The 270,979-nt window shown below is 45.8% G+C and overlaps 38 protein-coding genes, 1 long non-coding RNA gene, 2 other non-coding genes and 1 pseudogene across 57 annotated transcripts; 20 read left to right on the top strand and 22 right to left on the bottom strand.

The window, feature by feature from the left end:
- The first annotated feature begins 839 nt into the window (after positions 1-839).
- On the top strand, positions 840-4,724 carry LOC100845842 (metal transporter Nramp2). The gene is made up of 4 exons (XM_003558487.4): positions 840-1,690; positions 2,898-3,034; positions 3,125-3,777; positions 4,191-4,724. Exons 1-4 carry the CDS (start codon positions 1,131-1,133, stop codon positions 4,395-4,397), a joined length of 1,557 nt encoding a protein of 518 aa, XP_003558535.1. The 5' UTR covers positions 840-1,130; the 3' UTR covers positions 4,398-4,724.
- Positions 4,725-8,951: 4,227 nt separating this feature from the next.
- LOC100829872 (protein RBL) lies at positions 8,952-13,573 on the top strand. Its single transcript, XM_003561873.4, has 5 exons — positions 8,952-9,404; positions 10,112-10,210; positions 11,186-12,279; positions 12,363-12,630; positions 13,027-13,573. Exons 1-5 carry the CDS (start codon positions 9,386-9,388, stop codon positions 13,260-13,262), a joined length of 1,716 nt encoding a protein of 571 aa, XP_003561921.1. The 5' UTR covers positions 8,952-9,385; the 3' UTR covers positions 13,263-13,573.
- A 2,833-nt stretch (positions 13,574-16,406) lies between these two features.
- LOC112270040 lies at positions 16,407-17,211 on the bottom strand. Its single transcript, XM_024457686.1, has 2 exons — positions 16,856-17,211; positions 16,407-16,771 (listed from the first exon to the last, which is right to left on the bottom strand). The coding sequence occupies exons 1-2, from the start codon at positions 17,205-17,207 to the stop codon at positions 16,695-16,697; spliced, it is 429 nt and encodes a 142-aa protein (XP_024313454.1). The 5' UTR covers positions 17,208-17,211; the 3' UTR covers positions 16,407-16,694.
- A 62-nt stretch (positions 17,212-17,273) lies between these two features.
- LOC112270813 lies at positions 17,274-18,764 on the bottom strand (the record flags this gene model as incomplete). Its single annotated transcript, XM_024459098.1, has 1 exon — positions 17,274-18,764. A coding segment is annotated over exon 1 (1,491 nt), but the record flags the coding sequence as incomplete, so codon positions are not given.
- A 3,192-nt stretch (positions 18,765-21,956) lies between these two features.
- Positions 21,957-23,789, bottom strand: LOC100846451 (probable protein phosphatase 2C 29). Its single transcript, XM_003558489.4, has 2 exons — positions 23,307-23,789; positions 21,957-23,209 (listed from the first exon to the last, which is right to left on the bottom strand). Exons 1-2 carry the CDS (start codon positions 23,563-23,565, stop codon positions 22,257-22,259), a joined length of 1,212 nt encoding a protein of 403 aa, XP_003558537.1. The 5' UTR covers positions 23,566-23,789; the 3' UTR covers positions 21,957-22,256.
- Positions 23,790-25,165: 1,376 nt separating this feature from the next.
- Positions 25,166-31,038, top strand: LOC100846754 (casein kinase II subunit alpha-2). Of its 2 annotated transcripts, none has more exons than XR_002962396.1 (10): positions 25,166-25,622; positions 26,771-26,900; positions 27,431-27,625; positions 29,038-29,195; positions 29,646-29,736; positions 29,854-29,919; positions 30,048-30,130; positions 30,236-30,299; positions 30,386-30,546; positions 30,623-31,038. XR_002962396.1 is itself a non-coding variant. In XM_003558490.4 (10 exons), exons 1-10 carry the CDS (start codon positions 25,537-25,539, stop codon positions 30,677-30,679), a joined length of 999 nt encoding a protein of 332 aa, XP_003558538.1. In that variant the 5' UTR covers positions 25,168-25,536; the 3' UTR covers positions 30,680-31,038. The 2 variants fall into 2 exon arrangements, 1 of the variants encoding a protein (XP_003558538.1); XM_003558490.4 differs by having other exon boundaries at positions 25,168-25,622; positions 30,386-30,454.
- Positions 31,039-31,470: 432 nt separating this feature from the next.
- LOC100820949 (heavy metal-associated isoprenylated plant protein 27) lies at positions 31,471-32,359 on the bottom strand. The gene has a single exon (XM_003558491.4). It carries the CDS (start codon positions 32,218-32,220, stop codon positions 31,744-31,746), a length of 477 nt encoding a protein of 158 aa, XP_003558539.1. The 5' UTR covers positions 32,221-32,359; the 3' UTR covers positions 31,471-31,743.
- A 3,992-nt stretch (positions 32,360-36,351) lies between these two features.
- LOC100821546 (54S ribosomal protein L51, mitochondrial) lies at positions 36,352-38,614 on the top strand. Of its 2 annotated transcripts, none has more exons than XM_014899238.2 (5): positions 36,352-36,508; positions 36,605-36,728; positions 37,312-37,418; positions 38,106-38,274; positions 38,354-38,614. In XM_014899238.2, exons 2-5 carry the CDS (start codon positions 36,649-36,651, stop codon positions 38,421-38,423), a joined length of 426 nt encoding a protein of 141 aa, XP_014754724.1. In that variant the 5' UTR covers positions 36,352-36,508; positions 36,605-36,648; the 3' UTR covers positions 38,424-38,614. The 2 variants fall into 2 exon arrangements, with proteins under 2 accessions (XP_014754724.1, XP_014754720.1); XM_014899234.2 differs by having other exon boundaries at positions 36,365-36,504.
- Positions 38,615-39,495: 881 nt separating this feature from the next.
- Positions 39,496-42,782, top strand: LOC100821245. 2 transcript variants are annotated; one of them, XR_730046.3, is made up of 6 exons: positions 39,496-39,891; positions 39,997-40,132; positions 40,658-41,311; positions 41,409-41,592; positions 42,139-42,430; positions 42,524-42,782. XR_730046.3 is itself a non-coding variant. In XM_003558492.4 (5 exons), the coding sequence occupies exons 1-5, from the start codon at positions 39,815-39,817 to the stop codon at positions 42,165-42,167; spliced, it is 1,080 nt and encodes a 359-aa protein (XP_003558540.1). In that variant the 5' UTR covers positions 39,496-39,814; the 3' UTR covers positions 42,168-42,782. The 2 variants fall into 2 exon arrangements, 1 of the variants encoding a protein (XP_003558540.1); XM_003558492.4 differs by having other exon boundaries at positions 42,139-42,782.
- Positions 42,783-42,813: 31 nt separating this feature from the next.
- On the bottom strand, positions 42,814-44,033 carry LOC100830487 (dirigent protein 8). The gene has a single exon (XM_003561874.4). It carries the CDS (start codon positions 43,554-43,556, stop codon positions 42,984-42,986), a length of 573 nt encoding a protein of 190 aa, XP_003561922.1. The 5' UTR covers positions 43,557-44,033; the 3' UTR covers positions 42,814-42,983.
- Positions 44,034-44,174: 141 nt separating this feature from the next.
- On the bottom strand, positions 44,175-47,536 carry LOC100821857 (probable E3 ubiquitin-protein ligase RHY1A). The gene is made up of 2 exons (XM_003558494.4): positions 47,101-47,536; positions 44,175-45,157 (listed from the first exon to the last, which is right to left on the bottom strand). The coding sequence occupies exons 1-2, from the start codon at positions 47,335-47,337 to the stop codon at positions 44,573-44,575; spliced, it is 822 nt and encodes a 273-aa protein (XP_003558542.1). The 5' UTR covers positions 47,338-47,536; the 3' UTR covers positions 44,175-44,572.
- A 1,179-nt stretch (positions 47,537-48,715) lies between these two features.
- LOC100822165 (patellin-6) lies at positions 48,716-52,456 on the bottom strand. Its single transcript, XM_003558495.4, has 4 exons — positions 51,371-52,456; positions 51,146-51,270; positions 50,909-51,050; positions 48,716-49,202 (listed from the first exon to the last, which is right to left on the bottom strand). The coding sequence occupies exons 1-4, from the start codon at positions 52,106-52,108 to the stop codon at positions 48,942-48,944; spliced, it is 1,266 nt and encodes a 421-aa protein (XP_003558543.1). The 5' UTR covers positions 52,109-52,456; the 3' UTR covers positions 48,716-48,941.
- A 3,814-nt stretch (positions 52,457-56,270) lies between these two features.
- LOC100822479 (BTB/POZ domain-containing protein SR1IP1) lies at positions 56,271-59,054 on the top strand. 2 transcript variants are annotated; one of them, XM_024455002.1, is made up of 5 exons: positions 56,271-56,538; positions 56,691-56,760; positions 56,825-57,440; positions 57,558-58,151; positions 58,230-59,054. In XM_024455002.1, the coding sequence occupies exons 2-5, from the start codon at positions 56,738-56,740 to the stop codon at positions 58,803-58,805; spliced, it is 1,809 nt and encodes a 602-aa protein (XP_024310770.1). In that variant the 5' UTR covers positions 56,271-56,538; positions 56,691-56,737; the 3' UTR covers positions 58,806-59,054. The 2 variants fall into 2 exon arrangements, with proteins under 2 accessions (XP_024310770.1, XP_003558544.1); XM_003558496.4 differs by having other exon boundaries at positions 56,276-56,538; positions 56,856-57,440.
- Positions 59,055-59,126: 72 nt separating this feature from the next.
- Positions 59,127-63,413, bottom strand: LOC100822791 (CASP-like protein 5A1). The gene is made up of 3 exons (XM_003558497.3): positions 62,896-63,413; positions 60,553-60,685; positions 59,127-59,784 (listed from the first exon to the last, which is right to left on the bottom strand). The coding sequence occupies exons 1-3, from the start codon at positions 63,105-63,107 to the stop codon at positions 59,593-59,595; spliced, it is 537 nt and encodes a 178-aa protein (XP_003558545.1). The 5' UTR covers positions 63,108-63,413; the 3' UTR covers positions 59,127-59,592.
- A 1,251-nt stretch (positions 63,414-64,664) lies between these two features.
- LOC100830796 lies at positions 64,665-65,384 on the top strand. The gene is made up of 2 exons (XM_003561875.3): positions 64,665-64,825; positions 64,915-65,384. Exons 1-2 carry the CDS (start codon positions 64,741-64,743, stop codon positions 65,091-65,093), a joined length of 264 nt encoding a protein of 87 aa, XP_003561923.1. The 5' UTR covers positions 64,665-64,740; the 3' UTR covers positions 65,094-65,384.
- A 3,835-nt stretch (positions 65,385-69,219) lies between these two features.
- On the top strand, positions 69,220-72,853 carry LOC100823102 (FAD-linked sulfhydryl oxidase ERV1). Its single transcript, XM_003558498.4, has 6 exons — positions 69,220-69,562; positions 69,636-69,719; positions 69,974-70,021; positions 70,680-70,744; positions 72,057-72,134; positions 72,434-72,853. The coding sequence occupies exons 1-6, from the start codon at positions 69,377-69,379 to the stop codon at positions 72,546-72,548; spliced, it is 576 nt and encodes a 191-aa protein (XP_003558546.1). The 5' UTR covers positions 69,220-69,376; the 3' UTR covers positions 72,549-72,853.
- A 5,776-nt stretch (positions 72,854-78,629) lies between these two features.
- On the top strand, positions 78,630-94,749 carry LOC100823410 (QWRF motif-containing protein 2). Of its 2 annotated transcripts, XM_024457342.1 has the most exons (7): positions 78,630-78,832; positions 89,619-90,903; positions 92,204-92,323; positions 92,477-92,593; positions 92,669-92,758; positions 93,952-94,059; positions 94,160-94,749. In XM_024457342.1, the coding sequence occupies exons 2-7, from the start codon at positions 89,767-89,769 to the stop codon at positions 94,226-94,228; spliced, it is 1,641 nt and encodes a 546-aa protein (XP_024313110.1). In that variant the 5' UTR covers positions 78,630-78,832; positions 89,619-89,766; the 3' UTR covers positions 94,229-94,749. The 2 variants fall into 2 exon arrangements, with proteins under 2 accessions (XP_024313110.1, XP_003558547.2); XM_003558499.4 differs by lacking the exon at positions 78,630-78,832 and having other exon boundaries at positions 89,028-90,903.
- LOC106865896 lies at positions 79,459-81,206 on the bottom strand. Its single transcript, XR_001405485.2, has 2 exons — positions 80,577-81,206; positions 79,459-80,497 (listed from the first exon to the last, which is right to left on the bottom strand). It is a non-coding gene; the product is annotated as an uncharacterized LOC106865896 (long non-coding RNA).
- Positions 94,750-101,102: 6,353 nt separating the features above from the next.
- Positions 101,103-103,318, top strand: LOC100823710 (probable N-acetyltransferase HLS1). The gene is made up of 3 exons (XM_003558500.4): positions 101,103-101,614; positions 101,870-102,024; positions 102,138-103,318. Exons 1-3 carry the CDS (start codon positions 101,450-101,452, stop codon positions 103,015-103,017), a joined length of 1,200 nt encoding a protein of 399 aa, XP_003558548.1. The 5' UTR covers positions 101,103-101,449; the 3' UTR covers positions 103,018-103,318.
- Positions 103,319-107,800: 4,482 nt separating this feature from the next.
- LOC100824020 (BTB/POZ domain-containing protein NPY4) lies at positions 107,801-113,942 on the bottom strand. 4 transcript variants are annotated; one of them, XM_010230701.3, is made up of 5 exons: positions 113,670-113,942; positions 111,979-112,729; positions 110,936-111,005; positions 109,027-110,187; positions 107,801-108,649 (listed from the first exon to the last, which is right to left on the bottom strand). In XM_010230701.3, the coding sequence occupies exons 2-5, from the start codon at positions 112,038-112,040 to the stop codon at positions 108,125-108,127; spliced, it is 1,818 nt and encodes a 605-aa protein (XP_010229003.1). In that variant the 5' UTR covers positions 112,041-112,729; positions 113,670-113,942; the 3' UTR covers positions 107,801-108,124. The 4 variants fall into 4 exon arrangements, with proteins under 4 accessions (XP_010229003.1, XP_024313442.1, XP_024313441.1 ...); XM_024457674.1 differs by lacking the exon at positions 113,670-113,942 and adding an exon at positions 113,457-113,577; XM_024457673.1 differs by lacking the exon at positions 113,670-113,942 and adding an exon at positions 113,421-113,577.
- Positions 113,943-117,223: 3,281 nt separating this feature from the next.
- LOC100824330 (membrane-associated progesterone-binding protein 4) lies at positions 117,224-123,465 on the bottom strand. The gene is made up of 8 exons (XM_003558502.4): positions 123,160-123,465; positions 122,459-122,535; positions 122,133-122,204; positions 121,682-121,719; positions 120,458-120,501; positions 119,820-119,866; positions 119,318-119,492; positions 117,224-117,720 (listed from the first exon to the last, which is right to left on the bottom strand). Exons 1-8 carry the CDS (start codon positions 123,247-123,249, stop codon positions 117,550-117,552), a joined length of 714 nt encoding a protein of 237 aa, XP_003558550.1. The 5' UTR covers positions 123,250-123,465; the 3' UTR covers positions 117,224-117,549.
- Positions 123,466-126,634: 3,169 nt separating this feature from the next.
- On the bottom strand, positions 126,635-134,919 carry LOC100824635 (DNA repair protein UVH3). 2 transcript variants are annotated; one of them, XM_003558503.4, is made up of 14 exons: positions 134,390-134,919; positions 133,692-133,888; positions 133,476-133,611; positions 133,238-133,315; positions 133,071-133,124; positions 132,635-132,819; positions 130,908-132,537; positions 130,559-130,753; positions 130,347-130,432; positions 129,545-129,818; positions 129,287-129,423; positions 128,810-128,894; positions 127,622-128,083; positions 126,635-127,407 (listed from the first exon to the last, which is right to left on the bottom strand). In XM_003558503.4, exons 1-14 carry the CDS (start codon positions 134,726-134,728, stop codon positions 126,883-126,885), a joined length of 4,383 nt encoding a protein of 1,460 aa, XP_003558551.1. In that variant the 5' UTR covers positions 134,729-134,919; the 3' UTR covers positions 126,635-126,882. The 2 variants fall into 2 exon arrangements, with proteins under 2 accessions (XP_003558551.1, XP_024312850.1); XM_024457082.1 differs by lacking the exon at positions 134,390-134,919 and having other exon boundaries at positions 133,476-133,588; positions 133,692-133,709.
- Positions 134,920-137,344: 2,425 nt separating this feature from the next.
- LOC100831403 (transcription factor bHLH76) lies at positions 137,345-139,186 on the top strand. Its single transcript, XM_024457584.1, has 5 exons — positions 137,345-137,963; positions 138,073-138,336; positions 138,443-138,508; positions 138,645-138,710; positions 138,851-139,186. The coding sequence occupies exons 1-5, from the start codon at positions 137,442-137,444 to the stop codon at positions 138,944-138,946; spliced, it is 1,014 nt and encodes a 337-aa protein (XP_024313352.1). The 5' UTR covers positions 137,345-137,441; the 3' UTR covers positions 138,947-139,186.
- A 2,492-nt stretch (positions 139,187-141,678) lies between these two features.
- LOC100831704 lies at positions 141,679-145,629 on the top strand. 4 transcript variants are annotated; one of them, XM_014901326.2, is made up of 6 exons: positions 141,679-141,822; positions 142,926-143,102; positions 143,798-143,911; positions 143,989-144,061; positions 144,151-144,216; positions 145,317-145,629. In XM_014901326.2, exons 3-6 carry the CDS (start codon positions 143,880-143,882, stop codon positions 145,383-145,385), a joined length of 240 nt encoding a protein of 79 aa, XP_014756812.1. In that variant the 5' UTR covers positions 141,679-141,822; positions 142,926-143,102; positions 143,798-143,879; the 3' UTR covers positions 145,386-145,629. The 4 variants fall into 4 exon arrangements, with proteins under 4 accessions (XP_014756812.1, XP_014756821.1, XP_014756828.1 ...); XM_014901335.2 differs by having other exon boundaries at positions 142,926-143,054; positions 145,317-145,393; XM_014901333.2 differs by having other exon boundaries at positions 141,741-141,822; positions 142,971-143,102; positions 145,317-145,393.
- Positions 145,630-145,926: 297 nt separating this feature from the next.
- Positions 145,927-145,998, top strand: TRNAM-CAU. Its single transcript has one exon. It is a non-coding gene; the product is annotated as a tRNA-Met (tRNA).
- A 2,053-nt stretch (positions 145,999-148,051) lies between these two features.
- LOC100824940 (activating signal cointegrator 1 complex subunit 2) lies at positions 148,052-154,947 on the top strand. Its single transcript, XM_010230704.3, has 9 exons — positions 148,052-148,527; positions 149,853-150,012; positions 150,141-150,202; positions 150,283-150,377; positions 150,471-150,584; positions 151,553-151,615; positions 151,702-151,799; positions 151,881-152,311; positions 153,015-154,947. Exons 1-9 carry the CDS (start codon positions 148,155-148,157, stop codon positions 154,592-154,594), a joined length of 2,976 nt encoding a protein of 991 aa, XP_010229006.1. The 5' UTR covers positions 148,052-148,154; the 3' UTR covers positions 154,595-154,947.
- A 3,166-nt stretch (positions 154,948-158,113) lies between these two features.
- Positions 158,114-162,295, bottom strand: LOC100825546 (formin-like protein 8). Its single transcript, XM_003558506.4, has 4 exons — positions 160,685-162,295; positions 160,407-160,600; positions 159,449-159,690; positions 158,114-159,261 (listed from the first exon to the last, which is right to left on the bottom strand). Exons 1-4 carry the CDS (start codon positions 162,148-162,150, stop codon positions 158,473-158,475), a joined length of 2,691 nt encoding a protein of 896 aa, XP_003558554.1. The 5' UTR covers positions 162,151-162,295; the 3' UTR covers positions 158,114-158,472.
- An 8,149-nt stretch (positions 162,296-170,444) lies between these two features.
- On the top strand, positions 170,445-174,125 carry LOC100832008 (cyclin-D5-3). Its single transcript, XM_010230706.3, has 5 exons — positions 170,445-171,078; positions 171,210-171,296; positions 171,412-171,706; positions 171,833-171,987; positions 172,102-174,125. Exons 1-5 carry the CDS (start codon positions 170,785-170,787, stop codon positions 172,339-172,341), a joined length of 1,071 nt encoding a protein of 356 aa, XP_010229008.1. The 5' UTR covers positions 170,445-170,784; the 3' UTR covers positions 172,342-174,125.
- On the bottom strand, positions 174,016-180,005 carry LOC100825243 (calcium-transporting ATPase 2, plasma membrane-type). Its single transcript, XM_010230707.3, has 7 exons — positions 179,305-180,005; positions 178,326-178,380; positions 176,286-178,237; positions 176,046-176,204; positions 175,623-175,794; positions 174,973-175,271; positions 174,016-174,641 (listed from the first exon to the last, which is right to left on the bottom strand). The coding sequence occupies exons 1-7, from the start codon at positions 179,479-179,481 to the stop codon at positions 174,393-174,395; spliced, it is 3,063 nt and encodes a 1,020-aa protein (XP_010229009.1). The 5' UTR covers positions 179,482-180,005; the 3' UTR covers positions 174,016-174,392.
- A 3,839-nt stretch (positions 180,006-183,844) lies between these two features.
- On the bottom strand, positions 183,845-185,496 carry LOC100825861 (strigolactone esterase D14). Its single transcript, XM_003558507.4, has 2 exons — positions 184,676-185,496; positions 183,845-184,566 (listed from the first exon to the last, which is right to left on the bottom strand). The coding sequence occupies exons 1-2, from the start codon at positions 185,146-185,148 to the stop codon at positions 184,134-184,136; spliced, it is 906 nt and encodes a 301-aa protein (XP_003558555.1). The 5' UTR covers positions 185,149-185,496; the 3' UTR covers positions 183,845-184,133.
- An 8,693-nt stretch (positions 185,497-194,189) lies between these two features.
- On the bottom strand, positions 194,190-203,947 carry LOC100832613. The gene is made up of 11 exons (XM_010230708.3): positions 203,706-203,947; positions 201,640-203,137; positions 200,039-201,406; positions 199,534-199,835; positions 197,164-198,848; positions 195,905-196,334; positions 195,630-195,792; positions 195,208-195,311; positions 195,044-195,135; positions 194,733-194,963; positions 194,190-194,651 (listed from the first exon to the last, which is right to left on the bottom strand). The coding sequence occupies exons 1-10, from the start codon at positions 203,876-203,878 to the stop codon at positions 194,887-194,889; spliced, it is 5,892 nt and encodes a 1,963-aa protein (XP_010229010.1). The 5' UTR covers positions 203,879-203,947; the 3' UTR covers positions 194,190-194,651; positions 194,733-194,886.
- A 7,344-nt stretch (positions 203,948-211,291) lies between these two features.
- TRNAM-CAU lies at positions 211,292-211,363 on the bottom strand. The gene has a single exon. It is a non-coding gene; the product is annotated as a tRNA-Met (tRNA).
- Positions 211,364-214,048: 2,685 nt separating this feature from the next.
- LOC100833236 (putative cyclin-dependent kinase F-2) lies at positions 214,049-217,807 on the bottom strand. Its single transcript, XM_003561882.2, has one exon. It carries the CDS (start codon positions 215,880-215,882, stop codon positions 214,245-214,247), a length of 1,638 nt encoding a protein of 545 aa, XP_003561930.2. The 5' UTR covers positions 215,883-217,807; the 3' UTR covers positions 214,049-214,244.
- Positions 217,808-221,760: 3,953 nt separating this feature from the next.
- LOC100833545 (filaggrin) lies at positions 221,761-224,566 on the top strand. Of its 3 annotated transcripts, none has more exons than XM_010230710.3 (4): positions 221,761-222,004; positions 222,182-222,455; positions 223,420-223,477; positions 223,563-224,566. In XM_010230710.3, the coding sequence occupies exons 1-4, from the start codon at positions 221,901-221,903 to the stop codon at positions 224,159-224,161; spliced, it is 1,035 nt and encodes a 344-aa protein (XP_010229012.1). In that variant the 5' UTR covers positions 221,761-221,900; the 3' UTR covers positions 224,162-224,566. The 3 variants fall into 3 exon arrangements, with proteins under 3 accessions (XP_010229012.1, XP_010229013.1, XP_003561931.1); XM_010230711.3 differs by having other exon boundaries at positions 223,420-223,474; XM_003561883.4 differs by having other exon boundaries at positions 221,762-222,004; positions 223,420-223,471.
- A 6,748-nt stretch (positions 224,567-231,314) lies between these two features.
- LOC104581846 lies at positions 231,315-232,216 on the top strand. The gene is made up of 2 exons (XM_010230712.3): positions 231,315-231,762; positions 231,842-232,216. Exons 1-2 carry the CDS (start codon positions 231,601-231,603, stop codon positions 232,139-232,141), a joined length of 462 nt encoding a protein of 153 aa, XP_010229014.1. The 5' UTR covers positions 231,315-231,600; the 3' UTR covers positions 232,142-232,216.
- A 1,049-nt stretch (positions 232,217-233,265) lies between these two features.
- Positions 233,266-234,186, bottom strand: LOC106865711. Its single transcript, XM_024459099.1, has 3 exons — positions 234,106-234,186; positions 233,626-233,996; positions 233,266-233,552 (listed from the first exon to the last, which is right to left on the bottom strand). The coding sequence occupies exons 1-3, from the start codon at positions 234,184-234,186 to the stop codon at positions 233,390-233,392; spliced, it is 615 nt and encodes a 204-aa protein (XP_024314867.1). The 3' UTR covers positions 233,266-233,389.
- On the bottom strand, positions 234,149-236,734 carry LOC106865993. Its single transcript, XM_014898409.2, has 2 exons — positions 236,370-236,734; positions 234,149-236,245 (listed from the first exon to the last, which is right to left on the bottom strand). The coding sequence occupies exon 2, from the start codon at positions 236,137-236,139 to the stop codon at positions 235,102-235,104; it is 1,038 nt and encodes a 345-aa protein (XP_014753895.1). The 5' UTR covers positions 236,140-236,245; positions 236,370-236,734; the 3' UTR covers positions 234,149-235,101.
- A 2,506-nt stretch (positions 236,735-239,240) lies between these two features.
- Positions 239,241-241,005, top strand: LOC100834465. Its single transcript, XM_003561885.4, has one exon. It carries the CDS (start codon positions 239,521-239,523, stop codon positions 240,694-240,696), a length of 1,176 nt encoding a protein of 391 aa, XP_003561933.1. The 5' UTR covers positions 239,241-239,520; the 3' UTR covers positions 240,697-241,005.
- Positions 241,006-243,434: 2,429 nt separating this feature from the next.
- LOC100826487 (dual-specificity RNA methyltransferase RlmN) lies at positions 243,435-247,680 on the bottom strand. Of its 2 annotated transcripts, none has more exons than XM_024457756.1 (8): positions 247,481-247,680; positions 247,218-247,383; positions 246,522-246,632; positions 246,194-246,328; positions 245,444-245,548; positions 244,686-244,756; positions 244,495-244,594; positions 243,435-243,972 (listed from the first exon to the last, which is right to left on the bottom strand). In XM_024457756.1, exons 1-8 carry the CDS (start codon positions 247,597-247,599, stop codon positions 243,730-243,732), a joined length of 1,050 nt encoding a protein of 349 aa, XP_024313524.1. In that variant the 5' UTR covers positions 247,600-247,680; the 3' UTR covers positions 243,435-243,729. The 2 variants fall into 2 exon arrangements, with proteins under 2 accessions (XP_024313524.1, XP_003558557.1); XM_003558509.4 differs by having other exon boundaries at positions 244,686-244,855; positions 247,481-247,678.
- Positions 247,681-248,381: 701 nt separating this feature from the next.
- Positions 248,382-249,153, bottom strand: LOC100834769 (annotated as a pseudogene).
- Positions 249,154-261,749: 12,596 nt separating this feature from the next.
- On the top strand, positions 261,750-265,244 carry LOC100826801 (mitochondrial outer membrane protein porin 5). Its single transcript, XM_003558510.4, has 6 exons — positions 261,750-261,937; positions 262,040-262,107; positions 263,911-264,021; positions 264,106-264,192; positions 264,265-264,473; positions 264,551-265,244. The coding sequence occupies exons 1-6, from the start codon at positions 261,886-261,888 to the stop codon at positions 264,855-264,857; spliced, it is 834 nt and encodes a 277-aa protein (XP_003558558.1). The 5' UTR covers positions 261,750-261,885; the 3' UTR covers positions 264,858-265,244.
- A 141-nt stretch (positions 265,245-265,385) lies between these two features.
- On the top strand, positions 265,386-269,739 carry LOC100827313 (adenylyl-sulfate kinase 3). Of its 2 annotated transcripts, XM_003558511.4 has the most exons (7): positions 265,386-266,103; positions 266,892-267,032; positions 267,871-268,020; positions 268,095-268,213; positions 268,283-268,367; positions 268,508-268,554; positions 269,247-269,739. In XM_003558511.4, the coding sequence occupies exons 1-7, from the start codon at positions 265,914-265,916 to the stop codon at positions 269,343-269,345; spliced, it is 831 nt and encodes a 276-aa protein (XP_003558559.1). In that variant the 5' UTR covers positions 265,386-265,913; the 3' UTR covers positions 269,346-269,739. The 2 variants fall into 2 exon arrangements, with proteins under 2 accessions (XP_003558559.1, XP_014752802.1); XM_014897316.2 differs by lacking the exon at positions 266,892-267,032.
- Positions 269,740-270,979: the final 1,240 nt, after the last annotated feature.

The raw sequence follows: 270,979 nt of genomic DNA on the forward strand, positions 1-270,979 counted from the left end.
TTGTAAGTAAAGGGGAGAACTAACTGGCGGATGACCGTGCCGGGCGGACGATTTTCCGACCGGTGTGAACGCCGCGGCCCCGATCAAGTAGCCTCCACCGCGACATGAAGACAGCCGCCGGCCGTCCCTGGCCCAACTGGCTGTCCACTGCCACCCGCGGCCGGCACGCCGTCTCGCCGCTCCACCCTGCCCCATCCGCCACCACCTAACCTCTCCGACGGCTCATCACCTCCTCGCCTCCACTGCCGCTCTGGCTCGATCTCGACTCACCCTCTCCTTCGTCGTCGCCTCGCCCTGTCTCACCTCCGCCACCCACCTCGTCGCTCCAGTTAGGTAGAGAAAGTCAGGAGAGAAGAAGAAGCATCGTGCGCGTGCGGATCGTGGGAAGAGATTTTTTTTATCGGAAGAGATAAGGTAGGGGATCATGAAAGGCATATGTTTTCTAGAGAAGCAGGCCAGATCAAAGATATCTAAAAATAGTAAGTCGAAATCGTCCGACCAACATATATATTGTGACGTATTCCTCTCCCACCCCCTTTGGCGACGACATTTATCGACCACGACTGACTGATTGATGTAATTCCCAATCTTCTAAAACTGCGATAAAAATAATACGAAGTAATAATAAACTGCAGTTCTCAAAATAATACAGTCTGATCTGTGTAATTAAACACCAAAGTAGTCGAGTTCGAGGACTCAACCTGATCTCCCTTTCCAAAAGAAAAAAAAAACTCAACCTTATCTCCAACTAAAGAATAAATTGGTGTCTGCATCTGGCCAATGTCAACGACCCGGGTTATTGTTTAGTGATGCTACATTCTGTCACGGATGGCTCTAGCTCAGTGTGTCGTCAAAATAGAGCCCTTCGTAGGATACAACCCAATGTTCATTAACATCATCAATTCGTACAAAAAACAAACAGAAGAAGATATTGGCCATTCCGTTTCTTCTCGGGTAAATTATGCTCCTTTTCACCATCTATGGCGGATTAAGAAGTCCATTAAGAAAAGGAAGTATAAATTCCAGGGGGAACCAAACCTGGTTCCTGGAGGAGTTGGAGGAAATTCCCCGACTCACTCGCTCGCCCCAACCCACTCCAGTTGCGGACGGCACGCATCCTGCCCCCACCCATGGCGTCCCACGACCTCGCCGAGAGCCTCCTCCCCGGCGCCGGCGGCGGCGGCGGTACATCGAGCTCCCACGATGAGTACGAAGAGCGAGCGTACGACTCGGACGACAAGGTGTCCATCTCCATCTCCGACTCCGAGGCCGACGACGCAGACGCCGGCGACGCGCGCCCGGCCTTCTCGTGGCGGAAGCTCTGGCGCTTCACGGGGCCGGGGTTCCTCATGTGCATCGGGTTCCTGGACCCGGGCAACCTCGAGGGGGACCTGCAGGCGGGCGCCGCCGCGGGGTACCAGCTCCTGTGGCTGCTGCTGTGGGCGACGGTCATGGGCGCGCTCGTGCAGCTGCTCTCCGCGCGGCTCGGGGTGGTCACGGGGAAGCACCTCGCCGAGCTCTGCCGGGACGAGTACCCGACCTGGGCCACGCGCGCGCTCTGGGTCATGACCGAGCTGGCGCTCGTCGGGGCCGACATACAGGAGGTGATTGGCAGCGCGATTGCCATCAAGATCCTCTCCGGAGGCGTCGTGCCGCTCTGGGGCGGCGTCGTCATCACCGCGTTCGATTGGTGAGTCGCTCCGTGCTCCTCGTGAGAATTGATTCCTCCAATTTGTTCTTTTCCTCTTGGTAATGGTACCCAATTCAAAGTTCAGAGATTTTCTTGGCCGGATTGTTGATCGAGCCCAGTTGATTTGTTCTTATCTGTTTGCACTCGCGGAGACTAGAATCCGCGAGTAAGTTAGTTTAGGGGTTCCTTTCTCGGAAAGAAAAAATCGTTACTGATTTGGCCTCCGTTTCATTCCATTTCCTCCTGCTCGTCTTCGACCGCTCCCTCCTTTCGATCGATTTCGAGTGGGACTGCTCCCTTGTTTGCTTCCTGTTGTTCGTTTGTTGCTGAAAAGTTCAGGCATCATCTGGGTGCTGGAAATTGGCACGAAAACAAAAACATTCTGGGTTTGAGATGGGAGGTCCATACTTATTTTAATCTTGATATACGGATGATCTTGAAGTTAGTAGGACTCGGTACTAACTTTAAGGCTTGAGATGCTTTGGCGTAGGTTCTGTAGGGGCTTCCGTGCTGCGTGCGAATTGGATGAAGCTGCGTTGTCAAACTGTTCACTTGTTCTCTGAACACCTTGGTTGCTGCTCTTTTTTTTCATTTGAGTTTTTTATTGGAGATTTTGTTTGTTCTGTTGGTTTTGTCGACATTCACGAGTTCATCGTGTTTGGAGGTTGCAGAATGTTTGCGACCTATTTGTCCAATTGTGAATTCACTCTCTCAATTTTATATCGTTGCGTGGGTCAGACGGCAGTGCATATTTATTGGTCGGTTCAGTACCTTCTGTCTTTTTTTTCAGTTAGATTAGACTTGTACATATGATCTTTTTTACAGAGGATTATCGATTATAATATGGACATATTCTCATCTGTTATCCGTACGATTCTACCTGCTACTTCTCACCCCCCTGATTAGTCATGTTCGTTTAGGATTACTTATTGCTAAATGTTAGGATGTTCCGATGGTGAGATTGACAACAACGAAAGGAACAGAAATGATCAAAGAATCAGAGTCCTGCCAAAAATTGAAGGATCATTGATGTTCAGACAAAAGTTTCTCGTTCTACCTTGTCTGTTATTGTGTTATTCAATACCTGTCCGATTTTGACTTCAGCTTGTTTATGTATCACCAATTGTCTCTTTCCTCTTATGGTGAACAACTTTTCAGCAAAATTGATATACATATATTTGTCTCATGTGAAATGTTCTTGATGCAGCTTCATCTTTCTATTCCTGGAGAACTATGGTGTGAGAAAACTTGAAGCGTTTTTTGGTGTCCTAATTGCAACCATGGCTATATCATTTGCAATTATGTTTGGTGAAACGAAGCCTAGTGGAAAGGAGCTTCTGATTGGTAATTCTCGTCTGACATGTTGGCAAATGCTTTTGTTTACGTTGCACTCTTGAGAGGTAGAAGAGTTGATTCAGTATTCTTTTTATTTAGGTTTGGTGGTTCCAAAGCTGAGCTCAAAGACCATCAAGCAGGCTGTAGGAATAGTGGGCTGCATCATCATGCCCCATAATGTTTTCTTGCACTCAGCGCTAGTGCAGTCCAGGAAGATTGACACAAAAAAGAAATCCCGTGTTCAAGAAGCAGTGTACTATTACAACATTGAGTCGATACTTGCACTCATTGTCTCCTTCTTTATTAACATCTGTGTTACAACGGTTTTTGCTAAAGGATTCTATGGGTCTGAACAAGCTGACAACATAGGCCTTGAGAATGCTGGCCAATACTTACAGGAGAAATATGGAACTGCATTGTTTCCTGTCCTCTATATCTGGGCTATTGGGTTGTTAGCGTCGGGACAGAGTAGCACGATCACTGGGACATATGCAGGCCAATTTGTCATGGGAGGTTTCCTTAATCTTCGACTCAAGAAGTGGTTACGAGCACTGATTACTCGAAGCTTTGCCATTATTCCAACCATGATTGTGGCTTTATTTTTCGATACTGAAGATCCTACCATGGACATTCTGAACGAATCACTCAATGTTCTTCAGTCCATACAGATTCCATTTGCACTGATTCCTCTCATTACCCTTGTCTCGAACGAGCAGCTCATGGGATCATTCGTTGTTGGTCCTATCACCAAAGTAAGTCTTTCTTTGACTTCCTGTTTATCACAAGATTCAAAGCTTTCATGTTTGCAATGAACTTAATTAGTTCAGGTCTTGGTCGTGTCAGTGACTAAAAAGCTTTACTTCCATAATTATTGAGCAAACGAGTCCCTAATTTTAACCCTGATTTTACTGTGGTACCTACAGCTATTTCCATTCAATATTGTTCATCTTCAGCAGACTCTCAACCATTTATATGTTTATTTTCCAGTCAAAACAGTTAAATTATATGTTTATTTAGTCTGACGTTATTTGTTTGATGATGAAACTGTACAGATCAGCAAAAAAACAAAAAACAAAACTACGACGATATTATTTTTTTGGGTGCGTGGGGGATGATATACTGCCACCCGTTATTTGCTATACTAACTTGTTTTGTGCTCTTTTAGGTGATTAGCTGGATCGTCACAATTTTTCTTATGCTCATCAACGGATACCTTATACTGTCCTTCTATACCACCGAAATCCGGGGTGCATTTGTTCGGTCAAGCTTGTGTGTTGTGCTGGCTGGCTACCTCGCATTCATCATCTACCTTATCGTGAGAAACACCACAGTGTATTCTCGCCTTCGCTCATCAATGGCAAAGAGTTCATGAGAACTTTTCAAGACTGTCATTGTTCACGATGAAGATGAACTGAAGTGGGGTAATACTGGAAGAAAGCTGCTCGCCGGCCCGTGTAGAACTTGTAAGGTCACATACTTGAACGAGCTCCAGGGGAGAGGTCCAGATTGTACATCGTCTGCTGTTGTATAATTGTATTTGTGGATTAGCAGGCTCCCCCTTTAGGATTGGACTAAAATACACCAACATTCATGTATTTGAGGTGACAAACAGTAGATAGTTTTGTTTATATCTTTTCCTTTTTCTGGAGCATGGTAATCGTCCGCCAAAGGCTTTTATTTGTCTGCTTTGTTTTGAAAAGACAGCAATGTGGTTGAACTCCTTCGCGGATACCAAAGAGTAGATGAGGTTGGTGCCATTGGCGTTAAATTGGTACTTCCGGCATCCATCCGTGGTGAGGTTGTGGGGGTCTGATCTTCAATGGAATAGCCATTTTGAATCACACACCAAATATCTGCATTAACGACAATATTTTGAGTATGCATGCGTTGCTCTCAATAGGAATAGTTAGTGCGGAAATTCCGATCAGCGATTCTTGTTGGGGGATTGATTGGGTAATCGCGTGGGGGTTAGCGGTTTGTTGCACGGTGTTTTTTTCGGGGATAAGATCATTATATACAAATCGAGAAACATGAAAATCTTCACTGTGCACAAATCTTATGGCTCGGTCGTATGCCATATGAGGTTCTCTATGTAGCCATTCGATTGGTGTAATTGATTTCTTTCCTTGCAAGTGGACCTGCAGTTGGTGCAATTATTTCTTCTCATGTATGGAACCCAATAAGTTCTACTCCGTATTTCTTACCCCTTGACCCTACTTTGTCCATGGTCAATAACAAACAATTCTCAATGGTTATCATCTCTCGAGCGTGCTAAGTAGATCCATACCTTAGCATGAATAGCAATGGTTGCCAGTCCATACCTTAGCACGGATAGCAAGGGTTGCCGGTCCGCTGCCTGCATCAGAAACGGAATTACCTAGCTTTGTCATTTGTTCATGTTTCGGTCTCATAGGTACACCAAGGGGGGAAATCACAAAAAAGTGTGCTGCTCGTATACTTGAAAATTACCAATTTACCCTCATGAGGCACTAGAATATGGGGGCAAAATTGTAACTTCTTACTACCCTCACCCTTGACAACTCTTTCCCAACTCTATAAAAAGCCCTCGAGGTGAGTATTTTTCTCAACGCCTCGTAATAAACATCCCCTGGTCCCACGATGTCGACATAGTTGGCAAGGGTACAACAGATTTATAGATCTAGATCGAGATCTGGATCAAGATCTAGGCTTGCAACTAAGGCAGAGAAGAGAAGCCATGGCCGCCGCAATGGAGAAGGTGGCGGTGTGAGACATTTTTGCGGTGATCCTAAATGCTACTATTGTCAAAACGGATCTAGAGGTGAGATATTGAATCCCTATAGAAAATTCTAGCGCCCATATAACCCTTGCATGTCCTTCTCCTTCTTGTCGCATCGTGGTCTTTCCACTAGCGGCCGCCACCATTGGTACCCTCTCTTTGCGTTTCTTACCTCCCCTCGCCTGGAGATGAGATGTGGCGCCACCGTTCGCATCGCACATTACCCTCAAATCACTCGTAATTCTTGACTTGACATCCTCTCCTCTCCCACGCTTCCCTAGAGTCGCTATTTTATTAGTTGCCATGTTCAAATCGAATTGTAGTGCGTGGTTGGCTATGGAGAGCGGGGAGTAGGAATGTAGAAGGCAAGTATTAATTATTAAGTTTTCCTTGAAAAATATTAATTCTAATGCGCGTCGACATGTGTGCGCGTTCCGTGTGTGCGTGTCGCTCCTCACTGCTCAAGTGGACTCACACCAACTCTTCCATCCCAAGAGTTTGTTCTAGGGCTTAGCACAAGTTCCTTACAGTTCCTCGCCTAAGGCTTCACCTTGGGCTTCCTCGCCTCAATTTGTGATGTTTTTTTTTTGTGTTTCCCTTTTCTGTTTCCCTTTTCAGATAGTTGCATCGAGCTGTGGCAGATCTATAATATTTTGTTGTGTGTGCATAAGTATAAGTTTTATTTTTTAGAATTTACTCAAGTAAGACAAACAATTTCAATTCTTCTATTAACTTAGTTTTTTTTACAGCAATTTTATTAATTTAGTTTGTAAACTGTTAGTTGGTTGGTCCAAAGAAAGAAAGTCCGCTTCCTTAAGTCCGTTCTTAATGAGTAGCTCAACGGTAGAACGGTCTCCCTCTTTGTACTAAAGCAGCGACACTTATTATGGATGGTAGAGAGTACATCATTATGTTTTGTTTGGGATATAATGTTCTATTTTGACCTTTGTATACCTGAATTAATCGAAGAAACCAAAAAAATAGTAAAGTGTCTCCGGCCAAGCCCAATAGGGAGTAGTCCGTTAGTTTTTTTAGATATTGATCCAACGGCTTTTATACTATCAACTCAAATTTAAACCTTTTGTTTAAAAACTTGACGTCTGAGATATAAACATACCCGTAGATATTTGGCATAATAAACAGACTTTTCTCAACATAAACATTGTTACATCAACAACGGTACAAGAATTATCAAATAATACATCTATTAACTATGCAATTTTTTCTCGGGTGTAAAGCCACAAATACAAATATGCATGAGTTATTTATAGTAGCCACTCCGCTGCTAAGTTTTATGAAATGATTTCGTACAAGAGAAAAAAAATGGTAATAACTTATGTAAAGGGATACACCAAACAATATATAAATGAAACATTACCCACTTAATTTTTTGGAAAAGTATTTTTGCCATCAATCAGAGTAGTCATCGCCATTGTAGGTGATATTTAAAATCAGCTTGCTTATCATAAACAGAGATAAAAATCCAAATGCACGAACAAATGAACATGTAACAATGATGTATTAACTTGTGTTAGAACTAATCTGAATAACAAACAATTTATACACAATAACTGCGACATCTCATGCAGGTTTGTACACTTCGCATCAATGTATTCTTAAATGTGTGGTAACTACTCTAATACAGTTTCTGATCAAACTGGTGCTTGTGTGAGACACGATTAAAAAAGATGTCGAAGTTAAATTCGAAGAAATCAGATGTGTCGTGAGTATGTATATATCAAATAGTCAGTCAAAACAGACCTTGTCAATTGCAGCGCTATTATAGTTTGCATGAAAATAAAGAGTTGCATATCGCTTGAATGCGAACTCTAGACAGCTCTACAACTATCACCATGAGACTCTTATTTTTTCTTTGAGAAAATTACACAAAAACCATCACATTTGAGGCAACCTTCTAAAAAAGCAACATTTAAAAAAAATTCAAATCACAACCGATTTTGGGGATATAGGTCACTCCGAACACTGATCTTTCGGCTAAGCACGAATTGACGGCAAATCTGACAATGGGGCGCACTTGTCTATGCCAGCGTGTCGCCACGTCAGCTCTCAGCATGCACATCAAAGAAAAAGGCAAGGAGAGGAGAGGGCGTGGACTGCCCGGGCATGCTGCCTCGGCGGTGGTTCGATTGAGATGGGCCTGCAGCCAGAGGGGATCGCCGGGGCATGGGCGAGATCCGTCGCCCACCGTCTTCCTCTTAGCGGCCCCGCCATGGCCGTCCCTGCCTCTGCATCCGTCGCGGCCTCCTGGTCCTCCTGCTCCGCCTCCCCCTCAAGCTCGCCGCGCATAAGGCCATGGCGGACGCGTCAGCGGGGTTGTGCGCCTAGGAACCGAGCACGCCGCCCTTGCAACCGGCGGGGTCCATCATAGGGCGTGGAGGGGAGAAGATCCACCACCTCCGGGTCCTTGAGGCAGCCGCCGCCGAATATGCCATGGCGGAGGGCTCTGGTCATGCGACGAATACGCCATAGCACGCCTCCCGAAACGCGTCGGCGAGCCCCACCGCGCCGCCGCCAGCCTTGCCTGGCTGCCGGAACCCCTCCGGACCAAGGACTGCTCCGGACACGGCGCCGCCTCCTTTCCGAACACCGCGAGCATCTCGTCCTATCTCTCGTTGGACTTCCAAACCCTCCAAGCGCGCCGCCGCTGCACAGCATGACGATCCTCTTATCACCTCCACGCGCGCGCCTCGAGTGTGTGCTGTGTTTGCAGAGTTGCAGTCGCAGCTGTTTCTGGGGAGATGGATGGGCAGGACAGGGAGATGGCGTCGGGGCCGGCGGCGACGAAGCGGAAATCGACACGGAGGGCATCGGGGATTCGTGGCCACCGCTGGATCCCGCTGCTGGAGCTCCTTCCACCGCCGCTCGAAATCCCCATCGACACCCTGCTCAGGAGGGGACGGTGATGTACTTGATCCAGATCGAAGGAGGTCAACTTAGACCGTTATGTCCAGTGTGGCGCCACGGTGACACTGACATGTGGGCCTTTTTTGTCAGTTTCGCATCAAAACACTCTTAACTGGTTAATCAGTGCGCGGAGTACCTCGGTGCAAAAAACGTGGTAATTTGCAAAAAAAAAAACGTGTTAATTTGAAGAAAAAAAAGGCAGGGTGCCCGTGGTTTTGAGTAATTTTCTCTTTTTCTTTCCTCGGCAACCTCCCCTCCCTCGGCCCTGGCCCATCTCGCTGCCGAGCCCCCCAACCCCGTCGCTCCATCGCTCGTCTTCCTCCTCGAGCGAGCGCCGCCACCCCTCCCGTTGCCGAGCGCCCCAGCCCCGTAGCTCGTCTCCCTCCTCGAGCTAGCGCCGCCACCCCTCCCTCCCCATCCCACTGCCGAGCGTACCAGCGCCCCCGCTCCGTCACTCGACTTCCTCCTCGCGCCAGCGCCCGCCACCTGGTTGATCTCTCTGATTCTCTCGTTCCCGGCCGTTTCTCCTCCCATCACCTCACGAATGAATTACGCCCTTTAGCCCCCCGTTTCATCTCCTTAATCACCCCCAATTCGTAACTGAGGCAAAAATCAAGGTAGGGCGACCGCCCTACCTGGTCCTCCGCCCGTGCCTGGCACCGAGGACCGGCGGCAGGATGAATGCAGCTATAGTCGGTAAGTTTTCGTGCATTGTAATCGCGATATTCGAGCTAATTGGGTGGAGTTTGTTTGGTATTTGACTATTAGTGCTATTCTGGCGCTGATTTGAGGTGAAATTTTAGGTTTTGTTGGGTGGGGTTCGCTCGAATTAGGGCTTCTCTGTTTGGCCCTATTTTGCCCCTCGAGACTTGAATTTTGGTGTTTCCGGGTGGTTTACATTGTAGGAGAGTGAACTTCGATGTACTAGTAACCTATTTCTTATGCCCTAGGATGTAGCAAGTTTGCCGGATGCTTTAGTGATGGCGATTGAGCTGTTTCGTTTTTCTGACTGCATCTAAATGATATGATATTTAGGGTTTGTTTTAGATTTAATTTTTTTTTGCTTTCCTAAGAGTTGTAGCTATAAATTTTGTTCTTGGTTGTTGCTTTACTTGGTGCCCAGAACATTTGTGAAAAGTGAGATTATTTGAATCACAGTTTAGGATGTCCATTTTAGCATCATGCCTTACTGCTACTCATGTGTTCATTTACTAACAAGTAAATTGAACTTTTTATGGTGCTAGTTGGGAAAACAGAGTAGCATGTTTTGTGTTTTTATATTGCTGTTGCTAAATTGATAAGAATAATCATGTATGAGTTGCCCTGTGCTTCTGAATTTTTTTATTCATGAGCAAATTAGCTGTAAGATATTGGTAGCAATTACCTATTACTTGTTTGTGCAGATCCTTTGCAAGGGGATTTTCCAGAGACCATTGAGGAGTTCTTGCAGCATGGGAATATGAAATGCATTGCGTTCAATCGCAGGGGAACTCTCCTTGCTGGTAAATATCTTTGTCTATTTGTCTGTAACTATATTCTCGATTATTTTGTGTAAATATCTTCTTAATCCTATAAAATACATTTGTCTATTCTACACTTTAGTCTATGATTAGTGTTGATTCTAGCAGGTTGAAAATTTCTTTAGTTGTTCTGTAAGGTCAAACACATTTTTTTTCTAGCTTGATCAGGCAGTTTCTGTTCCTTTTTCATAACTATCTAGTTTTTATTAGTCTATTTTACCACGCCAAGTGTGGTGTTGCCAGTGCTAAGGTCTGCCTCCTTTACAGTTAATAGTTTGCCTGCTCTATGCACTATGCTTTTACAAAGCTACATATTCTTGTTGAATTGTCCTGTTTGTGTGAAACATGTTTATAAGGATGTATACTGCACTGCCACTAGTTTTATTTCTAGTTCAATCTGCTTGGAAATAAGGAAACAATAATGCTTGGCTCCTTTCTACAAGTTTTGGTATTTATCTTGCTATTGCCATGATATAACATGATTATATGAAAGATAGAATATGTCATCGATTCTTTAAGCTCGAATCCCTATTAGTAATACTTGGTTCCTTTCTACAAGTTTTGGTATTTATCTTGCTATTGCCGTGTTATACTCCCTCTGTCCCAAAATAAGTGACGTGGATTTGTATAGATTCTTATACAAATCCACGTCACTTATTTCCGGACGGAGGGAGTACATGATGATATGAAAGACATAATATCTCGTGGATCCTTTAGGCTAAAACCCATATTTAGTACATATGCAGTTGGCCCCTGTAATAAATAGTTAGTGTGTGACTTAAAAACTTCCGACCATGTATAAAAGCTTTCTTATTTGTGTGCCGTGGAAAACCTTTTAGTGGTGCGTATATTTTATTGTGAAATTGTTTTTGGTGCACTGCTATTTTTTTTAATCCTAAATCTTTCCACTAAATTGTTTGTAATGCTCAAGACTAATGTCTGTTGCAATTTTTTCAGCTGGATGTGCAAATGGTAGCTGTATTATCTGGGACTTTGAAACAAGGGGACTTGCAAGAGAATTTCGTGATAAAGACTGTACTGCACCTATAACTAGTGTCTCCTGGTCTAAATACGGTCACCGTTTGCTTGCCTCTGCTACTGATAGGTCATTGACACTTTGGAATGTGGAAACTGGGGAAAAGATTTCCCGCATAACTCTTCAGCAGACTCCATTGCATGCCTGTCTTCATCCTGGTTCATCCACACCGTCTGTTTGTTTAGCATGTCCTCTCTCTTCTGCGCCTATTCTTGTTGATTTAAATACCGGGAGTACCATAGTTCTTCCAGTTTCTGCATCTAATAATGGTAATGCTCCCGCGTCTAGTTCACGTGGTAAGTTTTCGGATGGTTCTCCACCTTTTACACCAACTGCTGCAACGTTTGATAAGTATGGAGACCTGATTTATGTGGGCAATTCCAAGGGAGAGATACTAATTGTAGATTCAAAAAGCATCCAAGTACATGCGGTAATTCCCATCCCAGGTGGAACAGTAGTTAAGGATATTGTTTTCAGCAGGGGTGGCCAATATCTACTCACAAACTCCAATGATAGGGTCATTAGAGTCTATGAGAATATTCTGCCAATTAAAGGTTCTGGCAAGGAGATTGAAAAAATAATCACCAACAACAAAAATGACTATGTAAGTCCGTATGAGAAGCTAAAAGCAAATGGTGCACGCTGCCTAGTTTTTTCCTGTGAAGTCTCAGATGCCATCTCAAAGGTACAGTGGAAGGCACCATGTTTCAGTGGTGATGCTGAATGGATTGTTGGTGCTTCTGCAAACAAAGGAGAGCACAGGCTGCACATATGGAGCCGGGCTGGGCGTCTTATAAAGATCCTTGAAGGTCCAAAGGAAGCTCTCATTGATCTCGCTTGGCATCCGTTTGATCCTTCAATCGCATCAGTATCTGTGGCAGGATTAATATACATCTGGGCCAAGGAACATGTAGAAAATTGGAGTGCCTTCGCTCCTGATTTCGAAGAACTAGAAGAAAATGTGGAATATATAGAAAAAGAGGATGAGTTTGACATAAATGCTTATACAGAAAAGGTGAATGGCAGTTCTTGTGTTTGCGTTTCATTTTGTAAAATGCAAATGCACGTCCAGTTTAATCTAAATCTTGTATGTTGCAGGCTAAAAAAACAGGGATAAATGAGGATGCAGATATTGATATTGAGACTAAGGAGAAGAACTCATCATTCAGTGATTTGGAGGACGATTCAGTGGATGAGATCATCTACTTGCCTGCTATTCCTTCACCAGACACTCCTGATGAGCAGCCAGATAAATGCCTAGTAAGCTCATCAAAGTTGGAGGACAGCAATCATTCTGGTTCCCCATCGTCGATGGATGCTGTACAGAATGGTCAAACCATCCCACCAGCATCTAGCCCACTAGAAGGTAAAGCCATGGCCATCTGTAATTTCTCATTTCACTTATCTTATGCAACAGTTTGTAAATAGCCATTGCAGCTCTGGTTTGTGTTTCAGTTGAAATCTACCAGTAGTGCAGTTCATTGCAGAATGGATTAAAAAACTTGCAGGCTATCTCAAACAAAGTAGATTACTCATCTTGTGATATATTGATGGAATTCGCTCTTTACTGTAATTTAAACAATATTACATCAGTGCAATCTATCTTGTGTTGTAGTGATGAAATTATGCTGCAAGTGTAGTCACAGATAGAATTTTGAAAGTCTGAATTGAACATCTGCTTCATGTATTTGTGCATAACTGTTACCATTATGATGTTAATTTTGCCAAATGAACATCATTCTCTGTTTTGTTCCCCTGGCAGTTGATAATTCCACAGCCGAAGAGCCGGCAGAAGCGGCAAACTCAAAGAGGAAGAGGAAGCTTTCAGCCAAGGGGCTCGAGATGCAGCAAGCTGAAAAGGTGAAAAAACCAGCAATAAAGATTTCCAATGGCAAGTCATCGAAATCCAAGAGCAAGCAGGTGGAACTTCCCAATGGGAACAGCTCACCCGCTGACGTCGACATCGACGACGAAGCTACTGAGGATGATGAGATCTAACTTCTAAGTATTTCATATGTTCGACATTGGATGCTGGCTTTTAATTCCATGGTGCCCCAACCGAAAACAACGGCTAGGCCATAGAAGAAGGAGACTGTTTTAGTGTTTCCCCAGAAAGAAGACAATCTGTGTGTTATGCCGAGACATGGTTTTTAGTGTTTCCCCATATGTGGTGTATGTGAACTTCAGTTCTGAAGTTTCTTTTCTCTTCTTCCAACTCAACCTTCATAAATCTGATACTATTTAGAAATGGTTTGACATGCCCCAGGTTAAGCGTTATTCCTCGATGTCATTGCCAGAGTTGGTCTTACTGTTTCTCCATCATCAGATTTAAGGCTCATATCTTGCGTTTGCGCACATGGCCTATGATGTGATTTGCCTATCATGCATGTGACTTTACAGATGTAGGACTGTTATCTCGATGCCAATTGCATCCATCATTGTGCCAGGTGCCGGAATTTATATAGAACCTTTGTCCAGTTGTGGTCAGATCACTCTTTTATCTCCCTTTCGCTCTTTGCCTGATGAGAAGTAGTGTTATCTTTCTGGCTAAAGATAGAGATACAAGTCTGGACGCGGAAAAGTTACGAAGGTGCGCATAGCTGGATGCACCCCAAGCGATGAACAGGGGAGCAAAACAGCAAAAGGTGGATGAATGAATGAGAAACAATACGTGGGAAGATACCAAAATTGTAGTCTTGTATTCTTGTATACACTGATCCGATAGGAGAACATCGAAATCATTTACAGCCAAAACCCCCCAAATCTGCTGTAGTAAACCTTTTACTGGGTTAGCTACACATCCTTCACCACCGGGTGACGGTTCTTTTGGTTTCATTTTAATATAAAAATGGAGCAGGGGAGAGGTCCCTGATTATCTAAAAAATCCTTCACCACCAAAGGGGAAATTAACCTCAAGTGAACAGCCTCGTCGGTAGTCGATTGACTCGCCAACTCAGGTCCGACTCCTCGTTCTGCCAATAGCTACACGTACATCCTTAAGAACTCAGCAGCAGTCTGATCTGATATTCTGATTGATTGTCGCCGGCCAGCTTCTTCATTTATTCGTTTTTGCTGAAACTCTGATTGACTCCCAGGTTGGGTCGCCCTTTCAGCCCTTCTATATCCGGAAAGCGGGCCACTAGCTTAGAATCTGCTCATCATGTGCGCAGCGCCTAAAGCGAACTGCATGCATGCCAGTTGAATACTGATAGAACTACTGCACGCATAACCACTTTTAGTACTAGTACTGTATCTCTAATAACCCAATAATATATCTAACCTAACCACCGAATCAAACCGGCCGGTTTGGCGGCAGGATACCTGCAAATTGCGTGTACGAGCGCTGCCTTCTTTGATGGATTATTGGGGGTCGTGCTCGGCACTTGGCCCTTGGCTCCTGCTGCTAATCATTCGTCCCTGCCGGCGCCTGTACCTAGTATTGATTAGAACTGTCTGATCATATCGTTATAACTCTCCGTACGTAAGGAGCAAATTAAGATTAAGTGCAAGGTATGGAACTTTACAGCACAGAAAGGATGTTGTCGTATATATGCATGGTTGGGAATTGATGGTGTTTGCATGCATGTATCGTACGTGTATGGACCTACGATCGACGAGCTTAGCTAGCCGACGAGTGATGGGGGTTATAGTTTTTGACACTGAACATTTGGCTGAAGACAGACTCTATTCAATTAATCTTCCAAAATTTCCAGGTAAGTAGCTAGGTGCTTTGAGTTACCTTTTGGAAGGGTACTTTGAGTTATGAAAACCTAGTGCAATGATCAAGATCAACGTGTGTACAGATCTGCTCAACGTATTGGATTTTTTTGACTGACCGTGTGCTACCCCTTTCTTTATCCGTATATAGTTTCATTCTTGTGATTTTCTACCGATTGGGTGGCTAGGCTAACTGCTCCTATCAACCAATTCATGAATAAAACGTGCACCCGCATATATGGTGTACCTGAACAAAGTGTAAAGGTGGCATATTAGAGAACTACCTGCTAGCCGTGGTAATCATAAATACATGTGTTCTAATTTTCCGTTAACAATGATCGATCGTGCGCATGTTTCCAAGCATGGACCACCATGAAAAACACCCACACGATTTAGGTGATTAGGTCACTGCTTCTCCCCTTCTAACTAAACATATATAGTGACAAATGGGATAGTGAAGCGCGAATCTGACGATGTTTCTCCCGGTGAATAATATGCCGCCCCACCAGCCTAAGTGCTGATGATGGTCATATACACCGTTTGTTATACTTCATCTGCAAAATCAGTGACAATTAATATGGATAGGAAGGAGTATATAATTCGGTTAAGAAATAATTATTTCTAAATCGATCAAGCTGCATACAAATTTCAAACGTGTAACTACTCAATTAATTTTTGTTGAATAAGAAGAGTGAGTTCCACCAATATTTCCCTTGTTTGTAAATTTGTGAGAGGGTTTAACCATGTAAATTTTGCCAAACTTGTTACATTGTGTTAAGGATGGTAACGTTTAACAATTTCTTTTGGTTCTGACTTGTTGGGTCCATCTGTCATGCCGATGTGTCTGGCAACTGGAAGCCAACAAAGAAAGTGTAATCCGTTGGCTATTTTCTCCCTACCCTTGACCCACCCTCCAGCCCACTTGACCGGCAACCTGCCCTCTAACTCACTTAGGCACACCTCTTCAGTGGTTTGGTTAGGATAGACCCACCCACCCCTTCCCGTGAGGCCACGAGTAGTGGGCGGAAGGCGAAAAAGAGGGCGATGTGGATGATCGGTGCGGAGATAGTAGCGATCACTGGATTTTTACATATCAAGTGGTGCAGTATGGGTAAATGAGCTGGGTTGCGATGCGCCAGCGCTGAGGGAGAAAACGCCCAACATGTTTACACTTCTAAGTTGGCAGGCCGGTCAAAAACCAGGTCGGCCTAATAGGTGAACCCAACCAGTCAGATTTAAGGGGAGGGGGGGGGGATCTAAAATAGGCAGACCTTCACACAATGTATCAAGTTAGGAGTAAAGTTTGGCAAAAAATAAAATAAATGGAGTAAACATTGACACAAATTTACAAATATGGGGTAAAAAAAATGGATTTCGCTGTGTCACAAGTTTCGCGTTAACATAGATGTTAGAAATAAGAAGAAATTAATGCCAAATACCGTAGCTTTCTAAACGAAATGTTTTAAGGCATACATGCATGCATCCTCATGATTAACAACAAACAGGCAAGTCCTACAAAAGAGCAGCAGTTGATCATGGTGACCTTAAATTGCAAAGTCTACGGTGATCCTCCACATCAAAATATAGCCAGTTCACCAATCAAGTATAGCTAGCTAATTTAACCTGGCAGCCAGCTAAGAACTGAAATTATATCCGCATAGCTTAAAATGGTTCGACTGATCGAGGATCATGAGATAACAAGCGGTTTAAACTTCACACATGCATCTTCTTCTTCCCCCGGGCTAATCTGCTCCTCCAAGTCTCTTCCGCCATGATAGGCAAACCCTTACCTGTTTTAGTTAACAAGTTTATCACTGTGATCATCCAGACACTAATCAATTCAGATCACAATTAAGGTTAAGTCACATACTAACCTGATCTATAGAAATCCAGTTTAGTCCCGGCAAATTCGTCGACCTCGCTTCCACCATCACGATCGAAAACGTCATCATCCTCCGAATTTTCATCGTCACTATCATCCTCATCACCGTCGTCGCCGCTGCATCGCGGCATGCAATCATCCTCCCTTCCCACAATGCCGCCGCCCCCGTTATTAACGTCCTTCGCCACGCCGGCGAAGAGCCCCGTGACGCCCATTTGCTTCCCGATCATCCGAGCCACGCAGTATGGCAGCTTCTTCTTCTTCCCGTGCCAGTGCCCTTTCCGGCCGTGGCCGAGCCAGGCGCCGGCGAAGGCGAGGCAGTCGAGGAGGCTCTCCCTGGCCATGCCCATCGCGTCGTACGCCTGCGCGCGGCGCCACAGGCTCCTGCCGTGCGCGTTCGCGGGGCGCGCCAGCGCCAGCGCGCGCGTCGCGTCGCTCGCGGCCGCGCCCGGGTCGCGATCGAGCAGCCGGCACTGGGCCCGGTTGCTGTGCAGCACGACCCGCTCCCGCCTCGCGCGGAGCGGGCAGAGCTCCAGAGCCTCCGTGTACAGCTCCATGGCCCCCTCCACGTCCCCTTGCCAGAACGTGTCGTTGCCTTGCCTCTTCTTCTCCTTGGCCAGAAGCTTTCTCTCCCTCAGCTCGTCCCTAGACATCGCCTCTTCCCTCTCCTTCCTCGATATCTTCATCTCCGTTAGGTAAGCGAGCGCTTCCTTCGCTTCTGTGCCCAGATCCTCACCACGGAGTACCACATGATCGTCGTCATCGTCGAGACGAAGCAGCGCTCTCGTTATGGCGTCGCCGAGCCGTGGCCTGGGCCCGAGACGCCGGAGCTCGGCCAGGTCGACGAGCCGCGGGGCTGCCGCGTCAGCGGCCGCGTGCCACGTGTCGCGGTCGCCCAGGAGGAGCAGCAGGCAGTCGATGGCCATGTACTGCCAGTCGTCGGAGGACCGTGCGAGGTCGCAGAGGCCGGAGAGCGCGTCGGGGCACGCCACGACGGCGCGGCGGCCGAGGGAGCTCCTGCAGAGGATCCGGAGCAGCCCGACGCCGGCAGGGGAGTCGCCGTTGGCTAGCCCGCCCCACATCCGGGGGAGCTCCCGCAGGAAGGATGGGTGAGCCTGGTCATGGCATATCGCGGCATGAGATGACGCGTCCCTCGAGGCCAGGGTGCTGAGGAAGTAGATCGACCAGCATTGGAGCTGGCTCGCCCATTCCTCGGCCTTCCGCTCCTCGGCCCCGGGCCCGCGCATCAGGAGGAGCTCGCGCTGGTACCTGGGCCGCTGGCTTGGTTCCAGGGAGACGTAGCTGGCGTACACGTCGGCGACGCACGTGGACGCGGCGCGCACGGCGAGCGGCACGGCCTCGGCGGCGTGGCACGCCACGGCAGGGAACGTGGCGTCGTGGCTGGCCAGGTGACCCAGGGCGCGCGCCGCGGCGCGCTGCTCGACCCACGTCATGGCGCCTCCCAGGAGCGCCAGCAAGGGCCGCACGGCGCCGGCGGACACGGCCAGCTCGGCGTGCGCCGAGGAGCGGATCGTGTAGGAACCGATGGCGTGCGCCGCGTAGTACGCCACAGCAGCGCCGCTCGCGCTCTGGCCCTGCCGATCATTGTCGGCGAGCGCGCGCGCAAGGAGTAGGGACACGCACCGGATGGCGCCCAGCGAAGGGAGCTCCGGGTCGTCGGGCGCGTCCATGGCCGCGCGCCACACGGCGGCGGCCGCCCCGACGTTGTCTTCGCTGCTGTATGGCAGCTCACGGAAGAAGGCCGCGACGCTGGCGCGGCGGAGCCGGGCGTCCGGCTGTTTCATGGCACAGAAGAAGCAGCCGCAGCCGCAGCTTGAGCCGAGGGTTTCGGCTGCTTCGTCCTCCTCATCCTCCTCTTCCTCTTCTACGATCTTGGCCATGGCTTTGGACTTGCTCTTGCTGCTGCTGGCTTGCACGCTTCTGTTGTTTAGCTCCATTTGGATGTGGTGATCTTGTTGCATTGTAACTTGGTCGATCGATCTGTTTCTTTGCGTTTGTGCAATGGTAGAAGAAGCAAAGGAATGGAATGTGTTGTGCGAGAGTAGGGTTTTGTGGAAGTGGGCTTTGGGATGTGATGCAGACGTACAATTAGTCAATTAGGCATGTATATTTTTATGCTCTTGTTAACTTCTTTTCATGGGAGAGGAACCTGCTGCCGGTTCTTTATGCTCAGCAGCCGGGCGGAGTGAACTTTTCTGACCCTTTTACTGATGTTCAGGGTTAATATATTGTGAACTTCAGGTAGTAGTACTGGACTTCATTGTTTGACACCTGCATATATTCTTCAGTACGAGGTAGCTAGAATTTTGGAATGTCTGAGCAGGTAACAATCTATAGTCTTAATTAACAACAGCAAGTCTTGAGTGAGAGTGAGACAAGTCCTCTATGCAATGCACTTGCCGTTGTCCGAGCTGGGTTGTTTTGCCATGTCCTGTTTTCAAGACTAGTACGCACTATAGAGAACATTCCTTGTGCTTCTGAAACATCAATTTTAACTAAAGCGTGTAATTAGGGCCGGCCGGCAAGCCAGTGGGGTGTTGTTAGGGCTACGTGGCGGGTGTTCCGCTTACCCTCTAATCTTCGACCGGTCCACAAGAAATTGGCACAAGTACGTAGCTTTCGCAGCTCAAGGTCATGTCGTCCAATCCATGCGTGTCGTCATTCCATGTGGTACAAAATTAGCGAAGTGGTTAACTAGTCTAAAGTTGCGGCTGTTAAACCCCAACACCGATATGATAGACAGGCTAACTTAGTTTAACCGCACCTTTTCTACCGGCAAATCGCTAAAGAAATCAGGTTCCACCCGCCTAAGCAAATTTGCCTTGGCTTACTTAGCAGCTAGGAGTAGCTAGAAAGGAGTACTAGCGTATCCTGAAGTTCATTTAATCACACGGTGACAGCAATTCTGAAGGGCTAGCTAGTTATAAAAATCACAGGTTTATCCAGCCTTTAACTCAACATCCGTTTTACTCATCCTAAAAAAGATCTATCTTACTCCAGGTTTTTGCCCAAATGCTGAAATATATTCTGCATATGTACGTTATCTTCTTTCTTTTTTATGAAAGTGGCATTCCCACTCACAAAAGTCCACATCGATACATCATATTGCAAAGCAAAAGGACCGTGGTCCTTCAAGTTTTTTCCCCCTGAGCGTCCTGTGGTTCTACATTCTTTTTTAATGATCTGTCATATGTGGTCCTGCAAGTGAGGAGCATCCATGTTGCTTGTTGCCCTACGTACAAAGAAAAGCCCAAAGGCATCTTTAGGCCCAAGGCTACAGCTAGGAACTGAACTAAAGTAAGCATTTTTTAGGTTAACTTGATTATACTAAACTGTGGGCATATTACTCGAGCAGAACAAACTGCTGAGGAAGCCAATGGCAACAGCCGAGCCGCCATAGATACGCTTTGGTGAGTTCCGATGAAAACCACGTCTTGGACCTGTGTGAGAAAAGCCTCTGGGGATCTCCAATTGCCTCACAAATTGATCAGACATGCATAACCCCTTCAGATAAGGCTCAACAAGCATACTGCGGAGTACAGAGGAACTGGATGGAAATTTCAATTTTTTTTTTAGAACAAGGATGGCAAATTTCAGTGCGCAGCAGCATATTCATCCTTTGTCCCCAGCCCGGTCTAAATTGGGCCCATTAACGGCCCATCCGCATGTGAGGAGATCGGGGACTTGTGAACTACTCTCCGTCCAACAATGGGAGGGTTTGGTTGACCAATCCTTTGACCACAAATTATTTCATGAATATGTGACTAATGTGATCAAAATCATTACCATAAGTAAATATTCTTGAGTAGAAATATAATAGATATGAATATATGTCATATAATCATATATTAATAGAAAATTTGTGGTCAAAGCATTAGTCAAAGTAGAGTTAATACATCCCGTATTGTTGGATGGAGGTAGTAGTCAACATCAGGCTGCATGCGTCATCCTGGGCAGTGTTGGGTCGGTTTTAGAGAGGGAGAAGATGTTTGTTTCCAAACTGGACGGTGTTTGGTTCGGTTTGATTCGGTGGCCAGTAGTAATACTTTTTTTTTTCACGAAGCAAAATAGATGGAGGGGTTTTGCGAACAGCTAGCCTCTTAAATTGTGATATCAAGGGTTCCCGATCAAAAAAGAAAATTGTGACATCAAGGGTCCTGCATAAAAAAATTTGTGACATCAAGGGTCTAAATTGGGCCCATCCACATGCTGAGGAGATCGGGGGACTCGTAGTACTACATCAGGCTGCTGGACCATGCGCAATGCTTAAAAAAAAACGTGTACACCAAAAGCACGGGACATCTGGAGACGACGGATGCTGACATCCAGGTTTTAGTGTAGGTTCAGTCAGTCAAACAGAATGAGACAGACGCGAGCTATCAGTCCGGTCAACAGGTCAAGGCTAGATGCGTTCATTCTAGGCCTGCACGTCGGTACACGTTTGCTTGGCTCACGATGGAGAAGAACAAGTCCTCACACTCGCCCTCGCCTCTGTTTCGGGTTACTAATCTAGTGTTCATGTTCAGTTAAGTAAACTCTGTATGCACGATACACCTTTTTCTTTTTGAGAAGCTCTTTGTTCATTTTTTAGTCGAGAATACTAGCATCTGAACCGCAACGAATCTGGTGCCACAGGTTCTTGGATGAATATATTTAACGAATCCACAACCGCAAACGAGAATCCCCTCGCAGCCTTTTCTTATCCCGGAAAGACTCCATCCAGTCCACTGCCAACAGATCTTCAAAGCAACTAACTGTTCGTCTACTCGCTTTCAACAAATTTTCCACGGAGTCATCAGTCATGAATGCCATTTGGAAGATTAGCCCCCTTTTGACCGGAGAAGTCACGGGTGTTGTTTGAACTGATCCACGATAGAGGCAGCCAGTCCCTTTCTGCATTCTCAGGTCAGGCAAACTCTCTGCACGACTAGGACCTGGAATGCTTCGGTCAGGCCTGCACGGGTACGCTCTTGAGGAAAAAGGAGTTAGCCGCCGGCTGCTTCCGAGCAAGCGAAGCGCTTTGTTTTTGTTTGTTGGACGGGTACGAATCTTTGTTCTGTTGACTGCTCTTATTAATTAATCTCTTGAAAACAATGAACACACAGGGAACTGGATTACGAGGCAAAAATTTGCCGGGGATGGAAGGCCCCAAGCCACTTTACACAAAGAAGCGTAAGCAAAGAGTGCCGCATAGTACTAATTCTTTGCACACGATATGATACCGGTGTTCTGCACAACTACTTACAATCCTCTCGGTTACTAAATTCCGTAATTGCAACGATTTCGATAAACCAAAAAACGCGTATGCATTTCGTAACTCCCGTTTGGAGAGAGCAGAATAGCCAGCACGTAATGGTAATGTAGATGATCGATCAACGGAGCACGGGCCTCGTCGGATCCTCGCTCTGGTGGTCGTCGGGGCCGAGCGAGAACACGTCTACGGGGGCGAAGGTGCCGTCGATCCCTTCGGCGGCGCCACCAGTACTCGCGCTCCTGCTATCGCCGCGGTCGTCGAGGAAGAGCACGACGACGGTGATGTCGTCGTGGAACCTCCGCCTGCGGCCCTTCTCGATGGCCGCGATGCTCTCGTACTTGATGTCCTTCTTCCTGGCCGCCTCCAGCTGCGCCGCCCTCACGAGCCTCATGGCGACGCCCTTCCTGGGGCTCCGGGACACGATCCCCACTGCGGCCTCGTCGCTGAGCTGCTCCCACAGCCCGTCCGACGCGAAGATGACGAACGCGTCGCCCGGTCGCAGCCTGCGCGTCGTGATCGACGGCACCGCGCTCATCACCGGCCGCGGCAGCGGGAACGGGCAGATGTACTGCATCATCACCAGCCCTGCCGGGTTGCTGCTGCCGCTGCTGTTGTTGCTGGCGTTGTTGTAGTCGGGCTTCTTCTTGAGGTAGGCGTCGCCGATGGAGCGGGACACCTGGATGATGCCCTTGATCCGCCACACGCCGTGGCTGTTGAGCACGATGGTCGAGTCGTCCGGGTGCATCTCGGCCACCTCCCGCCGGACGGACTCGTCGGCCACGTTGTGGTCCCTCGACAGCCGCTCCGCCACCACACGCTTCTTCTTGTGATTTTTGTTCGCTTTGCCGGGGGCGGTGGCGCGGCGGCCGAGCACGGCGCGGGAGTCGCCGAGGTTGGCGACGTAGAGAGTGCCGGCCTCGATGGCGCCCACGAGGCAGCAGGAGCCCACGGACATGAGCCGCGGCTGCGACGGCCACGACTTGGCCACCATGCCCAGAAACTCCTCCTCCGTGGCGCCGAACGCCTTCTTGATCACCTCCGCCGACAGGCCCCCGTTCTCGGACGCGAACTCTGCACCCAAGTTAGTTTCACCGGTCAGTCAAGGCTGTTAACACAAGAAACAGAGTAGAAACACGAACAAAACAAGATTGATGTATTTGATCGGCACCTTGGATGAGGGAGAAGAGGCGGGCGTTGACGAAGCGGGCGGCCTCGGGCCCACCGTGGCCGTCGTAGACGCCGACGAGCGTGGAGGCCGGGGACACGAGCACCTGCGCCTGGTCCTCCAGGGCCTCGTTCGCCTGCGCCACGGCCACGGAGTAGTCCCCGGACGCGTGCGCCTTCAGGGCCACGTCCCACACCAGACCGTCGCCGGCCCCGCCGCCGCTCCCGAAGCAGCAGCAGCAGCAGCGCCGTAACCACCTCATGGCCAAGCGTACGAGGTGCTCCGGCGAGACCAGCTAGAGGCGTGCGTTGGGGGGTTTTGCACCTCGACCGAGTTCGGGATGGGTTGTGTGAATCGCTGAAGCGAGAGTGTGCGAGTGTGAGAAGCGGCTCTGGCTGTCCTTGGGGCGTGGCTTTGTTGTGTGTAGGCGATCGAGCAAGCGCGTGTGTACCGGTGAATGAATCGCGGGGACACGGCACAAGGAAAGAAGAAAGAACGAATACCCGGAAGACGCGTTCGCTAGGCTGTTCAAATTTCTCTCTTTTTTTTCTGTTCACTTTGATAGATAGGCTCGTTTCTCCAATCAAATTCTGTAGCGTACTGTATATTTCACTGTTTGGCTAACATTATCAAAGTGAATAGCAAACGTTGTTGATTCATTTCTTCCGGTTCGAAGGAATTTAAGCTTTTGCTCCATCTGGACAAAGTGGTAAAGATGCTCCATGTTTCTTCCGGAGAAATACACATCAGTTAAATGAGTACTCGTCCTATTTCATAACGGTTGGCACGGCTTTGAGCTAGTTCAAACTTCAGAGTTGTGCCAACCGTTATGGAATGGAGGGAGTAGACACGAAGAGATATGGATCATCAACGGTCGAGCGGTACGAAGTTTACTCATTGCATGGTTTAATTTTTGAAAACATTTTTGGAGTTATTCGCTGATTGATGGCGCGTCACGAGGTTTACTCGCAAGTTGCAAGACACGGTTCATTTCTTTCAAAAGGTTGGATTGCAATACAACTAAATTCATCAGGTGGAGATGGCCAATGGAAAAAAGCCGATAACTTGTGTAACGACTTCTTTAAAGTGTTAATTTGACATACTCACTGCGTTTCAAAATGTAAGGTGTATAATTTTGGTTGACTGTTGAATTTTTCCAACAATACGACAAACGATATCAACATCCATTGAGTCAAATGAAGATCATTAGATTCATTGTAATATATTTTTTCATACTATCTTGGTTACATCCATATATATTCATATTAACACATAATTTATACACACAACATTTTTGAACGGAGTGAGCATGTCGCTATGTGTATTCGAAAAATGTCATCACCATTCTTATCTTTCAAAAAATACATGGTACATTTATAGACTTTTTTAAAAAATGCCACTACAATGAGTCAAAATATGCCATTGCATTTGCATTTTTGGAACCATAAGAATTGCAGTAATACATATCGAATATGCAAGAATTCGTGACGAATATCAAATCAACTCTTCTACAGATCTATCCCGTCAATCTACACGCGAAACATTCCACACACAAAAAAAACTAGCATGCATGCCCAAGTGGCCACTTCCCATGATTAATGGCGTAACTATGATATTTGATGCACATAAACGGCAAGCTATAGTATATTTATTTAAATTTTGTTTTACTAAAACAAAATTTAAAACAAAATTAGTGGAGCTATTGCTGGTTCTAAACTAAATCAAACGCCGGAGCTATTTAAAGCAATAACGGTCAAGCACATCGAGTGGTCAGAAATTCCGACTGTGGCTGTATTTCCCCTGACCTGACCGAGGTTCGACCCAATTTCTGCAACCGATAAACTCGATTATCTAGCCGTATTTTTCTGATCCAGATTCAACGTCATCTCACCGTCACGATCAAAACACCAAGTTTAACCGGCGTGCGAGAGGGCGGAGGCCGGCACGACGCACACCTCCACCAGCGGCAAGCCGGCGATGCTCCCGCCGCCACGCCATTATATAATCCCGTCCCCATCCCGATAGACACGACGAATCCCCAACCCACGCACGGGCGAAGAAATTATTGAGAAAAATTAATCCGAGCCCGCCGCCGCCAGCCACCATACTCCCCTCCCTCCTCGCCACCGTCGGCTCCCTCGCCACAGGCACCGTCGCGGCCCTCGCGGCGGCTGCGGCGGGGGCGGCGGCGCACGCGGGCTCCCTGCCCCGCTCCCGCTTCGCGGCGGCGGTCATGTCGACGGCCCGCGTCTACGCCGACGTGAACGTGCACCGCCCAAGGGAGTACTGGGACTACGAGGCCCTCGCCGTCCAATGGGGGTAACTGACGCCTTACTCTGCTCCTGTTTTTCTTTCATGCTTGATTATGCGGGAGGATCGCATCTGAAAATTTGGGGATATATCCGATGCTTTGTTCTGTATATGATTTGGGGATAGATTGGAGCGAACTGGATGGGTGGAACGTTATACGATGTATATGGCGAACTCTGGTTTGTAGGACTACATATTCGATTTGAAAAACCTTTGGCCATCGGGTCATGATCATACAATTTCCTTGTACTTTTCTGATTGTTTGAGTTCTGACAGAATTAGTTGCTAAGGTTTTTCCTAATTGCACTTGTGAGGTATGGAAGAGTTCAGGAAATGGCATTGTTCTTGAGTACTGCTGATGAGTATGTCACCATGTCACGTCTTCTGACTATATTTGTTGCGTCAACTGTTGTTCTTGTTAGAGAAATAACATACACAAATTTGTGTTGATCGGTATACATTTTAGTGAACTGAATATTAAAATACCAAAACTACCTGCAAAATGGCTCATTGAACGAACTATTGAATTCAGAGAACTGTATAATAAAGTACTCAAATGACTTCAAAAAGGCTCATTGAGTGGGACCATTTAATCTCACTGTATGCTGAAGGTTAGTTTTAGTAAAACAGAATGTAGCTGGCCCAACCAAAATGCCTAATTTCTTTCAAACTAGTGATTGTGCACGAGCAATGCAATGACAATTTTTTTATAACCATGTAGAATTTAGAAACTACAGAGTGTGTTGATCATAGTACACGGTCATCAAACTTTATAATTACTGAGAAAATGCACAGCGCTTTAATATTAATGCACATATAAATTAAGTCCTTCAATGTTAACAGACCCTAGTGGAAAGGGTTATTAGTTGTGAAATTAAGATAAAATTTCAGGAGCTCAACTTAAGTCTTAGCCTCCAGTGGATGGCTAGGATGAACTGCGTGAAGCCCTAACTTGTACTTTTGTAAGTAGTATAGGTGTTTAATCAGTACTTATGTGACTCTCAGTTGTTATCACGGTTAGCAAATCTTCTTATGTCTACCTGTATTTTGATTGATGACTATTGAGTACCTTTGTGAATTTTGGAGTAAAAATCAGTTACTTTCAGTTTCTTTTAGCTATGTACGATTATCAACTGATGCTGTTTTTCCATACTCAGTGAGCAGGATGATTACGAGGTTGTGCGGAAAGTAGGCAGAGGGAAATACAGTGAAGTATTTGAAGGAATTAATGTAACAAATGATGAGCGTTGTGTCATTAAAATCCTCAAGCCTGTTAAGAAAAAGAAGGTACCCTTATTTACTTTGAAATTAGAACCTTTTGATGGTCTGCTATTATATCCCAGCTGATGACATCCATACTTGGTGGAATATGATGGGTGCATCCTTGGTAGGTGATGGGTACAAGTAAGAAGCTGGGAAAGAGATCTTATGTCTCTTAATGCTTTTAAATCCGATAAGTTGATCTGCATCAGATCATGTGATTATCCATTTTGAAACTTTCTAGTTTTGTTACTGTTAGAGACCAGTTTAGCATCAGTTGGGTTATTTAATCTTGGTGCCATTTTGTGCTGACTACTCCCTCCGTTCCATAATTCTTGTCTCAAATTTGCCCAAAAATGGATGAATCTATTCCTAAAATGCGTCTAGATACATGTAATATTTCGACAAGAATTATGCATGTTATTAGTCTTGCGTGTTTATTAGCTGTTCACCTTCTACTGTATTCAACTTCCAACTTTTTTTTCCTATATTTACTATTGTGCTTATAGGTGTTGTATGTCTATCCAAATATGTGATTTGTTTGTCTACCTTTGCAGATAAAGAGGGAAATCAAGATTCTTCAGAACCTTTGTGGCGGTCCAAATATTATTAAGCTTCTCAATATTGTGAGAGATCAGCAATCCAAAACTCCAAGTTTGGTATTCGAATATGTAGACAGCACAGATTTCAAAGTTCTTTATCCAACATTTACAGATTATGACGTCCGGTTCTATATTTATGAACTTCTCAAGGTAGCACCATCTGATTTTTTATTTTAGTAATTGGTTGAAGTTCTGAATCTTTATCACTTTAGTGAATAGATTTGTCAATATTTGGGTGTTGTTGTACACATCTGACACTGTTTTGAGCTAAACCTTCCCCGTAATGCATTTTGCTGCAATAACTCTGCAGTCACAGTACTTGTGATTTCAGTACACCAATGATACCTTCACAATGATACCTTCAAGTGTTTGGCATGCATATGCGTTTGAGAGGCTGACCCAAGTGTGTATTTTGTGGCAAGCTTATGAGTTGTGCTTCTCGGTTGTTACAAGTTGTATTAGCTCAATGTTCATTCATGATGGTGGATAGATTCTGCATATGTTCATGGTGTACTGAAACACTGCAGGTAGGATTGAGGAGCACAAAAGAATATGCAGTAAACTGTAAGATGATCAAGTAGTGTCTAGCATGGTAAAGTATAATGCTGTGAGACTGAATGGCTAATCTCTTATCCTCGCCAGTTGGGTGGCTTGGTTTGAGCGGGATAGCAGGTTCTCCCAGGGACATGTCCATGATCTGTCATGGGTGTTTGATGCCTTAAAAGTGGAGGAGCGCTTGGTGCACTGGATCGTCACTGATTGCATGATCTTTCTTGTGATATACTAAGTAGATGTTAGTAAGTGTTGCTCTGTTGCTAGGTTTGGTGTTGGAGTTTTTCCTTTTATTTGGACGAAAAAGGCCTCCGTGGCTGTACTCCTATAAATTATTTGCTTCTCTGCTTAATGATTAGATGTACAAGACCTCCTTCACGTCCTCTAAAAAAGGAGACTAGATGGTTAGTATTTTGATTTTGGGGCTGAATGCAACAGTATAACTTATTTCCTGCATGCGTCTAGCATGTTTTACGCTCCAAAATTCTGGATCGTTACGTTCTTCGTTGCAGATGTGCTAAACCAATTTTTTTGTACAACTTAGCTTATTGTGGCATTGAAATTTGCAATGTCAGATTTGATTAAAATAAATGGAGGCTATCTTCAGTTGCTTCGAGCAGAAGACTTGTTGCAGTGAAAGTACATAAGCAAACCCAGTGAATTGTGTTAGGCATAATTTTGTAACCTTTCACATGTTCAATATGATCGTTGATCATGTAATGTTGTTTTCATTTTTGAATATGTAATCAAAAGCTGTTTCTTGTTGGAATATGGTAATATAACTGCCTCATTTTTCTACTATTAAATGAAACTGAGTTTAATATGTTCGAACTACGTGATCGCCCATTATTTATTTTGTTTGGTTAGTTATTCACTAATGTTCCGGACTTTGTTAGTCCTATGGCCTTCAATATTTACTTGATCTTTTGATGGATTTCTTACCTAGGAATTCATATCTAATCTCCCATTATCTTGTTATTTTAATGATTACCAGTCTGCTCACATTTCAGGCATTAGATTACTGCCACTCGCAAGGTATTATGCATCGTGATGTCAAGCCTCATAATGTTATGATTGACCATGAGCTTCGCAAGCTTCGCTTAATTGATTGGGGACTTGCTGAGTTTTACTTTCCTGAGAAGGAGTACAATGTTCGTGTTGCTTCAAGGTAAGTTGGTAACATATAAAATTATGTAGGTCTGTTCATTGATGGTGAGAACAGATGCAAGTTTCCAGTGTAACTATATTTATACATTGCTTGGTTTTAATATTAGTTCCTTGTATCGGTTCCAAGTTTCTATTGAAGGATGTTATTTTTTTATTAGAAACATATGAAGTAAACAAAATCTTTCTGACATCCAACATTACCTTGTTTTTGGAAGTTCTGTGGTACACTTATACAGTTATACTTAATGTTGCAGAATAGTTGTTTGTTTTCAGATTTTGAATCCTTTTTTAATTAATCAAAATCATCATATGTTAAATTTGTTGTTTTTATGGATTAGAGTTATGCATATTTCTATACTGAGGTTAGAGGAACTTTATCAGACTTAGACAGGAGACAGCTATATGGGCCCTTATATCTGTACAGGTATGTTATCAGTTTTTGTTCATTCAGGTATTTTAAAGGGCCTGAATTGCTGGTTGACTTCCAAGGGTACGATTACTCTTTGGACATGTGGAGCCTTGGTTGTATGTTTGCTGGAATGGTGCGTTCCATTTCTATGATTTGAAAGCTGTATGATGAAATACACAGTGACTTGTTCTGTATACTATTCAATTATATTGTATAATTAGGCCTTAGTTGGGATTTTTTTTGCACGCAGATATTCCGCAAGGAACCATTCTTCTATGGCCATGATAACCATGATCAGCTTGTCAAGATAGCCAAGGTTAATATTGTCAGTCACAATGATCTTTGTGTTCTCACATAGGCGTGTGCACGCGTGCTGATTTTGTGTACGTATATAGTTTTTTTCACTTTTGGCAGCAATTGAAACCTTTTTATATTTCTGATCAGGTGCTAGGTACTGATCAATTTAATGCTTATTTGAGTAAATACAGAATTGTGCTTGATCCTCAGCTTGAGGCACTGCTTGGGAGGTAAGTCACATGAATATCTTTTTCCTATGGTGACACTTTGGATCACATTTTCCATCTGGAAATCACAAAGTTTTGCTTCACATGTATGTTGTTGCTTAAACACAGGCATAGCAAGAAACCTTGGTCTAAGTTCGTCAGTGCTGATAATAGGCATCTCGTCTCCGCAGAGGTTATATTTTTGTATATTCGTACAAAACGAATCAAAGTCTTGTCATTTTTCTCTTCTGGACTAATTGCTGCAATAACCACATGCAGGCAATTGATTTTCTCGATAGACTTCTTCGCTATGACCATCAAGACAGGCTTACAGCCCGTGAAGCTATGGTAGGTTCATGTCAGCTATTCATTTAAAAGATGAGACGGTATTGGTTGACCATGTACATTGCAAACAGTGCAACTTGTTGCCCTGGAGTCAGGTCACTGAACGGTGTCTATAATTATTCGGTTTTGCTATCCTTGAAAATGTATAACAGGTCTTTTGATTCCCTGCAGGCGCATGTCTACTTTCAACAGGTTAGGGCAGCAGAAAACAGCAGGCCGAGGTCGTAGACAGTGGAATAGAAAAACAATCTGATGGTGTTGAGCTGGAGTGCTGGAATATGGTCAGTGTGTTGCAGATTTGGAGCGATCTATCGTCGACACATTCCAAGGGTTGATAACTGGAACGGATGCTTACATGCTCTTCTCTGACACGCTGAGCGCTGAGTACTATGTTTGAATTTTAGAAATTGAAAGTTTGTTTTTGTAGTAGACTTGAAAGTTTACCGGAAGTCTATAAAGCAGATACGCTATGAATTGCCAAGATACTCGAAACTAACGAGGTCGGATATTGTAGGAGTCCACCACGTCATCCAGAAATGGCAAACAAATGGGCTATCACTTTCAGTAGTATCATGTCTAGTAATCAATGCTTGCATGCGTTTTGTGGTGCTTCCGGACTCCGGCGGCTCTTGGGTGGAGTAAATGGTGGTGCAGCGGTTTGCTCCGGTGAGTGACAAAGTAATTGCATGGTAGTTTCTGATGCAATCCAATACAACATTCATTCATTCTATATATGCCGTTATTGCTCGTGCCTGGTCGTCCAATATGTTTTTGTTACGATTAGAATTCGTTAACCTTCTCGATCAGATCATATAGCAATCTGTTGTAGACATTTCTTGATGGTCGCGTGATTTTTTTAGCAGTTGTTGCAAATGACATTATCATATTACAAGAACGTGTATTTACGACACCACACTAACGCCGCCGTCACACAACACAAAGTACATACTTGCGTCCACACATGTAGGCGCTATATGATATAGCCGCTCAAGATCTTTAAATTTCACGAGGAACTTGGCTCAGCGTGGCATCCATCTCCAACTCTACTTACTTGGATATAACCACATCATCAAACAATATGGATATATACAACTTACCCTGTATACACAACACACTACACACGATCGAAATACATAGAAGAGTGCAGAGTAGAGGGGGAAGAGGAAGACCATGAGGATCCTCTCCCAAAGTTGGATATCAATAATTTACACCTTCTCTCGGACGACGGACCGAGTACATACACACATACAGCAAGTTGAAACTAGCTTAGCACAAAGCTCTCTCTCTACAATCTACATGATGGTACAAGCGGCGTTGGGGTTCTCATCAGAGAAGGCGGAGGTATACTTAACCTCGGTGGACGACGCTCTCGCCAGCGGCGCGGCGTTGGGGTCGGAGACGACGTTGCGGACGTACCCTGGCGGCGCCTTCTTGTCGTAGGCCCCCGGGGCGTACGGGTGCGCCACGACGTCGTAGGGCACGTAGGGCCAGGGCTCCACACGCTTGCCGGTCTTGTATGCCACCCGGCGCATCACCTTGGCCGGGTCCACGTAGCCCGTGACGGCCACCTTGTTCTGCTTCGGCACCACCTCCACCCCCGTCACCCCTTCCATCGACTCCACCGCCTTCCGGATCTTCCGCTCGCACCCTTCGCAGTCGATCCGGACCTTCATCTCCACCGTCGTCATCTGCTTCCGCTTCTTCAGCCGACGCCGCGGGCGGATCCCCGGGCACAGGCACATCTCCGACAGCTCGTCCAGGATCCCCATCTCGAGCAAGGCACTCGGGGCTGTGAAGAAATGTTATCGGGGATTCTAGCAGAGGGGCCGGCGGAAGGAGATATAGGCGGCACGCGGTTGGGCGGGCAATCGAGAGCGAAGGCGACACGTACGCGAAGGTGCGTGCGTGTGACTGTGAGAAGATGATACGGCTCGGGATTCAGTGCTCTCTCTGGACCCGTCGGGATCTCTGTGTTGCCCGGTGGCTGCCACGTCGCCTGGAATGGGATGGGGCGCCAAACACGAACACGAATGCAACTTGGATTGCTACTCTCGGCGTGACTGACTGATGGTTGGCCACACATGACGCATACATATATTTTCGTCTTCTCTTGCTTCGACTTTCGGCGCGAGGGAGTCGACATGCTAATGTGTCCGCAACTGACTGCTGACCGCCAAGTCGCGATCTTGCCTAAAAATCGAGCCGACTTCTCGGTCGACCAGTCGGCGTGGCTCCTGGCCATACATGATACATGGACTCAGTCTACGTACAGGACTGCCTTTGTACGGAACAAGGGATCGAATATATGCTCGGACAAACTACAGCAAGCTAGCACAACCATCCATTTCCTCTGTATGCCGTCGTTGCTCTGCCTGGAAGGATATGCTCCATCTCTTTTTAAACATAAGTATATGCTCCGTCAATCATGGGTCTGTCTATAGGCCAGTCACCTGTTTTTGCTTTTGATTCCAGGCGCCTGGTTTTGTGGCAAAAAACAGTCACCTGAGAATTCTTTTGAAACCAGGTGCCTGGTTTGTGTGTACAAACTAGTCAGCTCAGTTTTTAACCAACACACAAAACAACAAATAATCACACAAAATAACAAGGAATACACCTGACAGACACCATTCCAATCACAACATCAAAGAACAGAAGTAACAACATCAAAAAAATAGTTCAGCTAGTAAACAATAGTATCAGCAAAAAAAAAATTAAAGAGGTACATAACTAGTAGTGTGACATATAGGGTAACATATATTCTTACATACATGATAATAATACCTCCGATAGTCAGATAACAAGATAACTTAAATCTTCTTGACACAAACTACTAAGCGTGTCATTTCCTTCTAGACGAGAACAGAGATGAGCTCATTTTTCTTGAACATGGCTTTCTCCTTTCTCTAAGCTTGAACCAATTGTTGCCAAACGTCCACCAGTGTCGACGCGGAAGTCAATTGAGGTCGCGAACTCCGGCTCCCGTACACAAACAAACATCTCCCCGTTTTATATGTCCTAAGACTAGATGTGTTTGGTTCTGAAAATTTCTGTTATAAGATCGAAAACGTTAATAACTAGCAAACCAGATGCATTCTATCTAAAAACTAACACTAAGAATTAGACCTGGACTTATTGTTTTCAAATGAAGAGCTTTGCGTCTATAGAAAGGACCCATATATAATGGGCTTCTATACAGAAAAATGAGATCCTGAGACCTGCTATGGGGATCTAAAACAGAAGGAAAAAAAAGCTTATTTGCAATTACAACCAGGGGATCTACAAATTGCAAAATGAATGAGCTGCAATTTGTTCATAAAAATCAGCAATTGCATATATCTGGGTTGCAATTAGAATTTAAACACTTATGATCAACAGTATAACTGGGACCCCAAAAATGTAAATTACAATTAGGTATAATTGGAATTGCAAAAGTTATAGTAGGGCAATTAAATTAAAATGGCAGTGCAATTGGGAAACCTAAACTGTTGCATATGAATCTAAATACCTTAGTACAACAAGTAGACCTTGAAATGCAACATTCATAACTCTGAGAAAACACAAGCACCACCAAATCAAACACCCACTCAAACAATCATACACAGGGAATGAACGCTTCCCAGTTAGAACTCAATACTACAGTATTTGTTGTCATGGCTCATGCGACATCACAAATACGAGCACACAAAAGCCTAGCCCACCGGCCACAAACCGTCGCTGGTGAGAGTAAATGAACGATTGACCACAAGAGGTGCAGTAACTACGTCGTCGATGAGATGAGAACGAAAACGCCTGCCTCTGTTGCCTTCGCCTCAACAAATCCCCCCCCCCCCCAAACATAAAAAAAAAAGCAAAATCAAAGTCAAAAAATTGCGATTAAGCAAACTACAACAATCATTTCGCCCGGAGAAACTCACCACGTGGATCAACTAAGCTCGCTGCCGACGAGAACATATGCCAAAATCGCCTCACCTCTCCCTGTGTTCACTCACAAAGGAAAAAATAAGGGGTGAAAAGCGAGCAAATGAACCACACTAACCATTGGAGAACACCAGAACGAAAAGGTGGAGCTCACCAGATGGGTATTCCAAGGCCAAATGGTCAAACATAAGTACAGCTCCAGGTCCTCAGCAAGCTAAGATGATGTATGTTGTATACATTACTTTACAAGTCCTCGGTGCTGAATAAGAAATCCATCAGTGCTGGTTCTCAATGAACAAATGAGCAGTACACAGGGCGCTTGAGTCATTACTCAATTACGCTCACATGATTCAGGCACGCTGCTACTTCAGTGGTTCAACCACAACACCAACTCAGAATCAGAAAATGAATGCACTGCACGAAGACTGCTAGTGCGTGAAGAGCTAGGAATGTACAAGCACAACTCATATATCCATCAACCAACAAAATAAAGGTGTTTGCACTTACTAGAAGCTAGAATTACACCTTTTATTAAGCATGCAATTAGTGTTGCCCGGGAGTGCAAAAAAGTGGATTGCACCTGCATTACACGGAAATTACACCTGTTTTTATCAATGCAATTAAGGACGCGCAAAAAAGAGAGGAAAGAGTATATAAAGACATGATACAACGACAACAATAACATGGATACGAGCCACATAAACCAACAAACCTCATCCTACCCCATCATCCCCGCCGCTGCAAATAAACCAAAACACACACACCAGCACCCCCATCCTAACCCATCCGTGTAAGTTTAAAAACATAAGAGGGTCAGAATTAAAAATTGCAAATTCTGAATCAAAACTGGCCTATGTAAGTTCAAAAAAGAACACGGAGATAGAGAGTTAGACAAAGGGTTCAGGTTGGCCACTGTAAGAAATAACAGGACTAAACTACACATAGGCCAGTTTTGTTTAACAAAGGAAAGATATCTAATGAGCCTTTTAGAACCTTATAGGATGCGAAGTACAAAATATCTCTAGATCCTTCCATGAACTGATAAGTGGGCTAGTCTTTTTTGCTATTCAAAAGAAGAGCTCCAAGGAAGATTAAACAAATAACTATAAACTTTTAAAACTGTCAGTAACACCGGAAACCTGAACCTACTACATGAAGCAGACACACAAATGCCTCGGCACAGACGAGCACAAATGCAAAAACAGCCTCGCCTCTCCCGTGTTCGCAGCACGAGGGAGCAGAAATTAGCACGGAAAATGGTATACTAAATACTGCTCAAAAATAGAATGGAAATAAACAGATTTGACCTAGCAAAATGAATTGAGAATAGGTGAATTTGTATTGATTTTGGAAATCAATTTAATATTTACGAGTGCTCATAACAAGGCGGCTACAATAAGTCTCATAGGAATACAGATGACTAGCAAAATATAGAGTTATATTTTTTGTAAATACCTCACCAAAATCTGAATGCATGTTTGTGATGATCTTTGTGTTACGTATCTTTGGTAATGTAATGTTTCATACAAGGCTGTAACAAATAGATATGTATTGTCAACTTAGGTTTTTATAACTGTTAATCTTTAGTTATATGTTTTATTCTAGAAACATCTCCGTACTTACACACAAAAAAAGATCAAGTAGATATGTGACATAGCAAACGAGACTATTCTCAGCAAAGATATTGTGATATTAACAATGGTATAAAATAATAAATGTATGTGTATATAATAATTGGGCCGGGCCAGCCCGAGGCCCCACCTTTGCCGTGTCGGGGCTTCACCTCAGGCCCTCCGGCCAGGCCGGGCACGAACCGTTTATTTATTTTTCTTTTTTAGGATTAATAAATTTGGTCATTAAACTTTTCAATTCTGATCCAACTCAACTCGTTTTTACATTTGGCCCGTTAACTCAACCAGTTTTGACCCAAATCTAACATTTTTTTTATTTTTTTTCTACCTTAGGCCTGAGGACCTTGATGGGCCGTTGGCCACCTATATTTTGGCCCATCCGGGTGCCGAGCGCCACGCTCCCCCTCGCTCCGTCCCTCATCTTCCTCCTCGCGCGAGCGCCGCCACCCCTCCGTCCCCATCCCGCTGCCGGGCGCAGCAGACCCCTGCCTCGTCTCCTCCACCGTAGGTATCTATCTCCCATTCGATTCTCTCGGTCCCGACCTCCCATCACCCCTCGAGGCCACGAACCCTTTAGTTCCCCGTCATAACTTTCACCATCTAGATCCGGCCCTGCTTGCTGCTTGGATTGATCCCGAGGGCGACAGGATGGCGCTGAGGGGAGTTTGGCAGCTGCAGAAGCTCGTGGTGAACTACTGCGACTGGGGAGGGAGCAGCAAGGGGATCAGGTAAACTGTCATCACGCTGATAATAACACTAGCCACTAGCGTTTTGATTGTTATGCTTTGATTACGGAGTTGGTTTAAATAAGGGAGATATGATTTTCGTTGGTTGATGAACTATTTTTCGATGGGGTCATATGAATATCTCTTCTATTTCGTTAAACCTGACACATAATTGCACGCGGCACTCATCTGGGGAGAAGCAAATCACATTTCGCCATGCGCAATTGGTTCTGCACAACCAACAGACTGCGCCGACCAATTCAAATCAACACACTAGTCACAGGCATTACTGAAAATGGGTACTCCCTCCGTTCCATAAAGGTTGGGAGTAGAATTTATTTAGAAGAACGGTCAGCAATTATACCTTCTGCTGAATATGCTGTGATCAAGCTCTGTGATTATGGTCCTATTCAAGTCATGTCTTCTTTCTTGTGGATTGATAGACTATACTTCAAGCATCAGTTCTATAACTTCACACCTTAAATGTAGCTTATCTTGATATCTTTATCGTTGGAATTCAGTGATTCATCAATTAGATGCTTCAATTTGCTTGCTCCGTCACCAATAGCCCTCCTTGAAATTGCAGGGCCTTTATGGCGTCACACCTTCCAGCTTTCAAGGAAAAGAATCCCCAGTTAGAGGTGGTGACAGAACTTGTGCGTGGCCAGCATCCCAACTTGAAGGGCATTTACAGTAAGATCTTGTTTTGACCTTCAGAGTGTTATCGGAAGATTATATACCAACTGTATACTTGTAGTGATGTCACTTGCTGTTAGCGAGTTATATCTTTGAGCTTGTATTGGCCAAATCCATATAGTTCGTTAATTTTTCTTGCAGTCTCTCAAACCTATGCAGAAATCCTTCTGGAGTTCAACCGCTGTAGTTTGCGCTTGCCATACTTAGTTGGAATTGCTGCACCATATCACTTTTGCCATGCTTGTCTTCCATATCTTAGGTTTTTGATGAATTTAATATGCTCAACGTCCAAACAGTGAATCCACATGGTTTAAGCATGACATGGTTAAACTGTGTGCCCGTTGTATGAATAATCTTGCAAAGGGAACTGTTGGCTTGTTTTGTTTGAGGGGTGCACTTACTCTAGGGCAAGTACATCCACCTAGGATGTAGAGACATCCAACATATTTTGTACATGAACATGTTCGTTCAGTACATTCTGTGGAATGCATTTCAGAGATCTTAGTAAATTCTTTCACTTGTAGTGTTGCACAAGGATAATTCCATTGCACTAACCAAGCCAAATCTTATAAGAGGTTGTTCTCCTCAAACAATACATCACCATCCTTGTTTTTTTTTTCTGAACTCGTGCTACATGCTACTTTCTTTTTGAGTATTTCTTTATGCCACGCTATTCTTGTGCAGAAAACCATAACGAGAGAGTGGTTTGTGTCAGAAATTTAGCACCTGAGGACATCATGTTGCAAGCTAGTAGACTCAGGTGTTCTCTGGGCAGGAAAGTCGTGAAGCTGAGAACCAGACACGTAACGAAACGGCCAAGTGTCCAGGGAACATGGACGACGGAACTGAAGATGTGAGTCAAAAGTTCTCAGACAAGCTGGTGCTGTGTTCCTGATGATACACTTATGAGAACTGTTTTTGATCTATCGCAGGAACTTTGTGCTGCTATTAGACCTACCGTTTTTAGTGGTTAAGGTTTCATTATGTTCTTGTTTCGATTGAGCCATAATCTGATAATAACATGTAAACTTGGGGTTTCTTGTTATTGTTGTCAGTCTCCACTCAGATCTGATCTGATCTTAGACTGTTTCCTCCCTCCAACTTGTCAGCAAATGAAATTTGCCCAAAGGGGAAGGCTGTGCATGCCATGAACATATTTTTCATTCTACTAGTCGTCAACAGGAAAAGCTATAGATATAAAAACTGTCATGAGCTATATAATGTGGTGAGTCTGCATGCCAATCTGGTGCATCAGGATCAGGTGAGTAAGAGAGTACTGCTAGTCATCGGGTTCTGCAAGTTTATCACTGAAACTGAAGGCATCTGCTCTCTTTTTTTTTCTTTTGTTTTTCCTCCACGTCTTTCCGCTAAATCTACCGAGGAGATAGCAAAATCCCTCTTAGCGCAGTGCACACTAGCCACTAGTGTTGTTATCAAGTTATAAAGCAGATAAGTTAATATCACCATTACGCTTCAGTAAAGACCTCAATTCTCAAGGACAGTTTCTGATGTCAAGAGAATTTTTGCTCCACGAGCACTATCAAACTGGCAGTTTAATTCTCCCATCAAAGGAAATGGGTGAGTTGCGATGCAGGTTTAAGCTGGGAATCAGACGCATAACAAAACGACGACGCGTCCAGGGAAATGGAGGACAGGGAACTGAATATGTGAGTTGAAGGCTTGAAGCTAGCAGAGAAACCTGTTATTCTGATGGGCCGCCCCAGACCTGTTTCAGAACTTTGTTTATCAGGGGGAAAAAAGATTCTGTTTCAGATCCAGTACATCAAGAACTTTTAAATTTCTTCTAAAAAAAAGAACTTTTAAATTTAAAACTGTAGACGATGGCCGATCTGCCCTTGCTGTTTGAACTGTGAAGCAAGAACATTGCGGACATAAAGACCTGCTAATGCTAAGCTGGAGACACGGTAAGCACCAGCCGTCGCCAATAGGCAATCAATCAGCTAAGCAGCCAGCCAGACTCCCTCGAGGTCGTCGGTCAGGCCAGGAGACGACGAGCAAAATGCTCACAGAGACAGCGTATAACTAAGCTGCAACTAAAATGAATCATCATTAAACGGATCTTCCATCTCGGAGCAACATCACCCTGCCCACGTCCCCAACGCAGCACAGCGCGGCGTTTCTTCCTAGCGCGAGCAGCGAGCGCCATTCCCCGAGCTTTTCTTTTTTTTTTCCTCACCGTTTCCCGAGTTAATAATAACTGCCAGCCTGCCGCCACCGGAAAATAGCGGCGAGCAAGAGCAAACCCAAGGGAAAAGGGGGGTTAGCCATTTTCCACCCCGTTTCTCAATCTCTATCCGGCAGCGGGCAAAGGTTTTCTTCCCCTCGCCAACCTAGTCCGAGGTTTTCGGTTCCGATCAGGGCCCCAGCTCGCCATGGCGACGTCGTTCGACCGCTGGGAGAAGGACCCCTTCTTCACCGCCGCCGAGGAGGTCCAGGAATCCGCCGATCGGTACCGTTACCCTTTCCCTTTTTGCGAGTTTCACCTGGATTTATCTGGGTTCCGTTTCCGGTTCTCACGAAATCTATATCTGGCCCTCGTGTTGCCTTTTCGCAGGATGGAATCGGTGTACAAGATATGGGTGCAGGAGAGGAGCGGGGGCGATCCGCAGGCGGCGGCCGTCGGCGGAGAGATCGCAGACGTGGAGCTGCGCCGCGAGCTACGCACTGCTCTCGGCACCGCCAAGTGGCAGGTGAATTGCTTTGCTCTCTCTTATCGTTCATTCCGCAGCTGTGGATTGTTCCATCCAGGCCCCTGGATCCAATTGGATTTGTTTATCAACGTGAACTGGCGAATGTTTTGTCTCCCAAATTGTTTCCTTCCTTCAAAGTACGGGATATAATTTAGCGAGAGAAATGCCTTTTTGCTGTTTTTTTAGATCAACATTTTTGGCATGCCGGGTTTATTTATTTGGTTGGTGAGCCACTTTAATGCAATTGGCCTATACATAGGATTTATTTCATCTACGAGTCATTATACAGTAAAAAATACATCTACGCTGATGTGGGTGTGACTTAGGGTGATACGAGTCTAATGTTGGTTTGCTAGGAATTGAAGTTGTCCAAAAAATGTGCTAGTACTTCAAATTTAGATGTAAAATACTACTCCCTCTGCAAATCCAGTCACTTATTTTCGGGGCGGAGGGAGTATTAAAAATTGTGTGTAGTTGGCCCTTCAACTCTAAAGCTAATTTTGTGTTTGATTTTTGTGCTTTTAGCTTGATGAACTTGAGCGAGCAATTAGATCAAACGACGAGATTGTCTCAGCAGGAAAGGATACAAGATCACGTCATAGTGACTTTGTTGAGGCAATTGGCCATCGGATATTAGAGGTTGAGAACAACTTGAATGAATCCAATGTTGCAGAAGGCAGGGGCACACTAAGCTGGATTCACTTGGATGACGATGAACGAGATGACCTTGCAGCTTTCCTATCTGCAAGCCCTCTTCAACAGAAAGATAAAGTTGTTTCAATTCCATCTGCCGGTGATATTCAAGTGGGCAGCAATGCAACAAGGCTAAGGCAAAATATTTCCGCTGAGAGCTCCATTGATTCATCTGCCTCTGCAGATTTGAGTTTAATGAGAGCAAAAGAAGATATGCATCGTGGGCACAGAAGGTCAGTAAGTGCAAATGCTGATATTGGATCGTCGACTATATCATATCCCAATGAATGGGAGGGTGCTGCTGAGCAATCATCTGATGGCCCACACAAAGCACCTCTAGCGCATATTGTGAAAACGTGTGCACTGACAAGTGCCTTGAAATCTAAGCCAGGAATTAAGTACAAAAATGGAGCTGTGAGGTGGGCACGTGCGGACAAACAGGATGTGGAAGAGGCAATCCCTCTCAGAAGTTCTCAATTGAGTCAGGTACAGGATCTTACTTGAATGGTGCAAACGTCCGTTGTTCAATATGATTCACTTTGAAGCTTAGTTTTATAACCTTATATTGCCATTTTTTATGTAGGGTTTAGATGGGTACTCTGAGAAAAGCAAGGGTTGCTTAAATACTTGCGATGGGCCTACATGCAATAAGAAACAATATGGTTGGCTTGGAGCACTGCATAGGCGGCTTCAGAGGTCACAGTATCAAATTCGATATGGGCGTCCTATTCAATTAATTGTGTTTGCACTTGCTGTTCTCATAATATGTAAGTTCATTCATTCTATCTGTTCTTTGTTTTTGTATTCATTGGTCAACCAAACAGAAATAAAGGCTAACACTGTACTTTGCAGTCTAAATTTATATATCAGGCATGTGCTGTGCATAATCATAATTGATTGTTAACTTATTTGTTGTGTCGTAAGTTCGTTTACTATTCACTATTCCACCACAAATTGTAGTACCAATTTACTGTTACTGCTGTTCAAGGTTGGCTGTGAATATTTTTCTCGTCCAACCAGAATCAGGGCGAAATAAGTTCCGATGCATTCTTTTTGTTAACATTCCTTGTGTCCTTATCACTTTATGCAATTGTCCTATGCTCACATGTTACGGCTATCTTTGTAGTTTGCATGGACAGTTATGTTGCTTTTGCCTGTTCGCAAAAAGAAAAGGTTGATTTTGCCGGCTGGCAGTCTTGTAGAATCTCGCATTTCATATTGTAATGACTTGAACCAGTGATCAATTTCTGAGGGTTGTCACTTACTCAATCTCATACACCCATACCTTATGGTTTCTTCTTCTTTCTTTCCAGTTGTGTGTGTATTGTGGACAATATGGTGAGAAATTTGCAAGGGCTCATTATTGGGTTTGGAAGGCCAGATCAGCAGCTTAAAAAGGCACCATTCGTTGCCTTTCATTATAAGCTTAGCGAGGAGCTTGAGGCATGCACATATGGGAACCATCTCACGCCGTTTCTGGGAGTACACGTTGAAATGAATGAAGACCGATGAAATTGGAGCAACTCACATATAGAGCAGTGGGGATGAAATTGGAGCAACTCACATATAGAGCAGTGGGCTTCACCATTGCATCTGCACAGGACGGTGTGTGTCGATTCTCACTATCACCAGTTGACGCCTTCTTAATGGTATGCTCTGAACTTTAAATTAGTGATGTGCTGCACTGGTATCATGCAGGTGCAGCTAGCAACAGAAATGCGACTGTAGAATGTTGATCATGCAATTGCCTTTGAGGCCTAACTGAGAGTTGGTTCGGTCGTTAATTCTCTGTGTGTGTTTTTTTACTGAACCTGCCACAATTGGTTTCAGACACAATGGGGATAGGTTGTGAAGTGACATGTATGGAAGATGCTAGAATAATTGTAACGGAATCTGCTTGACCTGTGTAATAATACATAAACAGCAGAGTTACAAGCTCGGCCATTCTATTTGTTTAGAAGCGTAAATTCGAATCTGGAATTCCGCGGTTGCAGGTGCTATCAAAGGCTTTTATTGATTCTGTAGGATTGCATATCTGAGAAATTTTACCACCCATGAAAAGATAATTATACTTGCTGATGGCAGTATCACTGTATCAGTATGTGATCATGAAGTACGTGCTGTATGCCTGTATATAACGGAGAGTAACTCGATGGTACTACGGAGTTGGAGCGTACTGGGCATACGGGGGCCAGTACAAGCTGAGCTCCATCTTGTACGTGACCGTGGAACCCCTCAAGTCCACGGGCGACGTCCGGACGTAGCCCAGCGCGTACGCGAAGTCTCCGGTGCCGCCCACAACCGGGTGGTCAGCCGGCTTTGTGTTGTGCGTCCCGCCGAGGACGGACACGGAGCCCCGGCGGCCGCGGTGGTCCAGCGTGATCTTGGCGGCCGACAGGCTCAGCAGCCCGTCGAGGCTGGTGGTCACGGAGCTCCCCTCCGCGACGCCGGCCACGGCGGACGCCCTGTCGGCGTGCACCGTCAGGTTGTCCCGGAACACGTAGATGGTGCCGAACGGCGTCGTCGTCTGGCTCACCCCGGCGCCCGCCACGCCGTCGACAACCATGTAGGCCGTCTTGTTGATCGTCTCGTGCTGGTACAGGGTCAGGCTGAGCGTCTTGCCGTGGTCTTCGCTCTTCTTGCTGGGCGACGGGGTGGCTGCAGCTGCGGCCACGAAGGAGATCGTCATCAAGCACAGAAGCAAGCTCGCGGATCCGGTGACAGTAGCCATGCTGATCAAGTGACCAGTTAGTTGATCGATGGTTTTTGTTGCCTGGTTGTTGGAGATTTGGAGCTAGGAAACCCGTGTATATATAGGGCACCGATGGTGGAGTACCAAGTGCCAAGTGGTGGGAGCAGTTGGTCGACGCGAGTCAAGGTTTAGTCTTGGTGAAACATTCGGCAAATCACTAGTTGGTCTTGGTCGAAGTCTTTAATGAGATTCGTAAATATTAATGACCCCTCAGGCTCCGTCTGTGTTTGGTTGTTTCATTTGCGAGATGATTGCCGGTCTTCCTCGGAAAAGAGTGGCCAACTACGGCTGAGAAAGTATCAAAAGGAGAAGAAAAGGTGGGCCTGTGTCTCCTCCTTGACTCGTTAAACCAAGGCACCAACCATCCAGAGTAATCCAGACTCCCGACCTGCCACCACCCAGCGCCTGCCTGGGCTGGACTTGAGGGTGGCGGTCAATGTGCGGCAGCAGTAGCAAGTGCTGCTGTTTCCACTTCAAGAAACACGACGAGGGAAACAATGGCATGATAACATTTCCAACGGAGATGGGCAAAATCAGATTTCTAACGCGAGGATCCAGCTCTGTTTCCATTCATGGCAGCATTGAGCACCAACAATCTTTACACATGTAAAGGTCTCCATTGGTAACGACGACCACATCAGATGTTCTTTTGGCACAAACCATTTTGAGCAAGTACGTGGATTATTTGGAAGTATGATGGTACAACATTCTCTCTAAACAACACACTAGTATAATTTTTTTCTAGTCCGTAGTGCCGCACGGAGACTAGGCCCGCTCATGCTAAATTCTCATAGATGTACAGACAACAGGGCCTGCTATGCACTATCAGTCTCCATCCGCACAAGATATTCAGATATGTGACTTTACTTAACAGATGAGATGATACCTTAGCAGCAGCATTGCAACAGACATTCACACCAAAGTGAATTACAACACACCTTACTGGCTGGTTATACTCCTACTCAAAGTGGTAACTCGGAACTGAGGGTTTGTCATCAGGACCGTGATCGTATGTTTGTTCGACAGTATGGGCAGTCTGCGCATTTCCGTACCCATGGCTCCAAGCAAGTCGAGTGGAACCTGTGCCCACAGCGCAGCCTTATCAGCTCATCTCCGTCGTAGAATCCATCAAGGCAAATCGAGCATTCCGGCGAAGCCTCCCTGTTATCGTCTTTCTTGGCCTCAAAAATCTCTATCTGTAGCCGGAAGAATGCCGCCTTGCTCAGTCCATGTGACCTGTTGGAACTAGTTGAACTGATGGTTTGGATCTCTTCATCTGACCCGCTACCCAGCTGGACAGATGATGAGCTGGGCCAGTTCGCTTCGTGCGGTGATTCCCTGCTTCCAAAGTCGATGATTCTGAAAACATCCGTAGCTGAAAATTCATCTAATGTGATGGATGGCCTAGAAGCAGATGAACCGATAGAAACGCCTCTCAGCCTTTCTAGAACACGTGCTTGTGCTTGCAGTACAGCACCCGGAAGCCGCTCATTTGTCCTGAACATCAGCCTGTCGAGTCGGTTCCTTGTAGCTGCAGAATCCCCAATGATGCTACTGTCAATGTATGACAAGATACGGTCCTGCACACAACAGAAATAACCCAAAGATCTTTATTTAGATCACAAAGTGATACGGAGTAGTATACAAAAAGAGCAAAGATCGCTTAAAATGTGCCATGGATCAATTTGGTCATGTTTTGAAGTTTCATTTACTACGTAAATATCGCAAATTACATGATTGACCAAAATTGCAAATACCCAAATGCACAACCAAAGTTGTTCCAGAGTGATCAAGTAGATTGTATATTTAGCAAGCATTGATTTCATTGGTAACTATCTATGGACGCAAAGAAAATACTCCCTCCTCCGCTCCCCTTTTGTAAGACGTTTTGGTAAGTCAATTTGGGTTGCCAAAATGTCTTGTAAAAATGAACAGAGGAAGTATCTCTTTAGATTAGATGTCAGATCAAGCCTTGAAGAAATTCACTAGGGTACGCCACTGGAGCAATATCCTATGAATCCCACTGCCCTCGTGTATCCCTGCATCCGTCTGTCTCTAGCCATCCAATTCAAATCCCTCCACCTGTAATGCAGCCACGATGTTTTTGCAAAAACACGCCCGCTGCCAATCAAAGTCAGCCTTGCAATTTTGCTAACACACCCTGAATCTAATAGCTCCCCTCCCCAATCCCTCAACTATGGCTTGCTGCAAACAAATCTTCTGATCCCCAAATCAACTCTGGCATCTTGTGGCGGGATCCTGGTACACATGCCGTCGGCGAGTCGGTTGGCAACGACGATGACTACTACATCACTGCGCCAAAGAGCCGGTTTACACGGCCGGGGCAGACCATCGTCTAGGGTACGGCCGGTGACCACATCCCAGTGGCTGCAGTTGGCCATGGCAGTGATCATGTCTTGCGACGGCAGCCGTCAACTATTCTGGCGATACAGAGTACCACGTGGACGGCGACCACACCCCAGAAGCAGAGACCCACGGAGAACTGTTTCACCATTCTAGGCAGCAACGACCCATACCTCCTCAAATCGATTAGAAATTGGTTCACATGCAAAGGGGTCACGAGTAATTTATACATGTATTGTACTAATCCATGCCTCTTCAAATTGATTAGAAATTGGTTCAGTCGTAGTGGCGCCGTATGCCTAAGTGCCTGACTTGATTGCTCGCCCTGCTGCCTGCAACAACCGGACGATGAGTTGAGGCCGTGTCGCCGGGCCATGGAAACAAGCTCTTGATCTCGCCGTCGAAAAGAAAGGAGAGTTAGCACAGCTGCCCTTTGGTTGCTGCTCACTGGCCCATGAACCACGCCTTGAATCACCGTCGAGGCCAATGGTTCAGCGAGGAGGTTGGGATCGGCGCGCATATCATGGCATGGATTTGGGACAAAGGGGGTAATTGGGAAACCTGCTGCTAATATGACCATGTTGAAGGCACCGAGCGGGTCTGTTTTCACAAAATTGCCAGGGACGCGTTCGGGACACTACGATTTTCATCCATCGGCCAAAAACCAGCAGATGCAGGGATGCATTAAGGCAGTGGGATTCATAGGATATGACGCCTTGTATATTTAGCAAGCATTGATTTCATTGGTAACTATCTATGGACGCAAAGAAAATACTCCCTCCTCCGCTCCCCTTTTGTAAGACGTTTTGGCAAGTCAATTTGGGTTGCCAAAATGTCTTGTAAAAATGAACAGAGGAAGTATCTCTTTAGATTAGATGTCAGATCAAGCCTTGAAGAAATTCACTAGGGTACGCCACTGGAGCAAACCGCGGTTGCAAATGCCACCTTGCCATAATCGCAGCTAGAGATGAAACTAAAGTATCACCAAAACTGAAAGATGCTAACCCCTAGCAGCGGCGTAGCCCCTTTATCTGTCCCTTATTGATTTTAGTTGTTTTACTCGAATGACCGTTCCGCTCCCCATTTCCTGAGCTACCATGAGATGTAACCCTATGATGCGGTGGGTGGGGAAGGAGGAGGCAGGGGGGGGAACTCTCACCGTGTAGGAGCCGCGACGGCGCGAGGGCGGGGGCCCGGTGTGGAGGTGCTGCCTCACGTCCCCGGCGGCGTCGAGCTGGCGGCGCGAGCGGCACCCGCGGCGCCGGCGGCGGCCCCCGACGCCGTGTGGGTCCAGCTGGGGCGCCTCTGCGTGCGGATCCGGGTCGGGGTCTGGGTCGACGGAGAGGCGGGGCGCGCGGGCCCGGCGGGCGGTGAAGAGCTCCGAGGCGCTCGTCATGGCCGTCAGGGTCCTCCTCCTCCGGCGCCTCGGCACGGATGAGGCGCGCGTGGCGTGGCGTACTGGCGTGGCAGGCAGCGCGAGCGCCTGCGCGACACAAGGATTTGGGAGGCGCTGCTTTGCTTTTCGTTCCCCTGTTGTTTTGTTTCTTCCGGTTTAATTTAGCTTTTGGGATCCATCCGGTTCTGCTCTGGATAGGAACAGGATAGGAGGAGGGAAGGAGCGGGCGAAGCTGCGAGCCTGCCTGCGTGCCAGGGAACGTACGCCGTGGTTGAGACGGGGACCTTGACCAATGACCAGTGGACTGGAGTACTGGGCGGTGCTACGTTGGATTGGAAATTTCCGAGGTCATGGACACATGTAGACGATTTGCGTGGGGAGTCGTAGGGCCGAGGTGTACCGCGTGCAACATGAACAAGTTGAGTAGAGTATGTCCGGAATGAGTCTACTTTGGAGCTCCGAAATGTCAAAAAGGCTCGGATTTAAGTTTCTAAACTTCGTCGACCATTCTGGAGTATCTCAAAATCTAGGGGAAAAATAATAATGTTAAAAACTGATTTGAGACACTGGCGAATCGGGAAGTCCAGAGCGCTTGTTAGAATTTGCACACTAGTTGGGCCAAGGCCCAAGCACAAATCATAAATAATTTATAATACAAAAAAGCCCATATATGAAAGTGACAAGGCAGTGAAATGGTCTTATCTTTCTTGTTTAGAGAGAAAAAGAGAGATAGATCAACATATAAGAAATGTTGGTGGAGAACGTACCTAAGCGACCGCTCGCTTCAATCCGTCCTCGCTTCAACAATAGAGGTTGCACAGACGGCGCTGCTAGTCATATCCTCAACTACAACAATCATGCCAACAAGGAGAAGAGCGATGTGCCAAACGTGATCTGTTCTTATTGATTTTGTTTAGTTCTTATATTATCCATGTTGTTGAGTTAGGCTTGTTTTATTGTCTTGCTATTTACCGTGTCTATACTATTTTTAGATTTATAGATCACCTCCCTACATAAGAAAACCGACGTGAGCTCAAACACCCTTTCTTTAAGATTCCAATGTACTACCTTGTACCGCGTTCAGAAAAGTAAATGGAGTAGGTTGATTTGAACCATAGGTCTCATTACAATAGTAGTAGGAAAAATATGTATGCCCGAGACCAGAATTACGCTTTCATGCGACGAAAAGTGTTATATTTTACACAAAATGTATACTTTTACACCTATAATAGTAGTGAAATTAGGCCCGGTGTGAAAGCGTCCAAAAGTCACCTCTAAATGGTCCTACAAAACAAGCATCTTTTAAACAAACAAACATATATACTAGAGGAATCCAAAGCATTAGTAAATCTGCAAACGCCAATCGACAAATGTAAAATTGACCCCAAAAAAACTCAACTCATTAGCTTTATAACGAATGACAAGTAGGATCTCACAGCTCAGACATTATATATTCTACATATGGCATAATACATCCATGTCATATTATAGCACTAATTAAGTAGACCTAAATTAAACTCTCCCCTCAAGACTAGGGAAAGCCAAAAGCCAAAGGCAAGCAAAGCAACGCACTACCGGCAAGCCGCCGGCCACCGTATCGGAGCCTACACCGACGGCTTGCGCACGAAGTAGCGGTAGGCAGCGACCTTCCTCTTCCGGGAGCCCGAGTTGTCGATGGAGAGCACCATCTTGCCGGCCTCCTTGGCCGTGAAGGCATTGTGCACGGGCTCGTCGGCGCTGGCCGGGACCTTCTTCGTCCTCTCCACGCACAGCGTGTAGCCTCCGTCCGCCGCCGGCACGTACTCCGCGCCGTACTCCAGGTCCCAGCCACCGACAACCAGGTCCCACGTTATTGTTGCACCGGCCTGGAATGGCAAAATCCACAGTTGATTAGTCTCCACACACAAAAATGTAACTGTACTCCAGTTTAACACCAGAAATTACCCTTATTTCTATGCAAGTACTAGTGTTTATGCTCAAATGACTATACAAGTTCGTAATGTAGTACGGAGTACTCCGCTCATTATCGAAATTTGACTCCTGTGTTCTTGGTAACACAAGCTAGCAGATTCCTTATCACAGGCCCCACCCCACCACGAGCCTCGCGGAATCCAATACAGTGCTCAATTTTTACGGTGGTTAAAGAAACGAATTGACTGTTACTCAAGGAAAGAAAAAGGAGAACAGAATTGACCGCTGTAAAAAAAACAAGGAGAACAGAATTGACCACTGTCAGACCCCCACTAGCAAACAAAAACTAAACCTACTTTTCCCCGTTTTCCGCCAGGCACCAGTTTCAGACGCCAATTAGGGAAAAGCAAAAGTGTTCTAGACATAGAATTAGCAAAAGCTTTACTAATTTACGGTGCTTAATGCGTGGCAGTCGTACCTGTAGCGAACAAACAAACAAGTGAGCCTCTCTTTTCGCTTTCACGCCGCTGCTGAGCTGAGCTGACAGTGCGTGGAAACCGGCACCGTGGCGTGACCCGTAATCAAAAGCAAAGCTGCAAAAAGAGCGCACGGCCTCTGTCGGGTGCTTACCGGGAGTGAGAGAGAGAGGGGCCACGTACTACTTTAAAAAACTCTCACATCATCTGCGTCTCGTACGAGGTGAGTACGTACAAAGCGGCAGCAAAGAAATTCATTCAAACCTGACCGAGAAATTCACGTGCATTTTCCGCCAGTGTTCTCCTTTCCTCTGTTTAATTTTTCGAATCACGAGAGGTCTCGCTGCCGTGGAGGCAGAAGAGCTGTACTACGCGTGAGCAGTATGATGGAAAAATTTACAGCTAGCTCATCAGCTGCAGCTCCAGATTTTGCCGAGCGTGAGCCGCTTGCCGCTCTCTCGTGAGAACTTTTAGGTAACCGAGGAACGGGGCGGGTGCACCGGTGCAGCGTCCCACGCCATGCCGGTGTCAGTTTCGCAGCATCTCAGCGGCAGCAGCTACTGCGGTGCTTGACGCAGTGTCCCGCCGCTGGTGGCATTGCAAGAAGGCTATGCTGCTTTTTGCAGTGTTGCAAGCAGCGTACTCCTACCTATAGTTCCTTCCACCACGCCACAATATTTCAAAATTGAAATGAGAATCTCACATGCGTCCCCCCCTGCGCTGCGCCGGCCACTGCCATCCACCGATTCTATCTCATCCAAAAGATGAGGTCATACTACTGTAGGGGTACATGACATTGCCTAACATCAATCACAATCACGCTTGACTGTGAAAACATACTAAAAATAAGACGACGTTGGACACAAAGCGCTTAAAGCCAAAACCCTGGGACGTAGAGAAAGTAACAAACAAAAAAGTGTGGCGTTTGTGTTCTTGCCTGGTCTCGAGCACACAATTGCTCACGAGACATGGCAGTAATCCAATTTTGGGAACCCAGAGAGGGACAGGCGGGAAGTAACTGATGGATAGTACTTTAAGGGCTTGTTACTTTGTTAGTGTCCATTTATCAGCTCAAATTATTATTATTGTTGTTGCCAGACTGTAGATGTAAACTAATGCTGTATAAACCCAATGCAAGGAGGATGGAAATGCAGTCCAGCGCAGTGAGGGCCCGATGGACATACCTCAATGCCGTCGATCTCTAGGAAGACCTTCTCGCCGCCCTTGATGGTGAACTCGGACGCCGGTTTGGGCGGGCCGTTCTCGAGGTCGCTGGCGCGACTGAGCCCGCCGTACTGCACCGGCACAAGCTCCGGCCGGATGAACCTGCCGAAAGGAAACAGCAACCGTGTCAATAACAACAATGCGACGAAGCACGAACCGTACCAAACCTTGAGCTCATTGATTAGAGCGGTTCTTACTTGAATAGCGTCTCCGCGACGTTGCCCTCACGCGCGATGACGAACTTGCTCTTGGTGCGCTCCGTCAGGAACGGGGAGATCATGGAGAAGAGCACGGAGAAGTACCACGGCACGTTCACGAACACCTGCCCCAAATGCGAGTAGAAGCAGTGTGAGAAGAAGGGAAAAATGAAATGCAATGCGCGGGTGACAGGAACAAAGGAAGGGGATAGTAGTCGCAAGTACCTTGCGGGCCACCATCTCGGGGTAATTGTCCTGGAAGAGGGAGAGTATCTGGTTGGAGGCGGCACGGAGCTCGCGCTTGGGCATGTCCTTGAGGTCGGTGACCTGAATGATGGCGTTGACGCCGCCAGGGCGGAGCTGGAGCGCGCGCACGCCGCGCTCCATGATCTGGACGCGCCAGCGGAGGAACCTGGCGAGGCGGTCGCCGTCGCCGAAGACGCGGTCGTACATGTCCCTGTCCTTGAAGACGCCGTAGGCGTTGTAGCAGACGGGGTGGCCTTCGCGGTCCCAGCCGTGCATGTACGCCACGACGCCCTCGAGGTCCTTGAACCCGAGGTCCTCGCCGAGCACGGCGTCGGCGCGGAACTCGGCGCGCCAGGCGGCGCAGCGGAGCACCATGGCGTGCGCGTCGCGGACGCGGAAGTCCCTGGCGCGGAGGAACTTGAGGAGCACGACGTCGGCGCGCTCGTCGGCCGGGGCGTCGGCGTCGCCGGGCGTGTTGTTGAGCGGCACGCCCCAGATGGAGATTTGGTCCGGGTGGGTGGCGAGCAGCGCCCTGAGGTCGGCCAGCGCGCGGAGGTCGGAGGCCGGCAGCGCAGCGGCCACGTACGAGTCCTCCTTGAAGGAGGCCGTCCGGAGGAGCGCGGTGGCGTCGATGAGGGAACCCATCAGGCCGCGCTTGGCTCCTCCTGAGGAAGGCTTCGGCGCTGCGGCCGGGGACGGGGTGGTGGTCGGAGACATCCCTGGTAGATGTTCGTGGGAATGCGGGAGAGGGGAAAAAGGAGTGTGGCCTGCTGGTATTTGAAACGGAAGTGGGCAGTGGAGCGTGGGGGGTATGATGCTGGCGTGGGGTGGCGTTATGATGCTGGCGTGGGGGCTGTGCTCCGCTGCTTGCTGCCTTGCTGGTGGCTGGCCGCCGTTGGCTGCTCACGCCTCTCTTCTCGGGGGGTTTTAAGAACGAAAGGGGATCGATCGATGCGGTGGGGGCTGTTGTGTCTCGCTGCTTGCTGCTTTCTTCCCCCTCCGTGGCTCCGTCTCTCTTCTCGGCTAAAGCAGCGGCGGCGGTGGATCCCGCGGGCAAGGAGCTCAAGCTGTCTCGCTGAATAATGAAACAACTATTGTTGCATAGGCTATCATTAATCTGACTTTCATACTGCACAATGCTTTACTTGTAAACTGTGAACCTGCAACGCAGAATGGAGCGATCTGTGTACCTGGATATAGCATGACTGCCATGGTTAAAGTGTTGTGACTTGCCATCACCAAGCTTGGCTGTCCTTTGTCATGTTGAATTCACAGCTGATTTCGTTGGGAGACCAACCAACTTCGTGAACAAGTTAACGGGATCTTGATCTGGCGAGGAACAGCTTAATTTGCTTTTCTTTTTCTCGCATTTTTTTCTGTGAGGATTGTCTGGTTGAAATCTAGAATCTATTTGGGCACCATTTGCTTAATCATCATTCTGGGATTTACAGAAAATACAAGGGCAGGAAATTTGAACTATGGCATTGCCAAAATTCAATTATGGAACCATTGTATTTCAGCACTGATTGTTTCACCCAAATCATATGTGCTTAAGTGAAGGCATGCAATTAACTTATTCTAGAGCTGGGGGCACAAGTGCAAGACCAGCAATAGTCATACCGTGCATTCACCGCAATGATTTCAATAAATTGAGCATAGGTAGATCTTGAGCTTACTATTTTCTGCTTTCATACCGTAGTTCCATGCGCAAACCGATTGACCTAAAAGCTTAACTGTTATAGTCCTTATGGAAAGGTGTGTAATGTAAACTATTAGCTACGCATGTTTCAACAGGTACTTAGGTGGATGTTTAAATTATATATTTATGTCTGCTGACAACAGTACTACACAGGCTGATAAGTAAGGCCTCTTTGTTCCTGGGCTTTCCGCAGAAATCCTGATGATGGCACTTAGGTATGCTATCAGCACAGTTTTGCTTCTTTATACTGAATTTCATGCACTCCATTGATGCTTAGGCATCTTGGTCAGAAAGTATGTTTACTTAGTTTCGGGCCTGTCAGCGTTGATAGATGGATTGGATGCCAGCATATTTGCATTATTCCAGATACTCCGTAGTTACTCCAACATTACTTTGTTTCAAACATCATGTTTGCCTTTTGGTACTCAAGTCACTTCTTATTTGACAGTCCTTTAAAAGAAGTTAAAAACTGGAATCCTGCTTTGATTGATTCCAAAATGGTCCCATGGTTTACTCCATATAGGTTCTGGACAGCTAATACTACCATCCATGTCATGAGCTACTCTAATCTGATGACGGAAAATAATGTATTGCTGCTGATTCATATTGAAGGATTTAGAACATCCATGTCACTTGAGTTGCTTGTTTTGTCTCGTAATTTTGAGCCTATTGAAAAAAAGGTAGTGCTATACACTTATGTTCCGAATAGGCCCAAGCAATCTCTTTCGTTGTAGAACTAATTCTCACTTCGTAAATAAAAATCATGCAGCTGTTCAGTCTTTGCCATCGCACGTAATTTTAGTTATAACTTTATGGATGTTTTATGAACTCATTTGTCTTCTTTTCTTTGTGTAGCTCTTTTTCAGATCTTCAGGCAGCTTCAAGTGGCAGTAGTGATCTTGAACAGGGTTGTCTTATGCAGTTTTTTGTCAGTTTAAAGATAGAAGTGAATGACATACCTGGTACCTCTGTGATGTTGTTATCTTTTACCATTGTACTTGGAGTATATACTGCCGATCTTTGCTGATCTAGTCATTGTGCTCATACATGCTTAAGTAACTTGACCTTGATATTTAGCATGTCTAGTTTGCATCACATGATATGCTACATTATCACTGTCAAGATTTTCTGGACTAAACAATTATCAAAAATGCCTAATTATTCAACAGCTGTCGTGCGGGTTTGGAAGATCCCGAGGCCGATTTGTGGTGCTGCTTGATTCTGGGGATGATATGGGATGTTGCAGGAGGTATTGTGTTTATTTGGCCAAAATTCCTAAATATAATTTTTAGAGGAAATCCCAAATATAACTAAGGTCCTGATTGGTAGCCTGGTTTTGGCCCAAAATCGGTGTAAAGTAAAATTCGGAGCCGAAAATTTTCCCGACCAAGGCCCGGAAACGTGATTGGTTCGTCGTTCTCGTTTCCCTTTCCGCCCGTTTTCGACCCATTACACGGGGCTGAAGCAAGAAAGAGGCAAGAGCGCGCGCCGCTGGCGACGGGATTCGACGAGCTCCAGTCGTTGCGGGGCGAGATCCAAACCGCCACCGTTGTCGCCAGTCTGCAAGCCGCCGCTCTCGCGCCTCCAAGCCACCGCCGTCCCCGGTCTGAAAGCCGCCGCCGTTGCGCCTCCAATCTAGCGCCGTCCCTGGGCTGCAAGCTGCCGCTGTCCCCGGCTCCAAACTCCCGTCGGTGTCCACGGGCCTCGAGCAGCCGCGCTCATCCTCTACCATCTCCCTGCTTTTGATCTCTGATGTATTCTTGCTGTCGCTGATGCTTTACTGCCCAAACAGCTAAAATTAATCCACCTGTGAATCTCTAGTTTCATTCGTTACCAGGGGTGATTGTTTACATGGGTATAATCTTACGGCACTCCCAAGCGGGGCCTAAGGGCATCTACAGGCACGCGAAACAAACGGTCACTTGGTCGTTTTCGTCTGTTTGGATCGCGTGCCGGACAGAAAATGGGCAGAGTCCGGCCTTTGTCCGTTTGGATGGGGCCGCGCGTCCAGCGGGAAGACGCAAATTGAGAAAAAAAAACATGCGAAAGAACACAACATCAATTTAAATATTTGTTTCGTTTCATAGATGGCCCCCGAGCGGCCTTCGTCCTTCTACACCAGGAGGGGAATGATGGTTATATCAGAGTGGGTTGTGAACCATTTTTAGGAAATCTAAATTTCCAAAATGATTCATAACCCATTCCAGTGTATCCAGCTTTCCACTCCCGGAATCTACTCGTCCTCGCCGGGGAACCGTAGTAGCGGCGCCACGTCCAGGTCGGCTTGCCAGGCCCGACATTTTATTTCGAACGCATGGTCTGCCGCCATCCCCTTGGCGATCTCCGCGTCGTCCAAGGCCTTCCGGCGGGCGTCGTCCTTGGCGCCATGCTTCGACGAGGCCTTCTTCGCAAAAGAAATGAGGCGATCCTCCTCTTCCTCAAGAGGCTCGAGAACCCGGAACTCGACGTAGGGGCACACTCCTCCGGTGCCGCCACTTATTCCACGCGCGGTGGCCGACGAGAGAGATGCCAAGGATTTCATGGTGGCGGTGGCCGACGGGAGAGATGTCGAGGACTCCATCCTAGGGTTTTTGGCGAGGTGGTTGGAGTGGGGATGTCGACAAGGGTTGGTCACCTTTTAATATGACCGGGACGCGTGTTTCTGCGTCGCTGCCATGTGGGGACGGAAAGGCGAAAAGGTTTGACCGAGCGGACGCCCATCCAAATATGTCGCCCCGCTGGACCACGCTTTTGGTCCGTTTCCCGCAAACGGACCGTGCCGGCCCAAATGGGTCGCCCTGCCGGAGGTGACCTAAGTGAGGTCGTTTAGTGTGTCTCTTGAAGTGAAGATGACGCGGTGAGACAGTGAGAGTACAAGACTGCTGGCCCCGTACCATTTGGGCCTAAGTTGGGTTCAGGCGTTCAGCCCGGTAAAAAGCCCAACAAAATGATCCATTAAACGTCACTTAAGACAAGCTTGTAACACGAGTTTACTTCATTTGCTCGTACTCCAGTAAAAAAAACACTCAAGCTCCCAACAGTTGAAGCGCATCTTCCTCCCAAAAATGCCAAAAAAGTCGGCAGGGACAAGTCGTGGGAGAAGAAAAAAGACAGCAGTCAGCAGCCAAGGCTCCGTAGCCACCAGTCCAGAGCTGTGTATTGGCATTTTTCTTGCATCTAATCCACGAGGAGCCGCCGCCACATGCTGGCCCCCGCGCTTGTCCACTGGCGAAAACCGCAGCTCAATCCTCGAGTGCCGCTCCTGCTTCACTCGATGCGCTGTCCCGATTTCCCCCGACGTCGACATACGTCGCCTTGAGATAAACATGAAGAGAGGATAGCGCTAGAGAAGGAAGGAAGGAAGGAAGGAGAGAGCTCGTGAAGGTTTATCCGGGATGCAGACCGAGACGCAGTTCTCTTCGGCTGCCATGAAGAGAACCAGCGACTGGTACGTACCTTGGCAGGCTTGGCTCTCCTCACTTCAGTTCCATCTCTGAGCTCAGCTTTTCTTTCTCCATTTTACTTTGGGTTGACACGTTTTTGGGAGGATCAGTTCAGTTGTTGATGAACTCGATTCTTTTCTAACTGTGTTTGGTGCAGGATCCGTTCACAAGAATTCCCAAGCGATATTACCATCCAAGTTGGGGATGGCACCTTCAACCTGCACAAGGTAATTTCTCAGACTCTGCTCTAGAGAGATAGAAAGGAATTAAGAATCCCTGAGCTCTAAACAGGCGCACTAGCATTGATCAACCGTTCCTGCAGCTCCCATTGGCATCTAAATGCGGCTACATAAGGAAGCTGGTGTCCGGCGCCAACGGGTCCCGTGTCACCCACCTGGAGATCCCGGGCTTACCCGGCGGCGCCAAGGCGTTCGAGCTTGTCATCAAGTTCTGCTACGGCGCCAACTTCGAGATCACGGCGGACAACGTGGCCATGCTGCGCTGCGCGGCCGAGCACCTGGAGATGACGGAGGAGTGCAAGCCGGGGAACCTGATCGGCCGTGCCGAGGCGTACCTGGAGGAAGTGGCGCTCGCGAGCCTTGCCGGCTCCGTGGCCGCGCTCCGGGCGTCCGAGGAGCTCCTGCCGGCGTCCGAGCGCGTGCAGCTCGTCGGCCGGTGCGTCGACGCCATCGCGCTCATCGCCTGCGACGGCGGCGATGGCTACGAGAGCGGCGTGGTGAGCGTGCCGGCGAAGGCGGCGGTCGATGACTGGTGGGCCGACGAGCTGACGGCGCTAAGGATCGACACGTTCCAGAGGGTCATGATCGCCATGAAGGCCAGGGGGTTCAAGGGCATCGCCTTGGGGACCTTGATCATGCTCTACGCTCAGAAGTCCCTGCGTAGGCTGGTGAGTCCAAGTGTCCAACACATCACGCAACAGCAGAACTCTTGGTAGCGAGCGTCTCAAATTAATGGCCGAATTGTTCAATTTGTTTGTGTGTGTTGCAAACTTGCAATACAAAAGGACGTGAACGGGAGGGAGAGGAAGAAGATGGACCCGCGGCAGGAGCACGAGAAGCGGGTGGTGCTGGAGACGATTGTGAGCCTGCTGCCGAGGGAGAAGAACACCATGTCGGTGAGCTTCCTGTCGATGCTGCTCCGGGCCGCGATCTACCTGGACACGTCGCTGGCGTGCCGGCTGGACCTGGAGGCCCGGATGGCGGCCCAGCTGGGCCAGGCCGTTCTCGACGACCTCCTCATCCCGTCCTCCGCCTCGCCCGACGCCGACGGCGGCGCCGCGGCGTTCGACGTGGACGCCGTGCAGAGGATCCTGGTCGGGTACCTGGAGCACCACGAGGGCGGCGGCGAGGCGACGGCGGCAATGGCAATGGCCCCGCGCGGGCTGGACTACAACACGGACGACGACTTCGTGTCCGTGGCCTCGCCGCCGCCCACCGACGTCGCGCTCGTCGGGAGGCTCATGGAGAGCTACCTGGCCGAGATCTCCTCCGACGCCAACCTCCCCGTCGACAAGTTCGTCGCCCTCGCCACGCTCATCCCAGAGCGCGCCCGGTTCAACGAGGACGGCATGTACCGCGCCATCGACATCTACCTCAAGGTCAGGAACTCGGGAATCGCTCTTCTTCGAAATGTGATTCTAAGCTTTAATTAGCTTGTGTGCGTGTGTGTTACCTAGGCGCATCCGGGCCTGGGCGAGGGGGAGAGGAAGAAGGTGTGCGGGGTGATGGACTGCCAGAAGCTGTCGCGGGAGGCATGCGCGCACGCGGCGCAGAACGACCGGCTGCCGGTGCAGACGGTGGTGCAGGTGCTCTACCACGAGCAGCGCCGCCTCCGGGCCTCGCAGACGCCCTCGCACTCGCAGGCGCCGTCCTATGCCGGAGGGGGAGGGGAGTCCCCGGCGCTCTCCTACAAGCCGAGCTTCAACGGGCGGGACCGGAGCGCGCCCTCGCCATCGTCGTCCAGCGAGATGTCGCGGCTGCAGCGGGAGAACGACGAGCTAAGGCTGGAGCTGATGCAGATGAAGATGCGCCTCAGGGACCCCTCGGCGGCCCCGCCGGTCGCTGCTGGCAGAGGCGGCGCTCCGGCGTCCGGGAAGCCGCCGCTGCCGAAGAAGCAGGGCGGTGCTGGCGGCGGCGGCGGAGGAGGGTTCATGAAGAAGCTCGGGCGGCTCAACCCGTTCGTGCGCGACTCCGTGGGCGGCGCCAAGGTCCGCGCGAAGCCGCCCAAGGATCGGAGGCACTCCATTTCTTAGCTTCGTTCGCCCTTCCCCGGTTACAAATATACGTAGTACTGTACATATTGTAATGTGCGTCCTGTAAGTTCCGACGAAGAAACTCGGATCATGGTGAGTACAGTAAGATTTTTGGAACTCTTGTTCAGTGTACAGCTCTGTGCCACTGTAAAGTGAGCTGGTCACTTTCTAGTGTCTACTACCATACCACATAGTACCTTTGGATTGGAAGTATTTAGCCATTTAATGTGATCGAAAACCATTCCCCTCGTCTCTTTTCGGAGGATTACGATAACGTTGTTCTGGCTAGCAATGCATCTCCGGCCCAGGACAACGGACAACTGACATTCAAATATGACCTGAATTTGGCTATTGTACATACAAACTACAGCCGGCCCATAAGACATCCTTGGAACAAACAAAAAGGTGAAGAGGAAAGGAGAGAGCTATTCTCAACAAAAAAAAAAGGAAAGGAGAGAGCCTCTTCCTATGCAAGGATGACAACATTGTGCCTACTTATCATGAACTCGTCATCACCGCAAGCTCTCTATTATGCATAATACTACATGATTAAGGACAAAATCCAAACCAGTTGGATTCAGGACATCAAGCCTGGGTCAGAAGAATTTTAGAGTTCCACAGCAACCCATGTTCAAAACAAGCCATCACCTATCCCTTTTTTACAGAGCTGGTATACACCAGCTTCAATTTCCATATGATTAGCTCTGTCACTTTATCCAGTCGTCACTAAACCATAGTTGGGGGCACCAAACCGTTCGAAAGTCAACCTATATATTCCTCATTGTTTTCATCTAGCAGCCATCGACCAGAAGTTGAGCAGAAAGGACGGTGTAAGAGCAAACCAGCTCATGAACGCCAATGCCGTCGCGGTTTCGAAACTTCCACAGTGGTTTTCGGCACATATGTTCAGATCATTATCAATTAAGACAGTGATGCCTGCTGACGAGCATGCTGCACCAAAGGTTAATGCTGCCGTGATCTACCAAGAAAAAAATAAAAATAACTAAATCAGATCTCACAAAGTCAAAGAATGCAGGCTGCAATAAATATGTAATTTCCTCGATTTTCAGAATCTAAGCAGTTATATCCATCTTAGTGCAATATTTCTTATTTTAAAACAACACAACACTACCATGAGGCCTTGTTTGGCAGGAGTGTATTTTTAGTCCAAAGTGGATTGGGTATTTGAAGGGATTGGGTGATCACCCAATACTCTCAAATCCCATTCTACCCTAATTTATACTAGTATGGTGGGTTATCCCTTGTAATCCAGGTCTACCAAACAGCTCATTCGTTTTAGTGTTTCTGTACTCGGAGGGGATAATACTCTACAAACCATTTGAATACTCTTATACCAAACAAGGCCTTAAGTATGTTATGACAGTACTAAGCTATAAAGAAGTATGCCTGCGCTTATTATGAAACAAGTTCACTGCTGGTAACACTTCTCTTGTATGTCTCAACAACACATCTTTCAATTCACACTCACTTCTGACTACGAATTCCGGCCCTAACATGTTTTAGAAAATAACAAAAAGTGCATGATATATGGAAAAAAAATCAAGACATAACTAACGACATTATTTTGATAGGGCGAGTTAATGAGCTTTTGCACAAATTTCGCAAAAGTTGACAGCATGCAACCCAAGGTAACATATATTTGAGAACAAAGGTAGTACAAAAAAACTATATTGACCAAGTGAATTTTGCATGCAGCAGAAAGAGGAAAAGACTTATATCGACTTACCCCATCTCCAATAGCGAATAGACAAACAGCACGACGGTTCCGTAAACAACGCTTAACAAGCAATGCATATATATCCACGATGGCAAGTGAAAAGCTCCACAGGCATTGCATTATGGTTGCCGCAACAAGGTAGCTGCCCAAAACAGTAACTTGTCAGTTCGGTACCGTTCAAAAAATACAACTGAAAGATAAAAAGGCCCTGAGGATGTCTAATGTCTAGTCAGGGATGAAACTACGAAATATACTGGGGGGGGGGGGGGGTAATCCAACAAAGATTCTATATGTGAAGTATTGCAGGGGCCACATAATAGAATCTAGCAAAGTGTTCCATATAATATCTAAAATATTCGTAGTGGTCTAAACAAATTTGCTTGCAGACGCTGGCTCCATCCCTGTCTCTAGTAGAAATACAGAATGGCGCTATGAGGGGAGCTTGACTGCAGCAGACACAAAGCCAACAAACTAGCCAGAACAGAGAGCCCTTGTATAACTCAAAATCATGGACAACATCCTTGCTGCTTGCTGTAAATCAGGCCAATAAAGAAGTGTCAACCTGTGTCTATTTCATTAAAAATACAATTTTCACATCATACATACACCATACTAATGCAAATACTGAATTCCCGTCGTGCACAACCATGCACATGCAACCAACAAATAAGTAACCAAACCAACGACCTTCATGTTTAAGAAGTCTAAAATAGACTTGGAAACTACAGTATGGACCAACACGATAATTTTAGATGTAAGAGTGTTAAACTCCTCTTAAGATGCAAAACTAATTCGGAAAGAACATCACCATACTGAAGACTATCAGTATTCCATATTGGAGCGTGACCCACAAGCTAAATTTAGATCTGAGATCCTTCAAAAAATAACTAATTTATGCTAAGTTAGTACTCCCTCTGTTCCATAATCCCTCCGATCCATAAAAAGTGTCGCCCATTTTGTGCTAAGTTAGTACTCCCTCTGTTCCATAATTCTTGTCGAAATATTACATGTATCTAGACACTTTTTAGGAATAGAAACATCCATTTTTGGGCAAATTTGAGACAAGAATTATGGAACGGAGTAAGTGGGCGACACTTTTTATGGATTGGAGGGAGTAGAAAGGTTGGGCCCTTCGTAATTTTATAAACAAACTCGACATACTTGCACTAGAAATTGTTCAGTAAGATAATGGAGTGCCACAAGTGGGGCTCAGTTTATCAAAAAATTACTTTCAGGCAACACAAATGCAGTTAACACAGACTTGGGGCACCAGGGAAGTTACTTGTATGCAATAAGGGGATTAGATGCAATCATGCACTAGGCACTTGGGGCACCAGGGAAGTTACTTTCAGGCAACATAAATGTAGTTTATCATTCAAGAAGTCATTAAAAATCAAAATACTTTTCTTACAAGTTACAAGACTCGCACAACCCCACGGAACAAAAATTCGGACCAAATTTGGTTCACACATCAAGAACAGAAAAGACAAAAAAAACATGCATAATGCAATATTGTTGAAAAGTTTATGTAGTTACAAGAGGATATCCAATGACAACATAATGTGCTTATATTTATTAGTAGGACCCTTGTGTTGTGGCATGCATATAATGAAACTTCAAAAAAAATTAAGGCAGTTAAGTACATACATAAGAATATCTATTTCTGTAGGGGCATAAGAAAAGAAGAACGCACGTGGTAACTATCGTATCAGGAGGCAGGGTATATTTTTGGACAATTTTATATTGCTGTTCAATTTCGACAGAAAATCTAAGCAACGGAAAAAGATGTGTGCTACAATAGGAAGAGAAATGGTGGTGATAGACAGACGTTTTTTCACACATGTAACTACAACAAAAAACCAAGTCCTTTAGGCCTGAATCCTCATCTGCTCAGTCCTGTTCACTTCGTAAGTACAGAACTCGGTAGCCAATTGCTCAAAGCATGTTTATATTCCACTGGTGAAAGAACACCAGGGCCAAATGCACACTGCTAGTTCACCCTCAACTGAGGCAGGAGTGGCCACAAAGTCGCATGTTTGCACAAGTTGCATTACAATCAGCACTCCAAGCTTTCGGAAAACGGGATGGGAATAAATTCCAACACAGGAGTGCCTAGAGTTAACTCTCAAAAACAACAAGTTCCCCAGGGCACACAACTTCCAAAGTGTGAACACACTTCATACCCTCCCGAAGAAGCAAAGATCGTATCGTGTTGCCTTCCTTACACAACGACTGGACCTAGAATGCAAGTCTTACACAGCCAGTTTGGGAAATGAACTCAATGGAGTGGAATCAGTAGTACTCCGTAGGAACTAACGCGGAAGGCGAGAAACTGGGATGCGGGACACGAACCAGAAGGCGGTGACGGAGGGGAAGTCACTGGTGGAGGCCATGACGGCGAGCGCGACGCCGGCGAAGACGAACTGCGCGACGCGGAGGCCGAGGCCGCCGGCCGTGCCCGGCATCCCGGGCAGGTCCTTCATGAGCACCCCGGTGGGCTGCTCCACCGGATCCGTGGGCGGCGGCGCCTCCACCGGGTGCACCGCCGGCCGGCTCGCGAACATCTCGCCCCGGACCGAACGGGCTCGGCTCCTCCAATTACCGCAGAGACGCCCGAAGCGGTGACCGCGCCCTGCCTCGGAATCGATGGGCTTGAGCCAAAGATCCACGTCGTGGAGGCCCCGGATTCGGGCGCGGGGGGGGGGGGGACTGGAGGAGGGGTTAGCAAATCGGGACGGCCTCGTCGGTCGCGATCGGGGGAGTCCCGGACCCGGAGGGGAGGGGATGGGGGAAGAGGGGTTTCTTTTGCCGTTCCGTTGCGAGAGCTCGCTCCCGTTCGCTTTTGGCCAAGCAGAAAAAAACGAGACGGTTGTTTCTGGGGGAGAAGCCGCAGCAGCTGCGAGCGACGGCGTGGGACCGCCTCTTCTGCCGTCCTGCGCTGCGCGCGGTGAAGACTGAAGCGTATGGGCCACGCGGGCCGGGAGCTCTCACTCGTGCGTGTCAGTTTCCGGGGCCCGCATGTCCGTCAGTGGGATTTCCTTCGTCCGTAGCACCGGATAGCTGGCGGTAGCAGCAGCGGCAAGGATTGGAGCCTTCGAGAGGGTTTTTGCTCGTGCGTCGCGATCACGGCGCGAGGAAAATCAGCGTGCGTGGCGTGCGTTAGCGAGACGACGCAGCCGCACTAACAAACCCTGGCGATATCGGCTAACTTGAGCGGCCTAACACAAGAAAAGATATTTTTGTGATAGTACACTAGTATTACAATATGTGTCGATATACTTTTCGCCTGGGCTCGTAATTCTGTTTTGAAGCGATTAATTTTCCCGGTCGTTGATGGTGGCCACCCATGCATGGGGTCGCCGGTTGGTAGTAGGTTGTCCACGAAATATCGTCGCGGCTCTATAGCCTTGTGGTCAATATCGTTTTGTTTTTGCCGATTTTCAGTTAGTTGTTGCTGCCTGTTTTTCCTTTTGGAAAAAAAATCTCGCGTCACACGTCAAAGCGCACGCTCCTGCTTGCCGACGTGCACGTATTTTGGGTGCATCTGGGATCGAGTGAGTGGAACCGTCCGGCCATGGATGCAACCACCAGCAAGCAAAGCTCAGGGCCTACACTCTCTTTCACTAGACGCCTGCCATGCTAATCAATCAAGCTCTGTACCACTACCGAGTGCTAAAGACAAAAGAGCTCGTCATTTTAACTTGTTTTCCAAAATCATTTAACTAGCGCCTGTAGGAAAATAGCGCAGCGCTCTCGATCGATGAGGACACGGCCCAACGGCTGACCTAACCCCATCCACTGACACGCCACAGTCCGGTAACCACCGCTCAACCGCCACATACCACGCGCGCGGCGGCCATCTGGAGCGTCTGCCGAATGCCAATGAATCTGCCACGGGCACCACACCGCTGTATCAGGATCCCGGCCCCACCCGCAGACGTGTGGCGTGGCCGCCTACGGTAATCCGGCACGTGCCCGCCGCCCCCCGGTTAACAAACTCGCGCCTACCCACCCTCCGCTCCCCCGTCGCATGTCACGGTGGCCCCGAAATAGACCACCACCCCGGCCCGCGTGTCAGGGTCCGGAAGCATCTGCGCGCGCGTGTACAAATACAGGGCCGAGACGAGGACCCGAAGCCCCCCCCCCGGTGTGATATCCGGGAGGGAAGGAAACCTCTTGGCTCTTGCTGGACCGGCGATGGGGCACTGGTGGGATCGCGTGGTGCTGCCGGTGCGGCGCGTCTGGCTCGGCGTCGCCTCCCGCTTCGGGGTCCGCCAGTCCGGTAATTCCTCGATGTGATCCGACCAGCTTTGGCTTTTGCCCCCCCGAAGTGATGGCTTGATTGATCGGTTTTCGTTGATTTGGTTGCAGGGCTGTGGAGGCTGCGGCAGGAGGTGAGCACGTGCGAGTACGAGGACGTGCAGGTGATGTGGGAGATGCTGAGCCGCACCACGCCGGCGCCGCCGGCCACCGCGCGCCCGCGCGCGCACAGCAGGTTCCGCCAGCCGCGGCCCTGGGCCGGAAGACTCCGCCTCTGCCGGGACACCTAGGAGCTGAGGATCGTTCCAGTTCCAAGCTAGGTCTCGCCGTGCGCCACGGCTGTCTTCTTTAGCTTTCCTCTCCCATGACTTTTCCATGGTTCCCTTCCTCTTCTGCTGCTACGTTTGCTGGGCTCTGAGACAGGTGTAGCCGATTCCTCCCCGTGTATCCATCGGTCCACCGTGTAGATGTCGATACTTGGGGTATGTGAATGAACAGAGCTGTTTGGTGTTCCTTCCACCTTCATGTTTACCGAGCACGTGATATATGTATATATACGTTCCAATACGCAGGTTTACCTATGTGTTTTATTCGCAAGCGTATTTGATCATATTAATATTGCATACAGGGATTATTATGAACATTCCGCGGCCTGTTTGTTCAGGGTCCCAGCAAACGCAAACCCTATCCGCAGGGGCGCTTGAGTTCAGTCAGAGAACTCGGCAGGTGTTTGGGATGGGGATATTCCCGAGCAGGATGCTGCTTCAAAAATCATTTTGCCGACCATCAAATTAATTATCAGTACGTACTCCGCCATGATTTTGACATCTCAGCCCTGACTGACTTGTCTCACCACAAACTCGATGCGCCGTGCCGTGGTTTTCATTGCCTACCAAAGCAGATCAACTCACTATTACTGGGCTCAATCCTTCAATAATTGCCCTGCCTTTTCCCAACCAATATCTCTCTTTCTCTTCCATCACACTTCAACTAACCTGAGGTGATTACTACTGGTATGAAGCAAGCCATCCCGTTAACGTCTTTAATCAGTAACTTAAGCCGTAAGTATTCCATAAGAAAATCCAAAGGAAAAAAAGCACAGCTTTCGGTCGTTGGACTGACTTTTTCGCCTTTAGCGTCTGTGGAGAAAAGCCGGGGGTCATTCCTCGTTCTTAATGCCAAACCACACTATCAGATGAGTGGCAACGGCAGATTTCTGTCGGTTCTGTTCTGCGATCCTGCTCGGATGCTGCTGCTGCTGTCCCCCAGGCATACGATTTAGCCACACGATTTTCTGTCTAATTAGAATAAAACTAATGGTGTATTTTGTGTTGATAGTACGTATCAACTATCTTTGAAGCCTTTTCATATAGTACTAGGATGGTAGGGATATCGATGATTTGTTCTCAAGGAAACCAATAGGAAATGATGAGTGCTGTACATTTATATTTTTGATTCGAACTGAAAGGGAAGTGCTCGAGAGACGGACTATAACATGTCTCGTGCTCGCTACTGCGCACGTGACATGGAGATGTTACTGGTGGTCGAAATAATTGGTACTCCTAGTTAGTAGTACTAGTAAATTCGTTGTGACTTTGCTGCCAGTAGCTCGTCGATATCATCAATCGTTAGCTTATGTCATGACATCTTAAACCGGACTAACGCCTTCCTCAAAGGAAAAGAAAAAACAAATGCAACTTGACACGTTTTCTTTTTCACGATGTATTGCTCTTTCTTTCTCCAATAAAACTGCCCAATGGATGCTATGATTAGGGTTGCTTTATTTGTTTCTGAGGCTACCATTGATTGGAGAGACCACTACTGCTACTGTTGGTGGCCGCTGCCGTAAAACAACATAAAGCCATCTGCATGATTGATTGTCTTTAAACTTGACAAGCTTTTCTCTCGGGAACGGTACTCCTTCCGTTCGGAAACAAAATTTGCATAAAAATATGCGCAAATTCAATTCACTTATTTTCGGACGGAGTGAGTACTACTTACGAGGCAACACCACTGATGTGTTCGCATTATACTCCTATTAGCTTCTTTCCAAAATATTTAATACGGACGGCCGATATAGAACTAGAACATGCCATTATCCTATTTTGAGTGAGCATGCTTGATTTTCTCCCTCTCTGTATATATGGTCCACTTGGCAGTCATCATACGGTTTTTGTTTTAGTGTCTGACCTCTCCCTTTTAGATTTTCAAAGCGGTGGCACGAGCTGCATGCATGCATGCCGCCCATTTCACTGAGCAGAAAGTGCATGTATTGATGAAAATTAGCATGGCCGACGCATTCAATTTCTTAAACCACACTCGACGAAGACGTTAAAACTGGACTTCGACGTGCTCATTCAGGTCCGCACAACTAAGATGCTTCGTGTGTTTAATATCCTCCCATGTAAGCAGGCAACTCGAACATTCCAATCAGTGTAGGCTGCATAGTGCGCCGTAGGCCGTAGCCACAATACGTACTAGTACGAAGCCACGGCCGTCCGTGGCCGACAGGGACATGACAACCGTCAGATACGTTTGTTTTGTACTTTTGGCCAGTGCCTGGGGATCCTATGTCGCCGATATTTTATACTCGTGTGTCGGCATCTTATTTTGAAACAGAAGCGGCGTTGTCGAAAGAAAAATGCAAAACGACAATTAATGGATGATGGTCATCTATCGGCTCTCTTAACTTATGGAGTCTGAACGTGTATTTTGTACGTTGTATATGGTCGGGCCTGCAGTGGGAAAAAGTTCCTGCTGAACGAGTCCGTACGTTCGCACTGGATGTGGATTACTCCAAAATCACATCGGATTAACTCGATCCAAAACTAACGCAGGCCGTCGATGTCCACTTTGTCCCTGCCGCTGCTGCATGGCTCGACCACGGCTACCCGCTGGACCACGGGACACACCGCCGCCGAACGCAGAGACGGACCTAGAAGAAGAATCGCCAGGTGTTCTCTAGGAACAGGAAGTCTCGGCGTTGTGCTGTGCTTCGGGTCAATGGATTCACTCACGAGCTGCAGTTTGAAAACGTGGGGTGGTGCATTCGGGGATATTAGTTTTTCAGTTCTGACTCTGCTGCTCGATCATGCGGGGAAGTATGTTAGTTTTGTGCACAGTGGTACTCTGCAATTCCGTTACCGAATACATTGAGCAACATGAAGATGTAAATGTAACGGAGAGACATTGACTTTGAAGGATCATGATGGAACTTTTAGTATTATCGAAAATCTTCATTGTTCACGTCCATTTTACTTGTATTGATCTATTGTATTTCTTTCGTAAATCAAATAAGTTAGTTCATTGACAAAATATTAATACATGAATCATGATGATAAAATCAAAACGCATGATGCTCTAATTTTGATCGGATGCTCACCGGAGAGGGGATGCGGTGTAAACATATGTACCGCACGGTTGGTATATTGCACATTTCACATGCACAATATGTTAAGGAGGTTGTGTTCCATAAACATGTACTCCGTAAAATTCTAAGTCGAAAGTCAAATCCATTTGAAAGGCATGAAAATAAGTATACTAATAAATACAGCAATGAATAGATGGGAAGCTGCTATGGCGCTATTTGTCTGAATTTTTTGTGCGCCTCTCAAGGGCTCTTTGATTGAAAGGAATTTCATAGAAATTTTTGGTCTAAAGTTTTTTTTTTCCTTTATAGCTTGTTTAATTTGCAGGATTTAAAACCGTCGAAATTTTTCTATGAGATCCAACCCCATGATTTTTTTTCATTGTTTCTATGAAAACACCTGCTAACACATAAGCAAGTTCCAGCATTTTTCCTGTGGTCCAATCATCCAACTTCTATTGCACATTTCCGCATCTTGAATTTCTGTGGGATTTTCACATGACATGACATTCAAATCACACACTTTTTCTACTCCTGTGTTTTTGAAATCTTGCGAATTAAAGAGGCCGTCAATCAGTAGTGATGAATGAGACATGAATACTCACATACTCATAAGACATCACTCACCTATTTTTTTTGAAAACTTTTATGAATGTATGAAAATTTAGCGGTTTCTACAAAAATTACGTAATGTAGATACTTTTCCAGGCTTGTCACTAATAAAGCTCTAGCGCATCAAACACTAGAAGACTGGAACTTCTATCTTTAGCGGAAAAATAAGACAAGTCTGGAACTTTTATTTTCTGCGAGGAAAACTAGATGTCTGGAACTTTCCCTTAAAAAAGAAGAAGTCTGGAACTTTTTTTTTTTGAGAAAAAAGAAGTCTGGAACTAACCACGACCAGGCCTGGCCCACGTTAAACTAGGCAAAACCCATCGATTTCAGTACTTCAGCAACCCACAACTAACCCTACGGCCCAGCACTTTAGGCCTACGGCCCACTACTTTAGGGCCGAATACATCTATTTCGCTAGAAAATCCACCCGTTTGGCCTACTCCTCTCCCTCCTCCGCCAGGCCAGGCCACCCCCGTCTGGTTCTGCCATTGGGACGCAGGGACGGCCGCATGACCCCTCTCCTCCCTCCTCGCCCTGCCAGCCATTGTACGAACGCGCGCACGGGGCAGATAAGCCACGGCCGCCACCGCGATGCCACCGTCGGGCTGGAACCCGCTGGACCCCGTGCTCCGGACCGTCTCCGCCTTCTCCCGCCGCCTCCTCATCGCCCCCGACACCGCCCCTGACGACCTCCGCCTCCGCCCACTCCTCTCGCTCTCCCTGTCCCCGCCGTCGCCCCCGCCCCCGTCCCCGTCCCCGCCGCCGGAGGTCCTCAAGGTAAGTTCTCTCTCTCCCGCGTCTCCTATCCGTTTGGAGGGGCAAGCCCTAAGGTGTTCGACTGAATGCGCAGGCCAAGGACGCGAAGGTGGCGCCCCTGACGAAGGAGGAGGTCGGCCGGGCCACGTGGATGCTGCTCCACACCATCGCGGCGCAGGTGCTCGATCTTTGTTGGCTCTGTGAGTAACACACAAAAGTTTAGCAAATTGCCGTACGCTTACGAAACGAGTTCTGTTCATGTAGCGTGGGTCATGCATGTGTGGCTGTCCATGGATCATGATGCATTTGCGTACATTAATCGTTATACTGGTGGATAGGGCAAAGAGTTGTTCGAAGCATCGATGCTTTATATGATTTTGCTGCCAGATTTCATTTGATTATCTGATTGCGTTTTGTTTACTTATGTTCCAGTTTCCTGATGAACCAACCAGGCAGCAGAAACGGGATGCGAAAGAGCTGGTAAGCAGTACATACACTTAATTAGCTTTGTTTAAAGTTTGGGATGATGTATACTCATACTTGTAAAGTTCTTGTTTGTGGAATTGTGGTTTTGGAACAGACCTTACAGGCACTGGATATACCGTTATTGCTAGATACAAGAACATTTGTAACTCACACATTTATGTTTTCTTTATGTTTAGCTTCAAATCCATGTGCATGCTTACATTCCACCTGTAACAGATTTGTCGAAAGCAATGCCTGTATAAATCTTTAAGTGGCTCAAATAGATTGAAGATTGATTTAAGCCTGTTAGTTGGCAAAATATCAGCACAGAAAATTAAAGGGGGAATGCTATATTGTAGACATGCCCTTTTTCCAAGGAAAGATCCATATGTCCTTTTTATTCATTTCTCATAAGTTCTGAGCTTGTACATTTTTAATAACCGTGCCTTGCACTTGGTTTAGCACGACTGTCAATTACTATCATGGTATATATGACTATCGACTACTACTACATTTATCTGGAATAGCCGTACTAGTTAGTTTGTTCAGACAAACAAAGAGAATTATGTTTTTCTCTTCCTGAAGATTATCCTGTTCCACGCCTAATTATTCCTTTTGCTTGTTTCTTCGGTCCATCTACGAAGATAACATTTCTGCTTGTTTGTATACTCAGATGGCTTTAATTTCTAGACTGTATCCTTGCAAAGAATGTGCTGATCACTTCAAGGAAGTTTTGAAGTAAGCAACTCGCTGGCCTCTTAATAAATTATGATGTCCAATTTAGTAGTTTGATTCTTGTGATGCGTCTGTATGTTTTGGGCTTAGTTCCTGTTGCTGTACTGGTATCTTTAATAAAGTTATTAATGTATCAGTCTGTGATATTTTGCCGCTTTATGATTAGCCATGAGAATATCACATAAGGATGGGTAATTCATGTTACTTTGCAATGTGAAATTGTGTATATGAATGTTAGATTGTGAAATTTTAGCTGGGTCTTTTTTTTCTATTTTGGAGGTATTATTCACATTATAGTCAAACTTCCCACATATGCTTTAGGTTCTTGTTTACAGAAACCAGATGATCTAACTGGGGCATAGATATAACAGTTGAGCATGATGATCCAATGGCTGTTTATATGTTTGAAGATAGTTTTATCAATAGCAAATATGCAACACATATTAATTATTTGCCACTTTGGTTCTTGAAAGCTTACATAGTGCACATTGGCTCTTGAAAGCTTACATAGTGCACATTGGCTCTTGAAAGCTTAAAGTAAAGCATTCCATCATTGTAGTGTAATATGTTCCATCCATGTGATCAGATTGCCCAATTATTGTTATTCGATTACTTTCTTGTGTCACGTTCAGCATAAGTAATGGATTTAATGTGGACAATGGTTCTTCTTTTTTTTTTGCGGGTAATGGTTCTTCTGACATCTACAGTTAGTCGTACATGTTTTCTTACCTTGAATTTTGTTGAGGTGGAAGAAGACTATAAAAACATGTAATTGTCCATGCTTAGAGAAGGCCAATAAATATTACTCCGTACAAGCATAAGAAATTTGTGTGCCCATATCTATCGATCATCGTAAAAATTTCATCTAAAGTTATAAAACATCGTTTGAAAATTCCAGACTATGTGGACAACTTAAGAATAAGGACATGAACATTTTTTTTGATAATAAATAAATTATTTAATAAAACATCTTTTGAAAATTCCAGACTATGCGGACAACTTAAGAATAAGGACATGAACATTTTTTTGACAATAAAGAAATTATTTAAAAAATAAATACTGTAAGCATGAAAAGAACTTGGGTACCACAAATTGCAATTGTGGCTGATTAGAAAGCAGAAGTATAATTAGGAGGAAGTAAAGATGAGTGATTAGGAGACGGCTCTTATCGTTGTTTACAAACATTTGATAGAGAATTATACAACTAAACTGAAGATCAGCTCAGCTGGAAAGTATCCCACACTAACTCAAGCTTTTTATATTGGTATAGATAACAAATAGGCTGTAATGTACTAACTTCTGTTTTCTTTTTCAGAGCAAATCCTGTGCAGGCAGGATCTCAGGCTGAATTTTCCCAGTGGTTATGCTATGTGCACAACGTGGTTAATCGAAGGTAAATCCATATGAGCAACTTTGATTTTTTGCACTGATCCCTTAGAACTATCTTAAGATATTGTGTTCCTGGTGTCACTGGAAAAGTAGAACTATCTCCAGGCTAAAAACAGTAAAACTGAAGCACTATGTATACAGTATATCTGTTTGGCTCTCTTTTACCAAAAAGGATCTGTTATCTGTATTAAAAAAAAGGTTTCTGTTCACTACGTCATGGTGTTACAGAATCTCATGCCCCTCCCCTGATGAGACCATCCTTATGAGCTGCTCATCTGAGAGTGTTTTGGTTGTCTTTTGCAGCCTCGGAAAGACAATATTTCCCTGCCAGAGAGTAAATGCACGGTGGGGCAAGCTGGATTGCCCAGAACGCTTGTGTGACCTAGAGGGCTCCAACGACATCATGCCGAACCGATGACATTGCCCAGAAATCAATCTTATAAAATTTCTGCAGTAGTAACAATTTCGGACCACTATTTGATGGGCAAGACCAGGAGGATAGGAAAGAAAATTCAGGGCACAGCACTGATATATCATTGTTTACCTTATCCATCCTATCCCTGCCCAATGACGAATGTTATGCTACTAGCAGCAGTATATGGCATCTGAGTTTGCCCCTTGATGTTGTCTTTGTACAGTTCCACCATGTTTTACAGTGATGGGTGTACGTGAAGTTCTGTCTATGTGAAATGTGGACGTATACTACTGTCTGAACCCCTCCAATACCTATTCTCAACTCCAGAGCGGATTTTATGCCCTATCTGACAAACACACCGGCTTATACAGGCTTCTGTGCAACCCGTATCTTATCATCAAAATTCCCCGGAAATCAGCACACGCTACGTTGACAGGATTGCGTGGGAAAATTCGAGGGAAAAAGAAACGGCAAATGTATGGACTATCAGCACTAGTATATTCAAACCTGGCAACATAACAATCAATGAGAGTTGCAGGTCCGGACGGACGGAGGAATGCATGGAGGCCACCTTCCTCGCTTTGCCCGGCCATTCTCTTCCCCTTCCCCTGCACCTCCGCCTCGGTGCTGACGACGGGCATAAATTCTGCCGTCTTATCGCGGCCGTTTCTTTAATCCAATGCTGACACAACCGCACGATTAATGCACACGGAGCTGCATCACGCACGCGTCGTCGCATGGACTGTCTTTATCTTGGAAGCAAGGAGAGGCCGCTGCCGGCTGCCCCAGCGAAGGCTAAGTTAAAACGAACACCAAACGCGTGTGCGAAAGTAAGCTGAAGTGAGCTTCTCAGGGCCAGATTAGACGAAGAAGATGAAGCGCCGCTACGTGTTGGCTCTGCTCGTCTTCGCCTTCGTTGGAGGGAACCTGCTGCTCGGCGGCTCGTTTCACGCCAGAAGCACCGTGGTTCTCGCGGCCAAGTCCGCAGGTAAGGTTGCTCTGCATGCGACTTATTACTACTGCCCTCGTGCCGTCATCATTGTTCTTTTGCCGTCTTGTCACTTTGTTCATGTGATTAGTTCATGTCCATTTCCTTCTTGTCACGTTTGGTTCTGAGTGGAAAGTGGTAGAGGACTAGCTAGCTTAGATGTATATGTATAGCTTTAGCAAGTGCCTGGTGTCGGTGCTTGGTTCTGGCCGGTTTCTTCACTTGTCAGTACGTAGGTTCATTCTTTCTTTCAATCAAGCCGCTGTTTAGTTACAGTAGGGGTACGATCCTATAGAACAGATCCTGTTCAAGTAAGGTCGTGATAACTCTTGGTTGTCGGTTTTTTATAGCACTTTTAACTTTTAATTTCCCTTGGAATATATATTGTTTTGACATCTGAACTGCAATCAATGCAGATCATGTCTATGGAACCGCTGAGCTGAACGGCAGGGGACTGAAGGTGCGCGCTTTCTTTCAAAACCTGAAAAACGCACTGCATTACACAGATCACTGAGATCAGCTTATGCTTACAAACACCGGATACACTCTCTACTTCACATGAACTTTCCTAATGCATTTTTGTCATTGCTTAGTATAGCTTAAACCCTGATGGTGTTCCTTGATACACCTTTCTTCAGGAGACTGGACATGCTCTTACTAACAGAAAGACGAGGAGCTTGCAAGACGTAAGGACCGATGACTACCGGCCTGTTGACCCAAGTCCAAGAACCAAGGCAAGTATCGGGGCAGGCCCTATCGAGCATGGCGCTCCTGTTTTCCCATATGTGCCACGGTACAGACCGCCTTCTGGTCACCCTGAGGATCCGGATACGCCTCCTGCGGATTCCGCTGCTTCTCCTGGCCCTTAACTGAAAACCGAAATGCCACGATTGCGGTACCTGAAATTAGAGAACTGCTATATGCCCCCCAAAAGTCTTCTGTGATGTTTTGTTCAGGTTTAGCAGTGTGTCGTGTGTGCGTTAAAAAATAGCCTAAGTACTTGAAATGGCGCATGTTGTTTCATGTGCGTCACTGCGTCAGTGTGTGGAATCACAGGGGGCAAGGTCAGACACGGTGGTGGTGTTATGTTATAATGTTATTACTGCGTTGCTGAGGTTGTAAGCAGAACTGATTACTGAATTCCTGTGTGTGCCACAGTTAGCAAGTTTGCTGCAATCCATCAGTATTGGAATGCCAATTTCCAATTCGCATAAAATTGGGCGGGCGCAAATCATTAATCTAAGCCTCTTAGAAAGCCCGGTTTGGAGCACCGTAATTTTTCCGGATATGGAACTGAACCATTTCCTGTGAAATTCCTGTTCTTCAAAAGTAAAAGCCCTAAAAGTTTATTCACCCCTTTTTCCATCACCCACCCATCCGAAAAGATGGTGAATTTGACAACCTAATAAACATGGTCTGAGGAATCTAATTTCTAAATTAAATAGAAAAGTGATGCTTAGCAACAAATAGAAAAGAGATGCTTAAGCTCTAAGTGTTTCTATTATCGGTATTCTCACACATGTAAAATCTTGGAATGAGGTTTTCTAGGCAAGGTTAGGAGCCCTTTAATTATATTTTGAGTAGTGGGCACTTTAATTTTAGTCGGCGCCATGAGAAGGATGGCTAATGCAAGTCATTTCCAATGGTATATAGTGTAATCATGCACAATCACCTACCATTATCATACCATTGTACACGTGTTCTATGACATCCATGCTCGTTCTTTTGTTCTCGAGTTAAACGAAGCAGCCCGAAGCATACTACCTATCTCCTTTTTTTGGTCCTTCCGTTGGGACACGACTAGGTAACTCGCTGCATGCATGTGTTGAAACGTATAGCACATTTGAGTGGTGACAGTACAGTACCATCAAAGTGCAGTTTAGTTCATGTGATCATGTAAGTATGCAACTGCAACAAGCCAACAACTCTTAATTTGTCAAATCAAGTTTACATCTGTCAACGTTTTCAAAACCATTTACAGAACCAGCTATTCATTTTGCCGACATCGGAGAATAAGAAATGTAGCATCTCTTTGGTAAAATATAAAGTGATGTACCGATGTAGGCGCATGATACCCTATATGTTGCTGAAATGTAATGTTAGCTTACCAATTTCATGTAATCTTTCAAGTAGAGCTGGTTGTTAGGATTTCCAGGGTTGCTTTAAAATTAAGCCCAGACAAGCAGAACAAACTAATGGTGATAAGAGTGATGGTTCCTCCTTTCAAACTTTATTCATTTGTCCCACTGACATATAGAGACGTCGCACAATATCATATGATCTATTCTATCATACTCCCTCCGTCCCATATTAAGTGACTCAAATTTGACTAAATATGAATGTATCTATACTTAACAAGCGTCTAGATACATGTAATATTTCAGCAGTTAATATGGGACGGAGTGAGTATATGTCACCGTCCTTGTCTCTCGGAACTAACATTAGTCAAAAGTAAATTTGACCACATACGTCTTCTTGAAATGAATTTTTGTTGCAAAAAGCATGCCCCGAGCTCCCGGCACATGAAGCGTGCTCTAGATCAAAAGCGAGTAGAACTAAACATGCACATTACCTGCCAGGACACATCCTGTTGTTATAGAAAAACAATTCGATTCACATATCCAGAGAAAAGAATCAAAATATCATCAACTTGGATAGGCTAGAGTGACATGAGACCTAATCACCAAGCATCACTTGCAACAACTTTGATTACCATCATGAGTAGTCATGACATGCATGTTCCTTCTGTTTCAAGGTATAATAACCCCATAAGTACTGTAGCTTCACCACACAAGCATCCACTGCCTTTTATATGTAGAAAATTTGGTATGCCTGTAGGTAACACTTACTTTCAGTAATGGGCCTATTACTGCAAACTGCCTAGCTAACAATCCTTGTTAGTGGACAATAATTGTGGTTGAGTACCGGTGTTAAGACTCAGCAATCACAGAATTGCTCTTCACTGACACCTTAGCTGCTAATGTTGACACAATGTTAGACTTGGAGCGAAAAGACCGATGGTGTTGTTTCTTTCAACAGTAATCCTAGTCCTATGGATACAGTCACAAAGGTTGTTCAGAAGCTGTTGGGTTTGCACTTTGCGATGACATTTTTCCAAACTATCTCTTTTCAGCGGTACGGTTGATGCAAGTCGGTAACGGGACATTTCAAAGAGACATATTTCAAAATTTCCCTTTGGGAAATAGACATGCATTTATCGATTCCCTGCCATCCTGTCACACTGCATTTCTTCAATAATCCTTAAAATGACATCATGCTGCAACTGAAGTCAAATCACCTTTTATTTCATAAGCCGTTATGTTTCCATTGTTTTTATCTTTCGCATTATATCGTAGTGAGCATCCTCCATCTCCATGCTATCTGAGAACTCCATTATCAGTAATAACGACTTGTCGCATAGCGACATATGTGGGTGATGTTCATCATGAATGTTACGCTCGAAACTAGTACCACTAGAAATTATTTTCGCTAAGCTTATGACAGATGACTAGGATGCTAGTTTTCTTTTCTCGCTCCAACAAGAAGCACCTACCCCATGGAATTTCAAAGCAAGGGCTGCAGAACTCCATTCTTTCATGTCTTCATGAGAGCTTTAATTGAGGGAAAGTGGTTTCCACTTTGACAAATTCTTAAGTTTCAGACGAGCATAGATTCTAAAACAAGTCAAAACACTACCGTATCTTAGTATTCTTGGAGTGTTACCTTCCCTCAGATTATAAAAGTTATCCTGAAGACTAGAATGTAGACTTCATTGCCATGAACTGCATCAAATGATCAAAATATATAAATTGCAGCATTGAATCCCAAGCTTGTGAGTTGTGAAACTTACTCTGATGCTATCTTCAAATGCACAGATCCTTCGTAGTTTACACAAAAGGAATTTCAGAATAATGCAGTGGTCGTAACTGCAAGCAATGTGTTGGTTATGAAGAAAAATAATGAGGAATTGCCAGTTGCCATAACTCATTGATAAAGGCAACCGACTCAATTCAAACAATTTGAGACCATTTAAAATCTGCATGGAAACCGTAAGCGAAGCAGCCAAGTTCTGTCCAACACGCTTATCTGAAAGTCAGGAGCAATCGTCCTAGTCACGCTGTGTTGATGCAAAGGCATATCATAGACAATTATGCCAGCAATGCCCAGGTTAGCAAGTAGAGTTCTTATTCTTTTTGTAGTAGTCAGTGTTAAGTCATGTAAAGTGCCCATTCTTCGTTTACTTTTCCTGGATGCTTCTTCTGATTTGATATCATGAAGATATGAGTTATAGTTTGTGACTATGTTCTCAAACCACTCACCAAAATGTTAGTACATGAAACTTAAAGCTTCCTTCCTAATTACTATGCAAAGGTACCTATACGGTGCAATGTACCATTTTATTGTAGTAGCAGCAACTCGGTAGTAGTACATCAAACTTAACTTACTAGCTACCACTTGCTAGTACTCCATCATGGGTAAAGGCCAAATGCTAATTAATGCCGTAATGCATGGTCCTGGAGCTACATTTGGCTTCTCCGGTGCCCACTGTTCTTCTACATATGTTGAACCTGCACTATTTAAAGGTCACTAACAGTACTACCTCTGTTCTTAAATTCTTGTCGCTGTTTTAGTACAAATTTGAACTAAAACAACGACAAGAATTTAGGAACGGAGGGAGTAACATGCTAACATTGCTGTGATTTCATAACAAGCCCAGTCCTCTCATCCAATCAATAGTCACTGCATCAAAAATCTGCAATCTACTACGAACCTTCGTGAGCTACCCGGTACATAGTCCAGCTCTACTAAGATTCTGCCACTTTACTGTGCTGGAGCAGCAGTCAGATACCATCCACCTTTGTACACATGTGCACATGCATTAGCACATGGCCAAACGACAATGTGATATTCACTGGCTAATTAATCAAAAAAATTATCAAGGAGAGAACATTATATGTCTCTAGGAAAGTTTGATACACTGTTCCAGTCTGTAGATTAAAGAAGACACAATGTGACCCCATTACTGAATTAAAAGCGCATAAAAAGGGAGCAGATCCTCCTTAGAAGCAAAGGGGAGAGGACAAGGAAAGGTATGCAGAGGGAGGAGGGAACTGAGTGGGGGCCTAACAAAGCTTAATCTGCAAATAACAGCTTGCTTTTAAGGGGCCTGAAGCTGCTGCTCGCTGGGTTTTGGAGCCTAGGATCAGTTGAACAGCCGGTTTAGGAGGCCGGATTTCAGCCGCTAAGCTAGTCCTCCCCGCGTCTCCGTGTGTGCTGGAGCATTGCGGTTCCGATTCAGGTACCACTGAAAACCTTCTTGGCTTCTCGAAATTCATATTCGTTTTTTCCTAGTGCAATTGCAGATTTTAATTAGTCTCGTTTTTTATCGGTTTGGTTTGGAATTTGACATGCTCCATCTCGTTCTTTCTCTTGTATTGCCGTTCGCCATTGCTGCTTCTGTTGGCCGTTCCAATTTACTTATTTTTCCCCAATTGAAGTTGCATCGTAGCTTCTGAACTGGAATCATGCATTTGCATATTTGCGCTTCAGTAGCAAACTTTCGGGGCCACCAATGTTCAGACTAAGGAATTGACTTGAGTGACACCAGAGGTTACGGTAAAATTAAGGCGATATTATCCATAACTCCATAGTTACTCTCTCCGATTCTAAATTGTTGTCGAAATATTACATGTATTTAGACGGTTTTTAAAAATAGATACATTCATATTTGAATAAATTTGAGTCAAGAATTTAGAATGAGTGGGAGTAATTAGCACGAGGGCTGGTAATCTAGTATACCACACAAATGTACTAGATCGATGCCGATGCAGCAGTTGGCAGCAACAAGCCATCTGTCAACTGTTATTTTTGGCGCCTTCGGAACGACGTCGGCGTCGTATAGCACCTTTACTGATGTCACATGTATACACAGATCAAATCATTAATCATTATATATTACATACGTAAAGTAGCCTTGAAAAGCTAAAGAAAATACTGCACCAAACGTCCAATTGTTGTCACATCCTTGTCATTAAGAAGTAGTACTCCTCTAATAGTACGTACGTAGTTCATGTCGTCATTCTGGCCCTGAAGCTGTAATTAAATCGCCATCAACGACAAATCTCAATTGTCATTCGTCCACGTCTTTTGTGTGTATAGACAGTGGGCCTACTATCTTCGGCTTAGAACTACAGGGTCTACGGGTGAACCGTCCCTGTGCAACAACATCTGGCAACATCACGTTCAGAACAAAAACACCCAACATTCTCTTGCCATTCCTGGAGCTCCAGTGTTCCTCGAAACAGAAAGCTCATGTTGGAGGAACTGTTATTACTAGCACATGCCAATCAAAAACCTTATCCTTTCTCCGTCCCAGTATCTATATAGTGTGCGTGATGTAGATTAGAGCCCTGAGCCGTGGACACGAACAAAATCATGGTTGGGCACATGATGCTTCCCCTGTCTCACAGGAGCATCGATCTCCTATCCATCATCAGCAGACATATAAGGTCTAGTCAAAGCTGATCGAGGTCCAATCAGAAGTTCAGAACATTACATGTTGGGCGAGAATGCGAGATGATCATTCATCCTGATCATTGGGGGTGGATTGATTTTCTTCTCGCCCGAGATCCAGGAGAATGTGCAATGTTCATGTCGTTGCCGCTCCGTGCATTCCATGAATTCCATTATGGTGTTTGGGGGCCGAGGCGAGGCCGGTGGTCCGGACATTGTCCAGAGGAGCCAACGCCTCTGGAACAAGGATTGCGCTTTGTTTCTTGGCTCCGTTTTCCATCTACTATCTCGTCTCGATCGCCTCGATCCCGTGGCTCGACGCGCCGGTTCTGTCTTGTGTGTTGGCTTGGCCGGTCCATGCATGCGCGCCGCTTCCCTTGGTCCCCCGGAGACGCGCGCGGCGCCCTGTTGGACTTGTAGCCGGCCTCTGTACTGTAGTCTGTAGGCCGGGCTGGATAATAAACAGAAGAGATTATAAAGCAGGAGGGGTACTACAACGGCTACAGTGGCATGCTATCCATTGATCCCACCCTTTCCTTTCTGATCACGGCCAAGATGTTGTGCTCCCTCCTTCTCGCCACGCTCCAGCCCTTGATTGATTCTTTTTTGCTTTCCTGCATTGCCAATATGCTCCGCGATAGGGCAACCAATCTGTGTATATATGGACGGATCCCCGTTCGGCCGCGCGCGTCACGGTCGCCCCTGTCAGCTGACATGTCACTCGCGAGTGTGACAACTGCTCTTTACTACAGTTATTTGCTACTAGCTAGGTCTGGTCGTGGTGGCTAAAGCTGCTTCTCCAATATTGGTCGGTCCCTGATCTATCTACGAGTGTCTTGTTCGTACATCCGTGATCCGCTCCCTTGCGAGCAGGCAGCAATTCGCCTCGAAAAGAGAGGATTTCTTGACGCCACCTGCCTTTACAGAGTAGGCGGGGCAGGCCGCAGCAGCAGCCGCCCTTTTGTCCAGCGAGCGAAGGTCGACGGGGACCAAGAGAAATACAGATACCAGCAGTGGTTGCGATAAGGTGGCCGAAAGACGGGGACGGCCACCTGCACGATCAAAGAGCAGCGCTTTGCGGCAAAGTGCGTGACAACCCCGGAGGACGGAGCTGGAGGTTTTTTTTGGGCTGGATCGCTCGCTTTACAGCCTCTCGTCCGCGAGAGGTAGGGAACGCGTGCCATGCCGTTTTGCCGCTGGTACATCGTTGGATTCCATAACTTGTTTTTTTTGAAACGATTTGCCTATATATTGATTAAGAAGGAGTAAACATTCTTGACCGAAGTCAAAGAAAAAGAAAGAAAAATAGGACAAAGCTAAGGCAGAATGATCACTAGGTGCTTGCTCCTGCGAGCGCCCAGGCGCGTCCCTCGTCTTTGATCCGCTCGATGAGGACATGAGGGAGCGTGTGCACGTTGTTGAATACCTTGGCATTTCGTTTCTTTCATATTTCCCACGTCACGAGCATGAGGGTGGTCCGGATGCCCATCCGGGGTCCACCACGGGGGAACGTGAGAGAAACCCATCAAGAGGCCACCGAGTCCGCCATCGCGGTGCCCGGGTGAAGGAGGGCCGGGGCGTCAATCCAGGCGGAAACGCCAGCCCAGAAGCGCCTGGAGTACCGACAGTCGAAGAGGAGGTGCGCGGCCGTTTCCGGGCAGACCCCGCATAGCTTGCAGAGAGGCTGGTGCGGCCATCCCCTGGCCGCAAGACGGTCGCTAGTCCAGAGTCTGTTCTGGATGGCAAGCCAGGCGAAGAAGCGACACTTCGGTGGGGCCCAAGACGACCAGATGAGGCGGTGGAAGTTGCAAGCTGTGGCACCGAAGAATTGTGCTTTATAAGCAGAATTGGTCGAGTAGATCCCGTTCGGCGTGAGGGTCCAGACGATGCTGTCCGGCGTATCCGGAAGCAGCACACGGTTCTGAAGCCTGATCCAGAGGTCGACGAACTCCCTGATGTGGGTTGGGGTGAATGAAGCAAGGTTCCGGTCGGTAGCCCATTGGTTGGGAGTCAAAGCCTCCCGAACCGTGCGGTTCTTGCAGCGGGCGACCCGGAAAAGATTTGGGACGATATCTTTAGGCCGTTGGTCGTCGAGCCAGGCCGAGAACCAAAACGAAGCTGTACACCCGTTGCCGATAGTGATTTTGGTGGAGGCATCAAAGAGGCTTTTGTCGATATCGTCGACGGGAGATCGAGGCCCATCCACGGCTTGTCGGGCGAAGTCCAGGAGTTCCAGGATTCCATAACTTGTACCCTTGTTCGCTTTACAACAGTACAAACTGTTTAGCACACCACTCGTAGCCTTGTTTAACCACTTGTCTCAGCCATTACCTGTACGTATAGTTACTAAACTGAGCAGCCAAGTTTGGTCGAAGTACGTACCTATAGCAATAACTAGCGTGCATTGTATGGTCAGCTGAACTGAACAAACAACTCTTTAATTTCTTTTCTCTCAGATTGGTTTAGCTTCTTCGGACAGTTAATACGACCATCCGGTCGGTCTGAATGAATCAATCCAACAACTTCTTTCCCTGGTCTGGCTAGAGAACAAGAACTTGACCCGGAGGAGACCTAATTAATGGCGACCACCATCAACGAGTTGTTATGGAACGGCAGCAGAAGAGTAACGTAACACCCCGTTCGACCGACGTGTGACACATCGTTCGATCGTACGAGTTAGAGTTGGACTGGACCCGTCCGCGTTGCACGCGTAGTAGGTGCCAACTACTGGAAACGCACGTATTGTGTACACTCGAGTTGAACTTTCCGGACCGGGTACGTGACCATGGGATTGTTTATGGCTGCTACCTTCTCTTGGTGGCTTGATTATATAGGAGTATCATACGGCACCGGCAGGACTGCATGCTAGGCTAATACTAAGCGACTTTAGTCGTTCAAGCAACCGCGCATATATTAAGTGTGGGCGCAGATTAAAGATTGTTATCGCCACGGGATAGCTAGCGTACAACGCAAAATACACCCCTTCTTGTCAAATACTAGTACGTACGCATTTTTTTTCCTCCCGTCTTTTGACTTTACATAGTACCTCAAGAAAAACAAAAGGCCCCGGTGTGTCTGTGCACCCTACCTACGTGTCCTCGCTGAGAATTAAAAAAAAACATTTTGAATGCCCATGTGAAAAACAGGAGGCCAACCGTGTCTTAATTTGGTCCCGCTTTATAGGTAAGTGCAGCATGCATATAAGATACTATAATAACTGGCGAGACAGAGAGATTGTGAGTAGAAAAAAGTTACTACGGCATTCACGTACGTAGTATTACCGTGTTCTCCTGCGTATGCCGGTACGGGTCCCCGTCCGTCCGTCCCAATTAATTGGACGACGACGTGCCCGTATTGGCGGGTAATGCATACAAGCGGCCGGCAAGAGGTCTGCATGCGTGCGCCGACAGCACGAACGTGCGTACCGTACGTACTATGGTAGGTTGGACCGGCCGGCCGGTTTGGTTTGCTTGAATACGTATGCGCGCGCGCGGCGGTATCGGCCCTCTCCGAGGTAAAAAAAACGTACCCATACATGAAGAGGACTACAGTGTAGGTACGTAGTTCTCTCTCTAACAAAGTAGAGAGCTGCTCCTAAATACTTGTCGTGGTTTTCTGACACCACGACAAGTATTTAGAAACGGAATGAGTAGTTTATTTGTGTGCATATGTACACTTGATTAGTTAGGAAATACGAATATCGTATAAGGATCACCCCCGAAAAGAATATCGTATAAAATGTTTGCTAAATGCGATTTGGCAACTAGTATGTACGAGACCACGATGAACACGGTTCAGGAAAAACTGTGTGTGGTGCCTCGGTGTTCGTGTCGACAGTATAGAAAAAACTACATTGGCACTTGAACTGATGTTGCTTCTTTTTAGGGATCATGCGGTTTGTCTAGTTTTACAAAGCAAACGGCAGTCGTGTGGTTCGTCTGTCTCCAATGTGTTGGGATTTTTATTAACTTTGAAATTTAGTCGATATAGTTAATTACAGTAGCTCTAGCCAGTAAAGACATAATTTGGTGGAAGTTACGAACCATGGGCGGATCCATCATGTAACCAGTGGGGTCAATGCCGCCACTCAATTTTGATATCCATTATAAATTTTAGACTTTCACCATTGATGTCCTCTCTAATTTAAGTTATACCTTCTTAAGAATGTTTAAGTGTCCTCTCTAAACTTTTTTCCTGGGTCCGCCCATGTTACAGACAACGTATTAAGGTTTGAGAACTGCTTCCACTTCTGAGAACGAATTCTCTGCACACTTCCGATAGTACTTCTCGGGTATGAAATTTGAAATCCCGCGTTCATTTTGTGTTGAGAGTGACAGAAAATGAGATCGACAATCCTGATAAATCAAGAGCAAGGGGAAAGGAGTGATAAATGCTTCTGGTTACAACAAATGTAACCTCTTTTCTGTTACTCGATTGCAACAAGTGTTTGGCTCTCGAGCTTGAACACACAGAGCCAAAACCAAACCAACTGTGTCCTGTATGCTCCATGCCTCCATCACATATATGGTTCACCAACCCATGCTTTGCACTGTGTATCTACTCTATCTTTCTGTGGACGCATGACAAGCCTCTAGCATCTTTCCTGGAGGATATATCGGATAATCTGTGAACACATGTATGTAAACTGCGATAAGATTCCGAGCCTAGCTACATTAATTTATTGCATGCAACTTACATATTTACAGATAATTCACACAAGAAAGTCACATCGCTTTCTAGCTAGTTAAGTTAATTTCTAATCGATGGGGGAAAGGAAATGGATGTAAGAATCTGGCTATCTTTCTAGTGGAAAATTATTGTTACTTGGTATAGAGGCCACCTCCATCTCCTAATGACATGTTTTCACTAGTGGAGCCTCCTGGTCCTGACAGGACGGGAAAACAACATTTTCTCACGAAAAAGCGTCAGGAAGGTTAGATGCTAAGCAACCACGCAATTAGGAAAAGAAAGGCGAGTTGAAGGGGCAGCGGGCGTCGATCGATCTGAGAAGGACTCCTTAGCGAGATTACTATATTTAGCATGAGTGAGATGAAGCACATATAACAGAGTGATTGGAGCAAGCGAGCTACTGATGCAAAGTGTAGTTGTTCCCTTGCTGTTGTTTAAACAGGAACTGTTTACCTAAAACTAAAACCAAAAGAAAGGTAGGAAAATGACACTGATTATTGTTAACCAAGTGTGTCCGTGCACCGGAGATTCAGGCAAAAAGAAAAACTGGGTGTGGACTGTAGTACAAGGACTAGTTAAGCAATTAGAGAACTGAAGCAAACTAATAGTTTAAAACAAGGATGTGTATAGCTATTGTCTAATTTCCACAGAAAGTGAAAATATGACACGTAATCTTTACTACTCCCTCTAATTCTAAATTCTTGACTCAAATTTATCCAAATATTGATGTACCTATTCTTAAAAACGTCTAGATGCATAGATACATGTAAGATATCGACAACAATTTAGAATCGGAGGGAGTAGACGAGTAGCTCACATATCGAGACCCACTTTGCCCCTTTCTTTTGCCAACAGAATCAAAGTAAATCAAAATGATTTAGCAAGACACCAGCGTACACTCTGGATTCTTCTTTTATTTTTTTCTTCCGTACATGCACACACTTGTCAAGTACTGCTCACTAGTCTCTTGCATCATGCATTTTTTCCGGAAGAGGATCTTGCATCAGGTGCGGAGCTACGATAATAGTTGAGAGGGGACACTTTAAACATTTTTAAGAGGTTATAACTTAAATTAGCGGGGACATTAATGGTGAAAATCTACAATTTGTATTGTTATATCAAAATTGAGTGAGTATGTGCTGGATCCGTCCATGTCTTGCATCATGCATGATACAGTATACTCTCAATTTTGGTGTCATGCATTGATGCGTAAAGAAACCAACAAAGCTGGCCAGAGTGGCAATATGCTGACTTTCTGGGGCAATCTTCCGCATGGTCACATAAGCAATCATATATATTGCGAAACACTTGGGGTATTTCAATAATATCCATCGTCCATATTAATTTAAGGGCTGTTTATGGGTGCATCAATTGAAGCGTTTTCTTTTGGAGATTTAGTGCAAAAAGTCCACCAAGAAAACTTACATGGTACCTTTACTTTAGCAAAAGATGCAACTTTTGCCATGTTCATTTGCCTTTTTGTGTGTCAGCCATTACTTAATTTGCACTAACATAATTTCTGGACCTGTCATTTCTCATAAGTTTCTAGCTAGCTACTCTTGTTTAGGACGTCACCCTTTTCGGGGGGAAATTGTTCACGATGTATAGAAGACCTTTCTAGTAAGTGAGTTGTTGGGGTGGGTCATCCATATTAGTACTGTTATTTTCCTGGAAATAGAGTTTCGCAGCTGTGATTAGTGATTGATCATATATACGCTCAATTATTGTTACGTTTAATCGAAGAAACCAAAATCATTCCTCAAAAAAAAAGAAGAAACCTAAATCAAGCTCAAGAATATATAAAGATCACAAGTAGCCATCATAGTTTCTCCACCCAACCGGCCACATGGTGCATGCGGCTCAAGCCTAGCAGAGGTGGACTCGTCTGATCTCACCCGTCAAATCGTGATCCCTATCGCAGCCTCCAAAGTACCATAAGAGGCCATCAAACCGTGACCGCTCGTGCATTGAGCTAGCTAATCTGGCCACCACTTGATTAGCTCATGATTCTGGTTAGTAATAAAAAGCTCATGATTCTGGTTAATTCAGATGGTATGGGTTCCGTATCTTTTTTTTAAGAAAATATGGATTATCTAGTAATAAGCTATTGTGCCTGTTTAAGTCTAAATCACTTTCTTAAGCGTCAGAACGGACGCGTGACTAGGCCTGACTAACGAGCATGCTCGGCTCGTTAAGAGCTCGCTCGTTAATAGCTCGGCTTGTTATGCTCGTTAACCTTAACGAACATCAAATACTGTTTGGCTCGGTTCGTTTACTGCTCGCGAGCGCTCGTCGGGCACTCGTTAAGTTCGTTAGCGGTGAAAAAAATGGTCAACATGTATGCAGAAAAAATGACAAGTAAAGCATGTGTACAACATTATATAATAAGTTCATAACAAATAAGACTAATAACCATTACAGGCTACGACACAGATACTCATAATACTAGCAGCTATTACAGCTTCGGTGTCCTCATACAGTACAATACAAAAGCACTAATAAGACTAATATTAGTTTGACGAGAGTACAAAACGAGGAGGAGACTGGAGACTCGACTGACCTAACGAGTCTTGAGCTTGGGCCGCATTCAGGCAGTTGGGCTGTTCGGGAGGGTGTGCTGGGCCTAACAAGTCGTGGGTTACTGTGTTTGGTTCGATCGCCAGATGCCAGATAATGAGCTAACGAGCATGCTCGCGAGTCTCGCTAGCTCGGCTCGTTAAGCTCTTTAGTGTTAACGAGTTTCAGGATGTGCTCTACTCTGCTCTTTAGTCTAACGAGCCGAGTACCAAACGAGTCGAGCTACTCTTCGAGTACCGAGTAAAATGTCCAGGCCTACGCGTGACACTGTATATGTACTAGCACAGTGCCCGCACTTTGCTACGGAATCGTCAAATAAGAAAATCTACAGAATAGATAGACTATGGACCAATGCCATTAAAGCCTGACGATTAACCCAACCTCGTGAAGATTGAAGAGCAGATGTAGCCGGAAGAGGTTGGAGAGAGGGAGTATTAATTTTTTACTCGTAGATTTGCATGGCCCAACTTGCCTGCGGTGAGAAGACGAGGGTTGTAATAAAGTGAATTGATGACCACCAACTTCAAATTTTATAAGCAGCAAAGATATAAGCTGCATAACTAAAATTGCCGAAACATTGATGGAAGTGCATGCGTTCAAATATTATGTTTATCTTCTTCTTCTTCTTCCGAATAATCACGAGGGAGCTCAAGCTATTCACTAAGTAGGGAAAAAATATCTGGTTTATAAAAAGAACCGGAACGATAAAATAGCAATGCGTAATTTTATTGCCCTCGTAAAAAAAGATAGCTCAAGCATAGACAAAAGGGTCATCTGCATTTATAACATTAGTATTTTGTCGTTGGTTATAGATCAATTTCTATATGCAAATCTATAAACATACATGATTCTTTTTCTTTTGAAAAGCACCTCACAAAATATTAATAGAGGGCAAGTTGAAAATTGTACGATTAGCATTTTGTACGACACCATGCATGTGGCATTTTGAACAACGGACAAGATCAAGTGCAGAAAAGAAAGAAAGTAAAGGGAATCCGATTAGAAGTCCCATTCCTTCGGGATGATACATCAACAAACACCTAATTAAACAAAGTGAACAGTACACTAAATGTCCTCCTGTTGTTTTAGTGCATCCTAATAATAAAACCAAGAGAGCAAGTAGCTAACCTACCCAAGCTTGTTCGGCTATCCGGCCTCAACCAGTACTTTCCCCCAGGATTTCTCCTTCATTTATTATGTTTTATTTATTAATCCAGTTTGTTCTGATTTGCCCCTTGTCCATCTTCGATTCGAAGGTTTTCCTTTTCTTGAATCCCAGCACTGCATTATCTACAACATTTCTTGTAATGATTTTGAATATCTATTCTAATGTTTTTGTGAATTTCAGTTATTTATCTCACCGAGCATTTTCCTTTTTTTATTTTTTTCACTAGTGAAATCTCAAAAAAAAAGTGAGCCAATGTCTACTCTATTCTGTAATACTTCTTCTAATTCTAAATTCTTGATTCAAATTTGTCCCAATATGGATGTATCTATTCTTATAAAACGTCTAGATACATGTAATATTTTAACAATAATTTAGAATCGGAAGAAGTAGAAAAATGCCACTTCAGGAAATACTGATACACAAAACACAAGGAATCTATATTCGTCGGCTCGCTTCCACCATCTGCACAATGTCACTTTCCAACCAGAGTAACAAATCGACGAGATAAAGCACCTTTTCCCCATTACTATTTTTATTCTCCTCTAATCTATTAACCCCCTTTTTTTTTGCCGGGACTAACCTATTAAACCTTAGCTATCAATTGCAAACAGAAGCTGCTGTTCAAACATGTAATAGAAAAGCTAGTACATCCAAGCACCCGTTTCTTAAAGGTTCAAACTCCATTTTTTTTTCCAATTCACCCCACTTAGATGCTGTTAAAAAAGGAACGCCATTCTTTTTCTATAACTGCAGTAAAAGAAACTGAAGGAACATTTAGAAAAAAAACAATAGAAATAAAAAGGTCAAGATCCACATTAGCTAGCAGCTTCTCTTTCTCGGTTAGCTTGATGGGCACACACAGCAGAAAGGCCACACGAGCACACAGCAAGAAGGATCAGGACAGCAAGAGAGCTGAGCTGCACAAAGCAAAGATCCCCCAGAAACCGAAGCCAGATACAAAACGAGTAAAACAACAGGAAAGAGGCCAAAGGAAAAATAGAAAAGAAAAAGAAAGCACACGAAATCCCCACTTCACACTCCTCTCTCCTCTTCTACCTCTGCCTGCCCCCCAACTCCCCCATGCTGTAACTACACTGCATCGCCAGTTCGCTCCTCATCTCCATCCTCCTCCTCGCAGGGCACGCCACGTCGTCGATCCGGAGAGGGGCGCCGCCCGCGCGCGCCGCAGAAGGAGCGGTAGCGGGAGCGGCGAATCTGGAGCCCTCGGGGCCTGCATTGCCGAGGGCGGCCAGATCTCCCCCAACCTCCGACTGCCGCGGCACGGCATGGTGGCTGCCGCAGCAGCGGCTACCGCGCCAGATCCGGCCCGCACCTCGCGCCCGCCGCTCACGCCGGCCCTCGACAAGCCCAACTCCAGCGTCTCACGCCGCCCCGCGCGCTCCAGCAAGCCCGTGTCCTCGCGCTACCTCGCCTCCGCCGCGTCACCGGCCTCCTCCACTTCGTCGACGTCGTCGTCCTCGTCCTCCTCGTCGCGCCGCTCCCTGTCGGCGCAGCGCGTCCGCTCCTCTACTCCCCCGCCGCAGCACACCACATCGCCCACCCCCGCCGCGGCGGCCGCGACGGTGACGGCGACCACGATGCGGAGCCTCTCGGTGTCGTTCCAGGGGGAGTCCTTCTTCTACCAGACGTCGCGCGCGCCGCGGGCCGCGTCGCCGTCCTCCCCTGCCGGGCGGCGGGGGCCCACGCCGGAGCGACGGAAGAGCGTGTCCTCGGTACCGGAGGCCGAGAACGCCCGGCCGCAGCACCGGTGGCCCGCGGCGAAGCCCAAGGCGTCGGACCCGCTCGCTCGGAGCCTCGACTGTAGCCTCGACCGCAAGGACTCCATCCTGGCTGCCGTCCAACTCCTCCGCCGATCCATGGCGTTCGATTCCACCACCTCCCTCTCCCCCTCTGACCCGGCCGTCGCCGCCGCTCCCGACCTCTCTGCCTCCTCCGACACCGACAGCGTCTCCTCCGGTAGCAACTCGGGCGCCGGTGATCCGCCGCGCCGTGGCATCAGCGTCCCAGCAAGGTTCTGGCAGGAAACCAACAGCCGCCTACGACGGCTTCCAGAGGCAGGTCTGCCGCTACAGTCGTCCTCAGGACGGAGATCGTTCTCGGACAGTCAAATGTCACCGAGGCTACCTGGCCGGTCACCGTCTCCAAGCCGAGGAAGCAGGGGGATGGCGAGCCCAACAAAAGGACGAGGCGCGGAGGCATCACCAAATGGGCATATAGTTCAGGCGACAGCTAATGCTCCATCCATCATTAGCTTTGCGGCAGAGGTGAGGAGGGCGAAGAAAGGGGAGAACAGAATTGAGGAGGCACACAGGTTGAGATTGCTGGACAACCAGCATTTGCAGTGGCGGTGCATCAATGCACGAACAGATGCATCACTTCTGTTGCAGAGCTTCACTGCCGAGGTAAATCATAACCTATGAATTTATACCTTCCTAAAATATTTTCTACTGAAATGTTGGTAGCTCATTACTTATATCAAGTCCACTCTTATAGCTAGCACTCAACTAGTTTAGAAAACGATTTTGTTATTACGGTTGCTAGCTGAAATTAGCAAACTGCAAACTCGGGGCACTCCTGGGGCAAAGGTGATCTGCAGTTGTACATAATGTTTATTACTTATTTTCTTTCAAGGTAAACATAAATTATATAGGTGCTTCATCAATATGTTTACTCATGTCTTGGTACTCATTATACGTAAAGACCAGATTGGTAACAGGAAATAATGCAAAATTTCCAACTATTTTGTTATTTATCTTGGGTTTAAGAGAACTGTAGTAACTGGAGAAATAAGTTACTGGTTAGACTGATGATTACTAAGTAGGACTGGCTAGCTACCTTTTCGGAGTAATGCTCAGCTGCTCAAGATCTACATTGATTAGCAGCTGATTTGCAAAGCGAAAACAGCCATATTCTCTTTCGGCCAAATGTAGCTTACTGAGATTAGTAGGTCTGGTTACCATCTCTGAGTTGGTAGAGGAAAATTGCTGCACACGCTGAATTCCACATCTATAATGTATCCATCATTTGTCGTCAAGTTTGCCACATTGTTGAATCAAACTTGTTTTTTTGGATTTGTATGGTCATAGTTGGCGGACTGGCATGCAATTGTCCGTGTATGGAAACATAAAGTTTGGATTGTTTATTCATTAATTACGAAGCTCTATTTGGAAATATGGACCACAGTTGATTCATAAATAATTTGACAATGCTTTTAAACTGTATGATAACACGGAATACTAGTTCTGAAAGCACACCAATTTTCTTTGAGTAGGAAATGATGATCCCACAATTTTTGTGGGGACTTCATTTCCCCCATTGATATCTTCCCTCGTGGTTAGTGTAACCATAACCATAACCATTTTTTGAGCTCACAATGGATGTCCATTCTTATTGGTACTCTAGGTTACTCTCTAGTGATTGCTAGTTTGCTAAATAGATCTAGCAATGACAAGGCGTCAGGTTAATCTTACGTGTGTCTCTACTTGCATTTACTGCTAGCAGTGAAAGCTACAGTTAAGTTATGAGAAGCAAATTAATATACACACTAAAAATTAGCAAATATATAGATCCTTAATGCCTTAATCACTTACAAGTGTAAAGCTTTTGATGAAACTACACTGCCAAGTTCTCAAACTTGAAACTTCTTATATTCCAGGAAGCTAATTTTTTTTAACAAATTTTGATATCTCGCTATTTCTTCAGAAAACCCTACACAGTGCATGGAAGGAAATATCAAAATTGCGTGACAATGTTAGTTCAAAAAGATGTAAACTCCAGCTTCAAAAACAAAAGCTGAAGCTGTTTGCCATTCTTAGGGGAGAGGTAAGTGATATGAATCATATACTCCGTACAACTTATATTTTCTTATTTTATCCTGTTGATGTAACTATTTTGCAATTTACAGTAGGATTTTCTAGTCCTTTTCATTTACTTGTATAGCTTATGTATCTGAGTGCTTCTATTCGACATGTCCAGATGTCCTATCTGGAGGAGTGGTCTCATATTGAAAAACATCATTCAAGTTCTTTGTCAGCAGCAATTGAAGCACTGAAGGCTAGTACTCTCCGTCTTCCGGTTGTTGGTGGTGCAAAGGTGATAGTTTGCTCATCAAATAGTAGCTGGCTTGTTTTGTTATGCACAAATTAATACTTTGCTTACTCTGAGCAGGCTGATGCCCAAGGTGTAAAGGAAGCTGTTAACTCAGCTGTGGATGTAATGCACACGATGGCATCTTCTTTGTGTAATTTGTTGTCAAAGGTGCATTCCAACTTCCTGCAAAGCTTCAATCAATATTCCTTCTCCTTGGTCTCGTTTGTTGTATTATGTCAACCTGTCAAGGATGGAATAATCATTTAAAATTTACAAAAAATCTGCAAATAGAAGAATAAACCCGTAAGCTCCATCCCTGATGTATGGTTTCGTGATCATGCAGAATTTTGTATTGGTCTTTACTTTTTCGCCGTATTGCACAGGGTGGGCACTATAACTGCATATGTGCCTCTTAGTTATTAAGTCTGTTTCGTGTCTTTTGTTTCTGATAGCTAGTTCCTTTTTCTTTATACTCCCTCCGTCCACAAATAAGTGTACATCTAGTTTTGTCCTAAGTCAAAAAAAATTAAGTTTGACCAACTTTATTGAAAAAAGTAGCAACACATATGACATCAAATCGGTATATTATGAAACTACATTTCAAAACGGATCTAATGAGTCATAAATGTTGCTATATTTTCTAATAAAATCGGTCAAACTTTAATATCTTAGACTTAGGACAAACCCAAAAGTACACTTATTTGTGGACGGAGGGAGTATGGCTTAAAGTCGGATGACATAGGCTGTTCTAGCACCTGATCTGAGTATGGACTCCACTTCTTGATCCGGATCTATGCTGTACTTACTCTCTGACTCCAGTAGTTTCATTTAAACCATGCTAGTGGAAAAGGAACATTATTGCCTAGATCTGCACTAAACTTCAAATAAGATAATCATTTTCTTGTGACTAATTAACTTACATTGGCTTCCACTGGACAACTATTGTTTGCTAGATCTTTGGTCATAAGTTGATTCTGTGTTAATGCAGAAATGCGTATCTCTGCAAGTTTTACTTCGGAAAGATATCATCCCATGGAAAACATGCCTGCTTTCTGTAATAAACCTAAAATTCTCTTGGCAGTTCTGAATGTAGGCTAACTAAGGATGCAAGGAGCGCTGCATAGCCTGCATCCTAGGCTCCTAGTATTCCCTTATGTAAATTTAGCACAATAGCGGGACATGCGGGCTGGCGCTTGCATCCCTACTTACTAACTAGCAACAGTGGGTCGTTTTGTGTCTTTTATGATCACTGTGCAATAGAATGTAATTATACTTGAGTATGGTCTTGAACAATAACCTGAGTTTTACATGGACACCCATGTCATTTCAATCTCACACTTCCCATAATATTGTTGCTCCAGGTGGATGGAACAAGCTCTGTGGTGTCTGAGCTTGCGAGACTTGCAACACAAGAGCAAATGTTGTTGGACCAATCAAGAGATCTCTTGTCCACGGTCGCAGCAATACATGTAGGGAGAATTTCTATGACTTCGGTTTAATTCTTAACATTGTTTATCACTGTTTGGATCATCATACTAATTTCTTATACGTATACATACTGCAAAACAGGTCAAACAGTGTAGCTTGAAAGCTCATATGCTACAACGAAAGCAAAAGCAGAGCCAGACACAGTGGTAGATCAGTTTTTCTAGCCACATTCGTGGTCACTAACATGACACGGCTTCAATCTTTTCTCACTGGAGACTACTACTACTACTACGACAGGTAATAAAGCTGTAACCATTTGTTGGGTGGTGTGAAGTGTGTCCTAATCTGCTTGATCCCACTGAGTGTAGCTGATCCATGTAATTTTTTCGAGTGCATATCACCATAGAGAGAGAATGGCCCTTTTACCTGCAGCTGTTGCAGTGGATGTATACAGAGAGCCTAGGGGTTGACCAAAGATAAGCTTCCCTGTAGATATGAAAAAAGCTTGTTGTTTGCGTGCTTACTGTTGCTGAGTGCCCGCGTGTTGATGAGTGTTTTGTATTCTGGAATGGAAACAACTGTTAGTTTGATATAGGTGTTTTCACGGCAAGATTTAGCGTGGAGGTTGTTTTTATAACCTGCTCGTGTTGCATGCTATACTCCTGTAAACGTAAAAGTGCTGTGCTTGTTGACCCCAAAGAGAAAAGAAGAAATGCGTAGTACTTGTCCTCTGAGCTGCAGTTTGTATTGTTGCCGTGGTGCGTGCGGTGCTCCCGTAATCTACAAGAATTGCAAAGTTTGATGTATGGCATGTTAAATGTGGCGCCGGGATGTGGACTTGAGATGTGTAGGTCACGTACCACAATGGATGGTCCGAAGGGCGTGCGCGTCAGCGTCCGCTAGAGAGATCGAGGGTTTGGCGCCCTGTCAGTTGTCAGACCAGAGGCTTAATCCCAACCTGGGCTACGTCAGTACTCGTGGGGGGAAACCAACCCACCAACCGTCCGGCTGCCTCCGGCCGAGAGCGACAGCGACAGTAATCGACGGCGGCGCGACGTGGGCGGAGGCGCAGCGTTGCATTGCACATCAAACAATACTCCATCTTGATACGGATCCAAGGGGGGTGGTTCTGCTGACAGCCTCGACCAAAACAGGAGATGGCACCGCTCAAACAGGCCAACCCCAACCTAGCCACCGTCAGATGGGCCTTTTGTGGCCCACTGCATCCTTGATGAGAGTTTAACAAACAGCCCAAAAGAGGTTCAGTTTGAGGTGCTGAAGTGTGCCTATTTCTCCCCTCAAAAAAAAAAGTGTGCCTATTTCTAAGGTGCTGTCCTCTCAAAAAAAAAAACAGTTCAACACAACGCGATGTCTTACAGCTGGATTATTTGGTCTTTCAGATGTGTGTCAGCTACAGAAAATGGTCAGAAAAACAGAGAACAACCTCCGCTGCACATTATTTACTAACCTACTCTATGAGTTCCACGCATTTTTTTTTGCTATTTTTAAGGCGACCGAGAAATTAATAACTATTTCTAAGCCGATGCTATCAACCATCTGATTCAATCATTAGGATTCGTGTAAGATTAGTGCAAACACAAATAAGGAAAAATCTTAATCGAATGGCTATGACCATCAACTGAGAAATAGACACTCCCAAAGTTGCTTTAAACTCACTAAAAGGTTGTGCCCAAATTACCCGGAAAAAAAAGATTGTGCCCAAATTAACGACAACCATGTCAAATTTCTGTTTTTTTAGCCAAAAAACCTTCTCTCAAAGAAATGTCAAAATTCTGGTGGAGTGGATCATCGGAAAAACGAGGCATGTGTACTGTCAGGCTGGCCTCAATGATGCGATGTTTGGCAAGCAGGCTTGGCGCCTTTTGGCCCAATAGTCTTTGTTCTCGGCCGAAAGCTCTTCAAGAACTTGGAAGGCGAGATATAGATGGGTTGGATCTTGGTTCCGTTTGCATGGACGGACGGACGAAAGAGTGGACGACCAACCACGGGCCGCGCCTTCTTTTTGGATTGGGCTTTATTCGTTGGGTTTGATCGTTGCAGACAGGTTCCGCTAAAAGAAAAAAAATCAAATCGTTGCACCGTGCAGACACCAACTTCTGAATTATTAGCTTTCTCGATTCTAACTTTTGCATTTTGCCGCTCGAATCCCCCCCTCCCAGTTTCTTCTCGTTTGGGTGGAACGCGAAGTTTTTAAATTTCGAATGGTAAACGTCAAGGTTAAACTCTTGTTACTGTTCAAAAGCCTGAAGTCTTGTTTCTGCCATGCAGATGCCAACGTGGGTTCCGAAGACCACCACCGGTCAACTCTTCCCGCGTTCTTCTGGATTTACACTCTGATGGTCTGCACGATCCAACAAGTCGCGACTTCAATCATGACCTATATCTGCACATTATACCAGGCTCTGATCCACCCACTTCCGTGCACTCGAGGAGACTGCAGCACTCGATCCAAGCTCTCTTTCTTCAGAGAAACACAAATCTGGACAAAGAAACGCTTGGACATATATACACTAGGCCACCTTTTCTTGAACCCGCAAAGTTTTGACTCGTCCCTTCATTACCAATCCAGCTTTGCCGTTTGAAATCGCAACTAAGAAAACACGCATCTTTCTGCGTTGTTCAATTCTGGACGGAGATAAAGTCGATCGGAAGCCGAAACATGCATGCTTCGTTTGCTCTCGTCAGTTATAGCTGAAGTCGTTCGTTCGGCCATTGAGCCAGCTGCCCTGCCAGCTTCCCTTTTGTCCCGGGGAAGTAACATAACCGAACAGCGTGGAGTGCCTTCACACCTGGTGGTCGGTCGAACATGGCGATGTCAGAGCAGAACTCCATGCATGGGCTGGATCGCACAGCGGCAGTGATTTCCCGGACGGCAACGTGTGTCTGTTGTTTCTGTTTCCTTTTGCAACCGACTGAAGACCGAATGACACCTGGAAAGCGCGCGAGGGCGGTTGCATGGTCGGCCGCTATGCTCTTGTCCGTGACGGACTGGTCTAGTCATAATGTCATATCCATCATGTGGCAAGAGAGAAATATCCTTATCCGAAAATGGTAAACAGTACGGTCCAGCAGCATGCACGGGCCTCAGCTCGCTCGATCCCGGAAGAACAGTGGAGAAGAGCAAGCAGCTCGTGGCTAGCAGCACATGGCAGGGGCGTGCTTAACTGGATCGCTGCGTACGTGGCAGGTGGCAGCAGGTGCCACGTGTCCCGGTCGTCCTGTCTTGTGGACCGTGCATGCATGCATGAATTAATGCATGATGCCTCCTGATGATGAGTGAGCGAGCGAAGCCATTGCATCGCCGGCCGGTCGACCGAACACGTAGGTACGTAGCGCTATAGCTGGGGGCGGCGCGCGGCATGGCGAATTGAAGTTGATGCACGAGGCGTTGTACTCGGGACCAGCTATAGCTAGCCGGCCGGCCGGCATCCGGGCGAGCGGCTAGCGAGGCGCGTGCTGCGATGTTTTCCTGCCTTTTGCAGCCCTGGGGCTAAGCTGTGTTTTCCTTCTGAGTTGGCGGCGGAGCCCCTGGATTCATGTGCCCAAAGACCCACAACACATGATTCCCGGCCGGCCGGTCTCAGCCTCGCTCTCCTACGTAATCTGAATTAATACGACCAAAAGAGGTCCATATGATGACTCGGTTTATAGTTAAAATCCAGTAGTTAAACTTACAGCGCAGAAATGCAAGCGGCAGGGAGTAATAAAAACTGAATGATCCTCCTTGGTTCCAGCATGACGTATACGATAGCACACAGTGCACGTAAGCAATGTTTACCCTAGCGAGCGAGCGAACGGGCACGCCGTATGCATACATGCACAAAATACTCGGTCAGAGCTGCGGTGGTGTCGATGCAACGGACGGCCGTCCATCTCAGCAAATAATGGCCAGCAATGCAAGTAGCTCGCGTGAGAACAAACAAGGACACACGGACATACATACATATATCATCGCGCCGCGTCAGGTTCTCTTCCATATCTTGCCGATCGATCCACGGGCGGAGCAAAGCATTCAAGCATGTATATACACCCGGCGCGTCGTCGCCGTACAACACCGGGTCGTTGTCGCATGTATATACACCGGGCCGTTGTCGTGGACGGCGACGCGGGCAGCTCCGGTCGATCCCCCGGCCCACGGCGTTGCTTTCACCGTCGGCTGCGGTCCTTCTCGACAACCGCGTGCGTCCCCGTCAGAATGTACAACACGTAAAGCGGCTACCTCTCTCCTCGCTAGCTAATTCCCCTGCCGTCAGGGCAGAGCATGATCGGATCCGAGTGCCTTCGACCTCTCTCTCTGTTATCCCCTGGTCGATTCGATCCTTTCGCTGTTGCCCGACAAAAATTTTGTGGGCACGGAACGATCGACCACAGCCCGTCCGTGTTGTGGATTAACTCGAACCAAATTCCTTTTGGATTCTTTTCCCGGCCAGCTCGATCGTCTGTATGTAAACTGAACGAAACAAGCTAGGCACCGATACAGTACAGTGGTAGTCCTGTAGTTAGTCTCTGGCTTGAACGAAAACGTCCAGTGGAGAATTCGCTTGTTGCGACTTGAAAACTAAGTTCAAGTCCGGTGGAGACTTGAAAAACAAGTTCAGGTATAGTAGTCGAGAACGGCCAAGTCAAAATGCAGATGGACCGAACGGCCGTGGGGTCCCTGCCTACGGCGGCAAACAGGTTGGATAGCTGCTAGCTAGCCAGGGGCCCTGCCGCACAGCCCCGTACCGCCCCCATAACGCATATCCGTCATGTATGTACACATGCGCCCGCCTTAATTGATTGCACACGATCGTGCATATTCCCGCCGGGATCGAGCCCACCACGGCACGTCTCGGCCGGCGTCGCGTCCTCATCGGCCGCCCGCCAGTTACCCGAAACGGCGGCGGGCGGCGCTGAACCGTGTAACGTACGACCTCTTCTCATTCGGTTTATATATACCAGCGCAGTAGTGCTAGCTGGTGACCAGGGAATGTGAAGTTAACAGATGACTCGGCTCATTTTCGGCTCGCAAAATTCGCCGTCAATTTGCATATATCCCGACCCGCCCGTCAAGCAGAAAAGACCCAGCTAGGGCTCGATCGGATCTTTTTGCGTCTCACTCTCAGTCTCGCGTGAAAGGGCCCGCTCGAACCCAGCAGCTTGTGCTCGGCCGCAAAATGTATTGAACTGAACCCCGCCACACACCGAAACCCGCTTCGACCACCGCTACCGGACACCGCTCGCCTTTCCACTTGCTAAAAGCAGCGGGGCGATGACTATTTTTCTACGGCGGAGACGCCGCCGGCCGGTCGCGAGCGCGCATTATCTGCACCGGATGTATATACGCCAACCAACGAATTTAACGAGCGAACGGCTTGGATCGGTAAAAAATCCTCCGCCTGCCGCCACGAAAGGATCGATCACCCGAAAATCGACCGGTATATATTTTCAGAGGTGAAGGAAATCGACCACTACGTTCCAACGAGAAGCGCCATGTGACGTCAAGACCCAGGCCGTCGCGGCGACCGAGAAACAGCAGCCGAAAACTGAAAATCCAAGTACACCAAGCGGCGATACCACGTCGTTTTCCGCATGGGATACGTATCCTGTCCATACCGGGCGAGAAGGCGGTTCCATTAATCCGCCCTGAGATAATAAACGCAGGCGCAGCGGGGATCAGATTCTTCCTTTGTTCCGGTGCGGTGCGCTCTGGGCGGCCGCCACGGCACGGGCCTCGCTCGCCGCACACGTCCTTTCTTTCCCCTTGTGCTAGCCAACAAAAAGGGGGCGAGGAGGAAGAGGTCGAACGGCAGTGGATAGGGATGTCCTGCAAAATAATGAAGCCCCGTGACAACTGACAAGCAGCGATCCCGGTCTGTCTGTTTTGACAGGAGAACCATCGAAGAGCATTTTCCCTTTCCAACTCCGTCCATTGAAGGAAGCGATGCGTTTCCGGTGATCTTTTCTTTTTTTGAAAATTCATTTCCGGTGATCTAGGTCCATCCACTTCCAGACAGGAGTACTTCCGCTACTTTTTGGAGGCAGTAGAAAAGAAGGATCTCCTTGTCTGCTCCTTCGGTCCGGAATGTGCATCAGAATTCGTGGTCCCTTCACGGAGACGAGAATAAACGTGCTGTGCTGGTCAAGGGCTCGATCTGCGAAATTCGCCACGGCGATCTTTAGTGGGGATTTCATTTTTATTGACTGATCATATCACTTCACATTCATACTGAATCAACTGACGAAACCTAGACAGAAAGCTCATAGAAACCTATTTTAGACCATGCAGGAAAGCTGCGTGTATAAAACCTGGCGGAACTCATGCTTTATTTAGAGACCGTCTGGAAGGGCTTGTGGTCTGCACTGTGCTGCCTCACAGCTTTTAGTCTAACCGTGTCTGCGTTGGCACGAAATCGATAAAACAAAAGGGCCAATCACCTGGGAAGATCTACAAGTTGGCTGCTTGTACAGCTCGCCAAAAATCTATATTCCATAGTTGCTGGATAACTTTAACAATTGGAGAGTTGGGTTCAGGGAGATATAGCAAATGTTTGCCTTCTCTTCTGCTTGACTCAGAAATCCAATTCCCCCAATGACGTCATTGGCAAAGCCGACCGTTGCTAGCTAGTGATGTAACGCCACTAAAAAGCTGGCCGGTCTTTCGTGATCACCGAAGGAGCACGCGAACCTAACCGTGTAAACCAGGTGTAAAGGGGCAGTTTTCTTTCTTCCACTATCCCCAAAGAAATTATTTTTGCGGAGGAAAGGATCCAATTAATGTGCAGCTAATTACGCCCCAATTATGGACTCCACTCCGGCCGTCGGCTTCAGTGGCTTGGATGGGCCACGGTTAAGATTCAGAGAAAACCAAAGGGCAATTAGTTAAGCCGCCAGTCAGCAGCCAATTCGGGTGGGTCTCTTGTCTCTGGGTCCCTTTGTCATACGCTTCTCGCCCGCCGGACTGATGATCCATCGTCTCCCTCTGCCTTTTTTTTTTCCAGTCTCGCAGCAGCAACACCAACAACAACACACGCCGCCCCTTTTCCCCTGCCCCTCGAGCTGCCCCACACACATGATTCAGGAGAGAGCGGGCCGGCCGGGGCCATCAGCGCGTGAGTTACAGCTTTAAACCCCTGATATCCGCATCAGTTTTCAATTATGGTTAGATAGCGAAGGCCCAAAGCTAGGATCGATGAGAAGAGAGACTCTCCCTGGGAGAGCTAGCTAGCCTAGCCACTAGCCAGCGTATAGTAGTAGCTTTCGGGCGCCTATATATACGTGGTGCTAACTGCTACATGCGTATGCATATATTGGCGGCCACTTTCTCCCCCCCCCCCCCCCCCCCCCCCGCGAGCGCACGCAGAGTGCAACTGGGGGATTTGATAGAAGAGTCGTAGTGGAGAACTGGAGAGATACGGTTACTGGGAGGCGATGGTGGTGCTGATCCGGGAGTACGACCCTTCGACGGACCGCGAGGGCACGGAGGCCGTCGATCGGGACTGCGAGGTCGGGCCGACGGGCGGGATGTCGCTCCACGCCGATCTCCTCGGCGACCCCGTCGCCCGCATTCGCCACTCGCCGGCCTACCTCATGCTGGTATGTACGAATATACATGCCTATCTATCTGCAATTCTGTATTATATACGTATTGTGCAGCCGCATCAATGCGCGCGGATACGTATGTCGACGGTCGATGTGTTAAGCTTCATCGGCTTGCTGGTTCTTGAGTAAACAGTTGGACGTCGATCGAGCCGGTTGATGTATATATCGTCGTTTGATCAATTCTCTTTTTTGGTGGTAGCTAGTGGGTTGCTTTAATCCTTGAACTGTGTTGATTTGGACATGGTGAAGGTAGCTGAGACGTCTGGTGGGCCTGGCGGGCGCCGGATCGTCGGCGTCATCCGCGGCACCGTGAAGCCCGTCGCCACGGGCAAGCATCAGAGCTGCGCCCCCGCCTTCGCCAGCGTCGGCTACATTCTCGGCCTCCGCGTCTCGCCTTCCCACAGGTAATTAAGATCGAATTCAATCCATCTTTCCCGTGCCCGTGACATTTGTGGCATTGATTCGGCGCGTGGTGGAAGCAAAAGGAACTAACTAATGGGCGCGTGGATGCATGCAGGAGGATGGGCATCGCGCTGGAGCTGGTGCGGCGGCTGGAGCAGTGGTTCGCGCTGAGGGGCGCCGAGTACGCGTACATGGCCACGGAGAAGTCCAACGAGGCCTCGCTGCGGCTCTTCACGGGGCCCAAGCTCGGGTACTCCAAGTTCCGCACGCCGTCGCTCCTCGTGCACCCCGTGCACGCGCACCGGCTGCGCCCGCCGCGCCGCGTCACGGCCCTGGTCCCGCTGGACGCGCTCGACGCCGAGAAGCTCTACCGCCGCCGGTTCGCGCGCGACGTCGAGTTCTTCCCCACCGACATCGGCGCCGTGCTCGGAAACACGCTCTCCCTGGGCACCTTCCTCGCCGTCGTCGTAGGCGCCGAAGACGCCAGCAAGAAGTTCGAGTGGCGGGGCGTGGAGCAGTTCCTGGCGTCGCCGCCCGCGTCGTGGGCGGTGGCGAGCCTGTGGGACTGCGGGGGCGTGTTCCGGCTGGAGATGCGCGGCGCGTCGCGCGCCCGGCGCGCCCTGGCCGCGGCGAGCCGCGCGCTGGACAGAGCCGCAAAGTGGATGCGCGTGCCCTCGGTGCCGGACTTCTTCCGCCCCTTCGCGGGCTGGTTCGCGTACGGGCTCGCGGGCGAAGGGGACGAAGCCCCGCTGGCGGCCAAGGCCCTGCTGGCGTCGTTCGTCAACATGGCGCGCGGCAGGGCTGCCGCCGTGGCAGTCGAGGTGGCGGCCTGCGACCCGCTACGGCGCCGGCTGCCGCACTGGCGCCGGCTCTCCTGCACGGAGGACCTCTGGTGCATGAAGCGGCTGTGGGGCGGCGAGGATGACGTGGACGGCTGGGATTGGGCCAAGTCGGCGCCTGGACTCTCCATCTTCGTGGACCCCAGAGAGGTGTGATTGACTCAGCAGCGACCGGGACGACGACGACTACTAGAGCTAGAGCTAGAGCTAGGCTTCAGATTTTTTTGGCCTTTGGGACGTTTTGGTATTTTTAACCTTTTTGGATGGATTTAGCAGCTTCGTTCTTCTTTTCAATGGGTAGTTTTGGTAGTCGAGATTTTGTAGGAACTGCTTTTTGTAGAATCGGGAAGGCTGGGAATCGATCGAATCGACGAGACAGAGGTGTGATGCGGACGCAAAGATGGAACATATCGTCATGCAGTCCTAGATACTACTCACATTGAGTTATCGCTCCTTACATCTCTCCTCTGTTTTTAGTCCTCTGTGGTCGCCGGCTATACCTGAGCATGGTGGTCTGGCCCGGCCCGAAGCCTGATGTCTCGGGCCGGGCTCGGGCTTCTGTTTCCAATCCCAAGCTCGGCCCGAAAGCCCGAAAAAAGTCCGAAATGACAAAAGCATGTACTTTTAGAAAAAATAGGTATAAAAAATCATTATTTATTTCAGAAATAATTATTTTAATGCTTAAATGGCATATTTTCAGGGTTTCAGGCCGGACCGGGCCCGGGCTTCAGGTTTGAACATCGGGCGAGGTATATTGCCGGCCTGCCGGACGTGCTGTACTCCCTCGGTTTCAGAATACAGCGCACGGTATACTCCACTTTTTGTTAACTTCTAAAAAATGGCTAAATTTATAGTATTTACAGTGTCTAATCAAAATCACTAGATCTGTTGACATATTTTCATATTATTATATTGATTTGGGACTATTTAATTTTTTTTATTATAGCGGACGGCAAAAATTACATGCATATGTCTTGTGTTTTGAGACGAGGAAGTGGAGTAAAGCATATGGAAGACAAGAGATACTCCAACCGCTAGAACTCAAAGTAATTTAATCGTTTACACATGCTACCACAACCGCTAGAACTCAATTTATGGCGTCTAGCAAGCTATATATGGGCTCTCGGCGCCGTGTGTCGCTCGCCGTACCTTTTAAAGAGTTCCGGCACTGTGGCAAGGACGCCGGATGATGAATTGATGGGGATGCAATGGCATATGGGGGGCTCCTGACACTTCACTGTGCGTACCTTGTTCTTTTGACCGGCCGGACAGATCGAGCTCTAGCTTAATTAGCTCGCTCGCGAAGCACTGTCCATGCACTTGCTGCGGGCCGGCGGCGACTGTACTGCTGCCACTGCGTGGTCATGTGGCTAGCTCATGTGTGTGTGTGTGCGCGCTACCTAACGTAGGTGTGAATGTTGTCCAAAAGAAGCAAACGAATTTAGCAGCGCCGCGGTGTCGTGTAACAGGAAATGGCAATCACCCGGCCGGCCGGCCGGGCCGTACCGCCGCGCGAGCTCCGTATTGATTGCCTTTTGCTTCGTGCCGTCGTGGTGGTGTGCATGCAGACTAAGTAGCAAGGACGGAATGATTGGATTTGTCGTGGTGCATGCGTCGATCGATCGGTGATCCTATTTGCCTCCACTTATTACAGTACATCTTTGGGCGACCACGAGTCCACGATGGTACCCTAGAACAAGAGGTTAATTACTTAATTACCGCAACAATATGCATGTCATGTCTTGAATTGACTCAAGAGGGAAGTAGCGCCGTAAGCTGCACGTACAGGATTTATATAGCAGGCGGAGATTTATTAAGTGGACAATCCGTCACCACTTCAGCAATATCCAAGATGACCCAAGATCAAGCAACATTATCACGTACGAGCGGTCAAATTTTCTACCGATCGATCGAGCTACTTCTATGTACTTTCGTGCCTCTCCCCTTTCACCTAGTCATGTCAAGACACGCACATATAATGTATATCATGCTTGGACAAAGCATCAGAACACGTTAATTACATGCACTCCGAAATATTTTGAAATGATCGATTTTGTGCAACTTTACTTAGGTGGGCGTGCATATGTGTCGATGTGTGGTCGATGCATGTGCTAGTGTACATGTGGGTCGTGATATGCATGCATATATATAAATCTGTATATCAGCTGCATGGTTGCTAGCTGTTGCGCATGCATATATACATGGATTTGGGAAATACATGTGCTCTTGCACTGTTGTCCAAAAAAGAGCTCTTCCCATCTGGGCTGCCTGCTCCGGTACGGGCTTGGACTTCTGGCCAGCCACAGATGCGTGAGGTTCATTGTGTCCTATATTTGCTTTGTTTGTTCCTAAAAGTAAGAAGTCTTAGTAAGTTTGTTAAGTCAAACTTGTTCAAATTTGACTATTTTTTTAAAATATAATAAAATCTACAATGCCAGGTAAGTATAGTACGCTCTGTCTGAAATTTAGTCAAATCTAAGTCACTTATTTTCAGACGGATGAACTATAAAATATATAGACATATTTCATAAAACTAGTTTGAAGTTCTAGGTATTGGTATTGGCAAATGTTCTTATAAATTTGGTCAAACTTGAAAAATATTAACATGCAAGTTGTTAAACACTCCACTCACGTGCTAATAGAAAGCGAGACTATTTTTCAATCTCGGTTTCCCATGATTCAAACATTGTGATTTCATAGCCATAGTTAAATAAATATTATTGAATTCTTTGTGGGGCAATATTGATTGGGTTCAATAACCAGAATTTTCCGAAGACCTAGTAGTTAGCCACAAACAAGTGATGTGGCAAAGTTTGGTCTTTTTTCATTTTCCCCCTGAAAAGGTTATTGGCCTCTGATGAAAATGATGCACACAGCCAATACAAGCCTGATGAAAGAGATGACGAGAGGTGTTCCAAATGTTTTAAAGAGTAACATCAAAAGTGTTTATTTTCGAAAAGGGGAAAACGTCCCCGACTTCTGCATCAATCGATGCACACAGCCCGGGAAAGCCATAAATCAGCATCACCTAAAATCGTAGCTCGGTCATCCTGTGAACCCTAGCACCCCCAAACAGCTATCGAAATACGCATGAACATGACGGCTTCGACCTCTTTGATTTGTCATTTGTTATCAAGCGATTGGTGCACAGGTTAAATTTATGTTTCACATCACCGACTGAGCATACGCCCCTTCATTTGTTCGAATGACTGATGTACTCTTGAGCTTTGACAAAGCTGGGCTATGATTTGATCTCATCGGTTTCTAGGATGTGATCCTCGCAACACAAAAAGAAGAGGAAGAAGAACGATGGGCTGTGATTTGATTTGTCGGTCGGTTTCTAGTAAGTGTCCAACATATTTGCTTAACGAAATAAGGGTTGGCTAATTAAGCTAGCTAGATAGCTCTCAGACGGGTCTGTCAAGTCGAGAGTCTTGTCAGCTCTCAAATCTATTGATGTAGGTGGCGTGATATGCATGTATGTGATCAGCTGATGCATCTGTGCATAGGAAGTTTCTTACGCAAGGGAGAGGGCCGGCCGGGTAGGTAAGTAATTTGAGATTAATATACTTCGTTTTGCTATTGAGAAGTCGTATGTTTTTAATTAGAGAGCAATCGATGTGTTAACCATCGGATCTTAATCCAATGATAACAAATGGGAGATGAGAAAATGAGGATGACCATCAGATCTTAACAAATGGGAGATGAGAAAATGAGGTTTGCCTGGAAGCATCAGTTTCCAGGGATCGGGCGCACGTAAAACAAGTCGAGCCGTGGACGCAGGCTTAAACCCGGGCACGATCGCGTGATCCGGTTTATTATCCGCGAGTACGCACGTAATGTAACTGACTTTGCTTTTTAATCTAGACCGGCGTAGCGATCGTCTGAAAGGCAGTCAAACAAAGCTCCCGTGATCAAGTATCCACGCGAGACGCAGGGAGGGATGCAATCTGACCTGTGACCACTTTGTCCCGTTTGCTGGCCGGTCAAACCGCAGTTGACGAAACAAGCACTTAAATCTGTCGTTCACGTACGAGAGCCGGACGCGCTGACTGGTACGCCTAATAACTCCTTTTTGCCGGACTGACTGGCTTGCTGGCCGGACACGGATCAACGCGTCTTGAGGCGATCTCTGACCGGTCACCACTTTCACTCCTGTTATTCAGTACAGCCGGTGAAGGCAAGACTAAAGGGCTGAATTAACGACCAGCGCATTAGCGCACCAAATGAAGTTCTGCACAATTCTCGTTAGCCCATCGACCCGCCGTGATCTTGTGAAAGTATTGAATTGGATCGGGCTGATGCCCTCATGCCAGCCGTTCGTTTATCAGATGCTGCAGCGCCGTTTTTGGCTAGAAGCTTCCTGCATTCTTCCCTGTCGCGTCATCCGGGGATTTGTTCTGGATGGTCGACTGTCGCGGCGCGGTCTCGCCATTGCCGGGGGGTAACCTCTCCGATCAGCGTAGCGTACTAGCCTTTTCTTTTTGAGGGGAGCGTAGTAGCAGGGAATAAAATGAGGCCCATAGCGTTAAGTTAGGTGGGCCGTTTCAAAGGGGGCCAGCCCACAAAGGCACGGGTGCGGCCTGTGCCGTCGTCCGTGGAGGCATCCCGCGTTCCCGCGGACGAAACGCTATATGCACATTTTAGGAATAGATAAATCCATTTTTGTCCAATTTGAGACAAGAATTATGGAGCAGAGTGAGTAATTCCTTTTTTAGCGTGACCTATTTGTCATTTTGAATTGCAATTGAGCACTATAAAATTACAGACAGGCAAGGCTGCAAATCGTTGAGTCCAGTTGCCTTTCAGTCACATTCCTGGAGTCTTGGATATTTTTCATCTTGTAGTTTTGCCAGCCAAACAATATCTTGCTAGTATACCAAACTCTGCAGATGCCTCCGATAATCTCTATCCTTAGTTCAGGATAACACGTCGAAGATGAAAGGTAAACTGAGTTTAACTTGGTAGTGATCTGAAATCAGGTCGTCACAGGCTCACAATGGCAAAAGCACTTATGGTTCTAACACTTCTTATAAACCACTAGGAGCGAATGACATAAAACCTTACAGTAGCACCCAGAGTCTCATAGGTTTCATGGCAAGCCTACATGCTAATAAGATGCCCTATAAGCAGACCTCACATTGTGACATCCCCTACAGGCTTGTAAAACATTACTTGCTTCTATGCAACATTCGTAAGGAAGAAGAAGAGACCAACAGCATCTAAAATCTAGGATCACTTCTCTTTGGTGAAATGCAGGGGACTATGCGGCAGCTGGCTTTGTGCTCCGGGAGGGAGTCCTCTTTGGATGCTCCTGGCGCTGCAAGATGGCGCTATCGGATGAGTCCGAGCTGCTTCGCTCCCCAGTCAAACCCTTGCTCGACAACATCTTCCCTAGAGCTTTCTTTGGTGTCGCGGCACCTTTCACCTTGCTGCTGGTGCTCCTGTTGCTACCATGGCTCTTTTCTGCATTAGTACCGGCGGTGTGTACCTTTGTTGTCTTCGACAGGCTGAGATCTTCCACTGCCATGACTCCATCCCACTCATCTTCAGTGTTTGTTGTGGCGCCTGACCTTGAGCTTTCGTAGGAGCCGATGCAGATGCTCTCAGCTCGGATTGTGGCTGCTGCAGAAGCCCTCGTCTGCTCATGGTATAGCACCTGAACCACAGTCCTCAGGGGAAGGCGCTCGTTCTGCACGGCATGAGCACATGCGTCGGGCGACAACTTCTTGCAGTCCATGAGGCTGCAAAGCTTCTTTTTGTCACTCTTGCTTACGTTTGGGTGCTCCTGCTCAAAATTGGAAGAGAAAATGTAAACTACTACGAAACACATTGAAAAATGAGAGAAATTAGAAGGGATTCTGTATGGCATGTATATATTAAGTGACTGGATTGTAGCATTTAGATAGATTTTCTTTTATTTTTCTCCACATGTACATAATTTTATAATTTTAATAAATTGCTGTAGGTCTTTTTCCCCCTAAAAAAATGTATATATTAAGTGCTATGGCAGCAGTAGATTCAAAAGAGTTTCATAAACCAAACAAAAAGGCAACAAGTCAAGCGATAGGAACATATGCTGGAGTACGCATAAGAAAGTGCTTCAGTATGCAATCAAGATTCATCTGCTGAGTTGTGACATTTTGTTAGTAGTTGTAAGAGTACCTTCAGATACATGTCGATTGCGCGATATAACCCATCATGAATCAGCCTTGAGTTGCCTGAAACTGCTTCAGCAAGATTAATGAACTTCAAGACAGGTGTATTTGGGTCCTTTGCAACCTCGGTGAGATACCCATCAATAACTTTTGTTACTGTATTCATAGATGCACTAGGTGCTTGGATATGACCACTGACTTCAGCAGCATTATGTTTCTGAGCATTTTTGCTATCTTGCCTGACATACTCTTCAACAATACTAAGAATCATGTCAATGTCATAAACAGTGGTCTCCCCGTCCACTGTAGGAATCAGAAGATCTGACACAGTAGCTTCATCCAGTTGCCGCCCAATACGCTTCACCAGCTCTTTCCTGCACATCTCTCCACATTTAAGCAAATTTGCTGCCCTCAGTAGCTTTAGCAGGAAGCTGCATGAGACTGAACCTTTCTCTGATGGTAACAAGCATGTGATGGTAACTAGCATTGCTCGAACCTTTGCATCACCATGGATCATTGAAACCTTGCTTAATGAGGGCAGCTTCTTGTATGTGTAGGCTTTAATAGCCTCACCAATAACATCTTTCGGTACCATACCCTTGGTTTTGATTGCTGTTATGATTTGCTTGTAGGAATCAATGTCAAGATCTGTGAGATCCTCGACCCACCAATCCTTTGGCACAGACTGCTGCTTCTTGACACCATTCCATTGCAAATCAAGATCATTCTCTGTTGGGAGCTTCTTGCGATTGTACGTATATGACCATTCAACCTTGGAAGTGTCAGCAGAAGCTTTTGATGCAATGGAGTCAATGCAGTGGCTTACCAGCTTAAGATCCTCTGACCATGGTAAATGAGCCTTTGTTGTCCCAAGAACAATAATAGAGTCTTTCCAACTCCTGAATATGCTTGAGCTGAGGAAGACCTCGATCTTGTAGATGAGGTTACCCTTGTCGACATTTTCATTCATCTCCAAGTACTCCGCAGCACAGCGGGAAGCAATGACATTGTAGGCATTCAGTGTGACAACAATGCCATAACAGAACTTGGCACATATCTCAAAAGCCTTCGGGCCACCAGGAATGTCATGGATAGGGACCTCAATATTTTCATCACCGGTAGTTGGGATCAACTTCTGAAAGCGAGCACACTTGGATAGAAGTGGAAACTGCATGGGTGGTAGACACAAATCAGAAAGGCATAGCTGTATAGTTCATGAGAAAAAAGAACGGCACGGTCAAGTGTTGAACAATGCATTGTAAGAACTCGGCACCATGAACTGCAACGGGATCAACTAGTATGAAAATCTGTCTTTTACGTGCAATCCATGCAATTTAGCAGCATGGACACCCAAAGTCATGAAAAAAAACTGAAAACATGGCAACATAGAAACAATATTCATCAATTATGTGACAACTTCAAATTCAAATCCAATATGTGCATCGATAAGGAAAAATGACAAATTGAGTTTTGGACATTACCAAATGCAAATCCTACCATTTAGTAATTATTCACAGCAGAATTTATCCTTTTATTTTTTTATGCGCTGATTTAAATTTAGGATTTTGTGGCATAAGAGACGAATCTTGCATCCATATCGTAAAAGAAAAAACTTTTCATGACTTTTTTGGACATGCTGTCTGACTAGATTGCACCTATCCACCTAAAGGGCAGATTTGATACTAGTTGCTTCCCTGAAAGACTACGAGAGCAAATAAACTGCTAGACATGATGTGATAAAAAAAAAGAGCACTTATTCTTGTTAGGGTTTTCAGGATGGAAACAGGAGAGCATGTTGGTAACCAAATGTGAAACAACATGCGGGCCATGGTCTTCTCAAGCACAAGTAATTTCTACTGTGATAAAGCTTGTGAGAACAGTCCACAAAAAAAAACGAAAAGAAAGGGCATGCTTACCTTGTGAAGGTAAAACTTTGTGCTCCCTATCCGAACAGTGATATCGCTCACCAGTTCACTTTCCACAATACTGCAAGAACAGACAATTCTCATCAGAGAATAGAAAAGAACAAGCAACTAAAATGGTTTGATATATTGGACAGACAAGATAACCTTAAGTTCATATTTCATTTTTTCTGCAACAAATGGATTTGTCTATCTATCTAGCATTGAGAATATTTACAAATATGGCCAATCATGAGATCGGTAATACACAAATGGATAGAAAATTGAAAACTATTCATCTACACATAGTTTTGAAAGGGATGTATTCCATTGCACCAAGAAATAACAGTATACACTTCGTCTCATAAACATATAAGGAAACTTTAACTCAAAAGCAGCATCCAGGTTTAGTTTAGCACATTGAAAAAAAAACTAAACGAAAAAGAACTACTCTGCACATATATCACTTTCAAGTTCTCAGCTCCCTCATCCCTTCAACCATTTATGTAGTTGTGTACTATGTGTGTTCAAGACTCCAAGACTATGGTTTCTTTTAAGCTGTATTTTAAATCAAGCAGCTATATATTTACAGCAACTCACCAAATCTTTATAAGTTCGGTCTAACCAAGGCATAAGTAAACGATATTAAATATGAAGAGGTTAAGTTCATATTAAAGGTACTTGTGTGAATGCCACGGACAAACAATGCACATATCATGGATGACAATCTATATTGCCCATAACATATGACCATAAGATAATATAAAAGAAAGAGTAGTAGTTTTCGACAGTTTGGACCCTCTGGCAAACCATAGTTCCTTAACCTGGTTTCTCCTAGCATTTTAGGGACCCCTTGGTCCAATGACTATAAAGAACAGCACTTTCAGAAATGTAGAACTAAAGAAAACTGAGACAACCCCGGTAACAGTTGGGATCATGTCCTAACATAAAAGTAATAAACAGCAAGATCGTGGTATGTTAATCATAAGGCAGAAAAATAAAATAAAAAATGCACAAAACAAGGTGAAGGAAACAGAGGAAGAGAAGTGATCAATCACCTGACTTCACTCCCATCATCCTGAAAGGTATCCGGATTCGAGCCAAGCTTCATGAACTTCATCTTGAAACAAACAAGAGAGCACGATCAAATGCACAGCTTCTCAGTCCTCCAGACCAGTACTACAAGAAGAAACAACGGTGCTAGCCCATATTTGTCCACGGCACGAACAGCAACAACGGCTCCAGAGGACACAAGTACAGGGCGCAGAAGCAACTTGACACCCCTAGGCCGGTGGCTGCGGCGGCGAGATGGAATATTGCAACGTGCCCTGCCCGGCGCGGAGATACTTCGTACAACGGGAAGAAAGAAAACCAAACAATAGGATGGGTTCTTCGAGCACACTCCACCGGAGCCCCTACTTATGCGGGCAGTTGTTGCTGCTAGCGTAGGCAGTGAGGCGAGCGAGAGACGGGGAGGAGCACAAGCGGCTTCAGGAGGAGTAAACTATAAGGAGTACTTGTGGGGAAGGGGGGGCAATGAACCAGGAGGGACACCCGGCCACAAAGCACAAAGCTGACACAAACCCACCTCCTCCTGCTATTTGTTAATCTCCTGTCCTTGATCTGATCAAGATTTGTTTGTATAACTCCCCACCTATTTCCTCTCTCTCACACACACCGGCCGGTACCGTTTGATTTGATAAACCAAGAATCACGCAGGATCTTGTGTCCAACGCGCCATCACAATAAACAACTGGTCCACATTCCTCCCCACAGCATTCCCCAAACCACGTATCCGGCTACAAATCTCTGCGAAAAACAACGGGAAGAACAGGGGTTAGTGATCTTAATTAGTAAAAAAATGCAGAACGTCGGAGCAGGAGTCGACATTGAGCATCTTTTTCTAATGCGTGGATGGGGGCGGAGCAAATATGGGAGAGACCGACCGGTAACCACTTGCTCACTCCGGTCTGTGCTCGTGTGGGGCGAATCTTATCAAGATGCCAAGATCTCGAAGTTTTTTCCTTTGCCGAGATCGACGACGGGAGGGGAAAAGAGCATGGAAAAGGAATTAAAAAGGCGTCAAGCCCCAGGGCATGAGGGAGCATGTGGAGGGATCAAGATTTTATAGCAGCAACACGCGCAAGGCAACAAACAAAACAGTGGGCTACCCAACAACGAGAAAGCGCGCAAAGATCGCAAGAACAAAGGCAGAGAAAGCGAAGGGCGGCAAGGCATCAGCCGTTACCCGAGAAAGAGGAACAGTGCGAGTGCGAGCGAGACCCACCCCGAGCAATGGAGCCACCCCCTCTTCCTCTCCCCAAGAACTGGTCAGCTGGGAGCCTGGGAGAAGAAAGAGTGCAGCAACCCAGATGCAGGCACGCAACACAAGCACATGCGCCCGTGTCTCCCTGTCTATGTATCTAAACTCCGCGCGCGTGCTGGTGTTGTTCGTTGGGACTTGGGAAGTGGGAAAAAAAGAGTGAGCTTGGCGATTAACCTCAGCACCAGCGAGTAGCGATCAAGCGAGAGTGACCTTGCACTTGCAGTTGCAGGCAGGTGTCCTTCTCCTTCCTCTCCTCGCCCTCCAATGGCAGCGCGGTCACCAGGCCAGGAGCGAGTGATGCTGCGTGCCTCCTCTCCCCAAGTATACTACCCACACCACCACCGCCGTCCTCTGCTCTCTTTCTCACGATGCAACAGTCAGCAACAGCGAAAGCGAAGAGAGAAAGAAAGGAGAGAGGCTCACCGCAAGTGTCCAAGAAGGAAGGGAAGCAAGCAGCGAGCGGCAAGGGAGCAGCGGGCGCGCGGAGCTGCCGGCCGGCCTCCTCGCGCTTTGAGTTGAGGGAGCCGGGGCTGCGATCGCTTTTGGGTCTTGTTTGGTTTTCTCTGTTTGTTGGTTGGCTCGTTTGCGCGGTGCCCACAGGAGCTGCCTCTGTGCGTGGGTCGTCCTGCTTTGCTTTCAACAGGAGAGGGAATAGAAAGCTCTCTCGATCGCCTGCTGCAGGAGTGCCCTGCCCTTGCTTTTCCTTTTCTTTTTTCTCTCTCAGCGGCTCTTTTGGCAACACAGTATATGCGTATTTATGGAACAGTATGGGTCTTCGTCTTTACGGCACAGGCGTAGGATGTGCAGCCCATCCTCTCCTTCCATTCATCATGAAGGTCCGGCTTCCGTTCTGTGCGTGCACCCCTCGTTTTTGCTCGCTCTCCTGTCTCACGCGCCACGCCTCCCGCTAACCTCAGAGTGGCGTTTGCATACTTTATTTTTTTCAGTTATGCGCTACATACTTTATTTTTCGGTTAAGCGTTGCATACTTTATTTTCTCAGTTGTGCGTTTCATACGTTTCCTCTGAGTAACGGATCGTCGTATTTTATTTTTTCAGTATTGCGTTGCATACTCTATTATTTTTCAGTTATGCGTTACATGCGTTTCTTTTGAGTAATGTGTTGCATACTTTATTTCTTCAGTCACGCGTTACATATGTTTCCTTTGACGAATGCATTGCGCACATTTTATTTTTTGAGTTATGCGTTACATAAATTTATTTTTTAAGTTATGCGTTACATGGAGTACCTTTTAAGGCTGAGCGTTACCAAAAACCGATTATTATTTACTTTTCGTATGGGTTGCTTCTAGTGCCGTGAAGACTGCGTTGCATACATTTTATTTTTCGAGTTACGCGTTACCTAAATTTATTTTTTAAGTTATGGGTTACATACCTTTTAAGGCGGAGCGTTACCAAAAACCGATTATTATTATTTCCTTTTCGTAAGGATTGCTTCTAGTGCAGCGAAGAAGAAGACGAATGGCAGCATTTCAGGCATGCGCAAGCAAGACAGACAGACGCCCCAGCAAACATGAAAACGGCATTTTGCTTTACTCTGCTTGCTTGTACTCTCGCCTAGCCTGGGATCCGCGTGCACGGACACGAAGCAGGGGGTGCGGGGAAAGGGAAAGCTAATCTAAATAAAAATCCTGAACCTAAAAGCGGACCCTTTTGAAACGCCTAATTAATCTGGTCCCGGATCGCACAAAACCAGGGGGACGTGACTAAAATCAACCATTCTTGCTTGGATCGCCGTGTGCCTTTGCCTGCCGTGCGCATCCGAGATCGATAAAGCCCGGTCGCCTTTTCGATCCAGTTCCCTCTAGCTTTTTACCTCAAAAAAAAAAGTTCCCTCTCCTGGCCAGGCGCCTCTTTCCGGTTTTGTGTTTTTAATCCGGCCCCGGAAAGCGGCCTAGATCTCTTTTTCTTGGTCGATCAGTCGGCTTTGGTTTGGGCGGCCGCTTTAATTTGGAGCCGCCCGATGGCGCGTGCAGCCGTGCGCGCCGGCCTCGCTCGTGACGTGTCATCCGTAGGACACCACTGACGTGCGTTCTCGTAAGTTAAGCACGCCCGTGACTGGATTTTGCATGTTCGCTGTCCGGTTAATCAGACTGATCCACGTTTCGGTGACTATTCCCTGCAGCGGACGAGGCTTTCTTTCTCTTTTTTATTTTTTATGTAAAAAAAAAAAGAAGAGCCTGGTTAGGCCAAGGCCGGTTCACGCAGCAGTCCTTAAAACGGGTAAAAAACGACCGTCTTTAATGGGTCGCAGCCTTTGCGCCTAACCCGTGTCGATCGCTGTCGCACCCATGACTCACCGCTCCCCCGGAGCTGATGATCGATTAATTGGCGTCCTCGCTTCACGCGTGGTTGCCCTCTCGTCTCGACAGTCTACGTAACGCGTACACAGTCTACGCTAGAACTTTTGCGCGTACTAGCACGTAGAGCGGTAGTACAGTATTGAATTTAGATGTAATGGCATACGAAGCGCATAGGGTTTTACTAGGTCAATAACGTTGGCACTACAGTGGCAGGGGGAATTTACTGCGTCGGGTCTAAGGCGATGATGGTCTCGCGCGCGGTTCTTTTGAGGCGTGCCGTGCTGGCTCTGACCTCGACAACCCATCATGATGTTGCGCTTCACGAAGCAATGAACTTGTGCTCTGCGCGTCCACAGACAACATCCACTACTGCCTTTTGCCCCTTTTCCCGTACCTAGGTAAAAAAGAAAAAACCCAGCCAGCTACTCCCACGCTAGCCTACACCCATCCGTCATCCTACCCCGTACTTTCGCCTGGTTTTTGTTTCTCTCTCCGCCCACCAGCACGCATCCGATCGTTGCCTGTTGGTATTTATGTCCCGAGGGTTTTACGGGTTTCGGGGTCGCGGTCGTCGTCGATCCGTGGTGGGACGTGATCGATCGACGGCCAGCATTAGCCCGTAGCAGTACTAGTACGTGTTGCATGCCGGAGACAGCAATCATGGGTCCAACGTACGTTAATCCTACGGCAGGATCTGGATTTGACTTGTCAGGACTCGCTTTTTCGCGTGTTTTGGGACTAGAAAGACAGAATTTATTCTACGAGAGCCTTTCTTCCTTTCTACTGCTCGTTGTAGTATAACAAAACACATGCATGCGGCGGGCTTTGAAAACCAAAATTGCTACTCCGTACTTTTGTTTTTGGCAAATCGTTCGGAACCACGACGAGCGCCGACGTGTGGACGCCCCCCGGCGGCCCTGCTTTTTGTTTCACGGAAGAGGATCCCCGAATCCCCATCATCACTGGCTGAATCTGATGGCCGGCCGGGCATTGAAAGCTTTGGCAAGAACCCCGCAGCATATATGCTCCCTTGCACGGGAGAATCATACGTGCACACAAGCAGGCGCCCTGTGTCAGGCGCACCGCCATAAGACACGCCCCCCCTTTTCCTTTTCTTTAGCAGTACCAGATGCGAAGCCGAAGAGTGATCACATCGCGCCTGTGTGTATAGTACCACTACTCCATGGTTCGCCGGGACGCATCATTGCTTGCAAAGAACCCCTCCGTGTGGTGCGATCACGAGAAGGGGACGGCAAAACGGTGGGAGGAAGGAAATGATTTTCTCAGGTGCATGCAGCGTGTGCTGTGTAGCGGCTGGCAGTGGCAGTGGCACTGAGGCGGACGCCCATGTATAAAACCCATGATGCCGTGGGGAATGCAAATATGCAAAAGCCCTGCCACGCTCTGCCGCCATGGTGTGACGCATCATGCACCTCCCAGCCCCAGCTTGCCCCTGCTCGAAGAAAGCCGATGCCTGCAGTGATGCAGATACCACATCCTGGTGAATAATTCGGTCCCAGCGAAAGGGGAGAGGAGGTGCCTGCTGGACCGGAAGTCCTGGGATGACGGCAGCCTCTGGTAACGCCCGGCCACGGTGTCCGAGAGTACAAAAGAAGAAGAGAAATTGCGTGCCCTAGAAAGAAAACTGTAGGAATGGAACATGAATACAATCGACAATATAGATAGCCAAAGGCCCCAGTGGCAGCTGGGAGTATCATCAAACATCATGGGCATCCTCTGCGTTCCTTGCTCGAAATGATTTGATCGCAAGTTAACCTTACAATCGATTGCATATCTTTTCACTCCAGGTCCAGGAGCAAAAGACGATATTCAGAGAGATCGAAGATCCACTACTCGCAGGAGAGATCGTCATAATGCGTGCTTGGTGCTTCTGGATCTGATTACTGTACTGTCTCTAGTCCCGCAATGAGTAAGTAAGCCGGAGGCGATTTGCATCAAGGAAGGGAAGCGTATATTCCACTACTTCACTTTGCAGGATGTAGACAGATGATCGCAGCCTTGGTACACCACTAGCCCTGGCCTGCCCAGCTCGTCTTCCAGGAAACAAGCACACCGTTGGCTAACTTGTCCTGTCAGAGCTATGTCGCCTGGCCTCCTGACTAGCCTTGGATAGCCTGTGTCGCACCATACCTGCACGCGAGTAATGAAATCTTAAAAGAAGGTTTCCTTAAAAATGGTCAGATTATGCAAATGTGAGTAGTTAGCTGGTCTTGCTTAGTGGAGTGTCCCTGTATCTTAAGCGGCCAGGCGTAGGATGTTTGAAGCTGCCTTCTATAAACAGAAGGTCCAAAATTTGCGTACTCTCCGAAAAAGCACTGCTTCGTCCAGACTCGATTGTGGGGGTAACAATCACAAACTTGACACATTTTAGTTAAAGTCCGCAACTCCGCATTGATGTTACACAGAAATGCTTCAGCCGGTGGAAAAGTTTACAGAAATACTGATTCTAATGTCGAAATTATGACCTAGCTCCAGCCCGTAGGCTCTACATCTACATATATCGAATTTATGGACCAACAGCTCCTAGGTTCTAGGTCTACATAGTTCTACCTCAGGAGTACCAGCAGGGCCTGAGTACCAGTACTAGGTTCATCAAATGTGTCTGGCATACCGCTGCATGCCAAGGAGGCATCGAAGATATGATCCCCAGTAGGTATACGGCTCTAAGCAGGAGGAGTGCAGGAAAAAGATCAGCAGATAGTAGCCCACAGGCTCTGGGCTTTTTTTTTCGAACCGGAGGCTCTGGGCTTGTAAGCAATCTCAACAAACTAGTACGACACGTTATTGTTCATTCTAATGAATGCAGGTTGTTTCTTATGCTATTTTTATTGCAACTAGCACAATACCCGTGAGCTGCTACATACTAAAAAAATATACTTGTCCTTCTCATATTAAGTGTCGCAACTTTGTCTATATACACATGTGCCTACACACTAAAACGCGTCTAGATACATGCCTATCTAGACAAAGTTACGACACTTAATATGAGACGGAAGGAGTATTATCTATTATACCTTAGATCATATAATTCATATTTGTTCTTGTCTCAATGATTTGGGTCAAATCAACAAGTGACGAGGTCCGAAGGTGACGGATCACTGCCACCAATTAAGTCATTTAGGAGTATAAGAGTAAAGATATACTCCAGTATATTGCTCCATGACTTCTCTTGAAAGAGAATATTGCTCCGTGACTCATTTTGGAGCCAACTTGTTGAAACTCAGTGACTGTCAGGCCGGGCAATGCCTGATTTTAACTATCGGCTTAGTGCAAAGCCGTCACTCTTGAAAAATGCCAGGATCAATGGACCCGAAATGGGTGCCTGGAAAGGTTACCCACAAGGCCACAAGAGTCACGATCTGCCCCACCAAGGTGCAACAAGTTTGTATGTAGACCTAGCAGTTAGCATGCTCCCTGTAGTGTAGTTAGCCCACCAAGGTGCAATATTTTTGCAATGCAGAACTGCCAGTACTTAGCCAGTTAAGCATGCTCCCTAGTCCCTATAGTGTAGTTAGAATGCTCCCTATAGAGTAGGTTTCATGAATTTTGGTCGGGGCAAAACTTTTGTGACAGTACAGGTCAGTAACTTTTTCATGTGTGGATCTGAAACTCAGTAACATGAAATTTAGTCCACTCAGTAAATTATTCACAAGGCATTGAAGAAAGATCCGGTAAACTGAAAACAGAGGCAATAGAAATCATTAAATCAACTCGATGGGTAACTTACTTCTCCACCATCTTGCTGGCTCCATTTTGAATTACAACTGGGTATTTTAGCTTCCTCACTCTTCTGCTTCTCAAGAAGCTGTGCACCTCGTTTTGCCTTTATCTCCACACCCCTCAGATATTTAGTAGGGTTGCCCTGGCTGTCGTAGTAGCGTCCAACAATTTTACCATTAAATCTGCATTATACATTTATAGAGTATTACTACAGGATACATCTATCAAGTAAACTTTTATGACATGATCCACTATTTACACAATAACATAACATCTAGGTCCTAACATGAAAAATACTGCATAAGTAACAGGTTTGCTAAAAACAAAACTCCAAACATTGACCGAATAGAGATATCATATGAGTATCTTACATTCTACTGGTTTACTGGAACGGAAGGAAAAATAACACCACAAGCATGATGATGCCTTCTTAAACGATTTTGTTATATCCAGAAAGTGACTCTATGTAATGAAAAAAAAATGATCAACCGACAACGAAAGGAGCTCACGTGTATCTCTCAAAGTAAAATTTCCTCCAGTCAACAATGCTATTTACCTGAAAGAAAGCGGCAAACCTATGACATTAAAAAATCAGTAACAAGGAAGAATAGGTAATTGAAAAGTTCATCTGTGCTTTCGAACTACAAAAGTATACATACAAGGAACACCTTTAAAACAAAACAAATATCTTTATTATGATATGGGTTATGTTCAGTACTTCATTGTACTATGTTGCGGGTTTGAATAAGTAACAAATGTACATACAGCCAAAACTGGGCGGCGTTTTCATTTCTTCACAATGTTATCGATTTACTGTGCGAACATACATATTTTCTACTCATTTTGGCACCTATGGCTATGGGCTATGTCCATGTATGCTAAAGAAAAATTCAGTGCATATGAACATTAAAATAAGAAACAGGTTTGATAATTGGTATGTTGATCAAGTAACATTCAAGTAGCACTTTACAAAACAAAAAAGAGGCAAAAGGCTAACCATTTCGATTGCACATATTATAACTGAAGTCAATAATCTTAATCCTAGACTTCTTAACTCTAATAGTTCTCTAACAATTTCTCTCTGACCATCAAGCTCTACAGACAATTTTGTAAGGTGTACTAAATCATTACTAGTGGGTGCATGTACCTCCATGCTAGATAAGCCCTTTAAAGAATCTGTCAGCCCATCACCTGTGGAATCAGAAAAGTGGTTATTCTATTGTAAGACCATATGACTTTGTCCCAATGATCTCTTTTAATCTTGAGAAATGCCCACAGCGATTACCCTCAGTAACATTTCGAACATATTAAAAAGGAACAGTGTGAAAGCATATTACACGTTATGGGAAAGCTGACAAGAAAAACAACCAAGCATAAAACTTCATGTTAGTTCGTTACCTCTCTTCAGTACATAGAGGCTGAATCATCAGGTGAATGGACAATTAATAATTGTATGTATTCTTGATTGAGTGACCCTACTCTAAGTCTTCGGTCTTAACCAAACCTGCCCTTTAGTTTTATAAATAAGTAGCTACTGCTCCAACCACTTCCCTCCCAGCTTGGATTCAAGAGTCAAATCTCAGATATGCTAAGTACATTAGTCTATAACTTTGTATGCAACTTATTTTCCTCATGGGCACTCCTAATACAGAAAATCAGTATCTCAGTATTAACTTCAACCACCTTCACCAGATTCCCAGATAGTTGAGACAGGATGGTGACTAGACAGTTAAACCAAGCATTGGTTCTAAAGAGACAATGCACGGGTAAGATCCATGATTCGACAACGGGGCTAATTCAGAAGTGCAGAACTAGATAGTAGATATAGTACTCCCTCCGTCCATAAATAAGGCCTATTTTGATTGGTTAAGTGTCTTTGACCAACAGTTACTCTATTATTACATACTAATCCATGTGACTAAAACTGATGTCATTAGATTCATATTTAAGAGTACTTATGAATATGATTATGATTTGCAAAACAAATACAAATGTATATTTTAAATATAAGCAATAGAGCTGTATAACAAGTACAAATATAATTTTAATTTAAGCTAGGCATCTCGCAATAACTAGCTGCACTGATATAATATTACTCCCTCATCACCACCCATAAGTCTATAATATTTACCCTATATAAAAATGTTCTTTCTATTGCTGTTTCCCATTTTCCTTAGTTGGATGAACAACTGATGTTTAGCTAAACACTAACAAAACATCAAATAGAATAGTAATTCATGATGTTTGCAGACAGTACATTTGAACAAGGTCAAGGAGGCGCTGAGATATACTGAATACAGCCACATCAACTCATGATCACCTCACATATTTACTAAATGGGACTAACTAGTAATAGGATGAACAATCTTACCTGTAAAGTTTCCAGATACAAATGCTCGTGACGCATCCCTGTTACAAAAATGCTATTTTAATCAGTGCTATAAAAATAAAGGTAAATGAGATTAGCTCTCTGAATTTTTTGTCAAAATTTAAAATTTATATTTCTGTCCTTTTGTACCCCAACAGTTAAACTTATCGCCGAGTGGGCTAGGACTGCTCATACTCCAAGTGGAAAATGTTCTACCCCCCAAAAAAACGCAACAGTGCTTTCAGGCTGATTACGACATCTGCGATCTAGTGTCCACATAGAAGTAGAGCCTCTTCAAGTTCAAAGCAAGATATTCTGAAATTGTATATACAAGATTGCATCGGAGTAACAAAGCATAGCACGAAACACAGTAAAGCTATAGAAATTGAAAATATTATAGGTTACAAGTTACAACAACACAATTCACAGCATAACAAAAGTATAAAATGGTAACCTGCCAGAAAAGTGATGATAACCTCCTCCAGGACCATAATGTGACCTTCCTTTTGTTACATCAAACACCGAGCTGCATTACCAAACAAAAGGGCAAAATGAGCTCATGCGTAGTCCAGGAAGTTGGAATAAAGGAAATACACCATGCTATAATTTGAGCAGTTTGTAGGTCTATCTGAATATTGAATTCACATTTACAAGTGAATATACTGAACCTCTTCTCTAATAAAACAAACTCAGGTACCATAATATGTCAACGGTGGTCGGAATGAAAGGTCTTGGCACCTACCACCTACAATAGTAACATATGCAAGAGAGTATGAATACCCCAAAATCCCAAGTAGTATGGGCAAACCCTCATCCGTTCCATTGTATATCGACAACTCCTCCAATGTCCACAACCTCTGCACATTGCAGCACATACAGAAAAGGTGTTACAAACTTAGGAAGTTATAGTTCGAAAATGATAAATGTTCCTTTCACCTTATCTCTACTCGTATAAAAAATATCACATCCAGACCACGCACACTCTCTATTGATCAGATAAAAAACATGTTTCTGTGTACAGATTATTTGACATCTATCATATTTTTTTAGGTCGTAGCAAGGCAGGGGTATTGTGCTAGTTTCTTATAAATCGAAAGTTATAGGTACGCCTCAGGAGATCTTCACTACGAGGTCCGTTACACGATTATACAGAATCCCATGGCCATTGTTTCCACTATAAGCTCATACAAATTGCAATAGCAATGCAATACTCCCTCCGTTCCATAAAGATTGACGTGGCTTTGAACTAGCTCTAGTTCAAAACCGTGCCAATCTTTATGGAACGGAGGGAGTAATACAGATGCCTATCCTCTTGATCAAGCCCTGGCGGATTGATGTCTAATCAACTAGGAAGTCGACTATAATTCTGGATCTAGATTAGTTACAGGCGTCGGCGCAGCACCCGCAGATTAGATAACAGGCCTGCTCTAGCTCATTATCCAGGCAGCGGGAAATATGGGGAGAGTATACAGAGAACGCACCGGCTTCCTGAGGTGGTAGAGCTGGAGGAGGACGGCGATTAGCGCGGCGAGCAGCGCGAGACCCAATAGGAGGCGGGCGCCAAGCGCCATGCTCGTGGCTTCAAGAGACCTACCAGCCAGTCCGCCGCTGCTTGGGTAGAGGCAGGAGTCCACGCCGCGACGCTGCCGTACCGCCGCCGGCAGCGCAGATTTGTAGTGACTCGACTAGCCTGTCATGTTTGAAGCGAGAAAAAAATGGAGGCCAAATAAATTTTGGTTGCTTTGTGGAAACACACCGAGCAGACAGTTCGCTGCCTAGCTGCTCTAAGAGCAACTTCAATACATCCCTCAAATCTCATACATGGGGCCCTATCCCATATCCCTTCCTCAAATCTAAAACTTTCTTAGGCAGATTTCTCAATCTCATCTCTTATAATTTACTTGTCTATATTATATTCATACATCTTCCAGCCGATTTTCTAAACTTTAATAATTCAAATGAATTGATTTGAAATCGTACATCTGAAATGCATATAATTGAAATAAAAATGTTTTATTTTATTCGTAATAAATTATTTACATAAATTTGCTTCAACAAAGTCATATGCAAACATTCGAGCGGAATAACAGTGCAATTTCATCTCTGTGGAACAAAAATCAGCACCATGCCTTGCCCCTGCCCCCGCTGTCTTTCTCTCCCGAGCACCTGCCCCTGCACGCCGTGGACGACGACGAGTTGTTGCTCATGATCCTGCAACTTAATCCGCTCCAACCAACTGAAGTACGGATCAGGGCAACATTCTTAAAAAAAAAAAATCAAGGCAGCAGACTCAATTCGCTTTGGGAATCGATCAAACGGTCCAACCGAAGGCTGGAATCTTTGGGAGATAGCTACTGTTTCGTGCAAGCATGCTGCTGCTGGTTGTGTTGGTAAGGTCTAAGTGCTCCTTATATAGGCAAGAAGGCTGGCTCCAAGAGTGCTCTCGTAAATTATTTACCTCTTCGGTCGGTCAGGACTTGCTAGTACTAGTGCATGTCTATGATCTATAATGAGGTAATTGCACTGGTAGCCTAACAACTTGAGGAATACGAGCATTTTAGTCCAACAAGTTACAAACTGAGCAAAACTAGTCCTACAACTTGACTAGGTGTGCAGAGTAACCCGGATTAGTCCGAATTGGACACGTGGCGTGCTCAAGGCGATTTACAAATTTGCCAAAAAAAACCTTTCTTCTTATATATATATCACATTTCGTCTTGCTCCCAATTCTCACGAAGCCGGCGCCTCTGCCGCTCCGCATCACAGCCTTGGAGGACAACCTGCGCACGGATCTGTTCATATCCACTCCTTCCTCTCATTGCCGCACCAGTTCACCACCTCATGCCCCTGCATCTCGGCGGCCACCACGCGCCCCTGCAGCTCTGGCAGCTCATCGCCCACCACGCGGTCCTGCACGGCTGCACCTCGTTGGCCCCACCGGTTCGCCACCGCACGCTCCTGCAGCCCGTCGCCCCCCGCGCGCCCCTGCAGCTTGGGCAGCCCGTCCTTTCCACTATCGTCAAGAGTGTCGGGTCGAATTGTAAACAACAAGGGTGCAAGTGATGTCCCCGTGGAGGACAAGGAGCACGTTATGGAGCAAGGCGCAACTGATGTTTTCCTAATCTTGCTTGTTTTAGCTCGATTTGGTGTTAATTTTAGGCTGGTTCGTGCGGTGGTGTGCATGATGATGTATCTGGGAACCAGTCGAAGGGGATGTGCAAAATTTATTTTTACAGGTAGGATTTCAGCAGAGAGGCGGAGGCGCGCGGCCGAGCCCAATGGCGCTGCCCGCACCGAACAGGCATTATCTCATCGCAGTATCGCACTCCATCACCACTAGGATGTCCTCCTCCGAGAAATCCTCGAGGACACCGCACGGCCATTGCAGCGGCGGCAGTTGCCGCCGGCGACCGAAGACGAGACAGGGAAGGAACCGAATGTCGTGCCGTCATAGACGCGGTCGCGGTCGTCCCGGTGGAAGAGTGCCCAGAGCATGCTCCGGCCCGGACATCGCCCGACCGCCCCTGCGACTCGTCACCGAGCACATCGCCGCCGCACCCGCACGAGAACGACTTGCACCACCGGAGGACCGGCGGCTCGGCCGCGCTGGGCGCGAATGGCCTGGCGAATAAGGACCGGATGGCGGAGGTGGACTTGGGCCGTTCTCAGTTCCTTTTTTTCTTGACGGAGGAGAGAGATGGATCAAGGGGAAAAGATACACTACTCTGGTTTTTTTTTCGCGAAAAGTTAACACTGGGTAACAGGCCACATGTCACCGTATGATTGGTCTGGACGTCTGAGCAATCCGCAACTCAAGTTTTAGGACTAGTTTTGCTCAATTTGCAACTTGTTGGACTAAAATACTCCCAGGTCTCAAGTTGTTGGGCTACCGGTGCAATTACCTCATCTATAATATTTATAAAGTTGATTCCCACTAAAATGCATTTATTTTGGAAGTTTAAAATGCAAACTGTCGACATCACGATGCACGTAGTCCACGAGCAATTCATTTTGGTGACTCCCTACGATTCAACCTTTTATCTCCCGAGACTTTTCACCTTTACGTTGTATGTAAATATTTCAGCAAATATCCATATTTTTCATGATTTGTATGTAGTTCTTTCTAAGAACTCCGAATATCCAAGTTCATAAAACTTTTCTTTTCTGATTTTCTCAAAGTTGTTAATGTTTATGTACATCAAAATTGCTCCTATTATATTGTTTGGACGGTGAAGTCATTTGGCCCTATATTATTCATATTTCTTTTGTATGCAATCATATTATCATTATTTGTTCCTACATCATATCCAGATATGCAAAAATTTTCTGCGACAACGCGAAGGGAATCACCTAGTTATAAACACACAAGTATATTGGTATGGATGTTCATCAATACTCTAAAAATCCCTTCCACCCCAAAACATTAGTGTTTAAAAAGTGTTTTTAATTGATAAAACATAAGCTGTTTTGTGAGGGAAACTAGAGATAATCTCTTTTGATCCCTCCCTGCCAAACAATGAGGTTTCTAATGTTTTCCAATTTAGAGTCAATAACACAACTACAAATCGTAAACACTACAAATCGATGCACCCACCTGAACTTGGAACACCAGTGGACAGGAATTACATGTAGGAGATTGCAATGGCCAAAGAAGACCTGCCAAAGGGAGAACGTCAAGGGGAGACTAACCTCACAAATAGATGTACGTCAAGGGAGAACGGAGCAGCGAGCGTGGCACGGCGGGAAACGGTGCGTCCAGACTATTCAGCAATGTGCCCCCCTTTTCGGATTTCAGGACGGATTTCTCCAAGAAACTGCTCTCAGCCACATTTCTGGAGAAGCCGCATGTGGAAATGTTGCTAGGCTTTCAAATTAGGTTCGCTAACCTAATTTAACCTAATTTGGAAGTATAGCAAAAAATTTAGGACTGCTTCTCCCAAAAGCCGGGGAAGAACAAAGTCAGAAAAGAAGGAGGCCTCTCTCACAAATAGATGTACACCAAGTTCGTAGCTAGCAAAATATTCGTCCCTAACATTTTCTTTTTCACCAGCATTTCAGACTATTCAGGAACTAAGCTAGCACAGAGCAGTAACAATTAGCAAGTTATGATCTACAAGGTCGCGAAGCAAGAAGCCAAAGTGACCTACACGCACTTGAACGGGACAGGCTGCAATGACAGGAGGCGTGAAACACTATACATGCCGTTATTTTCTCCTACGTTTGGTAAGCGTCGGCAAACCAAGGCCAACATTACCTCTCTTCGAGGAAGATGCACCGCGGGACTCCGTACTTGCATTCTCTGCACACTCTCCAGTCGTCGACAGGTCTATACCACTGTCTGAAACCCCACCGATATCCTCAAAGGCATCGCTTGTTCCATCCTTTATTTCCGCGCCAGGTCGATCACCTGGTGCATCTTGTTCCTCATCCTCTTCCATACAGAATCCACCACCAGTGAAAAGGTATTCTTTTGGTGCAGAATCTGTCTGATCCTCGCAGAACTCAAAGTCTTCACTCATATCTACGGCGGTGCCTGGATCCGCATGAATCTGATCCCTGTTCAGTTCACTCGTATCCTGATGGAACATATTCGATTGTGTGTCTCGTCCAGCTATGTCACTGGCAGCTGGGCTGGGGTCATTTTCATCAGCTTGGTACACAGGAGTATCATTGTCATCAGCTTCATGGCCATCTTCCATGTATGTTACTTGTTTCCTCTTCCTGTTTGACTGCAGAAACAACAGCAGCGTGCAAATAAGGTTCATTTCCAGTGCAAACACAAGAAAGGCATCCAAAGGTTCACACATCAATCACGATTCACCAATGGAACGCATATTTGCAGATGGTATAAGGAAGAAATATTCTGGCAGAGCAACACTTTTCTTAGAAACATGAGATAAGAAACGCATAAAAAAGGAGCAGGAGAAATTGAGGTGAACTTACCCTACGTAATGCCGTTCCTTCTGATTTGTAATTGCCGGCATGGCTTTTATGTGTATCCACATCTGAGGAAAAAGTAGAAGTTTTAACTTCTGAATCTTCCTGACTTACTGCTGTCTCATGTCCAGCATTTGTCCTCTTTCGTCCTCTTCCTCTAGAACGGCCAGAGGGGCTTGCGGTCTTTTTCTTACTGGCGTTGCTATGTTCTTTTGCAAGTTCATCTGCAGCTGCAAAGCTATTAGGTCCAGCATTGGAGTTCCTTTTCCCTCTTGGTTTGGCGTGGCTAGAAGGGCCTGCCTCTTTCTTCTTTGGTGCTTCACTAGTGCTGGGACTATCATGATCAAGTTCATCCGTTTCTGAAAAAGTTTTCCCTGTAATACCCTTGATCGCTTTCTTAATCCTTTTGCTACGTATTTTCGCAAATCTCTCGTTGAACGAATAAAATGCCTCCATCCTCAGCTGAGTCTGCATGTAAGTAAAAGCACTCCGCATTAACATGCAGTGGTGTTAAATAATTAATATTTTTATCGGATCCCGTCATTTCAAGCTGAATCTTCTTTCAAGTTAAATAATAGCCCTTAAAACTAAATGAAATCGAAGCACATGAAGACCACAAGTACTTTATTTAAAAAGCAGAGCATCATACCCTAAATAATACTCCCTCCGTTCCTAAATATAAGAAGTCCTGGCTTTCCTAAGTCAAACTTCTTAAACTTTGACCAAATTTACAGAAAAACCTACCGACATTTGCGACTCTAAATTTGTTTTATTAATTCCACTATGATATATATTTTCATAATATACTTATTCGATATTCTAGTTGATGATACATTTTTCTATATAAACTTGTTCAAACTTTAAGAAGTTTAACTTAGGACAAAGTTAGAACTTCTTATAAGTTAGGACTTCTTATATTTAGAAACGGAGGTAGTATAAGACAAATGGAACAGAAGTCCTAAACACTAACTCTAATAGATGTTTAAATGGTAGTGTTGCACAATATGGTCAAACCAGCAGCAGCAGATGCACAAATCACACAACAAAAGGGGTGAAATTCTAATATGTTGATACTCTATGATTCAAAATTTGGTACTCCGTATTATCTTTCTGAAACGACCAAACTAGAGTAAATAAGTAGGTTAAAAAAATCAACACACATTGTTGATGATATTTTTGAGACTGACGTCACACCTCATGCTTATTATACTCCCTCAAAACAGGAAGTAGCAGTTCATCCGCCTTCTCCTTGTTCCAGCCAAACCTTTCCCAACACAACCTGAAGGAAGTCAACATTACAGTTTTTGTTACTCCACAAATGATACAGAAGAATTAGGAAAAAATGCATACATATCACCGCCGTGTTCTTTTCAATGACACTGTTCTTCCTTAAGAAACCTTTCAAGAAAAAACTGTTTCTTCCTTAATTTTGAAAAATGAACCCTCACGAAGGCAACTATGTGTCCTACCATTCAGCTACCCAGTGACTTCCTTTGAACTAAAATACAGACAGTATCTGTCAACAATCAGTAAGGAAGCAATCAAGACCTTCCTTACCTCTAGAAAGATACGATCAAAATTTGAGGGAAGGGGGCGTAATTGACAGGAGGATACATTCAATAGCTTAGATGTATTCATAGGAAATGTTTTGTTCACTCGAAGACAACTTACTTGCGTAGCAAGCTTAAATCTGGTCTTCCCCAGGAAAAACGTTCTGTTGAATCATCCACTTGTGGAGAAATGTATGCACTGATGACTGTCTCACTAGGAAAAGTGGAAGGAATATGCCAGTTCTTGCTCACGTTCCTCTGATAAAATAAAGAAACGATAACAAGTGAGATAGAAAGTATTAAAGCAGCATGTATCGGCAATAACCAAGCAATTAAAGCAGTTCAGAAGATACTGTTCCCTAAAATAAAACATACTTACATGCTTATTCATAAATATTTTCTTGATATGTTCGGTCTCATTAGAAGAATGTTTACCATCAGAACCTTCAACACATTCAGGTTCCAGGCTATTTCCCTTTTCAGATGATTCATTTCCACCAGATTTCCTTCTTGTTGAGCCGTCACTGGTTTCCTTCTCAAGTTTCCCCAATATTGCAGGATCCGGTGATTCAATCCACTCTCTGAACTTCTGGAGTCCATCTTCCTCAGAAAATGCATGTACAACTTCAATAGCATTCACAATGCCAATACCACTGCACAGACAGTATGTAAAAGCATAAGCAGTATCACACAGAAAATTTGGGATGGATAAAATGTTGCATCGCATAATCAAGAAAATAATATTGCATCACAACTGGCATAAACCAAAAGACGGTCAGTATTATATGAAAAAATAATGAAACGGACAATCCGCCATGATTTCTTATCCACAAAAATGTTCTAAATAAGTATGATTTTGCAAATGATCAAACCAAAATGGCCATATTTGAACAAAGCCTTGTAAATTTGTGTGTTTTGGTAGATAGGATCTCAAAACGGAATTGGTATTGTGAATGAAAATGGTAAAACTTAGCTACAAGTAGAACTTGCATTCGGTAATTGATCTGACCTTGTTACAAAAGAACACGGCAAGAACTTGACTAGAAAACAAAGTTCCGTATATTTCTTATAAATGCCCAAAAAATATTAGCATGAAAAATCACCAATAGGAAGTAATGTATGTTCTCTTAAGAAAAATCAAGATTTAATAAAATGTGAAAGATATTCTTGCCAGCTATTACCTAATTCCTTCAGTGTAGTCACTCCCAAGAAGCAGAGCCATACGTATTAACTGATCCCTTGTAAGCCCAAGCTCGGATTCGATGTCCTGCAAAAGAATTATAATAAGAACTGGAAATCATGATCCAGCTTAGATAAGATGACTTCCCTTATTGCTTTAACTTGAAAAGCAACAGAAGTAGAACTGAACCAGAAAGGTGATAGACAATTGAACCTTCATAAAGTATGTTTCCACATACTTCCTATCATCAAATATATTCTTATAGACATTCCTTGCCCCAAACAGGAAGACATCTGAATCATCAGTAACAACTCCATCAACGAGGTTGTTAATTTCCATGTATGCACACTGAGCTTCAGCTTCCATGGGTGCAATTATATATGGCAAGCCAAACATTTGGAGCAACTCCTGTATCATGCAAAGGTATATCCAGCTTAATACTTTGTACTACTAAACAAATCATTTACCTCTATTTATCCTTTCACTGGCGATCAGCTCAGAAATAAACCCCAGCCCAAAAAGTATTATCCAATCAAAAGGGGTAAAGTGGATTGCATCAAACCTGGCATTCAGCAAACATCTCACTGCTGACAGACTCTGCATGGCTTTCAAGCTTTCGCCTTTCATTTCCAAGATTTACCTGTTCCTGTCTAAGAAAGGATATTTCCTCCTCTAGATTACTTGCTGATATAACATGGCTATCATAATTCTCACTCAATTTTGCATAGTTGATCTCAGAAGTGGTAATGTTCACATCTTCCTGGACATCATTTTCCTTTTCCATGGCAGTGTCAGCAACCAATTTGTCCATCAAAAGTTCCTTCTGCGGTGACTTAGAGGTATCGCCGATAGAATGATCATTTGTGTTGGATTTTGATTTATGAGAATTCGAAGTGTTTTTCTCAATAACTTCATGGCCTTCACCCTTAGGCCATTCAGGAGTTCTGATTGCATCTGCGATTGCATCATTATCCTGAACCTTTGAGCTGTGGGATGGTCTTGCAGCAACAGTACTGGTGGATATAGACCCCAGCGAATAGGATCTGTTTGTACCAGCTTGTTCATCATTACTCTCCAGTTGAGCTTGATTTTCATTTTCTTGTCCATCAGGGTCATGCACTGCGCCACCCTCACCAGAATTGTTTACTATTCCAATTTCCTTGATTATCTCTTCTGCAGCAACAGCTTTCGAGAGGGAACAACTTATACCCGAAGCTTCAGTTGGTTTGGGGACAACATAAGATTGCAAAGATTTATCTTCAACAGACATTTGTAAATCTTCAGGGATCCCATTTTCAGTTTCTTGCTTCCCAGAATCCTCTAAACTTCTCTTTATTGCTTCCTGGATGAGGGCCTCTTCTTCTATATCCCCTTTTGTTAATTTGCATTGATTGTATTCACTACTGGAAGGAACTCCAGGAACATCGCAGCCACCATCCTCCCATTCCACCTCATCGTCATTATAGCAGTTATCTGGTGGTGTTGATTGACGATCCTTCTCATCAACCTTCATAGAAAGTGTTTCTTCTATGACACCTTCTTCCCAAATGCCCTCAGAGTTGTCATCTGATTCTTCTGTATTTTTAGCGAAACGATCGGCAGCCGCAAATATGTTGGATGAAGTTCCAGAAACTAAATGCAAAAATAGCTTGTCATCATTGTCGCTCACTCCAATTTGATCATCCACAAAAGATATCTCTATTGTTCCTTTGCTTCCATGACAGGAGCCCTCAGAAATGCCATCAGATCCTCCTATCAGTGATGATGTGTGATGGTTGTCACCAGTAATGTCAGCAAAATCTTCACTGAAACTAACAGAACTCTGCAGCCCGTCATTTTCAAAAAGATGTTCCGGAAAATTTGGAGGTTCTTCATTGCTGGTTGATCCGTTGCCTACATCAGTCTGTCCCGTGCTTTTTGCCTGCTCGTGCTCTTTGATAAAATCCAAATTCCTTTGAATATCACGAGTCATACGAATTCCCATTGCTCTGACCCTACTTACTCTAATCCTTCCTCTCTCATCACAGTATGTCTCAACATCAGGACCAAAATCTCTCAAGGGCTCACTGTTGTGAGGATTAATTGATCTAGAACTACTTGAGGGACTGGATTTGAAGACAGTAGAACTAATTTCCCTTTTTGATTTAACGTTGTCAACATTATGCTCCCCTACACCTCTTTGTGCCAACGTCCTGATCCAAGAAGTAAATTAGGCAACTGATACTGCACTGGAATGTCACAGACAAATATTGAAAGATTAGAGAGTTTAAATAAGGACAGATCACTTACTGTTTATCACCAGTAAATGATGATGAGAAAATGAACTCTCTATTAGCTTCTGATGCTATTTTTGATGTCTGGATGCCCCCAACATCCTTGCCCGCAGCACCCCTCTGAACTTCTTCGATCTCTCGACGAAAAGCAACCGTTTTTAAATAGGACTGTATTTGAAGCTCTGAAAATTTTGCAGGTTCCTGCAAGGACATAAGTCATCATAAGACCATATGAGTGGCCCTTTCATTAATCATAACTGAAACTGGCACAAGTTTTCTAAAATCATATTAAGAAAGTGAAAGGACTGATTGCTACCTAAAACAGATAGTTTACTATCGGAGGCAAAAATTCTAGAATTATGATACACTACATTCGTTTAGTTAAAATTTAGCAATGTGTAAGACTAGAAATATATTTATTCACGCAGACAATTCAAAAGTACATCCAGTACCTTTTTTATTTTCTGGTACTTCTGCCTGTTTTCAGCCATCACCCTCTCCCTCATCTAAAGCGAACATAAAAGTTAAAGTAAGATATCTTCCTCGTTAGTTTGTGATCATAAACAGTTGAAAGTAGTAAAAAGGACAAACATATGAAAAACTAGTTAGGCCTCTTTACCTGAACAAGTAGATCTAATTGCATTGATGGAGGGAGAGAAGCTAATACTGCAGGATCAATGTCACCAGTTGTCACAGGCTGAAATTGCATTAGAAAATACAGTGTATTTCAAACAGACTATCAAATAAAACAATCCTTGTACCATGAGAAGATAAACAAACTATTTTGTGAAATAGAAGAACAAGAAAGCCAATTTAAGAGGAAATTTCATTGACTTGGTTAGTTAGATGTTACTTACAAATATCATCTCTTCGTCGTCATCGTTCTCATCCTCATCAATGCCAGTGCCTTGTTGCAGTGGAACACTTGCAGAATTGTGTCCCCCTTTGTCAGTCAAGTCTGCCTCATCTTCTGCAGCAAGTGATGCGGCCAGCCTTAACACATGCAATAAAAAGATCAACTCACTGACCTTAACCAGCAAGAAAACATGTGAAAATTACAGAGAGGCACACACAGTTCATCAAGTTTTTCCTGGTTTATTGGAGCAATTGTTCCCCTACTGTTCCCGCCATCGTCATTTCGATTTGGATCTCCATATGTTTTCTCAGTTTCTTCTCCTGTATTGCTCTCAATTTGCTTGCCCTTAGCATCATGCTTAGCCCTGTCACTTTTGATTTTGGCTGCCAATTCTTCAAGCCTACTTGCCTTGAGCTGATAACATCAGGCTCAAAACCATCAATATCTTGGTCTTGGCTTACTAAACAAACTTACAAGACAGGTACACCTAAAACATGACATATCATTGCTAACAGAATGGTCACTAAAAACACGGAATTTTAGGAAGAAAAGGTGCATTGATGGATTGGGAAAACAAACTACAAGGATTAAAATACATTCTACATGCAAGTAAAATTTGCATAAATTCTTATGGTATGGTTTATTCTGGAGGTGATACAGGAAACAAGCCGGTGAGATAAATTTATCCCTTGACTCCTGGCAGATGCTGAACTAAATTGATTTATTTCCCAAATAGGTTAAAACCAGGATTCTATTATCAGAAAGGCGAAGTGAAAACTTAGTTAATACTTTCTATAAAAAACACCAGTTGATTGGCACATTTTAGCCTAATAATGCAAGAGAACATCTCCAGGGGGAGTACATGCACCCGGTTAGAACATCTTCACGTAGCAGAGGGAGGGGGAAGTGACTTACATGCGAGATTAAAAGCTTCTCGGCGGTCTTCCGGACCTTGGCCTGCGCGGCGTCGCGGTGGCGGCGGCGGGAGGCGAGGGTGCGCCGCTTGAGGGCCGGTGTGGCGCCGTCGAAGACGAAGACCGGGCGGGCCCGGAGGAAGAGGAGCTTGCAGATGCGGCGGAGGAAGCCGAGGATGTGGGCGTCGCGGACCATGTCGCCCTTGTCGTCCCGCATCGCCCGCATGAACTGCACCATCCAGATGCTGGCGTCCACCGCCAGCCGCTTCCCCGCCAGGGTCTCCACCGAGACGCGCCGCCCGACCGGGGCCAGCAGCCCCCACAGCCCGTGCACGCCCATCTACCGACGACCCCCCGGGGACAGCTCGGCCGCGGCGGTTGGCGGGGCGCCAAGGAGGCCGAAGGGGGTTTGGCTCGGGAGACGGCAGTTAATTACGACGAGTAGTACCCCTTGCGCCTCGCCGTGAGAGAATCAGAGAGATGTCGCGAGTCGGGAAGAAGAAACTGCTTTTTTTTTGTTTCTTTTTGAGCGAGGAAGAAGAAACTGCTGGGACCTGGGAGGCCGTCCGAGGAAAGGTCAAAGGCGGTTGTTACTTCACTTATGGGCCGTCGGCCCAATTTGATGCGAGCCGCTTCCCGGCATGGCGGCCCAGTTTTGCCCCCAATGTATCCGCCTGGTACCTATCAGCTGCCGAAGGTCTGCTGTCGGTTCAAAAGGTGAAAAGGCTCTGGTTTGCAGACACCCCTTCGTGACTCGGGTGATTTTGTCAAGAAGGTGTTTCTGGGTTAAAACTGTCTAGCTTCGTCCTAATCTCTGTGTATAGTGCACGAATAAACTATTCAGGGTCTGGTTCGAATGCAGAACTTCAGCGGTTCAATTTTCAGTCAGGAACAAACAAAATTCCTGCATTCCAGAATCCAGATGGGTCTCTGTTATTTGTGTTCCTACATTTCTTAAGTGCAGATTCATACAGCTGAATTTGGTTGGTGACGATGATCTCAATGACCAATGAGAAGCTTATGTATTGATTGCAAGAAAGGAGCCAAGAATGCTGACTGAATTCCATGTCTGACTGTCTCGTACTCTAACATTCAGCGACCTGAGCTTGCTTACCAAATGGTAATTATTGAGAAAGTGCATATCTATCCAAAGATGTATCCTATCCCCATTCCTAAAACCACGGAGTTGTAAAAAAAATCAAGAATTCTTATTCCCAATTCCTATAAACACTTCCCATTCAAGAAATCTGAGGAGGGGCCTCATCGAGGCCCAGCCCGAGTGGTAAGGGCCATTTTTCTGCACCGCCACACAAGATGACAAGAACCTGCTGACAGTAGACCAAATATATGGCTCCAGTTTTCTTTCCACTTCTTTTTCATATGGTTGTTGGACGTGGTTATAACGTGGCTCTAATTTGATATCTGATGCAGTCTTGTCTATCGTACGTTAACAATTTAACTATTGGAAGACCGAGGACACAATGCAAATGCATATGCAGCTGTCGCTTGCTAATTGGCTCAGAGCCTGCCGAATACTATAGGAAAGATATTCAGGAGGTAAAATACAGCAATGTCGTCGAAGTACAGATTTGCCAGCTCAAGAAGAAAGAAAGAAACAAGAAGTTTATACAGGTTTGCCCGACGAGAAAGCTACGGTACTACAAGATTTGCCAGAATAAAGACACCATATAATCACATTTAGATTTGAGAGCTACTTCGCATTAAGTGTTTCAGGTTTAGCACGATTTTATACTTTGTACTAAATCTGAGATGCTTATTATGAATGGGAGGAGTAGCAAATTGAAGTTCATAACAAGTAAAAGAAAGAGAAATTTCCCTTCACTCTTTTTTTCTTCTTCCGGTAGCTGTTACAGCAGCAAGCCAGCAACGGCTATACCCGAACTTTTTTTTACGAGAAACTATATACTCGAACTGATTCAACTTCCAAGTGAAAGCATGGAACATGCAGAAAAAAAAAATGTTACAGCGTAATGTTTTTGCCGATCTAGACAGTGAATCTGTGGTCCAAAATCAGTTGTTCTTGCTTGCCACAGAGAAGATAGTACATGGTAATGAAACCAAGCTAATCCCTAACCTTCTAGTATATCAATCACGAACACTAATGCATCACCGATTTAATTATTTCCTTCTTGTCTGCTCCCTTCAACAAGGCAATTAAGAAACTATAACATATATATTTCCTAAAAAAAGAAACTAGAACATATAATAGAAATGTTGGTCATGAAATTCTCCGGGAGGAGGCAAAAATCAGAATCAATGATTTGCAAGCAACAGCATGCAACAACAAAAAAAAAACTCCTGAGATTATAATGACCGATAACTCTTCCCCACGATCTCTTGCCAACACCTTCACAACCATCGTCTCTCTTTTCTTTATTCCCAACCACAGTCCTCGATTCTACTACCACCCGATTTTCTCGTTTCGTCTAGGTCGTCATCATCCAGTTCTAGTTAAGTCGTTAATCACTCACATAAGACCACCCCTGTACATTACCCAACAAGTACCCGCCTAATCATGATCCTAATTATTTACTCCAATTATACATTATCATCATTCATCTTCGCTGCTAGGCTCACTCGTTGCAACCTTCCAATCGCCCCACGGACGATGTATCGATCGAAACCAAAACCGTGTAACACAGTTTCTTTTTGTCTGCGTTTTGCGGCTCGATTAAATTTTGTATTTCTGTGGTGGCGCGAAATTCCGCGGTCTCCCGTAGCTGTCCGGCCGGCATCTCCAACTGGAACGACTTAACAAGGGGCGCGCAGCAAGCTTGATCTGATGTTGAAAGCGCAATGGTCAGACTTGTCTGCGGGGAACAGGACACACATTCCGTTCCTGAACCCGAGATAATTAGGATGGCTCGGAGCAGCAGTCCTGTATAAATATAGGCGCACGTAGTGGCATCTACAAGATACTCAGGCTGGGCGTATATATGTACATATATATATACGTCATCATCGTCTAGGTCTCTAGAGTCTAGATACAGTAGTAGCTAGTACGTGCCGGATCAGGAAGAAGATCGTCGACAATGGAGTCGTCGGAGGCGAGCTGGCACTGCTCGTTCGACCCGTCCGTGGCCGCGGAGGACTCCGAGGCCATGGCGCGGCTTCTCGGGGTGCACGGCTGCTGCTTCGGCGGCGACGACAACGGGCAGATCAAGCAACCGGCGCCGGCGCCGCCGTCGTCGTCGTCGTGCATGTATTGGCCTGGCAACGAGGCTGACGACCATGGCCAGTACTACGGCGGTGCAGCAGTACCGGCGCCGTACTACGTGCAGGAACAACAACACGCCTCGGCTGTTGGTTACCAGCAATGTCACGCGGGCGGCTACTATGATGGCGTTGCCACCATGGGCGGCGCCGGTGAGTTCTTCGTGGCGCCGGATGACGCGCAGATGGCTGATGATCCCGGGTTGGGGTTCATGGTCGATCTCAACATCCAGTTTGAGGACCCGCTGGACGACGGCAATGCGTCGTCAGGGTGCAAGAGGAAGCTCGGCGACACCGGCGCCGGTTCGAAGAAGAAAGCTCGTTCGACGGCAACTCCGCCGGTAAGTCCATGCCATCTATGAAGCATCCTCGTAGCTCTTGAGATCGATATATCGGAGATTCAGGTTCAGGGTCACGAATGCCTGTTTAATTTGTGGTCGATGGATGCAGGTGCAGAGGAAGGGGAAGGGCTGTGCACAACCCAAGAAGAAGGGGTCGAAGGGCGCGTGCAGCCGAGGCGGCGGCGTCCAGCAGGAAGAGAGCAACGTGCAGAGCTCGAGCAACAACTACCTGTCAGACGACGACGAGTCGCTGGAGATGACCTCGTGCAGCAACGTGAGCTCGGCGTCCAAGAAGACGTCGTCGTCGCGGGGCGGCGCCAAGGCCAGGGCAGGACGTGGAGCGGCCACCGATCCGCAGAGCCTCTATGCCAGGGTACGTAGAACCGCCACTGCTGAAATTAAATGCGCAATCGCAGTGCTGTCACCAAGTTTGGGAATTTATGAGTGTGAAATAATTGTGCTTAATTTCGGTGAAGCAGAAACGTAGGGAGAAGATCAATGAGCGGCTGAAGGTGCTGCAGAACCTTGTCCCGAATGGAACCAAGGTAGTAAGATTTTTAAATCGTCCGGATCCCGACCGAAACAAAAATACTCGTACTGTACTACCGCTTGAAACATCTGGAGAATGTTGTTTGTTCCGAACTTACAATTCTAATGGATGCGAGACGTGTCTGCTTGCAGGTGGACATCAGCACGATGCTGGAAGAAGCAGTCCACTACATCAAGTTCATGCAGCTCCAAATCAAGGTTCGTTAGTTATTGCACCAAAAACATACCTACGATTTATTCTTCTTGGAAATGTTTATTCCTCGCGAACATTTACATTACAGTGGCCATCATTGATTGTCAAGGACTGCACCTGACATCTCGTTTCTCGTCGTGTGCAGCTGTTGAGCTCAGACGACATGTGGATGTTCGCGCCGATCGCCTACAACGGGTTCAACGTCGGTCTCGACCTCAAGATCGCTCCGCCGCAACAATGATCGATCAGCTCTGGCCTCTGGAGCGGGAGCCAACGACCCGCTCGAGCGACTTTTATTTTCTCGACAGTTCGCGAGCAATTAATTTTAGCGGGTTCTTCATTGTTTGTATTCCTTTCTTCTCGAGCTTAATTGATTTGCCACAGAAGGACACGTCCAGTTAATATATCGTACTTACCGATATCTGTTTCAGTGTGCTCTTTATCATTTTTCTTAATTTAGTGTTAACTCGCGAGTTCAGTCTACTGTTGTTAAAGTCTGTTGTACTAAACTTACTGGTAAGGTGCCCATGCGTCGGGTCAGAATCTTCATCTGCACGTTTCTTTTGGTTTATAGATGAGATTTAGCTATGATTAGATATACCTAATGGCGCAGTGCTAATGCTCCTATTGCTCATCCGGGTAACCTGCTGTTTTCCGTCTTTTGTCCGGGTAACCTGCTCCTCCTGTTAAATTGCTTCCATCTTTCGTCCGGGGTAACGCCTATAAATAGGAGGACGCCTCAACAAACATACCATCAATCACAAGTTCACAATCATTAGCCCATAACACAGGAGACTTGTCTGAAAACAACCTGCAAAACCTACCACTACCACACGGCGATGGCGATGGCTCCTAAGATGGTCGGCGCCTTCTTGCTGGTCCTCCTGGCGCTCACTGCGAGCAATGCACAGGTCTTGCCGACTCCCTGCTGCCGATTCGACTGCGGCGACGGGAAGCCCGAGTGCTGCGACCCTGGCTATGTCGCCACGCCGCCCGTTGCGGCAGCCGCCCCCGGCCCTGCCGTCAAAGTAGGTCCGGCTGCGCGGAGTGACTCGCACAGGTTCAACCGGAAACCAGCGAGGTTGATAAAACTGCCTTATCTTAGACGTGACACGTCAATTAGAAAAAATAACAAAACATGTTGTACAATGGGTTATCTCTTATTGTTATATTTTAAAATTAATTCTTAGATGAATAAAATTAACTAAATAAATGCTAAGAAAAGACAAAATCTAGTACAATGGGAAATTTGCCTTATCTTTGTCTTATCATTCTTGTGAAGAGATCATCTCTTAACTAAGAGAAGGCTTGTGCTTTTTCTTCATTTCTCTCTCTTCCACGTCAGATTTTATCCCATGTGGCATCGCTAAGAAAATGCTGACGTCACCCCATTATACACGCCATAACAAGCGTGCGTTGTGGCCCAACTAGCGTGATTAAACCGTGTTTGATTGCCTACATGCATGCTGCTATATATTTTCCTTGCTTTCAATATTCTTGCCATGTGTCGTTTATCGTTTCGCGCTAACTATACCTGCACGCATTTCTACTACTTATGAATCTCCACGAGTAAACACACTAACATTTTTTTTAAATCATCCCACAAAACGCACGCAGACTATTCCCACCTAACAATTAATCATCATTTAGTCCCACTAAACCAAGCTAACAACTATCAATAGACTTCTGTTTTCACAACTGTGTGCGTTTTGGATTAATTACAGCTGACCGTACTCTACCGCTGACTCTCACGTATAGATGGCCATCGTCGGGCGGGATTTTGAAAAAAAAAACGGAAGCCCAGCGGGTCAGGCCCGACCGGTGCCACGCGTGGGCTTCATCCTTAGGCCCCTAGGCCGGGCCAGCACGGCCCGTTTATTTTTTTTTACTTTTTCTCATGCTGGCCTTGAACCTCTTTCATCCTTTTTTTGCATCATCATTTAGTGGGCTGAGCCCAATTAGCATTATCCTTTCCTTTTTTTTCTCCTTGTTGGGCTAGGCCTATCAGGGGCTGTTTGGTTTCCTGGGCTGCATATGGCCTGCACCCGAGATGCAGAGCATGGGTTGTTTGGTTATCTGGGCTACATTAGCGGGCTGCGGCCGAGCTGCAATTTTAGGTCTCGTATGTTGCATCCCAGATACGGCCGAATCGGCCGTTTTTTGGCTGCAGGCGCGACCTCTTCTCCCACCGAGCCTCTCACCCGCCCCGCTTGCATCTCGGAACCGCCGTCGCCTCCAGAAATCTTTGCCGGCGCCGCCGATCCTCATCTCCGCAGGCGCCGCCCCTCCCCCGCTGTTGCGCCGCCACATCCCACCACGTCGTTTTGCATCTCCGCCGTCCCGCCCCCATCTCCGATGTGAGCCACCGTTTTCGCAGCCATTTTGCATCTGCGCCTGGAGATGACGGCCTTGAGAGACCCTCGTCACGCGCGCCCCCCCTCCTCCTTCCTGCGTTGAGGTTCTCGTTGTCGACGGCGTTTCTTCCTTCTCGTCTCCCGGCTGCAACTACTCAGCTCACACGAACAAACAACGGGCTGCAGCTCGGGAATGCATCCGCGGAGCCTGCAGCCCGACTGCTGTATCCACCATGCCATGCGAGCTAGCCTCGTGAGGGCATCCAAACAGACCGTTTGCATTTTTTTCTCATGCTGGGCTGAGACGGGCCCGGGTAATTTTACAGCCCCGTCGGGCTTAACGGGCCCGGACCGGCCCGTCCAAACTAGGTGCCACCCTGGGCCTGGAGGAGTTTTGAGGCCGGCCCGGCCCGTATATTATCGGGCTTGACCGGGCCGCGACGGCGCCAGGCCCGTTTATCCGGTGCCGGTTGGCCATCTATACTCTCACGCGTTCTAAAAAAAAAAAAAAACTCTCACGCGCACGGACTCCCGCAAAAGCTCCCCTGATCGATCGATCTGCCCCCCCCCCCCCCCCCCCGCGGCGGCAGCCCTACTGCCTCCGAGGCCGCCACGCCCGCCGCCTCCTCCGCCCTCAGCGCCGCCGTGTCCTCCCTCCCAGGCCGCATCCGCCCCCCCAGCGCCGCTGCGCCCGCCGCCCTGCCCTCCCTCCCAGCCGCCGCGCCCAGCCACGCCCGCCGCGGCCTCTCGGGTTTCTTCTCTGGTATGTTTGTTTTCTCCCATTAATTTTTCTGCATAGTGCTGTTAATGGGATTCAGTGGGCTGATTGTCAAGAAAAGCGATATAGTGGAGCTGATGCTATATTCTGATAAGGATGATTTATTTTGTTGAATTCAGAATAGTACTGTGAGTTTCATCCTGTGAGATTCTTGACTTGTGAGATTCAGAATATTTCGTCAATTCAGAATAGTATAATTGATATGGTTGTTGGTTTTAGACACCCTTCTGCATCTGTTCAATCAAAATTTAACACTCTGTGTATATATAAAAATACATGGGCACACCCACACCCTCACTCTTCAGAATCAGCATCATAATAAACAGAGTTATGTCATGCTCTGCTCTTATCTGAAAATTTCAGCACAAATAGGAGCTTAGTGCTTTAGAGAAGAATAAACGATTGGTTAATGTAATTATGTAGCAACATATTTTTGAGAAGATTTGTACATAGTAGAAATCAGAACCTCTGATCGTTGAAGGCGGTAACAAATACCAAGCCCTCATGTATCTGAAGTAAAGAATCTGCAGGTACATATAAATAACCACCAAGCACATTTTTCTGCGACTAATTATTCCGTTCACCTAAGATCACTACCTGCTAATGGTTGATTGAACCATTCGTTACACTCTCCTCTCTGACTGAGGCCTACACTTAGGAACCATCGCATGGTAGTGTATAATTCACATGGTTGTTTCTGTGTAACTAAATCACTTGCTGGTATGCATGTCTGATCCGGTTTACATAAAAGAGCTCAACTGAATATTGTTATTTCTAAAATCGGCGAGGAAGAGTAATGGCTATTCTCTTGTAGCATATCTCTGGAAATACAGTAATGGCCCACTCCTAAGAACTTAGTACTGCTATAGTGTTGTTGTGGACATGATCACTTTGCTTGCATGCTTGTCTAAATAAACTGTAGAGATGACAAATAAGGGAATCATGTTATTTCTAGGATCAGCTGTAGCCTGTAGGGATACAACCTGGCAATTATTATTTCCAGAGAACCACATGTACTTGAGTAGCATATTCATACTTCTATGTGCATTTCAATATATCTAAACTGATCTGTGCTTGTCACATTACAGAGAGCAAATCTATTTTTGTGATCCCATGTGCTTGTCACATAACAGAGAATGAAGTTATTGCTGTGTCATCTCGCGATCACACTGGGCCCCGCACCCTATTTCAGGATATAAGCAACAACCAAGACTTGGGTAACTATCAGCAAGCAGCGCCTGCCGATCGCTTCATATATTTTTAGGGTAATGAATGCTATTGTTAACTATGCAGACCCTAAGGAGTTAAACAAGCAGAGGAACAGAGATTATTATGCACGAAATAGAGATAATATTCTCGCCAGATGGCGTCAATCCCATGAAAATAAACAAGCAATTACATAAAACTCGATTTTCTACTCGCTTTTCAAAAGATATAACTAATGTGGTTCTTGCTCTAAAAATATTGACTTCTGATGATCTGGCATCTTCAGTAAGTACTAAAACATTTGTTCTCTTTCTTGTACATGTTCGATGGTGTTCTTGTACTATATTGACCTCAACACCAGGTGGTAGGAACACCAAGTTATATGTGCCCAAAACATCTTGCTGATATACCATATGGTAGCAATTTTTCTGTGGGCTGAACCACTAAACCACAGACTTTTTTAGTGGTACAACGATCCGATCGATCGATCCAAACCACGCCCACTCGTGGGATAAGCCACAAGCACCTGAATGGGCTGATCAGTTGATGATTTGGGGAAGTATTCTACTAGTTGTTATGTACTTTTGCTATGTTTGGTTCAATGGTAACTTCAGAGTAGACATAGCTGTTCAAAACTTAGTACCGGTCCAGGCCTATTTCTTGATCTGTCGCTGTGCTGGTAAATAACAGTGTGTGGAGGACAACTTTCTAGCTTGATTTGAAATGATTATCTAATCAGCCAAATAATTTGCAGGAAGCAGTTTAAACTATAAAGAGGGAAGGGTGTCCTGGAATTCATTAAAGAGAAGAGAACCAGTTTGAAGTTGTTGGTGATAATGGAACCAAAGCATTCTGCCGAAATGTCCAGGTACAACATCTTGACTATATTTAGAAATAAATTAATCGTAATAATTTCAGTTCATTATATAACAAAATGATCTGCAGGCATTTGGACAAACAAAATAAAGCCCTTATGGAAACATACCGAGCAATGTCCCATGAGTTGCATAAACTACAGGTGAGCCTCAGATACTAATAAGCTTTTTTATGTTGAGAATGTATCTAGGGGTAAAACAAATAGTAATCTATTGATATCATTTTCCTTAGGTTGAAGAGGAAATAATCATGCGCAAGTTGTATGAGCTGATGTCTGTGGAAGGGCTTCTTCCAAAGGTACATTCTTATGGCTCACCTACATTCAAATTATTTGGAAGGGTACCACTGCTGTTACTAGTGAAATTCAGACCATTCTGTTGGAGCTGTCGAGCTTGTCATCATTTACTCTTAAACCAACTGTTGAATTTGTGTATATTAATTAAAACAGTGGGTTCAGCCAACAGTTGACATTTCACTAATAGCTGAAATATCCAGTGCATTAAATAGATGATAAATTGATAAGGAATGAGGAATGTGTCGTTAGGAGGAATTAACCTGTCATACTGCTAGAGTTCCCTGTTACTGCCAAATGGCAACCTTTACTTCTTTCCCTGTGCTTAAGCATTTTCATTTTAAGTTTTTTCTCGAACACGCCGAGTGGTGTGTCTTTTCCATTAAGAAGAAAGTGCAAGTACAAACAAGGCAACAACAAGAGACCCAAAAGGGGCTCAAAGAAAGGAAAAGAAAAGAAAAGAAAAGAAAGAAGAAGAAAAAAAGCCTTTGGCAACTATACAAGGAGAGAGCTAGGCCTGACGTCCGGGGGCTGCGCGTGGAAGGGGAGGTGGCCAGTTGGCTGAGAGATTTTCATTTTAAGTTGAACAAATGACTGGCAGAATAACATTCTTTGGTAAATATGACTCATTTGAAGAAGTTATAATCCGTTGTTACTGATCGTGTAGTACTGTAGTGATATAACTGAGGATATACAGTAGTTCTTAATGAATTGCTGTCAGCCATTTTTTCAGTTTGCATCTATTGTTCAAACAATTTGACATGACATCCATGTCTAAGACTACGGATCACAGAACTTGTGTACCACGGGTTAAAGCAAATTTAGCATATTTTGAGAAGCCACTGTAAGTGAAAGCTGAACTAATCTCAAACCTATGTGCACATTTGTGAGTTGACACTTCAAGAGAGAATCTCCAATTTGCTAAGGAAAGTCTACCGTCTCCACTTTCAATTCTTTTCCTGCATGAAGTTAGGCTAAGATGATTCTTTTTGCTTATTTTGATTTGTGTACTCTTGCTGCATATTTGGTCCACTTCAGCCATAAGGCATAAACTTCATTTCATGCTGCTCAGCCTCATTAACCAATCTCTTGATAATTAATGCAGCGGAAGAACGAAAAGCAACTGGAGAAAGCAGGGGAGTCAACTCAGGAAAACGAAGAACGGGAATCATAGAATGTTAATCGTGAAACAGTGATACAATATTTACATGAGACGCAAAGTTCGGGTGAATAGCCATCCACCACAGCTTGTGCAACCCCTTTTAGATATCCAGTCTAATGTATACGCAGTTAGAGAAATTTTGTTTCAATTCCAACAGTTAGCGTCCTCTGTAGTTGTCCAACATGCACAATTGAATCTTGAATCTGGCTATTGTTTCTTCAGGAATCGGCAGCTGGCCGGTATTTGTTATCCTTTCCGTGCTCTGTTTAGTCTGAGATATCTGTGTTTTTGAGATAGGTTTCCTGTGGCTAGTTGTTTGTTCCCAGATGCTTTGGAAAACTTTGGAGCGTGAGACCAACACAAGAAATTTCTAAACTTATCACTCATTAGCAGTGTGATATTGCGATCCGATTCTTTGCACACCTTATCAAATGTTCAACACGTCATTCTCACGATTGCTATTTTCGAAATAAGTTTTCTTACGAATGCTGATTGTCGTAACGAAAAGTGTATATATAATTTATACCTTACATATCAACTATTGCACAACAACATCAGAGTGGCGCAGCGGAAGCGTGGTGGGCCCATAACCCACAGGTCCCAGGATCGAAACCTGGCTCTGATATTTTTATCACGATTTGGACTTTCCGCTGTTGTTCACTCGTTGATTTTTTCTTTCATTTTGTTGATGCACTTATTTAGACCGTCTGGATAATACGTGGCAAAGTTTTTCCCAGTACCAACTCTAGTTTCGTAAAGGATTTCTACCTTCTAATACTTAAACAAAGGGCAAAAATATAAGGTGTTAGTAGATACTGGCTTTTCTTCAACAAAAACACCCATTTCAATCAACTTTTTTTAACAAGGGTGATATACTGATGCCTATCAAGTTCCACCGTTTGCATAACTCAGCATCTCTCTTTGGTTTCTTACATTCCTCTCGCTCGGTGCTGCGAACAATACTGGGCTTCGTGTCTCTCACAACGCTCGCATGTCGTTTCTCCTCACCCTTATGTTAATCATGTCATGTATCTGTAGTGTGAACCAGCTTCATCGCCAAGCCTTATCGAGTTATCATCTTCTCATGTTTACTGCCAAACCGAACTGAAATTATGGCAACTCCAGCGGTGCGACCAAACAGACCGCATTTTCTGTCCGGTTTGGTCTGTTTGGGCCTGATAATGTGTCATAGCCATATAAGTGAACACGGAACTTGGTGGACTGCATTCTCCTCTTTCTTTCAGTTTCCATCGTGGCTTTGTTGTCAATTCCGAGCGATGATTGTGAGAAGGGGCTCGAGCTGGCTCTCCAATGACTGATGGTCTCTTCTCTCTTGAGACCGATTGCAAGGAGGCCGTCAAGCGCTTAAACTCCAAGGCTGAAGACCGATGTTTGTGACCGATGTCGGTTAGTCACATTAGCCGTACCCAGAATCGTGTTGTCCACGGCCTCGCTAAGTTGGGGCGTGTAGGTAAAAGATCTGAATTTTGGTTAGGCTCTGTTCCACCTGAAATTTAGGAAGATGTAAACCTGGATTGTACTTTTGACCCGCATTAATAAAGTGTTCTCAATCTTAAAAAAAACTCCAAGTGATGCTACCCTTCCATCATGACGTCCTTTAAGACTTGGGGAGTTAGGGTTCCTATTGCCTATCCTTCCACCGTGGGCAATCGCCACATACTTTGTAAAAGACACTAAAAATATATTTAGTTCTTCAGTACATAATTTGTAAGAAAAAAATATGGACTTATTTAGTTCATGCGAAATTCCATGGAAAAATGTTATTACCACATAAAATTGGAGAAAAGGATGGGCCGTTCCTAATTTTCGGCGGGGGCTGTAATCAAGACATTTTTTTCCTATTAACAAAACTAGACCAAGACGGTGGGGCCTACTATTTGGACGGTAGAGTGATATAAAGACATGGATAGCATGTAAGCTAAACTTACCTGAGGTTATATAACTGTTCATTAGTAATGTAAGAGATGAATATTTGTTAATATTGGAAGAAAATTTAAATTTAAATTTAAATTGTTCTAGAGATATTCGGGCCGTTGCTTGAGCGATGAGTTATTAGAATCTCTATAATTGGGTTTGGTTGTTAGTTTTTTTTAAAGTCCTTTTTTTATCTTGTGGCTTAGATAAACTCATGAGTGCTAACGACTGGATCAAAAAGTGCAATCTTTTTCCGCTTAACCCAACCAATTTATTTTGTGGGATAAAGGTCTGACCAACAAATGTCGATTGGTTTTCTCATGTGAATATCAGGCCTTTAGAAAATCTAACCTAGTTAAAGGAGAGTGTGGCACTAATGCGTTCTGAATTTCCCGTGAGAGAATTGATCAACGAGTGTCCGTCAATTTTCCTTGAAAATCACATGCTCTTAGGAATTTGATCGAGACCGTGAGTTTGTGTTCTGTTGAGAGTTACCGACTGCTCATGAAACCACTTGAAATGACCACAGAGGGCTAAAGGGTGGAGGCCTGAGAGGTTCTTTGGATGCCCGGTTTTAATGTCTTAAATAAAATGAGAATGTCTCCTTTTATTAATAAAACATTCCTATAAACCTTTTTTTTCTATTTGATCGAACATTACAGATTCCTCAGTCAAAAAAGATAACGGGTCGATGAATTGAATATTGTATTGTCACGACTCACAGAGAGTAAGAGACCTTCCAGTTCCAGGTCCAAAATTCAGGGATTGCCCTCTCAAATCTAGAAGCCAACTGAGTTTTCTTCTGCCGTGACCCAAAGCATCTCCTCCTCCTCCTCCGATCCAGCCATGTCGTCCGCGCCTCCCGCCCACCAATCCAGACCCTCTCACAACCGCCGCCATCCCAACCCCGGGCCACGGCAGCAGCAGCAGCAGGAGCGCTACGTTCCCAAATCCGCCGCCCCTTCCGCTCCTAAACCCTCGCCCCCACCATCGCTCACCACCGCCCTCCGATCATCTACTGAGCCGTCTGCATCTGGCGCCGGCAGCGGAAGTGGCGGTGGAGCGGCCGATGGGTTCGTGGCCTACCTTCCACACGACGAGGCGGTCGCGGCCGGTCTTGGCGGCCTCGACGTCCAGGAGTCGCAGTCAGTCGTCGACCTCCTCAACGATGCCCTCGCGTCGCTCCTCCGTGCCAAGCCTCGCGACTTCTGGCGCCAGGGTAACCATATAACTCGCTTGTGCATTTTTCGCAGACCAGAAACCTTAGCTTTTGGAATGTGAACCTAGTCTGAAGCTTGGGAGCTTAATCTGTTAATGTCAGGTTTGCTTGTTTGGTTTAGCATAGCTGCCCGAATGCTGTTAGTGCGACTTATTATTATTACGTTTATTGTTTTTGTAATTTTGCCAAGGCTGTGAATTTAGCATGAAACTCTGCAGATATCGACTTATTCAGATGGGTTTGATTCACAAAAAATGACTCAGCAGGCTTGATAACTGAGATATTATAGGCATTTCTTATCTCATACTTTCAGTTTAGCAGTTTAGTTTAGCTTCCCCGACCTATGAATATAGCTGCTTAAATTGAGGATTTATGTTTTAACTCGTACCTATTTTATACCATACTATGTTTTATACACAGAACTGTACACTCTTAGAGTCTGAGTATGGATGGATCTATTTGATTAACATTTTAAAACAATTACTGTGTTATGATATAGCGCTATTTTCCTGCCTAAATATAAACATGCATGCTAATCTTCTTAATGATTATGATTTGAAGAACTTTTGTGGTTAATTGAAGTGACAGGTTCATGGCTCACACATATTTTGAATGATTAGTGTTATCCAGTTGTATTTCCGATTATGTTTGGAATCTAGTGAAAATCTTAAGAAGCTGTGGGAAGTCTTTATCTACCGGTTGCATTTATTTTTCCTTCCAAGATTCCGCCTGAATATACCAGCAGTGATGTCTGCTGTGGTTAAAATAACTTCATTGCTGCACTCAAGTATAGTCAAATGCTTAAGAACTTCAATTTTGGGACTGAGCATCTGCTCAGGTGGCTAGCTGGAGCAGGTTGTTGTGCTTGCAAGCGCCCACCCGAGTTTGAGGCTGAACCTCCACAGGGTGGGTGCTCACATTTCTTCTTAAAAAAAAATGCTACCATGGGGCCAGTCCCTGGTTGGTCGAGTTTTCTTAGAACTTCAAGTTTTATTTTCACTATCAAGCACCACTATGTGCATGTACTTTATTAAATCACCCCTGAATAGGTTTGTATTGATTATCTATACTACTTAACTCCACATGGCTCTCTATTGTTGTGTCTTGGAATTGTTAACGAGAAGTTATCTGAATAATACTAGTTAAACGAATAGATAAGTCTAACAAGAGAAATTAGGAGATGAAATAATTGTTCAAGATTTGTTTGTCCAATGTTTTCGCTCCTAGATTTACAACTTATGAAAACTGAAAAGAGCTGCATGCATCTGAACTTCATTAGTGACATTACTTCCTAGAGTTACAACTTATAGTTCCTTTTACCCCAGTGGCACAGAATACCTCTCTGCATGAGTTCCTAGATAGTTACCTGCAATTCAGGCACCGGTGGTATGATTTACCACATCGGGGGCCCAAAGGGACAGTTGCTGGCTTGGTTGTTGGGGAGCTTGAGCTTTGCCGCCGTGTCTTTATGGTCCTCTATCGCATGTAAGATTTTCTATCATTTCTCATCTTTTTCTATTTTATGTTCTTTAGAACCTTTTCTGTAAGACAGTGTATGCTGATGTTAAGAGTTGCATACAATTCTTGTGTTGTGTCTCTTGTTTGCATGGTAGATCTTCAAACAAGGATCCTGGAGCAGGCCCGATCGAGTCCCTTAGCATGAAGGAGCATGCAGGTGAGACTAATCATTTTGATGGTTTTGTATGCTCATTTCATTTGATGCAGAATGGAGTGATATCATTTGTCCCCTTGTAGCCCTTCTACAGGAGAAAAGATTGCTTGATCTACCAAAGTTATTGGATATATGTGCTATTTATGGGCATGACAATGGAAAGTTGATAAGTTCACTGGTAGGTTCCTAAGTCATTTTGTTGTTTGTGGAATTTTATTTTCATCAGTATGGACTATGGACACTTTAGTTAATAATGATTATGCATCTCCAGGTTACAAATGCTATCATCGTGCAACCAAATGTTCTCGATGGCATCAATGTTGTCATTCCCCAATTCCTTGGCATTTTCCACATGATGCAGGAGAGGTGCATGAAGTCGTTACAGGTCTTTAAAAAAAATGTGTTTTGCCAACTTTTTAATCTGTGCATGCCGCCTATAGTCTTCTTTCATCATTTATTGGTAGCAAAATGTAGGTGACAGTTTGATGTTCTCAATGTAGAGAAATCATGTGTGCATGGTATTCCTAGTGATGTACTCTTTAGCTGTAGTATGTTTTTTTTAGATCAAGTTTCGGGAAGTGCATTTGCACTGTTTCTCACAGGATCGTAGTTTGTTCATTTGCCTTATGTGGAAAATTACTCCTGAATTTCTGACCGATATTGTAGTATGTAATTTGCTGGTGCTATGAATGCCTGAATGGGTGTCTTTTTTCATTTTAAATCACGTACTGCAATACTGGACCAACTCCTGTAGGTGCAAAGTGCCCATGTCTCCTGGACCTGCTCGTTCTACCTTTTGGTGCAAGATATAGTCGTTTGTCTTAGATCCATGTGGTAGTGCCATATGTTAGCATCTACATACAATGAGCCGTGGTTGATTTCAATGGCATTTGGTGGTAGATTTTTTTTTTGCAAGGGTACAAAGTTAGACGAACACAACCAACACTCACCAGTCACATCACCAGTGCGCGTCTCTTACACATGCTAGGGGAATATTGGAGGCGCCACTGTCCTCACATAGAGCGGGTCTGTGCTGCGTCACTTAAAGCACACACATGCGTGTACTCTGAATTAATATGGCACACTGTGTCAATCCTTGGGATTGAACTCAGGTGGCTGAGAAAGAACAACCTCGCTTTCACCACCAGACCACAGGCCCATCCGTATTTGCTGGTAGATCTCTCTTTCTTAAAAAAACCTCAATGTTCAAACTTAAGATATATTTGCTGATTGAAAATGAGGGGCATAGAATAGAATCAAGGAATGAATCATGTGTTTCCATTGATCTGATGGCAGCATATGATAGATCTTAGAGAACCATGCGTCAACAAGTTAACCATAATTTATTTATAGGCACTCAGTTCACCTGGACCAAATGACAATGGACATGCGCAGCTTCAGAAGGATTTTTCTGAGGCAAGTTTGATCTATTCTGGATAGATTCTGATATATCTGCTGCCCTTTCTGCATTTTCTTATACTAGTAAATTTAATTTCCCTCAGGTGTTGGATTTTGTGAATGATGCCATTATCACTCTGGATGCCTTTGCTGATGCTTACCAGCCTGCTGCTTTGTTGTTATGCACTTCTTTTGAAACAGGGTAAGCTTTTACTCATTCATCCATTGTTTTTTCCATGTTTCTTAACTAGGCATTGACGGTTGTGTACTAATCGATTTGCAGGTATGGAGTTGAGGAATTATTGAATGCCCTTGCAAGATTGTATGATCTGCTGTTACCATCTTTGCTTCAGGGGTTTCAAGTTATTTCCAGTTCCCAAAGCAATAGAGAGGCTTCATCTGACAATAGACTTAAGGACATAGTTCTTGGTATAAGAATGTTGTCAAAGAGAGCTGTTAGTTTTGGTTGGAGATTATTGGAGTTCTGCTATTTAAATGATCAACTTAAGGAGCATGATGTCCAAGCTTCTACTAAGATGTTTCCAGCTAAAGTCGAAGATCCTATGATAAGGGGAGAAATCATAGTTCAAACACTTAAGGATATCAATAGTGAAGCCACTTACTCTTCTCAAGGGAATCCTGGAAAGACATTTATGCAAGCTCTTCAAAAGGAATTTCAGTTGATGGCTCGGATTGGTGATATTCGGAACAAAGGTAAATGATCAAAATTCTCAATTGATGCTCACTTAGCTGTTTATCGTGTTTGTAAAGTTCCACACAATCTTATTGCTCCACTGCAATTATTATGTCAATCGACATTTAGCGTCCTCATTTTTTCTCTCTCTTTTGGATATGGAAAAAAGTGTAGTTTTCACCCCCTCAACTATTGCTGCCTGAGTGCAGATAACACGGACACCTCTAAACTCTAAAATTAGAAAAATCTATCTAATCCTTAACCCTCAAAACCAGACTGAATACCATTCCAAACCAGTGTGGACCACTCCAAAGTGGTTTTAGATGTGGCACTTATTTGTTTGCCACATCAACTCCACATGATCCAAAAAACTGGCAAATAAAAAAAATCATAAAGTATGAAAACTTGGATTTGATGTTAAATGGAAAATGTCTTTTATGCTTATTGCATTGCTGGAATACCACCATGATATGCTTATCAGTTTCTGATGACTTATCAGTTCTGCCCTTGTTTAATGCACCAACAGCATTTCCTGACGTGTTCCTATCATTTTGGTACCATTGAATTATGACTGATGCAGATTGTCAGGTGAAATTTTTACAAAGCTAGCAGCATTGTTCCATCAATCTAAACGCCACGTTCTTTTGTTATTGGAATTCGTCTTATTATATTGTTTAGATGCCAAAAACTTCTATTGATGTATTCCTCATAATCTCTTAACAGGATGGATATACATGGACGATGAGCAGTTCCAGTTCATATCACGGTTGTGTGGATCCACAGGCACTCCTTCAAATAGTGTCCCTGATTTGCCGGTATCTTCCCATGGGGGTGAACTGGAACAGAAGAATGAGGAAGCTGCTATCATTGAGTCTAAGATTAGTCAAATAAGGGAAATTTTTCCTGATTATGGGAAAGGTTTCCTTGCCGCTTGCTTGGAAGCCTACAATCAGGACCATGAGGAAGTTACCCAGAGGATTCTAGAAGGGACACTTCATCAAGATCTTCTAGCTTTAGATACTTCATTACAAGAGATGCCGCAACGAAAACCTGCACCTAGTACTGGGAGAGATAAAGGCAAAGGCATACTAGTGGAAACTTTGCCTACGATTACGAATAAACCCCATAAAGTTGAAGCCCAATCTTCTTCAGTTTCATCAGCATCCAAGGCTCCTACCTCATACATATCTTCAGTTTCATCAGCATCTAAGGCTCCTACCTCATCTGTATCATCAGTTCCACAAGGTAGATTTACAAGGAAGTCCAACGATTCTTTGCCTGACTATGCAGTTCTGGACTCACAAAAAGCTAAAGATGCTATTAAGTCAGCTGTTCTTGAATCCCAGTATGAATATGAGGATGAATATGATGATTCATTTGATGATCTTGGCTTCAGCGTGGTAGAGTCAAGTTATGAAGAAACTGAGGGTGCCAATGATGTTGAGACTTCCTCGAGTGGACCGCGTTGGGCTTCGCAGAAGCAGCCGCAGTTTTATGTTAAGGATGGGAAGAACTACAGCTACAAGGTTGCTGGTTCAGTTGCTGTATCAAATGCTCGTGAAGCAGCAGTGCTAAATCAGACTCAAAAAGATACAATTCATGGTCTTGGACGTGGTGGAAATTTACCCATGGGAGTTCCCAACCGGCAACATAGAGTTGTGGAGGAAGAGGAGGGTGGCCATGCAAACAACTTCAGCAGAGGAGGCTCAAATCCCCGTGGTCGAGGCAGAAGAGGTGGCTGGGATCACGGTGACCCATCGGAGGAGAACGAGAATTCTAGTAACCGTCAAGGTTTTGGTCGTGGTGGAAGAAGAGGAGGCAGGAATCATGGCAACCTGCCAGAGGTAAATGATGGCCAGCAAGGTTTTGGCCGTGATGCAAGAAGAGGGACCAGGGATGAGGACAACCGGCCAGAAGTGAACAACTACTCTAATGGCCAGCAAGGTTTGGGCCGTGGTGCAAGAAGAGGGGCCAGGGATGAGGACAAGCGGCCAGAAGTGAACAACCACTCTAATGGTCAGCAAGGTTTTGGCCGTGGTGCAAGAAGAGGGGCCAGGGATGAGGACAACCAGCCAGAAGTGAACAACAACTCTGATGGCCATCAAGGTTTTGGTCGTGGTGCAAGAAGAGGGGGCAGGAACCATGGCAATCCAGCGGAGGACAATGAAGACCATAATGCAGCACAAGGTTTCGCTCGAGGGGGGCCAGCCCCTCGTGGAGGCGGTGGAAGGAGGGGTGGCCGGAATCATAACCGGAGGGATCAGGCGTTGAGGAAGCATATGCAAGGAATGACAGGGCTTTAGCTCCTGGTAGCACTGTTGTTTGAAGTGTGGCAGGAAATGTAAATGAGGCCAAGTTATTGAGGGGCAGACGACTCATGCCAAGTTTGTACTTGGTTGTTCCCAATTAAATTCATACAACAAGCAATACCCATAGTTACTCGTTTGTTTTGTCAAAAACATGTATGAAATGAGAGAATTCAAAAAGGTGGATTACCGTGGAGTACTTGTGCGTTGCGTTGCTGTACACGCATGCCTGGTCATGCTAGGAGCATGCTGCCGTTTTGGTATTTCAAAGTTTATGTTAAAGATGATCAATGCTAGGTAACTGCACACTGACAATTGACGTATAGACCTTGGTCTCATCCCTTTGTTTTTACGGCATTCCGGTACGCAAGTGGACACATTTTTTTTTGCCCAAAATTTGTTCTTTATTTTCATACATCGCATTCACCCTGTGTTTCAGAGGTGGCCGAGGCTGTGGCGTCTTGAGTCTCCACTTTGCTTTGGAGGCAGGCTATCCGATTGTCTCACCCTGATTCCCAAGATCAAGACTGCCTTCTCAGATAGTTCACAGATTGGCGTTCATGTCCATGATACATTGATACCAGACCGTTGGCTTCCAAGTTGTCTTCCATCTCCTTTGTTCATGTTAGTAGGCTCATGATCCGGAGGTGACGCGGTCTATCATTTCCCATTTGTAACTAACTAGTACTTTCTCCGGTTCTAAATTCTTGTCGTGACTTTAATTTAAATTTGAACTAAAATCTTAAATTTGAACTAAAATCATGAGTAGCTTATTATCCTTTTCAGATGTTTTCATACTAACCTTTTCTTGTGGTATTAACTCTCCAAGCCCAACCAGTGCTCCAAATGAGTAACTGACACTAGACCCCCAGAAGAGAATTATGAACGCATGGGTGGGCAATCATGGCGCCACTACGGCAGACTTTTAGTCCTTTGGTCGTTGCTTCTCTTTGCCGCAGAGAATGACATCCCTTCCCTTATCTCAGTTCAACTTTCCCACGTACGCCAGATGTAGCGGCTCACCTCCATCTTAGTACATTCTACAGGAAGAGATAACGATAAGAGAGACTCGTGAAGCTTGGAACCATCATTCGCCTGAGAAGAAAAGGTCAGAGAGATGATACTTTCCCCGCAGTTATGCGCGGTGCTTTCTTTATCTCCACGCAAAAACGGCATGCTCAAGTGCCCAGGAAAAGGCGGCGGCAGACAGCGATGAAGAAAGGCAGCTGCTGGCAATGGAGGAGATGATGGCGAATGGCATGGCAGCTACGCCTACGCTCGTCCTTTCGCTTGGCTATGCTTTACAGTTAATCGTAAACATGATGGTTCCCCTTTTTTTTCACCTTTCTGTTGCTTGCAGATGATACCTGGAAGGATGGCCCGTGCTTTTCACTGCTCCTATCTACTAGTGCTTCTGGAGTGATATAAAGCATGTTCATTGACTGAGGTCCAAGATGAGATGATAGGTTTGCTGCTTGTCCAAGAGTAGCAGAAATTTTTTGGCAGTAGAAATTGGAAATAGGAAATAAATTTGAAACAGAGACTTGCAAAGAATAAATCAACATAAGTTGCTTACAGTAGATTTGATATCTCTTTTATTGATAGAAAGAATGTATTTACAAGCCCAAGAACAGGCCAACTCAACCAATCACTCAAAACAAGAACACGACCAACGGCCGCTAAATTACCATTACAACCAACGTCAGCAAACAACCCTAGGCCTAAATGCCAAAACACAAAAGTATAGGATAGCGAAGAAGGCGCTGCGGCCCGTCGGCCTCGCAGAACTCGAAGACAAACCCGTGAGGCGTCTCGTCAACTACAGAAGCCTCAGACCGTCGATCGCCGTGCTTGTCCCGAACATTGCGCCACCATATCTCACCGCTCCCCTGTTGGTCATAACAAAGGCCCAGTTTCGTCCGTCGAAACCTGTCGAGTGCACCCATGCGACCAGGATGCTGCAGCACGGGATCCTCCGCTAACCACTACCCTTGCCGTCCAAGATGGCGCACTTGCACGATGCCAGTGTGCCCAAGACCTGCTCGCTAGAGCCAAGGCATATGCCACAGGAACATATTCCAACCAAGTGTTATCCTCCAAGAACAACGCCTCCAACAAGGGAGCGACGTCAACAATGCCGCCGTCGTCCGATCCGGCAAGCCAAGTCTGGGTTTTCATCCAAAGGATTGGACCACAGGGCATGGAGGTTAGTCGGGGCTCCTCGACGACGCCACCAAGGAGGAAACGACGCCCGAGAACGTCGCCGTCGTCGGCACCGATAGAGATCAGGCAAGTCTATCACCCGGAGCGGCACGAGCAAAACAAATGTAACCACAGCAACCCGCAAAGGAACAACAGCAAAGTCTAAGCAACGCCGACAACCGCACTAGTGTAAGAACCTTGGATGACCCACTGTCCCGCCTTCAGAGGCCACCACACGCCACACAACTTCCCGCACACACCAGCGAAGACGCCCAGATCTGTAGTTAGAAGACCGTGCACACGACGACGCCTCAAGCTAGAGCCAAGCCACGAGGTACCGCCGGATGTGTGCAAAGGCGCGCGTCGCACAACCCGCCACGCGGTGTCGGTGACCACATCAGGCCACATACCAACACCCGCCTCCCTCCAGGCACCGGCCAACCTCGTGTGGCCGGCCAAGCCGGTCAACACGCACAAGCGCGCCTCCTGATCCATCTCCCGAACAATCCGCAACCTCCAATCACACCCTCCCAAGCGCGGCCTGCCGCCCAGCAATCAGCAACAACATACTAACATCCACATCGCAGCGCCGGCAACAGTACCACAGCGCCGCCGACCCGTTGGAGAGAGCGTCACGCTGGGCGCACTGTCCAACCGACAGCGCAGCTCCAGCAGCGGCGGCACTCCAAGACCGAATCGTCGGCCGTAGCAGAAGAAGGCCCCACCGACGCAGCACCGGCAGCAGCACCACGCGCCTGGGCCGTGGGTTAGAATCACGCGCACCGCCGCGCGAGAACAACCGCGCGCCTGCCCCCGCTGCATCGGGTCGCAGCTCGACGGTGCGAGGCACCGCCGCGCGCCTGGCCCTTCCCACCGGAACCTGCTGCCGCATCGGGCCGCCTCGCGACGGCGCGAGGCACCGCGCGCGCACCGCCGTGAGCCGAATCTCCGCCGCGCGTCTGGCCCTTGTCGCCGGAACTGCCGCCGCACGCCGCGCGAGAGAGAGGGGTGGGAAGAGGACGACGAGGTGAGAGGAGGGGATGGAAGGGCAGCGGCTGGAAGGCCCTGCCGCCGCCGCGGGCCGGCCGGCAGGGAGAGAGAGGCGGAGAAGAGGTGAGGTTGGAGGTGGCGGCGGGGTATCGCGCCGTGAGTCGCAGGATTTGGAGCGACGGCGCTCGTTCCCTGGCCTTTGGAATTTAGATCGATTTGATATCTCTTGATTGCAATAAATTTGTTCTTTCTAGGTTGACCAAGTTCATATATGTTTCATATTAATTCCGACAGAAATTTACCATCCAGAAAAGTATTCCCAGGTTATAGTTAATACCACTGCTCCAAAATTATATGAAAATAACTACACAAGTGTGACCATCTTCCAGTAAACTGCTACTAGATACTAGTGTGGCCAAGCCTAATTCCTAGTCCTCTGTATTGCAAATTACCCAACAAAAAGAGAAATATCTTATAATTATTCTCCTTTTGTACAAAAAATAATCCACATAATCCAAACGTATACACCCCGATCTCTCCTAATCTTGGCCATCCCAAGATTGAATATGTGCTTCCTTGTCACTATCATAGTAAACTTTTGCTGCAGCTGCTAAAGCTGTCAAAGTTCGTGTGCCCTCCTATGTGCATTCCAAAATTCAGTCTGTTCCTTGATCTCCCTTGTCCTACGATGACAAACTGTCCTCATCGTCGGAGTTGTTCTCCCGTCGTTGGCCGTACATATTTAGAACCGGCAATGTGGTCGTCGCCGAAATACGGAACGACCTCGCGGACCCGACGACGGTTCTGTCCTGCTGCATCCGACCAACCTCCCTACAGACATGATCCAGCGTCGAGAGGAAGTCCCTCACCACCATGAATATCCTCAAGGGGTGAGCCTCCTCCTTTGCAGCATCGCCATGGAAGTAATCTGTGATGTCTTTCACTCTCCCCAGAGCCATCTTCTCCTCACCCCTTACTCGCTCGATCTCCTTCTCGGCTTCCTTCAGAAAGCTCTGCATTGCCATGAAGAACCTCTGGCCCTGTGTGCATTGCCTCTCTAGCTGCAACACCGACTTGATCTTTTCAAGTCCTGTTTCGAGCTTACTGACGTAGCCATGCAGAACGTCAAAGTCCATGGAAGCTGCCTTCTTGACGTTGCCAAGCTCGCTGCTCAGCCCAGACACAACTTTCAGGCCATGCTTACGGAACTGCTCATCTTTAGAGCTGGTGATCATGGCATTTTCCTTATCAGATTTTGCATCTTCTGATCGGATCATTTCTTGGACAACAAAATGCAGCAGCGTGGTTTTACCGTCAGCTCCCTTGACATCTGCAAGCTTTAGAAGAGTGTCGAGCTTAAAGGCTTTAGCCTCACCCCGATTTGTGCCGACATTCATCCGGTTTCCAGTTCTCAGCACTGCTTCAAGGAGTTTTAGGAATAACCTACTACCCCTAAGATCTTCACAAGCTGCCTGAAAACAAGTGAACAAATGTGAAGTAACCACATGTGTAACAGCTCCCCGCACAAAAAGAGACATGTTTAAGAACTGAACATTTAGGGTATCCTTTGATTTTTTAGTACTCAAGTCAATGATGTGAAGTTTGTATATTGAAATTGTGAGAAGGAACTGTGCAGTATGAATTTACTATCTCCCATACCTCTAGTGTTTCAAACGCTTTCCTTAGGTAGTTAATCTCCGTCTCGAAATTGGCTCGGTACAGCATAGCATCAACTCTTTTGAATGCAAAAGGTATATCCAGCACTGTCTTGAGAAAACGTTCTGCAGTACCGAGCTTCGATAAGTCGCCGCTGTAATCTCGTAGTTTCACTTCCTCCTCCTTAGTAGGTGCCATCTTGACTAAAGTTTCCAAAAGTTCACTCCCTAAACACTCAGCATTGCCTGTTCAAATATACAGAGATGACATATACAAAGCATCAGTATGCTCCCTTGAAAAATATTAAAATGATTATATATAGAGATCACAGAAGTTCTTAGAGAGTTTGGTTTGGAACAATTTGTTATTATTTGGATGATACGTGATGTGTCATCCTCTATAACAGCAGAAAGCAGAAAAAGAACAAGAAGTTTGTTTCGTCAGGATGTTTCATGACCTTCCTACTAGAAAAGGATTGGTCGAGCCATTTTCTTTCCTTAATGATTTCAACTTTTTAAGTGTCCTTGTAATTTCTGTTGAGGTCGTACTATTGACATCCAGAATTTTCTGTTAATTCAACACTCCTTAAGTACATGTTGCTATTGAACTGGCAGGGCCACCGACCTCCGAAAACAAAATCCCATTGAAAGCAAACGCAAATCACAAAATTTGATGAAAAGAACGTCCAACCTAAGCCTCCTTATGCTAAATCCTAATCACAATCAAGCACAACTAACCCAATTTAAGATTTACAAACAAAAAACATGTTTGTTTGTTGAGCAAAAGAATACAGTAGTGAAAAGAAAGCTGCTTCAGTATATCGGGTACTGAATCAGGTGAACTGTAGCGGGCACTGAATCAGGTGTAGAATAGTGGAAAGCTGACAAATTCGTCGAAAAACGCAAATTTAATACGGCAGCTGCACAATCAACATTGTACTAAGCGCAACTAGAACACTCACCATCCAAGAGTGCATCGGAGACCTCCTCGCGCGTGACGTTCAAGGCACGGAGCAGGATGGCGATGTTCTGGGCTTTCTTGGGGTCGAGCACCCTCTCCTCCTGCCGGAACGGCGGCTTCCTCCCGCCGTCCCTCGGCGGCGCGGCGGGCATCGAGTTGTTCATGAACAGCGCCTCGATCATGTCCTCGTCCAACCTGAAAGAAAGAAAAACGGGTCAACATCACGCGCAGTTGATATACTGTTGTGAAGCACGCGTTTGTTGTGAAGCAGGTCTCAACTGGAATGAGCTTGACTTGAGCTGGTCCCAGACCATGGCGCGGTCGGAGGTCGCCCGCACCTTGTCCCAGTGCAGCGGCTTCAGCTTCGGCAGCCCCGGACGGTCGCCCGCCACGTCCTCGGCGTCGTCGGCCCCTGCCCGCATCGACGTGCTCCCGTTGTTGTTCGCCGCCGCCGTGATCGGCATCGGCATGGCAATGCGGGGGCCTTCCGGTGGGAGCGGCTTGAGCAGCCGCCGCCTCGATGTCGGCCCAGACGTCGGCTCCACTGGCTTCGGGAGGCTGTTGTTATTCGACGTCATTCGTGGCGGCGGTGGAGGCGGCGGCGGTTTGGGGGCCGTTTGAGACTTTGCCGGCGCTGGAGGAGGCGGCGGCGGGGGAGGAGGAGGTGGCCGTGGAGGAGGGTTGGAGGGCTGCAGCGGCCGCGGTGACGGCGAGATCACCTGCTTGACGTCGGGGGCAGAGCCGGTGGAGAAGCGCGTGCGCGGGGGCGTGCGCGTGCGGCGGGATCGAGCGGCAGGCGGCGGGGGCAGCGCGGCGACAGGGGGGAAGAAGTCGCTGGTCATGCTGGGAAGGCTGCGCCGGGAGGCGGTGGTAGTAGTCGGCGGGCTGGACGCGCTCGCCTCGCTCCACGTCTCGCCGCATGCTTCCCCTAGCGCGCCGCCCGAGCCCGATCCCCCCGAGCGCTGCCGCGGCGTGTAGTAGGCCGCGTCGTCGTCCGAGGAGCCCATCGTGGCGACGCGCCTCAGCGGCGGGAGGGGCCGGAGCTCCGGGCTCGGGTGGTCCGTGGCGGCGGCCTCGGCCACGGCGCGCCGGGCGCGGTCGTTCCGCAGCTTGCGGTAGGGGGACCCGGCGAGGTCGGCGTCGGTGGGCCCGCGGTGCTGTTGCGAGGGGGTGGCGGGCTCCACCGTGCCGACGTAGAGGAAGTCGGTGGCGGAGGAGGATGCGGCGGCGGCGGCGCGGCGGTGGTGGGCCGGGCCGCCGTCTGGGCCGAGCAGCTTCTGCGAGTCGCAGCGGCGGCGCGCGCGGCCCGTGATGAGGAACGCGCACGCGAAGCCCAGCAGCGCGATCGCCGCGGCGGCGGCAGCCCCCGCCGCCACTATGGTCGCCTTCTTCGGGCCGCGGGCGGCGGTGACGCCGGACGGCGGGTTGGACACGTCGGCGGCGATGGTGGTGGGGGATGTCGCCGTCGTACCACCGCTGCCACGAGCAGCAGGCGGGGCCGGAGGGAAGAAATCTCCGGAAGGGGGGGCGTCGGGCGTCGTCGAAGCCGGAGGGCTAGGGTCGGAAGTGAAGTCCGGCGCGGGCGGGGGCGGCGGCGAAGGGGGCGGAGTCCACTCGATCGGGAACAACGGCTGGTGCAGCACCCGCCTGGGCCTGGCGCCGACATCGCCGGACTCCGCGGGGGGGACACAGCCGCACAGCACCAGTTGCGCGAGGAACAGCGCGATGGCCGTGGCGGGAGGCATTGGCGGTGCGAGCAGAGCAGAGGCGGAGGATAAAAGAAGCCGTAGCTAAGCTCAGCAGCAGCTATCTGCGGTCTCTGCTTTCTAGAGGGGGGGAAAGAGAGTGTGTGGGAGGGAAGTGGGAAGGAGAGTGAGACCGACGAAGCGGCCGCCATTTCCGGCTTCGGAGATGTACCGTCCAGATGCCACCATCCATCTCTGGAGATCAGCGGCCTCGCTCACACGTGGCACCCGAATCTTGCTTTCCGTCTGCTGCTGCTTCTTTTCCCGTCGCCTTTGTTTTCCTTTTTCTTTTCCTTCGGGTCTGTGCTTTGGTATCCCACTTACGAAAAACAAATGCGTAGATCTAGCCAGTGAATAGCCTCTTTTTTCCTTCTTCCCTCACAAAGGTGCTCTACTGTGCAGAAAACTTTGATCGGGATGGAGATTTCGTGCTGTGGTTTAAGGGAATTGGGGATGGATTAAAATACTGTTATTGGTGCCACTCCAGTAGAGTAGGTTGGTAGTACTACGCCGCAGCGAAGTAAAGGAAATATTCCACAATAAACACATGCTGGGGTAACCTTGAACCCGATACTTTGCGTGCCAACAAGCTCTATATCATCGAGGAGTTTTTGACTTCCTCCTGTACAGACACTAGTGACTGGCCATCTTGCAACCTTGCTGATTAAGGCCGCACTGCATTTTTCCTTTAACAATTAAACTTGTTTGCCTGGCTCAATTACCAGAATATTTATCACTCGATTAAAGGAGATCGGCCTTTGATTACAGCAAAGTGCCAGATGGAGAGCCGGGTAGGGTGGGTGTATAAAACCAAAATGAAGGGCCAGGGCCGAATTTCCTGATCAATCAATTAATTAGCAAGTGATGTTTCTTTTCATCTTTACAACATACAGTACACTTTCTCTTTCCTTGCGTGCTGGTGCATGTATGTATAATGCATGTATGCTCTATCGATCGGTCGGTCGGTCGTATCCATCATTCTTTCCCTAGCTAGGCTGGGCTGGGATCTTCGAACGCTTTGCTTAACCCCTCTGCTTTCCTTCCGCTTTCTTAATTAGTGCTCGCTTACCTTTTCTTTCTAGGAAATTTGCTCGCTTATTACTGATTAGCTTTAGTCGAAAGCGTGTTATATGGTGGGGATTCATGTTTCCAGTCTCCACGCTGCTCTGTGTCTGTGCGTTATGAATAAATGAAATGAATCATCACACGTACTCGTTTAGTACATGGAAGGAGAGAGAGATTGTGTGCTCGTTGGTGAACGGTGATGGGGTCCCACGTGCATGGGCTGGGTATGCATGTGGAGTTTTATAATTCGCACGTCAAGCATCTGCTGGCGCTTTGGCTCTGTCACGTGGAAAGGGAACTGATCCCGGAGCGCTGCGTGCTATCTCTGCCCTGAAAGACTGAAAAATAAAAGGATTTGCACGCCCATTGATCAAATCACATACAACAAAGAAAGCTGGAGCAACCAAGGGCCTATCTGATTTAAAGGTTTTCAGAATATCCAAGGATGGTCATATTCAAGAAATAATTTCCAAATATAAGTTGTTTGATTCGTAGCTTTAAATTATACGGACATTTCTGAAGAATTTTCCTGAGATACACTTAATACAAATTTTTTTGACTCGAACATCTTTGAAATTTGCCTATACATTTTTTTATGTGCTGCAATAAAACAAACTTTGGTGAAAATTGAAATCAAATAGACACTCTCTCTACTCTAAACCAGTACTATGTCATATTAATTATATGTTGGATATCAAACTTTCTAAAGTTTTAGTTAACTTATAACAAAAGACATCAGCATCAACTAAATCAAATGCCATTGAAGTCTTTCTCCTTTTGTTTTCAATAAATAATGAATTTCGGAATTGTACTAATCAAATATAACCTTGGCTAAGAAAGCTTTAATTTGCCTACCTTAAGATGAACCTTGGCCAAGAAAGCTTTAATTTGCCTGCCTGAAGAAATGCTTTTCCCGAATCCCAATCCAAACATATTTAAGTAGCACATGTTCATTTTGTTTTCTTGTTTTCTAGACATAAATTTTTGTTTTAGCTCTACTAGTTAGTGTGCCGTCTTTTCTGCTACAGTTACAATACCAAGATTTTCTATTCATAGCTATTATACTTCTTCAAAAACAAAAGTTACTTCTTAAACTTTTAAAATGTCCAACCTCCATGAATCGGCAAAAGCGCAACACTTTGACGTGGGAGAACTGGATGTAAGGGCCTCTTTTTTCCATTTTGAATAACTAGATAACACGGGTTTTTTTCTTAATTAAAATCAGATATACAAGTAAGTGTCGAGTGCTTCATTTCCTTGCGGAGCAGTAACACGGTGCATACGATTAAACATGAGAAAATGTGCATGGCTTAGGCCGCGTACAATGGGGTGACGTACGTCAGCCTTCTCTTAACGATGCCACGTAGAATAATTGCTGATGTGCAAGCGAGAGGAATGATGAAAGGTATTAGCCTTCTCCTAGCTAAGAAGGATAAGTTAAAGAAAAGATAAATTTTTCATTGTACTTGAATTGCCTTTTTCTTAACATTTATTTATTTAATTTTATTCATATCAACATTAATGGTAAGATATGGAACTAAGAAATAACTTATTATATAACATGTTTTGTTGTCTTTTCTAAGTGATTTGGAACACATAAGAAAAGACGGTCTTATCGACGGACACGATGGATGGGGCGTGACATGCTGCCATGTGGTGGACCCGCCTGGTGCTCCGGCAGTCGGGACCACCACCATCGGTTGCAAATGAAAAATGTTGACTGTAATTAGGGGAACACGCAGGCCTAGTTAATCTCTTTTTTTATACTGCGGCAGCTAGCTAGCAAGGCTGTACTATATGATGATGTCCAAGGACAGGGATGAATTCTTTAAGCAGGCGCATATAATTGCAATTTAGCACGAGTACGTCGAATGATCTGCATTGTCGCAGAAATTTGTCGCTCCATGGATTACTTACTCGGCCCTAGAGCTATAATAGGGGCGATCTCATGTACACACAAGTGGGGTCCAAGTCCCCACTCAATTTTAGAAATCACTCCACTAGTACTATGTGACTTTAGTGGAAAAAACACTTATGGTTGAATTTATAAAAAAATGATAGCCTCTCGAATAATTTGCCACCATTAAAAATAAAATAGAAACTTCGTCCGCCAGCAACGTCTTGGAACCGCTTTCATTTTAATTGAGGAAAACGCACTGCTCTGGTAGAAGTAGAACGACACATGCCTATGAAATTGGCCGGGCAATCCTTCGGCAACGTGTCTAGTTTTCCTGTTTTTTTACTACTCCGTAGCATACTGTGTGCAGCTATGAAATGATAAAAATCATTCTACTATCCATGTGGGTCGGAATAAGTGAGATCGATTAGGAAAGATGGAAGTATTTTGATATAATTATGCATATACTACTCCGTTTCATAATTTTTGTCGAAATATTACATGTATGTAAACACTTTTTAGAAATAGATACATCTATTTTGGGGCAAATTTGAGATAAGAATTATGAATCGGAGGGAGTAACTTTTTTTTGGGGGGAATGATTGCTATAATTCAAAGATGAACACACAAAAATCTGTGTGCCACTTTAGGTACCAGAGTACCGGTCGCACCACTACAGTACCAGCCCCACCACATTTCTACACCTATATGTTCACAAACTAATTACCGATAGACCAAGAATCATCTTTCGACACCGTTAGACCGATTAGAGACAGAGGACAAGAGAAAAAACATTCAAAGTCACTTGGCCCCGTAGCTATGGAGCTCAGCCCAGATATGTCGGTGGTCAGGTGCTCTTTGGCTTGTACCCGTCGATCGGGACACGTACGTCGCTGTCCTGGAACTCGAGGCCATTTTGTTTTTTGTCAAGGGAAACTCTACGCATTTAAATTCGCGGGTCCAAGACAAATTAAACCTTCAGATGACTGACAAACACACCGACGTTTGTCGTAGTCGTACGAAGAGGCAGAGGCTTGAGGAAATCGGAGTTCGATGCCAAGTCGCTGTCTGCTGGTCCTGGTTCTTGGTTTCGGCTCTAATTCTTCAGTCCGCACGGTGTTTTGGGGGACCATTTTCAGGGCCTCTGGATGAACGGCGCCAGGATCTTTCTCGTCTGTTTTAGCAGCTCCGTATTTTGCTAGCAGGGGTTTTATTAAAAAAAAAGTCGCAGCACGTACTGCACCTGCAGCCTGTATTGCGAAACGAATTGTGGATAGAGCAGCCCAGCCAGCCCACCCATGATACAAAACCAGATGTCGAGACTCGAGATAGATATTCGGCACACCCGAGCGAGTCTAGGCCCTGGGCCCCTTTCCGAGGAAGAGAGCCCGCGCCACTCATGTTTGATGTTTTTGCACGGATCAAAAAGAAAGATGGACTCGCTGGGCTGCTAAGGAACTCTGATTACAAAGCCCAAGCCCAACCATCACCTATTGCATATCATCGCATGGATCGTGGATGTTTTTGCTGATCTACGCGATCGAGGACCTAAACAAAAGGATCACAGTAAATACACCTTCATTCCGCAAATTACTGAACAGAGGATTCCTCTCCGGGCATCCGTTGCGTTCTGCCATGAACCATTTGCCGAGCTGGTCGGCTTGGACCGACGCTGCTCTCGGCCGCTCCCGCGCGCCATGTCAAAAACTTTGCTGGTTGGTTCGCGCCCGTAGCTTCGCCAGTCACAGGGAAGAAGAACACAGGTGCCTACAGAGCTTTGGCCAAGACCTTTTGGCCGGGCCACATGACACGTCTACAGCAAGTACTCAACCAACAACACAGGTGGCGAACGCCGACGCCGGTCGTACGTGTATCCGCGCAGGCGCGGCAGAAACGATAGAGTGGGCCGCAGTCCGCACTAGTTCGAGCTAGTGGGGGCAATGGAAAAGATTGGAACCCAGCTAAATCGGCAGAAAATTCTCTCCTCTTCTCTCTCCCGGTTTTCTTCTAGATCTTGAGTCTTGACCGCTGTTTTCCATTCCAAAGATGCATATATGACCAAATATCAGCAGCGTACGCACTCCACCAGAGAAGAGGAGAGAAGATGAGACGTTCTTCCTTCCCATGCAAAGAACGGACCGCTAGGAGTATAACGAGGCACCAAGTTAAGGCCGTGTTGTTGAATGTGTGACGACACAAGATCCAATGAGAACGATTCAACCAAACCTCGCAAGGCATTGCTCGTTGGTTGCATTCATATTTTGCATCGTTGGAGCGCAACTGTATTTGATGGGGGTTGACTCGGTGACTGCAGCTGTACATTGCTAGTTGCGGTTGACCGCGGTTGATGATTCGGTGGATGCACAAATAAGATAAGTGGTTGCATCTTCATCCAGTTTCAACGGGTTGTTTTTTTACAGTAAGTTGCTGTGCTCTTTCAACTTTTTTTTTTTACAAAAGTACCCGAATGTACACTGCACATAGGATAGGCTCTACACCGAGGAGAGAAGATCAGAAGGGTGAGGACGGGGGACACACCAATCCATGGTTTTATTGGGTATAAATACTGACAAAAACAGGTGTTTGGGCAGACCAGTACAATGGCTGCAAAGCTGCGACTCTCTGCAACGTACTCCTCGTACAGTTGTACTTGCGTTTCTTTGTGAATTGAATTTACCCATGATGATATGTTTGGTAGATTCTGATAGGTGGCCGGAAGTGTTGTGTAATACAACCGTATTGTACATTGTATAGTACGCTACGGAAAACGTACTGTTTCTTTTTGTCTGTGATCATCAATCAAGGTGCGGGTTTAAGCTGAGATCTTACCCTTCATGGTGATTGATAAAGCCTGCGCCAGATCTTTCAGATTGAACATCAGTCAAGTGTTTCCATCGGGAGGAAATAAATCGTGTGGTAACCACAAGTAAATTTGCAATCACCGCGATTAAGTCCACTCTGCCAAAAATTTACATGCCTGTTATAAAAAAAAATACCATGTTGCTCGTGGTTCGGTTTGTTTAGAACAAAGGAAGAGTAAAAGAATTTTGGAGGTTTGATTTTCTGTGGATTTTTCTTTGTCACGGGTGTTTACAACAAAGAAAACAACAATAACAATTTCTTAGGAAAAGGAAGATTTTTCGAAGCGAAAAAATAACCTGGACCAAAGATTTTCAACCCACTATTTTCATTCCTTTTTTTTAACCTGTAGTTTTCACTTTACACTCCATCATATCTTTCTGATTTTCTTATTCTTGTATTCTTATGTATTAAAACAAGGCCTTAAGAGCCTCTTTAGATCAGGGTAATAGAAAAAAATATAGGAATATGATGCCCTTGCATGTTGGATCCTACGGAAATTGAAAACACAACGATTAATTGTAGAAGTTGTTTGGTTGCTTCATGGAAAAACACAAGAATTCGTATAGTGACGAGTTTATGCCATAGTGCTCATAGACATGAAGCAATTTTCTAACCTCTTGCTACATACCATCATACGTGAGGGTACAGGGAAGCAATCCATATGATTTCAGAGGATCCGATCCTCTAAACCAAAGAGTCTCAACACGAAAAGGTGTATGGGCTAGAATCCTACAAAAATCCTTTGAAAACCCTTTGATCCAAAGAGACCCTAAGAAAAAATGCATCACTCTTGGTCTTGGATAATCTTGGGCACCCATGTGTCGAGACTTGCATTTCTCACATACAAGATGTTTTTGCTTAGCTCCTCTCGGCTTTGGCGGCCCATCTAGCGCCAGGAGGTACGAGCAACATTGGATCGACATTGTGTGTGTATAGGTTTCGATATCTTTTGACCGTGATGCCTGGGTGTTGCAACATTGTATCATACTACCTGACACTTATTATGGATCGGAGGGAGTATGTGATAATAGACTCCGGCTTCATCCCCTTCCTATTTGTGTCCGTCAAAGTTGACGTGGAAAACCGGATATTCGGCCCAAGTTGCCATCAATAATGATGCTGAGTTCTTGTTTTGGTTGGTGATTCTCCCGGTCCGTTTCGTTTTGGCCTTTTCATGCTTCTGGTCTTTTCTCGGGTGGTCCCGATATGCGCTTGGCATTATGTTAACCAGAGTAGGCTTTCTATGTAGGGGGCTCATATAGCTCTTCAAAACATTTGAGGTTAGGAATCATACTTCATCAAAGCTTGGAAGGAAAGAGAGATGATATGGGCAAAACTACAGAAGACGTCTTTGGGCAGCTTCGTACAAAAGTATGTAGAGGTTTAACCCAGCAACATTAAAACTAGGGTTCTCTCTCTTTTTCTTTGTGTTCAAATTTCAAACTTTATACTTTTGCATATAATACATCTAGTGTGTACACCATATTTGTAAGGAAATACATGGAAACAATTCCGTATAGAAAAACTATATGCAGAAATCATTTTGGTTTCAAGAAAAGAAAAGAAGTACATGTTTGAAATGCAAAGCTATAATACCCCTTAGAGAACCAAGCGTATAAAAGGTAGAATATCGACCACGAGCATTTGAGACCATACGCGAGCCCGCTCCTCCATAACATGCTTTAAACACCACATCATCCACAACGGTGGACAAAGTCACCATTCTCACATCGGAAGGAGGTGTGCTCTGAACTCGTCAAGCGTTGGATCTAGTGTCGTCGCTCCATCAGATGGAGACAAGAACCTCTAGCCGGAAGCATTTACTAGGAGCAAAAGACAACCGGACCACAAAAACACAATTCTACGTCAAAGTCAAAAAGATCTGGCTGCTGAACTTATTCTTGTGCAACGACATTTCTATCTCTCATCGTCCCCCCCCCCCACCCCCCCTGTAAATACTTTGTCTTGTTTAATACCTCCTTCATTTCACTGTCGAAATCTTTCCTGTCGAAATGGAGGGAGTATAATTATACTGTCGAAATCTTTCCTACAATTTTCAGTAAAAATAAACATTCAAGCGCCTGGATGTGCTTGGGAGCCGGATTGAATTTTAGAAAACACTACTACTACTAGAATCAGTAATAGGCGCACATGGAAGATCGGACCCGATGACAGTCGGGCAAATTGAGTTTTCTTCTGGCCTTCAGGAGGAAACAACTGATGTGACATCTGGGGCTTCCGGAAGGGGAAGGCTGGCGATGAAAGATCAAATTCAGGAAATCCAGTGTTAATATGAATACACGAACCATTTCCTGTAGCAGGATCCGCGTCTGCAGATACATCCATCGTTGCGGACCGGGCCGCGCGCACGTACGCGCAACAAGACGGGATCGGGTCACACCACACGAGCGTAAATCGATACGTACATCCAGGCAAAACAAAACAAAACAAAACAAGACCGAGGCCAGCCAGCCAGCAGGCGCGCCACGGGTCGTCGCCTGCAAAACCCTGCGCCCTTCTCCACTGGCGGGCTCGCGCGCGAAGCCCTTCCTGCCCATCCCACGCGCCCACAGCTCAACTGCCCATCCATTTCTCCCTCCCTGTATCTCTCTCTCTCTCTCCAATCCGCCTCTCCAACTGCAGATTTCTCTCCCCGGCCTTTCCCTTTGCGGGCGTGGAGGGCGCGGGGAATCCTTTTCTGTTCCGCGCCCTCGTCCGTCCTCCCCTTTTTCTCCGCCTTTTCTTTCCTTTTTCGCCGCGCGCGCGCATGCACGACTGGGTTTGACGCCGCCGCCGCCGCCGCCAGGGGAATGGGGGACGCGTCCACCTCCGGCCCCGCCACGCCCACCTCCACCCTCATCTGCCTCGAGGACGGCAACGACCTCTTCGTCGACGACGACGGCGACAGCCCCGCCGCCGCCGCCGATTTACGCCTCGCCGCCGCCGGCGACGACGACGCACGTCTCCTCCTCCTCGACACGGACGACGAGTACGTCGCGCTCATGCTCTCCAAGGAGGGCGGCGGTTGCGGCGCCGGGGGCGAGGAGACGATGGACGAGTGGACCAAGGCCGCGCGCGCCGCGTGCGTCGACTGGATCGTCAAGGTTGGTTCGCGCGTTCTTTTCCCCATTCGCCTTTCCCCCCCCAAACTTGTTTCGGCAAAAAGAGAATGGGGATCTTTATTTTAATGGTTTCCTTTGGTTTTCTTCTTCTCTGCGTCGGTGATTGTTTGCAGACGAACGCGAGGTTCCTGTTCAGCGGCAACACGGCGTACGTCGCGGTGACGTACCTCGACCGGTTCCTGGCGCAGCGGCGAGTCGATGTAATGAGTCCCCAACTCTCGCTCTTCTTGTCATCTTTCTTCTGTGGTCGAGTGTTCGATGTAATGCCTCTGACTCACGCATTGCCGTTTTTGGTGTGGGGCGACGGGCTCTCAGACGGGGCAGGGGTGGGCCCTGGAGCTCCTGGCGGTGGCGTGCCTCTCGCTGGCGGCCAAGCTGGAGGAGCACCGGGCGCCGCGGCTGCCGGAGCTGGGGCTGCTGGTGGACGGCTACGACTTCGACAGCGCCTCCATCACGCGGATGGAGCTCCTCGTCCTCGCCACGCTCAACTGGCAGATGATCGCCGGCACCCCGTTCCCGTACCTCGGCTGCTTCGCCGCCAGGCTCCGCCACGACGACCGCAAGGCGATCGTCCTCGGCGCCGTCAGGTGCATCTTCGCCTCGATCAAAGGTCCGCCATTTTCTCCCCCCTCACCTGATGAATAATTTTTTTTTGATTGGATGGCTACGAATAACTATTTCTAAGGCGACTGAGAAAAGAACTCATTTTTCTCTCTCTGACGTCCATCATCGGCAGCGATGAGCTCGGTGGAGTACCAGCCGTCCACCATTGCGCTGGCATCGATCCTCGTCGCGTGCGGCGCCAACAATAAGGAGGAGGGGACGACATCTCCCGACGTAGATGAGGAGCTCAAGGCGATCTTGGGCTCATCATGGCAGCAATTACACACCGTAAGCTCTCTCTCTATTCCATTCCCGCTCTGCCACCATAACAATCCGTTTTGGAAATCTGCCGGTGGAAAGGGCAATGATGAGTTAATGCGGGCGCTGCTGTTCTTGTGGCAGGGGCATGTGTATTCCTGCTACAGAGTGATGATTCGGGAGGAGGACAGGTCCATGCAGCAATCGAGCAGGGAGGTGGCTTCCTCCGGCGTCTCCGTTGCCCACATCGGAATGAGCTCAGACAGCTCCTCCATTGCCATGGGCGCCAATAACAACAACAACAACAACAATAGTAATAGTAATGCCACGACCTCGACGGAGGCAACCCCGGACAATAAGAGGAAAAGGCTGCATTCACCTTAGCGGCACCAGGAGGGAGGAGCTGGGATGTTTGGTTGGAGTCCAGCTCGCACTCTAGCTAATTTCTTTCACCCCTTTTTTTTTTGTTTCTCAGCATTGTTTTCCCAGGGGGGTGTGGCTAAATAGGGGGGCGGATTTGATTCTACTGATTGTGCAATTATTACAGTTGATTGATAAGTCAGGATTGGAAAGATTTTGGTTTTGAGGAGATCTTTCCCAGGCTTAAAAGGCAGTGTAAAGAGGAGAGAGAGAGAGAGAGAGAGAGAGAGAGTGAGAAAGGCCAAGTACTGCTCAAAAGAAAAGAGCTCTTGCTCAAAGTGAGAGCAAAGCCTAGGTATGAGTGGGGAATTATTTTTTTCCTTGTGTGCGTGAATACTGTGCCAGCTAGCTTGGCCTATCCTCTCGTCTTTTTTGGTTAATCGACTGCCACTCCACAGTGGTAAATACTTAACCAGATCTTTCATATGATAATGGCCTGCTCCTCTCTGTTGAGTCATGCCATTTTGGCTCATTTGGCATGTTCTTCAGATGCTGAACCAAACTCTACTGCCTCTCTCTCCTCTTCTTCTCGGGCCCGTGTGCAATTGCTGCTGAGCAATGGGTAGTTGGGAGTTGTTCCTCTGTTGCTTTGTGGATGAGAGGAACCGTGCTCCGCCTCCTGCCTTCCTCATGCTGCTAGCTGCCATGCCATGTCATCAGTATTCAGATCACCAGCTCTGCTATTTGCAACAATGGCTTGCTGTATTTGTGTGTATCATGCAGTGCAGAATTTCTACTTGCACAAAGCCATACAGCGGGGGTGAAATAGGCCGTGAAGATGTACAGACTACAGGCCCCCCAGCTCACACCAGCTGTTGCCGAGCTTCTGTTTGTTTATGTGGCAGCATGTGAGGAGTGCATCTGTTCCTCGTCTCTTTTTCACTGCCTTCAAGAAGAGAGACTGTAGTGTGTTCCTGTGAAATGTTTCAAGTACAGGAGCTGCATGTGTGTCAGGATCTTGACCAAAGAAACCCCTCCTCCCATTGCATGATCAGAGATGGCTGTGGATGGACGGATGACCCTGCACTGCATTTCTTTTAGCCTTGCCCCCCTTGCAGTCAGAAGCAGTGGAGTACTAGTAGCAATGAGACATGACCTAGTTGAAAATTTCGGTGTACTGCCTTTGCTGTGCTGTCTTGGTCTGGCACCACGTAAAAAATTAGTTCTGGAATTTTATCCCAAGTGGTTGCTTGTTGCAGTGTTTCTTGTGCCGTAGAGTTGTAGGAGTAGGAGTAACAATGCTTTGCTTGACTGGTAAAAAACATCTTGTACTGGCACTGGGTGACAGTGGTGATGGAAGCAAGCTGCTTGTGTGTCAATCAGCTGTGATGTGGAGATAAGTCTGGGTGCCAAAAGAAGCTAACTGCCAAGCCTGTGCAGCCGCACACACTATTCTGTGGTGTATCTGCTGATGCTAGCATGCTAACAGATTCATGGTCGAAGTTAGTAGGTACTAGTATTTTCATGGCAACTTCCACAGAAGCACGTTTTAGAGATAATCAGGGCATTGTCACAACGGATGAAAAAAACAATTGTAGTTTCCCCCCCAAAGAGACTCATCACAACAGTTTCGTTGCGTGTAACGTGAGTTCATAGAAAAAAATTCGCCCGTTAAAAGCACAAGGATGGCGACACATAAGTCAATCCAAACAGCGTTGTCAAAGGTGTACATCAAACGGATGCCCCCAGTACATTAGGTTGGTGCAAATTTATCAGGCGAGTCATATACAGTTCCAAGTTCCACCATTCCAAGGAAAGAACGAGAGGAAACCAACAAAAATAAACAAAAGCTACAGGGGTCTACTAAACACATTTTTAAGAATTAAGCCCACAATCTTGGCTCATCCTCTAGATCAAATGCGAAAGAAAAGGGCAGAGATTCACCTAGATAAAATGCATTATAGCGGAAAGAGTAGTTTCTTATGCTCATGGCGATGCCCAAAGCTGCACCGGTATCATCAGCACGTAGTCCTACTACCTGACTTCAGTTCCTGACTGAAATTAGTTCTGGTTTACTAACTTGAACCAACCGGGATAAGCTTGACTATCGCAGCGATTGGCATGCCTATGAAGCCGATGACGATGCAGGTGAACCATTGCTTAAATGAGAGAGGGGTAGTGTTCGCAAAATCACCCAGGAACTGTACTATTATGATCTGGAATATGACAGTGCTACCTAGCACGGCGACGAACACGTTGTTGTTTAGGATGCCTTTGAATACATTTATCCTTTCCATCTCTCTTGAGCTCACCTCATTGAACACCTGCACAGCAACGAAACTCTCAGCGGACTTTCATACTATCACGGAAGAAATTACTCAAAAAAATTGGTGATGAAGTTGCCAGGCTTGTTGGCTTGTCATACTTAGCGAGGTAGTAATATTGACAGCACTGCATTCTAGTTCGGATAGTAAGGATTCTAGGAAGATTCTACATTATTTATTGAAGTATAAGAAATGCAGTACTGACCACATTTAGTATTTTTGCCAAAAGCATGGTATAGTTGCTGAGTAACTGGTAGCATTTGGCAAGAAACAGAAAACAGTCCAGAGAATGTCAGAAATAAAATAGATGTAGTAAGAACTTCCAAATTACCTGGCAGAACACAAAGCAATTGAAGATGAGTGTGTTCAACACTAGATCGGAATTGTCGCCCTTGATTCCAAACAACCACTTTCCTTCGGTCTGCAGATACCAAATTACAAGGAACTGGTAGAATGCCTGTCCCATGATGTTCCTCCACATAATGTTGCTGATGAAGTTCCCTTTCCTTCCAACAGGAGTCCTCTTCATCAGTTCATTGTTTGGAGGTTCTGTAGCCAATGCTAGTGCTCCTAGTGTGTCCATGATCATGTTGACCCAGAGCAGCTGGACAGCAGTAAGGGGAGCACTCCCTGGATTTACAAGTAGAAGTACAAAAACAATGAAATACATGTCATGAAATAAACTAGGAACTATAGATTTGCTATATTACTACAATAATTTCCAAGTGTAGCTTATTTTAAATAGTGTTACATCTCCTGAAAGAAATATTTGTATCATGACTTAACTGGCATGTAGCAGTAGTAGTTCCCTAGGGAGTTAGTTTACTATAGTAAGTAATTAGAACATATGAGCATGGAATCGACCTGTAGGTAACATCCGAAATGAACTGATTTTTTTCCGATCATTGAAGTCAAAGAATCAGCCTATCCTTTTGCAGATTAGAGCTAGCTTAAATGAACACATCAAAAATTCAGGTGTACCTGTCAAGCAAGCTGATGAGAAGTTCACAACGAGAGCAACCACGTTGACTGTCAGTTGAAACTGCACAAACTTCTGAATGTTGATGTACACTGATCGACCCCATTTAGCAACAGTGACTATAGTGGAGAAGTTGTCATCAAGAATAATGACATCGGCACTCTCTTTGGCAACCTTCAAACAGATACTAAAATGAGTCATACTGTAACTAAATAAGGACTAGAATTGAGAGGACATGTGATTAACTGTGCAAATCGTGAAGTACAAGGCCTTATAGACTATGCTCACACGTATAAGTAGTAATTAAATTGCGAGACAATCTGAGTCATAGCTAGTTATGCCTAAGAATTTTCTAGTATTTTGTTTATTCATCTGTCATGACTATTTTTCCCATGCGATGGAATAAATATTTTCCCTAAAATTACCTCAGTTCCAGCAATGCCCATCGCAAGTCCAATATCAGCCTCATGAAGTGCTGGTGCATCATTTGTCCCGTCGCCAGTCACCGCAACAACTTCACCTAACTTAGTCCGAAGATGCTTCACCAAGGTGTGCTTGTCAAGGGGTGAAGATCTCGCCATCACCTGATACATGCAATCACAGCAAATTGATAAATAAAATCTAAAAAGTCAGAAATGGCAGGGTAGTAAAAGCAGCAAATATACCTGTATCTTTGGTACAATGTCATTCAGTTCTTCTGCACTCTTAATTCTAAAATCAGGGCCTTCAATTGCAAGACCACCCTCGGTCAAAATGCCACATTCCCGGGCAATTGCCTTTGCTGTATTGATATTGTCACCTGTGACCATCCTAACAGTAATACCCGCCGACCTGCAGATGGCAACGGATTCCTTTACACCCGGACGCACTGGATCTTTAATCCCCACAATACCAATGCAGGTGTACCCATCTTCAGGAATCGGATCATTAGCTGAGAAGTCACCCTCGACTTCGATGTAGGCAAGGCACAGAGTACGAAGTGCCTCATTTGCAAAGCTATCAATAGTGGCATTCAAATGAGCAACGGTTGCACTATCAAGGGGGACAACATTTCCTTGATCATTTATGTACTTGCTGCAAGATGCCAATATGATCTCTGATGCGCCTTTGCAGTGAGCACGGAATGCACCCCCTGGCAGCTGGATGACCACTCCCATTCTCTTCTTTGCGGAGTTAAATGGCTCAACTTTGACGAGGGTGCTCGCTTTTCTCACCGCCTGGAAGTCTCCACCGAGTGACAGGCCAAGCTCTAGAATTGCTGTCTCAGTTGGTGTGCCCAGTATTTCTCGTTTGCCATCCTGGTTGATGACAACATCCCCACCGGTGTTGTTAAATATGGACTGCGACAGCATTGTCATGGCGGAATCTGGCAACTCAGAGAATAAGCTCTTGGTCTCCGAAGAATTATCCACTTCTTTAATCTTGCCACAGATGCAGGCCTTGACAACAGTCATGTGGTTTGTCGTGAGTGTGCCAGTCTTGTCGCTGCAAATAGAGGTTGCTGAGCCCATGGTCTCACAAGCTGCAAGGTGTCGGACAAGTGCCTTGTCATTCATCATCTTCTTCATGGCAAATGCAAGGCTCAAGGTCACAGCGAGCGGCAAGCCTTCGGGAACTGCTACGACAACAATAGTAACAGCAATAGCAAAGAACTCAAGCAGTTCCAATGCATCATCTCCAGTCCAACTCAAGTACGAACCATCCATGATCTTGCGGCGGAACAGACTTTCAGTTAGCACTGCAAATGTGACAACAGCAAAGACAAGGCCTATTTTGCCAATGATAGTGGCAACGCCGTTCAGCTTGACCTGCAATGGCGTCTCATCATCCCCACCTTCACTTAGGGTGGCCATCAGTTTACCCCATTGAGTCCTCATGCCGACTGTTGTGACGAGCATCTTGCAAGAACCGTCTTGAACTTTAGTACCAGACAGAAGAAATGGGTTCTCGGCATTGACAGCAACCGGTTCACTCTCCCCAGTCAGGCTTGATTCATTTATCAGCAACGAGAACCCAGATACGAACAAACCGTCAGCTGGCACTTGATCACCAATGGAAAGGTGCACAATGTCACCGACAAGAAGATCATATATCGAGAGCTTCTGCCGGTACCCACTCCGGGTGACCTGCACTGTGATCTTCTTCTTCTCCTTGTCAAGGTCCTTAAACTGCAGGGATTGCCGGTAGTCGCTTGTCGCAGTGACAAACACGACCAGAAGAATACTGGCCACAATGCCGAGGCCGTCGTGTGCGCCCTTGGGCCACCCCTCAGTGGCAATGCCGACAACAAGAGAGAAGAACGCACATGCAGCAAGGATCATGAGCGTCATGTCCTGTAGCGCTTCCCAGACGAAGACCCAGAAGCTGCGGGCCTCTGTCTCGGCAAACTTGTTGATGCCGAAGATCTCCTGCCGGGAAGCAAGCTTGCCCTTGGCCGTGCTGAGCCCATCCGACTCTGAGGTGGATATCTTAGAAATGAGGGCCTCGGTGCCACCATGTGCTTTCAGCTTCTTGAGGTCATGGCTTTCAACGACTGAGCTCAGTTCCTCGGCACAGATGCCGTAGCCTGCTGCCTTCACATCGGCAGGGACTGTGTACTCGCTCTGGGGAGCAAGACCTGTGGGATTGTATTCGTGGTAAGATTTGACATTGATAAGAAAAGGATAGTTGTCGTTGATTAATTCGGGTATGCTCTGGTATCATACCGTGGATGAACTGAAGTGCGGCCTTTGAAACAAGCACAGCAACACGAAGCTTCTCCTGAAGTAGGTATAGTGTGACATAAGTCTCAAGAATAGCAATTGTTCTCAGATTTCACAGAGCTGAAAATTGCTTCAACATGCAGTTTTAATTTCCAGAAAAAATGATAGTTGACAAGTGCGGCCTTTGAAACAAGATAGAGCTGAAAATTGCTTCAACATGTTTATTGGAGGACAAGTTTATTTAAAAAGACCACAGCTGTGGACAGACCATCAGAGAATGACAAAAATAAACGCCTAAAGATTCTTCTTGAATAAAGTACTCCATAATGATACTGCATTTTTTACAAGTGCCAGAAGTTGACGAAGGCTCTAGCCTATTAGCCTCTGCTGTGTTCCTTTGGATAATTTGCTCTGGTAAATGGAAAATAATTCAAATTCAAATACGGCAAGTTTATTTTTGGCGTAAATCACTATACATGTTAATTTTGAATCTTACATGCGTGCACTACTCACATAACATAATGTCACACCCACTCTAAACAAACGCTAACAATTATACTATTTCATATAGCGGTAAAGACATATTCACTCTAAACAGATATGTAACAATTAGATGTTTACTTTGATATCCCAGCAGTTGCTTCTATGTAATCAGATTGCAATGAAGGCCTGATATCCCGATAAGAGTTTCTACATCACAATTTGACACGCTGTATCTACTTGCTCTACGCCTCTGCCAACTACGCATGTGCAACCTGCGCTTTTTTTTTGTACGCCCGCAAAAGTTAGGGGAAAAGCTGACATTGTCAAGCACGACTACGGAACAAACGGGAGATTCAAAGGGGCAAATTCATCTCGCGCAACAACATTTTTCTCCCTTGCAGTTCTAGCCTCTTCTGTTCACCAGCCAAATTAACAATCGAGGAACAAACAACAGGTAGGAAAAAAAAATCGACGCGAAAACAGGCGATGCAGCACGTACCTGGTTGGTTCGCTTCATGGCGGCGGCCTCGGAGCGCTTGCCGAGGTTGGCCGTGAAGCGGAACCGGCGCTTGGGGTTCTTCACGACGCCTACGACCTTGCGCCATCGGCCCAGCGCCTCGTCCGACGAGTGCTTGGCCTTGACGCCCCCGAAGTTCTCGTTCAGGTAGCTCTCCATCGCTGCTGGCGCCCTTCCCCTCCCTTCTCCTCTCCTCCTGTCAAACAAGCGAGGAAACCCTCTCCACTTTCCCCCCACCAACCCTTGTCTGCCCGCCTAAATAGCACGCGCCTCCTCAGACTCACAGCGGCATTTTCCTGGAACAACCGCGTGGGGAGGAGGAAGCGAGGACGGGCGGGACCGCCGTTGACGCGTCGTCGTGGGTACGTGGGGCCGACTCCGGCGCTACTACCTCACCTCGACCGGCGATACTTTCATGGAAGAAGTATTGGACCGAATTTCATGGAAGGTGGCGAGCCTTTTAGGATGGGGATCCGGACTGGGAGGAGGAAGGCAAAGGGAAGGGAATTAAGCGGGTGGTGGCATGGCATGAGAGCTCCCTGACCTCCTCCTTCCTTTGCTCTGGGGCTCTGGGCTGGGGAAACGACCGGGAATAGAGGGGTCAAACGGGACCGAGTCCTTGGGAGAACATTGCCCAGGATAGAGTATTTTACGGGTTCGTAAAACTGGATTATATCATGGGATGAACCGATGCAGATCTGTCCGGAGCATGATTTGTTGCGGGAAAGTCATGCTGTGTTCGGCGAGCGATTTTGTGCCATGGATGCAACGGGATTCCCAGTCCTGCTTCTAGGTTACTGGACAGGGGACACAGCCACACAGGACACTTGCCAGTTCAAAATTTGACACAGGATCCAAAAATTGGCTTAGTAGAAACCAAACATTTTGCAGGAGCCCGTTTGTATCCTTTCAAGAAACATCAAACTATATAAAATTTCAAAAAGTTATATAAATCGTTGATGTATCAAATGTTTTTTTTACCAGGTGATGTATCAGATGTTTGTAACATAAGAACGTCTAACTAGCATGTCTAGGATGACTCTGTGGTTTAAATAATTCATCCGTCCAACAAAAAATGTCTCAACTTTGACTAAATTTGAATGCATCTATACGCTAAGTCATATCTAGATGCATCCAAATTTTGACAAGAACTTGAGACATCTTTTATTGAACGGAGGAGTAGCAGACTTCAGTCTCATGGGGGTGCCAGCGCTGTAATGGTCACAATGGCTATGCAAATATTGATATTATGGGTTTAAAAACTAGCTTACGTATCTGCGGCCACTATATTATGCGATATAGTTTGGATCATATTTTTCGCTCATGATCTCACTTAAGTCAGATTCGAGGCACGTCCCGACAACTGGGATTAATATGTCAGACCTCTTCGGTTGCTAAAATTATGGTTCAAGGTGAAATTTTCAGTTCAATTTGTGATCCAAACTGTCAAAAGAAAAAAGTCTAAAAGTGTCAGAACATACATGGTCTAACTTGAATAAAGTCGTCTTTGATCCCTTCCTGCAATCTCTCTGCGCATTCTCGTCCTGCCTATCCGATTCTCATTATAAATGGTCTCTGAAGGCTTGACTGTGAGGCCTTGATTCTACATCGACCAACGATCAGGACCACAACACTGTAAATCTGCAATCCAGACAAGTGGAGGATTCCTACAGGGACTTCCGAATCTAATTGTACAAATCCTAACGTCTTAATCCAAAAACATACTACCGCAGAAATCAAATCCTATTAAATTCTCAAAATATTCCATTTCATCACCCTCGTCCTTTCAAAATTAAAATTCTGTCCGTGCTAAGAAGTCATGTTATTGTGCACCCAAGTCAAATAAAACGACGTTAGCTCGCAGTGTGGTCCGGAGAGGCTACATAACACATCCCGAGACGCAGCGTGTTGAAATCGACGTGCAGGCAGCTTAGCATGCTGCCGTTAATGATTTGGCAAGAGAGAGTTGCTGAAAAGTGGCCTGCATTATCGGGAGCCAAGAGACAACAATCGGTCCGGTCTTTGCTCACGGCTTCACAAAAAAAAAAAAAAGTCGATCCGGTCTTTCCTCACCGGCAGTAATCTATTCTATTGGCGGGCAAGAAGACATTTTGTCAGGTCAAGATGCGCCGCGTTTTCTGTCTGGTTCGCGGGTCCGGAGGGGTGATGGCGAACGTGCACCGCGTCTTCTCCGCGGGGAGCGGGAAAGCGTCACGACGTGACCCACAAAATCCGCGGGGACGCGCCGTCCACACGTCGGGGCTCATCATCATTTTTTTTCCCCCTTTTGTAGACGGCACTGCCCTGCAGAATTTTGGGCCGTGGAAGGTTTGCCTGGCTGTGCATCTCATGCCGTCGCCCTTGCGCGGCCCACGCAGTAGGGTGGGCCTGGGGGGTTCTTTTTCACAAGACTCGCCCGCGCAACACCCACCGTGGTCACCTCCGTTGGGCCAGGCGGCCTGCGACAATCAACAGGGCTCGCACCATTCTGGGCTGCGCTGTTCCGGTTTTCCTCCAACCAAGCGCACGCCAAGCTACTGGGCTGGAGTAGAACTGAAGAAGAACACGCTTCGTTTAATTGCAAGACATGCGCTGATTATAGATTCAGTTATCAGGGTCGCACTATGTGTCGTCTACGTCTGTACCCATGAACGGGAAATACACGTACGAGTAGCTTAATTAGACGGATAAAATCTTTCCAAAAGATACAAACCCCGAGTAGCTTAGTTAACTATAGCTAGTACTACTTGAATGACACGCCGAGAGGCGAACCGCGGGAGCGACGCTGGCAACGCTATCGTCCTTGCTAGAAACAACAGTATCCCCCGCAACAAATGCAGCTCTCACGCTAAATAATGTTTCACTGTAGCCAATTAACCCGACCTCGCCTGCACGCTGACACACCGGTACTGTGAGCCGTACTCCCACGTCCTCCACCAGCGTTTGCGGCACGGGGAGGCAAGCAAGTGGGCAGCATCCATCCCCATCCCCATCCCTGATCCCATGTCCTGTTTCCCAGTTTACGCGGCAACTCGTCCCGTGTCCAGAACTCCAGATGGGTCGGGGTAGTAGTACAGCAGTAGGTCAGGCTGCCCCATTACGCGCTGCTGCCTGCGCCCCTGGAGCGAAAAAGAAAAAAAAAGCCCCGCCCGCCGGGGTCGGGTCGGTCATCCGCAGTGTACCGTCTGGAATTTTGGACCCTGCGTCTCTGGCACGAGGATAAGGCTGGCCACCACACGGGTGCGACGCGACCCACGCCGGATTCGACTTGCCTTCTTGCTCCCGCAGTCAGTCGGCAGACCTCTCACCCCGCTACGCCCTCCCTTTCTCGTCTGTCTTTCCAACCCCGTGTTCCACTTCCACAGAAGAAAAAACGAGTGTTTTGCCGGACGATTCGTTCGGTATCCCTGCACGACTTGGATTTTGTCTCTTAGCAGAAACTCGCAAAGCGTTCTCGCGTAAGCAAAGAAGGCCGGCTGCCGAATAGGAGTGTGTATCAGAAATTCAGAATAGGCAAAACCGCAAGAAAAAGAGCCAATGCCGAAAGCCGGACGACGACGACGACGACGAAGACCAACTAAAATACGGTTCACCTTTGATTGGTCGATGCCCACCCATCCAACGGGAGGGAGTTAGATATTGGCGATTGGTTGTGGTTGAGCTTAAGCTAACAACAGCGCACCTACCAATTAGTACCAAACCAAAAGCTAAGCATCACGCTGATCGGCACATTAGCTCCAGCGGCCCTGCCCCACACACACCCACACCACATACATCCACGGCTAAGCTAAGCATCCCAGCTTTCCGGCCCTTAAAAAAGAAAGACATATATACCTCGTCTATAAACAAGGTTATCTTGAGACTATAAAACACTAGCGCGTGCAACTTGATCTAGAAAACGATAGTAGTAGATAATTAGATGATCGTGTATTGTACTACCAGTGGCCGCCGGGGAACACCAGGACCAGTTCGTGGTACGCCGTCTAACCTCTCTACGATTGGCTCAGCTAAGCAAGGTACGGTTTGAATGGCAAGGTCAACTGCATCATCTCCGCTTCATGAATCATGACGATAAGATGGGCCATGCAACGACGTGGACAACCAACTGCCATGGGTTATATACTCATCCGCCAGGAGTACATATAGCACTTTCATTCGCCGGGACTTATCCAAACGCGCGCGACTATATACTCTGCACATAATTAATTGACGGCTCCGGCAATGAATTAAACGTGAGGGCATAATTTCCCAAACTAAAAACGAACAGAAAGAGGGAAGATCAGGTAGCGGTAGAAACAAAATTACCACTGCGGCCTGATGTTACAGCAACCAGCTAGCTTGGCAGGACAAGGAGAGGAAGGAGACAAACTGGTGCACAGTCTCGAACTCTCGGTGGCCCTTTGGTCATGCCACGTGGCACCCAGCAGGTCCACCACCATCCATCCATTCAGGATCCTCCGTCGTTAAGTGCAGGCGTGCAGGTGCGGAGCATTTGGGCGTTGCAGTAAAAGAAAACACGAGGAAAAAAAAATCTTGAAGTAAGCTGAGATGAAAATTTGAGCAGTCGTACGCGCTACAGTACACTCTTGGCAGCAATTCGTTGGCGCACACACACAGCACTCGCGCCATTTCTTAGTCTTTTGACAGGAGCGAGTAAAATCGAAGCGGTAAAAAGAAGATATCGAAGAGAACTACGGAGTAGAGTAGCCTGGCGTTCACGTACCACACCGTACGTGCTATGCTAGCCTGTGAAGTGAAACCAGCGGGCAGCTTTTCTTCTCTCTGTTTTTTTTCTTTTGACCTTTCTCTAGCTAATACCGGGCGAGCGCGCGGCGGAGCACCTGGGCGAGGAGGCTAGGGGCGCTGAGGTGCGGGAGGTGGCCCTCCGTGGGCAGAGGCTCGATGGTGGTGCGGCCGCCGAGGTGCGCCTTGAGGTAGGCGGCGACGGAGGCCGGGACGGAGACGTCGCGCGTGGTCTGCACGACGACGCAGGGCGCCTGCACCATGCCGAGCACGCCGCGGAGGTCCGTCTTGAAGACGCTCTGGCAGACGTAGAGGGAGATGTCCGGCCGCATGTTGAAGAGCGTCCGGCTGAACTCCTGCACCGCCGCGGGCACGTCGGCGCCCACCGCCAGCGGCGCGTACCCCGTCGCCCACGCCTCGTAGTTTGCCGACATCGCGTCGAACACCTGCTGGATCTCCGCCACCTCGAACCCGCCGTGGTAGTCGCTGTCGTTCAGGAACCTGTTCCCACATCCAATCGCTGCGTTCAATTAATTCCCCTTTGGACGAGAAAGAAAGGACTGCTGGTTTTGTCTAAATCGGTGTGTGGAGTCGAGCGAATTTACGGTACCTAGGCGAGGCGCCGATGAGGACGAGCTTGGCGAAGAGGTCGGGGCGACGGATGGAGGCGAGGATGCCGATCATGGCGGAGACGGAGTGGCCGACGAAGGCGCAGCGCGGGATGCGTAGCGCGTCGAGTATGGCGAGGAGGTCGTCCACGTAGGCGTCGAGGTTATTGTAGCGGCGGAAGTCGAAGTGGTCCGGGTTCACGCTGCCGGCGCAGACGAGGTCGTAGAGCACCACGCGGTGGTCGCGGGTCAGGTACGGCAGCACGCGGCTCCACGCCGACTGGTCCGTCCCGAACCCGTGCGACAGCACCACAACGCGCTCGCCGCTGCCCACCACGCGCACGTTCAGGATCTGCAGAAGCTTCGCCCCGCTCGGCGCGCCGCCGCCGACCATCTTCTTCTCGGAGCCGGACGCCGAGGCCGAGCTGCCGCCGCTGGAGCTGCTGGGGCTGAGCGGGTGCGTGGATCGAAGCATATGAGACGAACTGCTGGGTCGCGGAGGCGTGCCGCTCTTTATATACTACTCCTAGCAGGCAGCAGTGGCGGCCATGGCCTTTTTCTTCCTCTGTTTCTCTACCCCGGAGATCTCTATCTACTCTATCCCCCTTCCTCTGCTTTATTCCCCTCGCTCTGCTCTGCTCTTCTTTGCTAGTTGTTGATTTCTTGGGTTTGGTGTGGGTTTGCTGCTGGAGCAGATGTGGGCGACGACGAGTTTTGTTTTGTTTTGTTTCCGATTTGGAGGATGTGATGATCGATGGACGCCCAATTATCCAGGCCACAACGGATAAAAGGAGAGGCGCCTATAATTCATTTCATTTCTAGGGGAGAGGGGATAGGTTTTGTTTTCTATTGCTTTGGTTTCTTCTGTACCCACCATAGGTGTCAATGTGACGACGTAGCAAATTACTTTGACCCGCTGCGGTGCTTAACATCGCTGTCTTCTTTGTCACGTCACTCTCTCTGTACAGGAAGCGTGCTGCTGTATAACACTGCCGTAATTTTTAGTAGAACGATTAAGGTTAGCAGTGAGACAGAGTTATGAGATTTTTTTCTTCGCTTTATCAAACCAAGTTGAGCTGGATCAAACCATTTCACTGTGCACGCGCCGTAACTCTATAGCCGTGATTGACATCTGATTTAAACGTTAGAGGTATTTCCTTCGTCCCATGTTAGTGTCACAATTCTGTACAGATACACATGTATCTACAAAATCATTATCAATCTCCAAAGAGGCGTCTAAAGTTTAGTACACTTGTGTTTCCCATGGACATGTGCATGTGCATACGAGAACAGGCTTGGCTTAAGCTTGCATACCTTCCGATCTGCAGGCTCGACTAAAATCCTAATTATTTTCTTGAAAATTAATGCATCTGACTTATCATTCCCCCTCGAAAAAAAAAATGTTATCATTGAAAACCGGGCTGCTACAGCCCTACAACGCTCAATTTCTTTTGGGACAATCATGATCCTAGATTTTGCTTTAAGGCTAGGTCACGTTGTCGAATTCTATTACATAAACCGTTAAACAAGGTCTAGACTTCATCTTTGTTTAGATAATCGAAGAGAGGACCTTCTATCTCTACACGATTAGACGCACACGGTCGCATTGATTTATCCTTTTCCCAATATATGTCGTATTGAGTTTCACTAAGGATAATTTTAGTCAAGAATTGCTTTGTTAATACATAGTAATTTTTTTGACAGAAAATATATTACTCCTACTCGCTTCATTTTTTTATTGTGGTTAATATATACATGTTGGAGTATTATATCAATAAAATATTTTTGCATCAATATTTTATCTTAATGAAACTTAATAGGGCATGTATATTTAAAAAAGAAAAGAGTATTACAGAGTTAACCGAAAGACGTTGAAAACGGGAACCAAAGGAAAACTTAAACTTAAGGGCCTTTTTGATTCAAAGGAAATTCATAGAAAACTTGGAGGGTTCTGTCCTAAAGAATTTTTTTCTTTATAGCTCTTTTGATTTGTAGGATTTGAAACTACAATTTTTTTTCATATGGACTAATTTGCATAAAATTTCCTTTGTCTGTACGACAACCATGAGTAACATATAATCCTTTAAACAAATCCTGCATTTTGCCAATGATGCAATCAAACAACTTCTACTACAAATTTTTGTATTTTGAATTTTCATAAGATTCAACATTTCAACATGTCATGACATTCAAATTCTATATTTGTACTATTCATATGTTTTTGAAATGCTGAGAATCAAAGGGGCCTAACCATTGCACATTCTACTGCGCGGTCGTGGCACAAAAACCGGCATACGCCTTCTGCAAGTAAACAAACACATGATCAAACGGCTTAACGCGCGCTGCGATCTAAATCTACAAGTCGCAACGCAAGTGGCAGAGCAGTCGAGCTCGACCCGAGCCACAGGAAATGGAAAAAAGAGCGGCAGGGGTTTCTCCAGCCGCTTTCGCGGCGCACGGTTCGTGTGAACCCCATGGCGGTCCACTGGCCGGACAACCAGTTTTGCTGCGAGTTCGTCGCAGAGGCCAGAGGGGAGCCGCCAATCCTGGCTATCCTGTCTCGATCGGTGGGCGATTCTGCTTTGATTCCGTGGAGCCTCGAGAATCAGGCCACAAATTTTGTCCGGTGCTGTGCGACGCGCGCGGTCGATTGTGGCCGTATAATACAATCTCGTTCGTTGGCATAATTGATCTCCGTATAATACAATCTTTGTCAAAATCAGATCAAGCTTTTGATCAGCCCTACGCCGGACGGGCAGCGAGTATCCATCCTTACTGGGAGGCTCCAAGCCAAAACTTATTTTCCAACATGTAGCGCCAGCGCGCGAAACATAAATACATTGTACGCTGACAAATAAAGCTACTAGCACCGTGTCTTAACGACGATAAGAGCCTCCTGTCCTGGTCGGAGCCCACGTGAAGCCCAAGGGGCGCGTCACCATCGACCACAGGGGAGCTAATGGCCTGATAGCTTCAGGCTTCAGCCGTAGCGATCGCGGCATGCAGTCGCTAGCTAATAGTTCCAGTCGATCCAACGGTCTCTGATGAATCCAGCGTGTGATCCATGCGAAACGCGAGCCCATCTCTCTCGCCGGCTGTGCCATGGCACGTCGATCGCTCGATGACGACGTAAATGATATATCTAGCTAGCCCTTTGCTGTCTTGCTGACACTCGAGATAATCCAAGCCAAGCTACCTTCCAAACTCCAACCCCCGCTCTCCATTCCACTCACACAACAACCAACAAATGAACAAAACATGCCAATCGATCGCCACTCGTCCCCATGCGAACTCGAATGGCATTTCTGAAACTCCAGGCATCTACGATTTCTTTCTCTCTGATACCGCAATTTGTGTTAGTCCCTCCGGCCGGAGTAATTTTACTAAATCTGAGACGAGTAATATGTGTCGAGAGAGTAATTCGTTTTATACTTTCGGAAATTTATATTTATGAAACTCACTTGAAAAACAACAACAAAATGAACAAGAGATACGCGAGTCCTTGTCACGGCGATCGGGATCTTACCCGTTACCGGTGATTGGCAGGAGAACATATAAACAGTATAGTAGTTCTGCACAAGTGCATTTGCAATTTGCAAGCTTTTGGCGGATTTACATGTGTACACCTGCAGTGCACCCACACGGCCGGCGGAACCGAATCGTTCGAATGGAAAGATTAAAGCAAACAAAGATCCCATCGAGATATAGAGATCCCGGCGCCAACATGCGCGTTGCATGCTCGCTCCTCCACATAACACCATATACCCAGGGCCTACAAGCTTTCTATCTACATTTCCACCGAAAGCTACGTTTAAATCGATCCTTCAGAGTAGGGAATAGCGGAAACAACATGCATATCGTTCTCCGCAGAAAGAAGGAACAAAATTCAGGGGGATAACAAATGCATATATGCATCAGGATATATGCAGCTACAGATTAGAAAGGAAAAAAGAAGGAAAGCTTTATATGCATTAGCTACAGAGAGATGCACTTATCCTGCATCTTTGGCTGCGCTGTTCGAAACAAACAAGAACGATATGCTTGCGCGTACTAATAAGCACTAACATATGTTTACGGTGCACAAGTGCTGAAGTGCACTAGATGTTTAAGCAGCACTTTTCATAGTCATGAACAATTTCTTAACATTGACATAGAATGATTCCAACTTGATACCAGTTAATTCGATTCAGACCGAGAATAGTAATTTCTTTCACGACGTACATGCATCGTGGAAAATTTAAACTTGTTGTTGAAATACCGTTAACAGCCAGATTTGTCTCTCTTTTTTTGTGGGAGATATGTGCACTGAATTTGAAACAAAATTTTTTTGTACTATGGACTATGGTACAGATAAGTTCTGCCAATGTTGTCTGAATTTATCAGAATTTTTCATTACCGTTAGAGGTGCACTCATACATCTCATGCGCCTAGAGTACAGTATAGGAGTATATATATATATACTAACAGCTACTCCCTCCGATCCTAAATTATTGTCGAAATATTACATGTATCTAGACGCTTTTTAAGAATAGATACATCTATATTTGGTTAAATTTGAGTCAAGAATTTAGGATCAGAAATAGTAATTGCGGATCCAGTAAAGATGCTAAAAGTGCTACACCTACCATACAGTAAGTGCTCAAAACCAAATTTAGACATGATTTAAATCTATTGGTACGTTGTTGAGATCATATTAAATTACTTGCGCAGTATTTACGTTGAGCTTATGTGTTGAATTTATAAGTTCAGAATGACAATTGAATTTCGTGTACCAAGCGTTGCACTACCAGACATAAAACCCTAGACCCGGCGCTACTAACAACGTTCATGCTACTTGACATTCCGTTCTAGATGGACGTTGCAGCATTATCTCGGTTTATTGAGCAATCATATATAATCATGTGGTTGACACGAAGGCAATTCTCTCCACACGAATTTCCACTGGCGTCGCTACCAGGCACCAGTAAATAATGTCATACATTTCTAAATAAGGATCATTTACCCACCACAAAAATAATGATCTAGGCTAAAAGGAGTTAAATGACAGGTGAATGTGGCGACCCTACCGACCTGGTGTGTTATCTGAAAGGAAATTCCCATGAAAGCAACTCACCACCACTAAAGATAGATCCCAAACATATCGGCCATAGGTAACGTTGGCTTTCGTGGGAAGAGTTTTCTCTTGAAAAGGAGGACATGAGAGTTGTTTCCTGGATTTCTAGAACCACTGTATTCTTCGCTGCTATCTCTTCCTTGATGGCTGCGTGTTGGAAGATCAAGAACTGCCAACTGATTTGTACTTTGAGAAACAAACTCAATACTTTAGAAGTCTAAGGTAGAATTTCATTTTAAAAGATTATTGCTGTTCACAAACACATCCAATCTATCTCATCGAGACAGCGACAACTGGATGAAACGACGAACAACGGGATGTAAACTAAAGGAGGATGGCCCCAGGATAAGATAGTTATTTTCATCCGAGTCACCTTTGATTTGATTCTCTAATAGCTGATGCTAATAATTAGTGCTGAAGGGACCCAATCTGCTCAAGTCCTCCTAAAAATCGCAGAGCACTACAGCTAACTGGCGACTTCAACTCTTATCTTATCGTAATGCACCAAGAGAATTTGGAATACGCTTTTGCTTGCACCTTTGTTAAGAACCAGTATCTTATACTAGCAGTTGCAATTTCTTCTACAGTACAGAATTTAATCCCTTGTTTCAGAAAGTCTTTTGGGCATCAATAATGAAGGATATATAGTATGCTTCTCTTTTTTGAAAGACAGTGCATACCTCTTCTGATAGGATACAGAGCACCCAGAATGTTAAGCAATATTTTGCCTTGAAATTCCAACGAGAAAAACCAGAAGATGCAAATATGTAGTATGGGTGCGGCGATTGCTTTTTTATCCTTCATACTTGTACATGTTCAGATAAAGGTCCACAACAAAAAAAGGTTTACACTTCAGGCACACCATAGCTGACTAAATACTGAAGCGCAAGACTGCACTGATGCTCTGGTAAGCTGTTGATTGGGTACTCTTAATTAATTAAGAACGCTGAGCCTGCTTTGCCGCTGCCTTGGTTGGTGATATGTCGGCATTAGGGACATCCCCATCAGCACGTACGCTATCATCCCAAGTATATCTAGGTAGGTAATTGTTTCCTAATGACATTTTCGGCGAGGCGATATTCTTTGTCCACATTGGAGGGAGATGTGAGTAAGGAGCCTCTTCTAATTAAAATCCTCTCCACACATCAGTGGACACGGCGCCAATGCGTTAGGTCCCGGCACCATGCACCATGGCCGTTTTGGGAAGGCTGACTCGGAGACTTTGATCCGTGAGGAATATATATAGTCCACAAGTCGCAGATAAATATCCGCCTCCGGGGCCCATGAAACGATTGTGATGCGGTAGCGCTGTAGACGAAACTCTCTCCGGGCTCCGGCCTGGCGCTGCGGTAGCATCGTCCCAGGTCTATTCTGCCTTGGTCCTCCGCCGTGCCCACTGACTTCTGTGCCACCAGCAAAGGTTGGTCCCTGAACTGAGCTCGATCGTACGCCCGCGGGTGAGCCTGGCACTGGCAGTCAGGTCGGCGGAGTGGGAAAAAAAATTCGGAGCTGCTCCGTGCGAACAAGGACAGGAAGAAGAAATGATCGGATGGGACGCGAATGGATCGACCTGACCACTTTTTTTTTCTTTTTTTTTCGAGAGGATCGACCTGGCCACGACGACCAGAGGGGATGGTAGACGGATAGTTGGCAGATGAGTGGGTTGCTGTGTACTGCCACATGGTTTCTCGGTGGTACATCGGCATTTGGGTAGACAGGACGCTAGCTGGTACGGTTCCTTGTTACACCGTGCCTGGCTAAAGTGAAGCTTTCTACGCATAAAAATAGTTTTCTTTTTGACTTATTTGGAAGATGTATCCGATCTTAAAAAGTGTCTAATTACATGTAAGATTTCGACAAGAATTATAGAACGGTGGTAGTATAATAGCTACTAAAGACTTCTTTGGAAGATGTAAATTTTATACAGATATGATAAAATGGTTTATCACACGTGGGATCGAATATGGATGGGATCAATATAACGAGTGACGTTGGTTTCCGATCTCCTGTGAAAAGAAATATATATATGCGGGTCTAGGATTTATGCATATCGGCTCGCTAATCCTAGCGAGTATAATCAGGATGCACCAGAAGCCCCGTGCATGGAACACGCTATAAGGACAACTTTATCTTTTCGTGCTGGGCTTCTCTGGTTGGTGGGAGAAGGAACGCTGAGTAGGAGTGGCAATACTTTGTCACACGTGGTCCAATGCTAACTGCTTTGCAACTCGTAGTGCTGGTGGGAGGACCAGAAAAGTCGGCAGCAGGGGATTTAAAAGAGAGATAAGGTAAGCTCCTCCCGGAGGCCCTAGCTCCTTTTTTGTGCATCCCATGTAAAGGATGTTGATTGGAGATAAACCTCATGATGGCTGCAAGACAAACCTGGAACTAGCAAATCAGGCACCATATCTTTGATGGTGGGAAAAAGCTAGCGAATTTAGCTCGTGCACAGGACGATATGTGGGGGAGAAATGCCTGAAAGATTGGGTTGGGGTGAGCATGCGAATGTTTCAAGCCAAATTTGTGGTTCAGGGCTGACTAATAAATCAGCTCTCTATTTTTAGTGGGAAACCAAACGATGCACTTTATAGCCGGGTTGGATGCGACTTGCCTGGACCCATTGTTCACAGAATGAAAAATTCTCAAATGCAAACTATTATGCATGTTTCCAGATGGGTTATACCGTTATACGACGGAAATGGATGATCAGAGCCATGCTTGGAATATAATTCAATCACGAGAAGTTGGCTAACTCCTCGCTGACGCAGAATATATCCTTTCACCTCCCCATTGTGAAAGGTGGAATTGAAGCAATGTGCTGTGTATATTGCAAAAGACTATTTTCATCAAACAGACCGAGAGAATATCTGGTGCTCCCAACCCCTTAGGTGCACCAACGCACGGTAGCATCTTTAAAAAGTTTTCAATTTTTTTGAAATAAATCGAATAGGTTCATAAGATGTACGCCTACCACCTTGCAAAGTTTCAAACCCAAATTCATTATATACATAGAGAAACAAAAAAGACAAGTGCAAGCATAAAGTGTCAGGAATTTTATCTTTTGTGTTTTTGTCTTTTTGACATATTCACATCAGGATTTGTCTTTTTTGTTTCTCTACGCATATAATGAATTTGGGTTTGAAACTTTGCAAGATGGTAGACACATATCTTATGAACCCACTCAATTTATTTCAATTTTTTTTGAAAACTTCTTAGTGGTGGGAGCACTGGAAATTCTCTCCAAACAGACCTTCAGCCAAAATCAGCAACGTAGGGAAACCTGAGGCATGGCATGTTGCATACTGCATTACTGCATACACAGATGTGGATCAGGTTTGAAGCGTCCAGTCATGTCCAGGGGTGGATCACAACATGGTGGGAATCTGATTCATCCCTGTGCCTAGCGAGGGCTTTTTATCCAATGATAGTGGCTAGCGGTGTGCGTGTGTGTGTGGGCTCTTAGCTTTTGGTCCCTCCCTCTCGGCTATCTTGTTGCCGCATCCACCTAATTCCATGGCCCGCCATGTGTAGCACATCACACCTTCCATGGTTCCCTACTTCCCTTATCCCCTCTTCCTATCACCTCAGACTCATATTCTGCCTGATCTGACAGTGACCACGACTCTTATCTGAGCATGGGTTGTCCCAACCAGACCTCTATATAGACTTTCATCGGGTATTGGCCATGCATGTCAACTGGCATGTGGCACGATCACGAGTGATCTGGTATTCTGGGCGATCGATTCTCCACACTGATCATTGACAACTACAACATACACTTGCACCCAACTATGCCCTGATACACAAACAGTGGTAAACCTAGAGTGGCATGGGTGAGAACTGTAGAAACTATGATCCTCCCATATCAGCTGTTCGGCACTGACAAATGACCGACAAAAATGAGGTGCTCAGTGCCGACAATGTCCACTCCACGGCAACAGAGAGTAGAGAAGATTTACCAGGACGCAGATTTTTACAGTCCGGGAACCTATGTTCTCCTTTTATTTTGAAATAAACCAAAGAAAGATTTATCAAACTAAAACTAAATAGATCCAAAAAAATCTGGCACATGGATACTAGAATTAACTACTCCTACGTATTTATTTATTTATTTATTTTCAGTTTACATGAAGACAAAATTGGGGAGCTAAAAAAGAATTACAAGTGCTTTAAGTTTACATTTTCCACAGGCCACAAGAATGAAAAACTTAGAATTTTTTGGAATGAATTTTTTTAGCCCGTAGCATATGCTCCTGAGCTCTGCTCAGCTACCGCAGTATGCATGTATGTAACCATTAACATAAAGGGGTGAACGGATGGCGAGATACAGTTTTGTCATGAAGACATAAATTCTTTACTTTCGGAAGGATTATGAAGACAAAATAGTAACTTCTGTCCACCAATTTGTAGTTTTCAAGCACAGTAATCTTGCATGAGAATTTGTAAGTTCACATAATTTGCAGACATGTACATCTTAGATTTTTTGTAAAATAAATAAATCTTGGTCATAGTTATAGAGCATGGCCTAAATAATACTCCCCTCCGTCCGGAAATAAGTGACAAGGATTTGTATAAGTCCGGAAATAAGTGATACAAATCCACGTCACTTATCCACGTCACTTATTTCCAGACGGAGGGAGGATGTTAGTTTGGTTCAGAGCAAGTGCATAAGATATTACCCAAAAATGGCAAATATGAATGCCAACATGTCAAGATTACTGAGTCCAACATGTCCTCAAGATTACCGAGTTCATTTAAAGAACATCACTGGGTGGCTACATATCACCAGCAGGGACTTCTTGCAAACAACTTGGTTCTCCTCATCTGTCACAACTACCAACAGGCTGATTTGGTGAGCATTAAATCTGTAAAATGACAGATAGAAATCAGAACATGTGTCATGTATGTTTGACTCTAATTTTATAAAGGTAGACAGAAAAACTAACCATGTTCTCATTGATTGTTCCATTGTTTGGTGCATAAGGTTGTGCTATACTTTCCGCTCTGAACCCAAGGTCACGCAGAAAATGGCTCTCTATAGGATTAATATCCGGCCTAACCAGGATAAACACCCAAGTGTCCCAACAATCTTAAGTTCAACTAAATTTTGCCTTGATACTGGAAGTGTAGTTTATAATCATGCACCAGGTTAGCAAGAGTGGCTCGGCATGGACCCTCTACAAAACCAAAGAAGTGTCAGATTAGTATGTATAGTGGTAACAAGTGTTCATAAATAGAATGAGCAAGAGTTACTGACCACCCAGATATGTGTGAAGCTGTTGAAAATCACTTTCCTCGCAGATATCTATTAGGGAATACACCCCAGGTCGCAAGGCCTCGTCAATTTCTCTGCCATGTAAGAAGGATGAGATTGCTGAGGCGAAAGCATAAATAGAAGACCTTCAGCAGCAAAGAACATACCGTGTTATGCCTGTCTGAAATGGACCCTGTCCAGAAAACATCGAAATGTAACCAGCAAGAAAGTGCATCGAGTGCTTTCCTAGGGCTTCTCTTTGCTGACGCATCTACATTGTCCACACAAGGATAATTAGCACAATTGATTTGTTGGCACACAGAGACATCTCCCTGTTATGCCATTTACGTTTTTAACTTTTAGTGAAAGCCAAACTGCAAAAATTCTGTGTTGTAGCAAATGGCTCCTAACTATAAATCCTCCTTTTAGCAGCATATTGCAGTTAAGGGTACCAAAAACCTTGGGCAATAAATAAGCCCAGTGCTAATGTGTGCACTAGGTCCAGCAGAGAGCACAGCCCAACCAGATGTCCACATGACATACTATCAAAGCGAGATATATATCATTTCAAATAATAAGCACCACTGACCTCTTCATAGATCCTTCTAAAAAAGGAAGCACATTTTATTGCCTCCTCCTTGTTCCAAGCGAAATATCCCGCCAAGCTAACCTTCTTGGTATCTGAAGACTCCAAACAACTAAGTAGTATGTTTACCGAGTCCTCCAGTACAGCCACACATCGTCCAACCTCACTAGATCGAAGGAAAAAAAACAACAATATAAAGGCTCAACTTAAAGAACATAAAATGATAAGAGGATTCTCGCAAAAAAATGACAGGAGAAAATAGAGGGCCAAATCTTTACCGCTGTTGGTGCCGAAGGGCAGTGCATAACAATTTGCAACATGCAGCATACATGTCAATGGAAAATTGTCTATCAAGTATATATTCCTTACTTTCTACAGGTTGTCCTACAGTTTGGCCACGAGAAATTTCTGATGAACAGGATCCACTCCGACCAGCAAGAAGATGTTTGAAGCCCTTGAAAAGTGTCACAGGAAGATGCAAGCACTGGGATACATGGCATGCATTAATTTGAAGAGTATGCCTCCCCACAAATGCTGTGATAACCTCAACACACATTAGAACAACGGCTCCAGCATCTGGATGAAAACCGGGGTAAAGAGGGGGCAGCTTCTCCATATAGAAAATGAATGGACTTTGAAGGTGCAAAACAATGTTGAATAAAGCACCAACTAGGTCTGGGATAGTTCTCTTAAAAACACGCTTATTTCCTGCAATATAAGTGGAAATTAGTCCCAAAACTTGTCTCCTGCCTTAAAACATTACGTAAACTGCCGAATGCTGACGACAGGCATTACGTAAACTGCAGAATGCTGATGACAGGCATTGGGTTTGAGATGACGCTGGCAAAAATATCAACTCCACAGTCCACACCTTTATATAATTATAATCCCTCTCGAGAATAAACAGGAACTGCATGTTTCATTCTAGGGGCATATATGTGGGGTTTGAAATCATAACCTTTCGCAAAACAACCAATGTTCTCTTACACCGCAGTACGCTAGCCACCCCTTGGCCTTGTACACTACTAGTCAGTGAAAAGGTCAAAAGGTTCAAATAGCTTCAAGTATGTTCCTTTAATAATGTGCTATAAAAGTTAGACAGCACAAATCTATTCATCCAAGACGATTCATGGATTCTGAGCATTAAACAACTACCCTGTTATCAAGCATTCCTCCAAAATAAAGTTTAAGATATTTATTTAAAGGACCTATGGCTCATCCTAATTTATGGCTATTACCTGATATATTCAGTAGTGGGCACTGGAATATGTACTAATTACGAATGAAATCCTGAGACTTCTTTTTCTGAGAACAAAATCCTCAGACTTGTGCTATTGTCAGGTATATTAAATAGCTATTGTTGGGCAAGTAATCAGTTCTCAAGCTCATGGATATCATGATGTTTGAGATTCAGTAGATTACTATTTCTTTGGAAAAGCCAATTTAACATCTTAGTAGTAGATTGAAATCACATTACATTACAGGAATAATAGAATTGCATTTCAGAAAATATCAGATAGAACTTTTGACTGCTAACCTGGCACAGATTCAAGAACGAGATAGAGGCAGTCAATTCCAGCGGCAACATCAGAAGAAACCGTCCCACCATCAAAAGTTCCTGTCTTTACTTCATATATTGAGTGGCTATATTGATTCACTCCGACCAATGCTCGTTCAATGACTTGCAGAGTTGCACTTAGATGCATGTTTGATGTAACATTAACAAATTTTCTCATTGACAGTCTAAGCCTTGATTTCAACGAGGTTATTATATTCTGCCTATCGATGACATTTCTAGTAACATAACCAGATGTATTCTTCAAATGAAGAGTTTTTGTGCTTGATCCAATCTCATGTGTAGGTAGAGTTGCACTCTTTGCTTGAAGTAAAATGCATTTTCCAATAGCCCTCATATGTGCATTTACTATCTGAGCATAAAGTTCTTTTGACAAGCTGTGTTTAGGCAAAGTTCCTATAACTTCAAGGTATCTCAATATTCCATCAATCCATACAAGAGAATACATATCTGGCCAATTAGACATGTCTGCAATTTTCTGTAGAGCGATATAAGCTGTCCCAATCATTGGACCCACTGACAGCTGTTCAAAAGGATTGCGTGCCTGCCGACAGACACCACTGGGAAAGGATAGGAGGCCCTTCAACTTAGCAATAGCAGCAGATACACTGTAGAGCTCCCTCAAAGTAAATGCCACAAATGGACCTTCACCATTTAACAGGTTTTCCAAAAGAGATTCTTTCATGCATCGTATATTAAATGGACCGACATAATGATTTTCACTTGGAATACTGGGCAGAACATCTGACTGTAATCCATTATCCTTTGTTTCATGCATAGTACATCCATCCATGACCACATCAATATTCAGAAAACCATTCTCACATTCCAGCTCTTGTGGAAGACGAGCAGACATTAAATCAACAAATTCACAACCCTTGTTCTCCATAAACAAAACATGCAAACAAATATCTACAAAGGTCTCAAATTTAGCAATAGATATGCTAAAACTGGAGGCATACTGAAGCATTGATTTTCTTTCTTCTGAGCTTGACACTGGATAGTCTTTAATTGTGCTCTCTAATGCTGAAATAAGACCCCACAAGAATCCACCTATGCAAGACATAGTGCATAATAGTTTATCCCAGCACACGGTGCTATAACAGTTCTCTATTTTGATAACACAATTACGACCGTTTACAGTTATGGGTATGCCAGTTGTAGTCTTCTCTAACTGTTCAGCCATAGTCTTGACATATTCGAAGGCTGAACTTTCTAGTACATCAAATGTCTGGCCATCATGTTCTGAAGTGTTGCTTTCACTAGGACTGTGCTTCAGGGAGGATCTAATTTTTTTCTCAGGACCAAACAAGCAAAATCTAGAATTCATGTTCGCTAGTATAGAAAATATTTCTGATGTCGTATCTACCAAGGAGAATAAGGTCTTTTTCTTCTGATCAGGGTCTGCTTCAAATATTTTGTGAGACAAACCAACAATCTCCTGAACAGAACTCAAAAGCCAAATCAGAGAGTATGAGTTACCAACAAGTTTGGAAAATGCCGAGTACTGCTTTGACTCTGGGTATCCTTCACCAAATTTCAAAACAAGATTTTTCATTGCCCTTCGACAACATACAAACAGACAAATTAGCTCAATGGGATTACAGGATTCATCACGACGGCTTAGCAATGCCAATAGCAGGAGTCTGCAAAGAAAGAAACCGAGGAATTTGTTAACAAGCTCATCAGAGCGCTACCATTGAAGATAAAAAAATGTGCATGTTGGCATGTATTATCCTAGCAATTGCTGACAACACAGATTGCCCAAAAAGGATGTAGCATTAACTAGGTGACACATAGTTCACCGTCACATGTTGCCGTATAAAAAGTCCATCTTAATCCATTAAATACATGGAACAAAATGAATGCAGGCTAGAGGTTCCTGATATCTAAAAACACCAAAAGCACTAGAAATAACCAATAACATTACAATGAAAATTTCTTGAGTTGTACAAATCAGCAAGTGGATTGACTAGGTTTTTGTGTGACATGAAAGCTCAACTATTAACAGCATTAAGACCCATTAACATAATGGACCTTTTGTTCAGAGAGATTTGGCACTCCTACTCCTGCCCTACGATTAATGTCACAAGACTAAACAATGAGGTAAAGCCAAGGAGATAAGTAGAATTAATGAGCATAAAGTGAAAAACTATGCCTAGGTCCACAAGAACAATGGACCTTTTGTTCAGAGAGATTTGCCACACTTACTCCTACCCTCGGATTCTGAACACATTTTCGGGTCAAAAGTGCCTATTTTGTACAACTGCAGAAAGAGTAGCTGCGATCACCAGTGAAAACAAATTGCAAATTGATAAAATGCACACTTGCCTTTCGAGATGGAGAATATAGGTTATAAGTCGCAAGAATGACTTGGAGTTTGAATGAAATCCAGGAGCTGTGCTAAAAAATTTAAGCAAGTTCTCACAGATCCGGTATTTATCGACCATGTGTGCATGTGTAGCATCAGGATATGTGCCTAACAACTTCTCGCTATCCAGTTTATTTAATATCTCCATCAAATCAGGTGAGATGTCCAATAAGGCATTATCTTCGTCATCTCTGGTGACAAAAGAAGATGCTGATTTCTTCAGAGCATGACAAAAACTTGATGTCAAATTCTTCAATAGCACCTAGGAAGTAGCACATTCGTCCAAATTAGACCAACAAAGTATGAAAGAGCAAACAGAGGAAAGTACCAAAACTCAAAATTGGGAAAGAATGTATCATTGTCAGTTCATCATAGCAGAACTAATACTATCAGCATACTTGGTAAATTGCTGAATAACAATACTTTATTTGGATGGAAGGATTAGGAGTTTAGGACAATGCAAACCTTTCGATCATAAATAATAGCATCACAAAGGAGCTCTACAGAAATAGTATGCAAAGTGATTTCTCTGTATGAATATTGACAGCTGCTATTCTCCTCATCTTTGCATGACCTCTTTTGAACAAAAGAAAACCTTATCAGGTTAGAAAAGAAGTTCTTCAAGTCCTTCTTAGATGCATGAGAACTCCAAATATCAATGTTTTCACACAGAAGCTGCCAAGTTGCTACAGGAAAAGAACCTTCATCTAAAGAGCATATACTCAGATCCCTGGAAGAACTAATCTCATAACACCCAAAATGGCTATTTTCTCCTGAGGACAATATTCTCATATAGCTCATCATAAAATTCGTCAGTCGAGCGGCCTCAAGACAGCAAGACTCCTTTAATAACTCTGTGTTTCCTCTAGCCTCCTTATCAAACTGATGTGTATCTTCTTCAAGCAGAAAGTCAAAGACATTAATCTGTCTGTTAAGGTCATTGAGTCTTTGCAGAGCCATCACATGAAGGATGTAGACGAGCATAGTAAGACCAGAATGGTTTGTTGGAATGGATTGTGACAAAATTTCGATACCATTCAAAAGGGAGCCTGAACTTTCAACAATCCAAGCAAAATAGCCTTCCGCAATAACATTGGCTGTATTGGTCCATTCATTTCCGCAACATACAGTGAATGAAATCCCCATTAATTCTGTTGCTTCTATGGCTAAATCTGGAGGCATGAGGCCTACACATTGCCTATACAGACTTCTACATGATGCATATATGCGGAAGAAGAAGACAAAAAGCCAGGACAAACTTGAAATCTTCTGCCAGTTCACGCATTGTTTATCAGATAGATTTTTTCCTACGACTGAACGGATGAACTCACTCAAATTAATTGATTCATTTCTCACCAACTGAGTTAAGTTGGGTCGGATTGCATTCACCAACCTTTCAACAGATTTTGCAACCAATGTAGTATTTGAAGGGGTCACAGTTATTGAGTCAAGAACATTTGAGTATAGTTCAGATAAGTGCCTTCCAAAAAGTTCAGCTTTCTGATTAAAAACTGACTTCCTGGCACTTGAACGAGACTTTCCCTGAGATTCCAAATCAACATCCTCGCTGCAACTTTCCATCCATTTCAATGTATCTGTAAGATCTACTGTCATCTCCTCTATGCACCGACTAGACTGTCCTTCTGGCATTGAATTTATTGAAGTACAGATAGCATCCCTCAGTGTTTGGGAACTCAACAATGTTGCCAGTGATTCCAAACATTTGTGTGAGGATAAAGAAGCCACAGAAAATGGGCCTGGTACTACATCAGGACCAGCAACAGCGCTGAACGTTCTCACAGAATTGCACAACATACAAATGGAGTGTGCAACCTACATGTTGAACCAAGGGAGAAAGCATCAGATTGAAAATAAAACCACCAACCTACATGTTTCCAAAATATCCATCTCTTTGCACAAATATAAACATTGAGGTAAGCAATGAAAGAGCACGAAAGCAGAATCTAACAAGTGTATGGAAAAACTGTATGAAATAGATAAGCATTGAAGTTATTTTATTTTGGAGGAAATTGCTGAAAGTAGCCACCAAAAAAGTTCATACTTACCTGGCGAAGCTCACTAAATGTGTGAATCACTTGGGCTGAAAGGCTTGAAATCTTTGAGGTTAGTAGGAAGCAGGGCTTAATGTCCTTGGAAGATGCATTAATAGCAGACAAAGCAAAAATCATTGACCACAATTTTACAAGGTCATCCCCCATAACCTTGTATTCTATTTCCACAAAATGACCAACTGCAACAACAATCTCCACAAACATTAAAGGTAGCATCTTCTTGACATTCGTATCTTCTGAACACACAGCTGACACCCAGAAGTCATACAGTTTTTCAGACATTAAGATTAAGACCATGTAAATGTCTTGCAAGAACTGCAAATAAGATCCTTCAGATGTGTCCTCTGTAGGCACATAAAGTTTCTCTTTGATAACAGTTGTCAATATCTCATTTATGGACTTCAGCATGCAATGAACTTCCACTAGCTTTGTAACTCTAGAGAAGTCCTTTTGCGAATATGATTTACATTCTAACACCAAAGGTTCCATAAACTGCACGAACACTTCAAAAAGGGATTCTCTATGATGCTGGGGTTCTTCAGAGCCCTCGCTACTATTTTGCGGGCTTTTGAATGATGTTCCCCTTGGTGCTAAAGATGTTGTTTGACTTCTAGCTCTGCTAACAAACAATTGAAGCAAGTTACCAAACCCAGCAAGCAATACAGCCTTGGTTTCTACTTTTATTCCTTTGAATCGCTCAAACAGATGCCTATGGTAGCTCCCTCTGACATCCTTGGCAATAGATGCTTTATTCAAATTCTTGAGACCAAAATATCCACTAAGATGTTGCGGATGAAACAGTCCATTTGACAAAATTTCTTCAACAATCTTCAGCGTGGTTCCTGCCTGCTTGTGCTTGATAGAATTTGCTTGTGAATTAAGTAAAACCAACAATTCCAACAGTGGATCAAGAATCTTATCAACAAAGGTGCGGAAAATATTCTTAGGATTTGCATAGAATCTTAGAAAACTTGAAAATTGCTCGAGCAGACAATTTGCAAAATCCTGAAGGACAGTACACTCGTTCTTCTCATTGGGTGAATCCTTCTGGACAACATTGATAGCCTCAATGATACAAAAGGTCCACAAATCCACACTCGCGTTGAAGAAAGCTCTTGTATTGGCGGAGAAAAGAAAGGACATGCATTCCAAAACTTGTTTGAAGAGCTCAAAAGATTCATTGTCACCACATGCAGTGACATTTACTCTGCTCAAACCATGCTTTGCAACACGACCAAGTGTTTTAAGTAGGTTCAGAGAAATAGAGACTGATGGCTTCTTTTCAATACAAAATCTTAAGATGACCCAGCATCTATAATCCAATACGGGATCAAAAGATTCTGACACTTTCTTCTCCGGCAGAATTAGGATAGACTGCACCCAATTTCCAATAAATGACACCATACGTGATAGCTGAATATTGTCCACTCTATGGCCATAGCTTGATCGATTTGACTCGGTTGTGATAAAATTGAAGGCTAGTTCAATCTTTCTGCAAGATATAACATACAACTGTTACGAACACAAACAGTGGGAGCATAATAAAGTTCACCGAAGAATTAATTAACAAACTTGCTCTCTCGCCAACTAAGAGGCACTGGAATATGTACTATAATATCCAAATTGGAATGCGCATACCATATAATCGTAATATGCAAGTTTAGTCTGGCTTGATGTTTTTTGAAGTCCAGAAAACAATTACAGAAACTATAATTTGACATTAATCAGTGCAACTATTTTTTTTTCGAGGAGCATCAGTGCAACTATTTTTATAGAGTATATTATGCTAAGTCAACAATGGTACAATCAGTGCACATGTACACTGCTAGCCACATCAAATCCATATGAAGCACACAAGTATGACGAAACTAAGACCCCAGCTGGGCTGAATCAGATAAAATCTTCTCGCGCGGTTACTTAAACCAGCAAACAAGCATCCCCCAATCCACATTGTCAGCGACCTAGAAGCATGCGAACTACAGACTAATTCCTTCAAATCCTACTCGGAGAGCTATATGAGGGCTAAGCTGCATCAAATTGCAAGCAGCAAGCAAACGAACCTCTTAAGGGGGAGCTCCTTGCCCTGCAGGGAGAGGATGAGGTCGAGGTTATCCCCGAAGCGAGGCCTGGCGAGTGCGGGCTCGACGGGGCCCTCTCCTGCGGGAGGCGGCGACTGGCTCCGCCGCCGCTTCCTGGGGAGAGCGCCGCGGGGGGTGGAGGCAGCCGGCTCCATGGGAGTGCGCGGGCGAAGGGCCGGAGGGAGGCTAGGGTTCTGGGTTTTGCGTCGCCGCCGTGTCGCTTTGATTGTTGTTATGCCCACATCGGTGTGCCCACCTAGCGCGAATCTTGATGTATGCATAGTGACCGGCGGGGCGACCCGGACCGCATTTTTCGCTGTTTTCGTCAAATAGTTGGAAAACGAGGATACAATTACAGAAACTATAATTTGACATTAATCAGTGCATACCAATCTTGATGTATGCATAGCCGTGCCGTCGTGGACGAGACAGAAAACGGCCCGGTCTGGCCACTGTCCGTTTCGGTCGGCCCATGCGTCCAACGGGGCAATTCATTTGGTCCGGCAAATAGGGATGTCAGACGGCCGTTTATTACCCGCAAGGGCCCGTTTCTCCCTCTTTTTTCACGTTTCTATGCTATCTAGGTTGCTCTCTTCACCGTGTTTGCACACTGCTGCACGTAAACGGCGGTAAGCGGGCAAATAAACGGACGCCGTTTACAACCTGACCGGTAAATAGCGGAGCATTGTACAATTGTGATCATTTGCCAAAAGCAAATAAACTTCAAACAAATGTTTCGCATTATTACAAATCATCCAATACAAATAGTATAAAAAACATTGAAATAAATAGGAAATCCTCTACTGATTTTCTATATATTGTCACATATGCTCAACCAAATCATTATGAAGTTGGTTATGAGCTGTCCAATTCCGAATTTCATTCATGATGCGTATGAAGAAACTGTTGGAAAGATGCCGGTCCAAGTTGCGTATGTGCAGTCGTCATATCTGGCCACACCTTCCATGAGACGCCTGAACAACAGCCTCCTCATCCAATGCCATCGTCGGAATAGATGGGCAAGAAATACAGGGTTGGTGCGATGGAAGTAGTCATTGAAAAGAAGAACATGGCCGGCCTGTTTGTTGCGGTCTAGCGCGGCCGCACGCCCCTTAATCAAACCCTTACGAATTGGATGCCAGATCTTGTTCTGCAGATGGAAGAAAAGAGCAGCACTCACCAACAATTCGGTGTCGCCGTCGAAGTCCTATCAGACAAGGCGTCGAGGAAGTGATTGAAGAAGAACTCATTGTCGATGTTGGCCATGGTGGGTGCCGCGTGCAGCGCGAACTTCAACTCGGGCACGGCGATCCGTGCTTGGTTCGGGTCGACGCAAACCCGACCCGAATTTGGCAGTGAAATGGGTCCAACTGGACCAAAACGCGGACGGGGACGGAAATGCGTCGCCCCACTAGGCCCGTGTTTGACCGTTTCAGCCCGAACGAACCAGTCCGGCCCATTTGCGTTGCCCTTCCGGAGTTGCTCTGAGTGCCCGCTGGCGCGCACGTTCCCTTGGGCACCGAGACGTCGGGGCAGGGAGAAAACAGCGTAGTGAGCTGCTTTCCGCGGGCTGCTCCCTGTCAGCAGCGCCCGTGGGCCGTGGCAATGCACATCATGCCGGACATAATTGGGCACCTGGTTACTCTGTGATGTGCTTAGTAAAAAAATTGTTTGTAAAATGACAGCTAATTAATGTTGAATTTACTAGGCCTATTTTCGATGAGATTTGTGACTTCTCTTCTCAATTGTTTTATTCGTACAAGGGCTAGTAACTAGCGAGGGCAATAGTTGCCACGACAGAGGACGGAAGAAGAGAGATGAGATAGTGGCAAACAAGGAATAGCAAAGACGACGAAGAAGGGGGCAACATACCTTGACAGTGAAATGGGTTCACCGAGGAGGTTGAGTCATTATGTGCATGCGAGGAGATGAAGTGGAACGAGAAGTGCTTGGAGCGTCGAGCTTTTATTGGAATGACCGAGTGGTTAGTGGATCAGGCCGGGCCTAGTTGTTGTGGCTCCAGTCCCGAGTTGCGTTGGGCCTACAACGTGTTCATGACAAACTTGGCTTTCAAACTCTTTGTGTGTGGCGAAGCCCGAACAGTTGTGTTTGTTTCAATCCTTGATGTTGTGTGAATTGAAAGATATCCTATAAATTTTCATTAGCAAAGAAAACGGAAATTTAGTTTTAAGTGATAAAAATTTCCACAACAAAGCGTATGCTTTTAAAAATAAAATTGATTTCATTCTGGTTGTCGTTAAAAAGAGTCAAGGATTAGTTCATCATGTACGCCTACCTCGTTAACGAGGTGTAATTGTCTGAAAAGGTGACATGTCGATGTTTGTGAATAGGTTTCATCGGCTCAATCAGTGGGCTTAATCCTATGTTAAGAGAGTCATAGAGAAAAACTAGTAGCTTATTTTTTTTCCTTCACCTTTTATAGATTCGTTGACCCTCAAATCCAGACCGGACAAGCCTTAGATGTCGAGAGTAGAGACAAAAGAACTCCAGACCCGCCATTAGTATTTCATAAGGTGAATGTGAACGAACAAGCCCATGAGGTTGGTTTATATAGGCTACGGTTATTTGACACGTGACCAACGCTATACCTGAAGGGGCGGGTAGAGATAAACAAAACATTTTCTACGCGAACTCCCAAGATCTAGCCGAGGTAGAAGGCCACAAGGATTACCATTAGACGCGCAGTTGCGGATTATCGATGCAGCGCCTTGATGCAGTGCAGTCCCTCGATCCGATCCAGCCGATCCAATCCCGCGATCGTCGAAGTGCTGAACGTACAGCACCTCTGCCGGTATCCACACGTGCGAGGAGGAGCTCTGGCGGCGGACTGCTAGGTCCGGTGCGATGGTTGGACTAAATAGGGTTAGGGTTCTCAACGCATGAGAGTGGCGAACCATGCCCCTTAGGCATCCCACGTCCCTGCTTATATACCGAGTGGAAGTGGGCTCCAGCACTTGTGGCCCATCCACTCTGCGAGTCCAACTCGCATTGTCAGCCCATTTCCGGTTCGGGTCCAACCCGACCAAATACTTGCTCCCGCTCTTAAGTGCGTGACCCCGCAGGCTCATGGCGACTTGGACACGATTGGAGTCCGACTCTCAATCGATCAATCGGTAGCGGCTCCTAGCAGAACGTGCCGACTCCCAAGTACCATCGAGTCATGACGACGTACCTTCCAATGTGACATACGTCTTAGTCCCCTTTGCCTCACGATATACCTTGTCGAACTATAGGCGATTAATCGTCATCCCTTTAATAGTTCAACTCTTTTCTCGATCTGTGATATACGATTCATCCGACTAACTCTTAATCGATCGACCCGGTTAACAGTTAACCGAGTCGCGCATGGCCATGCTTCCCGAATCATATCACTCGAGAGGGCCCAGAGAATATCTCTCCAGTCGGAGGGGCAAAATCCCATCTTGGTTATCCACATCACACAGCTTGATTCTTAGTCAACCCGAACTCTGCCTTTATAACTGCCCTGTTACGGAACAACGTTTGACAGAACCTAAGTTGGTGATCCACAACTCGGATTGTGCGATAACCTCAGGTCTAAGGATTACATTGATTGAGACATGCAAATGACGACCTACTCGTTGCATCTCAATATGGGTCAGTCCGACTCGCTAAACTCTTTAACCGAGTCCGTGTAAGCTGGAATGACATCACCATGCCCATGACAAGTGGAACCGAGTCATCAGCCAACTTTCACATTAGTTTAGGTTATGTGTCCAGCACAACCTCAATGACTAAGGACAATTTAGTATGAACAACATGAATACATAGTTCCACAATCAAATCACATATTCAATGATACATATCAAATGTTCAAACAAGGACAACTTAATAATCTTTATGAATACATTGGGAATTATATCATACATGATTGCCTCTAGGGCAGATTCCCAACAATACCCTTGGTTGGAGTGACAAAGTGTTGGCTATTCTCTGCTTTTATGATGGACAAAACGGTGGAGATGAAATTTTTTCCTTCCTTTGTCTAGATCCCTTGACCCTCAAGTCCGGACCGGACAAGTCTTAGATGTTGAGAGTAGAGACAAAAGAACTCCAGGCCCGCCATTAGTATTTCATGAGGTGATTTTGAATGAGTAACAAACCATGAGATTGGTTTATATAGGATACGGTTATTTGACATGTGAGCAATGCTATCCCCTTGGTTGGAGTGAGAAAGTGTTGGCAAAATATGAAATTTATTCTCTGCTTTTATGATGGACAAAACGGTGGAGATGATATATCCTGGTATATGGTGAGCCATTTGTCTTACTCATCGATCCGTCGCATCACTTTCATCTAGCGCCCTCTACTTCTTTCCCCTTTTCTTCAATCGATCATTGGTGCTTCATTTGTTGATCGATCATTTCTTTGACATAGGAATGGAAATAATTTTTGGTTTACTGGGGGCGCTTGTTCGCGCAGGCAAGGGGATTGTTTTTTGGTGAGCTATCTAGTTTTTTAGAGGGAAAAGACAGTAGATCAAAAGATCGACTGAAAATTTTATTGCTGAATATTTACAAATGGAATATACAAAGTTACAAAGTATTTTCCTGTCATGTGACTGACATAAGTATTTTCCTTACAGGATAATCTTAGCTTCTTTTCCTTCCTGGAAAGATAATCTGAACCTTTTTCTTCCCCTTTCAAAGAAGATATTCTGAACTTTTTTGCAAGTGTCTTTTTCTTCGGCTTTGCTATTTATAAGGTGATTGAAAAATAACTATTTTTAATTCGATGCTATTCAATCACAGAGATTTTTCCAAGATTTATACAAATACAAAGGATGAGAAAATTTTAATCGGAATGTTATAATTGTGTACCGAGAGATTAGTAAATATATACTCCCTTTTTCTTCGGATAATGCAGAAGGCTTCGCTTTGCCAAACATGGTATTAGCTGCACTTGTTAGAGGTCAAATTGTAGATTGCAGCGAGATCGATCCTAATTATGACCTATCCATGTCTTGTTTGTGTTGCACAAGAAGCTGCTGAGGAATTTGGATGCCTGGGCCTGAACTGCATCGCCTGAAATAATAATACTCCACCTGAGACTTGCTATCCTTAGTTAAGTTGTTACGAAAATCGTGTTGTGTTGTGTTTACTTGTGTATGTACACATGGTCGTCTACTCGTCTGCTGCAAGTAACGGAAACCGATTCCTGCTCGGGCTCCTTTTCTTCGCTTCTCAGAGATCGCGTACTGTATCCTACTCCGTACTCCACTTAACTTGCGGAAAAAAGGAAAGTGAAGATCTAGCATTAATTGGCAAAGATTCAGATAGCGCGTACAGATAAAAATTTATGATACCCCAAACTCCATTACCACGGGATTAACGGTCTAATCCTGGATTTCGCATTCAGCAGCAGCCCCATTTTGCTGGAACTAACACGAATTAGACGAAAAGGCTAACACCAATTACGACGAGTCGATCCGCGTCCGGTGCAAACAGGTGGGCTCGAGGCTCCTCGCGCGTCTCTCTACTTACACGCCGATCCGGCCGGTCGGCAGGCTAACAGTACCGCCGCCTTAGGTTTGAAGCTTTCAGCCACCGGAGCCCCGAGGAGAAGAATCGAGGTAGCAATGGGACGCGGCAAGACCCCGATGGGTCTCATCGGCGACAGGCGGAAGCGGGCCGCGGCCTTGGCGAGCCGGAAGAGGGGGCTGATGAAGATGGCGTCGGAGCTCTCCACGCTCTGCAACGTGCCCGTCGCGGTCGTCGTCCTCGGCGGCGGCCCCGTAGTCGACGGCGCGCCGCCCCATCATCGTCCTCCTCTTCCCGAGGTGTGGGAGTCGGAGCAGGGCGTCGTCGAGAGGTACCGCGCGCTCCCCGCCGAGAAGCGCGCGGAGCACACGCATCTGAGGTACCTCGAGGGCAACCTGGGCAAGGAGAAGGCCAAGCTCGCCAGGGTGCTCCTCAGGGGCCCCGCCGCGCTCGCGCAGCCCGACGCCGAGCTCAACGGGATGAGCCTCCACGAGCTCCGCGCGCTGCTGGAGTCCCTCGACGCCGCGCTGCTGGCCACCGCCGAGAGGAAGAAGGAGATCGGCTTGCCTGAACATGACGATTACTATGGCGCCGTTGATGTTGCCGGCGGCGCCCCGTGCACAGGAGGAGGAGTCTACTACGAGATGGAGGAGCCCGATCATCAGGCGGCCACACGGGAGGATGCCAATGCCATGAACGTGATGCGGCCTGGGTACTACTGCGGCGTCCCCAACATGAACGTGAGGCAGCCTGCGTACGACGCCCGCGGCTTCATGCTGGACATGGCGCCGGTCATCGCCCATCCGGCGTACGGCGGCTTCCAATACACTGACGGCTACGACGCGGGCAGGAGCAGCTCACAGATGCAGATACCGAGCAATTTCAACGATAATCTGGCCATGTGGCACACCGCGGAGCAATGCAACGCCGTCGTGCCAGCGGACTGGTACACGGATCTGTTCGCCGACGACAACAGCTTGTACACAGCGCCTGGCTGCCTCGGCATGGGCGGCGGTGGCGACGCCATGAACTACGTGGACTGCAACGACATGCAGTACTGCTCGTCCAACGACTTACAGTGGTCCGGAACCAGCACCGGCCAGAACTCTTGGAACATCGACGGCCTGCACTACCTCAGAGCGTGTCTAGAGTAGTCGTAGTCAGAATGAGTCAGATGAGCACCATCATGATCAGTCCGGCAATTTTGGATGTCGTGGACGGCCGCCGGAATGAGCTGATGTTTGCCACCCCGCCGCCCATGGTTGCCGAGCAAATTTTCCCTGCCGACGAGAAAGGGGACATGGGCTAAAACTACGTACTTAGATGTGAGTGGTTTGCGTTTGCCAGGAAAAGAAGACCCGGCGATCGTGTCAGCTCGGAGAAGATCGGGCAATGTCGTCAGTCCAGCAGCTCAGCTTGGAGAAGATCCAGCAATTTTTTTTTGTACACCTGATCTGCTTGGATGAAACGCAGCCAGGAAAAGATCCGGCAATACCGTAGGATGATCCAGGATTTTTACTAGCCTGAAAAATATCTGGGAATTTTCTAGTTATGCTTGTCTTGATGTCTATTAGCAATCCATCCGATAACAAAAATAATGCTACGAGCACAGATGTGCACGTACATCTTTCAACCTTTGCATGTCTCGATCAACTCAACATGGATCAATTAAGCATGGACTTAGTAAAAATAAATACAAAATCCGAAACTAACATCAACCTTGAAATCCCTCAGTTCAGCATAAAAATCGATACAAGTCAATTGGATAAGCTAAGACAAACACTGCAGATCAGACACAAAGTGGGATCAAAATAGAAAATCGAAGCATACGAGACACATAGCGTGAGCTCGAATTGAAAGGCCCACTAGAAAACTTTAGCAGAGACAAAGTAGTGTAGGCTCAAATAGGAAACTGGAGGCCAACAGGAAAAATATTAGTACTCCATACTAGAAAATTTTAGCAGAGACGAAAGGTGGGCTGCCTCCAATAGAAATCGAAGCTTCACTCAGAAAAAAGAAAGAAAATTGGAGGGCGAAAATACAAAAGTTTATCAGAGCCAGGTTTCGATCCTGGGACCTGTGGGTTATGGGCCCACCACGCTTCCGCTGCGCCACTCTGATCTTGTTGTTCTTGATGTGACAGAAACATATTTATAGGGTATTCTTGTCAACCATAATATTCAGTGCTTTACACCTTGCTTGTTGCAACGAAGAAATGTAGTCAGTGCTATTTCGCGGGGATTTCACGGAATCCAAACGAATACAATGCATGTAGAAAGCGTCTGGGGAGAACTAGAGCTCTAGAGGAAATATATCTGAGAACGCAGAATCCTCAATTCAGCCAAACTGTGGCGTGTATAGTTTTCTGTGGCCAAAATACTAACAGCCATCCGCAAATTCAGCCGAACTCTCATCTCCACGCTATATCATACGGCAAATTTCTAGTAAAACCAACAGAGATATCTTTGCAAGATCATATTACAAACTCTTAGTTGGTTCCCTGCCTTAATTTCTTGATCAGCTCCACTGCAGCATAATGAAATCATTCACATTTTCAGACGCAGCCGCTTCACTTCTCCCAGGTAAATGAATGGTTCGCCCATGGCGGCATGGCGCCGTCGCTTTCGCCGCCCGACCGCACGGGGAGAGGTACCAAGAGGATACCTTTTGGCAGGAACTTGATCAGGGAGGCTGCTGGGTTTGATGTTTGCTACCCTATGAAAACCGTATCACTGAGCTTCTCAAGGTTGGCAAGGACAAGCGTGCACTGAAGGTGGCCGGGCGAAAGCTTGGTGTACCCACAAGAGAGCGCAGTAGAAGAGACAGGAGTTGCCCAGTGTCCTCAGGAAGGATGAGATCTGATGGAACTGGCACCGACAAGAAGAAATAGAGTTCAGGTTCCTGAAACTGATGGCAATCTTCTGTTCTGGTGTCAAGTTTTTCCTATACTTGTAGAACCTGCTAGACTTGGAACCGTGTTATCCCTCCTGTCCTGTGAGTAATTATAATGCGTGTTTTGTCAAAAGGAAAAGGGAAATCAGTCACATTGCGTCTCAGGTGCAGATGACAGAAAGTGGAATATATAAGCATGCAAACACGAACACAATGCAATCGATTTACATCCCGTGGACGTCGTTCATGCAGGCATGCAGATGTAATTAGAAGCAGAGGGACGCGGAGCTATGAGTATAGTGTATGGAGCCAGGTGTTGTTTAGCAATTCAGTGATTATTTCTTGGAGTGCGTAGACACAAAACTCAGATGTACTATATCTACACAAGACTCAAGACTCAGACGTACTATAGGTACACATAAGTTTAGGAGAACAGGTAAAACGTAGGGCTGGAGTGTAATTTTGTAAAATAGAAACACCAAAGCAAGCCAGAATTATGAAGCTGATGCCAGTCTCCGTCTCTGCCGTTGCAACTCAAAATTAGTATTTATCGAGAAAAAGCTCCTCAAAATTAGTACTCTGTAAATCTGCTGTTTTTCAGTTTGTCCTTGGTTTCGCCCAATTTGGTAGTACAGTTTATGTTTAGGGGACAAAATACATACGAACATCAAGATTCTCCCAATTTAACAGTACAGTGTGAGAGACCGTACAACGTTTTACAGATTCTGAAAGACATGCAATTAGTCTCAAAGCAACTGAATGGCGTCCGGACCTTGTCATGTAAGTTCTTGTCAGTTGACAACAGAACAGAGAATGCAAGTCACCTGATTACTTTGCCATTCGCCATCAGGCCAACCTTAAGATTTCTTTTGTTGTTCATTTCACCAATGTTGCGTTCATGCCAGTTCGTGGTTAAGCTTGAGCCCTGCAAGATCATTCAGTCTGAGATGGCCTGAACATTTGAACAGCAACAACAGAGTTAAGAAAAGGTTTTGCCAAGTAGTTATATCAGAAGAATTAAGAAAAGGTTAGGAAACATAGTTAAAGCAAGATCTTCATGACATGATAAATTGCAGCCCGGGTAGAATTGAACTCACAGCAACAATCTAGATTTTTGAATAATTTTTCGAAAGGTCCAGCAACTGGCTTCCATATATTAAAGCAGAGGATCAAGAGACGAAAACCTCAAGGTGGTTCCCAGAGGAGTTTCCGCAAAGCCTTTGTGCCGCGAAGGCCCATTCTTGGGCTTCGTTCTTGATGAAACAGACGATCTGACGAGCCGAAGTCAGAAGGATTAAGAAAAACATCAACAACAGAGTTAAGAAAATGTTTTGTCGAGTACTTATGTCAGAAGGATTAAGAAAAAGGTCAGGAATCATAGTTACAGCAAGATCTTCATGACATGATAAATTGCAACACGGGTAGAATTGAACTCACATCAACAACTGTAGTTTCTAAAAGAACAATCTAGAATTTTGAATAATGAAGAACCGTCTAGTAACACATATGAAGTAGTAAGCCCATGATACTCCTATGATCTCAGCACCTAAAGAGGCATAAATAGCAACGGATTTACAGTCAAAATTAAATTCAGAAGACCGATATACATAACTATTAAAGAAAACAATTTTCTATGTAATTTTCTGTTTATTACTGTGTAGCAACTAGCAAGCATCAACCGTTCTGGTTGCTTTAGAAAACCCTGCACTTACACACTGTCAGGCAAGAAAAAGAAAATCATCACTAAGCCAAAAGGGACAACTCTTGCAAAGACGCTCAACTCAACTCGAAATGACGACTGTGATTCCTCTGTTTTCCAGTTTATCCTTCATTTTCCCCAATTGACAAAATACATACGAGCATCTGATCTAAAGGCAAGATTCTCCCAATTTAACAGTACAATGTGAGAGATCGTACAATGTTTTACAGATTCTGGAAGAAACGCAATTACTCTGCAACTATGCAAGAGCATCAACATGTTACATAATTCCTTTACAGCTTGAAGCTACGGAAATTAATTAACCTTGGTAGGATTCTACATGATCGATACAAGGATAATTACATCTACAGTTTTACAACGGTTGTGCGTTCCATGCCGCAAGTAAAATGGTCAGTAGATTCTTGTGTCCGGCATCGCTGGCGGGATGATCTTGATCCTCAGCGGCTTCTTCTCGGCTGGCAGGAACGGGATGATCTTGATCCTCGTCGGCTTCTTCTCTGGTATCACTGGCGGGATGATCTTGATCGTCGGCGGCTTCTTCTGCGGTGTCGCTGGCGGGATGATCTTGATCTTCTGCGGCTTCTTTGTGGGCAATGCCGGCGCGTTGATCTTGGCAGCAGCGGCAGCGGCGGGACGAAGAGGAGTGAACCACGGGAGTTTGAGCGCGGCAGCCGCCGTGAGCCGCTTGGCGGGGTTGCACGTGAGAAGCCCTTCCAAGACCTTGAATCCGTCGGCGGATAGAGTTTCTTCAGGGAACATCTCCCGCAGCTTGCTTTGATGCGGACGGACCATGGCCGGCAACGCTCGCAGCGCCTCACCGGCGAGGGGCAGGGACGTGAACTCGGGCCATGACTTCTCGCTTGGAACGCCGAGCACGCTGAAGATACTGCGGAGCTGGGTTAGCGACTCACTCTCGCGCTCGTCGTCGTCATCTTCGTCTTCTTCTTGTTCGTCGTCGAACAGCGCCTCGCCGGTGACGAGCTCGGCCATGACGCAGCCGAGCGACCACGTGTCGACGAGCGCGTCGTAGTCCGTCTTCTGGAGGAGCATCTCGGGCGCCATGTAGTTCAGCGTGCCGGCCTGGTTGTACGGCGGCGCGTCGGTCATCGAGATGGCCAGCCCAAGATCGCACATCTTGAGGAGCCGATCCCCGCCGCCGCCTTCTTGTTCTGCTGCCCCGACGAGGATGTTCGCCGGCTTGATGTCGCGGTGGACGACGTGGCGCTCGTGCATCATCTTGGCCCCCGTGAGGAGCTTCCACATGAAGGCGCGCACCGTGGGCTCCGGCAGCCGCGGGCCGTGGCGCGTGTCCCAGAAGAAGTCGTTGAGGCTGGGCGCCTCCACGTACTCCATGACGAAGCAGAGGTTGCCGGTTCTTGGGTCGCGCGCCAGGCCCTCGAAACCCACCACGTACGGGTTCCCGCTGCAGAGCTGGAGGAAGCGAGCCTCCCGAAGGAGCTCGCCGGCGTTCGCGCCCTCCGAGTTGAGGTGCTTGATGGCGACGATCTTGCCCGTGACGCGGTGGCGCGCCCGGAACACGGCGCCGAAGCCGCCCGCGCCGATGCAGGTCGAATCCACGTAGTCGTCAGTGCTGCCGACGGTGACGCGGCTCCTCTTGCAGCGCGTCGCTTTCGCTGATTCCTGGGTCGCCGTCGCGTGGTCGCCGTTGAGGACGGCAGCGGGGCGCTTGCGAAGGACTGCCATGGCGCGATGGAGGTCGAAAATGTGGAGGCAGGTGATCGAGAGGAGGGGATGGAGGAGCTCTGCGAATTTCGAAGGTATATGTAGAGAAACCACGAGCACACGGCCTAGGGCAGAGAGGTGCAGCCAGCCCCCGACTAGGACTGGCATACGGATTGAACTGATGGAAGCTGGGTCAAATCCGAGTGCTGCTCGCAGTCGCAGCTTGCTTTGCAGGTTGCCTCCCCGACATGGACATGCTTTCGGATTCGCATGGTGGCTGCGAGGTGGGCCGATGCAAGGCGCCGCCGTCTTTCGTTTGCTTGCTGCTTGCGTTTTCGTTCGCATCGTACTCGTACGTACGGTTCGATTCCGATCCCCGGTCGGCCGGCCCTGCTGGAATCCTGGTAAGCAAAGTAATATTGAGCCTTAGCTGCTGATCTACTAGCATTTTGGATCCATCCCTCTTAGTGCCTAGTGAAGGTAAGGAGTTTTGCTGTTTCGTGTGAAACATGGGTCCGGGTAAAAATTTGGCCGCGTTGGTTTTGATGTGTGCTGCTGCATTTGCTATGTTCTTCTGCGCCGAATGATTGTGAATCCATGCTTTTGATTCATCTCAAGTTTCTTTGTTCAGGATTATGATACTCCATAGGATTTTTAGCTCTGTGCTTTTGATCCATCTCAAGTTTCTTTGTTCTGAACTCTGCTATGATTTTCAGCTTTTGCTCAAGGGACCTGAGTTTGTTTCGAGGAACTGCACTTTAACTAGAGAAAACCAGAACCAGGATCCAGATCATAATGGAAACTCTTACAGTTTCAGCATCGTTAACATTTCTTTGCAACAAAGATGGCCACAGTACACAACCATCCTTCAGTTCTCTACATCCTCATTTTCGAATGGCTATACTAAGCCCATGTAACAGCCCGAGAGCAACCCTTTTCCTTTTAAGTTCTTCTGGATTGTTTTGTAATTTAATTATTGTCATCATCAACATTTTGCCATGTCATTAGCATCGTGTCATATGAAATGTTATCCACTTGCATTAAACTTGTTGCTTAATTTTGCATTGTCTTTTCATGTGCTTTACAAAACCCAAAATAGTTTTGCTTATCTTTAAAAGGTGGCAAAGTGCAACCTTAAATTATTTATGAAACCAACTTTGTCTTTGGGAATTATTCTTGGGATTAATTAAACCCAACCCTGTCTTCCTCTATTTTGAAAATCCATTTCAAAACAAGCTTTCTAAACCTTGCTAAAACTTCCTTGTCCCTTTCTTTTTTTTCTTTCTGTTTATCTAATTTTCCTCAAAGCCAGATTTGAATTGCAAATTCAAATCAAGTTTGGAAGATTAAATAAATAAAAAGGAATAGAAAAGGAGAAAGCCTCACCTCTTCTTACCTGTTCGGTCCAACCCAACTCCCAGCCGAAGCCCAAGTCAGCCCAACATCTCCCTCACGAGCCATCTCTCTTTCTCTCTCGCTGTTTCTCTTCTTCCTGCCGCTGCTCCTCCTTCTCCCTCTATCTAAGCAGCGCCACGAGCTCCTTCTTCTCCTCCAAGCAAACGGAACCCTAGGGGTTTTCCTCCTCTTCCTTTTTCCTCCGCCGCCAAGCTCCCGAAAGCCGCTGCCATGGACATCACCGTGGAGCCGCCTCCTCCGGCCGAACCACGACGACCCGACCGCGTCACCATCTCCGCCTCGTCTCCCTCGACGTCCATGCACAAGGAATTGAAGCCAGATCGACTACAGAGACCGCACGAACGTCTTCTTCCTCTACGCCCGCCGGTGCTTCCCCGCCAAATTCCCGCGATCTGAGGCTTCCTCAACTTCGATCTGCTACTCCTCCTTCATCTACGTGAGCTCCTCTCTCTTCCGCTTCTTTACTCACGCGTTTTTGTGAACCGTAGCTCTCTGGCCACGTGCACGTGCTCCCAGGCCACCGCCGGCGAGCCGCTGCTCCTCTAAGGACCTTGTGGTGGCCTTCGTGTCACTTAGATCTGCTCCGCATGCCGCTGTTTTCCTGCGCCTGTTGGCCGCTGCCGCCGCTTGTTTGGTCGCCGACGCCGGGGAAGATGGCCGTGCTGCTGTGCGTCCTAAAGCCTCCGCCTTTTGTCCTGTTAATTGGTTATGCGTCTCTTATCCTTCAAGATCTGCTGCACCATCCCATGGGGCTAGCTCCCTCGTCCGTTCGCCCTGTTCAGTTCACAGACCCAAGTTTGATCCCCATCTGCAGCAAAGACCCCAACCTTTTTCCTCTTATCCGAAACTGACAGGTGGGACCCCTTGGTCAGTGACCGCAGGGACCAGCTCAGCGCGCCCTGCCTCGTCAGCTCTCCCGGGCCCTGTCAGCCGCACGAGCTAGCTGCACCTGAGTAGCTGCTGCTCTGTGTGTTTTCTTTTCCCTGTTTTAAATTCCAGATTATTGCTTAATCTTGTTTAAATCATATCTTTTGCATACCTTGTCCAAATCATGCAAACTTTATATGTAAATTGATCAGTAAAATATGAGGAATCTGTTCATGTCATCAGTTTTCCAATTTGAACATCATAATTTTAAATCTGTTTGAACAATAGTTTAAATCCATTTGAAACTTGTTTAATTCATACAAGTTGTTTTGTAACTCCAAAATTGGTAAACCTTATATTCATTTTGATCACCAAGACCTGATTAACTTGTTCATGGCATTCTCATTCATGTTTGAACAACTTGAACTTGCTGTTTAGTGTAAAACATCTAATTAATGCATATGGAGTTGGAATTCCAATGCTTTAGGAATTCCAATCCATTTAATGTGATTAGTGTATCAACTACTTGCTGTTAATATGTAGTGCATCATCCCTATGTCAAGCATCATCCTTTGTTTGCGCATATTGAATACCAAGTGTATCTTGTATGCTTATACTTTCTTTCTATGTGGTATATTTGCTTCTTCCTCGCTAGTCTCCTGTTCCGACGACGATGATGACTACGCTTGTGTTCTTCTTCCAGGATTCTTGCTCAATTTCGGGCAATTGAGTACTCCAGACAAGCAGCCATTCCTTGACCATGTTGTTTATACCCAATGCCTCTCTCTCATTCTTGCACTAAGTTACGTTCTCAGTCTTGTCACGATGCCTCTAGGATTGCATAGCTTTTTAGTCAGCTCTACTCAAATGCCTTTGTCTTGTTACTTGTCCTATTACCATGTCACATGTTTGCTTGTTGCCCTAGTTCTTGGTCATTAGATTTCATGCTTAGGTTGCGAGTCTAGTGTCCTTACTTTGGGGTTATACAATTGCTACATGCTACTTTATGTTACAATATTAAAACTATGTCATGATATTAAACTGTGACAAAGCAACGATGGGAGGCCGTGCTCTAATGCATTGGTGATTTGTTCTATTTGCGCCGACCTAAGGACTGAGTTCTCATTTTCGCCGATCCAAGACACTTCGCGCTAACCGCTCGTGGGTGAAGATATGGCTTCCCCCTCGGCCTAGTACTCGTTTCATAGCTCTTCAAGGGGCCACATAGTTCGGGCGTTCCATTGGCATTTGCATTGCATGCACACAGAGATTTGTGGAGACTTGTTGGTGACTTTGCATTCATATAGGATTGCGGCACTAGTCTGGAGTGGTCATCCTGCGGGTTCTGAACCACTGCCAGCTGTCCTCGCAACTCTTGAGTCCGTACGACGCTTCGGCCGGGCTCTCGTTTCGGATAGACTCAGTTGGGTGGTCCCCCTGGATTAGTTGTGGAACTTGGAAACGTCGTGTCGCTCAATCCAGCCAGCGCACATTTGAGCGTGAGCACGCTTGGTATTCGTGGGTTGGTCGAACGTGTATGGGTAAATTGGTGCACCCTGCAGGGATAAATCTTTCGGAAAGTCGTGTCCGCGGTGATGGACGACTTGGTTGGTCATTACTTGATCATAGAGAACTTTCACCAACTTAATCTCAACAACTTGAGTAGTAATTAGCCTTAATCATGGATATGCTTAAAACTGCTTAATTGTGAGTGTCCTTTGGATTGCTTCCTCACATGGTGTTGAGGGGGTGATATGAGGATTGTGTTGTTTTGGTGTTTAGTAAATAGGTTAATCACCTCACTTAGTAGACGCTTCTCATCATCTCATTAAACGTTGTTATTAGAGTGTCTCTTCAGATATCTGCTGCTGCATAACCCCACTTTACCCTCCTTTGAGACATGTTGCATACTAGAATAGATCTCTCCGTAAGTCTTGCGAGTACTTTGTACTCAGTTGCTTTGCAACGTTGTTTTCTTCAGAGGTTCCAGCAAAGCAGGTGAGCCGCTAGCTTCTTCGTGGAGCACGACGTTGGATTCGATGTTTAGCCAGGAGATCCAGATCAGGGTTCTGAGACTCGTGGCGGGTTTCCTTCCAGCTTCCAGCCTCTTCAGGCCATGCTGTATTCTTGTCCGTACTCGGGCATAGTTCGACTTCCGCTGATGTAATGATGGAATGTTGGGACATATGTCCTCTCTTTGTAATAATTGTTATTCTGCTCCTTGTATGAGCTTTGTAATTACTCTCTTCTGTAGAGTTATGGTAATGATATTCATGTTGCAAAATCCTGCGATGAGCACATTAATGCGTGTATGTATTGAGGTGTTTATCGTAGGTTAAGAACCTGAGGCTTGAATTATGCAAATGTTAGCAATTTGGGGCTAAATAGTATAATTCCGGTCCCGGAGTCTTACATCGCATTTGCAAGGGAAGGAATATCTGCATAATAGCTCAACAGTACATAGAGAAATTGAGGTTAAAACTCTGAACCCTGAAAAACATATATAATAACCTGTGTAATATTGATTGTTTGGTTCTGCTCGTTGTCTTGATGATTCTAAAAAAAATTCTGGCCGCAACCTTCTTATTGGTAATAGGTGCATAACTTGCCATTATTCAGACCATTCCAGTGGACTTTTTATGCCTCTGCAACTTTGTAGTATTTTGCAACTTCCATAGGATTAACTTAGATTTTTCTTGCAGTTATTTTTCCAGGTACATTTATTCATACCCTTATTCATATCAGTTAATTTTTAGAAATTTGATTATAAGCGAGACATCGTTTATGTTCAACTTCTAGTTCATAAGGGATTTGCTAGTTCAAATTTTTGGCTCAAAATTTGAACTAAAAAAATTGGCCTACAAATCGGTTATTGGTGAAATCCCACTTGACACCATATGCGAAAGAGATAAAAGTTCCATGCAATGATCTAAGTTTCTTTATTCAGCAACAAGGTACATGCCATGAACTGACTAAGCTAATCGATTTTTGTTCTGCATTTAGTCAATATCGATTTTTGTTCTCATTTACTCGATAGATTTTTGTTCTACATCTAGTATTTCACCTCTTCTAGGTCAAAGCCCACAATCCATTGCTCGGCTGATATAGATTTCTTGAAATTAGCTATAGGATACTTGGCCTTTATAATCTCACAAGTCTCACACTAGTTTGAACATATATATGATGGAAGATGAGGCTGGGCTAGAAACGGGTCAGAGTTGTAAACAGGACGAGTTTGGAGCATGGAAGGGTGAAAACGGCTTACCAAAACACGCTTCTCACATGGACAACACGTCACTCCGAACAGTGGGTCTCAGAATCATGCTAATTGGTTAAATGGGGTAAAACATGTCACACATATAATCAAGGAGTAAAATGTGGCATAGATTTAAAAATAGGGTAAACACTGTCACGAATTACAAACATGGGGTATTTTTTTAACAAATAAGTTTTCTCTTTTGTACATCCTCGATGAATGAGTTTGTTGGTCTTTAACAACACACGATGATGTAACTATCTTAAAAAGAAGAACACACACACATATATTTATATATATATACAATGAGGATATGTCATTCCTATATCACCAATGATTTCTTGGAAGTAGAATTTCTTCTAAAAAATAGATACCTTAACAACGAGAAGTTGCGGCTCGCTTCAGCTTGAGATCTATCAACGCAACTGCACGATTAATAGTTAGGAAAAGAACATTTCAACCTAAGAAAGAAGGGTTGACTTGGGTATTGATTTTGGATGTAAATGTTGGCAAGTTGTAGTGAAATCTCACAAACCTGAGTTTCTGTAATGGGATTTTTCTAAAGTGCCAAAATTGCAGTGGCATGATCTATTTTTCACTTAAAAAGAGCAGCAACTGTCAGTAATCTTCGGCAACGACCAGCCAGCACGTATCGTAAAGCAGAGCTAGCCAACCGGTTCGCATTTCGCAGCGGCCAGCGGGGTGATGTCGTGTGCCGTCTGGTCCAGACGAGTTCGAGCCCGCACCGCGGCTTCTGGTTTCCGGTAAAAACCCTAGCTCGCGCTCCAGGGGATCAGGAGCGGAAGGGGAGAACTGATAAGAAGATGACGACGACGAGGGAGCCGCGCGAGCCGTCTCGGCGCGAGGACCGCGACTCGCACGGGAGGCGCCACCACTCCTCATACAGGTCGCGACGGGACGACCCCAGGTACCAATCGACCACAATCCCATCGTTTTCTCGATCCGGATAGGCTTCGATTCGCGCGAGATGACACGGTTGATTGATTACTTAGACCTGTAGTTTCCAACCGGAGTGCCGAACTTGTTAGACAATGTGATTTGCAGCTGTATTAACAAACCCTTAACAGAGTTCGTTTTTCGGTAGCCCGAGGAGGTGGAGAGATGACAGGAGGCATGAATCAGACAGGAGCCAGTACAGACGTCGCGCCGAAGAAAGTGCCAATGCAGGCGACCGTGATGAGAGGAGGAACAGGCCCTTGCAGGATGCTGCGCAGCGCAATGATCCTTTGCCCGCGGAGGGGAAGCCGCTGAGCGATACAAAAGAGGACCCTCCCGTGAGGCATGAGATCTCCCCTAGGGGAACCAAGCGGTTTTCCGAGACCAGAGAGTCCTGGCGGCCTCGATCTTCCTTCTTTCAGGTTCTTGTCTTCTACCCATGTACAGAAATGGATTACCACCAGTTGTTTTATGTTTTTTGCTTCCATTGTCTTGATAGCAGTTAACTGTGCACTTAATAGATAATTAGAGGATCGGTGCCTGAATGTTTACATGTGCTGGAGCAGTACCTGCCAATTCCTGTGCCGGTTATCGTTATGAAACGTGTATCTGTTATCCTAAGTAGAAAGTACTACAGATTAACAAGAGGGCCGATGGGCTTAAATTACATCTCATCTGTTTATTTTATTCGATATTGTCCACATATACATGGTTTTGTAGGTGTTGTGTTGCAAGTTATGTCCTGTGTTTGTCAGTATGCAGTATGATTTTATAGGAAAATATATTATGGAAGTCTTTCACAAGGAAAATTGAATGCCAAAATTTAATGTTGTGATGTTGTCAGTCTATATGCTGAATGCTCTCACATATACTAACGATCAAATATTTGAAGGTTGATTGCATGGATCCCATGGTCACCTATTAGCATTACTGTATTAGAGACAGAGGGAGTACAAGTTTCTTCATTTTGATGGCTTTCTGATTCAAGTTGGTTTAGCTTACTTGTAGTTTACTCGGATGCTCTATAGTCTTGATGCTCTTTCCAATGGATTTCGATCTAAGTTTATTTTTTGTAGTTTAGGACATAACTGCTTTGGTTGTATTAAGACACATATCTTCTGATGATTTTTCCTTCTACAACTCAATTAATTACGAGCAACGAGTATGTTCTTTCTTTTATATTGGTGTTCATGTTGTTTCCTTGTACTGTTGCGGAGCTAATGTATTTGCGGTGAGGATGTTGGCTTGTCGCTAAAGCTATCTCTTTGTTATCATAACTCATAAGTAGTATATTTCTGGTAATTGTAGTGGTATTTCTTTTATGACACTTGCACTTGAAGTGTCACAGTATTAACAATGTTAGGCTACTTATGCTTGTATGTACAGCATGATGAACGTGACAGTGCTGGCCAACGTGGTCGACGTGTTGATCGCCAAGGTAGTGGTGAGCTGCCTTATTAGTTCTTACTTTCTGCCTTTATTTATTTTTCCATCCATTTGCTTAGATTGTTTTTCATTTTATTTTAAAGAATATGGAAGACAAAGAGATCAAAAAGAACATCTTGGTGATAGAGATAAACACAAGTCCGAGGGACATGGTTTGCAGGGAAAGGCTGAGCAGGTTCACCAACAGAGTGATGTGGAGTCTACATGGAAGCATGATGGATTTTTCCAGTTGGAGGAAGAAGCTCCTGCTGCCAAGAGGAGGCCAGCATTTAGGGAGATGGGAATGCCACTTGAGGAGCAAGGATCTGCCTCTGTTACAGAACCGGATTCAAGATCACGTAAACCTGATCAACCTGGGCTCTCTGGAATGGGAGAAGAAAGGAGAAGTCACCACTCACGGGAATTCGTAAGGCCAGATGATCGGGGTACCAGGTGGGGTTTTTCTGATTACAGGAGTGCTGGTCAGAGAAATGGCTATGATTCAAGGGGGCGTTTTGCTGGTAGAGGGGGAAGAGGCAGAGACAGGTTTAACAACTCATATGACGGGAGAAACATGTATCAGGCTGCTGGTGATCAAGAAGAAAAATGGAAGCATGACCTTTATGATCAGACAAACAGTACCCCAGCCCCGCTGACTGAAGAAGAGCAGATTGCAAAAGTTGAAGCATTGCTGTCACTGTAGTTAATTGTTGCCTGGAGTGATTTTCGTTGACTAGGTGACGGTTATGTTTTGCATTGTTGTCAGTTGTTTGGGATGGCTAGATGGCCATGTACTTGGTTTCATTGGCATGAAATGTTGACTATATGGCTGTGACACAGCTTGAATCTGGCATCTTATCTAGAATTTTTATTTGGATGATGTTTTGTTCTCCACTTTAATTGAATCTAAGTGTCTGTACTGAATAGTATCAGTTCACTTCATGTAGGATCCATGGAACTCATTGCTGGATTCAATATGTTCTCTTCTTCCTTTTGGAGTGAAGTGTCTGTAACAAAACAGTATGAGTTCCTGCATCGATGGATCAAGTATGTTCAACATGCAAAATACTCATTGAATTTGTATCTGTTCCAATATGTTGCAAATTTATGATATGGCCCTCAGCATTTTTCTGCCTTTTTTTTTGCATAGCCGATACCTCTGCACGCAGTAGAAGATTGCTGCTCCTTTGAGCATTGTTTTGTTATTATTACACGAAAGCATCTCATTAGACTGTTTGGTTCGATGCTAAATTTGCTCTGGTTGCCCTTAAAAAATTGTCTTGTTAAATCTGAGCTTCACCGCCTTTCCCAGCAGCCAGCAGTTTCATTTTGAAACAATGCCCCCGTCAAAACCCCCCAAAACCCACACATTGCTTCAGCCATACGCCGCAATTCCCCCCACCCTCCCACCTCCCCCTTCCCATTCCCCCCCTCCGCTCCGCCAAATCCTTATGGCGTTGTCGTCGTCTTCATCGCCGCCGCCGCGCCGCTCCGTGTTCGATGCTGCCTACATCCGTGCGGAGTTCGACGGCGCCGGCATCTCCCCCCACTTCATCCCCCTTATTGGGAAGTACGTCTCTCACCCCTAGAACCCTACGCGCACGCCACATCCTGCCCCTCCTCTTCACTCATCTGAGTGTTGGTGTTATTTGCGTTTGCGTGTTCAGGTACGTGCTGCAGAACCCTAGGTGTGGGGACCTTGACGGTGTCCCGTTGCTTCCGACGGCCAACAAGGACACATGGGATACGATTTACCTAAGTTCAGGGCCCTCGATGAGGTAATACCCCTACGTCCTGCTTGTCGGATCTGTGTTGATGAGTCGATTACCATGGGGTGCCGCAGAGTCTAGAGGCACCGAGTCGTCGAGTGCATCTAGGCGACTTCTATCTAAGTTGGAGATGTCCTCTTGGCTCCCCCTCCTGGTCCTTTATATATGCAGGAACTCAGGTCTCAGGTAGAGTCCAAGTCGGTTACAATGAGGGGATACACTCTAATTAATCTTTCTTATCTTGAATCGCAAGACTTGGCATGTAGACTCCTGAAGTCGAAGTAGGCTTCCTTGTGGGCCCCCAGCTGGCCTGTACCGGGTATACTCGAGTCGAGTACGTGGTTAGTCATAACCACGTCAGCAGCGTCCAAGTGCCTGGTGGAGTTGAAGACTCGACTAGGGACTTTTCCCGTAAAGAATGAGCTTATTCTGCTGTTGAGCCAGTTGCATAATGCTGTAGACTTGGAGTTTCATTGATTTGTACTTCGGATGAGAAGTATTTTCGACTCAGAGAGTGCCCGAGCCGATGCTTTAATGCTCGACTTTTAAGTGACGGTTTCACAATATGATTTGACAGTGGATCAATGTGGTGAGTAGGAGTCATAGGGATATATGCTTAATGCGCCTAGATACTCAAGAAGTCGAGTCCAGTTAATCGCTCTAGAGCGAATATAACACTAGTTTTCATCAGCATTCGAGTCGGCTCGAACCCGACGACTGTCGAATTTCGACTTAGCCTGCTGGGGTTTTATAGAGTCAAATTCCAGTTTTTAAGTACTCGACTCGTTCGTCAAGATTACTTGTACTAGAAATGCGCAGCTGGTACGTTTCCAGGCCCTATAGGAAACCTATGGGTCTTATCTTCATGTAATAAACATGGTTGCAGGGAGAGACCCTTAAATGAGATTTGTTACTGAAGGGATGCAGCCGATGCATATCAAGACCTAATTTTTAGGACTTACCTTCATTATGGATTTGACTGGAAATAAGACAAAGCTACCCAGCAGCGTGTCCCAACAGGCCTCACCCGCGGCGCGTTCGTGCGCCAGCTCCCGCGCGAGCTCCGCTTGCATCCCGCTCGTGCCGGCGCAGCCCATGCGCCAGTGCACGCCCGCCCACGCAAACCTGCAGCACAAGCCCACTAGCACCAGCAGCACAGCCCACTCCAAGCTGATCGATTTTTCTTCGCTAAAAAAAAAGCTGATCGATTTTAAACGTAGAAATTCATCGATACATATCACGGTTTTTACGACGCAGCGTCACTTTCACATGTATCACGAAATTATGACAACCCCCATTGGAGTCAGCGGTGTCTACTTGTCAGATTATTTGTGCCTACTTGCTAAGTTATCATGCCTATTTAATGTCTTATTCACACCTACTTGCCTACGCATACTTGTGAGGCTAACGTTGCCTAATTGCCATGTTAGTTGTGTCTACTTGCCAGGTTAACTATTGTATTTGTCGGTTTATCTGTACATACTAAACCAATTATACATGCCTATGTAATACTAGTTTATGCTCATGTACTTACCGATTTAGCCGTGCTTATTTGCCAGATTATTCGTCCCTACTTACCAGCAGCATATCCACACATGCTCACTGGCTTGTCCAAGTGTACTTGCCAGTTTAATTGTGTCTACTTGCCAGATTAACTATGCATGATTGTCAGGTTAAATGTGCCTACTTGCCGGGTTAAATGTGACCACTTGTCAGTTTAATTGTGCCTACTTGCCGGGTTAACTGTGTCTACTTGCCAGTTTATCCATGCAAACTAAACTACTTATTTACCTGGCAAGCAAGTATGGTTAACATGCCTACATACATACTCACCATTTTATCCATGTGTACTTACCGGCTAGCCTTGCCTATTTGTGAAATTATCCTTCCCTACTTACCAACGTATCCACACATATTTACCGTCTTGTCCACACATACTTGCCATGTTAATCATGCCTACTTGCCAGGTTAACTATGCCTGCTTGTCAGATTAATTTGGCTGCTTGTCGTGTTAATTATGCATAGTTGATAGGTTAAACGTGTTTACTTGTCAGATTAACTATAGGTACTTGCCAGGTTAATTATGTTTACTTGCCAGATTAATTTTGCATGCTTGTCGGCTTAGTTGTGCATAGTTGTCAGGTTAAACGTGCTTACTTGCCAGATTAACTGTAGGTACTCGCCAGGTTAAATGTGCCTGCGTACCGGATTAATTTTGTCTACTTGCATGTTAATTGTGCATACTTGCCCGGTTAACTATAGATATTTAGGTAAAATGTGCATACTTACCATGTTAATTGTCCTTTACTTGCCATGTTAAATATGCCTACTTTTCAGGTTAAGTGTGCCTGCTTGTCAGATCAAGTGTGCGTACTTGTCGGGTTAATTGTCTCTACTCGCCAGATTAAGTATGCACACTTGTCAAGTATATTGTACCTACTTGCCATATTAAATATAAGTACTTGTCACTGTAATCAATATGTCATCAAAATCAAAATAAACTAATGGCTAGGTGTAAATAATATAACAACTGAACAACATATCATAACTAGTTAGTGCAGAACAATTATGACTAAATAATATGATATGTATAATAAAGCGTTAATGATCCGTTGTACAACAACGAACCTAAATCGTTGGCATGATCTGAATGCTACCAAAACCGGCTACCAAATACTGGTCACCATGCATAATCACGTCCACGCATAGGGTCTTATCCACACTTTTCATAGAACAACAGGCTGAGATGAAAGCACATAGCAGATACTATTTGGCTGCCACAAACCGCTAGGCGCCGCCGTGGTGCCCGTACTCGAGGAGGAACAAAGGATGCCAATGATGCTCTCATCAGGCCACCGTCGCGCATGGACGTGGTCTCATGGATGCCTCAGTGAAGCCGTCCGTCGGGTGGTGAAAATGATCAGCTTCACGGAGCGCCGCCATTGGGCGAGACGAAGGCGCCACCGCCGCGGCCTTCTCCTCCACCTCCGCCCCGCCCTGCTGCGCCGTTGCGGCTGTGCTGCTCGGGATTTGGGAACTGACGCCCGCCCCGCCCTCGCCGCCGCGCCGCTCGGGCTCCGGGAGCCGCTGCACCCTGCTCCGCCCCCACGGCCGCTCCTTGCTCCGGCGTCGTGGCCGCACCGCTCGAGATTTGGGAGCCACCGCGCGCTAGCTGCTCAGGATTTAGAGTCAGCACTCAACACGCCCTGCTCCAATGGGGAGGAGAAGTGCAAACAGAAAGAAAATGTGCCGTCAAAAGAAAAATAAAAGAGGAAGAAAGGAGGACGCGAGGAAACTGATCGAACGGACTACATCACGCGCCGCATGATAAGACCAAGTGGGGCACGTGCCTCACTTAGAATCACCGTTTACTGAAATACGCAGCTGGTACGATTTCAGACTCGATGAAATGATCCATGAGGCTTATTTTCATGCAACGAGTATGGGGTTTACTAGAACGGCATAGCTGGTGCGGCTCCAGGCTCTTTGGACGAAATCTAAGAGACTTACTGTTATACGAATGAGCATAAACAACTGAAATGACGCAGCTGTTACGACTCACTTGAGTTGCTATACGGGGTTGACGCCATGCGCGAAGTCCATGTAGCATGCGGGGTTGACGCCACGCGCGGCGTGGGTGGAGCCGGCGGACCCGAAGGGTGACGGAGTCGACGTCACGCGGATGACTTCACGCCGGATGCTCGGTGGGACGGAGTCCTGCGACACACGGAGTCGGTGCGGACGAACATGACGCAGCGTTGGACACGCGGTCGGATTGATTTGTCGTGGCGACGAGTCGGCTAGACGCTCAGTCTCCACGTCTTCCTTATTGAGTTTGTACTGGAATCGGCCAAGCCGGGAGGCAATTGATTTGACGGCCGTAACGCGAAGCTGATGGATTCTGAGTTTCCTAATTGATCTTTTCCTTTAGTGAAATTTCCTTGGAGAGATGACTGCTCCCGTAATTGGTCTGCTAGTCTCGTGACTTTCCTTGTACGTAGCTTTCCTTGCTACTTTGTTTGACCGGCCGACTGATTCGATCGGGCCTGGACGATGCATACGCCGTGTGGTCACGCTGGGCGTGGGGCTTGCTGCTTTCTCGTGACCCAAACGCGTGGCGTCTTCTGGACTCGGGCCAAGGATGCGCTGGGCCAACATGCCAGGCACAAGCAGGCTGCTCCTGGCCGCTGCTTCATTACGATTGACCGGATCAATTTTTTCCTTTAGTTGCACATGTCCGATCGAAAGACTGATCGATGTCGTGGCTGATTGGGACGCCGCAGTGCGTGCGGTCAGGGTAGGCGAACAAGTTTGGAGTCCAAGCGCCTGCTCGGGATTGCAAGCTCCGTTGTTCCGTGATAAAATCTGCGCGTGCGGCGGCGTGGACGCCTGAATTTGGCGTGCGTGCAGTTGACGCATGTTGCTGTTGACGTTGGTCTGGTGCATTTTCCGATTGGATTGCTTGCGACGTTGCAACGTCGACGGATCTTGAATCCGCGAGATCTTCTGCTGGTGCCGATGCTTGCCGAATAGCTTTCTCTTGATTCTCAGATTATGTGGATCGGTTCCTCCAGAGTCGGCGAGTGGTTGACCGATGATGATTAGCCCATCGGAACCCTGAATCCAAAACACGCCGATTCCCACAGACGGCACCAATGACGAAGTTGTGACTTCGACAATGCTCATGTTAAGGTGCTTTGTGTTTAGGACAAGTGGCATGCGTGTGTGTTGGCGATCCCGTCGGCTAACAAGGACACAGGGGACACGATTTATTTAGGTTCGGGGCTCTCGGACGGTAATACCCCTACGTCCTGCTTGTCTGATCTTGTATTGATGGAGAGATTACAAGTGTGCCGCAGAGGTTATGGTGCGCAGATGAGATCTGACGAGTGCGTCTAGGCGGCTTCTATGAGGGATTGTGTCTCTCGGGGGAGAGGGAGTTGTGAGTTGTCCTCCTTGGCTCCCCCTCTTGGTCCTTTGTATATGCAGGAGGCCAGGTCTCACATGGAGTTCAAGTCGGTTACAATAGAGAGATATACTATGTTTAAGCTTCCTTGTCTTGAGCCGCACATTGGGCATATGGCTCCTGGAGTCGTAGTATAATTCCAAGTGGGCTTCATGCTGGGCCGTAGTAGGTATGCCAAAGATGAGGACCCGAGTGGTCATAACCACGTCAACCGGACTCAAGTTATGTATCCCAAGTGTAAAAAGCTGTAAAGTTCGTAGACTAAAGAGCATTGTTTTGCTCAATAGTGAAACTATTCCTGTATCTTGAGTTGCATCTGAATGTGAATTTGGGTATTTGTGCTCAGAGACTCCCGGTGGGAGTGGCTCTGGAACCTCATCCTTTGTAGAGCCGACTTGCGTAGTGACGAAATCAATTTCTGCCGGGTGCGCGACCAGCGCTCCCGGTGGGAGTAGCCCTCGGGTCTAGGGTTGACTACGAGTTGTCGAGCATAGACCCAAGCGAGTTCTCTTCAGGTCCGATGCATCCCAACTTAAGCTCAAAAACCGGTGTAATCCCAAGTTAAGATGACCAATTAGACGCAGCCCCCGAGTGTTGGGTGCGTGCAAGATGAACCTGAGGCCAATTGGACGAAGCCCCTGAGTGTCAGGTGCGCCTAAGACGAGGTTTGAGTCGATTGGGCGCAGCCCCCGATTGTCAGGTGTGTCCAAGACAAGGATTGAGTCGATTGGACGCAGCCCCCGAGTGTCAGTTGCGTCCAAGACAAGAATTGTTGAGTGATTTGGACCCAGATTGCTACGTAGTCCGAAGGTACCGGGTGGCGTTCAATGAGTCATTATAGTCAGCGTAGACAAAGCCCCGAGTAGGTGGCGGGTCCAAAAAGTAAGTGATCTCTAAGTAGAGAAAATTGGAAAGCTTTATTAAGTACCGAGTACATTATTGTAAGGGTTATTTATCGGGTTGCCCTCAGTTGTGTCCATGTACTCAGTTTTGCCCCTAGTCTGTGCGCAAGAACTCTTTCCGTGACTCTTGCCGTCTCCGTCTGGTCAACGTATTTGACTCGACCCTTTCAGGGTGGGACCAGACGGCAGGCAGAGACGCGCTACAAGACCAGACCGTTGTTGGCCGTGGCTTGTGGGACCCAGTAGAGAACCGTAGGGCGTGTGCGATAAAAGTGGCGGCGACGAACGCGCCCCCGGTGCTCGCAGCGGTGAGCAGGAATCAGCCGAGCGGGGGACAGGGTTGGAGGCGGCCACGCGCAGAGTCGGGCGCGGGTGTCGACGGGGAGCGCCGGCGGCGGTGGGAAGAGTGCTGTGGAGAGGGCGCGGCCGTCTGCTAGAGCTAGAGGGGCCGTGCGCTGAGGCATTGAGATCCCCTTTGGCTCCGGGCGGTCGCGAATCGAGCTCCATGTCTTCTTCTAGCTCCCGCGCCACCTCGCGGTTCGAGATTCCGGCGCGCATGGAGATGCCGATCTTCCTCTGTCCGCAGTGCCGGGCGGACGTTGTTCGGAGGATTTCGCGCACACCAAAGAACACAAATCATCCGTTCTACGTGTGCAGCGAGAAAGGGGTAAGAATCGGGTCAATTTCACTATTTTGGTGGTCAGGATCCTTGAGCAATACGGTTGATCTGTTTGGCGTTCATGCAGGTAAAATGTTTCTTCGTTTGGGTCGATGTTCTTGCCCAGACGCTGATGAATGAATTGCTAGAAGAGCACGAAGAATGGTCGCCCATCCTGCCACAGACGGCAGCGGCCGCAGCGCTAGCACCGGCAAAAGAGACGGAGGGCGGAGCACGCATTGATAGAGAGGTAGCTGTTGAGCTAAGGAGGTTGAACCAGAAGATTAGGAAGCTCGAAGATCAATCACAAATTTGCAATTACATTTGGGCATTTGTAGGTATGGCAATCACACTAGGTGTAATGTTGAAATTGTATGGAAAGGCATGAATTTGGGAGGAATTTGTAAGGGAAACGATATATTGTATGGAAAGGCATGAAATTGTATGTTGAATTGTTGGATCTCGTTTCATCCCGACGCGGTCCTGCAAGGGAGAGGCGGCGCTGCTGCGACCCATGGTGCGGCGTCCATCGGTGCTGCAAGGGAGATGAGATGGAGAACGGGTTCAGAGTCTTCAGACAATGCAGCTAGGCTCTGCTTTTCCGTAAAAATGAGGGTGGACAAAAAATGTGCGGCCAGGATTTGAACCAAAGACCGCGTTGGTTGGTGGCGTGAAGGACTGCGCTGGAAACCGGTGGGGCGAATGGAAAGATATTGAGATGGAAAGGGAAGAAAGCTATCTATAGTCTGTGCACCCAATCGGAACCCCCTTCTGTGTTGAGAAAAAAAAGAGCCCAACCAATCAGAGCGCAATATGAGCTTCTCGCGGATCGCCCTGAGCCTGCTCCGAAGATTCCGATCGGACGGCTGCAGTTGAGCGCTAGGGTTAGAAGGATTCGACGGGGTTTTGAGGCAGTCAACGGGGTTTTGAGAAGTTTGACCATTTTTCAAATGAGCATAACAAATTAAAAATGTAAAAAATGAAAAACCGGTGCACATAGTCTTCTTATGTCTTATACTAACGATTCAAGTTGATAAACAAGGTCTACATACATTCAAACGAAAAAATCATGTATCTAATGTGAATCTCAAACTCTATGATACGAAGTGAAGGGAGAAGAGGAGTGGTTTAGGGTTTGGAACATGAAAAGTTTCAAAAACCTCACCAAAGCTTCATTTGGAGTGACTAAGAAGGATCGGGCTTAGTTTTTCATTTTCATGTTTCAAACTTGTTTAAATGTTGGTCAAAGATAGGTTTGACCAATATTGAATGATAAATTTGAACTAAACTTCAACTTCAAATTCAAAACAAATCAAAAAAATGAAAAACCTGCGCACATAGTCTATCTATATATATAGACAAGGTCGAAAAAAAACCTTGCTTAGAAATGAGGCCGTTTACCCTCCTTTACCCTACCTTTGGAGCTCTTTTTTAGCACATTTTTCATGAATGTGAGTTCACTTCACAAAAGGGCTCGGATTGATGACCAAGCTAGAACAAACAAGTTCACCCTAGTTTCGAAAGCATTGTAACATCCAAATAGCATGTCAAATTCGAATTTGAATTTGAATTTGAAGTTTAGTTCAAATTTATCATTCAACAGAATTGCAACATCATTCATAATGTTTCATAAATTCTACTTGTTTGTCCTTGTGCTCATTCCCGCCACTTTTCTCCTTCTGATCCTTGTGCTCATTGCCACCACTTTGCTCCTTGTGATCCTTGTGCTAATGGGTGCTTCTTCTCTTCTCCTCTTAGTTTTCGGTACATCAACCGTCTTCTTCAAACCTACCGCCGAACTGTACAAAACATAAAGGGTAGTGAGATCATGTCAAGTGATAAATGTACACTTCAAATTCAAATTTGACATACCTAGCAGAACTCACAACCAGAGAAGGTTGGTTACCATCATTTGGAGCCTCATTTGGAGCATCATTTGTAGCATCGTTTGGAGCATCGTTTGGATCATCAGGAAAATCATCATTTGGATCATCGTCAAAACCATGCGGCTGATGAGCAACATTTGCTTCATCCGTTGCAACCGGCTGCTGACCAACATTTTCATCGAAAGAGTCTCCGAACGCTGGATCTATTGCGTTATCACAATACTTAGCGAAATGACAAGTCCCACCACACCTTGTGCACTTATGCCTCCTCGCTCCAAGTCCAGCCCCTTCGCTGCGAGGTCTTATTCGACTCTTCCTCGGTCTACCTGTTGCTCTCTTCAGAATTGGAGCGCAAAGCTTGAATCAAGGGTCCACTATGTCCCATTGTTGTTTTCCCTCCAAAGCAGGTAAGGCTTGTGCATATGTGGCTTTGAACCTTGCAACAGAGCAGTAATCATGCACATACTGTTTTATGTTCCGTGCTGAACTTGAGAGACTGGTGATGAAAAACAAGGCATGAATGCATGGCAACCCAGTTATCTGCCATTGCCTACAACTGTAAGTTCTAGCTTCTAAATCCACTGGATATCTCCATTCCCTCTTCTGTTTATCCAAAAATGACACCTCTGTTGTGGTAGCCGAGCAAAGAGTCATGTCCATTTCCAAGCCTCTTGTTTTTTGCTTCAATTCATTCATCACCGAAGGGATGATAATATGGCCCATGAATTTTGCTGCGGCTATTCCTGCATGGACATGAAACTTCTGCATGTATTCAATCCTTATCTTGTCAAGCAAATCCACCAAATAAAGACCCTTTAGTTTCCGGATCATTGAGTTGAAAGACTCTACAAGATTATTGTGCACATAGTCAACTTTGCCCAGTTCACTGAATTGGCTTATGGCCCATAACTTGGAGTGGTGTGTTTCCAAGTATTCCTTCACGTGTCATTCGTGTATAACTATCTCAAGTGGTAGTTGTGCTTCTTCACACTGCAAGTCAAAGATGCTGGCCATAAATTGTCGGCATACAACTTTCTTCTGAATTTCTTCCCAAAATTTGCAGCAAGGCGACGCATGCATTCCCTATGCTCTACTCTAGGGAACACATTTTCCACGGCCACTTCTAAACCCTTGCAAGCATCTGTATGAATTGCCAACCCATTGGGATGTGCAATAGCCCGGCGCAGATTCTGCAAAAACCAAGTCCAGCTCTCCTAAGACTTAGTCTCCAGCACACCGTACGCAACTGGAAATACGAAATTGTGTGCATCAACTGCACAAGCTTCTACTAACTGTCCTTTAAACCTCCCAGTGAGAAAAGTAGCATCAACAGCCAAATACGGCCTGCAGCCTGCCAAAAAACCCTGGCGACAAGCCTCAAAGCAGACAAAAACCGTCCTAAAGCATTCCTTGGTCCTTGTCACTCCCTTCAATGTGTACTCCACGGAGTGGTGGTCAATATCTACAATACTACCTGGGCTGGTCCTCTCCACTTTACTTTTGCAGGAATACAACAATTTAAAACTTTCCTGCCAGTTACCATAAATAGAATCATAGCATGTTGTTTACCATTGAACACCCTCATGTATGGCAACTCTATCTTGAACTTGTCTTTGATGTTCTTCTGCAATTCCTTTGTACCCACTCGATGGTTTTCTGTCACCCACCGCTTTACTTCTTCTGCCACCCATCTTGACTTGGCTCTACTGATTGTTTCCTTCCTAAGGGTTGATTCCTGGCATGTGTGTCTAAAAGGGTTCACTTTGACCTGAACATTCGTGCTATTTCGCATTTTGGATGCGTGCATCCTCCATGGACAATCCTCACTCGGACAGTGCACTCTGTAACGTACTTGATCGCTCTTGTCAACTTCGAACGTACGTTCTGCCTTGATGCAGTACGTCACAAGTGCATTTCTACACTCAGTCATGGATGCAAAAATGGAACCTTCTTCCATCTGAGGGTTCTCACGGTCCCATTCAACAGGTGCATGGTCTTTGTCCTCACCCACCGCGTCATCCACCACAGGGATGTCATTGTCAGCCTCATCTTGGTTTTCAGCCCGAGATGCCCGTCGGAAATTTTGAACAACATCAGAATATAGCCTCTCTTCATCATCCCCAGAATTGTAGACATTAGGCTCCACTTCAAGGGGGACCCTTCTGCCGGTGCCCACGCGTGTCGAGCCACCACGTCGCCGTGCACTAACTGAACTGTTCTGACTAGAGCTGCCATTACGACGACATGGTTCTACCCGAGAAGGGGCACCCGCCATGCTACGTCCAAGTGCCGCCACAACCACATCATTTTGCAGCCTCACATGAAATTTCTCTTTCTCCTTATGCTTAGCAAACATGATAGCGACCTCTGCATCATTACTAACTTTCACCCATTTACTTCCCCCATCGTAGTATTTGAATTCCACTTCATCATGCAAACCCCAAGGATATGGGGTCCAAATTACCTCCCCAAATTGTCTGAAACTCCAATTACAATCCATTGGCAACGGATAATCGAACCCTCCATGGAATTACTTCCTATTCTTTGCATCCACGATGTACCGGTCCCTTCTAATGTTCACCAAGAAAGCAAACCGCAACTCCATCCTAATTGACAAAAAACAGAGAAGCAATCAACACACCAATAGCAAAATCAACCGCAAACCTATGGCGTCCCATGCCGAATCGACTGTTCAAATGCACAAGCAATCTCAATCGGAACAAGACTTACCCCTCGGGAACCTAGTCGTGGACGCGGCGAGTCTCTGGCCCGACGCCTTCCTCGCCAACTACTCCGGGGTTGCCGCCGCTCGCCATTTCACCCTGGGGTTCACACTCCTGCTTCCTCTTTGTGCACCAGCCCCCCAACTATCAGCGCTCCGGCAGGGCGCACGGAATGAGCCCCCGTCGTGGATCGAGCAGGTGGTTGGTGCAGTGCCGGAACGAGCGCCCACCCGTGGCGTCGCAGGACGGGGGCGGCGGAGAAGGTGGCGGTGGAGCAGTTGGCCAGGCGGGACGGCCGCGGCGGTGGCGGTGCCGCAGGACGGCCGTTCGGGAGCTGGTGGCGGCGCACAGACAGATTGGGGGTAGGGGTTCGGGTGTGCCCGGTTTGGCGTCATTGCGCGGTTCCACCTGTAAGCTCCGGACCCACTTCCACTAACGCTACCAGACGGAATGGACTTCAGATTGGCCGTTTGGCCTCGCCATAGTAGCTGCGCCCGAAGTAAAGGCAAATCTGAGCACCATTCGTAGCTAGGGGCAAAACTGAGTACATGAACGCCTGTGAGGGCAACCCGATAATAAGCCCTTATTGTAATATAGACAAATGTAGTTTATTGAAGAGAAAATCAAAGTGCTAAAAAGATTTAAGAAAAACGAAACGCTGTAAAAAGCTTAAGCGTAGAATCGTCACAATTGTGCGATGTTCCATGACCTGTTGTAGGTGACGCCACTCTTCATGTCTTTTAGGTTGTAAGCGCCGCCTAGCACCACCTTGGTGACCACGTATGGACCTTCCCAAGGTGATTGGAGCTTGTGGTGTCCCTTCTCCTTGAGTCAAAGGACTAAGTCGCCTTCAACGAAGGAGCGGCGACGCAGCCAACGGCCGTGGTAGTTGCGTAGGCTCTGCTGATAGACGGCTGCCCGTGCGAGTGCAATGTCGCGAGCTTCGTCGAATGCGTTGAGGGCGTCCTCCATTGGCATGTCAACCTCCGGTCCGGAGTACACCGTGACTCGAGGTGCGTTGAACCGGACATTAGATGGCAGAACGGCTTCGGCACCATACACCATGAAGAACGGTGTAAATTTGGTGCAGCCGTTAGGAGTTGTCCGCAAGCTCCAGAGGACGGAGGGCAGCTCCTCGACCCAGGCTCCAGCTGCACGATGCAGGGGAGTCATGAGCCGTTTTTTTATACCAACTATGAGCAGGCCATTGGCTTTTTCGACCTGCCCGTTGGTCTGAGGATGTGCCACTGCGGCGTAATTGAGGTGGATCCCCATCTTCTCGCAGAAATCCTGGAACTCATTTGTGATGAAGTTCGAACCATTGTCTGTGATGATGCTGTGCGGCACCCCGAAGCGTAATATGATGGAGCGGATGAACAGCACGGTAGATGTGCCAGTAGCGTTTGTGATGGGCATGGCCTTGATCCACTTGGTGAACTTGTCGATGGCGACGAGCAGGAAAGTATGACCTCCTTCTTTGGATCGGTGATGCGGGCCGACCATGTCGAGTCCCCACTGAGCGAAAGGCCAAGCCAAGGGTATTGTTTTGAGCTCTAAGGCTGGCGCATGTGGTTTAGTTGCGAACATCTGACAAGCCACGTATCAGGTTACGATGTCGACGGCGTCTTGCAGCGTTGTCGGCCAATAGAACCCGGCTCGAAATGCTTTTGCTGCGATAGCGCAGCTGCTTTCGTGGTGACCACACGTGCCTTGATGTATGTCAATCAAGATCTCCTGTCCTTCTTCAGGTGGGATGCACCGCTGCAGAACACCAGAGACGCTTCGTTTGTAGAGTTCGCCTTCAATGACGGTAAAAGCTTTAGACCGTCGAGCGATACACCTGGCTTCTGCGACGTCCTCAGGGAGTTCTTGTCGAAGCATGTACACAAGGAAGGGTTGCATCCATGTTGGCTTCCCATACCCTTACCCGCTCCTTTTGATTTTACCCGTTACCCATACACATACCCGCCAACGGGTGCAACCTTTTCCCGTACCCGTTATCCGTCAGGATAGACGGGTACCCGCGGGTAAAAATACCCATGTTAAAACTTGATCGCAGAGTCGTAAACAACAATATATTTCTTAGAAGCAATAATATTTTTCTAAAAAAAGCAATAATCTTCATAAGCAACACTACACTAGCACAATATAAACAACAACAACACATAGAAAGAGAATGTATCATTAATTTAAAATAACAACACATCATGACAAAAACTCACACTGTGAGCCTATCTTTCCTGTGAAGATCAGACTCACACGCTAGTTAGTATATGGGTAAACAGGTACATGGGTATGGGTTACGCATTCCCATACCCGTACCCGTACCCGCTCTACCCGATGGGTACGGAATTTTTTCCATTTACGTACCCATGGGTAAAGTTTTTGGTCCAAACCCGTGTCCTAATGGGGATTTACCCGCCGGATAAGTGGGTAATGGGTACCCATTGTCATCCCTACGGTCGAGGCTGCCCGGGCCCGTTAAGGCCTCGCGGGGTCTGAGAAAAGGCCACTCTTCATAAGGCCCGGCTAAGGAAAAAATAAAATAAAATAAAATAAAATGTGGTAAAAAATGGACAGATAATGGGCCAAACTGATGGGCCGGGCCAGAATTCTTAGTATTGACGTGCCAAATATAGAAAAGAAACGGGCCGTGCCGTGCCGGCCCGCAGGCTCAGGATTGACCCTCCGACGCAGCACAGGCGGGCCACAGGCCAGCCCAATTAGATTTGTGCCGGGCCAAGCCCTTTGGGCTTTCGGGCTTGGCAAAAAAGCCCAGCCGGACGGGCATCTATATCTGCTCTCTGCTCTCTTTTTTTCCCTGGGCAGGAGGATCGGAACCCATCTCTCTCTCCCTTTTTCTTCTTTTCCTTGGTGAGCCCACGTATCTTGCTTGAGCGCCGCCGCCACACCCCCCTCCCCCTCCCCCTCCCCTTCCGCTGCCGAGTGTCCCAGTCCCCTCGCGCGAGCGCCACCGCCGCCGGTTGATATCCCCTTCGATTCCCATTTGTCCTCCATCACCCCACGAACCGATTCCGCCCTTTAGCTCCCCATTTCATCTCCTTAATCTCCCCCGATTCGTACCTGAGGCAAAAATCAAGGCCGCCATACCTTGCCATACTGGGTCCTCCGTCATTGCAACTTGGAGTTTGACTACCATGGGCATCCGGCGATTTGTGAATCTGCTGGTGGCGAACCGCACGAGATGTACTTATTCGCTGCGCCGCTTCGATCTGTCGCAAAACCAGTTCTTCTACGATTCACCGGAAGAATTAGCTTCACATGGGCGAGTTCTGCCGATACAAAAATATACAGAGGGATCTGCTTATTCTCCCCTGAAAAGGAAGAAGGCTAACGACAAGAATAAGAAGCAGCTAGCGGCCTCAGATATTGGGACAATCCGGCTGCCGGCACCATTCTTCACCATGCGACCGACGCCATGCCGGCCAGGTAAGCCCGGCGAACATCAGCTGGATGTATTCGCTCTCTCAGAACGCAAGATCATGTTGGCGGACCGCCATCGACGCGTCTTGAGCTACGACGCCGACTCGCACTGCGCCTTGACCATGCCCTGGCTCCACGCTCCCAAGACTGATCCCTTGACCGTCTCCATCCCTGGAAGCCAACAGGACGACGGCGAAGGCAGCATCTACATCATCGAGAGGATGCTCTGGCCAGAGTCACAGAGGAGCTTCCAGTTCGAGGCCCTCGTCTCCGACAGGTTCCATGCCGGCGGTTACCATCCTTTCGGGACCTGGGGATGCCAGGCGTTCCAGCTGCCGCCGACGTCGTTGTCGAAACGAGCATTGGTATGCTGTGCCGCGGCGGTGGGCAACGCCATCTGCGTCTCCATATCTGGCGCTGGCACCTACTGCTTCGACAGGGCGAGCCACGCCTGGAGCCATGCCGGTGACTGGATGATGCCCTTCTTTGGCACTCCCGAGTACGTGCCCGAGCTCAACCTCTGGTTTGGCATCTCTGGCCGTGATTTCAAATTACCTTGCGCGGCCGATCTCTCGCCTGTTGCCCGAGGGCAGCCGCCGGAGCCGGCCTTGTTTTGGGGGCATGATGATCACCTGCCGGAGGAGTGGCATTATAGACTGTGCACTCCCTCCCAAATGGTTAGCCTGGGTTCTGGCAAGTTTTGCATCCTCAGGTACCTTGAAACTAGAATACCCTGCCCCGATGAGGTAATTGTGGACAATTCATATGCTGTCTTCACTGGTCTGGAGGTCTTAGCTGGCAACGGCAAGAAACATGGGCTGCGTATGGTTAGCCACAAGTCCAGACGCTGCAGGAATCCTCAGGCCAACTCCATCCAGCGTTTGCTCTGAAGTCTGTTATGCATCATCCTTTAATTTGTCTCTGTACCGCCGTATTTTACTTTGCTATACTATCTTATGCGTCATCCCCCTATTGCCTCTTATTCGAGACTATTAACTAGTCCCCCCGTCTCATGATTCTTGTCTTAAATTTGTCTAAAAATGGATGTATCTATTCCTGAAAAGCTATTTCGACAAGAATTATGGAACGAAGAGAGTAGATACCTGTTGGATAATCTTTGGACTATCATTGTGATTTGGCACTGTATGATGTTGTGTTTTACGTTCCAATGAGAAATGCCATGAGTTGTCTTGATGTTATTCCAGGTTTGTCGTCAGATTTACTGGTGAGCAAGACTTGAAAGTTCGAAATCACAGGGAAAGCAAGACCTGCTACATCCCTTGCACGGCCGATTAAGACCCTGACGTGAGAGGGCAGCAGCCGGAGCAGGGCTTCGTTGGGGGTGGGGGGGGGGCATGCTCACCTGCCCAAGCCTATTCAGTCCCTCCAAAATGCATGGTTTTGCCTGTGTTGTAGCAGATTTTGCTTCACCATGTTCTTTGAAACTATGGTATTCAGCCCCTATATGGTCGAGCTAGCTGGATTTTATTTACATGAGGAACTAGCTGTTGACAAGCAGTTTGCTGTGTAGCTGCTGATCTGGTCGTCTGGAGGCGTGGGCTGCCGCCTGCCAATGGCAATGACACCCGCAAGAAAGAGATGACTAGGCAAACTCCAGGAATCTCGACTAGAGTAGTAGCGAGCGGGGAGGGGCCGAGGGGAGAAAGGAGTTGGCGTGCCTTTCGCCCGATTGAAGACAACGCAGCCATGGAGCCGCTCGCCTCCACCACCGGGGGAAGTGAGTTTGCCGCATCCTCCGCCGGTGAAAGGTGTGCTCCTTTGCTTGCTGCTCTAATTAATATTGCTAGCATGCCGATCTATGCTTCTGTTCACGTATCTTTTGTGAATGAGATTATCAGTTCTCATACTTGTGTCACCAAGTCCTTGATGAATTGCGAACACCAATGGAAAGGAGAGATCGAAACTCCCAGGAACACGATCAAGCCCTGTGTCGTGCTCTTCTTTGTACCTGGCACGTGACATGCGGGCAGGCTTCATCTGTAGATTCTCTGCGAGCCGTATGCCGGCGGCGAGACGACGCTTTAGTCGGCCTTTGCAGTTCTAACGGGAGGAGTGGCATTATAGACTGTGCACTCCCTCCAAAATGGTCAGCCTGGGTTCAGGCAGGTTTTGCATCCTCGGATACCCAACAGCTTCGACGAGGTGCTTGTGGGCAAGCATATGCCGTCTTCGCTGGCCTGGAGGTGTTACCTGGCAAAGGGGAGCATGGGCTCCGTAGCAGGCGATCCTCGGCCGCTGCGACAACGATGCAAGAAGGGCTGAAGCAGATCAACTCTGAAGGATCTCTGCACAGGTTAGAAAACACTCCCGATGGAGTAGCTAACAGAGCAGATTCAGAGAAAATCCCGCCGTCGCTCGTGTCCAGCGGCCGCTGCTCATCTCCCGGCATCCGGCGTCCGAGCCCGCCGCCGCCAGAGACCGCAGCCGACTCTCGATCTGAAGAACCCCGCCAAGGCTCCAATGCCGTCCGGCCGTCTCCCATGCAGAGTCTCCTGCGGCTCCTGCCCAAGTTCATGTCGCTGCCGCCGCTCACCTCCCACCTCCGCCTCGCCCATACCGGCTGAGGACTGCTTCGCCTCCAAGTACGTCGATTTGCGCGACGGGGTCGAGCAGGAGCAGGAGTGGCGGCCACCATGAAGTCTGTTTGCGCGGCGGCCGGGAGGAGCAGAGCAGCCACCGGCAGCAGCGCCTCCACCTCCGTCTCCTCGCCCACCGGCTTCTGTTCGCCTCCGCTGGGAAAGCAAGCCCCTCGGAGGCCTCCTATTTTATTTTCGTTTATATGGCTTTTATTTGGTTCGACGAGGTGCTTGTGGGCAAGTCATATGCCGTCTTCACTGACCAACTTCACCCAGTGCTTGCTCTGAAGAACAAATGTACTAGTAGTAGCAGCAGCACTGCAGCAGTAGCAGTATGCATCATTCTTAATTTAGTGTCCTTTTCTGATCCCATTCAATCAAGACCTCCAAAATTTCCACAAAGACATTGAATCCGAGAGCCGCAAGAGGAGGTGCAAGTTAATTTCGACCATATACAAAGAAGAATTTTTCCGCTTATCTAAGAGGAGTATGTTGGTAATGTTGTGGACTTTCATAATTTCATTCACCCCATCTGCTTAATCAAATTCGTTTGCCGATCATAAATAAACCGAACTGAGCAGGCGCCAAACGATTGAAACAAGAAACTTTGTACGGAGTAAGTCCTAAAACTCAGAAGAGCTCCACGCTTCCACCAAAAGCAAAACCGCAGCCTCAGGTCCTGGACAGTGGACACCGGAAGAAGAAAAAGGAGCCGCACAGCCATCCTGCCCGCACAGCTCATGTGCTGCGCCCATGCCAGTGATGCCACGGCACATGATTCCACTAGTAGCAAGCTCCAGGCATCACGCGTGCACCACCATAACGTTTCCACCTCCAGGCATCGAACCCACCGATGGAACGGAGTCAACATGATAAGATTTTCACATACATCTATATACTAAGTCATGTCAACAAAGGATGTCTCAATTTTGACTAAATTTTGAATGCATCTATATACTAAGTCATGTCTAGATACATCCAAATTTTGACAAACTTAAGACATCTTTTGTTGGACGGAGGGAGTATCTAAGTTTGATGGCAGATAAACATCGATACAGGCCATGTGACGCCACTATATGTTCATTGCAAGGCTTACACAGCATTACCCTCATTTACATTACCAAGTTAACACATCTCCAGGGTCTGTGCAATTGTGTTAACAGCAAAAATGTGTTTTCCAAGATGGAAGGGAAACACCACAATGGCCAAAATCAGGACTATATCTTAGAGCTTGGTTAAAACTATAGTGCTAGTTACCATCATGTGATGATTCTAATTGGTAACGATGATTTTTGTTGATATAGTAAAAGTTGACAGACGGAGAGATCAGATCCTGAGGTCTTCGATATCTGACAGAAGGGTGGCTCCACCTGCCGATCTTTCATCAGGGAGGCTAACTACCAATTGACCACAAGCACCGGCTATGTCTTGACCCATCTCTTGGCGAACTGTGGTTCTGATGCTGTAGACGCCTCTTAGGACCTTCTGAAACTTCTTCACGCTCTGGTCACTGCTTGTCTTGAAATTGCTCGATGAGCCAATTGGATTAAATGGTATCAGATTAACAACCTGTCAGTGATTACAAGAACAGAGTGCTGGTCAATTTCAATTTGTGGTTGTTAAGTCTTAAGATGAAGATATAAAAGCAAAATCAAAAAGCCCTCAAAATTCATTGTGCTCAAAATTATGTGTTGCTGACTAGAACAAAAACTGATTTGAAGCACACATTCATTTCTCACGCAGTTGAGATGGTTGCAAGCAGGTTACAAAAAAGGAGGACCAAAAAGAGATGACAGTCTCATAGATGCAGACTAAAGATATGCATGAACTCTGGTACCTCAAGGAAATTTGGAGGACCAGACTAACTAAACAAAGAGGTCAAATGCAAACAAACAGGTAATGACTGAACAATAAAGATCACCACCAGCAAGCGTAGTGTGGAACCATAAACATCCAGGGTAAATAACTAAGTGCAGTGCAACTAGATGCATGGAAATGTTTTCTGATCAAATAAAGTAAGAATAATAATAAAGAGTATTCAGGAATTCATGATAAATCATAGTAACACTGCTACAAAAGAAAGTATCTCACCGCTTTAAACGTTTCAAGGAGTTTACCAAGCTGGTGGGCATGCTGCTCCTGATCGTTAACCCCATCAAGCATAATGTACTCAATAAAAATTGTCTGCTTGCTGCGATGGAACATAAAAGTGGTCAATGAAACTTAAAATTATTTATTAAAAAGTTTGGCCCTCACAAGTCATCGCATTTGTGTAATCTTACCTCTCGTTCTGATAGGATTGTAATGCATTCATTAGCTTTCCTAAAGGAAAGGCTCGTGCAGCAGGCATTATCTGACAACGTATGTCTTGGTCAGGAGCATGCAATGACACAGCTAAATTGATATTTGGAAGATCATTGTTGAACTTGTTGATGGAATGGATAATCCCAACCTGCAGTACACCATATAATACTACAATATAGACTGGGATTTACAACGGTTGCTCCAAATTAAACCCTAAATGATATTCTTTCAGCTGCTCCAATCCTAAACTAAACTCAATTCTTCAACTAAATGTCAGCAGGACATACTTATACCATGATCAATCATATAGATAATCACAAAAATAATATAAGTCAAAAGCATGCAAACACATGAGCATAAATTAATGTCAAGTTATCTGCATAGAGAAGTCTTCACCAGACAAAATGGTAGGAACCATCTGCTATACTGCAATGCAAGCCTGAGCAGCAGAGACTGAAAGCAGCTTCATTAATAGGTGGGGGAGAGGGGGCTACATCTTAAAAAGAGAGCAACATGTTATGTGTGCACAAAAAATATACACAGGGTAAAGAATTTCACACTAGTGAACAGAATACTGGGCACTCAATAGATTGAAGAATGAGACTTCAACATGTAGTAGGAGAATTTGAAGTATACTGGGTGCTCAAAATATATATATTCAGAACATCATTTGAGGTGTTTAAGAAGGTCAGCTACTGATAGAAACGAGGTTTGAACATGCAAAGGATCTACTTACAGTAGATACAGTAATTCTCTTGGGTGAAAGCTGAAATGGAGGTCCTGTCAAGACATGGATTGCTTCAACCACAGCAGTATAGTTGTTTAATGGCTCCCCCATTCCCTGCAAAACAGCAGAGGAAGATCATAAATGGAAGTCATCTAGAGAAGACCAAGAACAAATTGTTTAGACATCAAATCTACCAATGTTCTTGCAAAGATATGGCACAACTCACCAAATTTGGATAATAGTGTCTGTATAGATAATGATGGGTACAGATCTCAAGGCACGTCGTATGGGTGAGAGAGTGGAAGCACTCACCCATACAAGGTACCAACAGTTTTTCCAGCAATAATTTACTTGCAGAAATGTTGATGAACACATGTACTACGAAGCACAGCGACTGTAGTTTCCTTAGAAAGGAATACATCTATCTAACTCATGTCATGAAATTAAATACAAATCCCACCTAGCCTCATCCAGCAGACATTTTGCCAATAAAATACATAAAATCTACACAAAAAGACAGTAAGAAAACAACAAAATTACAAAAAAGGCAACACTTGAAAGATGCGACATAGCTCTGCCTTCCTGTCTGTATGTAAACTTTAACGCAAAGTGCACACAAAACGAACAATAACAAAACCAAACAACACAAATTAATCGGGTTAGAACGATGAGAACGTAGAGACCAGTGATTCTAAATCTAAACAATTTCTTTTTGAAAGAATATGAGGAAACTTCCAACAATTTGAAAGTTTAAATTACCATGAAAACAACATTTCGTATTTGGGAATAACGGGATGCATGGACCAACTGCTCCACAATTTCTCCAGAGGACAGATTGCTTTTGAAGCCCATTGTTCCAGTAGCACAGAATCTACAGCCCATCTTGCACCCTACCTGTGTAGAAGCGAAGTGAGTACAAGTAAACAGAAAGTCACAAGCTTAACAAGGATCGTGGTATGCTGTTGCACATAAAGTTACCAGCAGGTCACCAGAAGCAGCAATGGCAAAACAACTTAAGCCATTAGAACAAGTTTTTATGTTCTTGCTAAAGCACTGGCCATCCAATGTGGAACGCGAATATATCTACCTGTGATGATACACACAGCGTTGAACGCACTCCTCCAGGGCGAGGTTTCCCGTCATACTTCCCCAGTCGTGTATCATATCGCATGACCACTGCTTCTACAGATTCCCCATTCTAGATTGACAAAAATTGAAGTGTGATAAGTCGATGTCATTTGATAATAGAAGTAAGAACAAGCAAACAATCAAAATAGACTTTGCCACACAAAAAAAGAGAGCAAAATCATTGGACAACAGCAGAAATAAAAAAGATGGTGGTTTACACGCAAGCAAGCAAATCAAGTCAAATTGGCATCGGTGACGAAATGGAGCTAACACTACGGCATGCATGCAGTACTGCAAAATAACATTAAAGAGTTCAATTTTTTTTATTTTTTTTTGGGATGATTAGCAAACTAACACAACACACACCGTCATAAGTCCAGCTTTGTGTCAAGAGTACAATGATCCAGGGCAAGTAGCTTATCTAGAGAGAGAAAACACATGCTAGATATTACCGCATAAGAACTGATATTATGCAGTCAGGCAAATGGGATGCAAGTGTGCGGGGAAACAGTGAGATAATGAGGAAAGCTGAAACCCTCTGTGAACACAAAATCATCAGTAGCTTCTAAACGTGGGGCGCAGGGTATAAATGTACACTGCAGGACTAAAATGGGCATCCCCAAATTTGGTCCAACGAAAGTAGCTAAACAATCACCTGGAGGCGGATGAGCAACTTGGTGGTGGTGCGGTCCTTGGATTCCGCGGCGGCAGTGAGCGTTGACGTGGTCGGCCGGAACTTGTTCCGCAGGAGAGCGTACGCGGCCGCCGGAAGCGACGGGACACCGTCAAGGTCCCCACACCTAGGGTTCTGCAGCACGTACCTGAACACGCAAACGCAGATAACACCAACACTCAGATGAGTGAGGAGGAGGGGTAGGATGTGGCGTGCGCGTAGGGTTCCAGGGATGAGAGATGTACTTCCAAATAAGGGGGATGAAGTGGGGGGAGATGCCGGCGCCGTCGAACTCCGCGCGGATGTAGGCGGCGTCGAACACGGAGCGGCGCGGCGGCGGCGATGAAGACGACGACGACGCCATAAGGATTTGGCGGAGCGGAGGGGGGGAATGGGAAGGGGTCCGAGGTGAGAGGGTGGGGGAAATAGCGGCGTATGGCTGAAGCAATCTGTGGGTTTTGGGGGTTTTTGACGGGGGCCATTATTTCGAAATGAAACTGCCGGTGCTGGTGAAAGGCGTTGTCGCTCAGATTTAACAAGACAATTTTTTTCTCTAAAAAAAACAAGAGAATTTTTTAAGGGCAACCAGAGCAAATTTAGAATCGAACCAAACAGTCTAATGAGATGCTTTCGTGTAATAATAACAAAACAATGCTTAAAGGAGCAGCAATCTTCTACTGCGTGCAGAGGTATCGGCTATGCAAAAAAAAGGCAGAAAAATGCTGAGGGCCATATCATAAATTTGCAACATATTGGAACAGATACAAATCAATGAGTATTTTGCATGTTGAACATACTTGATCCATCGATGCAGGAACTCATACTGTTTTGTTACAGACACTTCACTCCGAAGGAAAGAAGAGAACATATTGAATCCAACAACAAGTTCAATGGATCCTACATGAAGTGAACTGATACTATTCAGTACAGACACTTAGATTCAATTCAAGTGGAAACCAAAACATCATCCAAATAAAAATTCTAGATAAGATGCCATTCAAGCTGTGTCACAGCCATATAGTCAACATTTCATACCAATGAAACCAAGTACATGGCCAGCTAGCCATCCCAAACAACTGACAACGATGCAAAACATAACCATCACCTAGTCAACGAAAATCACTCCAGGCAACAAGGTAACTACAGTTACAACAATGCTTCAACTTTTGCAATCTGCTCTTCTTCAGTTAGCGGGGCTGGCGTACAGTTTGTCTGATCGTAAAGGTCATGCTTCCATTTTTCTTCTTGGTCACCAGCAGCCTGATACATGTTGTTTCTCCCATCATATGAGTTGTTAAACCTGTCTCTGTCTCTTCCCCCTCTACCAGCAAAACGCCCCCTTGAATCATAGCCATTTCTCTGACCAGCACTCCTGTAATCAGAAAAACCCCACCTGGTACCCCGATCATCTGGCCTTACGAATTCCCGTGAGTGGTGACTTCTCCTTTCTTCTCCCATTCCAGAGAGCCCAGGTTGATCAGGTTTACGTGATCTTGAATCCGGTTCTGTAACAGCGGCAGATCCTTGCTCCTCAAGTGGCATTCCCATCTCCCTAAATGCTGGCCTCCTCTTGGCAGCAGGAGCTTCTTCCTCCAACTGAAAAAATCCATCATGCTTCCATGTAGACTCGACATCACTCTGTTGGTGAACCTGCTCAGCCTTTCCCTGCAAACTATGTCCCTCGGACTTGTGTTTATCTCTATCACCAAGATGTTCCTTTGATCTCTTTGTCTTCCATATTCTTTAAAATAAAATGAAACTTGTCATTTGCAGTTCTAACGGGAGGAGTGGCATTATAGACTGTGCACTCCCTCCAAAATGGTCAGCCTGGGTTCCGGCAGGTTTTGCATCCTCAGGTACCTTGTAAGTTGTAACTCGGATACCCAATAACTTCGACGAGGTGCTTGTGGGCAAGCATATGCCGTCTTCGCTGGCCTGGAGGTGTTACCTGGCAAAGGGGAGCATGGGCTCCGTAGCAGACGAGTCCTCAGCCGCTGCGACTTCTGTCCAGTGGGACCAGAGGGTAAGGCTTTTGAATATTTGTTAGCATGGTTCAATTAAAACAAACCAAAAGCATGTCACATGCTTACATTGCATCATGGCATAATTTTCCTTGTATTGGATTGTGCGTTTATGTGTGTGTATGTTTGCTTTGTTTAGTTCTTCCGGAGTGCGATCTTTGTTCGTGTGACGATTGTAACCCATACTCCGGTGAAGAAGGCAAGTTCACTTTGATCATTCACCTATTATTTTATTATGCACTAGATGTTTTATTAGTTGCATTGATAGGACTATTATTGTATCTATGCTAGCTATGAATTCCTAGTAGTATAGATTACCCCTTGAAAGGGCATTTCTCTCCTAAGTGGTTTTGGTGGTGATGACAATGCGTTGTGTGGACTAATCATGTGTTAAGTTTTTCAGATTTGATATCAAATGGCGCAAAACTATTCGATGCCCTCAAGATTGGAAAAGAAGCGTAGTGGAGTTTAGCGGCGTTTTCATTTATTGAGTCGTAGGAACTCTGTACTATTAAGAGGGAGTCCACATGGGAAGGTAATGGGTGAATCGCTTTTCACGTACACAAACATACATTTTGCACCCACATAAAGCCTACCAAAAAGTGAGAGAACAATTTTCTTCTTCTAAGTGTTGTGCCTGTGTTTACTCGGGTCCGGAAATTCCAGTGGAGTTCCAGGCGACCGGAACTTCCACCCAACCTCCGGACCAGCTCCGTGATGCTACTGGAATCCTATATGGATTTCTGAAGGTTGAGCCGGAACTGGGCCGGAACTTCCGGTGAAGAGCGGAAGTTCCGCCCCTAGAACTCGCAGTGCATACGGTTAGATTTTGGGAAGTCCATGTAAATAACCCTTCGTCCCCAACGGGTATTCTGCCCGAGCACGAAGCCAAGAACAGCCCACTCTCACCCAAGAACTCCATAAGCTTCAATCTACTAGATCTCCCTCCATAGAGTTTCCCCCTTGTTGATTCTTTGAGGATTGGAGGAGAAGAGCTAGATCTAGGGTTTCACCAAGTCACAAAGTTGATTCTCCTTGTTTTCTCTTGTGAATTTCGTTTCTCTTGGGCTTTTGGGAGCCCTAGACGGAAGCGGTTGCCTTGAGCTCTCCCTTGGTCTGAGGAGCTCGGGGATTGGATTGGGAGCCTCCAATTGAATCGTGGAGCTAGCCCCGGTCAAGTTTGTAAGGGTTTGGACTTCGCCCCCAAGAAAGCCACTAGTGGAACTCACCTCACCTTTGTGGTGTTGTGAGAGCTCATCCCACCTTTGTGGTGTGGCGAGTTGGAGAATAGAGTGAGCCTTTGTGGCGTCTCTACCTTTGTGGTAGAGCACTCCTACAAACGGAGACGTACACCGATCCTAATAAGGTGGAACTTCGGTGAAATCTTCGTCTCCGCGTGTGGTATCATTTTGCTCTTTACATTCTTGCTATTTATTGTTGCTTCAGCTATTGCACTTCATACTAGGGTTGCATTCACTTTAGAGAATCTAGTAAACCCTAGGATTAAGTGCTTTGTATCTTTCAAGAAAAGAAAAACAAAACGTAAAATTTGTTAGTCGCCTATTCCCCCCCCCCCCATCCCCTCTAGTCGACCATAGCGATCTTTCACCCCTGCCATTACCTTTCCACCAATTGCCATTGTAGGTAGTTGAATGCTATGCTATGTTAGTAACGTGAGTGGAATCATCACATTACGATGTTATTGTGGCTATAGAGAAAAAACTATGTTTTCTTAGTGTAAGGCAAAACAAGTAATTTAATGAATCATCCTGGGTGGGCTGCTTTGAGATTTTGAGATGTCATGCGACGCCAGGTCCATTTCTATGGGTCCATTTCTATGAGTCGTCTCTCCGTGGATTCGGGGGCGCCTGCGTCGCAAATGTGGAATGCCACCCGGGGTATCCAGAGACTTGACTAGTTCCTTGTTTAGTAGCTTCCAGTACAACCACATGCTAATATGAGCTCTGGCTTGATTGAGTAAGTTGTATGAATCCAGATCCGAGGGATTGTGTAGTTGTAACCGTGTAGGTGGGAATGTAGGTCCCTCAGGTGGTCTGGGGGATTACCGCTGAAAGTCATGTAATCGATGTCGTTGCTACTTTACCCTGAGGACAGCAAGGGATTAACACGTCTATTTCTTGTGGATAAAAGTGTACAACCTCTCGACAGTGTCAAACTAAGTACTTAGCCGTGTCTCCGGTTACGGACAAATTTGAGCAACTAGATTTGGAAACTGTAAGGAATGTCTTACTCATTCTAATTTCCTAATAAAATGAACGGTTTGAACTTAGGATAGGAGCATTCGGTGTGTCTACCCGGTGTCCAATAGATTAATAGGAGCATTGGTGTGTCTACCCAATGTCCAAAAGTGAGAAAACTATTTTGTTTAAAACTGATAGGATTAAACAATGAGGCTTTTATGCAAATAGTCCAAACCCCCACCTAGCCAAATATTGCATGTAATTGATAGGTCTGTTATAACACTTTAGTGAACTTGACAATACATTTAATGTATTGACTCCCTAGTGGCTGCAACGTTTAATGTTGCAGGTGTTACATGTGAAGAGTAAGGTACGATTTGTTAGGGTTGCGAGTTTACATTCCAACATGTTTCGACTGTGTAGTTGTTATGGGACTCTTGTATCTTCTACTTTCGATTGCAAGACCTGCGGGGATTTGCAAGGGTTTTTAAGTCACAAGTTTGGTTCTTTATACATTTATTTGTGAACTTTATTTGTGTGTAGTTTGATCGATACTTTTATTTATGCCATTTGTGTCATTGCTTTGAACTATTGTGACCTTTTTAGGTCCTTATGCTTTGATACATTTTGTGTAAGACATGTTCTTTATATGCTTAAGATGTAATAGCTTGTCATGTGCTTAATGTTCACTTTGTGATATGCTTTGTGACTTTTATGACTGGCTATATCTCATATGTGCTTTATATCTATATCATGTCTTGCTAATCATGTGTGGAGACGTTTTCAGTTTTACCTTTGTAGAATTTGCCCCATCACATGATCTATTTGGCAAAGGTATGCCCTTCGTGGGATTGTTTGTGGGACATGGTTAACCTTTATATGCATGAGTCTTAATAGCTTAAGTCATTTGGTGTTATTTTGTTTTACTCTATACCTATGACTTGCTATGCTTTTATGATCTATTCTTTCATGCATATTTGTTCCATGCCTATATCATGTCTTCCTAATCTTGTGTGGAGATGTTGTCCATTTTTTGCCCTTATAGAATTGCTCCATCACAAGATCTCATTGCAAAAAGTATGATTTCAATTGTTGGATTTATCTAACCCATTATGCTTCATGGAAGCATTGTTCTATATATTGTTGGATAAGTCCATGTAGGGTTCATTCACTTTTGTTATGCCTCTTGAAGGTATGCTCTATATCTTGTATGAATGATCCCTTACATATCTTTGTGAAGCTCTCATTGAAATATCCTTAATCCTTTGCAATTGAGTTGTTGGTTTATAAAATCTAGGGGGAGCGTTGATCCTAGAGTATGTGCACTTCGCATTCCAAAAGCAAATTGAAATGGTGCATATATCTAGGGGGAGCCCTTCTATATTTTATATCCCTTTGCCTTAAGCTTTATTGTTATATCTTATTGCAAATCGTTGTGTAGTCATCAAACACCGAAAAGGGGGAGATTGAAAGGGCATTTTGATCCCTAAGTGTTTTGGTGTTAATGACAACATGACTCGTGGACTAACCGTGTGCTCGAGTGTTTCAGATGTGAGATCAAATGGCACAAGACGGTTCGTTGTCCTCAAAAAGGAAAGAAGCGTAGAAGGATTTACGGTTTTTTATTTATATTGAGTCGTATGAAATCCGTACTATTAAGAGGGAGTCCACATGGGAAAGGTTTGGGTGAATCAACTTCACGTACACAAATCTACTATATTTGCACCCACATAAAGCCGTTTCCTTAGTGGGAGAGAGACCACCTCATAATCTTAGCCTAAGGGTTTTGTGCCTAAATGTCTCCAGGGCGGCAGTGCAGCTCTATCCAGGCCGGTAGTTCCGCCCAGTACCGGAACCGCACCTAAATGCTACTATCTTCTAGCGGTAGTGGGGCGGTACCGGAGCGGTACTACCGCTGGCGGTAGTACCTCTCTGCTACCTCGCACGAAATACACTTAACGGTCAGTTTTTGAGGCGCCCTTTAAATAGGAATCGTCCCCTACCTCGAGACTTCTTCTCCACCAAGCTATTCCTCTCTCCCCTAAATACAAGAGCTTCAAATTCCTAGATCTCCCTCCCTAGTGCTTCCCCACTCTTGATTCTTTGAGGATTGGAGGAGAAGATCTTGATCTAGGGTTTCACCAAATTGAAAAGTTGATTCCCCTTGTTTCCTTTGTGGAGTTTGTTACTCTTGGGATTTTGGGATCCCTAGCCGGAAGGTGTCTCTTCAAAGCCTCCAATCTTGTGAGGAGGTGCTTGAGGATTCGGGAAGGAGCCTCCAATTAAGTTGTGGAGTTGTGCCCTTCTCCTTGTTTGTAAGGGTTCAGCGTTCGCCCTCAAGAAACCACTAATGGAACTCACCTCACTTTTGTGGTGTTGTGAGAGCTCATCCCACCTTTGCGGTGTGGTGAGTTGGAGAATAGAATGAGCCTTTGTGGCGCCTTTACCTTTGTGGTAGAACACTCCTCCAAACGGAGACATACACCGACCCCAATAGGTGGAACTCCGGTGAAATCTTCGTCTCCCCGTGTTGTATCATTTTTGCCCCTTTACTTACTCGCAAAGCTTAATTGTTTATCTTGTGCTTCGGCTTTCAAGCAAGTTTCAATTGATTATCTATTACTTGTGCATGTGCTTCGGCTATTGCATCATACTAGGGGTGTTCATCATTTAGACGTTTTAGTGAACCATGTATTGATGCGTGTATTCCATAGAAATGAAAAGAAAAGGTAAAATTTGTTAGTCGCCTATTTACCCCCCCCCCTCTAGTCGACCATACCGAACTTTCAGACGTCGGTGTCGGTGTTGCTAGGAGGCGATAGCGGCGGGAAACTCGTAGAGGAATCAGGGACAGAGGAGGAGGGGAGGGGTACTCCAGCTAGGAGGAGGCAACGGCGGGAAACCCCTAGTGGAATCATGGACGGAGGAGAGGGGAGGACCGGAGGAGCGACGGGAGGGTGGGTGAGAGAATCAGGAGAAGCCGCGATGCTTTGGGAGCAGTCGTGTAGTGAACGGTAGCGATAAGTACACGCCAACGGGTCTGATTAAAACGCGTGGACGCTAAAACGTACCAGAAGATTCTCTGCCCTTTAGAGGAGAGAAAGAATTTTTTTTTTGGGGGGGGGGTCCGGTTACAAGTTACATTTGCTTCTTTGGCAGTTGGATGGGTCCAGACATGGGCCAAAAATCGTGAACAGGTTGGACGAAATCAATGCAACAGATCTAGGCTACGGCTGCAATGGGTCATTAGTAGTCGGGGCCTCATTATTTAGAAAGCTAAGAGGTAGCCGGAGCCCAGGTCACTTTTCTCGGGTCCAAGTTGGGCTATGTGATTTTATCTGGGCCACGTGACCGTTTGGGCGCGGATACACGAAGGAAATGCTCTGAGAATAGATGGCGTGGAGCCCAGCGATAACGATCCTATGCGGCCCGCGCTTGCGCTCTAAAATCTCGGCCCGGCGGAATTGACTTTTTGGATGATTCGGTGGTGGAGAGTGGCGTCTAAGTTGGCCCAGTTAGGGCTTAGTTCAGCTCAGTAACAGGCTAACAGCTCACCTGTGGCCCAATTAAGGCGGGACATTCCCCATTCCTTCTCTACAAGACCAACACCAACTCACCAACACCACCACCAGTGTCCAGTTGTCCACCGTGGCACCAAGCACATGCAAAAAACCCTAGCAGGCTCCCTCCGCGCAAAAACCCTAGCAGAGGCCCCCCTCCGCGAGGCATCCTCCTCCGCCTCCGATCCATTGCAATGGCGAGGCTGCGGTCAGCGTCCACCTCCCTCTGGCGCATCCTCCGCCGCTGCTCCTTTGGGTCAGCCGCCGTGACCCCCGATCTCGGCGGAGCCGTCTCGCGCATGTCGGGTTTGTCCTTACCTTGTTCCTGACCCCCGATCATGTCCGTCTTCCCCTCTAGTGTCCTGGTGTATGATCGCCGGATCACCCAACCACGGATCACCGTCGTAGCGAGAGAGATACAGAAGACAGGGATGGATTTTGTATTCCCACAGATCCCCACAGTCCTATTCCGTGTTTGATTTGATCCCTCCACGGTTGCTGACTAGCTGCGAGTTGAGATGATTTTGATGCGGCGTGTGGTACAATTCTAGTTGCCTAAGGGTTTAATTGGTCTCCTTGATCGTTTAGGTGTTGGGGGTAGTATACCTGTACTGCTGTCTGCTGGTGCTATTTTTCTGACTTGCTAGACTCGTTAAGCTCCGTAATGTGTATTACACTGAGAAATCGTTGAGCTGCATGGTTAAATTGTGAAGGATATGTGATTAAGACTTGAAAACAGTCCATCACGGTTCATTTTAGGATGTGATCTGATATAGATTACGTTGTTTAACTTTGAGCTGAGAAAATTTGATGTGGTAGTCCATTTCCTTGTTTAATTAGTTAGTGGGATGTGCTGAGCTGCAGATATTATCTGACTGATTCACTGATAACATCATATTATGAACCACCATGTGAATAGTGTTTGTGATTATGACCCCTGAGCAGCATCACCTCTTGTTCATGTCATACTACCTCCGTCCCGAAATAAGTGACGTGGATTTGTATAAGAATCTATACAAATTCATGTCACTTATTTTGGGACGGAGGGAGTATATGTTTGCATTGGCATACACAAATAGTAAATATCTACTGTTTTGAAGCGCATTTTCAAATGCGTGTATGAATATAAAATTATGTATCCTTTCAATGTGTCTATTGCGTTAAATCTGTAGCATCTGATTCCAAGCCGAAAAAGCGTGTGGTTATGGCAGCTTAATTGTTTCGTGATGACTGTAGTGAACATTTTCTGTGTTGCTGAAAGCAAGAAAGAATATATAAATGCTCATTGTCTTTTGCTGCATCCTGTGGCAGCAGGGGAGCCTAGGCGGTACTTATTCACTGATGTACCTGGAGTACTTAAATATACAACGACAGCTGAGGCGCCTGTGCCGACAGAAGCTTCTGTACCGACTACACCTCAAGGATACCCAATGTAAGTCCATACATCGTATTGCTTTTTAATTTTGCTGTCATATCTGCCTTGTTCAACTCAGGCAATGTCCTAGTCAGATGTATTCCATTTATTTATAGTCTGGGCCAGAGTTTGCTTGAATAGATGTATCCTTATTAAAATGCTGAGCTGAGATATAATAGTTGACATGTCGCTGTAAATATCTTAAAATGACACATGGCAATAGGGGTATCAACTAATGCAGATTATATCTCAACCTCAGGTATTTTGGGGGGCTCTGCAAATTCCCTGATGATATTGTTGAAACACCAGATGTGTACTTTGAGAAGAACACGCTGATCATGAAGGTGAAACAGGACCGTCTCATCATCGCTAGAGGTGGTAGGGGACAGGGATATATGATTCCAGAAGCATCAAGAGCGTTTATTTGGAATGGGGTGGTACTGCCTTACATTCTTCACTCTCACAATATCTCGTCGAAGGGGCTTTTCACTAAAGAAAACTTGGTCATGATGAGTAGGCTGGGCCTTCCTGCATTTAAGGAGATCAACAGTGTTGGAAGTATTGAACTGACAGAGTCCCAGAAAAATGAAGACATTAAGGACGCATTGACCTACTTTATTGAGAAGGCTTGTGCAACTCTTGGCATTGAGATTGCATAGCTTCCAATGGAAATGCAGGATCTGTATGAATTCGCACGGAGTTCTCCTGATGGTGAACAAATCATCACTGACCCTGCATTGCTTTCAAGAGAAAGTCGAGCATTGCTCATCCTCAGAATTTTTGGGTTCATCAAGGAGATGCTGTCACGCACAATTGTTGACAGCAATATCAGTTTTCCTCACAATACCAGTTTTGATCACAGACTTAGTGCAGCAATGGCCAACCTGTCTGGTAAAGAGCCAATCTTTGAGGTTGATCGCTTTTACTTGGAGCTTCCTTACACCAGTGCCTCGCTTTGGGCGCCTAAGTGGACCACTAGCATCGGTTCTAGTTTCCTTAAACCGTTTATTGGAAGAATGGGGCTTAAGAAGCTGGCAACACAAGGAATCAAAGATGATGGTAAAGGGCTTCTTTGGGTTCACCGCAACGCGGTGGTCCACTGGATGGATGAAGAGATTATCCTTCTCATCAAACAGATTGCTGCAGCTGAAGGTATTATCATCCCGGACCATAATCTGAGTGACGTGCTGGACTTATTGCAGTACGAGTTTCCAGTTTTCTTGCGGGAGGCGGTGAGACTTTTCAGAAAGCTGAATTGGGACTCACATCTTGATCTTTGGTCCTTGTTTGCAAGTCCTTTAAAGTGGGGGGCCCATTTAAAGTGAATTATCCTCAGGTAAATCAGGTTTTTCTTTGGCTTGTTTGTCTGTTGGGTGTGAATTGTGTAGTTTCTCATTGGTTCTGTGTGCTTGCTGCAGGTTCTCTGAAAATACTGTTGGGGCATGAAGGTGAAATGATTTGGGGGTATGCAGTGCATTGTGGATTTTTGGGGATGCAGTGCAATATTTTACTCTAGAGAATGCTTCCGAAAGTAGTAAGTAGCAAATAGCCCTGTAGCGATGTTGACAATCTAGAATTTAGTGGATGCTCCATTGCTAGCTAGATGATCCTCTGCATGTACTGGCCAGATGATCCTCTGCATGTGCTGGCTGCTTATAGCTAGCTCTCTGTCTATGTACGAAACGTACGTCCATGGCTATAACTGAGAGAATGTGCGTGTACAGTGCTAGGCGATCGATGCCAATGTACCGGCTTGTCCAATTAACTCTTTCTGTTTCGTCTGCTTTCCATTTGCTGTCGTGCATCTGTTTTCCCAGTCATATCCGTCCCAACGTGAAATATAATGGATTGTTTTGAGGATCTATTCTTGTTTTCCATTTGCTGTCGTGCATCTGTTTTAAGGATGGTTTCGATCTGTTTCATTTCTGACGTGCGTAAAACTTTTATCCTCGACGGCTCTTCTCCTCACCAATCCGGTGCAATTCAGCTGCTCGCATTACTGCTAGACTGTAGCTTGATGCTGACAATGAAGAATGTAGTCCATGCTGGAGCATGTCTCCACTGTTTGCTCCTAATTGCCGAGATTCCTTCTGCAGCTCCAGTACCAAGTCTGTTTTGCATCACACACGCGTCAGCATGTAGATGCGGTTGTAGAACTGCTAGAACCTGATGTGGTCAGAAGAAAGTAAAAGAGAGACGACACCAAAACCATAGAAAAATGCTTCATGCACCAACATGTCAATCACGAATCGACCGCCAGACGCAACATCAACACAGAACCTAATGAAAAATGCCGAATCATCCGCAAGAAGCAACATACATGAACAAGGAACAACACAGCAAGAAGCAGGGAATGTCTGTAAAAATACCACTACACCCAAGGTGCCGGACTCTCTGAGTGAGATAGTTCACATCCATTTTCCGTCTAGCATGCATTAATTAATTATACCATGTTTACACCGTGTCATAGTCAAAGAAATTAGCCTTGATCACATTCACCAATCATTTCTCTTTTCTCTAAATTTTGTTCAGTTTTCTGATGGCCGTCGTCAAGGTGACCAATTTTATTTTGTACTACTAAATTCAGGGGATTAATTTGTTGTGCTATTCAAGACGACCGAGAAATCTGTTTCTGCACAAGTTGACCAAGCTGTACACATCTTCTAAAATTTGCCTACTCAATTTTCACCGTACGTATAAAGAATCAACTTTTCAAAGTCGTTGATCAACTTAATTAGAGGTGCAGTAAGACTTTTAAGCCAGACTAGCTTAGAGAGGTAACAGTAAGGTGTGTCAAAAATAAAAGAGTGAATTTCATTTTTTATTGTCAAGTTTCAGTTTTTTAAAACTTTGTCCCTATTTAGTGAGATTTTCTTTTTTACCCCCATTTAGCAAAAGTTGTGCACTAATTATCCAACTTAAGCTTTTAACCCGAATTTCCTCTGTTCTAACGAGCGGATCGTGCCATCTAGTTCGACCTCATCGCCGTCAATGCTACCGAATCTGAGGCGGCTGCTGATCGCCAATGTGTGCCTCGGCCCTGGGACGTCTCATGGCCTTGCAAAAGATAGCCTAGTCCATGCAACCCCCGACCGATCCAACAAAAGCCAACAAGTGTAGGAGGAGTACTAATTATTTGATTGCATCTGACTCTGATTCTTCCTCCTCTCCTAATCCAACTCTGCATTTGTCGCCGTCGTTGTCGTCGTCTTCCTCCTCCACCCCCTTGATTCATGAAGCTCCTGCCAATGGCGGTGGCCGGTGGTGGCTCTACCTCTTTGCCTACAACTAGACCGTCTTCTTCGGATGGTCCGCTCCCGATCCATCTATCCATGGCATGGATTGGATCTCTCTTGCTGCCTTTCCCTTGGTTTTGGCCATGAAGATCAATTCTTGGATTCTTTATAGGGCGCAGGTGTACAACGCGGTCTCGGCTGCCAAAACTTAAATAGGATTTCATTTTTCATTTTTTGAGTGAATTTCATTTACTAAAAAAATTAAATGGGGTCATTTGTGACAAAACCTTTGCTAAATGGGGTAAAAAACGAAAATCTCACTAAATGGGACGTCAAAAACAACCTAAAACTTGGATGTCAAAAATGGAATTCACTCAAAATAAAAGCTTAGAGGTAACATGAAGACTATTAAGTTATCCTTTCTAGATTTCAGGGGCCAACTAGACTGAAAATCGACCCCATAGTTGAGAGCAAAAAAGAAAACAAACTACTACTAAGTGGGTTTCCGAGTATATAGGACTGCATATATACGCGATTACTACGTGACTACGTGTATATACGTACCGATGAATTCGGAGGGCACGAGGCCGTTGGAGAAGCGACCGGTGGGGACGTGGTTGGTGTAATCCTTGCCGTAGGGAGCATGGTTTGCCTTGATCATCGTGTCGATCGAGGCTGTTGTTGTTGCCAGGGTCCACGATGGATCGAGTCGCCGAACACCAGCACCGCCGTCACCTTCCGCTGCTGCCTCCTCTGCTACATCGTTCGTCTCGCACATCGCTGTTACCGCCGCCGCCATGGCGCGCGACGACGATGGACATCACCACGGCTACGATGATTAGCTCCTGCAGACCAATTACCTCTCCCCATCGTTGCTGCTAAGTGATCTGCTAGCTGTGTGTGGTTGGGCTCAACTAAAGCAGCTCCGAGCTAGCTGCAATGGAGGACATACATTTTATTTATTTACTTATTAAAGAGAGCGGCCACTCGGATTTTATTAAAAGAAACCATAGTGTCTCGGGAGGACATACGTTTGGAATACTTAGGGCATCTTCAAGGATGAATAGTCAAATAGACATGGCATCCGTCCATGTCGACAACTGTCACTCCGACGGATACATGTCAAATGGACATTCCATCTGTCTACTTGATACATGTCCAAACACATGTCAAAAGCTTTTTCTTTATTTTTGTGCCAATATGCCTACGTGGCTTGTTCGCGGACAATGTCTAGACTTGCCAAATCAATGTCAAATTTGGCTTGAGTATAGCATGTCCACGGACAAATGGACACATGGCATTGATTTGGCAAGTCCCATTAGGTTGGTTTTTTTTGTCCACAGACAAAACCGGACGGATGTCATTGATTTGGCAAGTCCCCTTAGAAATGCCCATTAATTGCCTCTCTATTTATATGTATGTATAATTTCGATGGAGCTATAAGCTAAATTAGCAAGAGGGTACAGTTGGAGTTGAGATGGAAGCCGGTGCCAATGTGCAATGCCGTCTCTTTAACTGCATAGCATATGGTTGCGCATGTTCATTCGTTAGAAGTTAGATGATGGATGGAGCATGCAAAGATGGCGATCGACTCAATTGATGGTCGTGATTTTTTTTCCTTATCGGATTGTTTGATTCGCATGATTGTATTTCATTGGGCATTTTAAGAAGTCATTTGCACTGATTTTCTATTCCGCCTAACAAAAGATGTCTCAAATTTGAATTTATCTAGACATGACTCAGTGTACAGATGCATTCAAATTTAGTCAAAGTTTAGACATTCTTTGTTTGACGGAGGAAGTATAAAAAATGTTTAACTTATTATGTTTTTTCTATGTAAATTTGATACAAATTTAATGTTGCAAGATTCAAGTGTTTTTTTATAGGAATGTTCAGGTGGGTTTTACGTTGCAATCTTATACTGCGCTGTAGCTTTTTCTAGTCTTACGTTGGGCTCTAGATATTTCCTCGCGAAGGATAATCTGGAGCGTAAGATCTCCGGATCGCAAGATCGTGCGGGCCTCAGGCTGCAAATCGCCAAACCAACCCCCTCTCCTGGTCTCGTCTTTCTTTCGTCGCGCCCACACAATACAAGTGGCCGAACGGAACGCGGTGGAATCTCTGACCTCTCCCTTTTCCTTGTCTTCGGCGCCCGCCTCCTCCCCATTCTCCACCTCCGCGCCCCCTTCCCCAAGCCGCCGCCGCCGCCGTCGTCGCCATGGCCATGAAGGGACCCGGCCTCTTCACCGACATCGGCAAGAAGGCCAAGGGTGTGTCTCCTCTCCGCCCTCTTCCTCCTCCTCCTTCTCTTCTGTTTCTCTCATCTCTCTAATCTGTCTGGTCTTTTCCGTGTGGGGTTTTGTGATCTGCAGATCTGCTCACGAGGGACTACACCTACGACCAGAAGCTGACCGTCTCCACCGTCAGCTCCTCCGGAGTGGTAAGGATTCGGTCGATCCCATCGCGCTCGTACGATTCGATGATGTTGGGCTCGCGTCGGCCTGTTTGAGGTCGGAACCTACGATCTAGTTACGGCTCTGGCTTCTTCCTCAGCCCTGTACAGACCTTCCGTATGTGATGCTTGCTAGATGTGGCTTGTGTTATCACTTTCGCGCCGATTGGATTCCGGGTTTCTCTAGTACTTCTATTGCTTGGATTCTTCGTGGTTGTTGCATCCGCATGTTGGTATGTTGAATTTGAATGGTGGTCATGTTTGGTACCCCCTATGTGTTAGCTGTGCGGTTGCCTGATGGGAGATGGGAATTTTGTCCTATCCTTGTTGAGCAATGTAGTTACTTGTTGCCTAAAGTTGATTGGGGAAACAAGACCATCAAATTCCACTTGCGCATAGGGAGGACTCGTGGCCACTCAGAGTGGTTGATCCGCCACAGTTGGCAGACTCTGTTGTTGGCTTCTTCGTGCCCACGGTTATTTCACACCCCTTTTTATGAACGATTATGCAAGGGTATGGACTATGAAGCAATAGAGTTGGCCCTTGAATTGCTAGATTTGGTGATTTTACTGTTTAGTGGGTTCTATTGGCGCAGTGCTGTCTTTAGTCCTGCTGAGTATGCGCTTAGTTTCTGAGATGGAACACAAATTACGGCTACAAGGCAATTTGAGATTTGAGAACTTGTTAAGTCTATGTCAAGGTGATGCCTTCATCGTTGCTCTGAAGCATTCCTTTTGAAAAGTCTAGTTGTGCAGTATGACCTTTGATTAGTTTGTATCTGGCACAACGTGTATCGGCACAGTGCTCAGTCGTATGATTTCTATAGTCCATTCTCACGCAATTACCTATGATTATTTCATTAGCCAAACTCGTCAGTGGAAGTGTCGGACCCACATGTATCGGCATCATTTGCTCGATAGTGTTATTTCGGTAGTCCATTCCCACTTGATATATCTTTCGTTATTTCATTTACCAAACTCTCATCATGTAACCATCGGACTAACACAAACATCATTCCGGACTAAAATAGTTAAGCGTGTTAACACTTTAGATTCGATACATCCAAAGGTTGAACTTGACACTTTGACGATGCACAGTACATAGACATACTTTCTGCCCCTTCTCATTTTATGTGTATTCAAAACTTGATTTCTTCAATTGGTATTTTGAACGATCCTGGTTACTTACTATAGTGGGAGATTTCTCTAGCATAAAACTATACTCATTAGATGTCTTAGTTTGATCTTGGATGTTACTGATTTAACAAAAAAAGAAGTTTTACTCGCTAGCATATCTTTTCAAATGCATGTGAGTTTTTGAGGAATCTAAATGTTTTGATAAGACTTGAGACCAATCCTGCTTACCAGGTCACATTTATCAAGAGCCCTTCCCCAAACATGGAATTCTAATATTTATAGGGTCTCAATAGTTCAGTAGCGATTGTTCTGATCATTGCAATACCAATTGAATGTTTTACTGGTATGGTTGGCTTACATTGCTTTCTTCTCATTATGTTCTCATATTATTTATTTCCCCATGTGCTCGTATACTATTGACATGAAATCAGTGATCATATCTTTGACCAGTGTACTAAAGGAGAGTTCTTCGTTTTGGCTGTCAAGTTAGACTAAGCCTCTATATCCTTGTTTTGTTGCACTTCGTCAGATCCTTACTCACCTTTATGCTTATGTTACTTGCAATGATAATACTTGTGTGCTGCTGTTTGTGCTATCTGAATATAATTGCCCTTAGTGAACCTGTGTGTCATGGATTTTGTTCTTGATTTTTCAGGGCCTCACTTCCACAGCTGTGAAGAAAGGAGGGCTTTATTCTCTTGATGTCAGCTCAGTTTACAAGTATAAGAATACTCTTGTTGATGTTAAAGTGGATACAGAATCAAATGTTAGTGATGTCGATACTCATATATATGTTTGTCATCTTTGTAGCCTTTGGCTATCTGTAACAAATTTTATATTGTATTTGCAGATCTCTACTACCTTGACTGTCTTGGATGTCCTGCCATCCACAAAGCTTGTGACATCCGTCAAGTTGCCTGACTACAATTCTGGAAAGGTAGTTTCAGTTTGTGTCAATTTCTGGCTGTTGAATTGAGAACAGTTCATGAGCTGATTTCTTTCTGAACAGGTGGAGGCGCAATACTTCCATGAGAATGCAAGTTTTGCTACCGCCGTTGGCATGAAGCCCTCTCCCGTGGTTGAATTTTCTGGGACAGTTGGCCCTAAAGGACTGGCCTTTGGTGCAGAAGCTGCGTTTGACACTTCTTCAGGAAAGTTCACCAAGTACAGCGCTGGGATAGGTGTAACCAAGCCAGACTTTCATGCTGCATTTATTCTGTAAGTCCATGCTTTGCTGTGATTTGTCATGCATTGAGGTTGGAACTGGCATTAACACGTTACGCCAACATGTACAGGGCCGACAAAGGTGACACCATCAAAGTGTCAGGGGTGTATCACCTTGATGAGAAGCAGAAGACTTCAGCTGTTGCTGAATTTACCCGAAAGCTCTCAACAAATGACAACACACTGACCGTTGGTGGCCTCTACACGGTTGACGCTCAGACAGCTGTGAAGGCAAGGCTCAACAACACTGGAAAGCTTGCTGCCCTTCTCCAGCACGAGGTTAAACCGAAGTCACTCTTGACAATATCTGGTGAATTCGACACCAAGGCCTTGGACAGAGCACCCAAGTTTGGCCTGTCACTCGCACTCAAGCCTTGATCAGGTCATACGTGGTTGATGGCGATCAAATTTCGGATTCTTTGGTTGTTTTTGCAAAGCTATGGCCAATAATTTGTTCCGCAGACCTGTTCTGTTAAATCACCGAGGGAGGTTTTGGCGCTCTGTGGACAGGATCCGATGGGCCTTCACCTGGAATTTGACCATCCTTTTTGTTTCGTTGATGAAAGCACCTCGTCGGTCGGTCATTGATAGATATACGCAGGTTGTTTCTTTCTACTGTGAGTTCTGACTAGCTTTCGCAGTAGTTAGTTTCTTGCCGAAGCTACATGTGATTTTTCATGCGGTGTTAATTGATTTTCCTGCTCGCACAGGTTTACTGCTTGTTTGAGTATCAATTCATTCTTTCCATATATCATTTCTTGTGCGGATGCAAATGTTCCTTGTTTTCTCTTTGCCCTTTGAAAACTTGAGGCGATAAGTATTTTCGTGAAAGCAAGCGTTTGATACAGTAGTTCGTCAACAGCTAAAGGATTTTCGTGAAAGCAATCGTGTGATACAGTAGTTCTTCAACAGCTATATTCGCCCGTTGAGCTCTTGGTTTGGATATCTCTATTCTGTCATACAGATCATGCTTTGAATACGCATTCATCATCTTCTTCAGCAGCTATATTTTCCCACTGAGCTCTTGATTTGGATCCCTGTTATGGATACACATACACATGATACTTCGGAATTTGAATGTCTGTCTCATGGGCTCATGGCAAAATCGTGTTAGGAAATCTGTGTCATGTCGAGGTAAAAGAAAAGATGGCACGCAAGCAAATGCCCATCGTCTATCGTGAGTTCGTGACCATCACGCACCCACCCGCCCCATGCTGCGCTGTCCTTGGGTTCTTCCCCACTCCACGGCTCCACCTCCCTCGTCAGCTCCCAACAACCACAGGATTCCACCGTCGTGCTACATCGCGCGTCCCGCTTGCCCACTCCTCCTCCGCCGCCGCCCGCAAGCAACACCCCTCCCACTCGAGATCCAAGGCAAGCTCCCTCCTTCGCTCGCGCCCCCGCCTGACCTCCGCAATGCCCCGCTCCTGACCCATGTCCTCTCTCTCGATCCCGCCTCCGCTCCTGCGGGCGTCGCCCTCGCTAACGGCAGCGGCGAAGTGGAGGAAGGGCGCGGTGCGCGTGCGCGTGCGCACTTCAGTCCCGGCATTGGACGGCGACGGCGGGTGCGCGGGGAGCGGGATGGAGCAGCAGCACCACCAAGGGGACGCCTCCGGCAGCGCAGGTTCGTTGCGTTTGTGTGTTTGTCTCCCATTGGAGGCTCGCTCATTGGGTTGGCTGCGGGGCCAGTCTCTCAGTGACTGCTAGAGCTTGGGAATCTCCAAAAGGGGGTGCGTAGGATAGTGGAACCACGCACACGCGTGCGTGGTGTTTAGCGTATCATATTCCTATCCACTGGCTGCTTTATATACTCCGTGGTGTTACGGTTATGAGGGGATACTGATAAAAACGTAGGATCGAGGGTGTTGTGGACAATCACATGTTCATTGCTGAGAGATTAGTGGTGGAAGTAAACGTGTGGAACTGTAATCGAGCATTTGAGCCACCGGCACACGTGACCGCAATGCTGTTTGATTTTTTTTTGGTTTGGGTGGAGGGGAAGATTTGATTTGAACCATCTGTCCAGCGGTAAACTAGTAACAATGTAATTGGCTGAGCTGTAGAGGTTAATTTACTTACAGTTTATCGAGACCGCGCATGCGAGTAATGATGACCTCAGATTAAAGTGTGATTTCACTTAATGTGTACCATCTATGGAATTTAGGGTAAAGAGGGAATGAAAACTTTAAAACCTGTCTGGTTGATGGCCAAGTTGGCAGCAATAGGATGAAGAATAAGCAGAGAAAGACGTAAAACTCATTGCATTTGGTTTTCTGTCTGGATTGCGTGAAACAAATACACTCCTTGGCTATTTCGATGTAGTTTATCCTTTTCTATACGGGCTTCATACTTGTTTGCAACCCAACAACAGGAATAGAATCACGCTAACCATTTCTTGGTACCCATTATCAGTGCGAGAGAAGCCTGTCATGTCAAACATTGGGAAATCGACTAATATTCTATGGCATGATTGCCCAATTGGACAACCTGAGAGACAGAAATTGCTGGGGCAAAAAGGATGTGTCATATGGATCACAGGACTCAGTGGTTCAGGTACATTTTTAGTGGGCTTGGTTTACACCTGGTGTCACCTTTTCACCTTCTTGGTCAAGTTTCTATGTCACAATTGTCTTTTCTTTTTTCTGTCAAAATGATTCCTTTCTGTTATGGGCACGATGATTTTTCCTGTTATTTTTGTGTTAGAACATAAGAATTAATCGTTCAAATCGAGCATTCAATCTTGATCAATAAGTTCATGATGGTTCAGAGATGTTTACCTATTAGTTTTAAAATATGTTGGACCAAATCAAGCTTACGATATTAGCATTTACGCAATCTAGACACTTCTACTATAAGCTGATAGGCTTGTGTGAGTGGTTATGCTCACATTAGTTCGGTGTCTACTCTATAGGCATCTGACGTATTGATGACCATGAGTCCATGATTATGCAGAATGTAGTGTTGCTATGTCGAAACAAGAACTTTTACAGGTCAGTACATTGTTTAGGTACCACCTTCATAATCACTATGACAGCTATCACTTATGTTGTATTGGCATCAGTATGTGATCTTCACTTTCGCCTTGCACTAGATCATTTTGAAGTTCATTTTTGTTGTCTTCTAGCATTTTCCTTTAGTAGATAATGATGTATTAACACCATACTATCTGGGGAGTATGATTTTGGTCTATGTGGTAGTTTTCCCAAGCCTGTGGCTCTGAGCTATCTCCTGAGTTGTCTTTCTGTCTAAAAGTAAAATATGAACATATTTCAGTTGATCATGGAGTATCATAAACCACAACTAGGGATATCTTGATTCTCTTGTAGCTTCAAAAGTATCCAACACATAAGGAAGGCATTTACAAGGACCTGCAATGTTTATAATATGTCAGGGAAAAGTACCCTTGCATGTGCCTTGAGCCGGGAATTACACTGCAGAGGCCACCACACCTATGTCCTTGATGGTGACAACCTCAGACATGGCCTAAATCGGGATCTAAGCTTCAAGGCAGAAGACCGTACAGAAAATATACGGAGAGTTGGTAAGTTCTGACAATTAAGACCATTCATTAGAGACAGTTTAATACCTTTATTACAGTTCTATTATTTTGTGCAGGAGAAGTGGCAAAGCTTTTTGCAGATGCTGGTACCATATGCATTGCTAGTTTGATATCTCCCTACAGGAGAGACCGTGATGCATGCCGAGCTCTACTTCCGGATTCTAGATTTATTGAAGTATGCTTATCTTATGATTCTTTGAAGCATTGTTAATGTTAATCATCTAACACCACACAAGCTGTATAGGTATTTATGGATTTGCCACTAGAAATTTGTGAAGCTCGTGATCCTAAAGGTCTATACAAGCTTGCACGCACAGGAAAGATTAAAGGTATGGACAGACGTTGAACCTCTTTTAAACATTTAAATTTCCATATTTTAGTGCATTCGTTGTTAACTAAAAGACCTTACATGCTAAAAGTACAAAAGGCTATCTATTTTGTACTTTAAACATTGCCTTCTGACAAACAGGTTTTACTGGAGTTGATGATCCATATGAATCACCAGTGAATAGTGAGGTGAGCTTATGACCGTACCTCGCCTTCCTTCCAATTGGGGTGAATCATCATTTTGATAGTATCTTCAGTATTGGGCGATAGGTTGTTGTGGGACACATGACACCAGTGTGACGATTCTTTGAGCATGGCTGGTGTGATTGAGTCTAATGTATATCTATTACTGTCTTTTTTTTGCGGGAGTATCTGCCGCTATTAATTCTAGTGATCATTATTCACTAAATAAATGGCACATATATATATTTTTTTTAAATTGAACATAGTCAGTGAGTTTATTAATGTTTTCTTGTGTTAGTGTGCCCAATATTGGTTACTTGGTGAGTATGATAGGAGTAAACGTTGCTATTTAGCTATGTGCTAATGCATTATGGGAGCCATTGAGATCCAAGACTTGTGTGATTTGCCAGTTCTCCCTAGTTTGATTTAAGCCGCAGAAAATAAAATTGTACTCTTAAGGCCACACTTCTTACTTCTTGAACCTGGGGTACATGTTTTTGAACCTGAGATACATGTCGATCAACCATATAGGTTTCATCTGAATTGTTGATTTACTCCAGACAACAATTCTGATATGCTAGATGGCTCATCAATCATCGCCCAGCAATTCCCTTAAGGCCTTAACCCTGTACTGCTACTGCTACCATGTAAAATGAAAATTTAGCAATTTGCTTTATAAACTTTATGATCTTCTGCAGATAGTAATTAAGATGGAAGATGGGGAATGCCCTTCACCCAAAGCAATGGCCAATCAAGTCCTGTGCTACCTTGAAGAGAACGGCTATTTGCAGGCTTAGCATATTTGAGAAGATCGATTTCATTCTTCTGTGTCCATAACTCATGGACACAAGTATGTTCCGTTTGGTCCAGAATAAGAGGTGTTGTTATTCAAGCAACAAGCCACCTTTCGGGAAGAAGGGGGCACAAATTCATTCGTTATACAGTCCTGTATTACTCGTTTCTTGTGTATTTGTGCTATTATAGCTGTAATTTATTGACAATCTCATTTCGTCACAAAGGGTGTATGAGTCGTGTTGATTCTTAGTAATTTATTCAGGCTCTCAAAAGTACAGATAAATTGTGCCTTTTCCCCCACAATGCTTGTTTCACACAGATTTAAATTCTGAGAAGAAAATGTAACACCAGCTATACTTTTCTTTCCTGGCAAACAAGATGCTACGTTTTGAGTTACCTCACTGTTTCACTGCTGTCAATTTTCTAGTCTAACACGGTACTCCCTCCGATCCATATTAATTGTCTCAAATTTACCCAAATATAGATGTATTTATGCCTAAAAGCGTCTAGATACATGTAATATTTCGACAATTAATATGGATCGGAGGAATTAAATCTCATTGTAAAACATGAAAAAATATTATTGTTCACAAAAAAAGATAGTCCTCACTCCACGGTGACTGTTGCATTCGCATCATATATACGTGGAGCACCAATATCTTCTCTGATCCGCTGGTGCTGTTTCTCAGGTGTGCAGATTTCATTCTTCCGTCATTCTCAACTACAGCTCCGGCAATCATGAGCATGAAAGCAGTGAGAGCACCGAGACAGCGGAGCCACAGAGCAGCCAGGAAATGGACGCCCCACATGTAATCTGGTGTCAGTACAGCTGACCAGCAGCTGATCTTAGTTTGACGGACCATTCATCAGACAGTACGACATGATCACTTGCAAAGTCGCTCATCCTCGGTGATTGGTGGGCTCCCCATTTGGCTGCCGGTGTCGTTCAATTCTCCGAAGCTTCAGATCTTGGCAGGCATGCATACATGTGGTCTGAACTCTGAACTGAAGTCTGAATCTCTTTCTGAGTCTCAAAAGAAAATAAGTCTGAATACCTTTCTGAGTTCTGACCACTTGTATCTCCTACTTGGAAAGAGGAAAAGAATGGACTATCCGACTATGCATGGGTGGTGGTGACTGGTGAGGTTTGGGCAAGATCACATTACACCAAGTCCAGCCCAAGTTACCTAACTAACATAAACAAACAACCGAGCTTCCAAAAGATAGAACATTGTTTCTTTGTCAAAGTTCAACATTTTACCATATTCTTTTTAGGAATAATAATAGTGTCAATAGTTACAAAAATCACAACCACTAGAACGTGCTTTTGAGTTTTGAATACGAGTCGATAAGGTAATAATTTTGTGTAACGTGACTCACTCGTGTACAATTGAAAAAAAAAAATACTCCCTCTGATTCATAGAAAGTGTCGCCCATTTTGTACTAAGTACAAAGTTTGTACTCCTTCCGTGCCATATTAAGTGACGAAATATTACATGTATCTAAACGTTTTTTAGATATAGATACATCCATATTTGGACAAATTCGAGTCACTTAATATGAGACGGAATGAGTACTAAGTGGGCGACACTTTTTATGGATCAGAGATACTAAAGTAGAGTATTGGTCCAAGCTC

Source organism: Brachypodium distachyon, chromosome 1, assembly GCF_000005505.3.
Source record: "Brachypodium distachyon strain Bd21 chromosome 1, Brachypodium_distachyon_v3.0, whole genome shotgun sequence".
NCBI classification, from domain to species: Eukaryota; Viridiplantae; Streptophyta; class Magnoliopsida; order Poales; family Poaceae; genus Brachypodium; species Brachypodium distachyon.

Coding starts and splice junctions, on each gene's coding strand:
- LOC100845842 (XM_003558487.4), top strand. CDS start 1,131: ATGGCGTCCCACGACCTCGCCGAGAGCCTCCTCCCCGGCGCCGGCGGC. Junction 1,691..2,897: donor GTCATCACCGCGTTCGATTG/GTGAGTCGCTCC, acceptor TTCTTGATGCAG/CTTCATCTTTCTATTCCTGG. Junction 3,778..4,190: donor TTGTTGGTCCTATCACCAAA/GTAAGTCTTTCT, acceptor GTGCTCTTTTAG/GTGATTAGCTGGATCGTCAC.
- LOC100822165 (XM_003558495.4), bottom strand. CDS start 52,108: ATGTCTCCGACCACCACCCCGTCCCCGGCCGCAGCGCCGAAGCCTTCC. Junction 51,271..51,370: donor CCGAGATGGTGGCCCGCAAG/GTACTTGCGACT, acceptor CATTTGGGGCAG/GTGTTCGTGAACGTGCCGTG. Junction 49,203..50,908: donor TAGAGATCGACGGCATTGAG/GTATGTCCATCG, acceptor TTGCCATTCCAG/GCCGGTGCAACAATAACGTG.
- LOC100826801 (XM_003558510.4), top strand. CDS start 261,886: ATGGCCATGAAGGGACCCGGCCTCTTCACCGACATCGGCAAGAAGGCC. Junction 262,108..263,910: donor CCGTCAGCTCCTCCGGAGTG/GTAAGGATTCGG, acceptor TTGATTTTTCAG/GGCCTCACTTCCACAGCTGT. Junction 264,193..264,264: donor CTGACTACAATTCTGGAAAG/GTAGTTTCAGTT, acceptor CTTTCTGAACAG/GTGGAGGCGCAATACTTCCA.
- LOC100824020 (XM_010230701.3), bottom strand. CDS start 112,040: ATGAAGTTCATGAAGCTTGGCTCGAATCCGGATACCTTTCAGGATGAT. Junction 110,188..110,935: donor CAAAGTTTTACCTTCACAAG/GTAAGCATGCCC, acceptor CCACCCATGCAG/TTTCCACTTCTATCCAAGTG. Junction 108,650..109,026: donor CAATCGACATGTATCTGAAG/GTACTCTTACAA, acceptor AATTTTGAGCAG/GAGCACCCAAACGTAAGCAA.
- LOC100820949 (XM_003558491.4), bottom strand. CDS start 32,220: ATGGGGATCCTGGACGAGCTGTCGGAGATGTGCCTGTGCCCGGGGATC.
- LOC100821546 (XM_014899238.2), top strand. CDS start 36,649: ATGGCGCTGAGGGGAGTTTGGCAGCTGCAGAAGCTCGTGGTGAACTAC. Junction 37,419..38,105: donor CAACTTGAAGGGCATTTACA/GTAAGATCTTGT, acceptor ATTCTTGTGCAG/AAAACCATAACGAGAGAGTG. Junction 38,275..38,353: donor TGGACGACGGAACTGAAGAT/GTGAGTCAAAAG, acceptor GATCTATCGCAG/GAACTTTGTGCTGCTATTAG.
- LOC100833236 (XM_003561882.2), bottom strand. CDS start 215,882: ATGCGAACGAAAACGCAAGCAGCAAGCAAACGAAAGACGGCGGCGCCT.
- LOC100832613 (XM_010230708.3), bottom strand. CDS start 203,878: ATGGAGCCGGCTGCCTCCACCCCCCGCGGCGCTCTCCCCAGGAAGCGG. Junction 195,312..195,629: donor TTAGAAGGATCTATGAAGAG/GTCAGTGGTGCT, acceptor TGGACAATGTAG/ATGCGTCAGCAAAGAGAAGC. Junction 195,136..195,207: donor TTTCAGACAGGCATAACACG/GTATGTTCTTTG, acceptor CTTACATGGCAG/AGAAATTGACGAGGCCTTGC.
- LOC100823710 (XM_003558500.4), top strand. CDS start 101,450: ATGGTGGTGCTGATCCGGGAGTACGACCCTTCGACGGACCGCGAGGGC. Junction 101,615..101,869: donor CGCCGGCCTACCTCATGCTG/GTATGTACGAAT, acceptor GACATGGTGAAG/GTAGCTGAGACGTCTGGTGG. Junction 102,025..102,137: donor CGCGTCTCGCCTTCCCACAG/GTAATTAAGATC, acceptor GGATGCATGCAG/GAGGATGGGCATCGCGCTGG.
- LOC100831403 (XM_024457584.1), top strand. CDS start 137,442: ATGGAGTCGTCGGAGGCGAGCTGGCACTGCTCGTTCGACCCGTCCGTG. Junction 137,964..138,072: donor GTTCGACGGCAACTCCGCCG/GTAAGTCCATGC, acceptor CGATGGATGCAG/GTGCAGAGGAAGGGGAAGGG. Junction 138,337..138,442: donor CGCAGAGCCTCTATGCCAGG/GTACGTAGAACC, acceptor TCGGTGAAGCAG/AAACGTAGGGAGAAGATCAA.
- LOC100821245 (XM_003558492.4), top strand. CDS start 39,815: ATGGCGACGTCGTTCGACCGCTGGGAGAAGGACCCCTTCTTCACCGCC. Junction 39,892..39,996: donor GTCCAGGAATCCGCCGATCG/GTACCGTTACCC, acceptor GCCTTTTCGCAG/GATGGAATCGGTGTACAAGA. Junction 41,593..42,138: donor ACTTGCTGTTCTCATAATAT/GTAAGTTCATTC, acceptor CTTTCTTTCCAG/TTGTGTGTGTATTGTGGACA.
- LOC100823410 (XM_003558499.4), top strand. CDS start 89,191: ATGCTGTTAAAAAAGGAACGCCATTCTTTTTCTATAACTGCAGTAAAA. Junction 92,594..92,668: donor CGGTTGTTGGTGGTGCAAAG/GTGATAGTTTGC, acceptor TACTCTGAGCAG/GCTGATGCCCAAGGTGTAAA. Junction 92,759..93,951: donor TGTGTAATTTGTTGTCAAAG/GTGCATTCCAAC, acceptor TTGTTGCTCCAG/GTGGATGGAACAAGCTCTGT.
- LOC100825546 (XM_003558506.4), bottom strand. CDS start 162,150: ATGCCTCCCGCCACGGCCATCGCGCTGTTCCTCGCGCAACTGGTGCTG. Junction 160,601..160,684: donor CTCAAGTCAAGCTCATTCCA/GTTGAGACCTGC, acceptor TCTTTCTTTCAG/GTTGGACGAGGACATGATCG. Junction 159,691..160,406: donor CTCCGATGCACTCTTGGATG/GTGAGTGTTCTA, acceptor ATATTTGAACAG/GCAATGCTGAGTGTTTAGGG.
- LOC100830796 (XM_003561875.3), top strand. CDS start 64,741: ATGGGGCACTGGTGGGATCGCGTGGTGCTGCCGGTGCGGCGCGTCTGG. Junction 64,826..64,914: donor CTTCGGGGTCCGCCAGTCCG/GTAATTCCTCGA, acceptor ATTTGGTTGCAG/GGCTGTGGAGGCTGCGGCAG.
- LOC100825861 (XM_003558507.4), bottom strand. CDS start 185,148: ATGCTTCGATCCACGCACCCGCTCAGCCCCAGCAGCTCCAGCGGCGGC. Junction 184,567..184,675: donor CTCATCGGCGCCTCGCCTAG/GTACCGTAAATT, acceptor ATGTGGGAACAG/GTTCCTGAACGACAGCGACT.
- LOC100821857 (XM_003558494.4), bottom strand. CDS start 47,337: ATGACGAGCGCCTCGGAGCTCTTCACCGCCCGCCGGGCCCGCGCGCCC. Junction 45,158..47,100: donor GCCGTCGCGGCTCCTACACG/GTGAGAGTTCCC, acceptor TGTTGTGTGCAG/GACCGTATCTTGTCATACAT.
- LOC100824940 (XM_010230704.3), top strand. CDS start 148,155: ATGTCGTCCGCGCCTCCCGCCCACCAATCCAGACCCTCTCACAACCGC. Junction 150,203..150,282: donor TAGCATGAAGGAGCATGCAG/GTGAGACTAATC, acceptor GTCCCCTTGTAG/CCCTTCTACAGGAGAAAAGA. Junction 151,616..151,701: donor TTCAGAAGGATTTTTCTGAG/GCAAGTTTGATC, acceptor AATTTCCCTCAG/GTGTTGGATTTTGTGAATGA.
- LOC100846451 (XM_003558489.4), bottom strand. CDS start 23,565: ATGAGGTGGTTACGGCGCTGCTGCTGCTGCTGCTTCGGGAGCGGCGGC. Junction 23,210..23,306: donor CCTCTTCTCCCTCATCCAAG/GTGCCGATCAAA, acceptor ACTTGGGTGCAG/AGTTCGCGTCCGAGAACGGG.
- LOC100825243 (XM_010230707.3), bottom strand. CDS start 179,481: ATGGAGAGCTACCTGAACGAGAACTTCGGGGGCGTCAAGGCCAAGCAC. Junction 178,381..179,304: donor CCATGAAGCGAACCAACCAG/GTACGTGCTGCA, acceptor TACCTACTTCAG/GAGAAGCTTCGTGTTGCTGT. Junction 176,205..176,285: donor ACATTGTACCAAAGATACAG/GTATATTTGCTG, acceptor TGCATGTATCAG/GTGATGGCGAGATCTTCACC.
- LOC100827313 (XM_003558511.4), top strand. CDS start 265,914: ATGTCCTCTCTCTCGATCCCGCCTCCGCTCCTGCGGGCGTCGCCCTCG. Junction 266,104..266,891: donor GGACGCCTCCGGCAGCGCAG/GTTCGTTGCGTT, acceptor ACCCATTATCAG/TGCGAGAGAAGCCTGTCATG. Junction 268,021..268,094: donor AGAAAATATACGGAGAGTTG/GTAAGTTCTGAC, acceptor TATTTTGTGCAG/GAGAAGTGGCAAAGCTTTTT.
- LOC100830487 (XM_003561874.4), bottom strand. CDS start 43,556: ATGGCTACTGTCACCGGATCCGCGAGCTTGCTTCTGTGCTTGATGACG.
- LOC100832008 (XM_010230706.3), top strand. CDS start 170,785: ATGGGGGACGCGTCCACCTCCGGCCCCGCCACGCCCACCTCCACCCTC. Junction 171,079..171,209: donor GCGTCGACTGGATCGTCAAG/GTTGGTTCGCGC, acceptor GATTGTTTGCAG/ACGAACGCGAGGTTCCTGTT. Junction 171,297..171,411: donor TGGCGCAGCGGCGAGTCGAT/GTAATGAGTCCC, acceptor ACGGGCTCTCAG/ACGGGGCAGGGGTGGGCCCT.
- LOC112270040 (XM_024457686.1), bottom strand. CDS start 17,207: ATGGCCAGGGAGAGCCTCCTCGACTGCCTCGCCTTCGCCGGCGCCTGG. Junction 16,772..16,855: donor ACTGGATTTCTATAGATCAG/GTTAGTATGTGA, acceptor TAACTAAAACAG/GTAAGGGTTTGCCTATCATG.
- LOC100829872 (XM_003561873.4), top strand. Junction 10,211..11,185: donor CAGGGGAACTCTCCTTGCTG/GTAAATATCTTT, acceptor CAATTTTTTCAG/CTGGATGTGCAAATGGTAGC. Junction 12,631..13,026: donor AGCATCTAGCCCACTAGAAG/GTAAAGCCATGG, acceptor TTCCCCTGGCAG/TTGATAATTCCACAGCCGAA.
- LOC100823102 (XM_003558498.4), top strand. CDS start 69,377: ATGCCACCGTCGGGCTGGAACCCGCTGGACCCCGTGCTCCGGACCGTC. Junction 69,720..69,973: donor TCCACACCATCGCGGCGCAG/GTGCTCGATCTT, acceptor CTTATGTTCCAG/TTTCCTGATGAACCAACCAG. Junction 70,745..72,056: donor CACTTCAAGGAAGTTTTGAA/GTAAGCAACTCG, acceptor TTTCTTTTTCAG/AGCAAATCCTGTGCAGGCAG.
- LOC100833545 (XM_010230710.3), top strand. CDS start 221,901: ATGACGACGACGAGGGAGCCGCGCGAGCCGTCTCGGCGCGAGGACCGC. Junction 222,005..222,181: donor TCGCGACGGGACGACCCCAG/GTACCAATCGAC, acceptor GTTTTTCGGTAG/CCCGAGGAGGTGGAGAGATG. Junction 222,456..223,419: donor CTCGATCTTCCTTCTTTCAG/GTTCTTGTCTTC, acceptor TTGTATGTACAG/CATGATGAACGTGACAGTGC.
- LOC100822479 (XM_003558496.4), top strand. CDS start 56,486: ATGCAGACCGAGACGCAGTTCTCTTCGGCTGCCATGAAGAGAACCAGC. Junction 56,539..56,690: donor ATGAAGAGAACCAGCGACTG/GTACGTACCTTG, acceptor TGTTTGGTGCAG/GATCCGTTCACAAGAATTCC. Junction 58,152..58,229: donor CCATCGACATCTACCTCAAG/GTCAGGAACTCG, acceptor TGTGTTACCTAG/GCGCATCCGGGCCTGGGCGA.
- LOC100834465 (XM_003561885.4), top strand. CDS start 239,521: ATGGGCATCCGGCGATTTGTGAATCTGCTGGTGGCGAACCGCACGAGA.
- LOC106865711 (XM_024459099.1), bottom strand. CDS start 234,186: ATGGCAGATAACTGGGTTGCCATGCATTCATGCCTTGTTTTTCATCAC. Junction 233,997..234,105: donor TCAGCACGGAACATAAAACA/GTATGTGCATGA, acceptor CCTTGATTCAAG/CTTTGCGCTCCAATTCTGAA. Junction 233,553..233,625: donor CTGGTTGTGAGTTCTGCTAG/GTATGTCAAATT, acceptor TGTTTTGTACAG/TTCGGCGGTAGGTTTGAAGA.
- LOC104581846 (XM_010230712.3), top strand. CDS start 231,601: ATGTCTTCTTCTAGCTCCCGCGCCACCTCGCGGTTCGAGATTCCGGCG. Junction 231,763..231,841: donor ACGTGTGCAGCGAGAAAGGG/GTAAGAATCGGG, acceptor GCGTTCATGCAG/GTAAAATGTTTCTTCGTTTG.
- LOC100824330 (XM_003558502.4), bottom strand. CDS start 123,249: ATGGCGCTTGGCGCCCGCCTCCTATTGGGTCTCGCGCTGCTCGCCGCG. Junction 122,536..123,159: donor TCTACCACCTCAGGAAGCCG/GTGCGTTCTCTG, acceptor TGCAATGTGCAG/AGGTTGTGGACATTGGAGGA. Junction 122,205..122,458: donor ATACTACTTGGGATTTTGGG/GTATTCATACTC, acceptor TTGGTAATGCAG/CTCGGTGTTTGATGTAACAA.
- LOC100822791 (XM_003558497.3), bottom strand. CDS start 63,107: ATGTTCGCGAGCCGGCCGGCGGTGCACCCGGTGGAGGCGCCGCCGCCC. Junction 60,686..62,895: donor CCCTCCGTCACCGCCTTCTG/GTTCGTGTCCCG, acceptor TGTTTTGGGCAG/CTACCTTGTTGCGGCAACCA. Junction 59,785..60,552: donor TATTCGCTATTGGAGATGGG/GTAAGTCGATAT, acceptor TTTTCTTGGTAG/ATCACGGCAGCATTAACCTT.
- LOC100826487 (XM_003558509.4), bottom strand. CDS start 247,599: ATGGCGTCGTCGTCGTCTTCATCGCCGCCGCCGCGCCGCTCCGTGTTC. Junction 247,384..247,480: donor TTCATCCCCCTTATTTGGAA/GTACATCTCTCA, acceptor TTGCGTGTTCAG/GTACGTGCTGCAGAACCCTA. Junction 246,329..246,521: donor CGCTGTGTGTATCATCACAG/GTAGATATATTC, acceptor GCTTCTACACAG/GTAGGGTGCAAGATGGGCTG.
- LOC106865993 (XM_014898409.2), bottom strand. CDS start 236,139: ATGGATTGTAATTGGAGTTTCAGACAATTTGGGGAGGTAATTTGGACC.
- LOC100846754 (XM_003558490.4), top strand. CDS start 25,537: ATGTCGACGGCCCGCGTCTACGCCGACGTGAACGTGCACCGCCCAAGG. Junction 27,626..29,037: donor ATATTTATGAACTTCTCAAG/GTAGCACCATCT, acceptor CTCACATTTCAG/GCATTAGATTACTGCCACTC. Junction 30,300..30,385: donor GGCATCTCGTCTCCGCAGAG/GTTATATTTTTG, acceptor AACCACATGCAG/GCAATTGATTTTCTCGATAG.
- LOC100824635 (XM_003558503.4), bottom strand. CDS start 134,728: ATGGGCGTGCACGGGCTGTGGGGGCTGCTGGCCCCGGTCGGGCGGCGC. Junction 129,424..129,544: donor AAATATTTATGAATAAGCAT/GTAAGTATGTTT, acceptor TTATTTTATCAG/AGGAACGTGAGCAAGAACTG. Junction 128,895..129,286: donor GATTTAAGCTTGCTACGCAA/GTAAGTTGTCTT, acceptor GACTTCCTTCAG/GTTGTGTTGGGAAAGGTTTG.
- LOC100831704 (XM_014901326.2), top strand. CDS start 143,880: ATGGAACCAAAGCATTCTGCCGAAATGTCCAG. Junction 143,912..143,988: donor CATTCTGCCGAAATGTCCAG/GTACAACATCTT, acceptor AATGATCTGCAG/GCATTTGGACAAACAAAATA. Junction 144,217..145,316: donor TGGAAGGGCTTCTTCCAAAG/GTACATTCTTAT, acceptor TAATTAATGCAG/CGGAAGAACGAAAAGCAACT.